Consider the following 278,597-nt stretch of genomic DNA (forward strand, 5'->3'; position numbering starts at 1 on the left):
TAGAATATTACCCCCCAAAATACAATGCTGTCCTTTGCTACTGAATGAGAAATAAAACAGCTAAAAGTGAATTGAATTAAAACATCAAACAATCAGATCTAGGGTCGTGATGGTTTTAGCATAACCACTTGGACTTTCATCACTGGCACTTTATCAGAATATATCTATTCTCCATATCCTCTGGATATCACTTTTCAGAATTCTCTCTTAAAAGTGTTTCCTTAAGAATCATACTTGCCCACAAATTCTTCATTGAAATATCTGAAATATACATAAAGTTGCTTTTTAATTTTTCCTTTTTAGCTCCATTTTAGTTTTTTCTCCTTGAAATCCAGTCAGGTATCAGTCTCATAACTCCAAACACATTAAGTGGGAATCAGAAATGTGAATATTTTAGACGATAGGTCAATAGAAATAAAGGCTTTTGAATACCATTTGAAAAACTAAGAACCAGGTTATCTGACATAGCTGTCCAAATATTAACAAGATTTCCTTTATTATACTTGTTTCAAAAGCTGATCATTTAAGAGATTGTACCTTGATTACAAAATCACTGGAAACTACACATAAAACCATATTTTCTGTTTTACAAAAGCTGCATTTCAACCTTGCCAAGTACGAGTCTGTTAATACTTACATCTAGGTTTTAGAATTAAGGTGTAAGAAAAATAACAACTTATATCACAGAAATTCAAAGGATCATAAGAGACTGCTATAAACCAACAAAATGGACAACTGAGAAGAAATAGAAAATCTTAGAAACATACAATGTACCAAAACTGAATCAGGAAGAAATTTAAAAATCTGAATAGACCAACTATTAGTAAGAAGATTGAATTAATAATCAAAAAGCTCCCAACTAAGAAAAGCCCAGGACGAGATGGCTCCACTGGTGAATTTCACCAAACATGTAAAGAAGAATTAATACCAATCCTTCTCAAACTCTTCCAAAAATAAAAGAGTAGGGAACACTCCCAAATTCATTTTATTAGGGCAACTTTATCCTGATACCAAAGCCAGAAAAGGACACTAATAAGAAAGAAAAAATGACTCACAAATATAAGCCAATATTCCTGATGAATATAGAGGCAAAGTATTCTCAATAAAATACTAGCAAACAGAATTCAGCAGCACATTAAAAGAATCATTCACCACAAGTAAGTGGCATCTATTCCTGAGATGCAAGGATGGTTCAACATATACAAATCCGTGCAATACGTGATGTTAATAAAATGAAAGAAAAGAATATGCTCACCTCAAAATATGCAGAAAAAATATTTGTTAAATTCAACATCTACTCATGATAAAAACTCTTAACAAATTAGGCATAAAAGGGACATATCTCAACCTAATAAAGGCCATATACGATAAGCCCACAGCTAACATCATACTCAATGATAAAAGGATGAGTTTTTCCTCCAAGATTAAGAACAAGCTAAGGGTGCCCACTATTATCACTCCTTTCAATAAAGTCCTGGTAGGCTTAGCTGGGCAATCAGGCAAGCAAAAGAAATAAAAGGTATTAGAACTGGATAGGAAGTAGTAAAATTGTTTTTATTTGAAGATGATATGAGATTCTCTTTATATAGAGAAAATCCTAAAGACTCAACCAAAAACCTTTTAGATCTAATCAATGAATTTAGTGTAGTTGTAGGATACATAGTTAATATACAAAATCATAGTATTTCTATGCACTAAAAATTTTTTGAAATAGAAATAAAGAAACTGATCCCATTTGTAATAACATTAAAGATAATAAAATTTGGGGGAATAAATTTAACTAAAGAGGTGGAATATCTGTACACTGCAAAGTAAAAATCATTGGTGAAAGAAATTGAAGAAGACACAAATAAAGGAAAGGTATTTTGTATCCGTGGATTGGAAGAACAATATTGTTAAAATGTTAATACTACTGAAAGCCATCTATAAATTCAGTGCAATCCTTATCAAGATTCCACTGGCATTTTTTCAGTAGAAAAAACACTCCTAATATTTATATGGAACCCCAAAAGACTCCCAAATAGCCAAAGAAATCCTTAAAAAGAAGAAAAACACAGGGGTAAGAAACTTCCTAATTTCAAGCTATACTATAAAGCTATAGCTATCAAAACAGTATGGTACTGGCATAAAAACAAACAGACCAATAAACCAGAACTGAGAGCAAAGAAATACATCCAAGCATATATGGTCAACAAATATTTGACAAGGGAGCCAAGAATGCTTGATGGAGAAAAGACAGTCTCTTCAACTGTTGAGATCATTAGACAGTCACATGTAAAAGAATGAAATTGGATCCATATCTTACACCCATCACAAAAATTAATTCAAAATTGATTAAATACAAATATAAGACCTGAAATCATGAAACTCCTAGAAGAAAACATAGAAACAAAGCTCCTCGATTTGGGTCTTTGCATCCCACCTAGAACACTTTATTTCTATTCCCACCTTTTTTTCATAAGGCTCACTGTAGAGATGAATAATAAATTATCATGTTGATGTAATATCATTTATTAGCTTTATGGTTGTATTAGTTGTTTGTAATTTATTTGCTATCAAATATAATGCTGTGGTGTTGCAATATATAAGTTTTTAGAAGGCTTTATTATCACCAATAGTTTGTGCTATATCTCTTTTGAAATAGTTTAAGATCTCTTAGGGTCCCAGCAAAAAAAAGAAGATGGTTGATTCCAAAGGCTTTTACTCAAGAAAGTTTAATGAAAGGACAGTTTACCAATGTGTGGGAAGGATTAAATGTACCAAGGTAGGTTAAGTACATAGAGGCTAACAAAAGTAAAACACCATCACCAAGCCATTAAATCTGAAGTGCAAATATAGGGAACCTGGCGAGAGGTGGAACTGTGGACACAGGTTGCCCAGTGGTAAGCTGTGGTGTTGGAAGAAAATAGCTACCGCTGAAACTATGATGAAGCTGGGAAGGGTGGGATAAATACTCCTACTTTTCTCTCCTCCTGCCTTCCCATCTCCCGCCATGTGGCCAATTGGCTGAGCCCAACTGGAAGCCATGGAGGGGTATGAGGGTAGGGAAGATACCTGATGGAATAGAGGTCAGCCTCCTGGGTCACAGAGAATGTATCTACATGGGGACTGGGATGGTAGGCAGAAAAAAACTAGTGTAGAAGGCCTGTATTTTATTAATTAAGAGTTGAAGAAGCACAATATTCAAATATTTAAAATTGTAATTTTTTCTCAGCATTCCCTGCCACCTTTCCTGTTTTCTTTTACTCCATGGGACTTATTATCCTTTAGCATATTTTATAATGTTATACTTTATTTTCTATCTCTCTCACAAAAAACTAAGCTCCTTGAAGGCAAAAATTTTGCTCATTTTCTCCACTGCTGTGACCTCATTATATATTTGTTGGATGAATGAGTATATTAAGGGTACCTACCAAACCAGAGAATAAATTTTTATATAGGAATTTTTTATAAATATAAATAACTAAAGATATAAAAGATTTACTCTGAATGTGTGAATATTGTAATATGGTTTTTCAAAGCAAACAACTTATACTTTAAATGATTTTCAAATATTCTGCAATATTCACAATAAATGAAACAAAGGAACTCAAATTTAATACAGCATATAAAAATAACTCTAATTAGTAAATGTGCATTAGTAAAATGAATATAGTGTTTTCTTATTTAAAACTAATGGCATTGGGGATTCCTGGGTGGCTCAGCAGTTTAGCGCCTGCTCTTGGCCCAGGATGTGATCCTGCAGTCCTGGAATCGAGTCCTACATTGGGGTCCCTACGTGGAGCCTGCTTCTCCCTCTGCCTGTGTCTCTGACTCTCTCTTTCTCCCTTTGTGTGTCTCTCATGAATAAGTAAATAAAATATTTAAAAAATAAAATAAAACTAATAGCATTAATATAATTCAATGCCAAAGACTTAATGGTAAAATAAATAAATACTTTTTGTGAGTTAATTGTCCTTCAGAATGGCATATTTCTCAATTGCAAATCAGAACATATAAACCACATTTTTATGCTGTTGGTTTTCTGTGTAAACTTAGAGCTGTTGTTTACTTATGTTCTTCATTAAGGTTAAAACTTTGAGAGACTAATGGTACCAGCATGAAGCAGATGTGTAGTGCATATTCAGTCCCCACTATGTGATAATATTGCAGAAACATCATATACATAATTTATAGCAGATTGATATTAACTGATGTGTTTCCCACTTTACCCTCTACCCACGCTCCCATCCCCAGACACTAGAATTTAAGATCCATAAGAATAAAGACCTTGTTTTCCTTGTACACCACTGTATTTCCAGCTACTGCACTAGAACTTGGCACATGGTACCTGCTCAAGAAATATTTTTTGAATAAATATTGTCTGTACTCCTCAGCAGCAAAACTATAGCAAGGAATTTATAGACCATTTTGTTTATATAAGAATAGCAACAGATGGTCTTTCCCTTCAATGAGCTTACAAGGAAGGTAAAACATCCTTGTGTAAGAGATACAATCAAAATAATATTGGAGCAGAGGAAGTTGAGTCAGATTACTCATCTCAGGATGCCCAACTCCTGACCTGGAGACTATTTGTCCTTAGGTACAAACTTTTCCTTACAGTATCAGCTTCAGTGACGTTAAAATAAAGTCATAATGGCACACACTTCACAGGGCTCTTGGGAGATTTAAATGAAATAAAGTACATAATAAGCTTAGCAAAATATTAACATATAGCAAGAACTCACTAAATGCCAATTGTTAGTGTTTATAGTTGCTACTAAAAAATTCTGTGATTTAATTAACTGCTATAAAGTTGAAAAAATATTTGCTGGTATTACCTCTGATAATTATAGCTCATTCTTATTTAATTAGTTGTATTGGACAAAGAGTAACCTGCATCTGAACTTCATAGTATATGCCTCAACAAACAAGAAATTTATTAATCATGAATTAACATTATGAAGTAAAAGAGATTCTATAGGAATGAGCAACTTTCTCAACCAACTTCTTAATCATCCAAATTATGAGGAAACAGGGCTTTTTAAAACAATGTACAATTGTTAATCAAACTAGGAACTTTTGCTAATCTGTGTAAATTATCTTTAACAATGAGAGTTTAGCTCACTAATCTGTAGACATGTCTTTTATGTAACACTATTTCCTATTTACTTGCTTCTGGCACTATTCAAGACTATATGCCTTTCTCCACAAGGCACCTATGCTTTGATCTGTAAAATATTATCTTTAACCACAAATGCCTGAGTTAAGTCTTACAGAGCAAAATACTATAAAGAATATATTGAAATAGAATTATCTAAAACTTGGATCATTTATTAGTACTTGAGCAAGATTTTCTCCTAGACAGTTAGTCATACAGGTTTTTACATTCATGATGTAACATTTTTATGTATAAAATCAAAAGGTTGATATTTCTAATTCAAACATCACACAGATATATAAAATAATTAAAGAGATTTACCTAGTACACCAAATATTTCAATCTGTTTTCCACTATAACGTATCTGAAAAACAAAAGACCCAAATCCTAATTGTTCAAATATGAAATTAAAATTCAACATTACAAGCCTTCCAAAAGAAGTTTGATAGTGACACACTTGGCTATACATTTATATGTATACACACATATATTCTGTCTCTGCATTTATCTCCTTCACAGCAAGGGTATTAGAATATGTAAATATGTGTTACAACTGCTAGAACTCTGGAACAATATTGTAATCTGAAAAGTCAATGCTGATTTATTCCAGACATCATTTGACAAAAATGGTACATCAGAAAGAAGTAAAATATTATGAGATTTTTATTGCAAATAAGGTTCACATATTTTCAAAGAAAATGAGTGGGAAAAGAGAGAATCTTTAAAATGCCTTCAAGATTAATGCCAAGACACTCTGAATTGGCCATGTCACAGAATAGCAGAAGGATGTTAAACTTAACTACCATCTTCACATACATATGCTATAGTTTTTAGAGACAGTTTTTACTTGGGCTTATTTATTCAGACAGTATTATATTCCCAATAATAATAATGTTTATTTCTTCATCCTGTTTAAATCAGGTTTAAGCACACAGCCGTAGCATGTTGAATTTTTAAGAAACAAAATCAGTCCAGTTTCATGAGTTTGGGCTTTTTATTCCATATTTGAATTTATTTATCCTGGAAAGGAAAAATAGTTATAGCAGCACCTGGTATGGTGCCATGAACATAGTGGAGGTTTAATAAATATTTATCACTGTTGAAGTTAAAAGAAACACTGATCTGCACTCTGCATGATATGTTGGAAAGGACCATACTGCTTGCAAAAAGCATAAACATTTGGTGAAGAATGTGAATCCTGGGCAACTTTTGAAAATGATTATTTTGCAAGTAGTTTAATCTATTACAGAAAGGATAAAATGTTACCTATAACTATGATTAAGAATCATTAAAGTCTAAAGAACTATTTAAAAAAGCAGATTCTACAGAATGCTGAAAAGTCTTATTACTCTTTGTGTTGTGATCTGGTTGGCCTTAGCCACAGATTCAGAAGAGAACCCCAGCTGCAGGAGAGAGGGAGGTAAACCAAGTGGGGATAGGGCCAGCCTAATGGATATGACTCTAAAATTCCTCCCAATTTCACCTTCTAAGGTAGTCCAGTCCAGCTTAATGTTGATAGTCATCATCTGAAATATGCCAGGTGAGAGCATGTCACCAGGAACTGGTTAAATGGGATATGCTATTATCTCAATAGATGACAGTTTTATGTTTGGAGAGGGAGTGGTTGTCTGGGTTATAAGAGGGCCTTAGCCAGTGGACTACAGACAGGAGAACGGTGGGATAGGATCTAGATCCCCCAGAGAGAAGGGGCTGGCAAGAGTAGTCAGCTTTCCAGGCCCAGACAATATGGCCAGGGTTTGGGGCTGGAATCCATTACCAGTAGAGAAGGAAGTTCAAACACAGAAGAGAGGCAAGAGTCTAGGTGTACAGTAGGATTGGAATTGGGACCAAAGAGCTTAAGTTTGGTGGCCACATAGTCATTAATACAGGCTCACTCAGCAGCAGACTTAGGGCAATAGATAAGTTCCAGACACTTTTTGTTGATAGGAATGAAACTCCTGACAACCTGTGAAGCTTGAGTCTCATCTGAGTAACAATTTGATGATGTGTCTCTAGGTTGATGTTAAAGAGGACTTTAACATCTTGGGCATGGCTATGCAAGAAATGTCAGTTTTAAGTATTAGATTTTTATTTTGGAATAAACTTAAATAAACCCAAATCTATATTAAAATTGACCATTCACTTATATACTGGAATGTCAGCTCCACAAAAAGCATCTTTGTCTCTTTGTTCACTGAAGTATGCCATATGCCTAACTGGCACATAGTTAACATTCACTAGTTATTTGTCAAGATAAACAATAAATTAGCCAAATATTAAGTGCCATATGAATGACCTGAGAGCTTCAATGCCCTGACAGAGACCCTTATCTCCTGTAGCAGCAGTGCTGAAATCGTGAAAAATCAAGCACAGAACTTTATACTGCAACTGACTGAATTGCAATACAAGTTGAACTCCCAGATTTATGGAGTGTCTATTGCTAAAGTCAGGGCATTTACTAGGAAGGGATGGGATCCTAAAAGTTGGAATGTGCGAAGACTCTGTTGATGCTGGGACCACTGAACCCCTAAATTCTGATGAGTCTTCTTTGCCAGTGGAAGCAGACCCTCCACCCAAAATTAATGAGGCCTTTAATGAGGAGAGAAGAGAACTCTCCACCCTAGTCTGAGGGGATTTAATCCTAAGAAAACTGTAGCAGCCTCTCCTGAGGCACTTGCCCTGCAAGACAATGCTTAGTCTCCTCAGGCCCAACCACTACCACCCCTCTTTGCTTCTAGACCTAAAATGTGACTCAAACCACAAAAGGTCCCTAAAATCGAGGTACAAAGTGTGATCCATAATATGTGTGCTACACTCCCCCCAAATATTTAAACATTCTAATTTATAGGATCAGGAAAAAAAAAGAAAAGAAAAAAAATAAATCTGGAGGACATATATGGAAATAGATATTGAGGATGTGGGACAATAGCGGAAGGAACATAAAACTAGATCAAGGGGCTGATTTTATTCCTATGGGCTCACTTAGCAAAAATTCTGTATTGAATGTTACAGCTTGGGGAGTTCGGAAGGGCTCTAATTGTTTCTTTGATTGGTTGGCTGAAACATGGACCAAGTGGTGGCCCACAATGAGCAAGGTGGAAATGCTGGACATGCCTTAATTTAATGTAGGAGAAGGGTCTCAAAGGCTTAAGAAGATGGGATTATTCTAGTGGATTTGTCTAAAAGACAAATCTGAAAGACCTACTCACTCACTCACTCCAGAATACATACCTTTCATCAAGACTGAGAAACAAATTTGTGAGAAGATCTCTAGCATCTTTGAAGAGTTATGTGTCACCTTTCTCTGAAAACCAGACCTTACAGTATGGATGACAGTCACTGAATTGGGAAACCTAAATGAAATCAAAGTGGATCCTCATGTGGCAGGGGTAAAATGAGTGCACTCAACCATCAAGGCAATATGGGCATGGTTATGATAATAGACAGCCGAGTCAAAGCAATAGTCAGAATAGTTCAACTCACAAAGACCTATGGTGCTGGCTAGCTGATTATGGTGTTCCTATAAATGAAATAAATAGGAAGTCTACTAAATTCTTATGTGATCTGTATAAGCAAAAAAGTTCCAAATCAATTGAATAAAAGCCTAAGTACAATCATAAAAATAGAGAGCCGTGGTCTCTCAATCATTTTCCACACTTGAGCTAGTTTACAGACCCAAACTCCTTGAATGAAAGAGAGGCTACATTTCCATGAGGATAGACCCCACTACACTGTTAAAAATGTATACTGTTAATCTTTTTCTCAGTCTTTCCTGCAGGGATTTATGGCTCTTTACCAGAGGACCTGTGCACTAGGGAAAAGGAAATAATCAGATATTTCAGGGATTACTCGACACTGGCTCTGAGTTGACACTAATTCCAGAAGACCCAAATGGTGACCCAAATGGTGTCAGACCTGAGACTGTCAGGACTCCTTCCTTCTGATTAGCTCCAAGCTTTTTCTTGTCAGATTTCACTTCTTTCTTTTAGCAGTTCTGAGGATCCCTAGAAGAGAAAGCCTAATTATGAGGGCTGCTGGCAAAAGACCTTTAGCATGAATTCTAATGCACCTCTAGAAGCACAGAGAGGGGAAATACCTTATGGAGAATACTTTATTTCCTTATTATTAGGGCTCTGAGCACATCAAAGGGTGTTTAGAAAATCTGAAAATTTCCCCTTGGGAAGCCCTGGTAGCGGCACAGTGTGTTGTTTTTCCAGGATAAGGAAAGCACCACAGTGATGTGCTAAAGTTTTCCTTTCTTCACCAAATAAAACCCAAACACTGGGAATAAAAAAAAATCACTGTGGTCACCAGCCAGAGTAAAAGCTTATAAAAGTCAGGTGGTCAATGGAGTTTCGGGCCAGATCCACCTCACAGTAGGCCCAGTAGGTCAACCAAACTCCAAGGTCAGACCAAAATAACCCAGCTTTGGAACTCATAATTAGAAGAGACATACTTAATAGCTAGCAGAATTCCCACATTCATTTTCTGACTTGTAGAGTTTGGGTTGTTATGGTGGAAAAGGCCAAGTAGAAGCCCTTGGAATGGACTTTACCTAGAAAAATAGTAAACCAACAGCAACACATTCCTAGAGGGGTTGTAGAAATCAGTGCTACCATCAAGGATTTAAAAAATGCAGAGATGATGAGTCCCATCGCATCCCCTTCAACAAGCCTATCTGATGTGTAAAAAAGACGGGTGGATCTTGGGGAATAACCGTGGACTACTGTTAAGTCTAAAGATGTGGTTACTTCAATTGCAGCTGCTATGCCAGATGTGGTTTCATTGCTTTAGCAAATTAACACATCTTCTAGCACCTGATATTCAGTTATTGATCTGGCAAAAGCTTTTTTCTCCATCCTTGTCACTAAAGCCCACCAGAAGTAATTTGCTTTCAGCTGGCAAAGCCAGCAAAAGACCTTCCTATTCTACCTCAGAAGTATACCAACTCTCCAGCCCTATGTCATAATTTAGTTCATAGAAATCTTGATCACCTTTCTCTCCACAAGATATTACACTGGTGTATTACAGTCTGATGATATCAGACTGATTAGATGTAGCAAGCAAGAAGTACTCTAAACTGATTAGGAAGACATTTGTGTGTTGGTGAGTGAGAAATAAATCTGACAAAAATTGAGGGGTCCAGTGATGTGGGGCATCTCAAGAAATCCCTTCCAACATGAAGAATGAGTTACAGCATCTAGCATCTAGTCCCCTACAATAAGAAAAAGAGGCACAACACTTTAAGGGCCTCTTCAGAGGCCCTTCAGGTTTGGACGCAATGTATTCCTCATTTGGGCATGCTACTCCACCCATTTACCAAGTAACCTGAAGAGCTGCTAGTTTTGTGTAAGGCTCAGAATAAAAGAAGGCTCCCTTCCCTCTGATATCACATAATACCCTAGAGTAATCATCCTGGTAGCAGGTTGATTGCACAGGGTCCCTTCCACTATAGAAGAGGCAGAGTTTTGTTTTTACTGGGATAGATGCTCTAGCTATTGATTTGCCTTCCTTTAATGCAGTGCTTCTGCCAAAACTACCATCTGTGGACCTAGAGAATGTCTATTCACTGTTATGGTATCCCACACAACATTGCTTCTTCTTCTTTTTTTTTTTTCCACAACATTGCTTCTGATCAAGGAACTCACTTCACAGTAAATGAAGTGTGGCAATGGGCCCAGGTTCACAGAATTCCCTATCTTACTATGTTCCCCACCATCCTGAAGCAACGACTTGATAGAACAATATAGGATGGCCTTTTGATGACTCAGTTATAGCAACAGCTAATTGCCAATACCTTGTAGGGCTGGAACAAGGTTTTCCAGAAGATTGTGTATACTCTGAATCAGTGTTCAATATATGATATTTCTCCCCTAGCCAGAATTCATGGGTCCAGAAATCAAGGGATGGAAATGGGAGTAGCAGCACTCAGTATTACTCTTCATGACTCACTAGCAAAATTTTTTTTTAATTTTTTTTATTTATGATAGTCACACAGAGAGAGAGAGAGAGAGGCAGAGACATAGGCAGAGGGAGAAGCAGGCTCCATGCACCGGGAGCCCGACGTGGGATTCGATCCCAGGTCTCCAGGATCACGCCCTGGGCCAAAGGCAGGCGCCAAACCGCTGCGCCACCCAGGGATCCCCACTAGCAAAATTTTTGCTTCCTTTTCTTGCAACTTTATGTCTGCTGGCCTAGAGGTCTTAGTTTCAAAGGAAGAAATGCTTTCACCAGGAGTCACAACAATGATTCCATTGAACTAGAAATTAAGACTGTCACCTGGCCACTTTGGACTCCTTGTGTCTCTGAATCAACAGGCAAAGAAGGGAGTTACTGTGCTGTTTTGGATGAATGATTTTGACTGCTACTAGGATATTGGACTGTTATTCCATAACAGAAGGTAGGAAGAGTATGTCTGGAATAGAAAGATCTCTTAATAATCACATGCTTTGTGAGAAAACTACAAAAACTCAATCCAGGCAGAACTACTAAAGCCCAGACCTTTCAAGAATAAAGGTTTTGGTCACCTCATCAGGTAAACAACCATGACGAGCTAAGGTGCTTGATGAAGGCAAACAGAATACAGTAGTATTAGAAGAAGGTAGTAGAAGAAGATACTAGAAGAAAGTAGTTATAAATACCAACTATGTTGGTATTTCTGAATAGTTACAGAAATAAGCACTTTAATCATCATGAGTTTTTTCTTCTTATTTTGTTGAGAACATGTATGCATGTATATTAGTGTGTGTATCTTGTTTATTCCCTCTTTTATTCTCCTATTATGTAACATAAAATGTATTGACTTTATATCTAATACTTAAGGAGTGCATCATAGTATTCAAGTTACAGAGCATCAAGAATAGTAAACAACATCATAGTATTCAAGTTACAGAGCATCAAGAAGAATAGTAAACAACATCATAGTATTCAAGTTACAGAGCATCAAGAAGAATAGTAAACAACATCATAGTATTCAAGTTACAGAACATCAAGAAGAATAGTAAACAACATCATAGTATTCAAGTTACAGAGCATCAAGAAGAATAGTAAACAACACTCAAGGACTTTACCTCCTCTTCTAGAGAAAGGGGCATTTTCCCTTATACACAGGATAGCTGTATTGCCTTAAATGAATTTATACTTGTTATTGTCTTCATTTGGAGAGTAAGTAAAGTTTAAAGAGATGGCTATAGGTGACAAGTTGATAAGGGGTGAACTCATGATGGTTAATTTTAATTGTCAACTTGTCTGAGCTATGGGGTGCCCTGATATTTGGTAAAACATTATTCTGAGTGTCTCTATTAAGGTGTTTTGGGTTAGTTTAACATTTAAATCCAGAGACTGAGTGAAGTATATTGCCCTCTCTAATGTGGCTGGGCCTCATCCAATCCATCAAAGCCATAAATAGAACTGAAAGGCTGATCCTCAAGTAAATAAGAGGGAATTCCTCCTGCCTGACTGCCATCGAGCTGGGAACTGGAACTATACCATTAGCTATCCTAGATCTCCAGCTTACTGACAACAGATTTTGGAACTTTGTCAGCTTCCATAACAGCATAAGCCAATTCCTTACAAAAAAATATACAGAATATGTATGTATTGTACAATTTCATATATTTCCCATTGATTTTGTTTCTCCATCGAACCCAAATACATGGAGTTGCAGACTGGTTAATTCAGTGGCACTGAAGTATTAAGGAGCAGTTTCTTGCCACCTTCTCACTCTGCCATCTTAACATCCTGTTTATCATCTTATGCTGGTTCCTCGCATGGTCTCAGCGGCTGCAGCAGCTGTAGACATCACTTCTTCACCCAGCCACCCTGAGAGTTGGAATAATGTTACTGGTTTTTAACATGTTTCTTTTTAAAAAGCAAGCCTTTCTGAGAAATAACTGCAGGAGACTTCCTTCATCAAAAGATGAAATGAGAATTGGACAGAGAGATCACACACCGCTTCTTAATCCAGTCTCTGGAGTACAGAATAAAATTACAATGATTGTTTAACAGTAGTCAGGTTTATCCCCTTGAGACAAGGGATCTGATCACTTTCTCTGAGCCAATGGCTACACACACAGCAGGTGAACAAGTTTTATTTTTTTTATTTTTATTTATTTATGATAGTCACAGAGAGAGAGAGAGGCAGAGACATAGGCAGAGGGAGAAGCAGGCTCCATGCACCGGGAGCCTGATGTGGGATTCGATCCTGGGTCTCCAGGATCGCGCCCTGGGCCAAAGGCAGGCGCCAAACCACTGCGCCACCCAGGGATCCCCTGAACAAGTTTTAACAGCAAGAAAGAAGAGGAAAAGAAACTTGAAAGGAAACATGAGGATCTGCGGTAAGTATCCTGCCCTAGGATAGCCCTCCATTTCCATGTAGATGGGAAGCTGAAATTTCCTAATGGTTCTGAATCTCAAAATCAGATGTTCCCACTAAGTGATTAAGAGCTGTACAGAGTCCACAACTCAGGTCTCCACCCACCCCTTCAAGATTGAAGCAATCACTGCACCAGCTGTTGGGACTACTGGCATTTTCAACTTTTATCTGATTCCTCCTTGGGAACTGACTTTAGCTGAAGAAAGAACCCTCCATTCACCAGGTTGCAGTGGGGTGGAAATAAAATACTGACCCAGCTAGGAAAAAAAAAAAAGGTGCAGCCCCTTTTGCCTCAGTGCTAAGGTCATCCCAGCTTCACACTTCCCTGTAGCATTGGTTGAGGTGTTTATTATGACAGCATTCTAGTTCAATCTCTCCTTTCACCCAATCCTACTTTCTTCATTCACCACCTTCCACCTCACTCCCAGGCATAATGCCAAGAATCCTCCCAAATAAATTTCCCCATATACAAATCTTAGAGTCTATTTTGTGGGAAAACCAATCTGCTCAGGAGCAGACCACAGAGAGGACTGAGCCACAGTTGGGATATTCAGGTATGCTCCACTAGTGGAGACTATGTTCTGACATCTTCTTCAGAGCAGGAATTATATCTGTGGTGAAATACATTTCAATGTCTGTAACTTCTGTTTTTCTTAATTGGTATATGAAGTTCAAATTTAAGATCAAATTTTTTCCTAATCTAGCTGTGGAGATAGATACATTTTTAAAAATAAATAAATAAATGTCTAAAAAAGTACTCCCTTTGTGCTGATATCTTTCATAAAAAGGCATGGCCATCTTTGCATAAATTGCTTTAAAAACAGTGATCAAAATATATTAGATTCATCTGTTCCCATTAGAAAGAACCATCATTACTAAGCAGTGCCTAGGATTTCAGAACTATTTGGAGATATTTCAAAGGATCTCCCATAAATAACATCTATAATGTATAAGGAATAGTCTTGGAGATATAAAAAAGAGTAAGAGATATTGCCTTAAGGAGCATATACCCTAGTGGAGTAGAGAAGTGGAAAAATGTAGTGTGAAAAATGCATGAGGGTGAGGGAATTATGAGATGACCTGGCCTATCACCCCATTCAGCCTACAGAATAGGAGAGGCTTACCAGAGGTGAGTCAGAAGTGCACTTAGCAGAAGGTACACGTGCAAAGAGGAAGGGAGTTCTCGGAACTCCCTGGAAAAGAGGAACATATGTATAGGCCCACATATAAAAGCAATTAAGAATCATTCTAAAAACTGAAAGTATTATTATTACTACCATATTCCCAGTACCCAGAAACAGTGCCTAACAAATGCCGAATCCTCAATCAATACTTGCTAAGTAGATGAATGAATAAATGGAGTAGTTGCACTCAGTCGACACATCGAGTATAAGGAAGGAAAGGGGTAAGAAATGATGTTATAAGGGTACATAGGTATCAGATCATGAAAAGTCTTCCTAATATGTCAACTTAAAGGGTTTAAACTTTATTCTGGAAGATGTGGAAAATTTTAAAATTCAAATATGGTGCTTATGAGCAGAGTTGCTGATAGTCATGCACAAAATAGATTTAGAAGCACAACTGAGGTAGGTAAAGAGACCATCACAGGAATCCAGGCAAGACATAGCAAGGGCTTGAGAAAAGGCAACAAAAACAAAGAAATCATAAAAATCAATAAATCGTGGAGATATTTTCAAAGTACTATGAACAAGACTTGGGTAACATTTTTGATGGGGGTCTTTGGTGAGATACAAACACCATTTGCTTTGAAAGATCTTAGGAATTTTACTGGCCAATTAGCGTCCACTGGACAATGTGAGTTAGTCAGTTGTCCTAATTGATCCTATGTCTGGAAATGAAACTTTCATAGAGTCATTATATTCCCCAATAGTATCATATATTCTCTGGTTTTCTCTGTTCTAACTCCTTCAAGTTCCATGGTAACCCATGTAAGTAATAAAGGTAAAAGAAAGAAAGATTTCTGATGTCTATATTTTTCAGGGCTCTTGATTTTTCTTGATGCTTCAAAAAGTAGTCCTTGGAGCCAAATTTTAATTATTCTGAAGAAATAACAAGTCAGCTAAATATTACCAAGGGGGGGTGAAGATATATTTTGTACCTTTCCTAATCTATATTCTTCTTCGAGGGAAGCTGTAGCTAAACCCAAACTAAGATATTTATGGATCTTAATAAAGTTCCCAAGAATAAGCTGGGATATATAAAAGCAACAGGAAGGCCAGGCTACCTACTCATGTTATGCCACCTTGAAGAGATGATCACAGTTAGAAAAGGTAACAGGGGAGGGAAAAAGTAAGTTTTGTTCTCTTTTAACTTTACTCCAGTTGTGGACTTTTAATATTAAATCTTTTTATGAGTAATACCAACTTTCTATAGTCAGTCTCAGGAATCTGCAAACTTAATTTTTTGATACTTCTACATAATGCCATTCATCAATAAGTTTGAGATAGTGCAAAAGACAATAATTTCAAGAAAGGCATGATATGAGCTAGAATAAAGTATCACCATTATTTTAGTCACATATTAACCACTTTTCTCACAGATAAGTTCACAGTAAAATGAATATGAAGGAAGAATAAAAACTTTTCAACCCTTGTCCCAAAGCTATGTTCTATAATGTCACAGATCTCTCCATGACATCCTTGCTACTCACATCACTGGTTCTAGCCATCCTCCAGTCCAAACACTTTTGTCTATCTCATGACATTGCTGTTCTGCTCACAGAGAGCCATGCTGGGGTGGAACAGAAGCTCCCTGTTAACAAGATGGTCTGGGAAGCAAGTGCCCTATAGTCAAGGATTGGAAACATCCATCTTCTGATTTGTAACAGGAAATTCCCCTCAGTCCTTCAGAACTGAGCCAATACTAAAGCTAACTCCTGTCCTGCAAAAAAATAAAATCTAGAGGAAAGGAAACAAAGGTGATAGAATGAGCAGTAGGGGCCCCTCCAGGCTTCAGTCCATGCTACCCCAGAAGAAAACCACTGGCCTTTACAGAGTGTTCCATGGTGTTCTGGCTCAGCCATGCAAATAGAAAGAAAGCTTTGGCCTTATTGTGAATTTCTAAATGTCACCATCATAACATTATTTACTTAAATGTAGTTATTTTGTTATCTATTTTTTTTAAAGAGGGGGGAAAAAACCCTGTATTTTCCTGGTGTAATAAAAAGGCTCAGAATGGTATATTTAAGCAATTTTAAAACATTTATTATTTACCTACAGACCAAATATGATACATCCGTTTTATTTATTGTGTGTCAATCAACAGTATGGAACTATCATAATGGTATTACAGATAATGATTTTAAATATTATAAAATTAGCGCAAAAACAAAGTTCCAATAATCCAGTGGTCAGGACTAATTTATAGTCTCTTTGGAGTGCTGTCATCAGACTAATCACCAGTACCTGGGCTACTCCATTCAAGATTTAATTTCCAGAGAGAGAGTTTATTGTCCTTGCTTAGTTCAAGTGTCCATATATCCATGTCTTGGCCTTAAAAGAGTAGGGCCCATTCATTGACATCCCTTTGAAGACCACATGCAATAGAAGGATTATTTTCCATATGAAAATCAAAGTATTTTTACCAAAGCAAGAAGGAAGAGGTGCTGGGTAGGAAACACACACATACACACACACACACACACACACACACACACACACAGTGTTAAGATATTATTAATTAATCAATAAAATTTAAAGTCCCTTTTCAAAAGAGTCTGTCCTTGAAAAGCAGAGCCTTTGCAACAAGGTTGGTATTAAGACAGTTACATTACTTTGTCAGAAAAGAGGCTAAATAGAACACAACAGAGCCTCAATTCTGCAAAAGACTGGAATCACTATAAGAAAGACTAGAGACTGGGGAAAAGCAGGGTGAAGGAGACCCATGGGAGGAAGGTTAAGATGCAGGAAACCCAAGAGTTAGGAAAGAAGTAGCTATGACTCAGAGAGCAAAGCCAGGATGTGGCCACCCTGGGTGTATTAACCAGTAGTCAGCCCCCAGAGGCCCTGGCCAACCACTTCTGTCCTCTCATGTTACTCTCTGCCTGTTGACCGAGTCCCACAGTGGGTTTGGGTCTGTTTAGTCATGTCTTTCTTTTGTTAGGATTAGCTCAGTAATTGGGGATCAGTACTTATTGATAGACCCAGATGTGTTTTTTCAAGAAATTTTCAATTTTTCCAAGAAATTCAATTTCTTTGGTTTATGAGAAGTAGAGATTGAAATAAACTAATGGGGAAGGGACTTTGAGTTTTTATGGCTTTGACATTTTCTGAGCAATATGAAGATAATGGAATTCAGGCAAGTTATACTTAGTGCCTCCTGTGTGCAGAGCACTGTGATAAATACTGGAAATACAAAGATGGGCAGCTGTCATCACTGTTCTCAAGATACTTGCTATAGACTGGAATGCCTGTGTTTCCCAAAATTCATGTGTTAAATCCTAATATCCAATGTGATGGTATTTGGAGGTGGGTCTTTGGAGAGATGACTAGCTCATGAGGGTAGAGCCCTTGTACACAGGGTTAGTGCCCTTACAAAAGAGGCTCTGGGAGCTCTCTTGCCCCTTCTATCATGTATAGACACAGAGAAGATGACAGTCTGCAACCAGGAAGTAGGCTTTCACCAGGCATCTAGTCTGCCAGCTCCTTAATCTTAGATTTTTCCAGCCTCCAGAACTGTGAGAAATGACTTTGTTGTTTATAAACCACTCAGCCTCTGGCATTTTTGTATAGCAACCTGAACAGATGACGATGGTACTTATCCTAGAGGATGCCTGAAACTCCACCTGAAACTGCAGATAATACCAAATCCAATATATACTGCTTTTTTTTTTCTATATGTGCACACCTGTGAAAAAGTTTAGATTATAAATTAGGCACATGAAGAGATTAACAACAGTAACCAATAACATAATAACATCGAACTATAACGTAATAGAAGTTATGTGAATATGGTCTCTCTCTCAAAATATCTATTGTACTATGCTCGTTTTTTTTTGTGTGTGTGTGTGTGTATGTGTGATAATTTGAGATGATAAAATGCACAGAAAATGTGAGGTGAATGACACAGGCATTGTGATGTAGAGTTAGGCTACTATTATTGACCTTCTGCTGATTTGTCATTAGGAGGATCATCTGCTTTCAAACCCTGGGTGCCCACAAGTAAATAAAAACCTGAGTAGCAAAACAGGGGAGAAGGAGGAATTGCTGTACTCTTAGGACCAGCACTTTGGGAAGGAAGGGGTGAACCAGGGATTTTCATTTTACCTCATAAGTATCTTTCTGTCTTATTAACATCTCACTTTAATAATAATTTATTCTAAATATTTTAAAAGATATAAAAGATACAAAATTATCTCAGGTATGGAGAGAAACAAAATGGGACCATGAAGCTAAATTATACAAATTATGTATTTTGTAATTTGACATACTAATTATACAAAGAGGATCATAAATGTGAAAACAGGGAAAGCCCTTCTCACTTGTGGTGGAGATGTCTAGCCCGAGTCCCTCAGAGAAGGAGGCTTGATAATTACTCACAGCAGGGCTTGGGAAGCCTCTATTTTCACACTTTGTAAGAGAAATAAAGCTAGTTCTTAATCTCATAAACATATCATTTGAATGAGAAGATGAAGATTTAAGCATTAATAAGCACAAAAGGGTTACAACGCAGAAATGGGAATGAATGTTTGATATGTACCTTTTGGGGATCCCTGGGTGGCGCAGCGGTTCGGCGCCTGCCTTTGGCCCAGGGCGCGATCCTGGAGAGCCGGGATCGAATCCCACGTCGGGCTCCCGGTGCATGGAGCCTGCTTCTCTCTCTGCCTGTGTCTCTGCCTCTCTCTCTCTCTCTCTCTCTCTCTGTGACTATCGTAAATAAATAATAATTAAAAAAATTAAAAAAAAAAAGATATGTACCTTTGTCCAACCACAGGACCTCACATCTTAGATGGAAGATAAGCTGCCTAGAGAGTGGTCTTCAGAGAGTGGAAGTGTTGCTAGACAGCCTAGTAGCACGAGCACCATTCTGTACTGTATTTATTCATCTGGAAACTAAATTTTTCAGACCTTATGTCAAATATACCTCAAGCTATTATAGATTCAAAGCAATATATTAAACACAATTAAATTAAATGGTTTGGATAACAAACGGGTGCATGATAAGATGCAATAAGGCCATACCTTTAAACTGGGATCTTTCAGGCCCCAATAATGACAAATGTTGATTTGCTGCCATCTAGTGTTCATTGCTTTAGAGACTTAAATTGAGGGCAGGCTGAATTTTTTTGTTTCTTTCCTTGTTTTTTCATAGGGCCTTCTGAGATCTAAATTAAAACACTTTTCCTAAAAAGACAATATTCGAAAACAACAAATCCATAAATAGCTTTATACTTTGTGGGAAGTTCCATGAATTCTGATCTAACACATATTTACAGGTTCATCAAGTTTTCATAGCAGGTTACCTCACAGAAAGTTTCAGTAAGTTATCTGCTAAATTTGAATGGCAGTCACTATTGTAATTGATATTAACTCATAAATACAATGCAATATGTGTTAAAAGTAGAGAGAGAAGGAATTCTTTTTTACCCAATATGTCAAAGAGATAGACTGCTGTGAAAAAAATTCTGAAAATCAGCTAGAAATGTGAACTGAATTGTATAGTGAAGGAAGTTCCCAAGGAGCCAAAGAGAAAATTGAAACAGGAGTGGTAAGCAAGGACTACTTAGTGGTGTTCCTACATTAGAGGTATCTGCTGATTCCCTAAATGTAGTTCTAGATCGGAATGACTTCCCAAACATAAGATATGAGATCATGTTCAGAGTGGAAATTAAACTCTTTGCATAAAACTGGGACCCTCAAGAGATTGCACCAGCAATGGGAGACAAAGAGTCTTGAATGTGTGAGCTATAGTTTGAGTAGAAAAAAAAATTTCCCCTTCAAATTATAAACATAGCCTCTTTTATGAGAGATTTGGGTTCAAATCAATATTAATCTGATAGATTATATATGAAGTATAAGGAAATGAGAAAAGTCAAAGACTGCTCCAAGGTGTTTGATGTTTGGCTTGAGTAACAGGAAAAAAAAATGGATTTGCCATTATACAAAATGGAGAAACTTCAAGGGAGAGGTTATCTTCAAATGGGGATTAGGAGTTTAGTAAGTCTGAGATGTGTATTTGACATCTAAGTGGAGGTATCTAAGTATGCAATTGGATGTATGAGTCTGAAGTTCAGGAGTGAAGAATGGGCTGTGGAGATACCTCTAGGAGTAGTCTGTATGCATGGGACCATAGAGACTGGAAAACATCACCAACTGAGTACATATGGATAGAGAAGAGGTCCAAGTGGTTAGCTCTGGGATATTCAATATCAAGAGATCAGGGAGATAAACAAAAATTAGCAAAAGAGACCCAGAAGGAGGAAAAGTAGCAAAACACACAATCACCAGTTAGCAAATATAACGAGAGAAATTAATGAATTCAAAACAACACCAAAATTACATAAAATACCAAGGAATAAACTTAGCGATAATATGGGAATTACATAAAAGCTCTCTTAATTAAAAGAACATCGTATTTGTCATTTTTATTATAAATTTTATTATAAATTGATAAACTGGAACAAAAATGATAAAGCATGAAGCCACTAAAATGAATGAGATGGAAGGATATTACTGACATAAAAACCCTTCTGGGATGGTGATACACGATAAAGCCCAAAACAAGGCAAAGGAAAAAATCTATAGTATGAAATTGTCTTTTTAAATTTAGTGTGTATATATATATATATATGTATATATACACACACACACATATATATATACCAAATATATATATATGAAGGAAAGTCTGTAGTAATGTATAAAACACTATTATCAGTGATTAACATATGGCAAAGTTTCAGTTTCTACAGTATAAATGTCTTGATGATTGATTGAATTTTTATTATAAGCACATATGAATATTATTAACAAGCTTACTTTTTTAAAGATTTATTTATTTAGAAAGAGAGAGCACATATGCACATATGAGTGTGGGGAAGGGCAGAGGGAGAGAATTCTCAAGCCAACTCCCCGCTGAGCAGGGCTCTATCCCATGACCCATGAGATCATGACCTGAGCTAAAACCGAGTCAGATGCTTAACCCACTGAGCCAACAAGTTTAGGTGCCCCAACAAGTTTAACATTCTTAATGAAGTTTATATGGCATATATAATGGCAAATGAAATTATAACATAGTGTTAATTCAACAAAGCAGAAATAAATATAGTAGTTACAATATGACCAAAATCCAAACACGCATGGAAAACAGACTGAAAACAAAAATTGCTTTAAAAAGCTAATTGAGACTCTCTTTATGAAGTAGTATTGAATATTTTTCCCTTTTTCCTGTGGTTCTATGTCTTTCAAATTATCTATGAGTTTTCCTACTTTTGTTTTGTCTGCTTAAAACAAAAATTTCCAAACACACAGAGAAAAAGTATAATAAAATACCAGATAGCTATTAGCCAGCTTCAATGACCATCAAAATTTAGTTATATCTGTGTTATCTTTCCCCCAGCTGTTTTTTTTTTAAATTTCTGGACTATTTTAAAGGAAATTTCAGACATTATATCATGTATTCTATGGACTTAAGAAAGGCTTATTCTTACATAATCACAATGCCATTATTTCCTTTACACAGATATAAATTAAAAATTCCTTTAATATCATCTAATACTTAGCCCATACTGAAAAATCTCTCATTGCCTGAAATGTCTTTATGAAGTTTGTTCTAAGTGAGAATCCAAACAGTTCCAATCTTTGCATTCTGCTGTACTTCTAGCACAATATCAGCAGGGTTACAGGCTAAATTTTGACACTCCCCCTAAAAATACACGTTTATTTATTTATTTATTTATTTATTTTTAAAAAAAAAAACACGTTTAAATCCTAACCCCTAGAACTTCAGAATGTGACTATATTTGGACAAAAGATTTTTAAAGAGGTAATTACATTGAAATTAGGTCATTGGGGTGAGCCCTAATCCAATATAACTGTTGTCTCTCTAAGAAGAGAAGATTAGGACCCAGGTAAAGAGAGTAGACTATGTGAAGACACAAGGACAAAGCAGCTATCTATAAGCCAAGAAGAGGCCTCAGAAGAAACTAACCTTGCCAACATCTTGATCTTGAACTTCTAATCTCCAGAATTGTGAGAAAATAAATTTTTGTTGTTTAAGCCAATCATTCTATGGTACTTTGTATGGCAGACCGAGCAATGTAATACAAGCAGTTGAGCCAACATCTGTTTTGGTTGATTAATGTACATTTTGTATGGGGGGATAAATATTTTGTCTATCAGCCATACTATGTTTTATTCAATAAATTCACTATTTTTTAAATTTATCACACGTTGTGAATACCCTAAATTGATTTCATGAATGGTTGGCCAATTTTATGATTACTTCCACTGCTACTTTTTATTGCTTGTATCTCTAAATATCATTAAAGTGAGCTCCCTCTTGTACACTGAACCAGTGAGAGAGAAAGCAGCATATCTGCTTTCTCCAGTTTGAATGGGGATCACTTATATGTTTGCTGTATATCTGATTGCCTTTTTGATATGTCCTACTGAAACTATCTTTCCTCTATACCTGCTCTTCCTACCTATCCAGTTAATTAGCCATTTTCCATCCAGTTACCTAAGCCAGAAACCCCAGTACCTTTAAAACATTTTTTTATTCTTTTAAAATACTTTCAAACTTACAGGAAAAATTGTAATAGTTCAAAGAATTTCTATCTTTGCCCAAATTCTCCAACTGTTGACATATTACATTTGCTTTATCACTCTGTCTCTATACATACTCATATTTTACTTATGTTTATATATATATTTTCTTTCCTGAACCATTTGAATAAGTTGCAGACATGAAGTTTCGTGATCTTTAAATACTTCAGTGTGTATTTTCTGGAAACAAAGGTATTTCCTACATGACCAGACTAATAGTTATCAAAGTCAGGAAATTAACTTTGTTGAAACACCATCTAGTCCACAATCCCAATTCAAATTTTGTCAGTTTTCCCAGTAATATCTTTTACAAAAAAAAAGGATCCAATGCAGAGTTATATGTTCCATTTAGTTGCCATGTCTCTGTAGTTTCCTACAATCTGAAAAAGTTCTTTTGTTGTTCTGTTGTCTTTCATGACCTTAACAAACTTTTAAAGAGTAAAGATCTATGATTTTGTAAAATGTCCCTCAATCTGAGGTTGTCTGATTCTTCCTCAGAAGAATTGCTTAATGCATTTTTGGCAGGAAAATCACAAAAGAGTGTTCTAAGTGTCTCTTACCAGGTGGCATACAATGCTGATTTGTCCTATTACTGGGGATGCTAACTTTTCTCACCAGTGCCAGATTTCTGCACTATCAGGTTTCTATTTTTCCCTTTGTAATTAGGATACGGCCAGGAGATACTTTGAGACTATAATGTTCCTTTTAAGATTCTTACCCTCTAGTCTTAGCATATGTTGATGATGTTTGGCTGAATCCATTTTTACTACAATAGTTGCCAAATGGTGATATTTCTACCTCTATCATTCCTTCTACATTTATTAGTTGCCAATGTAACATAAGGAAGAACGTTTATGCCCATTTAAAAATACCCATGTATTTATTTCAGTATAGACTCAAGTATTCCTATTTTATTTAGCAGATCATAATCTATTAACATTATGATAATTGTGTTCAAATTGACCCAGATGGGGCCAATGGAGGCTCCTTCAAGCTGGCTTCTCTTTCCCTTTCATATCTTCCACCAGTCTGTAAAAACTTCTTTAATTTCTGGTACAAGATTTTTCAGGCTCATGTTGTACGTCCCCTGCTCCTCTTCTGAATCAATCATTTCCCCAAGAGGGTCTAGTTTCTTTTAGTAGAAAATGGTGTTTAGAAACCAAGATCTAGGAACTACATGCTCATTGCTCCTTACATCTCTTTAACAGGGCTCTAGGGGGGAAAAAGTAGATGGATTCCAAGTATGGACAAGGTTTGGGTCTGATATGGAAGTGTAAGAGTTTACAAGGAGAGATTTTTCATGGGGCACCTGCATGACTCAGTGGCTGAGTGTCTGACTTTGGCTCAGGTCCTGATACCGGGGTCCTGGGATTGAGTCCTACATCGGGATCCCCGCTGGGAGCCTACTTTTACCTCTGCCTATGTTTCTGCCTCTATCATGAATAAACAAACAAAATCTTTTAAAAAAATGATTTTTTTCAGAGAAAGGAAACAATATGTACAAGAATAGGGACATGAGAGGGTATGGATTCTTTTGCATGTTTCACGTAATTCAATATTGCTGAAGAATGGCACTGAAAGGAGGCAATGAAAGAAGAAACTAGTCAGGTAGATGGAAGTGTCTTACATCCTAGGCAAAGTAACTACATTTTCTCTTACAGCTAATCCTTTGAAGAATTTTCAGGACAGTGGCATTATCAGATCCACACTTTTAGCGAGATCATTCTGGTAGCAGTATGGAGGATGGCATTTGGGAATCAAAACTGGAATCAGGGGACTGGTAAAGAGGCCATCTCACAATAGAAGTGATGAAGGCTGGCATGAGGCAGCTGGAGTCAAGACGGCTAAGTGTTAAGATGGGAGGTGTTAAAAGAGTAGAATGGATATAATTTGGTGTAAGAGGCATTTAGGATGCTCTGCAGGGATTCTGAACAGTGGGAGGATGCTGGTGGCTTGATCGAAACAGCGATCCAGAAAGAACAGTAGGTTTCAGGTGGGAAGTCGAACAGAACAACTCGGTTTAAGATGCACTGGATTGGTAATATTTGTCACCCAATTTTCACAGGATTTGGAGAAACAAAATGGAACATGTTTTGTAGCGCGGCGATGCTAATATAAACAGAAAAGCTGGCCCCTGAAGAAACATGCACAACACTCTCACTTCACAGACTAAGCAACAGGTCATAGTGCCGGGCACAACTGCAACCGCAGGAGATTCCGGAGCTGGGCAAGGACCCGTAGTATTTTTCCATCCTCGGTGACTCAGAGCTAAAAATGGCGCCTGCGGCAGAAAACAGAAGGTGGGAGGGGGCACCGGGTACAGAAAAGATGCGGGTTTTCTTTCCGTTCTGCTCCCAACACGTAGCGCAGCAACGGCGCCACAGCATTACCGGCCGCCCCCGCAGGGCTGGCCCGCAGTAAGACCACGCTCCGCGCCTAAAGGGAGCTGCACCTCGGGGCGGGGACGCGCCGGCCGCTGGGCCTGGTTCGTGCTGCTCGGCCTGGGCGGGCGCCCCTCTCGCTCGGCGCCGGCTGCGGTTCTGAGAGACTGAACGCTTTCTCCGAGGTGACGACCAGATGGGCTCGGACCCTACTACGCATTCGCAGGGCTCCTTCGCGCTCAGGGACGGGAGTCCGGCGTCGGAGGGCCACGGCCTCGCGCTGTCTACGCGGGCACGAGGAGGCCCGCGGGCGGGCGCGCGCATCAGCTCCGCAGGCGCCGGGCGCAGGAGCTCGGGGCGGCGGCGCAGGCGGGGCGGGGGCGGGGCCGCGGCCGGCGGGAGGGCGGGCCGCTTCGGTTGCCACGGGGACGGCGGCGTAGGCAGGTGCTGACGTCAGCGGGCGCTGCCCGCACTGCGGCACCAGGCCGGCTCTCAGAGCCCTAGCGGCTGGCGGGTGGGCGGCTGCGCGAGTGCCTGGCGTCCGCCCCGCCCGGCGTGGGGAGCCGCTTCGCGCAGTCGCAGCGTTGGCGCCGGCGGGACGGGCTGTCGGCCGCTCTGGGCTCCGTTGTCCGTGAGTACGCCGCAGGCCCGCGGGTAGCGGACCCGGGCCTGGCGCCTGGCCTGCCCGGCCCTGTGGAGGGCGGTGGCTCGGGGGAGGGGGAGCGCTGCTTGGCGCGCCGGGGGCCGGGGCGGGGCCGCCGAGGGCCGCGGAGCCCTGCGGTGTAGCTTCCAGAGAGCACCGCCGAGTTGGTTCCCGCGCCTTTCCCGGGGCTGCGGCCGCCTTAGTGCTCGGCGCGGCGTCCACACCCCCCGCGGAGGGATGCGGTCTTTGCCCCGCCCACTCCGGGTTCTGGCTTTAGAGCCTTTAAGTCGGATACGCACTAACTCCGTTTATTTCCTTTTAGGGTGTCAACCTGGTGCTGAATTTCGAATCTGTGAAATGCCTTCTTAATTACATCCGAGAAAAGGTGATCAGTGTGCTACATTTATCAGGGTCGCATACAGATAGAAAAAATTACCCTGTTTAGAACCGCTACCGGTGGTCGTGCTGTATTCCAGCATCTCTGTGAAATCATAGACTCACTGGAGTATATGGCTTTTACTTTTTTGAGAAAAGGATGCTAACATTTTTTTCACCTGTTGCATTAACTTGCTTGGACTTCCTGGGAAAAGATTGCTCGTTTTGAGAACGCTGGGCGATTTCTAAGAAATATTTTTGAAAAATCCCAACACCCAGAGTTTTTTAAAACCATATTTAGAATCTTGTTTACTTATGGAGACTATTTGATTAGTTGAATTATGCATACAGGGTTTTTGTTTGTTCCTTTTTTTTTTTTCCCTTGTGCTATAACATTTGGTTAAAAGGTGAATTATCCAGGCCTCTATAGCTTCTCCCCTTGATCTTTAGACATTTATTGGCCGATAATCAGATGTTTAGAGAAAATGAAAAATGAGATGAAACGTAGTGCAGTTGATTTTCCTTACTAGTATTTCTTAGCAGCTCCTATAAAAGGGTTTGTGAGGGAGTAGCTTTAAAATGGCATATGTGAGGGCAGCCTGGGTGGCTCAGCGGTTTAGCGCCGCCTTCGGCCCAGGGCGTGATCTTGGAGTCCTGGGATCGAGTCCCACGTGGGGCTCCCCGCATGGAGCCTGCTTCTCCCTCTGCCTGTGTCTCTGCCTCTCTCTCTCGCTATGTCTCTCATGAATAAATTAATAAAAATCTTAAAAAAAAAAAAAAAGGCACATATGAGGCTCAGGGTTGTCATTTTAAGTTTGACCTTAATTTTTGTCAGGAATGTTACAAATCAAATATTAGTCATTGATTTTATAATGTATTTGCCTTGGGACACATTAATGGAAATGATTACTTCCTGTAATGTATTTGCTATATTAAGTAATGTTAGTGTTTATTCAACTGCGTTGAACTAAGTAATAGTAAATGTATCTAATTTACTTGATGTATTTTACTTGTATTATAATAGACATAAAGTAATTTTATTGAGCATTAACAGTGTGCCAGCCACTGTGCTGATCACTTTGCTTTTCAGTATTTCCTTTTCTCCCTACAATAAAGTAGGTACCATTTTAATTCTGGGTAATTGGACATTTTACTAGGGTGAAAATAAAGGACTAAGGTCAAGAGAGAGTGCTATGAAGCTCAAGGCACTGTGGGAATGTAGAGAAGTATTTAACCACCCCTTGAGATTATAGAGTGCTCACAGAGAAGATTTAGCGTTAAAGGATAGTTAGGAGTTTCTTAGAAGAAGGGCATTTCTCAGGAGAGACGTGTGTGTGTGTGTGTGTGTGTGTGTGTGTGTGTGTAATAGCAAAGGGAAGAAGGAGTTCGGCACAATTGAAGGCCTGCAAGTAGTTTCACATGGCTAGAGTTCAGAGTGTGTATGGAAATGTGGCTGGAAAAGGGAAGGTTTTAAGAAAAAATGGTGGAGCACCAGGGTGTGTCAGTGGTTGAGTGTCTGCCTTTGGCTCAGGTGGTGATTCCAGGGTTCTGGGATTGAGACCCTCATTGGGCTCCCCACAGGAGCCTATTTCTCCTTCTGCCTGTGTCTCTGCCTCTATGTCTCTTATGAATAAATAAATAAAATCTTTTTATTTAAAAAAAAAAAAAAGGAAAGGAGTCATTTCATAAGTAGCCTTGAACTCCAGCGGTAAGGACTTCCTTTTTTTTTTCCAGTGGGTGATTGAAATCTAGTGAGGAGACTTAAAGAGATGAGACCATTACAGTTACATTGTAGGAAATTTCTTCTGCCTACAGTATAGAAGATGATTTCTTTTTTAAAAGAATAGGGTGATGGGAGCGTGGAAACAGTCTTAAAAGTATAATCTTTATGTAGTCTTTTTATCCCTCAAAGATGCTGTGTCATTTCATTGCCTTTGAGGGTGGGGGAAGACAGTTGGAAGCAGAATTGTAGAAAGAGTTATCCACATGTTTCTTCTATAGGTCTCACCTTCCATTCATTCCTCCGCCTGGGGCTGCCAGATTTTTGCCCCTTCACAAGCAGCTTTGCAAACATGTGACTTCCAGACAGCAGATCCAGTGAACACTCTTCACAACTTGCAGCACTCTTGGTACCACACAGTGATAGAAAACTTCTTTCTTAAAACTCTTACCTTTGGGGAGTGCCTGGCTGGCTCAGTCTATTAAGGGTCCAAGAGTCTTGATTACGGCTCAGGTCATGATCTCAGAGTGGTGAGATCGAGCCCTGTGTGGGGCTCCACGTTCAGTGCAGAGTCTCTCTCCCTCTGCATCCCCTCCCCCCACCACCACCCAAAAGCACAGCTCTTTTTCCTCAGTTACTTCTCTGTCACATCTTTCACCTATCTCTTTGATGTCTTTTTACTTTATTTTTGGTTTCCCGGAATTCTGTCTTTGGCACTTTTTTTTTTTTTCCCTGAAACCAATACAAATATAAAGCCTAGATCTCAAATCTTCAGCCTCCTCCTCCTTGCTGCATTACTGTTTTCTATTGCCTATTGAACATAACCTGATTATACACAGAAACTTGTACTTATATATACAATGATAAGAGCCGTCATGTTCAAAGGGCTTGCCATGTTCTAATCATTGTGGTAAGTTTTATTTGCATATTCTCATTTAATCTTTACAAAAACTTAATGATCGATTTACTGTTATTATTCTCTTCTGAAAGATTAGGAAATTGAGGTCCAGAGATTAATTTACTGTCAGGTAAAACTGGGATTTGAATCTAGGGATCTGACAATGGAACCAGTGCTTATAGCTGGGGTTAGTGCCCCTCAGATCCCCAGCTCAACATATCCCACTAAGCTCACTGAGTATCCCCATCAGCAGTATCTAGTACAATCATAATAAATGTTTCCTGGTGCTTTTTTTTCAAAAAGGCATTATTCTAAATCATTTAACCCTTATAACAACCTTTAGAATATACACTGGTAGACTAATTTTACAAATGAGGAAACAAATGCCTAAGGTCACACAATTAACTATTTGATACTAACTCTAAGACTTGGGTTTTAAACTTCTTCACTATACTTGTCCTGTATTCCAATTAATGGTATTACTGGCCTAATTATTCTACTTCCAGAAAATGAGAATTATCCTTGACTCTTTGTTTTGCCCCACAGTATTTATTTAATCTTTCTGAAATGTCTAAAATACCATAATTTTTTTTGTTTAAAGGAAAATGGGTTGAGTATAAGTAAGCCTTTTCTTAATGACTCATAGTCCCATAGTTGAGCTATTTTCCTGTAAATTGAATGACCATGAAATATATAAAGATTAAGAAGTTACTTTGGTTTTTTTCTACTTATGTGCTGTCAGGTTTCAATTACTGATGCGCTTGCCTTTACATCTTCTCTCTTTGCTAATTTGGGGTAGATTGGAAAGTAGATGACCAAGCTTATTATATCTGTATCTACTAGGAAGAGTATATTCGGGCTCCCATCCATAAAGTATAGGAGTCTTAACTGTGAGAATTTAGTGGTAATCTATTTTGTCTGTGTACCAAATAATTGTTTTATATAAGTTAACCCACATAATTAGGTATATGTGTATAATCATTCTTTCCTTTTTAGCATTTCTTCTCAGACTTTTCTGTCCAGAGTACCCATAATATTGGAGGAAGATGAATGTTGATCCCCAAGGAGCCAAAGCCTTAACTGATAATTGCTGAGCCAACTCAAATTATGTTTTTCTTATTTTTTTTACAATCTTCAGTTTTACTCCTAAAAATGTGTTCTAATGTGGAAGTTAATATGTTTGTTTTGGATATGCACCCTCATCACTAAGTAAGATTGGAAATTAAAGAGTATATATCCTGAATTTATCCCTGGGTCTGGTATATAATAATACACACTCAGATATTTATTTGAGGAAGATGGTACAAATGCTTGTACTTTTAACCTTTTCTGTTGTTGCAAAACTTTTAATGGCAGGTACAAAAATGTTTAAATTTATTATCTGTGAGTATGCTACCCACAAGCATATCTTATTAATATAATAGCATATGTTCTTGGAAAAGTCAATTTTGGGGTGGAGTTTGTTTTCTTAAAAGTACATTGTAGTGTATAATCTTTACTTAAAACACTTGTAAAACGGCATTAACATACCAAGTACGTATTTATTGCCTTTCAAGGTTTTTAAAAAGTTTTTGTTTCAAATATATAAATATCTTATTCAAATACGATCCAGGTTTCTTTACCCTTTTTCAGTTCTAAATTGATTCAAATATATTTAATTCATTTGCATAAGACTGGGTTAAGAGAACTTTATTGGTATAAACTTATGTAGTATATGAATCATCACATAATCTTGTGTGAAGAATGTTATATAATTTTTATTTGTAAATTCCATGCTACAAATAAATTCTCTTTGTATTAGTAGGATCCTGATTGAGGCAGTGCTTTACATTATAATTCAGTGCTCTCCATAAAGCTGAGATATGCCCACTGGTAAGACTTTTATGAAATTTATATATGCAATACATTTTATTTATTTATTTATTTTAAACTTTGAATTATTTCAAGGAGTTCTTTGACCTCTTCATGAATATATTAACCAAATACTACATTTAGATATTGTCAGTTTTCTATTTATTTTTTTATCAATTTTCTATTAAATGTTAGATATTAGTATTAAGGTTAGTAGGTATTTAATGGATGGCAGTTTAGGACTCCCCTGGATAAGGGAAATAATCATTACAACATATGGCTAGTTTGTATTCTTTATCATCAAAATAGATGTTTTACTCTAGAGCAGGTATTGGCAAACTTTCCTAAAAGGAAATCTAGTAAATATTTTAGTTTTATTCTCTGCCGTAACTGCTCATCTCTGCCATTGAAGCATGGAAACATCGATAAGAATTCTTAAGAGTGGATATGGCTGTATTTCAGTAAACTTTCATGTAAAAAGTAGGTGACTGCCCTGCAGGCCGTAATTTGCCAACACCTGCTCTGGGGCAATCACCCATTCATTCAGCATTTATTGAGTAGGTACTCTGTGCTAGATCTCATGATAGTAGGGATGGTAGCTAGTACAGTGGGAGAGACAGAGACAATATATTTATTTGTATAGATACACAAATAATTATACAGTTTCAAGTTGGATTAGGTGTTATAAAGAAAAAACTGCTATCTGAGGCATGGGGAGATTTAGATGAGGTTGTGAGGAAATGTTCCACTTTAGAGGCAATATTTGAACAAGCAGCTTAACACCAGGTAGCTGAGAAGTTTAAAGGAAGTTTGCATCAAGTAGAAGCAGCTTCACATGGGAGAGTGCTTATTCTGGTGAAGGAGTGAGAAGGGCAGTATGGCCCGAATATAGGGATCCTAAGGGGCTGTTTCTCTTGATTTCAAGCTGTAGAGGTAGGCAGGCCAGGAAGTGAGAACCCTGTAAGGCATATGAAGGACTCATTTAGTTCTAAGTGAAATGAGAAACTCACAAGGTCTTGAACAAGGAAATAACATGATCTGACTTAAGTTTTAAAAGAAAAAATAACTTTTCAGCTTTTCTTATTTTTTAAATGCTGATTATTGACTAGGTAAGTGTTAGCTATTCTTCACACAAATGATCTTTAACATAGGATTATTCTGATTTTACAGATAACGAAGATGAAATTTAGAGTTAAGTAAATTGGGTAAGGCCACATAACAGTAGTAGATGCCTCCATACATCACAAGTAGAAAGTTAGTAATAGAAACTTTTAGAGAGAATGGCCCAAAAGTAAGAGGGATACAGGTGAGTGTGGTGTCACCAAAACCAAAAGAAACATTTTTTAAGAAGGAAAGCCCGAGGGAATGCCTGGGTGGCTCAGCAGTTGAGTGTCTGCCTTTGGCTCAGGGCAAGATCCTGGCTGGGATCCTGGATGGAGTCCCACACTGGGCTCCTTGCAGGGAGCCTGCTTCTCCCTTTGCCCCCCCCCCCCCCTCGGTGTCTCTCATGAATAAATAAATAAAATCTTTAAAAAAAAATTTTAAAAGATGGAAGGATCGGTCAGTTCTAAGGTAGCTAAAGAACTCATGCAGGTATCTACAAGACTGTGTTCTTTAACATAATAATTATGGAGGTATATGCTATAATAGAGTTGTTTAGAAAATGATGAGTCTTTATCTTTGCAGTGGAGAGTGAAGCCAAAGTAAAAACCAGAGTTTGCTTTGAGGAATTGCTTAAGACCCACCATGATCTCATTCAAGAAAGAAAAAAACTGAAGAAAAAAATTGGCAAATCTGGAGAAAAAATTGCAGTAAGTAGTTGATCATTTGATAATGATGACTTACATATCTGCATGAAATTATGACTTTTATATTAAACCTCTGAGGAACTTTGGAAATTGATAAATCTGTCTCATAGTCGATAGCACATGGTAAAATAAAGCTCATGTTAGAATCCACATGACTCTTAGGGCACTGAGTTCAGTTTTCAGTGGTGATCCTACAGGAATAACATATACAAACTGATGAGAGTGGTGAGAGAATGGGCAAACTCAACTGGCCAACGTATTACACATTTTTAAAGAAAATTAAGATTTTCAACCCAGAATTGTGATGAATATAGGGAGTAATATCTTACTTAAGATATTCAGTGGCTTATCTTTATTTAGACTTACTCATCTGAGTCTACTCAGCAGAACCAGGAGAAATCAATGGAATCTTAAGGCAATAATTATCCTTTTATACTTGAGACACACTTTCAAATGATAGACTTTTTGGCAGCACACTTGAAGATTTAAAAATGCAGAACTCAGAGCAGTACTAAACAAATCAGCAATTGACTACATCCTGATTCCAGAGTATTATAGAAAGTCTGTAATGGTACCCACAATGTACTCTTCATACCTGTTTCACTGTATTACTTGAAACTTGTACTCCTTTGACCATAATCTGTTATACACACACACACACACACACACAACAGGCACAAATAATTTCATGCATGCTCTGGTAATTAGTACATGGTATTCTTTGGCAAGAGTTTTATGACTTATTTATAACTTATATTTTACTTGTAGCAAATTTTACACTGTTCTGAATTTTGCCATGTGACCTCTTCTAATATTCTTCCAGGCAGCCATCAACACGATAGTACATATTCTAAGCGAGGCAAAAATAAGTACTGACATTGGCCAGAATCCGGCTGCACACACGTGAGAAGGTCATAGTACAGCTGTTTACTATGGCATACCAATTTAGAACTACCGACGGAATGGGGCAGATTAGGTTTCCCATGGTAGATGCTGCCCTTTTATAGAATGTGCTTTTGGTGGTATCAGTGTGACTATGGTGGCAGATGGTGGATGAAACATTGCATATTTTTTCTGCCCTCCCTTTTGATAAGGTGGTATACATTAGACAAAATCAGAAAGAACCCTGGAAACAGTTGAGGGTTTTTTATGGACTCAAAGTAGAACCTCGTATTTTCTCTTACTGTTAGCACTGGGCTTTGTGAGTTTAGGCCAGGAATGCTCAATTAAATGGATAACCAAAAACTGGGCAGGAGAGCCAGCCATTTACCTATTGTCCACTTTAGATGTTCAGAGTACACAAGTGTGAGGTGACTCGACATAATCTACCCAGACTTTTTAGGTACATAGCACGCCATGCAAACTTTTTTTTTTTTAATTCAGGGATAAGTATCCTAGGTAAAATTATTGAGGAAGAGATTTTTCAGCTCAAAAGAAGGGAATGTTCCTGGAGGACTTAGAGAAACACAAAATATTTTTTAAATGATTTACTTTAAAAATCTGAGGAGGAATACCTGCTTTTATTTACTAGATAACAGTGCTTTCTATCTTTCAAGAATTTCTAAACATTCTATATATATTCACTAATTTTTAATACAAACAACAAAATATGAGGTTTTATCTCCATTTATAGTTGAGGAAACTGGATCACAAAGAGGTTGAGTAACTTGCCTAAATTTGCATAGTTAGTGGCAGAACTAGAATTCAAACTCTTAACAGTTTGACTACAGAACTCACTCTCTTAACCACAACCCAGTAGGACCTCTTTGAATAACGTATGGAGAGATGGGACCTTTTCAGAACAAAAACACGTACAGACAGGCTGAGACTGGAAGGGAACCAGGCTGAAATAAGAAAAGGAAGCAAGGAAAAGGCTGTAATAACAGAATTCATAATAATGGCAGATCCACCTTATTGTTTTTCAGCAATCTGTTAGGCACTCTGATAAGAGTTTCCCAAGTGCTATATCTGATTCTCATGTTAATCATGAAATGTAGGTTTTGGGGCTCTTATTTTGCTTGAGAGGTTTTATAACCATCAGAACAGAAAAACCACTTAACAAAGATGTAGGTTTGCCAGAGCCATATAACCAGAAATAGAGTGGGATTTAAAACCACAGTCTCTCCATATTCTGCCTTTAGTTGCTTTTTAAAAACTGTATCTTAGGCCTAAAATAGTAGAATTGGTTCCATGGAAAAATCTAATTAGTGGTAAGGAAGATAAATTTGAGGCATTCTTCATGAGAAAAAATGGCTAAAAATTAAAATGAAATAAGTAATGAGGACATATAGAAAGAAATACTTGACCTACATTTCCATATGGTGTTAATGGAGCAGAAACAGTAGAAGGAGCATGATTAGCAGAAAGATGTAGGAAGAGATGAGTCTATCTTGCATTTTAGGTAAAATTTATGAGATGAAAACTATATTTAGAATTTTTTAATTTCAAGAGAAAAATTAATTTTGCAAGTATCTCAACAGAAAAAGAAACATCTGGTACATTTCTGGCTTCTCTTAGGAAACCCTAAATCTAAATAAAGCAATATCTACATAATATTGAGGGAAAAAATTGTGTCACAAGAAATCTGGCCACCTAAGTGTCATTTGTTTGTGAGGTCAGTAGTGAACATGGAAATTAACAGAGAATTACTACAGGAGTTAAGAATACAATTGAAGGTGTATTATTTGAGTATATAGTATCATTTCCAGAAAGAGGAATCAAAATTAAGCATTTAAGAATAGAGAACTTATGATCTGAAAATACATTTGCAGAGTCTTTTGAGACCAGCTAAACATATAGAACTTTATTATTTTTGCCAAAAATAATTACTGAAGATTTATATTAGATAATGTACATATGATAATGTGAAAAAACAGAAACATTGTTCTCAAACATTGAGCAAAGGTTTCCTAGCTTGCAGAGAAAGTTCTATAAGTAGTACTTTTACCTAAAGTGTAGTCAGAAGTTACTTCATTTTGGAGTTTAAAATAAGTGAAACAAATAATATGTAAAATAGATTATTATATTATTATTATGTTATACTATTATAATAATAGATATAATAGATATTATATTATCAAAGTCATCAGAGGTCAAGAAAAAATAACAGATTTTTTTTAAAGAAACAAAGTAATGAAAGAAGAAATTTAAGAATAAACTCTTAGTGTTCCCTGGGTGGTTCACTCGGTTCCTGAGTGTCACTTAGGATCATGAGATGAGCCCCATGTCAAACTCTGAGTCAGGCTCTCTGTTGGGTATGGAGCCTGGTTAAGATTCTCTCTCTCCTTCTGCCTGCCATCACTCCCCAACCCCCACATGCACACACATTCTCTCTCTCTTTAAAAAAAAAAAAAAAAAAGTAATTAAAAAAAATATTTTGGGGCACCTGAGTGCCTCAGTCAGTTAAGTGTCTGCTTTCAGCTCAGGTCATGATTCTGGGGTCCCAGGATCGAGCTCTGAGCTCTGCATGGGGCTCCCTACTCAGCAAGGAGTCTGCTTCTCCCTCTACCCTTCACCCTGTTTGTGCTCTCTCTTTCTTGCTCTCTCAAATAAATCTTTTAAAAGAAAAAGAATATCTTAAAAATGGGCAATCATTCAACATCAGTAAATCAGTACAAATAAGTTGAATAAAAACCATATGATCGTATAAAAATAAGGGGAAAAGCCATAATATTTTACTTGGAAAAGAATATTAATGATTTTTTAAAAAAATAATTTGGTGTTCACATAAGTGTTACCACTTATGTACTCTCTGAGGTATTATTGTAGATGATTTTGGGAGTTCCCAGAATCCCCTTTGAGAAGAGAGGATAGTCCCTGGATGAACCTATAGACACTTCACCAACAAGTACTTCCTTTAAAATCAGGATCCATAAGGAAAGATCTCTTTTCACCCATAATTAATATTCTTGAAGTTTTAGTAAATATAATTAGACAAGAAATGTAAATAATGTTAGAGATTTTCTTCACCTGATATTTGTCCCTACTGCATGCCAGGGACTATGCGAAGTGCTCTGCATGAAAGAATCCTGTCATGGGGAGTACAGCTTGGAGAACTGGGGCACAGAGAGGTCAAGGAACTTACCCAGGATCTTATAACCAATAATAGTGAATCCAGATCCTTATAACTCCAGAACTTTATTCATGACAGTTGATTGGTGCTGCTTCCCCGATATGCCAGTGGTAGCGTGAACAAATGTGTGACTCTTAGCTAGGGGGTAAGTGCTTATTATTGATAGTCCAAATAGTAATGTTCTGAGAAAACCTGTGTGAATCAATTGAAAGTGAACAAGGTTAAGTATACAAAAATCATCTGTTAACAGCCTAGAAACCATGAATCAGAAAAAATACTGCGGGACAGAAAATAAAGATTTCATATATAGAAGCCGCAAAAGTCCTGCAAGATCTTAAAAATAAATTGTTTGAAAATACAGATTCTGTATTAGTAGGTATTTCAGAAAGCTTGAACTTTATATATGCTGGTTCTTTTAAGGTTGGCCCAGCATTAGCAGTCTCCAGTAGACTACTTTTTTCAGTTGACAAAATGAGACTAAAGTTATGCAGAAGAATAAAAAAGGAAGATTAAAAAATTTGAAAGAGAAAGTGAGGGAAGTGTAGCTTTTCCAGATGTTTCAAGAAGTTATAATACAAGAACTAGTATTGGTATGTAGTTGACTCTTGAACAGCAGGGGTTTCAGTTGAAATTCTTCTAATTTTTGACTTCCCCAACACTTAACTGCTAATAGTCTCCTATTGACTAGATACTGATAACAAACAGTCCATTGACACATATTTTATATGTTACATGTATTATATGCAGTATTCTTACAAGAAAGCTAGAGAAAATGTTAAGAAAATCATAAGAGAAAATACATTTATAGTACTGTATGGTATGCATTATAAAAAAAATTCACACGTAAGTGAACCCACACAGTTCAAACCCATGTTGTTTAGGGCTGATTGTAGTTGCTTTTGCTTCGGAGGGAAAAGGTCAGTTAGAGCCTCATTTTATTGCACACACCAAATTACATTTCAGACATCTTAAAAAGTTAAATGTAAAAGTCTAAATTAATAAACATTAAAAATAGGAAAATAGAAGTAGCTGATTCAGTCTTCCAGTGTGGAAAGATACTCTGATCTTATAAGGGATAAAAGATATCCCAAGTAAACCAGTCACAGAAACCGGTTATACTGTAGGATTCCATGTATGTGAAATTCTAGACAAGACAAAACTACCTTCATAGAGAGCAGATGAATGCTTGAGTGGGATTAGGGCATGGAGGACTAGAGGTTGACTTTGTACAAGAATGTGTGGGATGATGGAAATGTTTAACATCGTGATTATGGTAGTGGTTGTATTTACCAAAATTTACCAAATTTACCAAAATTCATTTAATTCTGTACTTAAAATTGGTGAATTTTATATGTTGTATGTTGTATGTTGTATGTTTTATATGTTGTATGTTGTATATGTTGTATGTTGTTTATATGATAAGTTGTATCTCAGTAAAGCTGATTTAAAAAACAAACTGAAGCAAAGATGCATATTATTAAACTTGTTTGATTTCCTCCTGCTTAAAAAAAGAAAGACAAAAGGATGAGCAAAGAGATAATAGAACATGAACAGATGTATTTGGAGCACTTCAAAATTCAGTCATTATCTAATCCTTGAAATATTAAAGTCCATAAAATAGATTTTTTAACTATAGTACAACAAAACTAGAAATAACAAAATTGAAAATTTATAAGCCATTTGGAAATTTATAAATCATCCCATAAAGTTGTTAGCAAGAGAAAGGAAATGAAAACAACCAAAAGCTGGATATTTAAAAACTAATAAAAACATCAGTACAGTGATGTGGAATGTATGATTTACTACCAAGCCAGGCGCTAAACTGCTGTGCCACCCAGGGATCCCTACTAATTTCTTAATCTAATCCTGACTATATTTTTATCCTCGGGAAATTTCTCAAAATATTTATTTTATTACTAGTAACATTCCTCTTTGATTTCTAGCATTTTTATTTAAAATATCTCATTTAAAATAATTTTGATTAGAGAAAGATATCCAGGTGTGTTTAGTCTGTGATTTAACATAATTTTATAATATTTGGCAGCATTTTCGGTGATGTATTTGGATTAATTGTAGGATAATTCTAAACTACAGACTTTTGATTTTAGAATGTGATTATGAATTAAGATAAATGACGTGGGTGTGTTTTCTTTTGGGGAACCTGAAGTCCTTTAACTCTGGCTCTTTTAGCAATTTCTCAAATATCTTATAATTAAATTATGGATCATTCTGCCAAAGAGAAAAATAACATTTGAGATTTGGGCAATTTACTCACTTCTAGAAAGTCATTAAGTATTTTTCCCCATGTTAATGATCTCATTTAATCTGAAGTTACTCTCAGAAATTACGAATCAAATGCCAAGAGAATAAACTAGGATAGTGCTAATGAGACAGTCTAGAATGGTATCAGTATGTTCAAGTAAAAAATGAAATGATTTTCCCAGTAGTACACACTGAACTGTGATCATTGTGTTTTATATCACTGAATTGTGCTTGGCTGAAGCTTTGTCACTATGTCTTCTTTTCCTAGCTTGATACTGTTAGAAGCAATCTTCAGAAAAGTAAAGAAACTAAAAGTGACGATGTCAGTTCTTCAAACACTACTAACCTAGAGAAGAGCATGCCAGGCACTAAAAGCAAACTAAGGAATTCCCAGTCAACACCTGAAAATCCAGATGACGTTACTGTAGAGGAAGACAGGCAATGGAAGACAAGTAAAAAAGTTATTAAAACGGTACTCCAGATGACTGCACAAGGAATGGAACTGGAAACTCCCATGAAGAAAGTGGATTCCACACATCAGAAAGCACGAACCAAGTCACAGCCAGGGGTTGCTCATCAGAAGAGCGAGAAGGCAGATGAAGAAAGAGAAAATAATAATGTAGATGAGGAAGAAGAACTGATGCAAGTATACCAGCTCCAAGTAGCTGAAGAAATGGCAAAGGAGATTAAGAAGAAAATAAGAAAGAAACTCAAAGAACAGTTGACTTACTTTCCCCTAGATACTGCTTCTTCATTGCATGATGGCAAATTGAACAGTGAGAAAAAAATAAAGAAAAAAAAGAAAGTTCCAATTTCATCTAAAGCTGAAACAAGGTACTTTGCATTGAAAAATATGAAGTGTCCTCTTTAAAAAAAACACTCACATTCTCAGCTTTTGAGTGATGTCTATAGTTACACTAAGAAAATTTTTAGTCTTTCTTGTGGATACATTGCCAGTACAATAATAACAGTTACCTTTTCCATTGCACTTTAGTATGTGCTAAATGCTTTACAAGAATTAACTCATTTATTCCTTGTAACAACGTGAGGAATACTATCACCCTATTTTGCAGATAAGGAAACTTGAAGGATTTAAGTCACAGAACCAGCAAGAAGCTGAACTAAAACTAAAACCTTAGCAGTCTTGTTCTAGGGTCTCTACCCTTAAATACTTATTCTCTGGAATGCCTGGGTGCTCTGTGGTTGAGTGTCTACCTTTGGCTCATGTCGTGATCCGAGGGTGTGGGATCAAGTCCCACATCAGACTCCTTTCAGGGAGCCTGCTTCTCCCTCTGCTTGTGTCTCTCTGTCTCTCTCTCTCTGCCTTTCATGAATAAAAAAATGAAATCTTTAAAAAATAAATACTTATTTAGATCTGGTTATTAAATAATAGAAACCCAATGTATTTCTCTCTTTTGAATTATAAATGCCTATTTGGTTATATGAATTAGGTGTTTTTCCTTTATTATACAAATATTTGCTTATTATAGAACATACAACAAAGACACAAAGAAGAAGGTAAAGTAACCTAAGCATCCAAAGGTAATCATAAGCATTTTGGTATTCTAGTCTTTTTATGTATATGATGCTTATACATATATGTTAGTATATGTAATGTGAGCACTTCTGTGATCATATTCATATTTATATATATCTCTGGGGAAAACAAGATAAAAAATGTCTTTAACTTTGCTTTCTGTAATCTACATTTATGTAAATAACTTGAGGTAGGAATATTCTATATTTGGTTATTTCCCAGTGTTTGGGGACAGTTTCCTTTAAAGTCCTCATCTAAAAATAATTTCCCCTGGGACACCTGGGTGGCTCAGTGGTTGAGCATCTGTCTGTCTTTGGCTTGGGGCGAGATCTCAGGGTCCTGGGATCGAGTGCCACATTGAGCTCCATGCGAGGAGCCTGCTTCTCCCTCTGCCTATGTCTGCCTCTCTCTCTGTGCCTCTCATTAATAAATAAATACATACATACATAAATACAAACAATAATAATTCCTCTTACTAAAAGCTAGACTACCAGTGATAACAAAAAGGAGAGCAAAGAGTTGCTATATGAACGTGTTCATATATGCATTAACCATCTGTTACTGCATAAGAAAACTCCAGAACTTAGCAAAACAATGAACATTTATTGTCTCACAGTTTCTGTGGATCAGGAATCTGAGCATGGCTTAAGTGGGTACCACTGACTCAGCTACTTTCAGGATGTCAGTGGGGGTATAGTCATCTTAAGGCTTGGCTGGAGGAGGATCTGCAGGTGACAGAGATGTTGGAACACTTGGAAGATCCACTTCTAAACTCACTCCTTTGGTGCTTGGCAGGTCTCAGGTTCTGACTAACTTTTGGCCAGAGACATCATCGGTTCTTTGCCACATGAACCTCTCCATAGGGGCTACTCACAATATGGCCACTTGCTTTCTCAGAGAGCTGAGAGAAAGAGAGAAGTCAGTCTTAATGGAACCTAATCTTGGCTTGGAAGTGGCATCCATTACTTTTGTCATATTTTGTCTATAAGAAGTGGGTCACCAGACCCAGCCCACAATCAAGGGGGAAAGGGTTAGACAAAGATACTAATGGTAGGAGGTGGATCATTGAAGGCCATCTTAGAGGCCACTTGCTACAGTATACCATAAATCAATCTTAGAGCTGTCATATCTGTTACGAACTGTTAAGCCATACTCACTATTAAATGTTCATGAATTTTAAGTAAAACCATGGGTTCCGTGACTGTGGCATGCGAAAGGTAGTTCTCTTTAAATAATAGTATTTGGTGATGTGATAAAATAGCTTAGCTTTCAAATATTTTGAAATATTTCTTTAATATTTTTATTTCTCAACCTCTTTTTTAAAAATATGATTATATTAGAAGTGAGTTTTTCATTTAGATACAGATTTTTTACTTGATAATTACAAACTTTATTTATTTATTTATTTATTTTTAAAGATTTTATTTATTTATTAGTGATAGTCACACAGAGAGAGACAGAGAGGCAGAGACACAGGCAGAGGGAGAAGCAGGCTCCATGCAGGGAGCCTGACGTGGGATTCGATCCCGGGTCTCCAGGATTGCGCCCCGGGCCAAAGGCAGGCGCCAAACTGCTGCGCCACCCAGGGATCCCAAATTACAAACTTTAATAGACTGGTTTCTCTCTACCACTGAGTATAATAACTCTATGCTGCTATCCCATACCATTTATTAGTTCATGTGATGCATTTTCATTTCAGTAATAGCCTTCTGAAAATGTAGTGGCATACCAGCCACTGGAAAGCACAAGCAATTACATGTTACCTAGAAATAAAAAGTTGAATATCTGAAGCCTCTTGAAAGCAGAACAAACTTAGAATACTTTTTTGCTTTTAAATGATTTAGAAATTCATTAATCATTTGCTTAGCAGCAAAGTTGAGGATGTTTTCATCAGTTCTACAGAAAAACAGGTCTATTGCTCATAAAATACAATTTCATCTTTTCTGGGAGTTTAGAGCTCAAGTTTAATTTGACTCATGGGTATATAACTCATCACCAAATATAAAATAATACCCATTGATACCTAATTTGACATGTCACCATTTTAATGATAATAATGTATCCCTAACAAGAAGTAATACTGATTTTAGGATTATCCTTAACTGTTCACTTTGCTGCATCATTAAGAAGAAGAATGTATTTGTAATGTTTTGTATTTGGATTGTATTTACAGTATATCGAACATCTCCAATGACACAGTTGAAGGTGAACAAAAGAAGGGATCTCCAGTTAGAACAGTTACCTCAGATTCTCATCAAGATGGTAAAATAAGCTCTGTGGAAGACAATGTAGAAGACAGCATGCAAGATGACACAAAATGCAAATCAAAAAAAAAGAAAAAGAAGGCTAAATCAGGTTTGTTATCCAAATTAAGAGAAAAATGTGTGACTTGGTAGAAATAACTTGATTTTAGGTGAATCCTTAAAACTAAAAATCTAGTCCCAAAGACTATAATTTTAGAAATCCAGAATAGAATACAGTTGACCCTTGAACAGCATGGATTTGAACTCTCCACAACCACTTACACAGATTTTTTTTCAATAAATAAGTACAGTACTATATAAATGTATTTTCTTTAGGACTTTCTTATAACATTTTCTTTTCTCTGACTTGCTTTTAGAGTAAGAATACGGTATGTAATACACATAACATGCAAAATATGTGTTGATTGACTGTTTAGGTTATCAGTAAAGCTTTTGGTGACCAATAGGCTGTTAGTAAAGTTTTGGGGAGTTAGAGGTTAAATACAGATTTGCAAACATGCAGGGGTTTGGCGCCCCAACCCGAGAATTGTTCAAAGGTCAGCTATATTTGGCATTTGTTCTTGGATTCACGTATAATAAATCATTCATTTCTTTGTAACTGTGGGTCTCTGTGGTGAGTTAATATTACTTAAGTCATCTCTAATTCTTGACTTAATTTAACTGAACCCTAGAATGACATTAACTTTGTAGTTGCCGTTGTGCAGATTTCTTTTTTATGCCATTGAGTTTAGAATCCCTATATAATTAAGACTCATATTTGTCAAAAGCTGTAAATGGGCAACAACAGCCAGTAAATATTTCAGGTGTGTAATCTGTCACACATGATTGCCTTGCCACTTCCTCAGCCTAATTCAGCTTCTGTCTTTCCTTCCTGCTTTCCTTCCCCCATCCTTGCTTTCTATCTTCCTCTTTACTCATTTCTTTCATCCTCTTATTTTTCTCTGTTATTGCATTTTCCCTATTTTTTACATCTTTTCCTTCCCAATTTCCATCTAATTGGTGAAAAAATTGGGACCAAAATAGGCAATTTTAGAATTTATGGTAGTTATTCATTGGATATGCTATTGATGATGCTTCGTGGTTCATTACTACGTGTTTGTAAAACCTTTATTGAAGTGTGATATACATAAAGGAAAGTGTACGTATTACAAGTTATACCACAAATCCACTTAGTGGATTTTCACAAACTGAACACGCCTATGAAATTGTCATTCAAATCCAGAAACAACATCATGAACAAAAACCCCTTCAATCCCCTTCACATTCATTGCCCTTTGGGAGTAAACATTATCTCGACTTCTAACACAGCTTATTTTTGCCTGGTTTTCTACTTTAATGTAAATAGAAGCAGAAATACTGTGCTCTTTGCACCTGGCTTCTTTCACTCAAAATTGTTTCTGTGAGATTTTTATACTGTGTTGTATGTAGTTGAGCTTATTATCAGTTCTGCTTTTGCACTGTATAGGTATCCATTGTGTGAATATACTGCAATAATTCACTGATTGTACTGATGGACATTTAAGCTGTTTGTAGTTTTAGATGATTACAGATAAAGCTAGTATATTCTAGTTATGTCTTTTAGTGAGCATATATATACATTTTTGTTGGATATCTATTTTTTTAGCATAGAATCCTTTATGAAATTCTTGTGTCTTTTAGAACTACTAACAGGTGGGACACAGCTTGGAAAATGGGACATGGGAAATTGTTAATACAATTAATAATTTATTAACAATTAATAAATTGTTAAATTGGAAATTGGGAACATGGCTGTGATTCCTTAAATCTAGCATCAAAAAAAAAAAAAAACTTCGAAAGTATTCCTATTTTGTATTTATTTTGTTGGGCATCTTCTTAGGAGAAAGTCGCTGTCAGAGATTATGAGTATTTTTCACTTTAATAAATTCTTCCCATTTTCTGGAGTTGGTGTACCAGTTAATTTTATTAGCAGTGTTTGAGGGCTTCCATTGTGAGCATTTTTTTCATGTTTACTTTCTGCTTGGATTTATTTGTAAATTTGTCTTCTGTGTGTGTTTTTAAGAAATAGAATTGTCTTTTATAATTTATGAGAATGTTTTATATAACTAGACATCAGTTTTTTCTCAGATACGAATACATATAGATATATATTGCAGACATTTTCCCACTCTGGGTTTTACTATTACTGAATTCTTTTGAAAAGCAGAATTCTAAAATTTGATAATAGCCCTATTTATCCATTTTTTCCTTTGATGCCAAGTGTTTTCTGTGATGTAAGAAATCTTTCCCAAGTCATGAAGATGTTTTTGTATGTATTATTTCTAAGTTTTTTTGTTTTGCATTTCACAATTAGCTCTGCAGTTCATCTGCAGTTGATCCCTGTGTATGGTGAGAGAGAGGTAGTAGTTAAAACCCTTTTTTTTCTGCTGTGAATGTGTAATTGATCTAATACCATCTACACAAGAGAGCGTCTTTTTTTCCGCGGTATGGCAGTGTCACTGTTATCAGAAGTAACATGACTATGGGAATGGATCAGTTTCTATTCTGTTACATTAGACTGTTCGTATCAACACAACTATGATTTAATTACTATAGTTTATGATAGATCTCACTATTCAGTTATGTATGTATTCCAGCAGTTTTTTCTTCTTAGCATTACCTGGGCTATCCTTTGCCCTCTGCATTTCCATATGAATTTTAAAAGCAGCTTCTCATTTCTCCCTCTTCCTTCCTCAACCCCCACAGTTATTTTGATTCAGATTAGGTGAATCAGAAGAGATTCACAATTCAACAAATACCTAGATAGACTTGATATCTTTACAAAGTATTAATTCTTGCCATCCATGAAATTGGTATGCACCTCCATTTATTTACATCTCCAGTTTATCTTGGTAATATTTCAGGTTTTAGAAGAGTCTGTCCTTAGATTTATTCCTAGGTATTTGATGTTTCTTAAAGCTGTCATAAGTGGCATCGTTTTTTAAATTTTTATTTTGTTTGTTGCTGATAGGTATGTTTGCATACATGCATAAAAATATATGCAAAGAGAAATGGAATTGAGTTTTAAAAAATTAACATTGTATCCAGTGTTCTGACTAAATTTATTTATTACTTCTAAGAGCTCATTGTTTGAATTTTTACATACACAGTCATATCATCTGTTAATAATGATTGTTTCATTGTGCCTTTTTTAGTCCTTATATCTTTTCTTTCCTCAAAACACTGGCTAGTACTTCCATTATAGTGTTAAATACCTTGGGGAAAAGCTTCCATTAATTCACTGCATAGTGTAATGTTTGCTGTGGGCTTTTTTGTAAATATCTTTATCAAGTTTATGAGTTACTTTGTATTCTAATTGGCTAATGGTTTTTTAAAATCATGAAGATACTGAATTTTACTACGTTCTTTTTTTGTATCTTTCAACTTGGTTATTTAAATTTTCACCATTTTTTTCTATTAATGTAGTTCATTGTTATTTGAATATTAAGCTATCTTTGTGTTCCTGGCAGCGATTAGAGGGACCTGCTGCTTGATTATGATGTATTCTCTCTCTCTCTCTCTCTCTAAATATATATATATATATATATATATATATATATATATATATATATTTTTTTTTTTTTTTTTAATCTATTACTGGATTCGATTTGCTGATACTTTGTTTAGGATTTTTTATCTGGGGTCATGAGAGAGAATGATTTGTACTTTTTCTTTCTTGAAATACCCAGTTTTTGATATCAAGGTTTTTTGATAATCTTAAAAACAATTGGGAAATTTTTCATCATTCTCAGTTCTGTGGAAACATTTGTATAAACTGGTGTTATTTCTTCCATAAATGTTTGAAAGAATTTACTAATGAAACCTTTTAGGCCAAGATTTCTTTGTGGGAAGAATTTTAAATAAGATTTAGTTTCTATAATAAATATCATTCTTCATATTTTCTTTATCTTCTGTCAGCCTGAGAGACTGTATTTCTTGAGGAATTTGATCATTTAATCTGCATTTTCAAATTTTGTTTGCTATAGTATCTGAAAGCATGTCTCTTATATTGATAATTTGTTTTTTCTCAATTTCTTGACCAGTCTCGGGATTTTCAGTTTCCAAAGAATCAGCCATTGGCTTTGATTTTATCTTTTGTACATTTGTGTACTAATTTGATTATTTATATTGGTTTCTTCATTTTGTTTTCTTTAATTTGCTGTTTCTAGCTTTGCAAGATAGATTTTATAAGATTTCAGTCTTTATACATATTTAAGACTTGAACTTCTCATCTAAGTACATTAGCTGCATCCCACATTTAATGTATCTTATCATTCAATAAAAGCATTTTCTAATTTCTGTTTCAATTTGTCCTTTGATCACCCATTTTTAGAAGTATATTGTTTCATCTCAGCCAGGAGGTCATTCTCTAGTTACCATTTTGTTTTGGTTTCTATCTGCTATTGTTGTCAGAGAACATACCGTGCATGATTTCAGTCTCTGAATTTATTGAGGTTTTCTTTATGATCAGTTTATGGTCAATTTGATAAATACTCCATGTGCACGTGAAAAGAATGTGAATTCTGATGTCATTGGGTGCAGTGTCCTGTGTTCATCAGATCAAGTTTATTGTGTCCAGCTCATCATCCTGAGTTTTTTGGCCTACTTACTCTATCCATTTGTTGAGACAAATATTCAGATTTGCACTGTGATTTTGTGTTTTTCTGTCTCTTTTTATTTCCGTTAGGTTTTTTAAAATACATATTTTGAAATTGTTACTGAATAAACTCATTTTTAGGATTGTTATATCTTCCTATTAAATTGACACTTCCAAGTTGTCTTAATCATTTAGGCTGCTATCACAAAATATCATAGACTGGATGGCTTAAACAATAAACAGTTATTTGCACAATTCTGGACCCTGAAAAGTCCAAGATCAAGGCACGCACAGATTTGGTGTCTGGTGAGGACCTACTTCCTGGTTGTAGACTGATGTCTTTCATTATAACCTCATATAACAGAGTAGCTCTTTGGGCTCCCTTTTATAAAGACACTAATCCCATTCATGAGGGCTCTACCCTCATGACCTGATCACCTCCCAAAGGCCCTACCTCTTAGTACTATCACACTGGAAGTTAGGATTTGAATATGAATCTTATGGGACACAAGTATTCAGTGTATAAGAGCAATCATTATACAGTGTTCTTTTTTATCTCTAATAATTTATTTTCCTCAAACTCTACTTGCAGTTTGAGTTTGCATAGTACAGTTTTTCCTATCCTCATTTCTTTGTCATTACCCACAATACATTGCCAGCTAGTGCCAACTTGGTGGAGGAGGGGTAGCCCTCATGTCTTCAGGTTCGGATAGAGCTTGACATTACTCCATTTCTCACCCATCCTACCCCCCTAGCCTTCTTGCCTCTGCCTACTTTGCATCCCATTTGTTTGGAACACAGTGTCTCTGCATTTCCTACCTTTTTTGCCTTCACCTCTTTTCTTCCCCTACCCTAGAACATGGCGGGGGTGGGGGCATCTCAGCCCCCAGCCTGTGAGCTCCTTGGGGGCAGACCCTCAGTAAATGTGAAAAGCAAATCTTATTTGCAATCTTTCTGTGTTCTTATATTTATTATCTCACTGTTTTGTGTATGATTCTCTTGTCTTATATTCCTTTTTCTTCTTGTCTTTTATCATGTTATTTAAAATTTTTTATTTTTACATTAACTTGTTAATTATACATTCTTTTACAGTTTTTTAATTGTTATCCTCAAGTACATTAAGTTTATTCTTGATTTATTATGGTCTAATACAAATTAATTCCCTAGCAAAACATGCTTTCCCAACACTGCCAGAACATTAGAATAGTTTAATTCCATCCGTATTTTGTCAGGTGCATTTCCTGCATCTTTCTCCTGCCTTATATGTTTCTTGTCAGGCATTTTAGTACTGCATGTATTTTAAACTTCACAGCTATTATAGTGACTCTTTTGTACAGCTGATATTAATATTTTTAAAGATTTTATTTATTCATAAGAGAGGCAGAGGGAGAAGCAGGTTCCCTGTGAGGAGCCTGATGTGGGACTTGATCCTAGGACCCCGGAATCACCTCCTGAGCCAAAGGCAGATGCTCAGGCACTGAGGCACCCAGGTACCCCAGCTGATATTAATTTATATTCACCCCCAAATTTATTGTTCTGTTAATGAATTCACATTTTTCTTTTTTATATCTGTTTGAAGAGTTCAGTTTAGTATTTCTCCTAGTATGGGCCTGCTAATTCCCTCAGATTTTACTGTGTTAAAATGTCTTTACTTTCACCTTTGGACCCTATTTGCTAGCATAGAATTTTAGGTTACAGGTTGGTTTTGTTTAGTACTTTGGAGAAGTCATACAGCTGTCTTCTGGCTACCATCATATTTCTGTGTCCAGCAGTTATGTCTCATTAGTGGGATTGTGACTTTTTTTCCTCTGACTTATCTTTAGATTTTCTTTATGCTTTTGATGACAGTGTTTTATCACATTATGCTTAAATATAGCTTTGTTAGAATTTACCCTGCTTAGAGTTTACTGGTTGATATCATTTATCAGTTGTGGAAAATTCTTGGCCATTACTTTTTAGATTGTGGCTTCTTTATTATTCCTTTCTCTTTTTCTAGATTATGAATTCACATATGTTCTTTTACCTGTGACTGCATGTTTCTTATGTTTTTTCCCTATATTCTTTTTTTTAAATTTTTTTTTTAATTTTATTTATTTATGATAGGCACACAGTGAGAGAGAGAGAAGCAGAGACATAGGCAGAGGGAGAAGCAGGCTCCATGCACCGGGAGCCCGACGTGGGATTCGATCCCGGGTCTCCAGGATCGCGCCCCGGGCCAAAGGCAGGCGCCAAACCGCTGCGCCACCCAGGGATCCCTCCCTATATTCTTTTTAAATTTTTTTCCATTATGCTTCAGTTTGGATATTGATACTGATCTTTTTTCTACTTCACTAATCATGTCTGTCCTTGTGTCCAGTATGCTGTTAAACACCTCTATATATTAAGTTATTAATTTCAGATGCTGTTTTTTGTTTTTATTTTAAGTAGGCTCCAGGCACAGCACTTTTTTTTTAAGTAGCTCTCCAGGCACAGGGCTTGAACTCACAACCCTGAGATCAGACCTGAGCTGAGATCAAAAATCAGATGCTCAGCTGACTGAGTCACCTAGGCACCTCTCAGATCCTGTATTTTTCATTCCCAGAATACCTGTTGGGTATTTATTTGTTTGTTTGTTTTAATGGATTCCTTCTCTGTAGAGTTTCCATTTTAACACATCTTTTCCTTTTTTTCTTGAACATATTAATAATCATAGTTATTTAAAGTCTTTGTATGCTAATTCCAGTCTGAATCATCTGGGGGTCAGCTTCTATTTGTCAGATTCTATTTTCTGACTTTTCTCCTGGTTGTAAGTCTTGCCTCTTTTATGTCTAGTAACTTTTTATTATATGCTGGATATTGTGTGTGCTAGAGGCTCCAGATGATTTTATCTTCTACTAGAGGAGGTTTCCTCTTTACTCTCTTAGGCAGATAAGGTGGAAAGCTGATTTTAATCCATCAGGAATTGAGCTATGTCAGGGCGGGATTATAATTTTAATAAAGACTTTATCTTTGATTTGCCCCATTTGTAGGTTGTGGCCTTCCAGGAGTTTTGAGCTGAGACTCTATCAAGTATTTTTGTCTCCTTAGCCTAAAAGACTGTGGGAGATTCAGTTTTGCCCTTCTGAATTTTTTCAGCCTGGTCCTTTAGCCCTCCTCCAAATTTGGCAGATATCTTGAAGGGGAGACTGGCTATGTATTTGAGGGCCCTGAGGTCTCCAGTGTTGTCACTTCAGCCCCATGTGAACACCAAAATCTCTGCTGACTTCTTTGTTCTCTAGTAGGGGCCCTCTGCTGGGGCCATGCCTGTATTCTCAACCTCTAGCGGTGCCCAGAATTGGTAAGTGACCCCAGATAAAAGTAGCTATAGGTGGAGATTGATCATGTCCTCTGAGGCTTTATTTTGCCTGTTTTGTTTCAGGCCCTTCCCCCTGGTGGGTCATCGTTTCCTAGTGTCACAAGCCTGGGAGATTTCACTACCTCCTAGCCTCTCACATAGCCTCAGAATTCAGTTTTGTGGGGGAATATCAGCTACATGTTTGAAGCTCCTCAATCTCTGATTTGACTGCTGCTGCCCCATCAACCACTAAAAGTTTGCGGGTACCCTTCCTCCCAATCGTGACCTTTGTAGAGGCCAAACCCTGATCCTCAGCCCACACCCTGAATCAGCAGATGCCCCCAAAGACTAAAACAGCTGCCAGTCCATCAGCTTACCACTGAATGATTCTCCCTCTTGGGAATTTTAGTCTGTCTGCTGTACATTGTCTCTGTATTGGCCTGATGCCTTTAAAAATAGGTTTTTGTAATTCATTTGGCTTTCTCGAGTTGTTACAAAAAGCATTGATCTGCCACATCCTATTACATCCTACGGAGAAGTAGAAATTACAGTCATAAATTAATTGAGTGATGCATATTCCACAGGAAATACTTAGATAAAAATCACTTTTTTGTTTTTTGGTTCTCATTGTCTTCTTTTTTTGTATTCTTGGTCCTTGTTAGGGAAAAAAAAGATTCGTCACCCTATTTCAGTGCATTAATAAATAATATTTTATTCTTAGAGTGCAGTCTGCTAATGTCTGGCTTTTGCTTTCTTTTCCTTTGAAGTTGCTTTGTTAACAAAGATAAATAGTCATGGATTTTAAAGATTAGATTGTGTGTAAATTCAGTATATACTGTTGAATTTATTGTTGTGGCAACAGTTAATTACAGTGTTCTTTTTCTTCCATGCACTTAGTTTCTGATAATAATGAAGACACTGATGGTGATGGTGTTCATGAAGTAACAAGCCGAGATAGTCCAGTTTATCCCAAATGTTTGCTTGATGATGATCTTGTCCTGGGAGTTTACATTCATCGTACTGATCGGCTTAAGTCTGATTTTATGATTTCTCACCCGATGGTAAAAATTCATGTGATTGATGAGAATACTGGTCAGTATGTCAAGAAAGATGATAGGTAATTTTTTTAATTGCACAGCCAACCCTTGAAATTGAAACTGTCTACAGTAGAAGTCCTCTTTTCTGCCCTTGAAAGTCAATGGAAATAAAGCTAAGGATTTGTGTTAGAGAATAATTTACTGGTTATAGGTGTTCATCAACCATTGATACTGATCAGTATGTTTTATAGGAGAGATAGAGAACATCTGTTAATTTAGTGATTCATTTGAAGTATAGGGGGTTCAAGAGAGCTTCTGCCAAACTTAATGACTAATTTATGGCATTGAACTTGCAGTGTAAATCAATGTGTGTTTGCACTGTACATGCCTTAATTGTCTAGCTTTATATCTTTCTTTTGAAGTTAATGTTATTTGGGCCTCAGATGAAAACAGTGAATCTTTAATTTTTTTCTAATATTATTTCTATAGCTGATACATGCTTGAAGCTTATAAATAGAAAGCAGAGTAAAATAAATGATTATACTAGAATCTGAAAAGGTCATTTGCTTGGAAAAATTACAGGGATGAGGAACATGAAGATTATCAAAATTAAGTTATTTAGTTATCTTAGGGCATACAAAAAATATGGCACAGTTGAAAGTGTTTGCAATTCTATTCTCGTTTTCTTTCAATGTGTACTGTACTATTTTATTACATACTCATTTACGATAATGAAGGAGTCTAGCTCTGTATGCTGCACTCTCACTTTAAATTTCTATAATAAGATAATTCTGTGAAACCAATCAGTAGTAAATAAATACAAGATAGTAGGATGCTACCACTTCTACATCTTAAAATTTGTAATTTTCTCAGTGGACAACAAAAATAGTTTTTCATTATATATCATGACTATTCATTATTTCTTCACCTTGAACACTATATTTTTTTCTCATCTCAAAATTATCATAAAGAAATGTGTTAATGAAAGTATCTTTTTTTGGACAGTGGACGGCCTGTTTCATCTTACTATGAAAAAGAGAGTGTGGATTACATTCTTCCTATTATGACCCAGCCATATGATTTTAAACAGTTAAAATCAAGACTTCCAGAGTGGGAAGAACAAATTATATTTAATGAAAACTTTCCCTATTTGCTTCGAGATTTTGAGGAGAGCCCTAAAGTCATCTTGTTTTTTGAGGTATGAATAAAATAGACCAATTAAAACTAGATTTTGGTTAATAGCTTAATAGCATATATGTAAACTATTGTTTTTAGTAGTTTAATAATGCAACAAAATAGTGTGAGGACTTAATCTCTAGGATTTAGTGTTTGTAATATGCTATGGAGATATAATTGAGAAATACAGGTAATAGCATATTTGCTGAGTATTTACCATTGTGAGTAATTAGCCGTGTAACTCACTCTGTGTTATTTAATTCTGATAGTAAATGCCATGACTATAAACTTAAGTGATGAATCTAATCTATAGCTATACAATCCTCCATTTTTAACCCATTTTACAAAATGTAAACTCATTTATGTATCAGACCCCCTTAGAGTTTATATACAACTGAGAGAAATAAAGGTGAACATACACAGATCATTTGACTAACATAATGTAATATATAACCGAAATGAAGTAGAGCTTCCTAGATAGGGGAGGGTGAATGGAGGGTCAGAGCAATCAGGGAAAATTTTATGAAATAGATGGCCTTTGAGCCGAGTTGTTATTCTAATGTTTTTATGACAAAGGAAATCAAGGTTCAGAGTATAAAGTTTACTTACCCAAAGTTACTCCAATTTTAAGTGTAGGTAATTTGTAGGTGGTTTGAATCGAAAATACACATTTCTCTACTTTGTGGCATCTCTCCCTAAGCAAAGAGAAGTTAAGAAAACCTCTCAGTTTAAGCAAGATGAGGAATTTTAGCATTGGAAAGGTAGGGGCATGACTAACGCCAAGGACTGATTTTGTGGAATTACTTGTTGTTATGCTCTTTTAACTTTCAGATGATCTGTATATGTTTGTGATACAAATATTCCACCGTTACATCTGTGATTATGTTGTATGATTTATACAGAGCTGTGATTTTTTAAAGAGTGATGTAACTTGTTTGTCAAGGAACTTTTTCTTTGTCAGAGAAATTTGGTTATAATGTTCACATTCATTTTAGTAATACTCATAAATTTAAGAAAGATTGTTGGAATATGACATTTTTTTGTTGCTTAAGGTTTTTTTGGGGGGGGTGGAGTTATGTTTTTTTAGTTTTAGGAATAGAATTTAGTGATTCATCACTTTTATATAACATACCCAGTGCTCGCCCCCAACAATTGCCCTCCTTAACATCCATCGCCTTGCTTAGTCCACCCTCCTCCCCTCCAGCAACCCACATTTTGTTTCCTATAGTTAAGAGTCTTTTCTGATTTGCCTCCCTCTGTTTTTATTTTATCTTTTCTTCCCTTCCACTATGTTCATCTGTTTTGTTTCTTAAATTCCACATGTGACTGAAATCATATGGTATTTGTCTTTTTTCTGACTTATTTCACTTAGCATAATACACTGTAGTTCATTCATGTTGCAAATGGCAAGATTCCATTCTTTTTGATGGCTCAGTAATATTACATTGTACTTGTTTGTGTGTGTGTGTTTATACACGCATACCATATCTTCTTTATCCATTCATCAGTCAGTGGACATTTGGGCTCTTTCCATAATTTGGCTATTATTAATAGTGCTGCTATAAACATTGGGGTGCATGTGCCCCTTTGAATCTGTTTTTGTAGCCTTTAGATAAGTACCTAGTAGTGCAGTTGCTGGGTCATAGGATAGTTCTATTTTTAACTTAAGGAACTTCTAATACTGTTTTCCAGAGTGGCAGTTGCTTCTTAAGTTTTAATATAATCTATTATTGTCTACACAACTACTTTTGATTTCAGCTTTTAAGGATTTATTGAGGACAACTTGATATCTATAAGAAGTCTTTAAAATCATTATTCCACTTCTAAGTATTTTTACTAAGGGAAAAATTACATGAACACAAAGACGTGTGCAGGATTATTTATTTGAATACTGTAAAAGAAAAATTTTAGGGAGACAAATCTCTTCCATCAGAAAAGGTTTGGTTATATAAATAGTGGTTTTTATTAGATTTATGATATTTATAATACCAAAATATACTAGGAAGACATTAACATGATGAAATACATATATGTGTATTGACATGAAGAAATATTCACTACATAGTATATGAAAATAGTTTGCAAATTAGCATTGGATTTATAGTAACATACATATATTTAGGAAAGCACAGAAAAAGTTTTAGATGTGGTATAAACCAGATGTTAATGTTGATCATCTATGGATCTGGATTACAAGTTGTTTTTACTTTGTTACATATTTTTATTGTATTGTTAGTATTTTTTCACTGAGCATCTATTGTGTCCGAAGACAGATATAAGTATATAAAGAAGAGGGATGAATGGAGTATGTATTATTTTTTTTAAGCTATCTATAAAGATTTGTTACCTCAGCTGAGCTTTTGAGAAACACCAGTAAGTTCAAAGTTATAGTCTCTGACAAGTATCTAGAATACAGATGGTGTCTGTGGCAGCTTTGTTCCAAATCCATGAGTTTTAACATCCAGATAGGATGGAGATACGAAAGAAATCCTCCTGAGAAATCTAATGACAGCATATATCCAAAGAGAAAATCCCCAACTTCAGGAAGGTGTTACAAGGAAGGACTCAGAGCTGTGATCACGTATTTTTTAAAACAATCGTTTGAAGTCTGCTCTCATACATAAAATAAAAGATAAAAGCTTAAGAATTCTAAACCTGATGTATTTGTGCTTAGACTATATTTGAGGTAATTAATACTTTGTCTTGGATGTGAAATAAATCTCAATAAATGATTTATTAATAAAAGAAACTCTATGAAGAAAATACATTTTACATTACAAATTATTTTTTAATTTCAATAATATGTTACTAGAAAATGTTAAATTTTAGGTAGGTAGTATTCTGTGGAATAATTTTTTATACTTATTTACAGATTCTTGATTTCTTAAGCATGGATGAAATTAGGAATAATTCTGAAATTCAAAACCAAGAATGTGGCTTTCGGAAAATTGCCTGGGCATTTCTCAAGGTACGTTTTTCACCCATTTGGGATGCTTTAAAAATAATCTTCATGGCATGCCTGGGTGGCTCGGCAGTTGAGTGTCTGCCTTTGGCTCAGGGCGTGATCCTGGAATGCCAGGACCAAGTCTCACATCGGGCTCCCTGCGTGGAGCCTGCTTCTCCCTCTGCCTGTGTCTCTGCCTCTCTCTCTCTCTCTCATGAATAAATAGGAGAAATCTTGAAAAAAAAAATCTTCAAATCTGATTGGCTACATTTTCCCAAGTTGATTTGGTTTCATATAAGGAGTTATGATCTAAGATTGTGGCTGTGAATAATTGTTAATTCAAGCTAAGGTGATACTCAGATTCTTAAGTCTCTATGAGTGTCTAATGTTTGCCAGATACATTATTTGGTTCTGAGTGTGTAGTATTTAAAAAAATACAAGACAACCCTGCCATCATTTATTCAACTTAAAAGATACTTATTTAATTCTTTGTGTGTCCCAGCAGTAGTTCGAGTCAGTAAACAAATAAACTCCATGGCCTTGTAGACTTCATGTTCTCACAAGCAGAGCAGATATAAAAGCATTATTATACAATTTATCATTTATTGCAATTTTTGTAAATATTTTGTGGAGGTCAGGGAAAGATTTCCTAAGGAAGGGACATTGAACCTGAGTATTAGCTAGATGGTAGCAGTGGCTAAATAGAGGGTGCCACATATTCAAAGACCCTGATGTTGGAAGGAGTGAGATACACTTAGGTAACCAAAAGGCAGGATCCCTGGGTGGCGCAGCAGTTTAGCGCCTGCCTTCGGCCCAGGGCGCGATCGAGTCCCACATCGGGCTCCCGGTGCATGGAGCCTGCTTCTCCCTCTGCCTATGTCTCTGCCTCTCTCTCTCTCTCTGTGTGACTATCATAAATAAAAAAAAAAAATTAAAAAAAAAAAAGATAACCAAAAGGCCACTGAGATTAGGGGACAGAGACTAAGTGGGGAAATGATGTCTGACAAGATTGTTGGGTGGACAAGGTCTTGATTATGCAAGATCTTTGAAGCCATTATAGAATTCTAAAGAAAAATGGGAAGCCATTATAGGATTTTAAACAAAAGGGCAGAATAATCTGACTTAATGTTTTAGAAAGATTACTTTGCTTGGTGGAGAATAAATTAGAGAGGGTATACATATGTATCCTGGAAGGTTAAGGTGGAAAACTTGGTAGGAAATGATGGTATAAAGACATGATAAGTTGATTTTTACAAATAGGGAAATTTTAATTTTATAATTCTTTTATTTCTGACTTCAAACATAAATGATTTCTAAAAAGTCTTGAAATTTAAAAAAAGTCTTGAAATCTATTTTGTATGATTTATAAAACTTCTCCATTTGTGTATCCATCCATTCAATAATATTAAGTGTCTAGGAAATGCCAGGCACTCTGCTAAATACAGAGCTTTCATAGATAAATAGATGTTGTTCTTATTCTCCAGTTCATTGTCTATATAAACATGTTACTTACATGATTATGTGCTATAGAGTGGATGCTGTGAAAATCCAGGTAAGGCCCTTAATGCATATTGAGAGGTTAGAGAGAGACTTTAGAAGAGATGCAGTCTGAGGCATATGGATGGCTCAGTCAGTTAAGGCCTGACCCATGATTTCAGCCCAGGTCATGATCTCAATGTTGTGAGATCCAGCACCCCATGTCAGACTCTGCGCTGAGCATGGAACCTGCTTGGGATTCTCTCTCCCTCTCCCTTTGCCCCTACCTCACTTGCATGTGCTCTTGCTCTCTCTCTAAAAATAAATGAGTCTTTAAAAAAAAAAAAAAAGTGCAATCTGACTGCTAAATGGAAGCCAGAGTGACTATGGAAGGAAGTAGTTCTAGAGTGGACTTAGAAATGTCTTCATCCAATGTAGCTTCCCAAATCACCCTTTTGTAACCTATTATAATATTTTTATATCCCCTTCATACTGATTTAGAGAAAAGAAAAAAAGCAAGAGCCAAATACCACGCCATTGTGTGGTCTTACTAGAAAGCACTTTTGTTCCTTTTAAAAATACTAAGACTTGCACAGAACTGCAGTAATAACTACAAACTACACTTGGGAAACAATGTCTTACAACATTTTTACCTTTAAGTGTATATAGATTTTATTTATCTATTTTATGCCATTGGCAGAAATGGCAAGTCAGGAATTCTCCCATCTCTGGCCCTCCAAAGGGTAAGTGTTCTGTGTACCTCCTCCACCTTCATTAGGTTGTAAGTTCTTCAAAGGCACCGGTGACTTCTTTTTGACAAATCTGTTAAACATATTTTAGTCCTTACTTTACCAGATCTCTTTGCTTCACTCTCTTGAAACTCTCTCTTCCATGATTATCACCTGCTCCCAGCATATTAGCAGCACACAGAAAGTGTCCAGTGAATGTCTGTTGAGAGAAGTAGCAAATGTATGGAAACAGTGACTAGGAAAAATCCATCTTTGAAAGTAGCATGAGGGCACCTGGGTGGCTCAGTTGGTTAAGTGGCTATCTTTGCCTCAAGTTAGGATCCCAGAACCCTGGGATCGAGTCCTGTATCAAGCTCTGCACTTAGCAGGGAGCCTACTTCTCCCTCTGCCTCTCCCCTCCACTCCTGCTTTTTCTCCCTCAAGGAAATAAATAAAATCTTTTAGAAAGTAGCATGAATCAAAATAAAATTTAAGCATGTTAATACCTGTACCATTGGTTCCAGGAATGTCCTAGATAATTGTAAAGTTACTGTAGTGGTCCAAATAAACCCCAAAAGACCCTTATCCAAATAATTGAGACATAATTCTCAGCTAGAGACACTTAATTCATTTGGTGCACATATATTACTATTAAGTTATAAAATAATAAAGCCTTATTTAGCCACATTTTATACTATATAATTGTAACCATAATGATAGGATCTTGGCCATATCTTACTCATTTACTCATGCTAAGCATCATACTCGTGTAAACTAGATTGCCCAGTGAGTATGAAAACCTGTAGAAAGTATGATTTAGAAGTTGGGAATAATATCTCCTTAAAATATTACTCCCTCATGATAAACTCTGGGCAGATAGGAGTAGGGTTTATGAAGGGAGTCTTGAGGGCTAAATATTCAGTTGCTGAATGCTTCTATTACTCTGTTGAAACTGTTCTTTATCCCTGTATATCATAACATCAACTCTCAGCTTATGACCTCCAATTTGACTTAACATCCTTCCCTAGAAGACTTGGGATGAGATGGGCTATATATTTGCTAGCTCTGTTTATTGATGCCTCATTCCTGAACACACTGCAATCTGGATTTTGTTTCAGCTATTAAAGTGTCTCCAGATAAATCATCAGTGACTCTTACTTTGCCACATTAGTAAGTGAACATTTTTTAGATCTTCTTTTATCCACACCCGTGTGTGTTTAATACATCACTCTCCTGAACCTCTGTTGCCTGGGTTTTCATGACATCATCTTTTCCTGATTTTCCCTCTACCATTCCTTCACTTTCTTTCATGATCTTCCTCTTACCTCTTTGATATCAATCATACTCATGGTTTCAGCTTTATTCTACTTTTCTTAAACCACTTTTCTTGCCTCTGCCTTAGATTTCAGATATTTCAACTTAGACAACCTATAAATATCTCAGACTTCCCCACTCTGAGCATCCTACCTTTACCCCTTCTGTATCTGCTCCTTCAGTTGATAGCACTGCCATCAGCCCAGTCTCCCATATTTACAGCCTTAGGAGTTGCACTGTTCATTTTAGTAGCCACAAATCATACATGGCTATTTGATTTCAAATTAATTAATTAAAATTAGATATAACTAAAACCTGAGTTCCACAGTTGCACTAGTCACACTTCACGTGCCCAGTAACCATAAGTGACTAGTGTATCTTGTTTTGGGAACCATGAGTATAGAACGTTCTCCTCATCACAGAATGTTTTTTGGACAGCATTGCCTTAGGATCTTTCCTGAATCTTCCTTTCTTTCCCTTTCCAAGTTGCATCAGTTGGTAACAACTACTGAATATATTCCCTGCCCTCAGCCCCTGCTCTCCTAGGTTGTCACCTTTGTGTTCTGCCTGAACTGCTGCCAAAGTACCCAACTGTCCCCTAATTTGTAGAGGACATAAAGGCTTAACATGCATTTTCTACTTACTGTCATAATCTAATGAAAGAGGACCTATTTTGAGTTGAGATTGTTATTTTTCTCATAAGCATGTCCATTTATTTAGCTTAAATATAAGTTGCTTTAATAGGCTTTTTATTGAATAACCTTTTTTCAGAAAGTAGACTGAAATTTTTTTAATGTAATTAATGTTTTGAGTTTATGCTAATCACTCCTTGAAATGATTTTGACTTTTTAAAAATTAAAACATTAGAATGGTACCATTAAAGGGGCACCTGTGTGGCTCAGTCAGTTAAACATCAGACCCTGATTTCAGTTCAGGTCATGATTTCAGGGTCATGAGATTGAGCCCCATGTCAGGCTCTGTGCTAGATGTGGAGCCTGCTTAATATTCCCTATGCCCTCCTGCCCCCCACTTGTGTGCATGCTCTCACTCTCCCCTCCCCCATGCATGCACAGTCTCAAAAAAAATTGTTTTAAGTTACCATTAAAAATACTGATACTAAACAAATGGAAGATTTGCTTCTGTGTTCAAATAATGTGCATTTTAACTTTATCACTGTTATCCAAACAAAGGTATCTTGATTACCTCTGTGCCAAGTAACATCTGGCACAGTAATACAAATGCTTTACCAACAAAGGTATCTTGATTACCTCTGTGCCAAGTAACATCTGGCACGTAATACAAATGCTTTACCAACAGCCTGAATTATACAGGTCAGACAGCTATCAGGAAAATATTTAAAAAGTCATTTGTGTTACCTTTTCTCAAAATGATCTGGAATTGTGTTTAACCAACATTGTCAATGTCCTTTGCTTTATATATCTAAGGAATTTCAGCATGCCATCTTTATCTTTTTAAAATGAGTTTTTTGACTTTGTACTCTTGCTTTACTGGATGTATTTATTTTCAGTGAAAATAACATTTTATTGGAATTCTTATTTTAAGCTTCTTGGAGCCAATGGAAATGTAAACATCAATTCGAAACTTCGTTTGCAGCTGTATTACCCACCTACTAAGCCTCGATCCCAATTAAATGTTGTTGAAGTTTTTGAATGGTGGTCAAAATATCCAAGAAATCGTTATCCGTCAACATTGTACGTAACTGTAAGAGGATTGAAAGTTCCAGAATGTGTAAGTTAATAGCACATAGAAATACATGCTCTCTTTTGTTAAATGATAGAATTATCCATTTCTAAAAATATAAGGTCTCTAAAATTATTTTAATAGATTTCTAGAATCTAAAAGTACTTTCAAGAATTACATATTAAACCTGATGTATAAAAGATATTTAAATGAACGTTTAAGTACTAAATATAAGTTTCAATGTTAGAATTTTTTAAAAATAATATTGGTGTTTAAAAATAAAGGTAAAAGGAAAAAATAAAAATAAAAAAAATAAAGGTAAAAGGGCAGCCCCAGTGGCCCAGCGGTTTAGCGCCACCGTCAGCCTGGGGCGTGATCCTGGAGACCCGGGATCGAGTCCCATGTTGGGTTCCCTGCATGGAGCCTGCTTCTCCCTCTGCCTGTGTCTCTGCTTCTCTCCTCTCCCTCTCTCTGCGCCTCTCATGAATAAATAAAATAAAATCTTTTTAAAAAATTAAATAAAATAAAGGTAAAAGAATGATGTAAAATAGATGTTCACAAATATTTTCTGTAAAGCTCAAGAGTAGTTAATTTTTTAGGCTTTGTAGGACATACAGTTTTTGCAACTACTCAGCTTTGCCTTTGTAGTGAGAACATAGCTACATAGACATATGTAGGTGATGCTAAACAGATGTGTGTGGATGTGTTCCAATAAAACTTTATTGGTAAAAACAGCAAGCTAGATTTGACTAAGGCATTTGCAGTACCATGATTTGCAGGCACACTCTTCATAATATTATTCAAATAATCAGTAAATAATGTTTCTGTTACTGCTTTCCATAGATTTAAAACTATGAATGATTTTAGCAAAGAATTGGTTCTACCGCAAAACTTTTGTGTTACTTGCAGTAAGACATTTCAGGACAGTATCCTGTAAGTGATATTATAAGTGTGACCAGAGGGTTGGTTTGTATTAATTTGAATGGAGTTAAATCTCTTTTTAAGAAAAGGAAGATTTTTAAACTTTAGGTCTTTATGATATTAGTTTTGTGATATTAAAGCAAGGGATATCACAATATATCAGAGCTGTGACATAACATCTGGTAGGTATTGATTGGTGAAGAGGCAGAAACAAAGGGGTAGAGTTATTAAAACCATTTCATGTGACCGTTGGAGTTCTCTTTTTTCCTTCCAACTTTTAAGGCTTTTTGGTAATAGAACTGCAATTTAAGCACCTTTCATCTTATTCAGCATGATGTACATAAAAGTAGAATGTTTCTTGGGTTACATTTCCATGTTGTTTGTTTCAATATTTGAAAATTCCTATATGCCAGAAGGGAGAAAAGGGTTAACTTGATATTTACATTTTCTCATCTTCTATACACATTTAGATAAAGCCATCTTACCGTTCTGTGGTTGCTGTTCAAGAGGAAAAAGGTAAAGCTGTGTATTGTGAACGACACCACGAGACCAATTCAGTAGATGCCGAACCTGGACTAGAAGATTCCAAGGAAGTGGTGAAGTGGAAACGACTACCTGGGCAGGTGAAGTGCTTGATCATTCTCAATTCATTTAGAGATGTCTTTATTTATTTTTAAAGCTCCAACAGTCCTGAGGATAACTAGCTTGCTACTTAAAACTCTCAGATTACCTTTGTTTTGGTTCTTTTTTTTTTAATTACCTTTGTTTTTAACCACAATCTTGTCTTTCCATTAATTTCCTTGATAACTAATAATATACATATCATGTGCATAAAAGCACTATCTTGGGTTCTTTCTTTGGGGACTTGGGTTAGTTTTATCCGTTAGCTGGAGCTGTCAGAAAGGAATACCACAGACTGGGTGGCTTAAATAACATAAGCTTACTCCTTCATAGTTTTGGAGGTTGAAGTCCCAAGGGTAAGTTTACAGGGTTGGTTTACTCTGAGGCCTTTGTCCTTGACTGGCAGATAGCTGCCATCTTGCTGCCTCTTCATGGTCTTTTCTCTGTGCATGTAGATCACCAGTGTCTCTTCCTCTTACAAGGACAGCAGTCTTACTAGATTAGGACCCTACTCTAAAAATAGCTCTTTAAAGATTTTTATCTCCAAATATTGTTGCATTCTGAAGTACTGAAGTTAGGGCTTCAACATTTGTTTTTGAGGGACACAGTTCAATTCATAACAGCAATAAAAAAAAAAAAAACAGATTCTTGATGATTTAAGAGGTAAATGTCCTAAGAGGGTTTTCTTTTTTTTTTAATTGAAATTCAATATATAGTATATCATTAGTTTCAGATGTAGTTTTCAATAATTCAGCTTTGCATAACACCTAGTGCTCATCACTGATGAGTTTTCTTAGTAAAATGGATTTTATTAAAAAATAGATATTTTTAATGGATTCATGAGATTTTTTTTTATAGTTCTCAACTTTTTCCTGAATCACATTTTGATGGAAATACATATATGTATATTTCTTCCACAAGTTGAGCAGTGTTTAAGCTTTTACTAATGTTTTCCTTCTGGTTAACTTATTTTGCAGTAGTGAGAAGCATTGCAGATACAGTTTTGCAAATCTCTTACTTATTTCCACAAAAAGTAGAGTGGTTCATTTTGTACATCTGAGCCATTGTACATCTGAGCAGTTTATCCAAAATCTTAATTTATCCAAACATTCAGTAGTGTAAGAGAGTAAAGTGATATGATTGATTGGGTCCACATCATGGAGTATCTTTAATGGTAGCCTAATACTTCATGTGAGATATGAGAAATAATGGAGAGTCTTTGAGTAGGAGAGAAGTGTGATAATAGTCATATTTTAGAACCTGTTAATGTTGGCAGTGGCATATTGGAGATCTTGAGATAGGATACATCAGAATGAGAGAAACTGTCAAGATAGTAGCTATGCTCAGTAGTGACCTGAGAAGGGTCTAACCTTGGAATAATTGTGGTAAAAACGAAAAATAAGAGATGAATGTGAGAGAGAGATAGAATGAACAAGCACAATGTAATGACTGGCAAGATAGTAAAGAAGGGGAAAGAAGGTCCCCAATGTGTTCAGGACCTTTATATTAAATGTCCATTGAGTGTCTGTTCTGAGTACAGTGTCAAATCCTGGGCAAACAGAGAAAGTGATAGTGGTGGCATCAGTGATTTTTTAGCTTCGGTGGTGAGGCAGAGTTTTCTGTGTTCCTGCTCTAGGAGCAAGCAGCAGCACATGCTTATAAAACCTAACCTTTCCTTCAATTTTTTCTCATCTTTTTATTTCTCTCTTCTTTGTCTAAATCATCTGGGTGGAGAATGAAGGGAAAAGATGGGTAGCATGGTGTCCTCTACCTTGTGGACACCTAATAAATGTCTGTTGAATGTTTTACCTTCCTAGTAGCTGCTTATAATGTTTCCTGCTAATAATCTGCTGAATCCTAATGCTACTTGTGAAACACCTGGTCTAGAAAGCAAACTCTTGAACTAAGAATCTTTGACTAGACCCAATAAGGTGGGCTTGACCCTCTCAATAATCCTTATTAGTTTTATATAGAAATAATAGTTACTTACAGGGTGCTGTGATGAATATATGGAAAGACATTTGTAAGGAAGTACCACATTCATTGCATATAGTAAAGGACCAATATATGTTTAATTGAACTTTCGAAATAATAAACCCAGGAATTAAGGCTCACTGAAATATGGAAGAGGTAGAATTAAGACAAAAAAAGTATTTTCTACAGTAGATATTATACATGGAAAGTTTGGGTTTCTTCTGGTAACAGGAAAAGAAATCATAAAAATTATGAAATTTTAATGAAATTAGTGAACCAGCAGGAGGTGATTGATTACTTTGAAATACTTTTCAGAAGGCAGCCACAAATGATAGTTATTTTATGACCTAAAAAGAAAGAGAAATGAATATTCATACATCCCAGACTTAAGTTAGGCCCTAAAGGGCATTTATGGTCTCAGAACAAGTTTATGGCTCAGCAGAAATCACTTATTAGGTGCTGTCATGGAATAAGGATGTGATACGTGTGTGTGTGGGGGGGGGGGGTCTATATATAGTGTGTGCATGTAATTGTGTCAGCTTTAGAGTACCAGATAATGAAATTTTCTATTCGTATTTTAGATAAATTAATTAAGTACTAGCTAGACGTGGAGTATAAATTGACTTTATTTTATGGAGAACTGATTCTCTCTTTAGGAAGTAAAATAATTTACTATAATTTTCCATCATTCTGTTTATTTTCTCTTTCTCTGCATCACAGTAAAGAGACTTAAAAAAATAAAGCTCTACCACTGCAGTAATTGAATTAACAACTAGCCTTCATATTTTAATATTTCTTAATTTATTTTTTTAATGTATGTTTTTTAGGCTTGCCGTATTCCAAACAAGCACCTCTTCTCACTAAATGCAGGAGAACGAGGATGTTTTTGCCTTGCTTTCTCTCACAATGGAAGAATATTAGCAGCAGCCTGTGCCAGCCGGGACGGATATCCAATTATCTGTTAGTAACAATTCTGTTTAATCTAATTGAAGTCTAGGAGGACAATTTTTGGTTTTTAAAATTCATTGAAATCTTAATTTGAGTAATCCCCAGTTTTTTGTTTTTTGTTTTTAAAGATTTTACTTATTTATTCATGAGAGACCTAGAGAGAGAGGCAGAGACACAGGCAGAAGGAGAAGCAGGCTCCATGCAGGGAGCCCAATGTGAGACTTGATCTCGAGTCTCCAGGATCCCACCCTGGGCCGAAAGCAGCGCTAAACCACTGAGCCACTGGGGCTGCCCCTCCCCAGTTTTTTAATAATAATTTTACAATATTCTGTAAAATATATTTCAGAAGTAGGATGAGAATAATCAAATAAGATGGTAAGCTTATTCTTAAAACATGCAAGAGGATTTTTGTAAGCATTTTCTATTTTAAATGCAGACATTTTGAATCATGAAGGGATTAATAAACTTCATGAGGAATTCTATCCCATTGTGGTCAGTTGATAGCAGTGATAATTTAAATTATGAAAGCCCTCCAATTTCGTATCTACTAGAATGGTAATAGTGCAGGATTACCTAGAAGACTTCTCATTATAGTAGGGAAGGTAGCAGAGAGGCCAAAAACCCACTTTCAGATTGCTTTTAAAAAATATGGAAAACCATATTAAAAAGAAAAATTTCTGTAGCTGTAGAGATTTTTTTTTTATGTGAGCACTGCCTATTCTTTTAGACTGAGATGCGTTAAATACTTTCCCTTGTTTCTTGCGTAATAATGAAAACCAGCAGGAAGTAGCCTACTCCTCATGAGCATGTGCCCTAAGTGCTATGTGGTATTGAACTTCCCTCAGCTTCACACAGTTTATTTCTGATGATTTACTCTTTTCAGCAAGGACTCCTAATTGGCTTGATTAGCATTTATTCAAAAAAATATTCCTCCTCATGAAATATTAGCTTTAAAAAAATACAAAATTATTTGTGTAGTTTGATTATGACCATGCTATTTTAAAAATTCACTGAAACATGCGTGGAGGAAAAATGACTCTTAGAAAACATGCTCCAGAATAATTTATTTCTTTTGGGCAGTGAAAGTTATTTTCATTCTGGTTTATGTTTTCAGCATTTCAGTGATAAATATGTGTTACTTTATGCTTAAAAAAATCTTGTTCAAAATGCTATATAAATTTAGACATTCTCTCAAAAAACAAGAATATCTGTCTTTGGTTTCTGATTGTTCAGTTATGATGTATCTACTTGGAATTTGTTTAGCTTGTTGGAGTGTGGATTACTGTTTTTCACAAAATTGGGGAGTTTTCTGTCTTTATTTCTTCAGATTGTTCTCCTTTCTGTTTTTTCTCTTCTGAGACCCTCATCATCTCTGTTGGTACACTTGGTCCCATAGGTTTCTGAAGCTTTATTCTTTTTCTTCATTCTTTTTCTTTCTGTTCCTCAGACTACATAATCTCAAACGACCTGTCCTCAAGTTGATTCTTCTGCCAGTTCTGATCTGTTATTGAGCCCCTCTGGTGAATTGTTTATTTCCCTTGTTATACTTTTCAGTTCTAAAATTTTTATTGGTCTTTTTTTCTTTTTATAATTTCTGTTTCTTTATTGATACTTCGTTTGGTGAGAATTATTCTCACACCTTAATTCTTTAAACATGGCTTTCTTGATATCTGTGAACATATTTGTAAGAGTGGATCTAAAAGTCTTTGCCTGGAAAGACCAGTGTCTTGGCTTCCTCCTGGACAGTTTCTGTGGACTGCCTTGTTTCCTGTGTATGACCGTACTTGACTGTTTCAGTTTTTTCATGTGTCCATATTACATGTGTGGCAGGTCTGGACATCAGATTCCTCTCTTTCCGCCTCCTCTCCACCCACCCACTCAGGATTTGTTGTTGCTGAAGTCTCTTTTCAGTTAACTTGGTGGTCAGCTATGGTGAAGATTTTTTAAATACCTTGAGTAAATAGATCTCCCAGCCTTTACAAGGATATGGTGTGTTGGTATATGCTCTTAATTTCACGGCAAGCGGTCTGTACCTCTGCCTTAGCCTTCACTTCCTGTTTGCACAGAGCCTCCTCAGGTCAGTCAGAGTGAGAGAGGGCCTCTAGTCTTTGGTTCACATACATATGTCCTGCTGGGTTCTCAGGAGTTTGTTGGAATTTTTCAAAGTCCCCTATGGACATCTCATTTCAAGTTTTTTCCTTTTACATTTTTTTGCTCAGCCTCTCCTTAGCCTCAGTTGGTATCACTGCTCAGTTAACTGTTCCACTGATTATTTCAGCAAGCACCCTAGGGTTAGGGCTGTTCACACAGAGCATGCTCTGAGGCAGGTCAAATAAAGCCTAGCCCTGGGAATGGAGCTGTTTAGGGAACTGCCTGCCAGGCCGTCTTAATAGTGATAAGTCTTGGGGCTGGGGTTTTGGGGGAGCTTCCTACCTCTTCTGCGCCATCCCATGGCTGCTAGGCTGTTGGCTTTAAGTTGTGAGGCTGTTGGTTTCTAAAGCTACTGTGGAGCTTGGGAGAGGGGAGTGGGAACATGGCAAGTTAAAACACCACAAAGCTCTGGTTCTTACCAAGATTAAGCTGTTTTTCTTGAATAAATGTTCCTCATGTTGCAGGCCTTTATTTAATTTCTAGAGCTCTGAAAAAGTTAATTTGGATAGTATTTACAGTGTTCTCTTTGCTTTTATCAGGGAGCAGATACTCTGGGGTCCTCCTTCTGCTATTCTGGAAGCAATTCTGTACTGCTTAGTATTTTAAAGAGCATTTGGTTTTACCACTAGGTGGAAGTAGAGACTTGCAAACTTTGTTGTTCTGAATTAAGTCACTATCTGAAGATTTCATTTTGAACTTAACTTATAGCAATACCAGAATGCCTTGTTTATCAGATTGGGTCTTATTAATTCTCTAATTATTTCATTTTGGTATTAGAATTTTCTAAAAAGGGGTGCCTGGGTGGCTCAGTCAGCTAAGCATCTTCCTTTGGCTCAGGTCACGATCCCAGGGTCCTGGGATGAGCCATGATTGGACTCCCTGCTCACCGGAGAATAGGCTTTTCCCTCTGCCTCTGTGCTCCCTGCCCTCCCCCATTGTGTGCTCACTCTTGCGTTCTAGCTCTCTCAAATAAATCTTTGTTGTTTTTTTTTTTTAAAAAGAATTTTTTTTCTAACAATAGCACAGTTTAAATTTCTTCTCTAAATAATTAAAATTTTGTTTGGAATTTAATTGATTTTCAGGTAAAGTAATATCTTATTCATGAAAGCCCAAATATAGAATCTTTGAAGTAAATTGCAATTTTAATGTGGTTTATTATTTGATTAATAAATTGTCGGCAATTATTAGGAAAGTTGCTTTGAAGAGATGAGAATAATTGTAGCATATTGTAAAATTTTATATGTGTAAATTCTTGTATTTGAGAAAATAAACACTATTTTTAAGTAGACTTTGACATTTTTATGCTGAAAATATCTTTGGTGATAATCTTAATGCTTGCTTTGTATGCAAATTATTATAAGCTGTGTTTTTGTCTATTACTGGATTAAGGACTCTGTCTAGAAACCCACTAATTTTTGAATATTTTCATTAGTATATGAAATTCCTTCTGGGCGTTTCATGAGAGAATTGTGTGGCCACCTCAATATCATTTATGATCTTTGCTGGTCAAATGATGATCGTTATATCCTTACTGCATCATCTGATGGCACTGCCAGGTTAGTATACTTAAGAAGTACTTTTTGTATATGTTGTATGTTGTTTGCCATCAAGGAAAACAAAGAGAATATAAAGTGATACAACTATTCTTATGCTTCAATAATATTTTGCTTATCGAGGAACTGTCATACAGACTAATTACTAGTAGTAGAAAACTTTTTCCTGACGATGTTTTTATTAAATATATTTTATTTATGTAATATGGGATGCTTCTAGTTCTCCATGTCCTTAAATGAACATTATGTACATTGTTTAATACTGTACACTGTTTGACATAATATAAACAATTGATATTTTTCTTAGAATATAAGCTCTAAATGGTAGGGATTCTTTCTTCACTGCTGTGTGCAAGGACCAGGCCACAGTGATGCACAGTGCTTGGTATGGGGCAAGTAAAGGTTTCCTCTGCTATACAGAAGTACAGCATTCCTATGAAACCTTTCCTAAGATGAAATGGCATAAAGTGAAGTAGTAATTAACTATTAATTGATTTGGAAATTTTTTTAAGTGTTCCCAGACCCAAAAAATAACCTCCTTTGGAGTTTTTGATACTGTAGGACACATCTTGCTAGGGGTGCACAAAATAAATTGAGATAGAGCACAAATGCTCACAGAGTTTAGAGCTATGAGAGCTTGAAGTTGAGGTGCTGAGTGTAGTACCTGGGGAAGAGCATGGCAGTGCCACTCTCACTGCTGGGGATGTGTACTGCCTTTGTAAGGACTCACTGCAAAACAACTGCTGGACCCTTTTTTTTTTTTCTTGCTTTCTCCTTTTTCTCATTAAAGAAGAAATTCTCTTCAGGTTTTTTTGGTTAGTGAAAACAGGTACTAATGTAGGTCTTAGGTAAAAAAACAAAGTGGTGTAATGCAAACTTTCGAGAAGCAGGGGATACCTGTAAGTGTAAGTGAATATGTACCTTGTGCTTTAGGAGTTTTATAGATTGTCAATATTTGCATTTTTCAGAATGTCAGTCATAAAGTAATTTAACCCCTTCCAACTTTTATTAAGTATCATAATAAAATTTTTAAAAGCTACCTTGTAAATTTCCTTGACATTGTTTTAGCTGCTTGTTCTACCTTGCATATATTATTAGGTGATTTTTCAAGATGCTTTATATTATATATGTAATTTAATTTGATTCCAACAAATGTGAGTGGATACACATAAATATTTGTTATCTCTGTACACCGGGAAGCTGACATTTAGAGTAGTTCTGGATACCCTCTGACTTCACTCTTCTGTATTTCTGCTTCTGGCTTTTTAAACACACTTTTTAACAGACGCTTCTAGTGCTTTGGTCCCCTCTGTGAATCTTATCAGCTTCCTTTTTAATATAAAATGTCTAATGGATTAAGATGTTGTCATCACTGTTTTGTTTCTGTTTAAATGCAGAAGATAGTAACTGGTGAGACTTGATTTCCTTCCCTCTGTAGCTGGGCACCTGCTGTTAGTCCCCCTAACAGCATCCTCCAGGGCCTCTGGTCTGTTTGTTCTCTCAGCATAGCCATTCTATCTGATGCAGGGTTGTACTAGAGAATAGTGCATAACCTTGCAAAGGCCTGACTGTGGATTTTTAAGTCTTGAAATCACCTGAGCTCCCATCACAGCTGAGCAAGCTTTTTCCTTATCTTTATTTAGATATCTTTTCCCCTTCTTCTGGTAGCACATCCTTACAGCACTTGGAGTTCCCTACGTGGAGTTACGTATTCCCACTTTCACTAGCTGACTACCTTCAACTTACAGTGAAATTAAACGAGATATGAACTTCCTGTATCTCCCTCTGCTTTCCCACTCAGTATCTATAAATGTACCCAGCTTTATCTCTGTGGCTCCTAACAAAGATGTATGGGTAAAGACACCTTTCCGGCCACTCTTTGACATGTGCTTTTAATCTCAGTCCTTCAATCTACGATTCTGCTTCCTATACCCCTCTTGTCTCTTCTATATCTTTCTCTCTGTTGATTTTGTCCTCTCTTATTAAAAATGTGCTCAAATCTCCTTAAGAAATCTTTTTCTCAGTTCTTCCTGGTTTTCATACTATCACATTATTTTTCTTTCTACACCATCAGTAATGTTCTACACACATGATCTTTAGCTCAACCCAGTGAGTCTGGCTTTCACTCCTACCTTGCTAGAGCAACCTTCTTTAAGAGCTCAGCAGTTTCTTGCTGACTCTCACACCTGGTGGCCAGTGTTGGTCCTTATCCTGTTTGCTTTCACTACAGTAATTAATTGTTGATCCGTTTTAAAAGATTTTAAATTAATAGTTTTATCAGCAGCCTCTTCTTTTTGCCTTTTATGAGCCTGGCCAGTTCTTGTTCCCTGTCTCTTGTTCCTCTTCCTCTGCCTGTTCTCTATAGATGTTTATTCCCAGAATCTTCCTACTTGATCATCTTCCCTGGTTTGCTGTGCTCATCTTGGTCTCTCTCCTCTTCCCCAGCTTTGAATCTCACTTATATGAGCTGACTTCTAATGCCCACTTTTTTTCGGAGTTTCACTTTCTGTTACACACTTCTCTCTGGACTGCTGGTAGCACCCCAGATCCAAACCCAGACTTCCTAATATCGCCAAACTTTGCTTTCCTTTTTTAGTCCTCTTATAGGTTTTTCTTTCTTTCTTTTTTTTTTTTTTTTCATAACCTCCACCCTTTCTCCTGAGGCAGGAACTCAGAGTAGCACTTATTTCTTTTTTGTTTCCACCATAACTTCCCATATCCAAGCAATACCACAGTCTATCACTTTGCCCTCCTAAAAGGCTCCCCATTCTGTCACACTTTCTATCTTCACAGCTGTTACCTTCATTCAGACACTTGCTATCTGCCTTTTGGTTAAACTGTTGGTACTGACCTTTCCCACTGTTCAGCCTCTTGTTCCTCCAGCTTTCCACAACCATCTTTCATACTGCCCTGGTTTTCAAAAGTCTTTGATTCCCATCACCCTTTTGAAAATGTTCTAGTTCCTTAGCATGGCATAATAGGCATGTTTCTCATTGACCCTACATCCGTCTCCTGTGTACTTGCCATATACCCTCAGCCTCACCCACACAATCTTTTTAAATGCCCTTAGCATTTTACCCTCTTTGGTATCTCTCCATGCCTCCTCTTCCTGTACTTAAATGCCCTTTTCCTGGGCTTCCTGCTTAAGGCAGTCACTCAGCAAACATTTAAGTGCCTTTTGTGAGCCATTGTGGGCTCGTAGTCATCATTTAAAACCCAGCTCAGTTTTAACCATTTCTTAAAATCTCTTGGATTTTTCCACATAGCATATACTATATTGTAGTAAAATATACCTCTTTATGTGTCTTTGAGATTGATACTTTTTGAGGGCTCTTTGTATCATAAAAGTATTTATTTGTATAGGATTAACTAAGTGAAGGAAGAAACATTGCGGCTAGAACCAAAAAGAGTGAGATTTTGAAAGAGGTAAAGAAAAGATTTTGAATAAGCTAAAATTAGAGGAAAAGAATTAGAGTTGCTAATGCTCCAAGTGGCAGAAGCATGGGCTTCTGGCCAGATCTTCTGTCTTCCTCGTTAAGTGTTAGTAGTGTCTCCTGAGTAATTCCCAATGGTTCTTGCCTATTGTATATTATATCAAATAATAATACTAAGATTTTTAAGCAAGCAACTGAAATTTTAACAATCTTTTAAACTATATTCTTTTTATTATTTTTAATTTTTTAAAACTCTTCTAACAATCTTCATTACAAATTAGTGATTTTGTTCTTTCAATAAGTACTGTATTTCATGTAGCATATATTCAAAGTATTACTATGGTAAAAGTGTTTATGCAGTGACACACGTGCTTTATTTTCACTTGAAAATATGTTCTTTCACTTCCTTCATTATTAGTTTGGATTCTTAGTAATTGAAGATCAGATCCTGTATTTGAAGCAGCTGCTGAGAAAACTCATAGAATGTTATTCTTAAATGGCAACTGTATTTTTTTCTTTCATCAATAATTTTGAAAAGGACTTAATTTGCTTTAGTTCTTAGGTTGTGATTAAAAGAATTAACTCAAAATCCCCCTATTAAAAATTAATATATTTTCTAATTTTAATAATTTAAACAAACTGTTTAAAATCTAGTGTTTCACACTCATTTAATACCTTTCTGTTACTAAATTTTGCCTATTTTTATGCACTGACTAGAGATGCAGAGTAACATAACAGTTTTAACTCCTAGGGTTTACTCTTTTGTAAGGACTGTAGCAATGACAGTAATATTACTTTTTTAAAAATTATCCATTATTTAGAGGAAGAGATAGTAAAACTATTGAGCATAAATTGAGTGTTTAATGCAAGTCTGTAATATAGTCTGTTTTCTATCTGGTGGGATTTTGTGTGTTATGCTTGTACATATTTAGATTTATCAAAATATAATTATCAAAATATTATCAAATTATATCAAAATGTTATAATTAATCAATCTTACCAATCTTATATGATTATCAAAATATTATAATTAATTCAATCTTATTTTATTCAGGTATCATATAGTAATTTCAGTATAGCTTTCAAGACTTTGAGATTGTGATCATTATCTAAGCTTGGAAATTACAAATAAAAAGTTAATAGATTATCTTATTCTCTAAACCTCTACTAGTGAGCATTTTGCAAAAGCAATATATACAACCTAAGCAGAGAATAAAGTTCTTCCTATATTTTATTTTTTGTATGTAATGTACTAAATGCAGTGTTTTACCAAACTATTCAATGTATATTTAATCAATGTCAAAAACAGGTTTTTAAAAATATATATCCAAATACAATTTTTCATTTTACAGTATAGATTAAAATTAGTAGACAAATTAACCATTATACTTGATAATAACTAAGAAATAGCTTTGTCAAAATGTACAGAACTCCAGCCATCAAATATTTGATCACATTATTTTTTATTATTACGAAATTTAGTTTACCATTGGTTATTGTCATTGCTTACTTCAGTTCCACTGGCTGTGCTGGTTTTTGTTTTTTGTTTTTTTTTTTTTTGTGCTGGTCTTTAGAGAAAGTTTTAGAAACTTCTGCCTTTCAGAAGCAATATATAACTTTCTATCCTTTTCTAGGATATGGAAAAATGAAATAAATAATAGCAATACATTCAGAGTTTTACCTCATCCCTCTTTTGTTTACACGGCCAAATTCCATCCTGCGGTCAAAGAACTGGTGGTTACTGGATGCTATGATTCTGTGATACGGATATGGAAGGTTGATATGAGAGAGAATCCTGCTGTATTGATCCGACAGTTTGACACACACAGGAGTTTCATCAACTCTCTCTGCTTTGATATTGAAGGTATGTCAGAACATATTCCAAATGAAGAATTTTTAAAAATATTTTGTTCACTAAGAATTTTTCTAAGCTTGAAGGGATTTTGTGTGTTTTGATTGTACATATTTAGATTTACGTGTATTTGTGGATCATACTGTAAACACGGGCACAGATTTAGCAGTGAGGGCATTTTGTTTGTAATTTTAAAATCATTAAATTCTGGGATGCCTGTGTGGCTCAGTAGGTTAAGCACCTGAATCTTGATTTCGGCTCAAGGTCATGATCTTAGGGTCATGAGATTGAGCCCACATTGGACTCTGCGCTCAGCATGGAGTCTGCTTGTTCCTCTCCTTCTCCTCCCCACTGTGCATGCTCTCTCAAAGAAATTAAATAAAATCTTTCTTTAAAAAATCATTAAAGTCATTAAATTCTTAAACGTTTAGATTCAACTAATCTTTGCTGTAACGACCAGTCAGATACCAAATTTTATAAGTATATTTCATTGGATTGATGATTATCCCCTCAGTAAGTTTCTTTTCTTTTCTTTCCTTTCTTTTCTTTCTTTTTCTTTTCTTTTCCAGTAGGTTTCTTTTAAGTGGCTTTTGAGTTAAAAGGTTAAAATGATGAAGGGGGGGAAATGCCAAAAGAATATTAGATAGATAGCAGGGGAAACCTGTATTTATACTATGTACTGAGGGCACTGTGTGCTGGGCACCTTGCATTCAGGTAACAGTTAACAGGTACATGTTATATAGTTGTCTGATTGCATCTTAAGAAATGTTCTATTATTGGCAATACCTAGAATGTTTCCAGCTTTCTCCTACCATGAACATGATTTCTGTGAATAAAATACACAAAAAAGTATATATAAAAGCTGTATGTACAGCTTTCTATATATACAAAGCTTTGTTGCACTGTTTATGATTCTATTCTCTTTTTTTTTTTTTAAAGATTTATTTATTTATTCGTGAGAGACACAAAGAAAGAGCCAGAGACATAGGCTGAGGGAGAGGCAGGCTCCCCGCAGAGAGCCCACGCCCTGAGCCAAAGGCAGACATTCAACCATTGAGCCACCCAAGCATCCCTATGATTATTTTCTTAGCATAAGTTCTCAGACTGGAGGTTGCTGAGTCGCATATTTCTGGAGTCCTTGCTGTGTGCTGTGATGTTTTAAGTACATGTGTAAGCTAACTTATTCCCCACAGACCCTTATGAGAATGGTATATAGTCACCTTTACTTTATTTCAGACACTGATAGGTAGACTAGAACTATAATAAATTAGGATAGGGTCCAGATAAAAATGACAGCACTGCTAATATATTCAGTTTACTACAAGCATGTTAAGAAGTCAGAAAAGGAAAAGTCAACCAAGAAGAGAAAGGTGTGCAAACTTTGTCTTGGTAAAAATAGCTCAAATAGAAAAAGAGGGATGAATTTCTTCAAATATTTGACTAAGATACCCAAATGTGAAACAAAAAAATAATCAGTCTATTTTGCTCCAGTAGGTAGAGATGGGACCAAAGCCACTGAAGACAGATATCTGTTGTTCAGAATTAGAACATTCTAGTATATAGGGTAGTTCATTAGTTGACTAGCTGCTTTGTAAATTACTAAGTTCACAGTTACTGAACAACCATCTGTTCAAGATGGTGTGGAAGATATTCATGAGTGGGTATAAAGTTGAATTTGATGCTCTCTGAGGTCCCATTCTACTATAAAATGGTTTGACTAAGAATTTATGTTAAATTGGAACATCTGTTATTTATCATTTTATTCATTCCCTGATCGTTTATTAACTTTCTACTAGTATCAGGTATTTTGCTAACAGTATATATTAGGATATAGGTGTTTTTTCAGGAGTATAAAACAGATTATGTAGGTTAATAAAGGTGGGAAATAAAGATATGTACTGAATAATTCAAATTATTTGTTTGGCTTTAGAATTTGTTTTTTTTTTTTTTTTTTTTTGGCTTTAGAATTTGAACCATTTACAAATGTAGTGAGATGCTCGTTTCTTTTTGTATTCAAATTCACATAAGTGACAAAGGGAAATAAGTCATCAAAAGTAATTCAAAAGAGTGAAGAATTCATTTAAGATAATTGGAATTTGATTACTAGTTGTATTGGGTTTTTTGTGCTTTTCTTTTCTTTTTTTTTCCTTTTTTTTTTTTTTTTACTAAAATATCATTTAAGAGCACTCTGATTCTTTGTTATACTAGGATGTGTTTTCCCAATTTCATATTACTTTTTTCTACCTATGTGTAGTATTCGTGAGTAGTATTCGTGAGTAATTTTTTTTTTTTTTAATAGGTCATCACATGTATTCAGGAGATTGCACAGGGGTGATTGTTGTTTGGAATACCTATGTCAAAGTTAATGATGTGAAACATTCAGTGCGCCACTGGAGTGTAAATAAGGTATAAAATCATATTTCATATTTGGGAATTAATTAAAGAAATTAGAAAAAAATTGAACCTAATGACTTTAGAAATAAGACATCAGGACATTATTTCTCTCCTCTCAAAAAAAATGAAGTTTTTCTCAGCCCCAGCAAAGTCAATTATCATTGATTAATTATGTAGTCTTCCTGATAGCTAATTGATGACACAGCAACTTAGAGAAAATTTTCATTTTGGCCAAACTTAACTTTCTTATTTTTGAACCGTAATTTGTGATATGACATTCAGTGATCCATTGCTGGAATTATGCTAAAATGAGGAATATGTTATATTACCATCTGTAAGTAATACCTTGTATTTTCTGCTATTCATGTTCTTTTTTTATTTTTTGACCCCATAACATTACTCTAAAACCAGTGTGCTCAATGTTTTGTTAACAGTGCTGTCTTTCACATTTATGTAATCATGAGTCGGTCTATCATTTATTCACAATAATTCTTTACATTTGAATTGTACTAAGTAGGCAGGAATGAATGATCTCTCATTTTTGGTGTAGAGGGTTTTTAAGGCTGGGTATATTAAGCAATTTTATTGGTGCATATTCAGTATTTTTTAACTAAAAACACAAAGTGAATTATTAAACCTGAGTTTGTTTTATGTAAGTTGATATAGTTTCTGTCTTATATGCTGTACCTTTGTTCTTGTAACAGTTGTCCTCGTTTGAGAAAAAGACACCGTAAGTGATAAAGGATCTATACAAACTTTAGTTGAATCTGTCAGCTCTATTTTAAAAACTGTTCTATTTTTAGTCCTTTTTATCTAGTCTGTCAGATTAAGGATTGATGGCTTAGGATTCATGTTGTAGCCTAGTTTCACACACTTTGAAAAGAACTTTCTTTTTTTTTTTTTTTTTAAGATTTTATTTATTTATTCATGAGAAACAGAGAGAGAGAAAGAGACAGACAGAGAGAAAGAGGCAGAGACACAGACAGGGGGAGAAGGGAGCCCAGTGTGGGGAGCCTGATCTGGGACTCGATCCGGGACTCGATCTGGGACTCCAGGATCACGCCCTGGGCCAAAGGCAGGCTTTAAACCACTGAGCCACCCAGGGATCCCCTGAAAAGAACTTTCTAATTACTTATATACCTGAGGGATTGGCAAGACTCCAAAGGCACCTTTTCCACTAATTTGAGTGTACAGTGCAGATTCTACTATTTGTGTTAAAAATCATTTGTTTCCTTACCTCAATATAGTAACTAAAAGGCAAACTTATCTTCAAAGTCTGCCGCCTGGTGGTTACTTGAGACAGTCCAAAATAAAAAGTTAGGAAATGAGCTGGAGTCTCTTTTAGGAGCTAATGCCCTAGGACAAACTGTAGACTGTGATTTCTTACCTAGTTCTTCTCTTCAGCCGGCAGCGTGAGAAATGCTAAATTATACTCATCTGTCCCTTAAAATGACCTGTCCATGTGCTATGGCCCCCACAGGACATGGACTTCAAAACTAAGGCTTTTTGTTTTTTGTTTGAGTGTGATTATGATAAAAGTAAAGGGAAGTCACTAACAGATACTACAAATGCTAAATTTGCTGGCACTTTTGTCAATTTCATGACCAACACTTTTTAGACAGTTTTGTGTTTGGATTTTGCACTTTTGCATTTGTGTGTTGCTCAGACCTCCAGCAGTGCATCGCATCCCCAGACTGTTGTAGTTCAGTCACTATAACGTTACCCCATGTGTACTGTCAGTGCTTTTTTTTCCTGTAACTTTAGAAAAGCAGCTAACAGCAGGCGTTGGTCTCTGACAGCTTTGCAGCCTGGGCTCAGCTGTTGATACTCGGATCATGGCAATTTGTTCTCCACCTCTGCTGGTGCCAAACTACCTCTGAAGGGGAGGAACATCCTCTCAGAGAAAGAGACAAAGCATGCTAACAGGTCATCAAAGGAAAAGAATTCACTATTCTGCCTGAGGGTTAAAGCAGACTTTCTTCTGACTCTCTGGACTTTAGTCTAAACAGTTTTGTATTTATGAGTTTTTTTCCTTTTTTCCTAGTAATCCACACAAAAAGGACCTTTAGTAATTTTTGCTATGTGAGGCTCATCCAGGCAGGTTTTCCTTCAGTACATAGGTCTTTCTTGACATCCTAAGTCAGGCATCTTCTTAAATAATTATAAATAAATAAATAATTATAAAAAAAAAAAAATCCTGGAGGCTCAGGTGCACTAAAGATTCGGCTCCACCTGTACCCTCCACCATGGCCAAGGAACGCATTGCTGCTGGAGCTGTAGTGGTCATTAATGCTACTTGACAGGAGGTGCTGAAGACCACCCTTGTCCACCATGGCCTCGCACAGTGGATTCGCAAAGCTGCCAAAGCCTTAGTCAAGTGCCAGACCCATCTTAGGTGTGCTTGCATCCAACTCTGATGAGCCTCTGTAGGTCAAGTTGGTGGAGGCTCTTTGTGCTGAACACCAAATCAACCTAATTAAGGTTGATGACAACAAGAAACTAAGGGAATGAATGGGTAGACCTCTGTGAAACTGACAGAGGGGGGAAAACTCCATGAAGTCGTTGGTTGCAGTTGTGTGGTGGTTAAGGACTATGGCAAAGAGTCTCAGACCAAGGATGTCATCACAGAATACTTCAGATACAAGAAATGATTCTTGTTGCTTAAAAAAATAAATAAATAAATAAAAAATTCCCTAAAATTACGATCTAAATTACATGGTCTCAGAATAATATGTCAGTAAGATGCCATACCTTTTTTAGGACAACACGGGGATAAATGCACGAAGATATAATCTTAGACTGAAATAGAACTTAAAAGTCAATTCTCTACTAACTTTTGAAGTCATAAAGATTAGCAGCTTTCTTATATGATGGTAAGCAAGAAAATACAAAGTTAGAAGTTGTGTTTTATGAAGTGCTTATTTGGGAGTACATTACAGAAATGCTAATTAAATGTGGTATTACATAGCAATCAAAAAAGACATACTGTCAGCTGTATTTTCAACCTGTAAGTGAAGTTACTGGAATTCCTTTTGCTAACAATGTAAAAAAATACTTTAAATTACGATAAAAAATGACTTCCTTAAATTAGTTTTGTACTCCAAAAGGGGCTTTATATTAGACAATCTGTAAAGTGATAATATTTTTATAATCTTTTTAAATCATTTTAGGAAATTAAAGAGAGTGAGTTTAAGGGGATTCCCATAAGTTATCTGGAGGTTCATCCCAATGGAAAACGATTGTTAATCCATACCAAAGACAGTACTTTGAGAATTATGGATCTCCGAATGTAAGTATATATTTCAGTATTGACAGGGTCAATACTGACTGACTCATAGAATAAGAAATGAGTTCATTCATACGTATAAAATGAAGCTGTGGTTCTCAAGTAGACAGTTTGTCCTCTCAGAAGACGTCTAACAATGTCTAAAGGCATTTTTGAATGTTAGTATTTAGTGGATAGAGATCAGATAGTATATAGTGGATAGAGACCAGAGATACTGCTAAGTATTCTACAGTTTATAAGACAGTCCCTCCACAAAGAATTTTCTGGCTCAAAATGTGAATAGTTCTGGAGCTGAAATATAGTCAGTTGCTTTTTGTTGTTACAATTTAAATCTTTTTTTTTTTAAGATTTTATTTATTCATGATAGACACACACACACACACACACACACAGAGAGAGAGAGAGAGAGAGAGAGAGAGAGAGAGAGAGAGACAGGCAGAAGGAGAAGCAGGCTCCATGCAGGGAGCCTGACTTGATCCTGGAACTCTAGGATCACGCCCCGGGCCAAAGGCAGGCACTAAACCGCTGAGCCACCCAGGCTGCCCTGTTGTTACAATTTAAAAAAAAGAACTTTTGCCTTAGAATATCTTTTATCTCTATGATAATGGTATAGCATAGTACTACGATATAATATCGTAACAGAATGAGATGGTTTTTGATCAATATATCCTTGTTTTTCTTATTTTGTTTTATTTCTAAATTAAAAAAGGAAATTTCCTAAATATAAAAAGCAGAAGCAGAGTTCTGAAAAAAAACAGCATGGTCTTCTATGCTTTTGTTTTGGTGTTAAGTGTACCAATAAAACAAATGAGAACTCTAGTTTTATTAGATTTCATTATTGTGTTTAGAAAGGAAAATGTGATCTATACTGGTTTATTCCACAATTTACTTGTAGGGCTAACTGGTAAGGACTTCATTGTTTATGCAGAGCTGTTTAGGATATAGGCATCAGTGCAATTGGAGAATTCAGAGCAGTTCATCAGGAGTTTATAATCTAGTTATACTGCCTCCAGAATAACACAAGACATTTAATTAGGCTAAATTGTGAGATCTTCTAAGACTGGAATCTGTTTATTCTTCTTTTATACATAATACCCATGTCACGCTTGGAAGATAGCAAGTACTTGATATGTATTATTTTAATGACTGTAAATATTTCATAAAAGGATTATATCTCTCATGGCAACAGGTAAAGGTGATGATGGCTATTCTATAGTCTTCTGTTAAAGGCTCTATGGAGAGGCTGGCCTTTGAGCTCAATCTGAAAGGATGGATAGAATTTAGGTAAGACAGAAGTGTTATCAGGAGGGTGGGAAATATGAAGATCCTGGAATAAAATTCCAAGGTAGGATAATAGAAGTTGTGTTCAAGGCAGGGTGAGTAAGTCTGTAGGAGCATTAATTTCTTGATAAGGAGTGCTGAGAGATAATTTTTTAGAAATGGATTAGTGCCAAGTTTAGAAGGAGAAGGCTAGGCCTAAAGAATTTGGTTATTCTCTTTTTAAGTAGTGTACAGTATTCAGTTTAGAATCCTGCTTGAGCTTTGGAGGCAAACTGCTTAGAGTCAAATACTGCCTTTTTCATCCCTGACCAACTGATTAACCATTATTCTGTGCCTCTCTTTTCTCCTCACTCAAATGGGAGAAATAATAAACCATATTCATAAGGGTTTTGTGGGGAATAAATTAGTTTACACATGTAAAGTACTTAAAACATTATACCATATAGCAAGGACTCCAGAAATATTTGAGCCAGTAACCTGAGGTCTGGGAATTTATGTGAAAATAGTTATAAAACAGTGAAAAAATATATATACACAAGATTGTTCATGGAACTCATGTTCATGGTAGGGGAAAGCTACAGATATCCTAAGTGTTGTCCCATAGTAGATGATTTCTTAAGGAATGTTTAGAGTGTGATAAAATATACCTACTAAACGAATGCATAATCATAATCAGTATTTCCTGACACAGAAGGCCATTATTATGATTTATTGTTAAAAAAAAGAAAAAGCATATGTTGGGACACTGTGTGTAATGACCTCTCTGTAAACCAAGGATGATAATAGTGCTTACCTGGCACATAGTGAGCACTAAAATAATGTTAGCTATTATTCACAAATGAAAAAGTCTAGAAGGTTATATACCATATTTAATAGATGATTTAATAATATTTTTGTGTAATATTCCTGTAAGAATCCAACTACTCGTTGTGTGATTTTAAAAATTTATCACATGGGAAAAATAGAATATAACAGTTTTGTACATTTTTTTTTAATTTTTTTTTTTTTTTTTTTTTTTTTTTTTTTATGATAGTCACAGAAAGAGAGAGAGAGGCAGAGACACAGGCGGAGGGAGAAGCAGGCTCCATGCACCGGGAGCCTGATGTGGGATTCGATCTCGGGTCTCCAGGATCATGCCCTGGGCCAAAGGCAGGCGCCAAACCGCTGCGCCACCCAGGGATCCCAGTTTTGTACAGTTTTAAGTAACCAACTCAAATACCACTTCTATAAAGGAAGCTCCCTCTTCACAGCTAGAAATAATCACTTTCATCCAAATCTCCAGAGTACTCATTTTGTTCTTTTGTGACACTTCCTGCATCCAATTTCTGTTTTATATTAATGCATTCTTTCTCTCTCCTGCTAAATTATAAACTCCCTGAGCTCTGGGACTCCCTCTTCATTATTCTGCATCATTGTAGAATGTCTCCCACTAACAGATTCTCAAAAAATTGTTAAATGCAAAAGAAGTATTAAAAAAAAAAGTTTTTAAAAGAGAAGGTTTTTTTTTTTCAGTCTTTTCAGTGAGTAAGGTTACATTTGTGAAATCTTTTTTGTTTGTAGATTAGCAGCAAGGAAATTTGTAGGTGCAGCAAATTACCGGGAAAAAATTCATAGTACTTTGACGCCATGTGGGACTTTTCTCTTTGCTGGAAGTGAGGATGGTATAGTATATGTTTGGAACCCAGAAACAGGTAAATATTTCATTGATCTTAAAAAAATTTTTTTGGATTGCTTTTGTTTTTGAAGAGGTGTGGAAACTACCATTTTGTGGAATAATTTTCAAGGAAATTCTGATTTCAGGTTCTCAGTTATGTTTTTCAAAATGGGAAAGCTGATAATGGGACTCTGCTGTCGTCTAAATTTATATTAACTTTGGCCTTTATTGCTTTGATATCTTCATGGATTTAGAATTTCACATTATAATTCAAGGCTTATTCTATCCTTGTGTTATAATGAGATATTGTCAATCTTATGAGAAGTATTTTTCATTGTGGTTGACATGTGTTATTAGTTTCAGGTGTACAAGGAACATAAAGATTCAACAGTTATATACATTACGAAATGCTCACAATAATAAGTGTAGTTACCATGTGTCACTATACAAAGTTATTTCAGTATTATTGACTATATTCCCTATGCTGTATTAAGAGAAGTTCTTAATCAAGATTGTAATACAAAATACTTATAAGCTGAACTTGGAATGTAAGTGGGTATACAAACAGCTAAACAGCTGTAATATATTTTTTTATTAGAAATAAATCAATTCCTCTCAAAGTTTTGCTGTCTGAAACTTAATAGCAATTTATCTGGGATGCGTGGCTGGCTCAATTGATAGAGCATGCGACTCTTGATCCTTGGGATCATAAGTTCGAGCCCCACATGGGTGTAGAGAGTCCTTAAAAGTAAAAATCCTTAAAAGAGAAAAAACAAAAGGGATTTACTTCAATTATGCTAATTAATATTTTCCCAGTACAGTAAGCTGTTACATTGGGAAGTTCATTGGTGCCTTACCTTTGCTTTTCAAAAGAAAAGCTAAAACCACATAAACATTTGTTAGCAATAAATGGAGAGAATTTTATAAAATTTAAAGTAACTTTAATCAATAGTTTGTGGTTCACTGTGTTTATTCTGTTGATATTTTCCCCAAGTTTTTATTTAAATTCCAGTTAGTTAACATACAGCGTAGTATTTTTGAGGTGTAGAATTTATCGATCCAACACTTAAATATACAATACCTAGCTCATTGCAGCAAGTGCCCTCCTTAATGCACATTCTCTCCATCTTTCCTTTAGGCATTTTTGACTAATCAGTTTGCCCTGGGTTTGTTTGTTTGTTTGTTTTCTTACTGAGTGTTGATACTTTAGTATCAGTTTGGAAGCATTAAATCTCTTTTCTACTTCAATAAATAGATCTTAGTTTTTTTGCTTTTTGAGCTCCAGTTTTCATATGCTCCTTAGACCTCCATTACAAGCTTCTTTTAGCCATGAATAATCATGTATCTTGAAAGCAGGCAGTACCTCAGTTTCTGGAAAAAGTAGAAAAATGAATTCCCTACCAAACTCATTCAGCCAGTTTCTTCAGTTCTAGAATCCATAGCCTACCCTCCCCCCCCCCCACACCCCAGTCCTCCCTGAGTTCTTTGTTATGAATTTGCATTTGCCCAGCTGTCACTTCTCAGTCAGGTACTTCTCTCCTGCTAAGCTCTTTTTAAAAAAATTTTGTGTCTTGAAAACCTCATTGAAGAGGTTGGGTTGAGAAGTAGAAAGAGGAGATTCAAGACGATGAAAAATAATTGTTTAATATGAGTTCTATGACTATTTTTAAGTATTTGAGTTTTTCATGTAAATAATGCAAGCTTTGTTATTATAGAACTATTTTTAGTAAGTTACAGAATAATCTTCTAATGAGAGAAATTTGAGATAGTGCAAATTATTAAATGTCTTTTTTTACTTAGGAGAACAAGTAGCAATGTATTCTGACCTGCCATTCAAATCACCCATTCGAGACATTTCTTATCACCCACTTGAAAATATGGTTGCATTTTGTGCATTTGGGCAGAATGAGCCAATTCTTCTGTATATTTACGATTTCTATGGTAAGTTCACTGCTGATAAGTAGAGTATTTCAAGTAACTTTTAGACGGAACCAAGAATCATGAGCTTTGTGACAACTATCAACCTTTGTTTTAATGAAGCTCTTTTGAATATGTTTTAAGACACAAACAGATTAAATACATTATTATTATATTAGGATATTTTATTTTTCCATAAGCACTGCTATGGAGTTTAAATGTCAGCAAAGGTACACATAAATTGTTGTGCCCCTTTGTTGGAATCACAGAAAGGTAATCATCACTTTCTTTTTAAATTTAAATAAATAAAATTCACCTAAAAATTATTTGAGAATGTGTTAACTACATTTAAAAGATATACAACATTTAGGAAATAAGGATCTTTAATGTTTTCATTTGAATATTTAGTTTCTCGTTCCGTGGTTTTGTTTTTCACTAAAGCACATTGTTGTAATAAGTCACAGTCTTAAGAATCTCTTACCCTAGAAGGAAGGCAAAACCTGAAATGTCTATGAAAACAAGATCTGGAATTAGAAATTTAATGTCTTTTTCTACTCTAAAATTACACTATTCTGTCATTCTGACAAAAAATAAGGAAACAAAGACTCTGACTACATTTTTGAGGAATAATATGGCATTCTGAAAATTATTTGGATTTATGTTACTTTTTATACATTTCTTTAATTTCTTTCCTGAGGTTAGGACTTCATTGTTCTGCATTATTTGTACTAATAGTTTTGTCACTCCCAGAACCCAGTTCCATTTTCTTTATATATTAAATCTTGTTCAAAAATAAAACGGTCTTTAGTAGTCTCTGATTTGTTTAGGATGTCAAGTATCATCTTTTGCTGTTTTTGCTAAGCTAGGGAGATTCACACACAATGTCATAAATACATAAATACACAAATACATAGGTAATATCAACATGGAATTATTTGGCAGAAAGTCTTAAATGAAATGGGAGTGGTTACATTTATTATGTTAATACAGATATTGCTTAGCAGTTAATTAGTTATGGGTTAATGGTTATAATAAGTGCTAAATTATTAGACAGTTAAGTTCTAAGCCTGAAATTGTTGATCATCTTATGAATTTTATTATGCTATCCAGGTAAATCATATTAGAAAAAAAATTTGTAAAATTGAGATTTCTTTTGAAAAATTTTACCAGGAAGAGATACCGAATTTCTCTAACACATATTCAAACCATTCATATTCAGGCCATTCACATGTTCAAACACACACAGGCCATTCTTTGTGCATGCACTCACTCTTCACTTGAAGGGGAGTCACACCTAGGCACCACGTCACTGGGACTATTTTACAGAAGCAGGCGGCACAGTTGTTTCCTCAGAACCTTTAGAGCTTTCACAGTGTCCCTTCAATTCCTAATGTGCTTAATAGGCTTTTGCAGTTTTCACTACAAGTGCAAGTGGAAATTCCATTCTTTATCTTTTTTTTTTTCCCCAGTATTTTTTTTGTCACTGATTGAGGTTTTCCATCATTAGGTTAGCCAGTTTGGTTTGCCAATTTGGTTTTTTGATAGTAGGCTTTTAGACTAAGAAGTCCATTCTAGAAATGTAAGCAGAAAGCAAAGCATTTTTAGGAGTTCAAAAACAGAGGTCTTAGGTTCAGTTCTGTTTCTGTAGTGTACAAGCCTCTTGCCTTCCTGAAGCTCCATATCCTTATCTGGTAAGTGGCACAACTAATGTCCATACCTCTGCTACCTAAGAGAGTCATTTGTGAGGATACTGTGAGGCAGGGACTGTGAAAGTACTTTGCAAATTGAATATAATAAATGTAATAAGGACTATATTGAAACAAGGAAAAAGGTAAAATGGGTTGTTGTCATGCTCATTTAACCCGTATATACTTTATGGGAACTGAGGTTTTAACATGCTGATAAACACCTCTATATGGAAAGGGAATTGAGAAAAAGTTTTTCCCCGCTCTTTTATTAATTCTCTTGGCAGCCCTTTATTTATTAGAGTGTGTACCTTTCTGGGTCAGTTGTATTAGGAAATAAGTGCATGAAGTTAAGGACATTTTATGTGTACTGTATTTATGTAGAAGAGGAAGGAATTCAAAGTGTTTCAGAAATTAAAATGTTCAAATAATACACATGAAATTAAAATTATCTTGTGCCATGATTTTAGAACACAATTTTCAGTATACTAACACCTTAACACCTTTACAAATAAAATTCAAAATGTTTCAACACATTTTCCTAACTCTTTACTGCCTATTTTTAAAATGAGGAAGCTTAGGAAGAGGTTACATAATGCCAAGTAATCCAAGATTTAGCACAATTCTTGTGAATGGTTAATACTGGTATTCATAAGAAAACAAAAAGTTTTAGACTCTAAAATATTTTACTCATTAAATTCAGGCTGTAATCATCAATTCAGTAGTATTTAGATTTTTCATTAAAACTTATTTATTATTAGCCTTTTACAGGTTTGCCTTATATTTTACTCATTTTTAATGCAAGAATATTCTGCCCAAACTTTCTTTTCTGAAAATAAAGTTTACATGTATCTTTACATAAATGTTTTAATGGTATAAAATTTGAAAGATTGAACAGTTACATGATTTTTAAATACTATTTATCCGAATGCTCATACATTTAGGTATTTTTCAAGGAAAATGGAGTAGACTCATTTTTTTGGTAAGTTAAATAAGCTGCTAATGAGACCACAGTGGTAGCTAAATGTATCATCTGTCTTTCAGTTCTAGCAAAATCTGTGAAGAGTCAGCAAGCGTCTTTCCCTGTTAAGCATATGTTCAAGTTGTGGTCTTTTGGGTCTTTCATTCTACTGACTTTTTGCTTTTTTTGGTAAGAAATACAATTTTTACTTTCAGAAGGCAGTTTTATTTGCCTGTTGTTGAAAGGGTTAATCATCTGGTAATACAAAATTTAGTCACAGAGTACCACAAATAATGTACTTTTAGGATTCCCATAATAATGCTAGTCAGAAGAAACGGCTTCTGCATTAAGTTTATGAAGCCAGACATCAGCAGTTAGGGTTAGGGTTAGGATTAATATTCGTCTATCTCCATCTCTAGGATCCTGTTCTACATGTAATGATAAACATAACTAATACTTACGAAGCACTTTCTTTGTTCCTGGTACTGTTTTAAGCACTTTACATATATTTACTTCATTTTTCACAATGATCTTAGGATAGGTACTATAATTATCCTCATTTTACATAAGCCAGGACTTGGATCCATACAGTCTGGACTTGGAGACTGTTCTCTTATTTGCTACACTAACCTGCCTTTTTAGCAAATTTCCTGAAATACTAGCTTTTGATTGTCTGATAAGCAAACCTTTTTTTTTTTTTTTTTTTCTGCAATACCATTTACTTTATGCCTCTCTGTGGAGTGATTTCTTTGTATCATCTGTACTTTGTAGGCAGCAGAGATGGAGACTTACTAATATTTTTATTACCCTTACATATCCCGAATATATGTGTATACTCGGGACACACAATGAATATGACACACAATGAATATATGTGTAGTATTTTAAGTAGTATCAAGTGTTAGTTAATTTGGGAAGTTCTCAGCATTATTTTCTAATCCCAGGTGATGAGCCTAATTTTCCACTAGGTGGCAGTCTCTTCTCTGAATCAGTGTTAACCCTGGATTTAGTCATAGTATCTTAGACAAGACAAATTATTGAGCATCTGTTGTGTGCCAAGTTGAGCAGAGCTATAAAGTCCAGCAGTCAGACTCAGATTACCATGCTCTTTTCCAGTCTTTTGTGCTTCCCAAGTGGTTGATGAAACCTCTGGCAAAATTTGTTACACTGAACAGCAGTCTCTACCATTGACGCTTAATGGAATTTATTCTATTTATTATATTTCTAAAATTCATATTTGTTAACAACCGCCTACACCATTGTTGTTGATAGCTTTGTTTTTCACAGTGTGATATACTGTACCAGAGTTCAAGGCAATGTATATCTTTATGTTCCTATAAAAAATTTGTTATGTAACTTGCTCATTGACCAAAAATCCATGGTGTTTGCAATTCCTTATGTCTAACGTAGTGCCTGGCACATTATTGATGTGCAAGAAGTGTTGGAAATAAGAATTTAAAATCCTATAGGATAGCATTTTCCCTTTGATTTTATAAAAATACAGAATGAAAGTCATAATCAGTGAGAAAATTGGGGGCTAATAATAATAGTGGTAGTATTAGCTAACATTTATCAAACATTTCTGTGTGTCCCCTACTCTTATGAACATTTTACGTATATTTTTCCATATAGTTATTTCAAAACCCCACAAGGTAGATGCTATTAATACCCTCATTTTGCAGATGATGAAACTGAGGCACAGGGAGAATGAAGTAATTTACATAAGGTCACACATTTGGTAAATGTTAAAGTTTACCCAGCTGTCCGAGTCCAGAGCCCATACTCTTAAAACAGTGTATTGTTTGTTTTCAATTTTGATATTTAGGAGGGGCCCTTAAGACTAAAAGGAATTTTCATTATCTAGTATTATTAATAGTTGACTCTTTTATAAATGTTGCAGATGATTAAAAGGCATTTAAGTGATTGTATTCTCCATATAACCCAAAATATGAATTAGCTTTATTATGTACTCAGTCTTAATGTTAACTAACTTTATAATAATTTTGCAACAAGGTAGTGTTTCTGGTTGAAACTAATTTAATATGCATAGTTGTAAAATGTAATAGTGTTCTTAAAGTACTAATGACTAATGATTCAAAAACAAACTCAGTTACAATTCTCATACTTGGATAAGATTATGCAGGAGCGTATATAACTGATTATAGGTCATAGTTTAAAATATGTTATTACCCTATTAGGAAAATTAAGAGATAGAAATGCCATATTAGAAGGCATGCTTAAACTACCTGTTTCTTGGTCATATCCTGAAGTCTATTTTAATATTCTCCATATAATGGATACTTTGATTTGAAAGGCTATGTCATTCAAGGATTCAGGACATATGAAAAACTGGCTTTGAGCATAAACCAGAGTCCTGAGTTCGTCATCCAGGCATTCTTTTTTTTTTTTTAATGCTTATATTGTGCTTTGAAAGTGCACCAAGAGGGAAGAATGGTACAGTGCAAAATAGCAGGATGGTGGGAAAGGCTGGAGTAGGAGTTAGCTCATTGGGGTTCTAAAAGTACGGTCACTTTCTGTTTGACCCTGGTCAAGTAATTTAGCATTTTTGCATGTTTTTTAACATGTAAAATAAAAATACCTGTCCTGTTTTATGTATGTGTTTCATCAAAGGCAAAAATGAAACTATAAAGTATAGCATGGAGCAGAGATATATTAAGAGCTCCTGACCCAGGATACAGTAGAAATCCTAGCTGTTTTCTTTTTTTTTTTTTTTCCTAGCTGTTTTCTGTAGCAATATACGCATCACACAGTTTAGTTGCATAGCATGATGTATGAAAATTGATTGATAATGGAATAGGAAATCAACAAAAGAATAATAGTATGTACATCAGCAATTTGGAGATAGTTTATTATATTTTGGTGTTCACTTAACAGATTACTGGATGCTGGTAGATGCTCTTGCTTTTGGTTGGCTTTGAGACGTGAATCTGTTACACTTTCTTATAGAAAACTTTGGACAGTTTCGTTAGTAACACAAGTTCTCCTGAATATACCCAGGCTACTAGAGTCAAAGCGTTACTCAATAGAACTTCTCTGGTCCATCCACATAGTTTCTTCAGATTAGCTGAAGCTGAAACAAGTCAGGCCTTGTAAAATACAATTTAAAAAAAGCATCATAAACCCTTGAACATTCTTATCCTAGTCCATTCAGACTACTATAACAAAATACCAGAGACTTCATGGCTTGTAAACAACAGAAATTTCTATCTCACAGTTCTGAATGCTAGGAAATCCTTGAGATCAAGGCATGGCAGATTCAGTGTCCAGTGATAGCTCACTGTCTGGTTCACAGAATGGTACCATCTAGCTGTAACCTCACATGTAGAGGGGTAAGGGAACTCTCTGAGGCCTCTTTTTTAAGGAGAACTTAGTGCCCTATTCATGAGGGTTCTGCTCTCATGACCTAATCACCTCCTGAAGGCCCCACCTCCAAGTACCACCACTTTGGGCATTAGATCATGGGACTCTCAAAGGGACACAAACACTCAGACCACATAAATTACCTACACAGCAAATGCTAGAGGAAGGAAAAGAGGATGCTGCATAACTGCTGACTGCTAGGAACCTAGCACAGTAGACCTACTATACAGCTTACAGTAATACTATATTAAAAATAGAATCATTTATAAGTAAAAGAATTAAGTATCCAGTAAAATGACTGTATGCAGTAACAGAACTATATTTAATAATAGGTCTTGAACAAAGGGATTAAGTGTTGAACCAGAAGGCAGTCTTAATATTAATATATTATAAGAGGAAGATATTTTGGTTTTTGTTGTACTTTATTATTATAAAGTCAGTAACATAAGTAAACTTAGGTTTAAATAATAACAAACTTTGTATTCACTTCAAATGCCAAGGGCTCTTGATTAAAAATATCTTATTTCCTCTGTTCTTCCTCCTATAAAGATAAAAATCTCCTGAGAAAACCACGCTATTTCTTATAATTGTTTAAGGCCAGAACATACACAAAAGCACTGAGCTTATTATAAATCAAAATTTGATTATCAGTAATGAAAACATTGTACAATTTTTTTAATTGTGCAAAATTTAGAATCCCCAACTATAGCCAGCTGTAGGTAGATTTGGAAGTAATTTGATGGGTATAATGTTCCTTTAAACAAATGTAGTTGCCCAGTCTATGTTTCTCAGCCCCTTGTGGATTCCTCTGCTACACCAGTTAGCACATAACAGTAATTTCTTGTTGACCTTCAAAAGATTCAGACCCCAAGTGGGGACCAGTGTCTTTGTATTCCCAGAGCCTGCTGTCAAAAAGTTGTGGATATGAGATTGTTAAAATTTTGAGTTTTATCAGGTTAGGTTAGAGTTTTAAATGTACAAAATTAAATTAGCCAAAGAAGACAAAATGACTAAGTAAATAAATAGTTACTTAATTACAACATCATATTCCCAATCATGGCCTATATAAAAATGTTTCAGAAAGCTTAAAATGTTAGAAGCACAGAGCTTGAGTGAATTTCAGAAAGCATCAATTATGACCTATTTTACAGTGAAATCTGTATAGTGTTACACAGATAGATGTATATACTTCTGGAGGGTTAAGGAGGGATAGGATGCAAAAACTTGTAAGTAGCTTCTGTTTCTAGTATCTGAGTCTTTGTGAATAGTTCTGCAGATTGTTTTTTATGGCTGCCTTCACAGCACCAGAAGTGTTAAAGATAAAGTTAGGTGTTAATGTGACTCCTTGAAATCCAGTGAGATGGCTTTTGTATGGAAAATTCCCCTTAAACAACAGAAATAAGTATTCATAAATTGTTGGATGTTTATTTTTTGTAATCTGCCTCTATGTAGGCCATTTTAATTCTTTCTGAAAGGCATCCTAATACTGCAAAAAATAAACAAGTATTTAGGCAGTGATTTTTGTTATTTTTTACCAGTTAAAAAATATAATACATGTTTAGCATAGCATAATACTTATAAAACACAATTTTGCAAAAAGAATAAGATAAATACCAAAATCCTGCTATCCTGTATAACTGTTTATACCCAAGTTTATGTCTTCTGCACATAGCCACTCACAGATTAAAGTGAAATCATGGTTGACTGATAACTAGCAAGTACAGAAAAACAGGGAGTCAGGAAATGCCATTAAATATTCAAATCCAGCTTTACTTTCCATTCATAACAACAAACAACAATGAAGTGTTCAAAAGGAAAGTTTTGAAAAACAAATAAGGCAAAGATTGTGAAACATAATTTTCACCTGTTGATTCATTCATCCCTGGCCCATAAGCCTTCCAATTTCCAATTCATAGAGCACTTTTCTTTTACAGCTTCAGAGTTTTCTCTTGTTCTTTAAACAATCTTTGGATATTTGGGAGTGAATTGTCAGAGTGCTATGAAAGAAAGTCCAAAATATGTACTGACAAATAGCAGTCAGACCTATGAAAATATAAATATAGAAGCAGCTACACTTCCATGTGAGAACAGTAATTGGTATTGAGGAAGGAGCATCTGTCTCTGAAAGTGTGAATGGTAAGCAGGTCTGAGGAGACCTCAGTAAATGTTCCCCAGTCCTTCCATCATCAGGGTCTGCAGGAATAGAGTGCCTGTTAGTATGGAGCTGTGCATTATTTAGAGTGTGTAAATGAAGGAGGGCATGAATATGGTGATCAGGGACCGAAAGTGTTTTATATGTGCTATCTCACATTCATGGTTGTTGCAGCTAAGGTTGGTGACTAAAAAAACTGATCATCCTTTTGTGTATTTATTGTATTTAAAAACTATTTTGTCTCTGATTAATAATGCATTAGCGATATTTCATCATGGCAATTAGACTTCTATATATAACTTTAGTGGCTGAATTCCCTTTCATTAAATGTATACACCATAATTTATTTAAATGATTATTGTACAATTCCACTGTTAGATATTTTTTCAGTATTTTAAGCAGTACTTTGGTACACACCTCTTACTCAGTTCATTTCTTAGGAAAAAGTATCTTGAGGTATACTGGATCAGTTAAACAGGCAAAAAAAAAAAAAGAAAAAAAGAAACCATCACTTTCTAATTTGCTTTTTTCCCCCCTTATTTCTTCTTGTTGGTGATGTTGAATATATTTTTATTGGCTGCATAGTTCTTTGGTGAATTTTCTGTAGTGATTCTTTGTCCATTTTCTGTTAGATTAGTCATTTTTAATTCATTTTGTGGAGATTCTTTGCATGTTAAGAATATTAACCCCCAGGGTGCCTGGGTGGCTAAGTTGGTTAAAAGCATCTGACTTTGACTCAGGTCATAATCTCCGGGTCCTGGGATGGAACCCACATCTGGTACCCCACTCAGTGGGGAATGTCTGTCCCTCTCCCTCTGCCCCTCCTCCTGCTTGTGCTTTCTGTCTCTCAAATAAATAAAATCTTAAAAATATATATATTAACCCCTTTTATCACTAGCTTGTCATTTGCTCTTTTTTTTTTTTTTTTTGGTACGAATAGCATTTTTAAGGTATAATTGACATGCAGTAAACTGTATGAGTGTAGATATATTTAAACACTTCTGAGACCATCATCTCAATGAAGATAATAAACATATCCATCATCTGTAAGTTACTTTGTGTTCCTTTGAAATTTCTCCCTACCTTCTCCTTCCCCCAGGCAATCACTATGAATTAATTTCCATTTTCTAGAATTTTATATAAGTGAGACCTTTATACCATGTAGCCTTTTTTTGGTCTGGCTTCTGTCACTCATTACTTGGAGATTTATCTATATTTTAGATTTTATCAGTAGCTCATTTTTTTTATTTCTGAATATTGTTTCATTTTATGATAGATCACAGTTTGTTTTTCTATACACCTGTTGATGGGTGTTGTGGTTGTACCCAGCTTTTAGCTATTAGAAATAAGCTGCTAAGAATATGTATCTACAAGTCTTTGTATGAACACGTGCTTTCATTTCTGAAGAAATTTCTTAGAGTAGCAGGGCTGCATCCAATTGCAGATGTCCATTTAACTTCTTAAGAAGCTGCCGAACTGTTTTTAAAAGTGGTTAGGCCATTTAACCTTCCTACCAGCAGTATATAAATGTTTTAGTATCTCCACAGCCTTGCTAAATTTGAAGTAGTCAGTCTTTTTAATTTTAGCCCCTCTCATAGGTGTACAGTGCTATCTCACGGTGATTTCAATTTGCTTATCTTTAGTAACAAATTATGTTGAGCCCCTTTTTCGTGTACATATTTACCATCCATTTTTCTTCTTCCGTGAAGTGTCTGTTCAAATCTTTTGCCCAGTTTATAATTGGCTTGTTTTCTGACTATGGACTTCTAAGAGTTAGGTTTTCTCTGTACAAGTAGTGCTTTATTAGATATATGATTTGCAAATATTTCCCCCAGTCTTTGTCTTGTCTTCTAATTGCCTTCTTAACAGTCTTCAAGAACAAATGTTTGAAATTTTGATGAAGTCAGAAATTACCAATTTTTTTCTTACATCAATTTTTGGTTTTGTATCTACAAGTCTTTGCCTAATCCAGGTTCGCAAAAATACTCTGCCTGTATGTTCTCTGAAAGGCTCTTATGGTTTTTGGTTTTACATTTAGATTCATTTTGAGTTATTTCTTGGACATGGTGCAAACTATATATCGAAGTTCATCTGCTCACATATGAATATCCAAATGGTCTAGCACTATTTGTTGCAGAGACTATCCTTTTTACATGGAATTCCCTTTACACCTTGTCCATACATGCTAGGTTCTATTCTGTTCTGGTGATCTATTTATTTATCTTTATGCCAATATGAAGTGTCTTGATTACTGTAGCTTTAGAGTAAGACTTGAAGTCCCCTTTGTTCTTTTCCGAAGTTGTTTTAACTCTTCTAGTCCTTTGCATTTCCATGTGGATTTTAGAATTTGACAATTTCTCCTGCTAGAATTTTGAGTAGGATTACCCTGAATGTACACATCATTTGAGAGAATTGGCATTTTAACAATAGCTATCATTTCAACTATGCACATAGTATATCTCCTCAGTTTAGTTCTTCAGTTTCAGCGTGTTTTGTAGTTTTCGTTGTGCATGTCTTTCACATCTTTCATCAGTATTTCCAAAAGTGTGAAATATTTTTTATGGCATTGTAAGTGGTATATATCTTAAAAATTTCAATCTCTGACTTTTTGTTACTTGAATATAGGTATACAATTATTTCTGTGTGCTGATCTTGTATCCTGGAACCTTACCTGAAGTTGATTATTAGTTCTAATGTTTTATTGTTTAGATTCCATTTGGATTTATTTACATAGATGTGGGGCCAGGACCTGAGAGTGAGGGAGTCTCTCTTTAAATGCTTTTCCTTATGTACTTCACTTGCGTCATTGTCATCTTAGTTCTACCTAAATGATTCTATCTATAAAGACAGTTTTATTTCTTCCTTTTATACATTCTATCCGGTTTTTCGTTGTTTCAAGCAGGAGGGCAAATCTCTGGTCCCTTTTACTCATATTTTGGCCAGAGATAGAACAGTATTACCTGTCATTTGCTTTTTAATTTTGAGTATTATAGAGTTTTTTTTTTTTTAATGAAAAGTCTTTAAATGTTTATGTAGCAAAATCTGTCCGTCTTTTATATCAGCGACTCTTAACATTTTCTGACTCATACAGTCCTTTGACAAATAATCTGATAAAAGTTACGGATCTGATTTCCAGAAACATTTAGATACACATTTGCATTTCTGTATGTAACTTCAGTAGTACACAGAATTCCTGAAGGCTGGTCTATTGATTTCCTGTTACAAATCTTGATTATATCAGTTACTTTTCATGTTATGTTTAGAAAGGCATTCTATTAAAATTTATATAATTAAGGAAATACTTTTTAAATGATCACAGTATATTTTTTCTTCTTTGTATATACAAATAGATGCTTACAAATTTTCATATTCCTTTATTTTACAAATAAGGTAATGTATGTAAAATCATTCTAAAAACTATAAAGTACAGCATATATGCTGTTATCCTTGTTGTCATCATCATCATCATCAAAAACATTCACCCTTTCAGCCGCCTATTTCAGCCTGGGGAATTAAATCCAAAGAAAGAATTGTTTTAAGAAGTAATTTAAGCTATGGAAGTAGTCATTCACACATGGTCTGTAATGAGGAAAAACAGAAAACATTATAAATATTCAGTAATAGGAGAATGCATAAATAAATAATAGTGCTTCATTAGATGAGATGTTGTAAAGGATTTTATTTTTTTATTTTTTTAAAAATTTTATTTATTTTTCATGAGAGACATAGAGAGAGAAAGAGAGAGAGAGAGAGAGAGAGAGGCAGAGACACAGACAGAGGGAGGAGCGGACCAGGAAGCCTGACGTGGGACTCGATCCGGGGTCTCCAGGATCCCGCCCTGGGCTGAAGGCGGTGCTAAACCGCTGAGCCACCGGGGCTGCCCTGTAAAGGATTTTAAAATGGTAATTACAGAGTAATAAAAATATGAAAAATATTTAAATTGAAAAACTTTACATTTTATTCACATTATGGTATCTTGCATAAAATGTACATATGCATAAAGACTCAAAGAAATAGAAGTATGAAAACAGTTGTTTTAGGGAGATGGGTTTGTAAATATTTTCATTGTTCTTGCCTTTCCTTTAATTCTATTCTGTTATGCCTTTGATTTTTTTTTTATATTAAATGTTTTCTGTATACACATATTTAGAGTTAGGCTCCCATCCCAGTTTGTTGTTTACCAAACCAAGAGATTGCCTTCAAGGCTCAATTATAATACTTTGTGACATAAATTATCTGTGAAATTGTTGTTTTTCCTTTTTTATGCTTTTATATTAGAAACTCCATATTTTGTCAGTCATGTTGTCTTTTGATTACTCAGTTTTTAAAATATATTATTCAGTTTCTAATCATTTGTTTAATGCTACAATTTCATGGCTTAATTATTTCATTGTGTTTTTTGCTGTGTTGAGTTAAACTAATTATGGCTTTATTTTTCCAGTTGCCCAGCAAGAGGCTGAAATGTTCAAACGCTACAATGGAACATTTCCATTACCTGGAATACACCAAAGTCAAGATGCTTTATGCACCTGTCCTAAACTGCCTCATCAAGGCTCTTTCCAGATTGATGACTATGTCCACACTGAACATTCCTCAATGAAGATGCAACAAGTGAAACAGAGACTCGATTCTGTCACAGTATGTATAATGATTTTATGCAGTTGAGAAGTTGGAAATTCTGAAACCATTTTGATTCTGTTTTACATTGTTGTGCCAATAAATATTAATCTAACAAAGTTAAGTTAGTTACTTAAAAATAGGCTTTCTTATGCTTTTATAGTTCCTTTGTGGTGTCTGTTCTAACATCACTTACTGCAGTAAGCGGACCAATTTAGGATAACCCTCATGCTTTCCTGACTTGATATTTCTGTAAAAACCAGCCCAAGACCTGTTTTGCTGTTTAAAATTGGAAGTGTGTATATTTGTGCATATGTATAACACACAAACACAAACACTGGGAAAGTATTTATGTAAATTATGTTAAAGGAACAGCCTCTTTAATATGCAAAACTAAACAATAAAGGAAAATAGACTTCCACAAAGAAATGGATAAAAGAAATAAGCACATACTTCCAAAGAGAGTAGATACAAACATTCCTTAAGCATATTTAAAAGGTCTTTTATCTCAAGTGCTGTAAAAACCAGGTATTGCCCATAAAATGAGAAAATAGATTATGAAAATGAAGAGGAGGATGCTTATTAATAATATTGTGCTAAAAAAATATTGTGCTATTCTTTCTGTTATAAATTACTGCACAGTGTTTCTCAAAGATAAGGAGTAAAATGTATTGAGAAGCTTAAATATCCTTAAAAATATTTATGCTCTTGACCATAATAGTTCTTTTAGTTAGAGTTAGTTTTGAGCTCCAGGAAGACAGAGACTGTGCAGACTTGTTGCTTGTGTTCTCACCTTTTGGCACAGTACCCGGCACTTATTAAATATTCCTCTCTCTCCTCCTTTGATAGGAATCTTGACCAGTTTTAGTATATGTGCTGCTGAAGCGAACACTCTTGACCAGTTTTAAACCAAACATATCAGGAACTACATCACTGAGGCACTTTAGTTAGGACTGTACTTACAAAAGGTAAAAATCCAGGAGAGAATCTCCTTTTCTTCCTTGAGAAAATGAGAATTTCAGGTATATCAGACTGCTGGTTTAGCTGGAATATACGGGAAATATTTTGCTTTTTCTCAGTATAAATTTTAGAACATATACTATAATTTATTTCAGTGTTGTAATTTTGCATATTTTAGCATTCTAATTTTATTGAATAATATATGGTGTTCTGGATTTTAAAAGGAAGTACAAATAGATAAATTGAGTTTTAAAAATTAAAGAAAAATGTTTCTTCACTGTGGGAAGAAAATTTGTCCCTTGTCTAAAATTTTACATGACAAAATGACTTTACAGATTTAAGAGCAAATAACTCACAGAAAATAAAAGAACAAGTTTCCTGCAATCTGTGGATCTTCATGCTATAAAACTTAACATCCTGGAATCACCTCAGTCTTGTATCTTTTCCGTCATCTTACATAGCTGTCATCTTCAGATAAATGAAAGACTATAATAGCAGAAGAAAACAAATGTAAAGGAAAAATCAGAAAGATATTTTTTAAGATATGAAATCTAAGACATGGGGAAACACACTGATAATTTATTATAAGAGAAAAATTTATTTCTCTTAGAATCATTATTTAGCTTTTACCACATCTTTCTTTTTAAAAATTATTTAGAATATCTGTTTGCATTGGGATTGAGGTAGATGAAGGCCACCTTTGGAAATAAAAGCTCTCTTTGCTGTGTTTTTTGAAAAACCATGTTTTTCCCATGTTGAGACAATTCACTGAACTTTTTTTCAAATGTTATTTGCAGGGGTTTTTTTTTCATAATATATATAGTATACATGGGAATAAAAACAAAATGTCATCTTTATTCCTATGGCAGCTCTATTCATATTTTACAAACATTTAGATTGACTGGATTTTTACCTTTTGTCTTGATGCCTTTTTCTTGTTTCCTGTCATTTATTACTAGAGAAGACTTGATTACTTCTGTATTATAGAAGACTGCATTACTGGAGATACTTTTCTTTGTAACCACAATCGGAATTTTTTTAATAAAATGCAATGCAAGTTTAGGGTGTGTGTGTGTGTGTGTGTGAGAGAGAGAGAGAGAGAGAGAGAGAATTGCATAGCCAGTTCAGTTCAGCAGGCATTGAGTAGGTATTTACTCATTAATAAGTAAAGAATACAAAAATAGAGTATTCTATGTTCTCCGAGGCTTTACTGTGCAGTCCTTAAGCTGTTTCCTACATGACTGTGTATTGCTGCTACAGCAGTCCCTGGAGGCATACAGCAGCCTAGATTCTAAGGATCTAGGTAGACAGTATCTTGAGAACACTGACAAAATTCATTCTAAGGATCGCTTAGGTAGACAATATCTTGAGAACATTGACAACATTCATTCTGAGGTTTCAGAATTTGATCTTATCTGTTCATCCAGACTTGCACAGAATCTGAGGTACCTACTAGGAGTAATCAGTCTTACAAAACATTAATTTATAAACTTAAAAAACAAATTATGGTGAAAGGTATATGTTTCCAGCTGCCTGAACACTCAAGATCACTCTCCCTTTTAAAAATTAATCTGAAACCCAGGTTAATGATTACAGAGTTCATTATTAAGCATAGTCATAGGAATAGGAATTAGATGGTTTTATGCCAGTGTTGGAAAAAAGGTTAATTTTCTCTGCCCTACAGGAGATTTCACCTAATAATGATTGGTGGTGATTAACATCTATTTAATTATGAGTAACGACTGAATAATGAATTCCTGTGCTAAATGCCTTACGTCTTTACATGTTCATTGTATTTAAACCTCAAAACTATCCTATAGTGTGGGTGCTAGTATTACCCCCATTTTACAGAAGATGAAGCTGAGGTTTCCAGAGCCCACGCAGTATCACTCGTGTCACACAGACAACAAGCACTAGAGCTGAGATTTGGTCCAGGGAGTCAGATTATCATGTGCAGTTTCACTTTCTCCTTTTAGTGATCGAATTACTAATATTCTTCAGACACAATATCTGTCCCATAGAAATTTCTGGATAAAAAATTGATGTTCCTCTTTCAGTTCTCTTTTTTCCTAAACTCCACATTCATCATTACCGTTTTTCTCTGGTTCTGTTGTAGGCTGATGATACATGCTAACTAACCTTTTTGGACTTGAGTATTTTTTATTTCTCCTTAGCAGTAAATTTTCAAATCACTCATGTGTTGACTTTTGCTAGTTTCTTTTTCGGAAGTGATCATCTCTTGGCCTTGTCCCATGAATTATGGGCATTTCCTTTCTGTAGCTCCTTCAATACTGATCATATACTTTGCCATTCAATAGTGTTTATTCTTAGATTTCCTCTGAAATAAATTACTAATGTGGGAGTTATATTTGTGAGCATTGTTATTTGGGAGATAATTATATATGGCAATTAATTCTGGGTGTGTTTTTGAGACATGTTCGTGTTCTGGAGAATTTTGCATTTACCAGTTTATTAAGTTTGTTACTTATTACGTTTATTGAGACTACATGTTTTTCTTGAGACAGATACATGTGGGCCCTCCAGAGTCTTATCCTCAGTGCCTTTTCTTTTGGCAGGTTAGATTTACCAAGAACTGATTGGGTCTGTTTCTTTAATTCAGCATTCTTTCCAGCTCAGAGTGACAGCTGCAGGGTGATAGATAAAGAAGTTCTCCCAAATGTTGATTTTTGTTATTAAAACATTAAGATTGGAATAGTTGAGAAGAGTTGATAATTTTATTAAAATGAAATTATGAATATTTCCTTACTGTATTGTATTTCTTTTAGGAGGTGATACGAGCTTGTGCTGCAAAGGTAAGTAGTTTTTATTAGACAGAAGATAACTTTAAAACCAAAGCTTTCACTGTGCTGCACCAAAGGATTAAAATATACCATTCATACTTTTTACAGAAGTTAGTCAGATGTGTGTTTTCCTTATTTGAGCTCAAATTTATCGAGGAATTATATACAGGAATCTGAGAATTTAGCAAATACCTTTATATTTTTGAGGATTTAAGGATATTAAGTGATTAGGATATACTTTCAGTAAGGGATTAGCATGGTCATTTGATCCTCTGAGAAAAATATTATATGATACTTAATAGGTAAGATATATCAGTACAGTTCCAGCGGATGTATGCTGAGTAAACTGTATAAGTCTTGAGATTGCATGCAAGCTGTACGTGAATAGCAGTGATATACTATGCTGATAATGCTCTTGATCATTTATACCAAAGTCTCACAGTTCTTTTTCCATTTAACTGTGTATCAATCCTGAGACACAGATTGGATATTGTTATTCCAATTTTAGAAAGGAGGAAGCTGAGGTTTATTGAAGTTAAATGATTTGCTCAAAACCCCAAAGTTAGTCTAAAAATAGTAGCATATAATATTTTGAATATTAAACAATTTCAGTGAAATTGTATCCGAGATACTTTCAACACAGCAGCTTTCTTCCTTTTACAAGCAAGGTTATTTTACATCCAACATTTAACTCAGTTGTCAGGAAAATAAATTTTAATTTAAAAGAGTTGGAATAGTACCACATTTTTGTCCTTCCCTCTTCGTCTGTCCACTTCCAAAATTCAGTTGAATAATTAGACATTCATTCATTTACAAATGTAATTATATCTCACAAAGTAAAAGGGTGAAACCTTCAGAAGGGAATTAGATGGTGTTAGTATGTCAAAGACTGCTTTATGTAATATCAATGCAGTGAAAGTATTTTTTTACTGAGTAGACATCTACTACCAACTGGCAGGCACTTGGCATACAGAAGTAAATAGAAGTCTATTGTTTCTTTTCACATGGGGCATCTTATAGAGGAAACATGTCAGAAAACACTGGGCTTACCCCATCAGTGAGCTGTCCAGTATCAGTGAGGACCCATCACTTTTTTACCTAATCATCGCAAGTCAACAGGATATGGAATATAGACAAGGGGAAGGAAGATGGAGGGGTGGGGGAAGAACAAACTATATTCTGACTTGGGCTACAGATGTTCAGGAAACTTGTTCCTGATAGCAGTGATTAGTATAATGATTGTAGCTCCAAGATTACTAAATCTTCTTAAGTATACATAGTATATACAACTAAGTCTAAAAAATAATTTTCTGACTAGCAATTCAGAGCTATTTCTCTTTAACAAATAAACATATACACTTCTTTTGCAAAGCTGTCTGAATGTCCAAATAGTAAAGTGTTCTACACGTATTTGGCAAGGGCTTATAGAAACTGTCATCTGCTAATCTGGAATCTCTCTGTAGGTGAAGGATCTTGTTATATTCATCTTTGTACCCCAAGTACTTAACAAAATAGAATAAATGCTCATTTGAAAATATGGTGACACATTTGGAAATTAAGTATTTGGAAAGATTGACCTTACTAATATCTTTATTTTTTTAGAAGTTTTATTGAGAGATGATTCACATACCATAATATTTACCCTTTTAAAGTGTATACAATTTACTGATTCTTATGCTGATAACAAAGTTGTGCAAGCATCACTACTATGTGATTTTAAAACTTCTTTATTCCCTCCAAAAAGAAATCCTGTTTCGATTTTGTAACCTTGAGGTATCTACAGGCTTAGATTTGGGCTTGCTTCCATTGCAGCTACTGTGGCATTAGAACTGCCTCAGACTCACGGCCTCCTGTTTAATTTAACAGTGGCAATAATGAAAATATAGGCAATGGACAGATTTGCAGTATATTTTGGAAGTAGATTCAGCTTCATGATGAATTGGATGTGGTGTAAGTGAAGGAAAGAGAAATTGTTGCTTTCAACAATTGTATAGATGCTAGTATTAATGAGATGAGGAATGCTGGAACAGAGGAAGAAATTTTAAGGAGTGGAGTTTTGGATATGAATGTAATTGTACAGTAGGCAATTAGATTTCTGAGTCTTAAGTGCAGAGAGGAAGTCAGGGCTAAAGTTCTGTATTTTTTTTCTTAAAGATTTTATTTATTTATTCATGAGAGACACACAGAGAGAGGAAGAAACATAGGGAGAGGGAGAAGTAGGCTCCTCACAGGGAGCCTGATGTGGGACTCAATCCCAGGAACCCGGCTCATGTCCTAAGCCAAAGGCAGATGCTCAACCACTGAGCCACCCAAGCACCCCAAGTTCTGTGTTTTTAATGTGTGACATTGGGTAAGATCACCTGGGGAGAGATAGCTAAATACCTGAGCCACTCGTCCAAGAAAAAAGAATGTCAGGGAAGCCTAGAGGAGAGTATTTCAAGAAAGAGGAGTGATAAACTGTCACGTGCTACTGAGAGAATGAATAAATGAGGATAGAAAATTTATGATTGTATTTGGCTAGACGGTGTCCTTTGGTTACCTTGATGAAGCTATTTCAGTGGTAGAGACAAAAGCACAATTGACAAAATGGAAGCCCATAAATTTTGACTGGGGAGTAGAGAAGCAGGAGCTAAAGAGGAATCTTAGATGGACAGTATTAAAGCATACTTACTTGCTAATTGTAATAATTCAGTGGTAATGAGAAGTAGGTAGTGTACTATAGAGGTGGCAATTGCTGGACTCAAGTCTTTGAAAAAGTGAGAGAGGATGTAGTCCTGAATACTGATGAAGACATTGGCCTTAAGAAAAGGGTTTTTCATCCCTTCTGATGTGCACATAGGTGGAAATTGGGTAGATGCTTAGATACAGATTTGATGATGGGAAGTTGAAAGAGTTACCATCTGATTGCTCCAAGATAGTAATTGGTATTGAAAGTCTTGCATTTATTTGCTCTGAATTGTTATAGCCCTAAAATATACATATGAATTTATAATTTACCAATTTCCTTGTTCTTTCCTTTGCTTGGGGTTGGATTAAAATATGTCAGAAATGGTATTACCTGGAATCTGTTTCCATTAAGCCTTGTATTATTCCTCACAAATAGAATTAATTTGTTTTTCTCATGTTCCCAAACATATTTATATTCATACCTAGCATGTGATATAATTGGGCCTATTCATCCTTAAATTATAATTAATTCTGCCCGTCTTTTCCAGAATTCTATTGTGAATTCCCTCAGGGAGAAACAACTCTTTCTCCTTTCTCTTCTCCTCTCTTTCTTTCTACTTGTTCTCCATCCCTTCCTTCTTTTTCAGCTTTATGTAGTATTGCCTCCACTTCTAATCTTACATTTTTTAATTTTCCACACTCCTCTGTCAGCTTCTTAAAGCCACATAACTCTATTTATTTGGTTTTTAATTAATTTATTTATTAATATTACCTACCCTAGATGAACATAAACTCAGCCAAGCTAAAGTTTATTGAATTATATTTAGTAGAATAATGCTGTAAAGGTAAAGTAATAATTAAATTATGTTCAGATACATCTTAGAACATATTATTTACTGAAAAACAAAAGGTTTAAAAAACAGAGAATACAGAGAAAATAATTTTTTTAATCTCCTAAGAGAAGTTTGGATATTTTTATCATTAAGAGGGAAAAATTAAGTTGAAATTTGAAGAGAATAGTGGTTTACAGGTTTTTGGAGAGTTTCTTTTCAATAATTTGTTTTTAATGCTCATAATTATTTCTTCATGTCATTCCAAAACAATAAAAGCAAATTAAGTATTGTTATTTTGCCAATATTTGTGGGAGACTAGCTTGACTGTAGGAGTGGTAGGCCACAATCAGACACTAAAATTATGGAACTTTATTCCTGAAAATTTTAGAAAACAGGATAAACGCCTTGTGTTAGGAAAAGCCAGTTTTTCTCCCATGTGTCTCCTTTACTCTCGGACTACTTTCAATGCTCACAACAATTTTGGCACCAGATGTGCTGTGGTTTTTCGCACACCAGGCAGTTCTCTGTGATACCAGCTGGGTGTCCTACAATTTAACTCCGTATTGATACTGTCTGCCTTGGGATGGTGGCAGATTGGCAGATCCCACAGGTTAAGGACTCAGTACCACAAGACTTCAAATGCCTGCCCCCCCCCCCTCACCTCTGGCATTTCCGATGCCAGTTGCGGGTCCAAGCTGTTACCTCTGTTTCTGACCAGTCAGCTCTAAATTGGGAGGTCCCATGACAATTCCTCAGGCTCAGTTCACTGGAGCAGTTCACTAAGGATTCAGGAAAACAATTTACTTGCTATTTGCCAGTTTATTATAAAAGATACAGATGAACATCCAGATGGAAGAGATGTGTAGGACAAGGTATATGGGAAGAGGCCTGGAGTTTCCATGCCCTCCACAGACACACCACTCCTCCAGCATTCCCACATGTGCACCAACCTGGAAGCCCTCTAGACCCCATACAATTGGGATTTTTATGGAGGTTTCTTCAGGTAGGCATGATAAGTTATAATTCTATTTCTAGCCGCTCTCCCCTCCCTGAAAAATGAGGAATAAGCTAAAACTTCCAAGCCTCTAATCATGGCTTGGTCTTTCTGGAGACCAGCTCTCTCATCCCAGAGCACCCTGAGAGTCACCTTCTTAGAAGAGAGACATTTCTGTCACCAGGAAATTCCAAGATATATAAGAGTTCAGTGCTGGACCCAGAGTCAAAGACTAAATATTAGAACAAAAGATCCTCCTAGTACTTTTATCACTTAGGAAAAGTACAGGTTTTTAGGAGCACTGTGCCAGGAACTGAAGTCAGAAATCTATATGATTTTTTTTTATTATTTCACACACCTATTTCTAGATTTAAATTTGAGTATTAAGCCTTGTAACTTAATGTGTTCCTTACTTTTAAGCCCTTTATTCTGTAATTTTTATCATTAAAAAGTTAGATTTGGGAAGTCTTAAAGATAAGAAGGTTTAAAAAATAAAGATTCCAGAGAAGATAATTTTTTTAATCTCCTAAAAAAAGTTTGGATATTTTTTATCATGAAGAGGTAAAAATTAAGTTTAGATTTGAATAGAATATTGGTTTAACACAAATACCACCTTAACTTTGGGCAAGATTTTAAACATACACTCCTTCCACACGTATATTAATTCATTTGACATCTATGCAGTTCTTATTAATGCTATATGAGTTATTTACTAAAGAAAGATGAACAAAAACTGGTCCTTTACCCTCAATAAAATTACAGTCTGGTGGGTGGTAATTAACCAAATAAATAAGCACACCAAAGTGTTATCAGTGCTGTGATGATAGAAGATACAAGACAGTGGAGAGACGGAGATATAAATTCTCCTGGGAGAATCTGAAAGGCTTTTCACACATGATGTAACACTTGAGCTAAAGCTTGAAAAAGGAGTTGGCATCCACCTGAAAGGTGGAGTGATAGGGTTGGAGAGCTAGATAGTTGTTAGTATATTGAAGGCTTTGTATGCCACACTAAAAACTATAGACTCTATCTAGTGGAACAACTGATGGTGGGTTTTAACTAGAAATGTTACTCAGTAAAATTAGCATTTCAGAAAGATCATCTCCTTAGCAGTGTAGAAGAAGAATTAGAGAAACAGAAGGTAGGGAAAACAAGTCAGGAGACTATTGCAGTAGTTTGCAAGCAGAGAGAAAGTCCTGACCCAAAGCAGTGACTGAAGAAAGAGTGGGATCAGATGTCAGAGCACCTGATTAACTTAGTGACTGATTCTCTGTGGAGTTTGAGATGGCAGTGTAGGGTTCCCACCTTTCTGGCCAGGCCAACTAGGTGGTAGCAATAGCTTTCTCTGAGGAAGTAAATAGTAGAGAAGTTAGTTGAGTCTTGAACCTAGTGATTGGAAGAGTTTTGAATATAAGAAACATCAGCATAGAAGGCAGGGAAGTGATGAAAACAAATATTACTGCCCAGGGTAGCCATGTGGTCAGAAGGAAGAGCAGGCCCAGTGGGTGTAGCAAACAACCCTGATAAGCAGTGGCAGGATAAACCAACAGAAAATAGTTTCCCAGAAACAAGAGTGTGGTGGGCAGTGTTAGAGATCTCAAAGGCTTAAATAAATCTGCTAACTCTGACCATTTGAAGTCATAGGTGTGGTGACTTTAACTTCAGATTTAGTCTTCTGGTAGAGAAAAGGGCTTAGCTTGTAACTTGGTTTAAATTGAATGGTTGAGTTATATGGATAGCGGTTATGTGCTGTTTTTCAAGAAATTTAGCTTTCAGTGAAGCTTAGGGAACTTATGGAATCATTGTAAGAATTTTTTATTGTTTGCTGTTTGTTTCTATACTGAAGTAGAAAGATCTGTGCTTATAGCCTATAGGGAAACAGAGAATTTGAAAGTAGAATTTGGAAGAAATTTAAGTATCCCCAAGGAAACAGGTGGAAAGATAAATCTTGCACAGAAGGACACTAGAAGAAAAGAGGGTGAGGGTGGGGATGCAGGAGGTATATTCTTTCATAGGTTTGAAAATGAAGATTTCAGAGGGTTGAAGACCAAATTTTCTCTATGAAGTAAGGAAATATAATGAGAAACGAGGCAAAGGTTTGGAGAAACCCCAAATATATTGAGGTAAGCTGACTTTGACTAAGACATGTTGTTGGAAAAGTGATTTGAACCAGCACTAAACCTTAATTTTAAGCTTTGCACAGGGGAATCCTATTATTCCTCTTTGCGCTACCAGTCCTTAGCATAAATATCAGAGGCTCAAAAAATCTTCAGTAAGTACTGTAAAATAAAACTTTGTTATAACTGATTCAAATTGGAATTCTGATTTTAGTTTATTTAGAGGGAGATTTTCTGACACCTTACCTCACTGTAGAAATTTCTCTTCAACAGGAACCATGTTTCTTCTTAATTCTTCATGTTACTGTAGTAATTTATAAGGAAAATATCTAGAGACTTAGAGCTCATGCTTGAATTTCTCTTCATGACACCGTAAGCTACTCATTTGTTAGGTTTTGCTAACTTAGAAATCACAAGAATTTAAGCTGTTTTAAATTTATTGTACGAGAACGTTAAGCTACCTGGCTATAGTTGCCTTGAATCTCACTGTGGCTCAAGTTTAATGTTTCACTTGTTCTTTAATTACTGGGATTCTAATTTTTATAACAGACATTTGATTTGCAACAGAACATTTTCTGGGTATTGAGGGGTTTTTTTTTACAGCCAGAACCATCTTCAAATTAAAGTATTATCTGCATTGTTGTTCGAATTTAATGGAAAAAATAGCCTTTTGGAGTGGGGAGAGGGAGACAAATTTGCAAACTTAAGTATATAGACAGTATTATCATTTTTAAGTTATAATTTAAAATCTGTTTGAGGTATCTTCACAGCTTGACATTTTAAAAACAATTTTACCTCAGGTGAATGTAGCATATAATCTAAAATCAGCTTAGATTGCGGTGCCTGAATGGCTCAGTTGGTTAAGCATCTGCCTTCTGCACAGGTCATGATCACAGGGACCAGTGATCAAGCCCAGCAGTGTCAGGCTCCCTACTCAGCAGGAAGCCTGCTTCTCCCTCTTCCTCTGCCCCTCCCCCTGCTGTGTGCTCTCACAGACGCGTGTGCTCTCTCTCTCTCTGTCCAATAAAAAAATATTTAAATAAAATAAAAATAATCAGTTAAAATGATTAGGCTTGTAAATAAATAAATAAATACACACACACACACACACACACACACACACACGGAAATCAGTGTTCTGTATCTCCCAATGGTTTCATAGTTTAGCTAATCACTAAAAAAGAAACTAATGTTAGCTTGCTCAGTGCACTCAATTTTAAGTCAGGGCAATGACTTTTTAATATGAAAATTAACCTCCTCTTAGAGAATTAGTATTTGCATATTTTGCACAAAGCTGCTTCTACTCTGAAAGTAAGCAAAAACATTTTTTTGAATAACAGCAGAAGTTCAGGTGATACTTTTTCTTTTTTTTTCTATTATGAATTTCATTAAATGTTTGTGCTTTTCATTTTCCCCACTTTGGACGTATTAAACTGACTTTGGCAGACTGTGGTTTTTGAATGAAGCAAGCTGAAAAGTGTGTTGTGAAAAGAGGGCAGATTCGTGTAGGGTAGACTCTCTTAGCCAACCTTTCTGTTGTTGTAAAATTATTAAGCAATTCTTTTCCACAGCATATATTTCAAAAATAGATATTGCTTCACTCTATTTAATGGTTATTATTATTTTTCTAAGTAAAGTAGTGAATATAGGCTAGCTTTGAAAATACTTTGAGTGCTAATTTCAAGTCACTGTAATAATTAACAACTGTCCAAAACCTTTGAAATCTGCTGTATGTTGCCACTTAGCACTTCACGGATATTAGTCTCAAGAAATGTGTCAAGAAAGAACAGAATTATAAAAATGTTTAGGAAGAAACTGTAAAGTCTGTTTGAGCAGAGACATTTGAGTATTATACTATTCTAGCTTTCCTGGTGTTCTTTTTGGTTTAGCACAAGTAAATATTTGAAGAGGAAGATTGAAAAGGCTGTGTGTGTGTGTGTGTGTGTGTGTGTGTGTGTGTGTCTGAGTGTCCGTCCCCAGCATACACCTGTTTTTTGCACCAGATTTCAAAATGCATTGTTGACATGTAGGATAAAAATTTTTAAGAACACAGAAGTAAAACTGAAAATGATTCTGAAAAGAGAAGTGGATTAGATTGTTAAGTGACAAATATATCACTGTATATAGTACTTCCATTTAAAAGCATAGCACCCTGAAATATTTACTGCAACATCATACTCAATTACATATTCCTAATTACTCTTTTAGTGATGTTAATAATAACTGATATTTCTGTAGCACTTTATGTAGTTCCATATGGCCTCCCTTTTGCAACGTATTCTGTGTAATCTGTTTTTTATTTAATACGTTATTTAGTGCTTTGTAATTTGTATATGCAAATGGAACTCTATAATACCAGTTCATCTTTATTGCTCCTCCAACACATTCCCATTGAGGCATACACACTATTTTTATTATGTATTTTTTCATTTTTCTTTTATTTTTCTTATATTTTTCTTACATTTATTATTATTTATTATTTCACATATGTGAATAGCACTTTATAATACCAGTTCACCTTTATTGTTCCTCCAGCACATTCCCATTGAAGTATACATACTATTTTTATGTATGTATGCTTTTATTATTGTACTTAAAGTGGAGATAAAGCTCAAAGATGTTAGATGATTTCGTTGTTACTTTAGGTATTGTATTAATATAAATAGTCACCATTAGTTTTTGTCAGTGTTCAATAATGAATCTCGATAGAATTTTTAGAGCTGGATAATTTTTTTATTTAATTATTGTTTTAGATGGATAATTTTTTTAGCACTAATATGGTATTTGACCCCATCTAACTACTCTGAAAGGTATTTTTTTTTATAAAATGATATCACGAAATGTTTACTGTCTTTAGGACTGTACTATCATATAGTCTTAATTAATAGACTTTTTCACCGAATATGTAAAAACCCTTTGCTTTAACAGAAAAGCTTAACCTAAGATACACTTTACTGTCACTCTTTTAAAGAAGAGAAGCATTCACAAACATGTAAATGATGAGTCAGATAAAGGACATGTAATAACCACAATCCATGACCATGTGGACATCAAGAGGGAATTTTTAAATGCTAATACAGTGGTAGTCCTCTGTGTGGTTTTAATTACTTTTTACAAAGAGAGAGAAAAGGCAGCTATTTTCATATATTAGTATTTGTATGCCATAAACTATCATTTAGCAGTTTGGCCATTCACAGATTATATTTTGCAATAAATTAGAAATAAGATTTTCAAATTTTTCAGAATTAGGTCACATTTTATCATAATTTTTGACCATGATACTTCCAAAAATAATAAATATAAAATAAATAATTTATTAATAATAAACAAGAGACTAGATCTTTGCCAAAATTAATTCTAAGTTACAAGATAACTTTACTAATACACATTTAAGATTTTTTTTGTGACCTGTTCTTTATTTTCCTACAAAAGCTGTAGTTATAATGTACTTGCTACAGGTTTCATTTCTGGAAGACAGTATTGTATTCAGACAGTCATAGTAAGCTTTTGCTGTTATAGAGCATTGTATGTACTTACAGAAATTTTGCTTGATCATCATTATCAGGATTGTTTTTAACAGTGTCTTACGAATAAGGGTTTTGATGCAATGGGAACTATCTGCTTGGCAAGTGAGGTTATAGATATATTACCTGTGTCACCATGATATATGTTAACATGAATATTATAGGTGCTTTCTGTACAATCTGAAAAGGAAGGAACTGCTAATTCACAAAATGCTAAAGAAATGTGGCTGTGAGACATTACAACTTTCTTAATTCAAAGTCGGATGTGGAGTCACTTTTAATTTTTGGATGTTTTTCCATAACTTTTAAGATCACTCTTTTTTACGTTATTATTAATGACAATTCCATGATAAGCAAATTTATTTTGGTAATGCAGATTTACTTTCATAAAGTGATGCTTTAATTACCACTGTACTCCTTCCTTGATAAAAAAATAACTATTCTGTTTTTAAACTTTAAAAACTAAGCATATAAATCATTACCACTTGTTTTGACCTACCATGTGTCCTGGTTTGCATTGTAAGCAAATATTTCTCATCCAGTTTTTGCATCAATAACCCAGGAAATTACACTTTGGTTCTGATTTGCCTTTCCTATTACAGGTCAACAAAAATCTCTCGTTTGCTTCGTCAACCTCCTCGCAGCAGTCTAAGTTAAAACAGTCAGACATGCTTGCCGCTCATCACATTCAACATCAGTTTGGTTTCACTCAGACCGGTGAGCCCCTTTCTTATTTTGAGTATTCTTTTAAATGGTAGGTGCTTTTTTTTTTTTTAAATGAATGTCATTTATTTCACTTCAGAAATACAGCTTATAGCTTTGTAACGGTCATTTTTCACATTTGAATGATGTTGTTCTAGCATCTTTTTTCCTTAAAATCACTGAAGTTATTTCAAAAGCAAGTTTGAATTTTGTAACTTTGATGGTGGATACTCTCAAACTCTATTTTATTGAACCAAAAATAATTTTAAAGTAGCAAAACGTGAATTTTAAATGTGTGTAATATTAAATCTGATTTAATTTCCCTTGGATAAAGAAACCATAGTTGATGGATAATCCCATTTTATAATTCATCTCAAGGAAAGCCAAGATAAAATGCATTTGGAAAGAAACAGGGTACAACCTATCAGTGATGCTGTTTCTTCAAAGTTGGCAAATTAATAAAATATGCAAAGAACCTAGTTACAAAAATCTACATGAATCACTGAGTTGAAACGAACTGTACAGTTGCAAATTTTTAGGCTAATGTTTTAAATTTATTTGAATAAGATTTTCAAAGGGTGTCAAAGAAAAAGCATCAAGGTGAGAAATGTATATTTTGGGTATTAAAGATGACTATTTCTGTTCATTAAACTATATGCACAGTATTTTTCTATTGAATGCTTTTAGAAAGATGAGACAGCAGAGAACAAAACAATTATCTTTGACAAAGATTATAATAAACTTGAGTTTCAAAAGATAATTTATTTCAAAATTTGGGGATTATATTACTTTTCTACTTTAAAAGTGCTTGGAGTTTACATATGCAAGCTATTTTAATATTATTTTAATATTGCCTTATAAGTTACACATTTTAATGAGAACATACTTTGTTTAAGAATTGTTATATTCAGTCTTGGCCGTGCCTTTTAAATCTTCATTTGAAAGTGGAAATGATATTTACATTAGATATTGTTGAAGTTCAAGTCACATAAGACATATGAAAACACTCTAAGCATAAGATACCATATGAATATAACATACTTAAAAACACAATTGTATGCATGCTAGCTTTGAAAACTCTCAATTCTAATTGCTAATCACTATAATAATGAAGTTATCCCAAACATTAGAAATTTTAAATTTCTGGTGTTTCATATGTGTGCTAGAAGTTGGAACAATGGCTTTGGTCATTCTTAGGCACATGTTGTGTGCCACCCTTTTAGTCTCTTATTCTCTATACCTTAACTAGATACTTGGTTTGGCTTTAGATCATGTCATTTTAATAAGTAGAAGGGAGAAAAGCAGTCTCCACCACTTGATTCCTATCATCTTCGTGCTGAGGTCTAAAATTACTCTGTGAACAAATCTATGATTCCACACTTTAGGATCAAAGGCATAGAATGTAAATGGTTGAGTTAATATACTGATTAAAAATCATTCAAGTGGTGTCTTAAGTTTGTCAGCAAACAAGGTGAAGATAATAGATATAAAATTCTTTCCTATTCCATAAAAGGAAAAATAAGGATAGATAGGAAGCCTTTTGAAATGAGAAGAGGGATTACCACTGAGACACATAAAGAATAAAGGCAAAGCCAGATATGATAAAGGCAAGTCTTAGAAATTTCACCATTATACGTAAGTTTTGGTCCATTAACCTTCAGCTTTCCATGGCCATATAGCTCTTGAGTGTAGCATTTACATCATGTGTGTCTCTGTGTGTGTGTGCACAATCTTAGAAGTATTACCATTAGGCCATATAATACATGGTAACACTGCTTCCTTTGACTCTTTTAGTCATTAACATGCTTAACCTCATTTTAAGGCATAGTCTTCCTATAAAATTTGTTTAGATATCATTGTATGGAAGCATTGTAAAAGCAGAATAGGGAGTCCATTACAAAATGGCCATGATTAAAATGGATTAATTTTATTCATTAAGAAGTTTATCTTTGTGGAAAAGAGTTATGCAATAGGAAACAGGTGAACTAGTTTCTACACCTGGCTCCATCTCTAAGTGACTGTAGAATCTTGAGACATTTTTTCAGGCCTCAGTTTTTCTTATCCCTACAGATAAATGAGGGCTCAGGATTTAGGGAGTTTCTGTCTTTAAAAATTCTGATTCTATTCAGTATTCAAATGAGCTTTATAAAGGGATAAACAGTTAAGTGTTCCTGACTATATGAGAAATCCATTAGAATCTGAAATATAAGACTACAAAAACTGGGGCACCTGGCCTAGTTGGCTCAGTTGATTAAGTATCAACTCTTGATTTCTGGTCAGGTCAAGATGTCAGGGTTGTAGAGTTGAGTTCCACTCCCACCCCATGGAGCCCCATATGGGGCTCTGTGTTCAATTCAGAGTCCACTTGTCCTTCTCCCTCTCTTCCCCCATACATGTGCATGCTCACACATGCACTCTCTAAAATAAATAAAATCTTTAAAAAGAGGACTACAAAAGCTAATGTAGATAGGATGTTTAAAAATAAAAATCTTACTTGAAAACTGCATAAATATTCAAGTTCTATCTATAGGTGTTTGGCTTTGTACAGTATAAAGAAAAGCTATTTAACACAGAAGCTAACCTGTATGGGCTCCCTAGCTCTCATGGTAGGAGGCTGAAGAACACAGTTTGATTTCCTATATGTTATATATGAGTTTCTATGCTGTAAGGCTAGACTCCAAAGCAGGTTTATGGTCTGCAGTAACTTCTGTTAACTTTGATTCAGGGTAAGTTCTAGGTAATGGAGACTGCTAGAAAAGTAACTTTTTCTTCTTTGGTTTGCATTCCTCAGAGTTTGTAGAACAATACCTTTTTTTCATTCTATAATAATTTTAAGTGACTGCTTTGTTGAAGGTCCTTTCTTAAGGATACGGACTAAATATTACTATCTCTACCCTTAAGCAGCCTCTAGTCTGACCAGAGAAAATAATAAGCGTGAAACAAATTATGTGAGCATGTGAAAGGTTATAAAATCACAATATAAACATAAGTGTCACTGGTATAAAGAGGGAAAAAACAACCAAGGGCTTTCTCAGATTTTAAAAAAAAGAGTTGTGTAATTATTTGAGAGACTGCCCATGTGCATGCACATGTGGGTGAGGGAGAGAATCTCCAGCAGACACCCCCACTGAGTACAGGGTCTGACACAGGGCTCTACTTCATAACCCATGACATCATGACCTGAGCTAAAACCAAGTTGGATTCTCAACCAACTGAGATACCCAGGCGTCCTGTCCTGAGCGTTCTCAGATTGTATATGTCCAAACAAAACTCATACCCCAAACCCTTTCTTCCACCTCCTCTTTCCCTACTACACACCACAGCTTCCCAGTCCCAGCACTCTGACCACATTTACCCAGTTGTTCAGGTAAAACTAGGAGCCATTTTTTAGTCATTTATTTCCCTACCACTTCCCTACTTCTGCTCTTATTTCTTAGTTCATTCTCCCCATAGCTGCTGAAGTGATTCTTTAAAAAATGTTACTTCCCTGCTTAAAACTCTTAAATGTCTTCCTGTTACAATTAAAATGATTTTCAGAGTGTTTACCCTGTCTTATAAAACTTTCCAAGATCATGCCTCTGTCTTGCTGTTGGCTTTATCAGCAGAGGGTGATTAGGAGTCCATGCCAAGTGAGTAAAAAAAAAAAAACGGAGTAACTGAACATAGACTTTGAAGGCAGGTTGACTTGACTAGAGCAGTTGACTCTTAGTTAGCTGAAAGAAATGCTGAGGTGGATGTGTTTAGGAAGAACTGAGTCTGTAAAGGTAGACTGGGGTCAAATTCCTCCTGAGGAGTTCATATTTTATTTTCTAGATAAATGAGCTGTCCAAAGGTGTAAGTATGAAAGACATATGATAAAATCTTTTTTTAAAAAACACATCTGGTAACTGAGTGGGGAATGGGTTAGAGTGGAAAAAAGCTCAATACAACTCTTGTGAGATACTTTAAGAACTATTGATTAGGCTATTACTATGGGTTCTTAATTACAAAGGAATCAATCTGGTAATCCTCTTAATCCTATTGAAGTTAAAACTGTAAATCTTTCCCTGAGTAACTTTCATGAGAAACAAAATTTTACAGTTTTGTCAGTTATACTTTAAAAATGGGGGAATAAAAGAAAATTGTAATTTTAACATTTTAGGTTAAACTGTAGGATATAGGTCATAATGCCTCACCATGTAGAGAACATGTTTTACTAAATCTCAAAACTGTGTCCATACTTCTTTAGTGTAATGAAGAAGATCTCTAGAACAATATCAGCAACTTGTGTTTGTAAAAAAACAAAAACAAAATGATAAAGTACTTTCTCGTACATTCTCATTTGATCCTCAATAAAACTTGCTGAGAAGTAGGGTAAACATTAAAATCATACAGAGTGGAATTTTTCTAGAGCTTCTAGAACCATAAAACTTTTGCTACTCAGCCCCTTTACAGTGAAAGTGAGAGGCAGAGAGGCTGGCTGGTCAGAGTCCATGTAGCTGGAATTATCTTAAAGCGTGATCTCCTCACTCATAGCTCAGTCCTTCTCATCCTACAGAACTAAACTGCCTACTCCCAGTGGAGGGCACGAATGCAAGAGGTGGAATGGGCTGCCAGCTCAGGACCTTCCGTGAGGCTGTCCCTGGAGCCACTCCTTCATTTCTGGCCCAGTGACCTCCCTGTCAGCCCCATGGGCCCACTGGCTGTTGGTAGTGTCTTTTGTTAACAGCTTTGGAGGCCTATGATCTACTGTAAAGTAATAACCCAGCTGGTACTGACTCTGTGGAACAGATGCAGGTGTTAAAATTGAGGTGTAAAGCAGGTATTTCCTAAGGATTAATCAACCTATTTTTTATTGGACCTTTAAATACAATTCTGTATTTGCTAGTTATTAGGTTTTTTAAAGATTTGGTTCCAGTGAGACTGTGGTATTTAAGGCCCCACTCAAATCAGAGAAATTTTGTTCTGTGATCATTTATCTGAATCCCAGATCCCATTGAGTCATCTCAAGAGTTTTTATGGAAGTAAATTTTAAAATGTGGATCATTTAGTAAAAAGTAGAATGAATTCCTGTTATGGGGTGGGAGGGAAAAATTAACAGGAAGTGCTTATTCTGTTGGCAATGAGGTAGTTGTATCATCTTTGTACATTTCTATTTGAAGGACAGCATGTTTCATTTTTTTGTACTTAGCAGGTCTTTTCACAGCATGGCTTGAAATTAAATTTATTTCATATTCAGTAGATCAGTTGGGTCATACAAAATATGAATCATTTTATTAATATGTCTTTATTAATATAATTTTTATATCATTTTAAATTGTGGACTTGGAGTTTGATGGGGAAAACAGAATGTGACATGGTTTTTAAAAACAATCAATAGCTTCTGTCTTCTCCATATTTTGTTTGCATCTTCCATTAGCCCATATAAACATATACTAAACTTTATAGCCAACCATTTAACCTCATCCTAAATGAGGTTAAGTCAACCATTAATCTCATTCCAAATAGGCAAAGTATTTGATTTAAACATAATCAAATGATTCGGATGACTTCAGTATTGGTTAAGAGACGTCAAGTTAACTTTTGTGCATCTACATATTTTTGAAGAATGTATTTTTTCACTGATTTTTGCATATCTTTGACAAGGATACACTTACTCCCTTGACCAGCTCTTAAAATTAGGAGCCACTTTCCAGTTAAAATTTATTTTTAGTGTTTTCAAGATTTCAGTATCTCTCTTTTAGTTTTAATTTTTTATGGAAAAATACAAAACTTTTGGGGTGCCCACGTGGCTCATTCGATTAATGTCTGCCTTTCAGGTCATGATCCCAGGACTCCAGGATCCATTCAGCCCCCTATTCAGAGCAGGGAGTCGGCTTCTCCTTCTTCCTCTTCCTCCTTTTCCTCTGCTCATGTGCTTGCTCATGTGCATTCTTTCTATCCCTCTCTCTCTCTAATAAATAAAATCTTCAAAAAGAAAAATGCAAAACTTTTAGTAATAGTATCACTGAAATCTAAAGAATCCTGGGTCATAGTTTCACCAAGGTTTTGTGATATCATTATATAATCCATTTGTAGGAGGTACATTACATCTAAGTTGGAAGCATGATGCTTCTTGTATTTCAAAATAAGGAAAAGAAAACAGTTTGGCAAAAAATGGGAGTTAGAATGACCCTGAATAAACATAGCTGATGGCAAAGGGGGGTTTCCATTTTAAGGAAGGTAAAACGAACTTCAAAGAACGTTCTCATATTATCAGAATTAGCAGTTTTCTAATAGCATTACTTAACTTTAAACTGTTGATTGAAAGATGTTTTATTGAATTCTGATTTCAAACTTCCAGAATTCTAATATTTCAATTCAGGTGAAAGGAATCAGTTCACTGTCTCAGATAAAGATGTCCGCAGAGGGGATCCCTGGGTGGCTCAGGGATTTGGCGCCTGCCTTCAGCCCAGGGTGTGATCCTAGAGTCCCAGGATTGGGTCCCATGTCGGGCTTCCTGCGTGGGGCCTGCTTCTCCCTCTGCCTGTGTCTCTGCCCCTCTCTCTCTCTCTCTCTGTGTGTGTGTGTGTGTGTGTCTCTCTAATGAATAAATTTTAAAAATCTTTTAAAAAAAAGAAAAAAGAGATGTCTGCAGAATTGATTTTCTGTAGACAGATGTCCATAAATGTGCTTTATGGTACTAAAAATCAAAATTGTTTTTACTATGCAGTTTTTAAAAGCAAGAATTTGTTTTCCAAAACAACCACTTCTCTAAAGTCAGCACGTGCGCATTATGGTGCAAAAAGCACTGGACCTGGGGTCCAGAAGAACAGGAGCCCTAACTGTACCACTTCCCAGCTGTTCTCTTGGCTAACTGCCTTTATCTCTTCCAGGTATATTAGCTCTGTTTTCTACTTCATATGAATTTTCTACTTCATGGAATTGTGAGGATCAGAAAAATATTTTAAAACTTTGCAATCCATAAGAAACTGTAAGAATAAATGACATGAGATTTTATAGGAGATTCTTTTAATATTTTTTTGAAGTTTGAAATCATGCAATTTGTATTGTAGTCAAAGGAATAGAGGAAGTCAAAACATGATTTAATAAAATGTGTTAAGTAATATTATAGGAAAAAGAATGTGTCAAAGAGGCAATAATGGATCTAGAATTTTCAGAAGCATGCCCAAAAAGACATTAAGATGAAGTAATTTTAAGAAGAAAATTTTCAAGCAAGCATCTCAAACTTAAATAATCCACTGGAACCCACTTAGTTTTTGAAACTTTGGCTTTCGGGCAGCCCCGGTGGCTCAGCAGTTTAGCGCCACCTTCAGCCCAGGACGTGATCCTAGAGACCCAAGATGGAGTCCCACGTCAGGCTCCCTGCATGGAGCCTGCTTCTCCCTCTGCCTGTCTCGGCCTCTCTCTCTCTCTTGCTCTCTCTCTCTCTCATGAATAAAAAAATCTTAAAAAAAAAAAAAAAAAAAAAAAAACCTTTGGCTTTCCTCATAAGTACCAGTCAACACAAAAACCCTGGGGATATGAGACCATTTTCATACTTGAATTTTTCTGGAGACTGAGCAAATGACCTTGATTTCATGGATTTTTTTTCTTTAACACATCACTATTTTATATTCCCCTTCCACAAACTCTGAGATATCATTTGTTAGATTTTTTGTTGTTGTTGCCTGTATTTGGATTCTCTAAAATTGATGTTTGATTGGTACAATAGAGATACAAGGTGCCATTTTAGTCACCAGTATCAGTATATTACTAAAATAAGTATCCAGTGATCCAACTTAACGCATTTGTTAAAGATTGAAACTTTATTAATTGTAATAGAAACCCCTATATTTTCTGAGTAACAAATATTACTTGAATTATTAAAGTGTTTCTTTGTTGATAACTATTTCCTAGCCAATTATTTTCTAAGAAGCTATTTTACATCATATTTATACATATGGTGTAGGTTTCAACCTTACAGTTTTCAGCCTTTTTTATCTGTTAAAAATAGAAAATTTTAAGCTTTTTTTTTTTCAGTCACATCTCTCTGTGTGTGAGGGGGTGTATGTTTTGTTGAAGAATCTATTAAATTTAGTTGAAATAAATTGTAGCATTTGCCCAGTAGATTAATTTTAAAAGTAAAATAATTATATTAACATTCACTGAAAAGTAAAAGGAAGGCAACTGAAAGCTATTAACCATAAGAAATTAAAATGAGATCCCATTAGAGATGCCTGGGTGGCTCAGTGATTGAGTGTCTGTGTTTGGCTCAGGGCATGATCCCAGGGTTCTGGGATTGAGTACTACATCGGGCTCCCTGTGAAGAGCGTTATTCTCCTCTGCCAATGTCTCTGCTTCTCTCTCTGTGTCTTTCATGAATAAGTAAATAAAATCTTAAAAAAAAAAATGAGATCCCAACTCAACACCCAAGAAATAAACAATCCAATTATGAAATGGGCAAAAGACGTGAACAAAAATTTCACCAAAGAAGACCTACACATGGCCAACAAGCACATTAGCCAATGCTCCGCATCACTTGCCATCAGGGAAATAAAAATTAAAACTACAATGAGATACCACCTCACACCAGTGAGAATAGTGAAAATTAACAAGACAGGAAATAACAAATATTGCAGAGGTTGTGGAGAAAGGGGAACCCTCTTGCACTGTTGGTGGGAATGTGAACTGGTATAGCCACTGAAAAACTGTGTGGAGGTTCCTCAAAGAGTTAAAACTAGAGCTACCCTACAACCCAGCAATTGCACTACTGGGGGTTTACCCCAAAGATACAGATGCAATGAAATGCCGGGACACCTGCACCCCAATATTTATAGCAGCAATGTCCACAATAGCCAAACTGTGGAAGGAGCCTCGGTGTCCATTGACAGATGAATGGATAAAGAAGATGTGGTCTATGTATACAATGGAATATTACTCAGCCATCAGAAAGGACAAATACCCACCATTTGCTTCGACGTAGATGGAACTGGAGGGTATTATGCTGAGTGAAGTAAGTCAGTCGGAGAAGGACAATCATACGGTGTTTCACTCATACAGAGAATATAAAAAATAGTGAAAGGGATTATAGGGGAAAGGAGAGAAAATGAGTGGGAAAAATTAGAGAGGGTGACAAACCATGAGAGACTCCTAACTCTGGGAAACAAACAAGGAGTAGTAGAGGGGAGGTGGACGGGAGGATGAAGTGACTGGGTGATGGGTACTTAGGGGAGCACTTGATGGGATGAGTACTGGGTGCTATACTATGTGTTGGCAAATTGAACTTTAATATATATATAGAGAGAATATATATATTCTCTCAATTTATATATATATATACATATATATATACATATATATATATATGTATATATATAATGAGATCCCATTTATTTATTAAAAATGAAAACTACAGGGGATCCCTGGGTGGCTCAGGGGTTTAGCACCTGCTTTTGGCCCAGGGTGCGATCCTGGAGTCCCGGGATGGAGTACCGCATTGGGCCGCCAGCATGGAGCCTGCTTCTCCCTCCTCCTGTGTCTCTGCCTCTCTCTCTCTCTCTCTCTCTGTGTGTGTCTATCATAAATAAATAAATCTTTAAAAAAAAAAGAATTTTAAAAAATGAAAACTACATAATTGTATCCTAATGCTGCCAGAGTACATGCCAGACCACTGAATTTGCATTTTATAGTTATTCTGATGTTTACCTTTTCTAAAACTTTCCAGTTGATGCATTAACAACTTCTTAATTTGTCTTTTTTTTATTTTGAAGGTTTATAGAATATATTAGCATATAGCATCCTTTTTGAAAAGACCACGTGTAAATCTTTTGAGAGCATAGATAAACAGCTGCTGTAGTATAGATGGCTCTGAAATATGAAAACTAATTTCAGAAGACATTCAGTCACAGACTTATATAGGAAGAAATATGTAAACTAACCACTTTTGTTATATATGTGACAAATACAATCATCACCATGCTTGAGCTTTAACTTCCTGAAAGAAGCTCCTGTATTTTACTCCCTGTCTCATTTCTGATGACAGCATTACCATTTTTTAGGTAGAAACTGCAGACCCATCTTTGACTCCTCATCCTTTCCTCTAACTAGGCAGTCTCAGAGCCCTCTCATTTCTTTATTCTAAATCTTTCTTAATTCACCAACAGTCCTTTTGATCTTTATGAGCTCATTCTTGTCCTGTTTGTTCCTTTTTTCTAGTGTCAGAGTTTTGTGGTTATCATTACATCTTCTTAAATCTCTCTAAGTAAGTTCTTTTCTCTGAATTCATATTTTCCTCTGTGCTCATTTTCATCTATTTATGTATCCTATGTCTTTCTTTTATGCCAGTGGTTTTTCCTTTATGTCTGACGATGCGTGGTATCTGTCTCTTTTTTAAAAATGAAGGGCTGGGTACAAAGACGGTGTCCCTCTTCTGTTGTGTAAGTAGCTCTATTATCTCCCTTTTTTGTTCACTTTAGCAGAAAGCCTCTTGAGAACTTTGTATATATAGCTAAAACGTATTAACTGGCAGCTTATATTTAGGATAAGCAAGCAAGATAAATGAATTCACCTGTGAGGCTGTTAGACTCATTGCCAGAATGAGAATAAGTGGGATAACCGTATTTGCTGTAGAAGACTTCATTCTTCCCAAATGGTATGTTCAATAATATTTTTAGGAACAATTCCACTGGTTTATTTTTTATATTTTAACCTTTTTTCCTATGGTTAGTGCTCAGCAACATCCATTTTATATGGGTTCTGCAGCCTGCTTGGCCTTAGTGTTTTACGTACGAATCTTGAATTTTTTTCTCCTGGATTTTGTTTTGTTTGACCCCTACCAACTACACTATTTGTGTGTTCACAGGTCCTGAGTTTCGTTGTCCAGATATATTCTCTACTGCAGCCCACCATAATGTTTTCAGGCAGACATTTCTAATCACTTTACATCCTCTATAATTTTGTTGAAATCTCTAACCTGTTTTTTTCAGGCTCACCAGTGACTTTCACATTGCCCATTCCTTTGGTCAGCTCTTTGTGTTTATCTTACTTGACCTATTGACAGTACTTGATACATTCTATGGCTTCTTAATACACTGGTTTCTGGGATACCACATTCTTTGTTTTCCTTTTATCTCATTCTGCATTCTCTTTTGCTGATTTCTTCCTCTTCTATGTCTTATTAGATTGTTCCACTGCAATCTGATCTTCTTTTATTCCATAATTATATATATACATATTTCCTTGGTGTTCTCTTGACTTTAAATAAACCCTGTATGCCAGTGTTTTATCCTTCCTCAACTCTAGACCTGCACAGTTTAAAATAGTAGCCTCTAGCCTCATGTACCCATTGATACTTGAAATGTAGCTAGGGTGACTTGGTAACTAAGTTTTAATTATATTTCATTTCAGTTTTTAAATATAAATAGCCATGTATGGCCAGTGGCTATCTTGTTGGACAGTTCAAACTTATAAAATCTACTTCTATATAAATCTTCATTCTCAACACCAGACAGATCACGTTACAATATAAAATATAGATTACTGTTTTTTTTTAATTTAAAACACATAATATTTTTAATATTAAAACTTCCTTGACTATAATGTTGAAAATGTCATAGTATTTCATCATCATGATTGTAGAAAAGTTATTAATAAGCAGTATTGAGGTGTGGGGCACCTGAGTGGCTCAATCAGTTAAGCATCCAACTCATGATTTTGGCTCAGGTCATGATCTGTAGGGTTATGAGATTGAGCCCTGTGTCGGGCTCCCCTGTCAGCAGGGAGTCTGCTTCAGATTCTCTCCATCTCCCTCTGCCCCTCCATCTGCACACCCTCTCTAAAATAAACAAATAAATGAATCTTTATAAAAAATAAGCAATATTGATATTAATTTTAATAGGGGGTCATATTTAAATCAATACATGACATTCTGCTTACACTTAGCTGAGAAGTCAGAGACGCTGAACTTAGATCCAGATTCTGTTAGTTATGCTATGACCTGGAGCAAATTATTTCATCTTAGTGACTTGTCATTTGAAAATAGGGGATGGGAAAGTGTTTACTGCAAGTGAAAGTTTTTAAATACCAACTATGCTTGACTTAAAATGCACTAGGAGTTATAGATAGTATCTTTATGACTATATTCAGAGCTATTTTAATCATTGAACTTTTTATTTTAAATTTACCTAACTTCCCACTAAATTTTAGAAAGAAAAATCACTATGTTCTTAGAATTAGACTTAGTGAATGTCTTGTTAAAATCCAAATTCCTCTAGTACATGTACATGTTTTCAAAATACAGTTTCTAGGCATACTGATTAAAGCGTTTCCATGACAAAAGTGATTTTTATTTTATATTTCTAAAGTAGGAGAATTAGAAATTTTCAGCTTCTTTATCAGAACATAATTTACATCATGATGAAAGTAGTGAATGTTTGTGATTTATTTACTACTGTGTCTCCAGGGTAAAATGAAACTGTCAGTAATCAATTCACTCAAAGATGAGGATTAAAGGAAGAATTACAGTTTTATTTGTCTGTACCCGTGAAGGAGAGAAGGGCAGGTTATAAAATGGATAAATTACTTTTGACCAGGGATAACTTTATTCTTCTATAGTTTGAGAATAAGACTACATTTAATATTATTTAATATGAACCATAAGATGCATTTTACTATTTTTATAATCTCAAACCAAAATTGACAGTTTTTCCATTTTTAAGGCAGTAAGACATCCAAAATGATTTTATTGCAGGGTATATGTCCATATATATAGTTTTTAAGGTAGATTTATTTCATAACTTTTTTCCAACAATAAACTTAATGGATGGCTTTGAAGGAAATAAGTACTCCATAATTTTGACATCTTTCTTCAAATGTAGATAATACTTTGAGTCTTTCAGTATTATAGTGATTATATCTGTATATCAAAATGTTGTGTACACCTCTGATAATAAAAAAATATTTTTGTGTTTAAAATAAAAGGTCAAATTTGACTCCACATTAATCATATTTACTCATTCCTTCCGTTGATGTACCTATACATGTTCCACGTCACTGTTCACCTCAGTCTTCATGTTCTATGATGCTAGGGGAAATGATGAATTTTAAAAACTAGTAATTATTTTTTTATTTACTAACTTTGCTTAGTGTGGTCACTGCTTGGAACCAGGGAAACAGTTCTCCATGTTTACTCCCTTGGTCAGGGAGAAGAAATGAAATCCCATTTATATCATAACAATAATAATTTTCGTTTCCTTGTAAATTCCAGTGTCCCAAAATAACTTTAAAAAAATTAAGTCTATGACAAGACATATTTCAATTTTTAAACATATTAGTTTGTGTCTACTAAAGGCCCTAGAAATTTGGAGGAAGAAGGCTATCCAAATTATGTTCTTATTCACTCTTAGCTTGTTCTATATAAGACCATATTCGCAATAGCCTTAAGGTTTCCCTTAGACTAGCTAAGTGCATACTTTTGCATTTTGTGGTTTAGTCAGTTTGGTCTGGATAGCAAACAGTCTGTGATATCATAGAATTTACTGGTAATGTTTTCTGGAAATGAATATCCATCACTTATTGAAAATGTCAGCTAACAATGGAAATTAGGTTTAGGAACCAGTCCTTCTGGTAATGATAGAGATGTGTAGATAATGTTGATTTGTATTTTCCAGAATTTTAAAAGTGTGTTTTCAGGAAGCTTTTTCCTTGAATGAAAAGTGAATGAAAATGTGAAGAATTACTCTCTGTGTTGTTCTTAGTCAGCAACTTGCCTGCAAGCCTGAGAGCAAAGTTGATGACAAATATAGCAACTAAGAAATGACTAAATGGAGTGACTGGTCATATTTTAAAAATAATTTAAGAAGTTTTTACATTGTAAATGTCCAATAAGTAAAAAGTAGAACATTGTTCTAATTTCAGGCAATTTCCTTTTTTTTTTTTTCAACTTTCTCCCCTGAAAAATATTCAACTGTAATTTTATAAAGAATAAAAACTGACAGCGGTTTTTGACTAGTGTCCATCTTTTTGAGCAGAACCAGAAATACTGTATTTTAGCAGAAGCATCCTAACAAAACCTGTTACTCATTTTAAAAAGTAAAAACTTTTGTATGCTTTATCAAGAACTGATTCATACAGTTGGTCAACCAGTGTTTATAGAGAGCCAGTGTTTATGGTGTCAGGGACTGTGCCAAACCCTGGGAGAAATGGAAGATGAAAGACTGCCCTCAGAATCCTCTCAGTCCAGTTAAAGAATTCAGAGGGCAGAGAAATAGTTACAGTAAATGGAGTTGAGTTCAACAGGAGATAAGGGTAAAACAATAAGGGAGCACAGACAGGAATCAGACTGCTTAAATTTATCATCCTTATGAAATGCACTTAGTTTCATGGCCTTACTTAGAATTCCATGTCGCCTATTCAATATAGAACAGTATTGTCTATTTAAGAGTCATCCAAATGACAGTTTAGAACTAGGAATCTGAATTTTGATGCTGATCTTTTACAAGACCAATATGTCACAAGTCATGTAATAACCTGTATTACTATATCTTCAAATCTGCCCCCCAGGGGTGTTCTGGGAATGAATGAATATTTGTGAAGCACTCCAGTTTCTTTCCTATTAATATGTGTGGCTCTGTGTGTGTTGTGTATACTTCTTTTGAAAGGAACCAAGTCACATCTCACAGCTATTAAGTTTTGTCAAGGCAAAGTAGGTAGTGAGCAGGTGTATTTTGGCCAATTCAGAGTCAACAAAGTTTGAGGTGTTTTTATTTGGTGCAGGGATAGAGGTCTCTTTTCTATTTTTTCTTCTTTATTTTTATAGTAAAATTATGAGTGTTGATACTTAGTGTCATCTCAGTCTTTTTAATCTGTAGATTTTCAAGATTTAGCAGAGTTGAAAGTAAAACATATTAGCAACTAATGTTAAAGGCAGTTATAAATGCACAATATAACCAGCAAATTAATCTTAATATTCATGAAACTTTTATAGGGAAAAGGTTGTTGTAGCATAATAAGCATATTTTTTAAAAATGACTTTGCTTTGAGTTATGGAAGATGTCTTCTAAATCAACATGCTTATGTTCAAAACCTAAATTTATTACCTCTCCCTAGAATTTAAGTTATATACTTTATGGATAGACCTAAGAAAATGAGCTCTCACCTTCCTACATTCTGAGTAGTAAAATAGATGAAAATATTTTTTTCTATTATTAAATCTTTTCTCATTTTAACTTTGTTCTTTTAGGGTTTTTTGTTTTTGTTTTTAATTCTAAAGGATGTTTAATTCTTGTATGTGCAGATACTGGGAATGCAGGAGTCACTCATACATTTAATAAGTATCCAGTGAGTACTTACTTTGTCTGGGGCACTGTTACAAGTGTTATATGAATGTATCAGTAAACAGAGAAGGTAAAAATCCATACCCTTGTTCACTTTACCTCCAGTGAGAAAGGCAGACAGTGAGGAAATAAGTATAGAATAACAAGCTAGGGAGGGAAGGGAGATAAAGTGAACAAGGGAGTGAGATTATGTTGATGTTTTAAATACGGTCGTCAAGGAAAATGTCACAAAGAAGCTGACAGTTGAGCAAAATTTTGAAGAAGAAAAAAGGCCATATCATCTGAGAGAATAGCATCCCAAGCAAGATTTCAAGTCAGTAATATGCCTGCTGTGCATTTTGAAGAACAAAGAGGCCAATGTGGCTAGAGTAGAAGGAATGAGGGGAAAGTAGGAGACGGTGAGGCCAGAGAAGTAGCAGGGGGTCAGACTGCACAGAATCCGATCTAAATAAAATGCAGACTGATGCCCATTTTCTAGCACGGGCAGAATTCACAAAAGACATTTTTTCTAAAGTGGAGGGTGTTTGGAATCTTAGAGTTTGATACTTTCTAAGTAAGAACAACGAATAGGGCACTGGGTGGCTCAGTGGTTTAGCGCCACCTTTGGCCCAGGGCGTGATCCTGGAGACCCAGGATTGAGTCCCACGTTGGGCTCCCTGCATGGAGCCTGCTTCTCCCTCTGCCTGTGTCTCTGCCCCCCCCTCTCTCTCTCTCTCTCTCTCTCTCTCTCTGTCTCATGAATAAATAAATAATAAATAAAATCTTAAAAAAAAAACAATGAATAAAGTGAACTAGAGAATACATATGGTATAGTGACAAATCCTAATAGAGGGCACTATTTAAACTTAACTGTATCATAAAAGGTGTTGGGGGGGCGCCTGGGTGGCTCAGTTAAGTGTCTGCTCAGGTCAGGATACCCAGGGTCTTGGAATTGAGCCCTACTTTGGTTCCCTGCTCAGCAAGGAGTCTGCTTCTGCCCTTGCCCCTCCCCTGCTTGTATTCTCTCTCACTCTCTCTCTCAAATAAATTAATAAAATCTTTTAAAAATAAATAAATAAAAGAGGTTAGGGCATTCCAGCTAGGAAAGTGAGTTAAAAGGTTATTTTAACAATTTAGGTGGGAGAATGACACTGAAGTAAGAAAATAGAGATGTTTAATTATTAAGTATTAGTGATTTGAAATGCAAGTGATAAAGGATAGAGAGGTAGAATTTGAGGGTATCTTAGGCTTCTGATTTTGGCAATCCATTGACAAAAATAGGGAATTCTAGAAATACTGGAAAAATAAGGAGTTATATTTTGGATATACTGAGTTTAAGATGCTTGGAAGACATCCAGAGCAAGGTATCTAGTAGCTTGCTGATTCATTTGGACCTCACTTATTAAATATCCTGCTATGAGTCAGGCTCCGTTCTAGGAACTAGACTGCATACTTTGAAATATGGGGGTGGAGTATAGAGATTAAGGAGTCAGTGGTGTATGTCTAGTCCTTGAATCCATAGGAATTAACAAGATAAGCTGGAAGAGGCTATTAAATGAAAAGAAGCCAAGAGACTAAGAACCATTAGGATGACCATGAGATTGCTGGCTTGGATGCTTGCTACCCAAAAGATGGTCAAGGAAAAATTGAGGACACAGGCAATTACGAGAAGTTTCTTTTGGTGCTATAGGTTTTTTTTTTTTAATTATTCACTGTAGTAATAAATTTTAATTTAAAAGAAACACCTGAATTATGATAGTATATCTTTTATCTTTTTTTCTTCTTTTCTTATCTTTTTTTCTAGATTCTATAACATTATTGCTAAAATAACATTAAAGACTTAAAATATTAAGTTATATTTTAAGGATTGAACACATGGAATTAAGGTATTTTGACCTTGTGTATATAACAAATATGTAACATAATTATATTAGAAACATAACTATTCTCAGATTGAATATCTAGAACATGTCACAAAGGATATAATTTGGACATACTTCAGTCTCCTGTTAGAGTTTACTGGAGATATATGTCAAATACTAAAAATTGCATGCGGGTTTTGGTAGTAAATAAGTTCTGTAGGATTTTGAGTGATATTTGGTTAGCACAATTAAATTATTTGGTATCAATTTAAAAGTTAAGGATACGCTAACATATATTCATTGAATCAATTTCATTTTTTATTAATATTTGGGAATAAGTAGCACAGGTCATTGGACTGAAGAGATCTTTCAAAAAGGTGTGAGGCTGGGATCCCTGGGTGGCGCAGCGGTTTGGCGCCTGCCTTTGGCCCAGGGCGCGATCCTGGAGACCCGGGATCGAATCCCACGTCAGGCTCCCGGTGCATGGAGCCTGCTTCTCCCTCTGCCTGTGTCTCTGCCTCTCTCTCTCTCTCTGTGACTATCATAAATAAATTTAAAAAATTAAAAAAAAAAAAAGGTGTGAGGCTTAAACTGAAGCACATAGACCGTAATTTAGTCTTTATGCTCACTTTTTTAGCAGGGCTAAAACCAGGAGCCCTATTGTCTGACAGATACAATCCACACCATAGAGCTACTCACTTACCCCTGCTTGATTTGTACTTCTTCAGAATCATTAATTTACCAGTCTCAAATGTTAGGGACCCCTTTCCCTCCTCAGTGCTCTACTCATTCATGTTTACATACCCTTGATGAGTGGGTCACTGTCTATTTCCATAACTAACACAAGAAAACCTACTGATTTGTGGTTTTGTATATTCACTGTGCGTTACCTCTGTGGTCTGTATAGGCATCCAGACTTTGTAGACTCAGGGCCCTCAGCCTTTGATGTTTCTGAGTTTGGGAGAATTTTTTTCATATAATGTATGAAACATAGTGTTCAAAGAATGTTCTCTTTCCACAATCTGAAATATATACCCGGTAAATAGAGGGCTTCCCATAGGATCTTGAACAAGCCCAATATAAAATAAATACTAACATTTTACTGGACTAGGCAAGGATAAGTTACTTTAAGATTCACATTTATTAAAAATTTATTTTTAACTGAATATTTAGGGAAATATTCAGAATATGGGATGATTGTACCACTGGAGAATCTGTAACCTGTTTTGCCGTAAGATGTTTTTAACTCTTATTTTCTGTATTTGTGTATTCAGTCATTCAACAGGCCTTTATTGAATATAAACTGTATGACATAGCAACTGAAGATTTATTAAACATCGTAAGGAAAATACTGTGATGAAAGATTGCACAGGAGTGCTAAGGGAGGGAAGAGATGGGGAGGGGTATATGAATCAGAGTCGGGACAGGAGAATATCATAAGCTGGTTCCTAGAGAACATAATGTTTGACCTGAGCTTTAAAGGATGTCTAAGAAATAACTCAGCTTAGAAGGAGGTGTCAGAAAGGGAGAGGGCTTAGGTGCACTCTGACTGGAGTAAAGAATGTAAAGCTGGAAGAATGGCAAGAGTAAGTAACCACAAAGGAGGATGGTTAGTGAGCTAAGCACTAGCTATGTCCTGAAGGGCTTTGTGTGCCATTTTTTATAAGCAGTTTGAGTTCAGCACTTGAGCATTTTGATCCTGAAGATTGTGCTGTAGAGTGACAAGATAACAATTTTTCCTTAGAATAGCCTTACTGACAGTGTGAGAGGTCATCAGAAAGCCCATGGAGCAAGTCAGGGGGTTTGGTTAGGAAGCTATTCCAGTAATCCCAACAAGGGAAAAGGGTCTGAGCTAAGTAGTAGGATAAAGAGGAGGGGGCATGTTTATATATATATATATACACATACACATACACCTGAACACACACATACATGTATGTGTGTATGTTGTTTTTAATAAAAATCTTTTTAAGGTATGATGAAGTTCATTATTATCACCTCAAGTTGTATGCAGTAAGCCATTAAGTTCTCTAAAACAAAGCTCATTGTTAGAATATCTAACCTGTCATATAAATAATTATAATGCTTACTGTATTTTATTCCTTTAAAACTTTAGTTCTACATGTATGTAAAGGCTGTTGAAAAATCTACAAATATAGGCTATTTTAAACATCAAAGTCAAATATACTACATGTATATTTATATATATCTCAAACATATTGTATGCTAGGTACGACTTAAAGTATTTTTTTCCTATATTAGTTAACTAATTAATTCTCCCATCAGCCTATGAGATACATGTTTCCGCTTTACTAAATGAGGCAATGGAGGCACAGAGTATATAAATAACTTGCCCAAGGTCACATAGCTAATAATTACCAAAGCCAGTCTTCCAAAATACACAGAGTGGCTCCAGAGTCAGGATATATACTAGTAAATTGTCCTTTGAAATGCATTTTTTTCATTGTAAAGAGACAAAAACTAATAATAGAAAATTGTGACTCATACCTCTGAGTTGCGAAAGGAATTTACCCTGAAAATAATTATTTCTCAATAAGCATGGATTTATTGAGTGAAACTCTCAATATATAAAATATAAATACATATTATAGTAGCTGTTCATTTGTGCATTAATTTGGGGGCTTTCTCTTATTTTTAAGAAGATACCCAATAAATCTAGAGTTGGGAAAAGTGTTTGGTTTTCATTGACTGTTTTTAAATAATGCTGCTAAATTTTTTCATTGAGAGCCTAAACCCTATTTACTCTGCTTACGTGGAAGATTTAGCAATATTCAAAACCATTGAATATTTGCTTGCCTGCTATACAGTCATTAAATGTCTAATAAGAGTCTATAGTCCCCCAAATATATTTTGAGATTTTTTAAAACCACAAAAAAAGTTGAAAAAAAAACTCCTAAATGTGCACCATTTGCTTCTTCCTCTCAAAAACTTTATTCATGTATCTGCTAAAAATAATTATATTCTCTATATAATCATAGTACTATTATCACATCTAGGAAAATTAACAAGGATTCTATAATATCTAATAAACAACTCAAATTCAGATTGTCCTAATTGCGTATAAAATATCTTAAGCAGGAATCCCTGGGTGGCGCAGCGGTTTAGCTCCTGCCTTTGGCCCAGGGCTTGATCCTGGAGACCCGGGATCGAATCCCACGTCGGGCTCCCAGTGCACGGAGCCTGCTCCTCCCTCTGCCTATGTCTCTCCCTCTTTCTCAGTCTCTCTCTTTGTGTGACTATCATAAATAAATAAAAAAAAATTAAAAAAATATCTTAAGCAGTTTTTTGTTTGCATGCTTATTTTGTCTAGCATCCAGTCCAGATTAACACTTTGTACTACATTGATTGCTTTGTCATTTTAGTCTCATTTAATCTCTGCTAGACTTCTTTGTTATTTTTCATGACACTGACTTTTTTAGAGTCTGGCTGAGCCAGTTGTCCTATAGAATATCCAGTGTTTTGTTTTTATCTATTTCCCTGGTTAGATTCAGATTAAACCTTTTTTGGCAAGAACACTGTAAGCAATACGTACTATTTTGCATCACATTAGGTGGCATATAATATCAAGTTACCCCACTACTTACGTTGCTAAATTTAATCCTTAATTAACATAGTGAACACTAGATCATATTGTAAAGATAAAACTTTTCCCTTGTTTCCCTTTGTTTGCTGGATATTCTGTGAGTTGATACTTTGAGACCATGTGAATAGCCTGATGTACCCCAAAAACCTTACTCAGTGGTTTCAGCAGCCATGAATGATCCTGGCCTGAATTAACTGTTCACTGTTAGAGGGTTCAGCATGGTGGGTTTCTAACATAATCGTTGCTTCTACATTTATTGGCTGGTGTTTGGTCAAGAAGAGCCCTTCTGTTTTTTCTTGCCTGTCTCTTTGAGTATTGTGGGTTGTTTTTTTTTTTTTTTTCATTCAACTTGTTATTATATTTCTTTATTATCATTTTTTTGTGTGTGTTGCCAAAGATGTCCACCATTCTGACAAAAGAGAGCCCTTTTGTGTCTATTCCTGTATCCTTTGAAATGAACCAGTTAGTTTAGATAGTACTTCGTACTTGCAGTATTCTCAGTGTATCATGCACTTTCCTGCCCTAAAGCTGGGGTCTGTCATTTCCCCAAAAAGCCCTGGTACTATTTAGTGGAAAATGGAATTTAGAAACTAAAATTTGGGGCTAAGTACATTCATTGCTATTGGAATGTCATTGCTTCTGAGACCTTTAGAACTGGACATATTTAGGAAATCAAGTTTTTTAAAAATCAGTGAATTCATACTATGATATCCCAATTAAATTTTAAATCACCCTTATTGTATACTTACATGTTTATATAATAGGGAAACTTGTCATCTGTCAGTAATATAGGTTGCAAATATTTTCTCCAAGTTCAATATTTGGCTTTTGGACTTGACAGTGCAAAATTTTTAGAAAAGGTTTCCTCATACCTGGGTTTGTAAACAGATTCCTCTGTTTTAAGATTGGTATAGTTTCATGTTTAGCATTTAAATCTGGCCCATTAAGAATTTATTTTCCTGGTTTATGGTATGATATATGGAGCCAGTTCCTTTTCTTTTTTTTTTTTTTTTTTTTGAGGTTTTATTTATTTGAGAGAGAGAGAACAGGAGTGGGGGTGGAAGGGGAGGGGGGAAGGACAGAGGGAGAAGTAGACTCCCCGCTGAGGAGGGATTCCCAACAAGGGGCTCAATCCCAGGACCCTGAGATCATGACCTGAGCCAAAGGCAGATGCTTAACCCACTGAACCATCCAAGCACCCCAAGATCAGTTTCTTTTTCAAAACATCCATCGCTTCCCAACATCACGTATTAAAAAGTATCTCTTCCTCTTCACATGTAATTTCCATATGCAGTTGGATGTTTTTCTGAACATTTTAATATATTCTATTGGACTACATGTCTATTCATGTGTCATTAGTACACTCTTTTAATTGCAGAGGCTTTCTGTGGTATAAATTGATACTTAATAGCGTTTATTTCCACTCATTGCTCTTCTTATTCCCCAGGATTTTTCTAGATATTTTTGCATATATTTCTGCATGAATTTTAGAATTAACTTGTGCCAAGAAAAAAACTTTTTTTATTGGAATCACACTAAATTCATATATTATCTTGGAAGGAATTGGCCTTTATATAATATTACATTGTCTTGTTGCAGAATAAGGGATGTCTTTTTATTTGTTCAAGACTACTTTTATGTCTTTCAAAAGTATTTTAACATTCATATTGTTTCTTGTATTAAAGTATTTTCTATTGGGGGTATTTTTCATAAATCTTCATAAATCATATGTAAAGGATATCGATGTTTGTATGTTAAACTTTATATTGTGTTAACTTTCTGATGTATTAGTTCTGTTATTATGTTACTTTTAGCAGTGATTCTTTTGGATTTTCTAGGTATAAAATTATATTATCTGGAAATCAGTTTTGCTTCTCTTCTAGTCACTAAGAAAGCTTGGAAGCTCAGCACAGACAACTTTATATTAAATTTGGCAGGAGAGAAAGGACCTTACCTTCTAAAAATGTTTTCTACTAGAATATAATAAATTTTAATTTCTTTTTTTTCCTAGCTAAAAGTTATCAAAGCATAATTCTCTCTGCTTTACATAGAGAGATTCATGGTGATCTCCAGAACTCAAATAGGATGCATAGTTATAGTGTTGCTTGAAGCAAATGACTCTTAAAAAGGTGTCATGAAAAGGAAAATCGTGGTTCTCTTGTCTTTAGCACAGTGGCTTGTGCTTACTGGGCAGCCCATAAACACTTGATGATATATAACATTGCTGGATATATGTTTTGGCTTTAGAATTTCGCATGTATTCCTGCCTTTTTTGCTTTTGCAATAAGTCTAATCATCTTTGTCCTTTTTTTCCTTTGATCATGGTCTTGAGTTGAAGGTTGGTAGAGTTTAGGGAAACTAAAAAAATAAATAATTTTCCTGTTTAGGTCAGTCAAGTACAGCAGGGTAAAATGTCATGTTCTAGTTTTCTACAAAGTAAAATACCTAACTATCTCCCAAAAAAAGCATAAAATTTTTCCATTATCTCCTGTAGAATGTGTAATATCTGGGAAATTAGGAAAATTTTCAAGTTACATATTCAGTTTTACAGTAAGTTTAGACACATTACCAGAGAAAGTAGTAAATTAACATTTCTGAAAACAGAAGATTAATTCAAACATTCTGATAATGCACACAAGTTATAGCACATAGTCCATTATAGCACATGGACTCAGTGAATATGGCATAGATTTCAATTACTTAGTTCAAGAGTTGAGGGCCTTGTGAGTTTCTGGCATTTGAATTAGGCACTGTAGGTGCAAAGATGAATAAAATCAGGGCCTTACCACAGGAGCCAAACACACAAATGGGTGTAGAGTGTTTATGACTTAGATGCATGCATAGGTTTCAGATGTGGTACTGCTGCTCATTAGTTGTGTGAATTTGGGGATGTTACCCATCTTCTGAGTTACTTTGCCGCTACTATTTTCTTCCCTTAAAATGGAGTTATCTTTGTACTTTGTTAACTAACTCTCTTAAAACTCTTAATCGTTGGGATCCCTGGGTGGCGCAGCGGTTTGGCGCCTGCCTTTGGCCCAGGGCGCGATCCTGGAGACCCGGGATCGAATCCCACGTCAGGCTCCCGGTGCATGGAGCCTGCTTCTCCCTCTGCCTGTGTCTCTGCCTCTCTCTCTCTCACTGTGTGCCTATCATAAATAAATAAAAAAAATTAAAAAAAAAAACTCTTAATCGTTGATGCTCTAATTCTTCTTTCATCAGTGGCACTACCAGTTCTAAAAGGTTATCTGGTCATATTCAGGTTATTGAAACCCCTTATGAGAGTTACTGGTTTTCTTTGCATGCTCATGGTTTGTGGTTCCAGCTATACTGATAGAGGTCTGAGCTATAGCAAATAAGCAACCCCCCCGCCCACCACCACCACCAAGGCACAAGGGTAAGTTGTTCTTCTCAAATCTTATCAGTTGCAAGTTACAGTCAACTCCCAGTGACTGGGACTGGGACTAGATTCCTCTAGCTAGGTAGGTCCCTTTCCATGTAGGCCCTTTATAGGTCCATTGTTGGTGCATTAGCTCTGCCAGGCCCTTGATATACTACAGACATTAAAATGACAGATAAATCCAGTTATCCAGAGCACTTAATAGTTTCTGCAGGCTGAGAGCCCTCAGTGAACTCTGAAAAAACCATTTTTTGCCTACCCCTTTAGAAGAGACTTGGTTTCCCTGTACAGGTCCTTGCTCAGCAGCAAGGAGAATAGAGACTCACACTCCCCTCCCATTCTTAACACACTGACACTGAGATTCCAGAAAAAAAAATTTGTGTTCTGGTATATGCTCCAGGGTTTGCCATTCCTCTTGTCTTAGTCCTTGTAGGCTTCTAGAAAAAAACGAAACTAAACTGCTTTGTTTCAGATTTTAAAATCATTAGACAAAGTGGAAAAGAAAATGCTCACCCAGAAGATTAAATGGAATGGTTATCATAAAGATAAAAGTTACAATGATAAAGTAAGATGAACCGCAAAATTTAAAGGAACAGTAGAATAAAATTTCCCCAAGCAGATAAGACTCTGTAGATTAAAGGGTTTATCAAGTCTCAGGAAAGATTAATTCTAGCCAAGACACAGGTATACTCTGGTGAAATTCCTGATTTCCCAGATACATTGAAAATCTCACAAGTCTGTACATATGAGGAACAGTTTCTTTACCTGGAAAGAGTTGAATGAGTATTGGACTTCTCATCTAAAACTCTGGAAGCTGGTTAATAGTGGAAAAACGTGTCCAGACAACCAAGATAAAGGATTTCTTATCCCAAAATCCATTATTCAGACAAAGTATCATACATCTGCCAACAATGGAAGGCACATTTGAACATACAAGGATTTAGAGAGTACTCTAATCAAATGACACCTAAGTTAAAATGGAAATTTCAGAATACAGGGGAAAATGTTAAATTTTTCTTTTAGGTATAAAGGAAACATTAAGTTTTTCTTACAGATTTTTTGTTTTATAAATTCATACTTAGCTCTTCTACAGATTCCTATGCACTTTTATCCACTTAAATTTAACTATAATTTATGTAAAAAATAGAGAAGTAAAAGCCTTCTACACACTCAATCTTGCATGGAGCAAGGAGGTATTAGTAAATATAGTATCTTGGTTAGAGAGAGGTTTAGATTGTTTATAGTAATTAATAATATATTTATTACTGTCAGAATTAGGAAAGTAACCAATAGCAGCATTGAAATGTTGGTAGAAATTCAAGAAAAAAATGGTATGTGCTGAAATTGACCAAAAACACAATAAAAGATTAAAAGCAACAATATAACTAAATAGAAATGGAGTTTTGCCTTCAGTTAGGATGTACAACCGATGATGATCATCACTCCTAGTGCAACATCAAATAGACCTCTTATTAAAAAAAAAAAAAAGGCATCAGAGAGATGTAAACACATAGAAATGTACATGAATTAAATTCCAAAGAGGACCTGCTCCATGAGGAAGTGGAGACTAGCAGCCACTTTAATACCTGGGAATATTAAGACAGAGACACAGGAGAGCAGAGTAGCAAGCCTTTCATAGGCAGAATGACTTTGCTAAAACAAATCAGCTGAATTTCTAAAGACAGGTGAGCTGACATATGGATTGGAATCCAAAAGACCCCAAATATGCATCAGTCCTCTCCACCCAGCACTTCCCCAATAAGCAGTGTCATAGGAAATGGGAAAGGCAGAGAAGAGAGTTCCCTTCTTCTCTAGATGCTGAAATTCTGAAGTTCTAGAGAGAGAAACTGATCTTATTTTTTGGATATTTAATAGATAGATATCCTGAAATTAAAGCAACAGCCCAACCCCAACCCACGCCTACTCCAGATTTGAACACAAAGATCCATCCATTACTGTAGCTTTTAAGAAGAAGGAGTGAGCCCTTTCTGGGGAAGCCTGTTTTCTCTTTCGTTCTCTACCAGTTATACATCTAGCAGATCTAACCTACCATCAGAAATTTAAAGCATATAAAGCATGTGAATGAGCCATAATCATGAGAAAGAATAGCCAGGGCAGCCCCGGTGGCGCAGCGGTTTAGCACTGCCTGCAGCCTGGGGTGTGATCCTGGAGACTTGGGATCAAGTCCCACATCAGGCTCCCTGCATGGAGCCTGCTTCTCCCTCTGCCTATGTCTCTGCCCCTCTCTCTGTGTCTTTCAGTAATAAATAAAGTCTTAAAAAAAAATGTAATTGGAATTCCAGAAGGAAAATAGAGAAGATAGGGTGAAGAAATAATGGGCCAAGAATTTTCCAACTCTAATAAAAGACATTAATGTAGGAGATATAAAAAGCTTGACTTACCACAAGAAGGATATATATAAATAAAACCTCACTTGGGTGCATTTTAATTAAACTGAAGAAAATGAAACCTAAAGAAAAAATCATAAAAGCAGCCAGAGGAAAAATGTGTCACATTCAGAGAGAAACAGTAAGAATTGATGCCTTCATCCTTATAAGAAATAATGCAATAAAATCAATGAAGTACTGAAGGACCGTGGCCATCAACCTAGATTTCAATACCTAGCAAAAATATGATTCATGACTAATATTATATGGTTTCATTCCTGTGGGGAATATAAAAAATAGCAAAAGGGGAAAGGAGAGAAAATGAGTGGGAAATATCAGTGAGGATGACAGACTATGAGAGACTCTTAACTCTGGGAAACGAACAAGGGGTAGTGGAAGGGGAGGTGGGCGGGGGGATGGGGTGACTGGGTGATGGGCACTGAGGGAGGCACTTGACGGGATGAGCATTGGGTGTTATACTATATGTTGACAAATCGAACTCCAATAAAAGATATATATATCCTTCATATATGAATACCTGCAGAAGACTTTTTTAAAAAAAAGTCACCCACAGTCTATAAAAGGTTTATGAATCAAAAGGGAAATGATCTCAGATGAAAACCTGGATCTGCAGGAAGGATGAAAACACTATCAATATATGTATAAATAAAATATATATATATATGTATAAATATAAAAAGCTATTTTTTTCATTCTTAAAACAACTGTTTAAAACAAGTATCATGACATTATGTTGTGGGATTTATAACATATAGAGATAAAATACCACAGTAGCATAAAGGGTAGAAGGGTAAATGGAATAATACTGTTTTGAGATGCTTCTATTGTTGATGAAGTAGAAAACCTTAATTCAGGGTGTACAAATTAGAGATGTATAATACAATCTCTAACCATAAAAAAATATAAAATATAGCTAAAAATATAGCCATCGGGTATGTAAAATGGAATAGTAAAAGTATTTATTTCAAAGTAAAAGTATTTATTTATTTATTTTTCAAAAAAAATATGAAAAAAAGGAAGAAACAGAAATAGATGCAATGAAACAGCAAGATGGCAGACTTCAACACAGCCATATCAGTAATCACATTAAATATAAATAAACATTAAAAAGCAGAAACTGTCAGGCTGGACAGTGTAATGGTAAATGTTTGTTGACAGATGGATTTTTTATTTGGTAGATTGATTTACTTGCAGATATAATATTCTTAAGTTCATTCTGAAGTATTCTGATTTTAAAATATCCATAATAAATTGGACCTTTTAACTATAACTGCACAGTTAATATATTTAGTGTACAAAAAATTAATTTAGAATAAATATAAACAATACTTACATTTTATTTACTGTTTGCCAGAAGCTAAGTGTATTAGCATTCTCCAGAGAAACAGAACTAATAGGATGTGTATATAGATTTCATTTGAGGAATTGGTTTACATGATTCTGGAGGCTGGCCGAAACAAAACCTGCAAAGTTAGGCTGGAGACCCAGGAAGAGTTACAGTTCAAGTCCGAAAACAGTCTGTTGGCAAAATTCCTTCTCTTTCCAGGGAAGTCAGTCTTTTTCTTAAGGCCTCCAACCGAGTATGAAGCCCTCTCACATTATGAAGAGCAATCTACTTTACTCAGAGACTACTGATTTAAGGGTTTATCTCATCCAAAAAAGACTTTCCCAGAAACATCTGAAATGTTTGACCAGATATCTGGGTTCTGTGGCCTAGCCAAGCTGACACACAAAAATAACTAGCAGAGTGGTTTATTTACTATGAGATTTCACTTATCATCATACCTTATTTACTATGAGATTTCACTTATCATCATACCTTAATAAAAGTGAAATAACATACAAAGAGATTTTTTTAGGTAAAATTTACTTTAAAATGTTGTTAAGGGATGTTTTTTCTTAAGCTTATTCTGTTCTGTATATTCTTTACCAAAAGCTTGAATAAGCATGTATGATTATATTTCCAAATGATATTATCTCAATAGGCAGTCTAAATTTAAAACTAAAATTGTATCTTTCGGTAATACATCTTTAAAAATTTTAGTTATTACCACCTTCTTATCCTGAAATTGAAATGTAAGTTATGTAGTTTTTTTTTTTTTTTTTTTTTTTTTGTAATTATATAAGCTGAGGATATTGCCATTGAGGGGAGGGGTTTAGTTTTTTTATTTTCAACATGTTGAAGTTATTTTCTAGTTGGATATGAATTTTAAAATCGGAATCAGCTTATCTCAATTTTATAGCAGTCGGATTACAATAGTGAAAACACACATGTAAAATGTTGCAAATGCCTGAGCCTCATGGTGTGACCACTCTCATTTAAAAGCCAGTGTATGCCAGACTATTCTCAGTGGATACAGCCAGAGAGAGTTGTGGGAGTGTGGGCGCTGGGGAAGTGGGGATTTCACCGTTTGTTCCATAGACCTCAGTATTACTAAAACTCTCACAGTAAGGATCAGTATTATCTCAACATTTTTTAATGTTTCCTCGGGGTTTTAAAAATTTTTTTATTCAAGGCCAGTGTTAATCTATGAATAAAAATGTGTCTTTCCATGAAAATCACTGTAAAGATTGTATTTATTCTTAAGACTTTTAATTTGTCCTGTAGTTTTGTTTTTTTTTTTTTAAAAAAAAAGGGCATCTCTGTTTTACTCAAGTCTTGAGGTCAGAAATTACAATTTATCCTTTCTAATTTATCTTTTATCACTTATGCCAAATAGCCATTCAGTAAATATTACTTGATTGAATAGGTAGTATTTATGCTTCATTTGCTGATAATAGATGTTGAGAGAGTTTTTTAAATGAAACAAAAACTATATTTTTTTAAATCATGTTTTATGGTACTTGGTTCATTTTTAATATACTCTTGCACAGTGATAAAAAGTGATTGTTTTGTGATACTCTCACTTAATCCCTTATGATACCTGAAGAAAAATGAGTTTTAAATGCCTGTAAATGAGAGAGCTAACGTTTGTTTCAACTAGAAATTGTGCTAATTGCTGCTAATGGTACATTAAAGTTCTCACCTCTAACCAGACCTGCATGTGTCGGCCTGTACCATTATTTGAACAAACTGTTCTAATGTCCTAACTCACATATTGGTTTGCTGATGGACAGAGATTATAAAGTAAATGAGATCCACACCTGTGTTCATTTTTAACCTGAGCTAAACTTTGAACCAGTGTTCTTATAGATGAGATGCAGTGTGTTATATTCTTAAAAGCTATTTCTTGCAAAGAAATGTGTTAGAGGACATTGGGAACAAAAAGATAAATCCACACATGATAAAAGGATTTTTCTGAAGTTTAGCAGTCAGTATTATTTTAAAGGAGAGAATCGGGGGAACTTTTTTTTTTTTTTTTTCAGATGCTCCATGATGATTGAATAAATAGAATATGGCATGATAGGAAGTCAAATGATCAAAGAGAAATTCAGGTAGATTTATTTATTCTTTTTGAGAAAATAAGAAAGTGATTCCTTTGTGATATTTCTTTATGAAAATTTGACGACCTCAAGTCAGAAATAAAACTTTAATGGAAGAAACACAGCAGAGTGGAGATAATGGTATAATTTTTGAGCCAAGAGCAGGATATGGATGCATCTTGCACTATTGCTAAACACCACTTGAATGAGAAAATTTGCTCAGCTCATTCTGAGTTTGGTCTCTTAGTTAGCTAAACTCTCCAACTGTTTCTGACCAAAGAATTTATGATAAGACTTTAAAGGATCCTGCCATTCAAGTGAGGCTTTTTTCTTGTAAGCTATAGGGGTCACCTCTTACTGACTTAAATGTTTTCAAAGTAAAATGGATAACTATAATAAGCAAATATTCACACCATCTTTTCTTTTCATAGGGATTATCAGCATGGAAAGAAAGCCTTGTAACCATCATGTAGATTCAGCACCAACGGTAAGGCAGTCTATTTCTGCATTGTTAAAACGGATAAGCTACAAAATGATGCTGGTTATAGTGACACAGAATTCCATTGTAGAAAAGTTGTAATCACCCTTTTGCCTTTTTTAAGTTATATCCCTTCCAGAAAATTAACCTCATGTTTTCTTATTTAATGAGGAAAACATACTAATTTTTGCCAAAATATAGGAAAAAAAGATAATGTCATTTTTACAGGTATTTGTTTATATTAATGTTATAAATAAGAATGACTTTTAATTTAAAATACTTCATACTTTGAATAAATTAATATAAACCTTTATGCAAGTTGATTTACACTCTTTTTAAAATGAGTGTTATTTTGTTCACTAGCATCCTTATTTAGAGTGAATATTTTGTGAAAGAAGGCCATTATGTTTCTTTTTTTTTTTTTTTTTTTCCCATTATGTTTCATTTCTCTTATGGATTACTATGCTTTATTATTTTTTTTTCTTTATTATTTTAGAAGTGAAATTTTTTTATCCCTCTTCTATACTGCCAGATAGCAAAAGGCATTTAACCATTATAGTACCTATTTATACTATGTTAAAAATAATTATACAAGATAATGTAGAAAGAAAACAATTACATTTGAATGAAATATGTATCAGTTTCCAGTTCCCACTTGACTCATAAGATGATAATAGACTAGCATATATCTTACTCTTCACCAAGCATAATCTTGTTTCTCTTATCCTTTCTGTACATTAAATCTTTCAGATATTCCATACAATTCATCATTTCTTGTTAGAGTTGGTAATATTTTTTTAGGAAAATGAAGATAATATTAAACAAATATTAAACAATATTTGAACCTTACTGATTATATTTTCCTCACTGGCACATTGGCTCCATTTTCTCTTTGGAATAATTCACATGACTGAGTCAGCATGTTTGATGATTTAATATGTGGAGCTCTGGGAGAGAGTAGTGTTTGAGGAATGAAACACCATTATAATCATAAAAAGTACTTGGCTATAGTGTGTGTTGCAGTTATACTTTAGTAAGTATGCTAAAAAAGTAGTCATAACATGTAAATTGTATGCTTTGATATTTAAAAAAAATAAGGCCTAGCAATTAAGGAAAATAATTTCTTTTCTCTTAGGTGTAGGTCTTGAAAGTTGAGGTGCCTGATGTGTGGTTTGAACCCTTTGCTTCTTGGGGAGAAACTCCATGTTTTACTTCTCACAGCTGCGGGTCGCTTTGTTAGAGTGGGGTTTATGGCAAAGTTGTACCTCATGCTCTCCGACATGCTTCCATGTGGTTTTCTTATTTGCCTGAGGTGCAGTCATCATTCAGCATGCCATCTTTTAGGTTTTTTAGGAGGATATTGTTCCATATGTAGTTGCAGACTCTATGTGTCTGTGTAGGGAGGTAGGTCGAGGATCTTCCTCTTTCACTCTTGAACTGGAACCCCTTAGTGTATTTGAAAAAAGATACTTGCTGGGTTATTTTACATACTTTTAAGATTCATTTTATTTCTATAGACTTTCCTACAGCACCTGTGTTTACATTTCTGGTTTTGTTGGTTTCTTGTACATTTTAGAACTCAGAAAAGCACAACCTGGCAGAGTTGTATTTTTTTTTTAAGCCCCAATTTGAGGCTTGAACTCATGATCCTGAGGTCAAGACCTGAGCTGAGATAAAGAGTCAGAGGCTTAACTGACTGAGCTACCCAGGAGCCACCAGAGTTTTTGTTTTACCCCACAGGCAGATTGTAGGTTTCCATGTTAATTAAATAAGGAAATAATAGAACTGACTTCTCTTGCAGTCATGAGAAATAATGACATTAATGTTTGCAGTAGTGCCCTCATGATCTCAGAATGCCTCCAAAGAACCAGGAACAAAATCTAGTACATTAGAGTTTAGGTATTGTTGATCTTTTGTTCATGTTTTTCCAGTTGGATTGTTAAATAATAGCTCCTAATTTAGTGATAACGTTTCCAATTTGTAAAGTCCATGTGTTTTGATATGCTTGGTTTATACAGGCACACCACACTTATTAGTTCTCCAGGTTCTCACTTAAGCCAGCCTCCATTTTTGACACATTTTACTGAGCTCCTTCTGTCCCTTTACTAAAACTAAAGATCCTCTACTGCCCCTCACTCCCATATAGTCCCCCAGCTTGCTGACATTAACTTTGGCCCTTTCTCCATGACCTCTAATTAGAATTACAGGCCTATTCAATACCCAATGTCTTCTGGTCCCCAGGACAGGAAAAGTCTGATTTTTCACAGAAATATAATGTTACCTAATCTACATCCACTGTACGTGTGTGCCTTTTTTTTCCCTTAAAGGGGTTAAAAGAAGAAAGTATTTAGAAATAAAATGAAAAGTTCTAAAAATTTAAGAAAGTAGGATATTTATAAGTTCAAATGTCTTTCTCTAAAGGGGAGGTAAGAGAAGGGAGTGGGGCCGGGTCTCTCAGTGACTTCCTAACCTGGCTCCTAACCACCAGTCTCCAGTCCCCACTTCCCTCTTGCTCCAAGTACTGACTATCGAGTATCGCCACGAATGGCTTGGGTCTAGGAGAATGCTAGATGCCAAGTACAGCTGTTCAGCACGGGAAGAAAATTACTTTCTCAAGCCTCTGTCTGTAACAGGAAGAAAGCTGTGTTTCTTGAGATTCCAAGTTGGAATGAAGTTTTCAGTAAATACATGGTCATGGAGGGTAGACAGATCCAGTAACACTATAATGTGATACAGTGTTCTTTAAGTAAGTACAGGTTAGCCTAAGAACAAAACCACCTCTTTGTTCTGTGTTCTCTCCCACTCTCTTTCTAACTTGTTTCCTTCTCTTTTTCGTTTATTACACGAGGTTTAATTTTTTTGGTATTTTTTTCTTTCTGATATAAATAATACCTAATGTGTTTTTGAGATGCCTTCAATAGAAGTAAACAGAATATCCCCACATGGCATGACCTCCTCCATCAAAAAGAATCAAACCTTCTTAACTGGCTATAAGCCCTACTTTTTTTTTTTTTTTTTTTTGGCATTTTGAGTTGAATTTTGTTCATATCTAAGAGTACATTTTCAAGTTATTTTTACAAGAAGTATAAAGTGAGAAGTATATTATCTGAGTCCACATACTTCAAAATATCTTTTAATAAAGACAGTTTTCCAGGGTTTTTGATTATTTGGATATAAACTTTTCCCTTCAGAATATTACAGAAATTGATCCTCTTTTGCCTTCTGGTACTTAGTGTTTCAAGAGAGACTTGGCAGCCTAACCATTCTTTTGCATAGGTAGCCTATTTTGCCTACTTCTGTGTTGTAGATTTTCTTTTATTTTCTTTATACCTGATGTTCTAGTTCAGATTTGGTGGTTAAATGTGTGGCTTTCTTTTTGTCCTGAATGGTATTTAGCACACGGAATTTTTGTACTGAATGGTATTCACTCAAATACTTTGTTTACTATTATAGGAAAAATAAATAAGACATTTGACAATCATAATACTAGGTTATATGAAAATAATTAGATCATGCCACTTTAAGAACTAGTTGCTGTTAAGTGAAGGATAATATCAGACTCAGATTAATCAGAGGCCATTGTCTGACCCTGAAAGGCAGGTGTAAAAGTTAGTTAATAGTTAAGTCAGCACAGGCTTGAGTCTCATATTTCCTTTAAATGAAGAACTCATTTGCAAATCAAAGAAAAATTGCAACTAGCATAAGGAAGTCTCTAAATGTTTGTTCTTATTTAGGTTATTACAAACCTGCTCATAACCTGCTAGATGCATAGTAGTTCCCATAGCTTTTTACATTTCCAGGTAGAATTAAAACACAGTAAGCTATGCTGAATATATGCAGAATTTTTAGTGATTTGAGAATTGTTTTCAAATCTCTTCTAGTGAAAACTGATGTGTTAAAATTCAAACAACATTAGCACAGCCTACTGTAATCAATTGCTGATTTTTGTAAAGCTCCTGCATTCCAAACCTGTAACACTAACTAGTATTACTCCTTTCTTCTTCTTTTATTCAGTGATCCCACAACCCCCATTAATGAGAACAATTTTTTTTAACAAATAGATTTTCTGGCAGTTTATAAAATTACAGTTTGCATTTTCACAGAAGCCTACACATCTGTCACAGCAGGTTGAAGCAAAATCCATCCTGTCCTCATTAAGATTAATTATTCTCAGGTATGGGATACTTTTGCCACTCATCTAAATATTTCATTAGTTATTAGGAATTAAAATATCCTAGACTGGAGTTTAAATATTGGTTCATTTTTCTTCATTGTTATAAGTTGAATTTAACAAACTTTTAATTAATTCATTCTGCAGTTACACTCCTAGATTTTCCAAGGGTCTGGTTGATAAATTTTTGTCATGTAACTTTTATCAGTAGTAAACTTAAATATGTTTTACAATATTTTATGATTTTGAAAATATATGAGATGTTCATGATGTAGCTTTCCCATTACACTAAACTTAGTTCATAAAAATATTGATTTGAATCATTCAAATTAAAATTTAATCTAAGACTCTTTTGGACTATATGATAATCTATACTTATTCTACAACATTTTAAGTTGTCTTTGTTGTTAGGTTCATATCACTGTGCAGCCCACTGTGTAAGTTTGCAACATTAGGGCATATTCTGTTACTACAGACTAGTCTAGTATGCCTTATACATTATTTATGTAAAATGTATCTTTCACATTTTAACATGATATTTGGGGCAGTTTGTTATGGGGCAGTTTTGTTATGGAGGTGAAATATGTTTGATCCAAAGAAAGTGCCTTATTTTTTTCAGTCTGTAGAATTTTCCAGGAATTCATACTATGCAAGCTGGGGTGAATGTGCCCCTATAAAACTCATAAAATAGAACCTATGACCAATCTCTTCCTGTAGGTAATTGCAGGGTGGAGAGGGAACCGATAAAGTATAAGCTTTTATAACTTGTCATAAAAGAATCTGTTTTTACTTATTAATAAAGTAGCAATTCAGAGCAGTCCTGTTGAAATTCAAACACAAATGCAAAATAGATTTTCCTTTCAGATCACTTGTGAGTTGTCCATAATATAACATTTTTTTTCTTCAGGACATACACATTGGTGGTTTCTCCAAACACTGTAAATTATGAAGCTTTAGGTAGGTTTTTCTGACATACTCCACCAAGAAAAAAGTTTCTTAGACTTTTTTCCCCTAATTCTCTTTTGACTTGATTTTTAGAGAACAATGTTTTCAGTTTTAAACATGATAAATTTCAGGTAATCATAAGCCATGGACAAGTAGAAATGTTCAGAGAACTGAGAATATAGACTTGGATTTCAGAAGAGAGTATGAGTTTGAAGATCTGACTTTGCTGTGCTTGATTAGAGCCACACTCCACAGCTGTGAAATCTAGAAGGGAGATGCAGGAGTCAGAAGGCTCAGGCATAGATTCTGGGAAGTCCTATGTATCATCATAGGCAGGGAACACAGATTCTTTACAACAGATATCTAGAAGCCCCATGCAGGAAGGAGGCACATCCAACAAGCTGAATCAGAAACCAGTCTCCTCCTACTCACCTCCCAAATCCATTCTCTACAGAGCTACTTATCCAAAGTGCAAATGTCACATATATAAGATCCTGTAGTGGGGATCCCTGGGTGGCTCAGCGGTTTGGCACCTGCCTTTGGCCCGGGGCCTGATCCTGGAGTCCCGGGATCGAGTCCCACGTTGGGCTCCCAGCATGGAGCCTGCTTCTCCCTCCTCCTGTGTCTCTGCCTCTCTCTCTCTCTCTATGTCTATCATAAAATAAATAAATAAATCTTAAAAAAAAAGAAAAGATCCTGTAATGCACCTCATCTCCTACCAGTTGAAAACTAAGTTACCTAGCATGGCATTCGATGTCTTTCAATTACCTTTCTTACTTACTTCCAACATTTTCTCAATACTTTGAGCTACTTGCTATTCCCGAAACATATCTGGGCCTCTCACATTGTGAAACAGTATTAGAAGAGGGGACGAAGAACACTTGAGTCCAAAAGTACATTACCTGGGTCCATGTCCTGGTTCGGTTACTTTTGCTACAAATGACTTTAGGCAAGTCTCTTTTGTTCTTTGTGCTTTGGTTTTCTCATCTGTAAGTGGAGATAATAAAACCTACCATAAGGATTGTTGTAAGGAATAAATGAGTAAAGATGCAGTACACCCCACGCAATATATTTTTGAATGTTGAATATTGTTTCATTACAAGAGATGGCCAAATATAAAGGACAAGAACATATCCCAAGTCTGAGAAGTAAAACTAAGTCACGAATCAAAGGGGAGGACCCCAGGGTCCCTGCTGGGTCAGGGACATCAGGAACAAGGGAATCTGATGACAGTTGCCACAATGGCCTACCTGTGTTTTGACCAACATTCTTTGTTTTTCTGTGTTCATATTTTAAAGTTTGTTTTAGTATGTATTTATCACATATTGTGACTCACAAGGAGTTGATGTAGAACTCCAGTTACACCAAGATGATAGGCCTAAACTGGGACTATGTTGGGCAACCCTCAATGTGTGATTACCTTATTCATTAGTTCTACAAGTCATAACAGCCAGAGTGATCTTTTTTTGAATGTAAGTAATAATGGCTTATCCTCCTGCTTAACACTCTTCAATAACTTCTATGTTTAGAGTAAAACCCAAGGCCTGTAGGGCCTTGCCTACTCTGGTCTCTGCCTACCTCTTCAGGATCACCTTATGATACTTTGCTCTAAGTTTCTCAAACACAGCCAACCTCTTCCCCACTCACCCATAGGCATTTGAACATTTGGTCTCTCTGCCAGGAATATACACAGGCTTTTTGCCTAACAAGCTTTTTCTTTAGATCCTAGGAAATGTCAACTTTTCCAAGGATTTTCCTTTACCACTCCATCTGAGGTAGATCCTCCTCTCTTGATCTTTATTATTGTACTTCACTTTTTTCCTTCTTAATATTTATCCCCATTTATAACTTATTATTTAGTTGTTCTCTTGTTAATCAGCTGTCTTCCTCAATAGGATGTAAGTTCCATGAAAGTAGGGGGGGGAAAAGTCTGTCTCACAATTGCTTTTATTTACTTTTTTTTTTTTTAAGATTTATTTATTCATGAGAGAAACAGAGAGAGAGAGAGGCAGAGACATAGGCAGAGGGAGAAGCAGGCTCCATGCAGGGAGCCCGATGTGGGACTTGATCCTGGATCCCAGGATCACATCCTGAACCGAAGGCAGATGCTCAACCACTGAGCCACCCTGGCATCCCTCACAATTGCTTTTAGACTGTCATTATATACTGCTTAGATGAGTAAATGAAAATATGCTAAAACTGTGGGAATAAATAAGAGCAAAGAGCCAGATTGGACCTGAGGGATATCCGTATTCAACAGATTGGAAGAAGAACCTTCCCAGAAGACAGATAGAGAAGAATGTCATAAGAGATCAGGAATAGTGTAGCATCTTAGAAGCCTGGGGAGTATGGAAATGAAGAGGGTTTTGTTCTATCATTGGTAACTAGAAACTTTTGGGAAAATGGTAACTGAGCCCCAGAAAGGAAGCTAGGCGATCACACAAGGAGGTATGATAAACCAAAAGAATTCAGAAAGCCTGTCACAAGAGGAGAATGGAAAATAGAATACAAATTAACTCAGCCTTGTGTGTACGTTGCTGACTTATGTCACAAAAAGAAACTAGCATTTCGCCAAAAGGGCTGCCATAAAATGAACCTATATAGGGTACAAAGTAAATGTTTTTCCATGTTCTTCAAAAGTGAGAAACTAAATTTGAGTATTTATGCTATTGTATTACATTCAAAATAAATATTTCTCAGATAGAAGAAAAGGTCCAGCAATATAAATGGGGCATGAGAAAGATGCAGACTGGATTTTAGCATTTGGCAAAGGAATAGGGTATAGGGCAGTTGTGGCAAGGCCTCTTGCCAAGGGACTTACTTACCTAGCTGGTAAAATAAGGAAGGTTGAAGAAGTCCATTTTGGGGTCTAAAGTTCAATGAATCTTTGTCAGCTCCCCATACTGTTCGAAAAGCAGAAAAACTAAGCAAATCTCAGTCATCCCTGAAGTGCTGACTCATCATTTCTCTCGTTCATCTCCTTCTTGGGATTCAGTTAGAATTCACTTCCTCGTATTATACACGTGGCATTTGTGCCCACCAAGTTACATAGCAAATGCCCATCACCATCATTGCTGTTAGAAATTTTCTATTGCTTAAGTGGTGGATGCAAGTTTGTTGTCTTCAGTAGATCAGAAACTAAGTCCCTTTCCTATTGGACTAAACTCTCCACTTTCACAAGTCCAGCACATCGTGAAAGGATGCCAAGCAATAGAATCTGGCGTTCAGTTATCTGTGAAAGTTAGCCAACAGGCAGGCTAGAGAGCAATGTGCAGTACAGTGAGGAAAAAGCACTGACCAGGCTGCCTAGTGTTCCATTGAAAGAACACCCTGTAATCTTTTTTGTCCACTTCAAGCTCTTTCACTATTTCTCCTAACACAGGAAAAGCCATTCAGTTATAGAGACCAGTAGAACTTGAGGAATCGGCTAATCAAAACCATGACTTAAGGACCATTCAGAAGAGCCTAAAAATGTTAAAAACAGTACATCTAAAGCATTTGAAAACCAAAGAAATTAAAATCATTTTATGGTAGACACTAGGTGCGATACTTTCTCAGTTAAGCCAATGAGATATCTAGAAGTATGAACACAGGGTTCTGGTAAGACCTTCCTCTGGAGGAATTGTTTTCGTCCTTTCTCCCCTGCACGCAGCAAAAAGAGCAAGTGCTGGAAGGGTGTCTAGCTTCCACTAGAAAGGCAGGGGCTCTGTTTAATGCCATAAAGGAGGTGTGGTGATGTGCCCTGCCCAAAACATTTGCTCAGCCCCGTAACCCGGTTTCTTTGGAGTACTTACTTTCTTGAGTGCAGTCTCTGTGTTTCTGTGACACCAGTTAGCCTCTGTACATTAATAAATAGATGAATGATGTCAGTATGAAAGCAGAGGAACTTTTTTCTGCATGTTTTAAGTGTTACAGCAATAAGGCCAGCATATTTCTCACAATCAAATGGAAAAATGGAGCAGTTTCTTAAAAGCTGAAGTACCTTCTTCAGTGGCTGATTTTGTAGCTTCATGACCGCTAGTACAGATGAAGAAGCTGCTAAGACATTTCCCCAAATTTCAAAAAATTGTCTTGTTTGGTGAATAAAGTCTAAAAACCTGGATTGGATTTTTAATTTTGATAAACTGGTCTCTATTAAATTAAATCCTTTTAAGAGCCTGCATTTCAAAGGAAGTGTCACTGAACCAGAGGTGTAAGGCTGCAAAGTCTCAGGGTTGACAGAAATGCTGGGTACAAAGGCCAGCAAAGATTTAACACCTTATCTGTACTCTGATTAGGATCCCTAATGTTTCTGTCAGTACCCTCATGATAAAGCTCCAAAGATTTTAAGTAGTCTGCAACAACCAGGTTTTTTCCATAAACACTGTTACATTTAATTCACAGTTTTGCAGAATGTGATGCCTTAGAGCAGAACAGCATGTAAAAAATAAAGGACTTTATCTCCTCTAGTAAAATACATAATAATCCATCAAAAGAAGGAGTTTGGTGTTTTGTTTTTTGTTTTTCTTTTGGTTTGGTTTTTTGTTTTAGTACCTCTCTCTCCAATTTGGCATTTTTTAAATTTTACTTGAAATGTAAATGAAACACAATGTTGCATTAGTTACAGGTACACAACATTGTGATTCAACATAGGTATGCTGTGCTCATAAGAGTCCACTACCATCTGTTACTATAAACGTTATTACAATACCATTGACTATATTCTCTGTTGTACCTTTTTTCCCCATAATTTATTCGTTTCATAACTGGAAGCCTATACCTCCTACTTCCCCTTCACCTATTTTGCTCATCTCCCTACCCACCACCCCTCTGGCAACCACCAGTTTGTTAAAAGGGATTATGTATGATCTTGTTCAGCACTACAATCTGAGTATTCTACAAGGCATTGCACATATTATTACTGGCTATTGTGATATTGCTGATTCTCATAATGATCCTGAATCTCCAAGAATTTTATCAAATTATTATTTAATTTATTAATGTTTTGTTGTGAACATTCATGATATACATCTATTAAAGACTTACTCTTAAGATGCTTAAGGGCATCTATTTCTCTTGATCTTCTCTTTTTTAGTATATCCATTTTCTTCTACTTATCTTAATCTATGTTGACTCCATTCCAGTTTGTTCACACTGGGAAAAGTGGTATCCAGAATTGGACTTAATATTCTAATTGCAGTGAAAAAATGTAGTGATTATTATTGGTTTCTGTAATCTGGATATTGCGTTCAATATTGAATTGTGACCTACCAAAACTTCCTTGAAGTTTTAAAGATATTTTGTCAAAACATATTTCCCATTATTTACTGATCTGTACCTCAGTACCCTTATCCCTAGAATGGAGTTAACAATAGTACCTACCTCATTTAGTGTTGTTCTGTTGTTTAAAGTACTGAGTACAGTGTCCAGCACACAGTAATCTTTCAGGTATTCACTTAATATTGTCTAACCCTAAGTATAGAGTTGTCCATTTATCCTTGTTGAATTTCATCAATATATTTTTGACTAGCCTGCCAAAATTGTTTTGAATTCTGAATTTTTTTCATGTATAATAATAGCTGTTTCCCAAACTCTTTAACATTTATAGATTTTATGATGCCACTTATTGTATTTATTTAAAACATTAGAAAAATATTGAACAGTGAACAAAATCAAAATAGCAACAATTTCTTTGCATGTGGGCAATTTAAGTTTTTATTTGGAAGTCATTTTGTTCGGGAGATACTATTGTTTGAAAGCGATTTCAGTGTTATGTTGCATTATATGCTTTAACAAAGCATTTACTTGCATGTCTTTTAAAATAAGATTAGGTGATTACTTGAAATTTTCCTTCCAATCAGTATAAACTTTGATTCTTAAGGAAAGCATTAATATAGTCCGTAGCAGAAACCAGAATTTGAGTTGATCATGCCATAAAATGAAGGAAGCAGTCATTTAGAAAAGAAACAATTTAACACTCATCACCTAACAATATTATTTTCCATTTGGGGAGAAATTTAATCAAAAGTCATCAAACTAGTGCTCTGTTTTCCCTGCCTACGTGGACATTTGCCATCTGCCACTATTAATGTTCCATAGATCCTTCTTCTGTCTTGATAAAATACACACATTCCGTAGATCCTTTCTTTTTGTCTTGATAAAAATATACATATTCCTCTTCTGGAATTTATCCTGCTTTTTATCCTGCCGTTATCTCAGGGTCCCCAGAAATCAGTCTTTGGCAGAAATAGCACAGCATTCAGTAAGGCAGATACCTCCTGGTATAACCTCATAATTGGGTCACAGATTGGCTTGATGCATAAAGATTAAGTGAGATAAATCCCTAGAGGAAATGAAACTTCTTGTTCTATGTCTTTAATGAAACTTCATAAAGTTTTCATGTCACCATATCTCTGCCTGGTATTCTCTCTAATGGCAATAAGAATAGACTTCTCTGAGGGCACTTTCTGGATTCAGAGCTTATTTGCCAAACCTGGAAATAAATTTTTATTTTGGGAAATGGAGTTGGAATTAGTAGATCTATATTTGGTTTAGAAAATACAGTCAAATAACACCATTCTTCTATGAAGAACTTTAGGAGTTGAATGATAATAATTATGCCTAACATTTATTGGGCACTTACTGTTTGCCTAGCACTGTGTAAATTGTTTTATGTTACTTATCTTATTTGAATGTCATAGCAGTTCTAGAAAATAAAAATATCATCATTTGCCAGTAAGGAAACTGAGACACTAAAGACCTTATAAAGTGTTTTCTAGAAACATTTAAATTGAATATGTTAATGAATTATAGTAGTTGAAACAAAAATATTAACTCCTTCAAAGTAGAGGCCATTAATATGAATAAACCATTACATCCTAATGTCACTCAGTGGCACAAGGCAGATTCTGTGGAAATTGGGGGCAGTTCAGATAATGTTAACACCAGTAGGCACTTTAAAAAGTTTATGCCCTGCTATATACTATATATTATTTTATCTGATCTTTGTGTCATCACTATAACTTTTAACAGGATTGGGCAGGGATAGTCATGAAGGGCAGCTGAGCACTACTGGAAAAGCTGACCAAAATAACAGCTAAAATGGGTCACGAAAGCCTGGATTTGAGGAAAGGGCATAGCCAAATAGAACTTTTCCCTCTGAGTCTAACATGGAAGTTACCTAAGAAAGCCAATTTAAGGGGATCCTTGGGTGGCTCAGCGGTTTAGTGCCTGCCTTCTGCCCAGGGCGTGATCTTGAGTCCCGGGATCGAGGGCCACATCAGGCTCCCTGCATGGAGCCTGCTTCTCCCTCTGTGTGTGTGTGTGTGTGTGTGTGTGTGTCTCATGAATAAATAAAATTAAAAAAAAGAAAAGAAAACCAATTTCAAAAAGATATTTTGGAAAATATCCATCTACCCCCCAAGAAGTTTTAATCAGATATGATTTGAGGTTAGTGGATAGAGTCTTAGTAGATTTCGTGGAAATCAATTTTAATAGTTGTGGGTAAGTTATAGTCATATAAGTAGCAGAGAGTAATCTGGATGTGAGAGGGGGATCTTGGGGTTTGGTGGAAAGAAAGGGGCCCAGAAGCTGTGGTTTATCAAGTGCACTGGCAGAGTCACCTGTGACCTTGAGAAAGGAAATTACAAACACCTGCTGCACTTCAAACTCTGCAACCCACATGCCACAGACAGCTGTTTGAAGAACTGGAGTGAAGGAATGAGAAGATAATTGTAACTATTACCCAAGAATGAGGTGATTGGGCTTCATCCCTTCTTCTTTGAGACTTATTATAAAGCTCATTGTACACACACAAGTTTCAGCTGATACTTAAGTATGATTGACTCCTCAATTGATGTTTCTGATCTTACTCTTATTCTATGGTCAAATTCATAGTTGACCTCCTTCCTCCATTCTACTAGAAAAATCTTTATAGGAAGTACTTAAGCTGTTAACAATTGTTCACCCAGGGAACCTGAAAATGAGTACAGCTCAATAAAATTCCCGTTTTCCCAGGACCTTCATCAGACCTTTCGACTGTAATTTTCTGTTGCTGGTGCTACCAGCTGCTTAGTCCTTAACCAGCAAAACCTTAGTGTTATACAAATTCAGCTTCTCCCTTTCTTTCATGTCCCACATGTATTTCTTTCTCTTCCATATATTTCCACAGTTGAACCTCTCTTGTCCATTTCCATAGACAAGATCTGGGCTCTCTGCTCTTTTGTGGAGAACTATGGTCTCCTCTGTATTTCTGCTTGTATCTGTTGTCTTATTTATCATAACCAACTTTACTTTCCATAACCATAATTTCTGAGATGCTCTTTTTTTTTTTATCACAGCTTTATTTGGATTTAATTCACATAGCTGTAAAATAGACCCTGTTAAAGTCTAAAATTCAGTGGGTTCTAGTATATTCATTGTCTGATTTTAAAATGTATTTGGTACCCTAAAAAGAAATCCCGTACTCATCAATAAACCCCTGCCATCGCCTTCTCTCTGTAGGTAGCCCCTGGCAAATACTAATCTACTTTCTGTCTCTATGGATTTGCCTGTTCTTGACATTGGATATAAATGCGATCATATCATATGTTACCTTTAGTACCTGGCTTCTTTCACTTAGCATAATGATTTGTAGCATGCATTAGAATTTCATTCTTTTATATGGCCAAATGACTCTGTTACATGGATTTACCACATTTTATCTATCAATCTGTTGTTGAGCATTTGGGTTGCCTCTGTTTTTTAGCTGTTATGAGTAATACTATGTAAACATCCAAGTATAGGTCTTTGTGTGGACATGTTTTCAGTTCTCAGGCGTATATTTAGTGGTGGAATTGCTGTGTCATATGGTAACTCTATGTTTAACATTTTGAGGAACTGCCCAAATATTCTCCAAGGTGGCTAAACCATCTTACAATCAATCCTACCAGCCATGTATGAGGGTTTAAATTTCTTCATATCCTCACTAACACTTGTTATTGTCCTTTTTATTATAGCCGTCCTGATGGACGGAAAGTGCTATCTTGATTTGTGTTTCCTTAGTGACTAAGGATAGAGTATCTTTTGAATTGCTATTTGTGTATCTTCTTTGGAAATCTAGTCAATTCCTTTGCCCATTTCCTAATTGGGCAAATATTAATTATATTTTACTATATTATAAATTAGATATATTTTTAAATGAGTGTATGTTATATATATATATGTGTATAAGTACATGTTGGATTGAGAGCTTATTGTACCAAAGGTAGAAATGAATTGTTGTTTTTAGAAATAGAATTGACATTAGCAAATCTATATTTAATTTGGAAAATAGGACCACGTTTATAACTGTAAGCATCCTATATAAATATTTTATTACAAAATCCCTCTATAATAACTCAAAGAACTTTAGGAGTTAAATAATTTTAGTTATTCCTAACAGAACTTACCATGTACCAGGCTTATGATGTATAAATATTATACATACATCAATTGCATAACTACATAAATTATATATAAATATAAACATATAAAAATATTTGTATTACGTATATCTAATTTTGTCCTTCTATTGACTTGTAAGCATTTTTATATACTCTTAATACAAGTGTTTTATCAAAAAGATAATTTGTGGATATTTCTCCCATTCTGTAGGTTGTCTTTTATCTTTCTTGATCATGTCCTTTGAAGCACAACATTTTTTTTTTAATTTTATAAAATCCAGTTTACTACTGTTTTGTCACTCAGTGTTTTGATCTCAATCTAAGAAACCATTGTCTGATCCAAGGTCACAAAGATTGATTCCAGTTTCCTTATGAGAGTTTTATACATTTAATTCTACCTTTAGTTCTAGAATCCATTTTGAGTTAATTTTTGTATGTGGTGTGAATTAGGAATACAAGTTTATTTTTTTGCATGTGGCTATCTAGTTTTAGCAGCACTATTCATTGAAAAGACTATTCCTCCCCCATTTAATGGTCTTGGCACCCTTGTCAAATATCAGTTGACCATGAATGTAAAGCTTTATATCTGGGCTCTTAATTATATTGCATATAATTCCATATACCTGTGTTTATACCAGTAATCTACTGTTTCAATTACTCTACCTTTATAGTAAGTTTTAAAATCAGGGCATGTCCCCCAGCTTCATTCTTCTAGATTGTTTTGGCAACTCTAGGTTTCTGTGTTTCTGTATGAATTTTACAGTCATCTTCTCAGTTTCTGTAAAACTTTTGATAGGGATTTTGTTGAATCTGTAAATCAAAATTAAAGAATTTAAATCTTTCAATCTAGTAATGTGGATCTTTCAATTTATTTAGATACTAATTTTTTTCAATGATATTTTGTGATTTTCAGTATATAACTCATACTTTTATTTGAAGTACTTAATTTTTTTCAATGCTATTGCTAATGAATTGGTTTTATATTCAGATTGTTCATTTATCAGGTATAGCAATATACTTGACTTTTTATATTGATGTTGTATTCTGCAACATTGTTGATTTTTTTATTCTAAAAGATGTTTGGGGTTTTTTTGGTAGGTTCCTTGAGATTATCTATATACAATATCATGTTATCTACTAATAGAAATAGTTTTACTTCTTCCTTTCCACCTGAATGCCTTTTTATTCCTAACTTAATTATCCTAGCTAGAATCTCCAGTTCAGTGGAAATTGTCTTGTTCCTCATCTTTAGGAGAAAACTTTCAGTCTTTGACCATTAAGTATGTTGTTAGTGTATTTTCTGTACGTAGCTTGTATCAGGCTGAGGAAGTTGCTTTGTGTTCTTTCTTTGTTGAATATTTTATCAAGAAAGGATGTTAGACTTTGTTAAAATGCTTTTGCAGTATCTTTTGAGATAATTTGTCCTTAATGCTATTAATCTGGTCTTTTAAGGGCACCTGGATGCCTCAGTCAGTTAAGTGTCTGACTCTTGATTTCAGCTCAGGTCATGACCAGGTTGTGAGATCAGCCTCTCACTGGGCATGGAGCCTACTTAAGAGTCTCTCTCTCCCCCTCTGCTCTCCCCCTCCCACCCACCCCAGAAAAATATATATAGTATTTTACATTGACTGGTTTTCATGTAAACCAACCTCTCATTCCTAGGATTTTTCACTTGGTTATGGTGTATAATCTTTTTTATATGTTGTAAATTCTGGTTACTTGTATTTTATTAATGTTTTTAAATCAGTATTCATAAGAGATTTTAGTTGTAGTTTCTTCTCTAGTTTTGGGATCACAGTCAGTAATATTGACTCCATAGAATGAGTTGGAAAGTGTTCATTTCTCTCTTATTTTTTGGAAGACTGTGAAAGATTGATCTTATTTCATCTTTAAACATTTGGTACAGTTCATCAATGATGCATACTGTATGTGGGCTTTTCTTTGTGGGAAGTTTTTTAATTGCTAATTCAATCTCTATCTTTACAGGTTTATTCAGATTTTCTTTTTCTTCAGTGAGTTTTGTGTCTTTCTAGCAATGTATTTGTTTTATCTGGGCTACTTAATTTTTTCATATACAGTTGATAATAGCACTCCATTAGTAATCCTTTTTATTTCTCTAAGTCCAGTTCTGATATCTCTTCTTTCATACTTGATTTTATTAATTTGAATGTTACCCCCCTACCCTATAGTCAGTCTAGTTAAAGTTTTATTAGTTTTATTGATCTTTCAAAGAACCAATTTTTAGTTTTATTAATTTTCTTTATTCTTTTTCTATTTGCTATTTCATTTACTTCCATGCTAGTGTTTATCATTTTCTTCCTTCTGCTCACTCTGCATTTAGTTTTATTTTTTAGTTTTAAAGTATAAGATTGGGGATCCCTGGGTGGCTCAGGGGTTTGGCGCCTGCCTTTGGCCCGGGGCGCGATCCCAGAGTCCCGGGATCGAGTCCCGCATCGGGCTCCCTGCATGGGGCCTGCTTCTCCCTCCTCCTGTGTCTCTGCCTCTCTCTCTCTTTCTCTCTCTCTCTCTCAAACAAATAAATCTTTAAAAAAAATAATAAAGTATAAGATTGGATTATTGATTTGATATCTTTCTGCTCAATAAAAGCATTTACAGGGATCCCTGGGTGGCGCAGCGGTTTGGCGCCTGCCTTTGGCCCAGGGTGCGATCCTGGAGACCCGGGATTGAATTCCACATCGGGCTCCCGGTGCATGAAGCCTGCTTCTCCCTCTGCCTGTGTCTCTGCCTCTCTCTCTCTCTCTGTGACTATCATAAATAAATAAAAATTTTAAAAAAAAAATTTAAAAAAAAAAAAGCATTTACAGCTACAGAATTTCCTCAGATCACTACTTTTTGCTGCATTTTGCTGCATTCATACATTTTGGCAGGTTATGTTTATTTCTTTGTGTGTATCTTTTCCTAATTTCCCTGATTGATTTCTTTTTGACCCATTGGTTATTTAGTAGTGTGTTGTTTGATTTCCACATATTTATGTGGTCATCTTGTAACTGATCCAAAGGTCATCTTGTAACTGATTCCTTTTTTCATTTCATTGTGGTTAGAGAACATACTTTCTATGATTTCAGGGGTTTAAATTTTTAAAGGCTTATCTTAAGGCCTAGAATACAGTCTATCCTAGAGAATGCTCTGTGTGCACATAGGAAGGATATGTATTCTGCTTTTGTTGGGTGCAGTGTTCTACAGATGTCTGTTAGATTTAGTTGGTTTATAGTATTGATCAAGTGTTCTGTTTCCAGATTGATGTTGAGCCTAGTTCTTCTCACTGTTGAGAGATAGTGTAGTCTCCAACCATTGTTGTGGAACTGTCTGTTTAACATTTTACTTCTACCAGTTTTGCCTTATATATACTTAGAGTTATATGTACTTAGAGTCTGTATTAGATACATATATGTTTATACATACTTATGTCTTCTGATTGACTTTTTGTCATTGTCTCTACTGACAGTTTTTGTCTTATATTCTATTTTTGCCTGATACTAGAATAGACACCCCAGCTCTCTTTGGATTTCTGTTTGTGTGGTATAGTTTTTTCATCTTATTTAATTTTTTTGTCTTTAAATTAAAATGTGTCCTTTTTTTTAAGATTTTATTTATTCATGAGAGACAGAGAGAGAGAGAGAGAGAGAAGCAGAGACACAGGCAGAGGGAGAAACAGGCTTCATGCAGGGAGCCTGATGTGGGACTCGATCCCAGGTCTCCATAATCATCCTGGGCTGAAGGCGGCGCTAAACCACTGAGCTACCTGGGCTTCCCACATGTATCTTTTATAAACAGCATACAGTTAGATCATTTTTTTTCCCATGCTGATAATCTGTATTTTATTTGGAGTATTTAATCTATCTATATTTAAAGTAATTACTAATGGGGTAGAATAAAGTCTACCATGTGGTTTTGCTTTCTTTGTTTTTTTGTTGCTGTTTGATCATTTGTTTTTGAGGGATAAGAGGGTGGGAGGAAGGAGAGGAGCAGAGGGAGAGGGAAAAAGAGAATCTTAAGCCAGCTCCACATGCCCAGAGCATAGTCCAATGCAGAGCTTGATCTCACATATCTCACAACCCTGAGACCATGACCTGAGCCACAATTAAAGAGTCGGACACTTAACGGAATGAGCCACCCAGGCACCCCAGTTTTGTTTTCTTTTTTGTTTTTAAGATTTTATTTATTTAAGAGAAAGAGCACACATGAGTTGAGGGTGGGGAGTTGGGAGGGCAGAGGGAGAGGGAGAAGCAGACTCCCCACTGAGCAAGGAGCCTAGCAGGGCTTGATCCTAGTACCCTGGGATCACAACCTGAGCCCAAGGCAGATGCTTAATCAACTAAGCCACCCAGAGACCTCCCAATTTTGTAGAGTTTTTTTATATCTGAAAAATCTTTTTTTCTTGATTCCCTTTATTATTATTGCTCACTTTTTTTAGTTAAATATTTTTCACTATGCCATTTTAATTACCTTTTTATATACTTTCTTTGAGTTGTTTTCTTAGTGGTTATCCTGAGAATTAACATTTTAACTTAAAACAATCTAGTTTGGATTAATATCACCTTAATTTCAGTAGTATATAAAAATTTTGCTGTAACACAGCTCTTTTTCTTTTTGTCTCCTTTGTGCTATTATTGTTTAGATTATATCATTGTACATTGTAAGCTTATCGACACATTTTTATAATTATTTCTTGTGGGGTTTTTTTTTTTTTTTTTTTTTTTTTAGAAAGAGATAGCAAGAGAGAGCAGGGGGTGAGGGGAGGGAGAAGCAGGCTCCCCACTGGATGTGGGGCTGGATCCCAGAACCCTGGGATCATGACCTGAACTGAAGGCAGACACTCAACTGAGCCACCCAGGCGCCCCTGCAAATTGTCTTTTAAATTAGATGGAGGACTTACCAAAAAAAAAATGTAATATATATATTATATATATAATCTATTTATATTTATCTATGTAGTTACCTTTCCTACTGCTCTTTATTTCTTCATGTACATTTTAGTTACTGTCAAAATGTCCTTTTTGTTTCAACCTGAGGGACTCCCGTTAGTTTTTCTTGAAGGGAAGATCTGGTAGTTTTGATATCTCTTATAATTTATCTGGGAATATGTTAATTTCTCCTTCCTTCTTAAAGGATAGTTTTGTTGCATATTGAATGGTAGGTTGAGTCTTCCTTCAGCATGAAATGTTGAAAGCCTGTTCCTACTAATTTTTGACCTGCAGGGTTTCTGATGAGAAGTCTGTTGTTAGTCTTCTTGAGAATCCTTTCTATGTGATGTGTTATTTTTCTCGTGCTGCTTTCAGGATTCTTGGTCTTTGTCTTTCAGTAGTTTGTGATATTTCCAGATGTGGATCTTTTTTGAGTTTTTCTTGTTGGAGTTTGTTTAGCTTCTTGGATGTACATATTTTTCATCAAATTTGGGGAGTTTAGGGCTATTATGTATTCTAATGTTTTTTGTCCCCTTTCTGTCTTTTCTCTCCTTCTAGGACTCTCATTATGCACATAATAGCACAGTTGGTGGTATCCCATGCATTTCTGAGGCTCTGACATTCTTTTTTCTATATGTTCCTCAGACTAGGTAATCCCAATTTACTTATCTTAAAAGTTCACTGATTCTTTCCTCTACTACTTCAAGTCTCTTGAGCCCCTCTAGTTATTACTGTACCTTTCAACTCCAAAATTTCTGTTTTATTTATAATTTCTGTTTTTTATTGAAGTTTTCTATTTGCTGTGATATAATTCCTATACTTCTTCTTCATAGATATAGATATAGGTATAGATATAGTAAATCTAATGTCTGGGCTTTCTCAGGGGCAATTTCTGTTGATTCATTTGATTCCTGTATAGGGTTATACTTTATTGCTTCTTTATGTGTATCATAATTTTTTGTTAATAACTAGACATTTGGAATGGTATAATGTGGCACACCTGGAAATTATATTCTCTATACCCATTCCCCATGGCTTATCATTTTTGTTATTGTTACTGTTAATATTTATTTAGTATACTGCCTATTGAAGCAATGAAAACAAATCCCAACACACACAGAGCCCCTTAGAAAAGGCTGCAAGAACTTGGTTCCAGGCATTTAAGGAAATTTCTGTTCAACCATTAGCTGACCACTAAGCTAATCAAATAAACACTTCAGTGGTCAAACAACACAAAAAATACAAACTTAATAGAATTACTCAGGAAAGTCACCAACTAAATAAATATTTGGGTTGACATTAGAATTGGAAATAGAGGGCAGCCCGGGTGGCTTAGCGGTTTAGCAGCTGCCTTCAGCCCAGGGCCTGATCCTGGAGACCCGGGATTGAGTCCCGCATCGTGCTCCCTGCATGGAGTCTGTTTCTCCCTCTGTCTGTATCTCTGTCTCTCTATCTGTCTCTCTCTCTGTCTCTGTCTTTCATGAATAAATAAATAAAATCCTTAAAAAAAAAAAAAAGAATTGGACATAGACAAGCGTCAGTGTTTAAGATGAGCAGTGAGGTATTGATATCTGGCTAACAGCAACCTTAAAAGCTTTTCTCTTTACATTTATAAACTAATACTCAAGATTCTTTTGTAAAGTCTTTCCTCATTACCTCTGCCTCTAGTCATTTCAGTACCCTTAAATATAAACTACAGTAATCAGATGGGCCCACATGTTAATATACATATATAATTTGTCATCTTGGCCCAATTTCAGTTTCCCATATAACTTCCCAGTTTGGTGTCCTCAGCAAATTGTGACTAAGAAGCTAATATGAAAAAAATGCTTTGATGATCTTCAGGTGCCTTCTTTAATAGAAATACCAAGTTTTTAATTAATATCCTCCTTTCAGCATAATCTTAAGGAAAGTCACAGACAATGAACCAAGCAGCTTCATATTTACTTAGTTCCTTGAAGGCATCTAACTTCAAAATTAAATATGTAAATTTACAGACTAAAAGCATAGGCTTAAGAGAAAAGCAGACCCACTATCTAGAATCTGCCAAGCTGTGTGATTTAGACAAATAATAATTCCTTTAGTTTATAATTAAAGAAATTAAAAGCATAATAAGTACTAAATAGGAGAGTAGTTATGAATGAATATGTGCACAAATACACACACACACATATACATAGAATATGCTTATGGGGCACCTGAGAGGTTCAGTCAGTGGGTGTCTGACTTTTGGTTTCAACTCAGGTCATGATCTCAGGGTCATGAGTCAAGCCCCACTTTGGGAGGGGGTGGTCCATGCTCAGCAGGGAGTCTGATTGAGATTTTCTCTCCCACTCCCCCCATTCATGAACATGAGCACACTGTCTCTATCAAATAAACAAAAAGAATATGCATATATATACTATGCGCTTAGCACATCCCTGGCATATAGTAAGCATCAAATAAATGATATATACATATATTTCTAGATATATCTAGATGAATACACACATACCTATGGCATAGCAGATTATTAAATAACAATAGATGAACATTGATGCTGAGAAAAGACCCAAACTGAGGTTTATATACTTGTTTTAGAACTAATAAATTTAAAACCTTGGTTGAGTAAAATGAAGTCATCTAAATGAGGTATTTTTATATAAAATATTTTATAAAACAGAGCAGATTATTTTAAATGTATTCATTTCTGCTAAACTATAAAAATAGGGGTTTTTAATGCATAATGTTTGAAATAGTATATTTTTCTTAATTTTATTCTAAGCATTTTCAGGTCAAGAACTGTAGGCTGCATTTCTTTGTATTTCCCATACTGTGTACACTGCCATATATATAGCACACACTGGAGGTATTTACTATATGAGTATTAATTAATCCATCTTTTTAGAAATTGTATATAATCTTAATGAATTCTGTTAATTTAACAAATGTTTTTAGGAGTGCTCTTAAGTAGTTCTCGAAAACTTTATATTTTCTAAGGACTGCAACTCTTTGCACATAGAGTTGGTGCCCAGGAAATCCTGAAGGTGCCATTAAGCATCAAAAAGAGATTTAAGGGGCAGCCTGGGTGGCTCAGCAGTTTAGCGCCACTTTCAGCCCAGGGCGTGATCCTGGAAACCCAGGATCGAGTCCCATATCGGGCTCCCTGCATGGAGCCTGCTTCTCCCTCTTCCTGTGTCTCTGCCTCTCTCTTTCTCTCTCTCTCTCTCATGAATAAATAAAATCTTTTAAAAAAGAGGTTTAAATTTCATTCTCAAAAGACTCGTGTCCAGACCTTATGTTAATTTTAATATGTCTCATCGTTATAATGCATATTTAAGCATAGAGACATACACCCATACTTAACTCTAAAAGAAAACAAAAGAAATTGCAGCTCACTTAGACATTTTTGGATTTGTATAAGTGCCTATTCAAGTTTAGAGAGGGCTTTTTCAAAGTAGTTTTGAAGCAATACGGGTCTATTTGAAGACTCCTAACTAACTTGCCTATGTCTATTTTTAAGTTTTTTAACATTTACATACTTATGTCTTTATATTATTAACAAGTTAACACATTTTTTTCATTTAATATTTATAAATTTTCATGTTTAAGTATTTTTTTAAATTTTTTACTACCTCTCACAACCCTTATTGCTTATGGAAAGACCTGGTCAGGAAAGTAGCATCTACAGGTAGATAAAAGCAGATAATAAATGCAATACAGTAAAAGGAAGAACATTCATTTATCTTAAGGGATATATTTTTATATATAATCTCTATAAATCACTGCCTTAAACTATGGAGTACAAAATTTATAACTACTAAAACTGTGTCTATAAATTGTGAATAATATGATATTTACAAATACTTAAATTTACTTTGTTTAAATATATTGTCTAGGGATCCCTGGGTGGCGCAGCGGTTTGGCGCCTGCCTTTGGCTCAGGGCGCGATCCTGGAGACCCGGGATCGAATCCCACGTCGGGCTCCCAGTGCATGGAGCCTGCTTCTCCCTCTGCCTGTGTCTCTGCCTCTCTCTCTCTGTGTGTGTGACTATCATAAATAATAAATAAAAAATTAAATAAATAAATAAATATATTGTCTGCAATATATTTGTCTTACTAATAATTTTAAATTTGGTCATAGCTCATGGTCTATTAAGAGAAATTTTTTTAAAGATTTTATTTATATATTCATGAAAGACACAGAGAAAGAGGCAGAGACATAGGCAGAGGGAGAAGCAGGCTCCCTGTGGGAGCTCAATGCAGGACTTGATCCCAGGACACTGAGATCACACCCTGAGCTGAAGGCAGACACTTAGCCATTGAGCCATCCAGGTGTCCCTATTAAGAGAATTTCAAGAAATTCATCATATTTTTCAGAAGTAATTCATAATAAATTATCATTTTAGAATTTAATATGAGCATACATGCTGGTACTGTGTATTAGCAACTTAAAAGTAGATAAACAGAAGAGTAACTTGTACAAATATTTTAAATATCCTTTTTTTTAATAAGGGCTGCCATACCAAAAACAATGAAACATCCATAAACAGAAGCTCTCTTAGAGCAGAGATTTTTGTCTATATGGTTCACTGCTATCTGCCCAACCTTTAAGAGTAGCTCAGGCACGGTAGGTACCTCATATTTATTGCTGAGTGAACAGATTTAATTTTTCAGTTTTGCTTGTTTTGCTATTTTAAAAATTTCATTAATCCTCAAGAGATTGGAGGAAAACCTAAGAAATGTTTGCCCTGACTCCTAGTTGCACTTTGAGCATGTGCTTTTTGATAAAATGTCAAAACAGATGTTAAGTTACTCAGATCTGGAGCCAGTCTACATTTCAGTGAAACAAGAGGAAAATTAAGCAAGATAAGTAATAGGAAAGTAGGAACAGGTTTACTTTTTAAGTTTTGCCAGTAACGCTTTGTTATAAGATTGGGCTGTTGTTATATTGTTATGTTGTTTCTTACCTACCCGTTCAGTTGATAAGTGCAAAAAATAAGTGGGTGTGTTTTATAAAGTAGATCATTGAAATAAAGTATTAACTAAACTTTAGGTATGTTTAAGAATCACAGATTGCTGGGCCCATCCCCAGAATATATGATTTTAGTTGGCTCTGGAATGAGATCCAAGAATTTGTATTTCTAACAAATTTCCAGGTAATGTTGCTGCTCCTGGTCTAGAGACCACAATTTGATATTCTAATCTCAACCAGTGATTCAGAATTTTCCCTTCGCTATCCCTATCAAGAAAGAAAAACTACACTGTCATTTTTCTTCACTAACAGCAACAAAAAAATCTATAGTCTATAAAAATTTACATTATTCTCTTGATTTTTTAAAAAAACGTATCTTGATTAGAAAGATACATTTTGAAGCCTTTTTAAATGAAATACTAATGATTTACTGTAACAAAATGTATGCATTACAATTTCCAGTAAGAAAAGTTTTAAGTGAATGCTAATCATCGTATAAAATGAGTAGCTTGATTTGTAAAGTCCAAAGGTCAGGTCACTTACATTTGTCAGAGGAGTAGTGTTTCCAAATGGTAATTCGGAAGAAATGCTTTACTGTTGTTGTTCTTCATTTATTAAAAGGAGGATTTCCTGTGTAGTGTTGGAAGCAGTCAGACAAACTTTTCCAATTTATGGATGAGCACAAATAATACAACTACACTATTACCCATCAAATTAATATTTTAAATTTACTTTAAAATCTATGAATGCTGTTCTTTTGAAATAGTTATTTGAGTACCTGGTACAATAGAATTTTAAAGCTGGAGGGTATACCACATAGCATCTGGTTCAAACCCCTTAGTTTACAGATATCCAATCTGAGTATTTTTTGATATACTTCAGCCTTGGAGGCCCAAACAGGACTGGAATGCTCAACATTTTGATTCCAGTTTGGTATTCTTTCCATTACCCTAGTTACTTTACCAGAAGTAGTTGGAATTAAATATTTTCAAATATTTAATGAATTGTATAAAGTTTACATATACTAGCATTATGTGGCAGGATAGAAACAGATAGTTTGGTACAGAGACAATAAACTTGGCCCAGTTATTTACTTTTTTATCTCTTTTTTAAATTTATTATTACAGATAAGATCAGTAAAAATAACAGAATCTTGGTTTCTTTTTTATAAATATCTTTAGCGTATCTTACATAGTACTTACAAAAATAATCATAAAAAACCATATACATTCCTACCACATGATGTTAAAAATAGGGCTGTATATTTCTTTATTCCTTGCATGAAATAAAATATAGGCCCAATGTCACTCTCAGTAAAGTAGTCTTTGGATATTCAGTAATCTGCTTCTGTGAAATTCAGAATTTATTGCTAAATTTGGTTTTCTACTAACATTGTTTTAATCTGTTCCTTTCTATTTTAATGACAAAGACTAAATATTCTGTAATTTACATTATCAAGGAATGAGACTTTCTTAAACTTTATTTTACCTGTTAAATAATTACTGGGGCAGAGGGCAGGCATAGCTAGGGCAGGAAAGGGAGGCCCACCCAGAGGCTAGCTGGCTACAGTGTGGCACTGATGCTCAGGTGCATGGTGGTTGGCGACAGGGTGGTGGACAAGACATGCTTACTCATGAGCCGTGCCACTGACACTTTGCTGGAGGACTGGTGCCTCCCCATCTTCAGTGCAGTCCGCATCAGTGTAGAGAGCAAGCAGTACCTCCTGAGGTTCAACAGCATAAAGTATGACCAGACAGGAAAGCTGTGATCATCTGAGGACTTTATCTTTTTCAGTGACTGTGGTCTTCCTTAAATGCTCCTCCCTGGCCCTATTTCAAGATGTAAAGGAGTGGGCACCAGAACTTAGAGAGTACACACTAAATGTGCCTTAGGAACACCGACTGACCTTCAAAGTGACCCCAAAGCTGTAGCAAGACTTAATAATAGGAAAGAAGAACCCATATGTGTAGAAAAAGGTCAGAAACTAGCAAAAGAGATAGGAGCTCACATGTGAAAAATTCAGCTTTAACCCAGAAGGGATTGTCTTCAGTGTGTGATGAGGCTGTCATAGCCATTTTAACACCAAAAAAACACAGAGTTTAGGAAAAAGGGGGTTTCAAGATATACAAATTTTTGTTTATGTGAGAAATATCTTCAATAGCCAAGGAAATGGTCCATTTCTCTCAGAAGGCATTTGAAATGCTACAGCTATACCCAGACCTCTTGTAAATAATGCAGAAGTTTACAGCTCAAAAGAAGGGAAAAAAAAATAATAACCGGTTCTCAGAATTTTACATATTCACTAGGAATGTTTCCTAAATGTCCAAGAAGCAGAAAAAAGCATCTGTAACACAATCTGTTATAAATGCTTTGTTTCAGCTGGAAGGTACAGTCTCTCAGGCTGTTTCAGAGTTTAAAAAGCTATAGTCCCATCGTGTTATAGCTCCATAAAAAACAGTGCTGCAAATGGAACTGCCTGGCTTGGACTATGCTTGTTTCTACAGGATCCTTAAGGAATCTGCGAAAAGAAGTTCTCTTCTCCCTTTGCTCCAGTTAATTGTTCTTGCATTTAAGGTGCTCTCTGTTCCAGTATACCACAGTGGCAAAATCACAAAACCAGCCACATAACCAGAGGTCACTCTAAGCCTACAGAAGAGGTCCATATGTGAGGAGAAAATACATAAAATTAAAAAATAAAAACAATGTCTTATTATCACTTAAGCACAAGTTAAGTGTAACCCAAATATTTCTATATTAAAGCTTAATGTGCTTTCATAAAGAATGCCAAATGTATAATAAGGTCGTAAACCGTACACATTTTAATGTGCTTTTAACAGCAACAAGGCGTCTGGCAAAAAAATAATTACTGAGATGTTACTTTTTGTTTCACCATATGTTAATTGGGCATAATCCTGCCGGTAACCATAAGAAGTACCCTTAATATAATATATCTTTGGCTGAGTACTGATGTGCACTTGGGATTAAACCCCATAAGGAAAAAAACCATAAGAAATTAGTAGCCTACACAGCAGAATAGGAACAATTCACATTCTTGACAGCCAGAATGGAAAAATTTTCTAATATGTGAGGCATCAGGTAGAATTATCAGGAGGATCACACCCCGGTAGTGGGGACTACGGAGCCCTAGACTCAAAGCCTCCTGAATCTGCTCTACCAAAATTTAAAATCAATCCTGGAAAGGGTCATACTAATCCCAGGTAACTACATGTCAGAAAAAGGTCCAACACTCTTTCAGGGAAAATAAGAAAATCCAGCATTCACCAAAGTAAAATTCACATGTATTCATTTTCTAGGGCCATTATAACATGGTGTGGCTTAAAACTACAGAAGTTCATTCTCTCACTATTCTTAGAGGCCAGAAGTCTGAAACCAAGTGAAGGAGGGAAGAAAGCGGAGGGAAGGTTGTGAGATCCAGATGCACATTTGCTGCAGCCTGGCACAAAGCTTTCCATAGACCCAGCTGAAGCAGCACTAGAGGAGAAAGTACTCAAGTCTATGCGTTTATTCAATGTAACTTAGCCTTTTGAATGACTTGGGACCATTATGAATATTGATTCTTAACTTACATACACCATAGTTGAAGTTGCAAGAAGCATCTGCTGAACAGTACTGGTTAATGTTCCTTCAGTACACTGGTTTCAAGAACCATGGAGAATTCTTCAGAGACAACAATAGTAATGGAAAATCTCTCAGAAAATAAGAGGAGTTCACCTAAAAGTCTTGTAACAGCCTGACAGACTCTGCTGTATTAAAGCAAGAAATTGTCTCTTGCAAGTACTGCTCTAAAGACTGAAAAATGAGTGTCAGGAAAAAATAAATAAAAGCTTGCCAGTGACACTTCCAACATGACTGCACCCAAATAATTGGGCAAGCTTTGAGAAGAAGGAACTCCGTTTCAAGTATGTGAATTGTGGACAAAATTTGACCCAAGTGGATTTTGTAAAAAAAAAAAAAAAAAAAAAAAAAAATCTCATTTCCTAAATCTGTCACTACCAGCATGGACACATAAATTAATGTTTTTAGACTTCTTTTGCAGAAAGATTTCATAACTCCTCTGTCAGCTCAAAGATACTGCCAAGGATGTGCTGTCATACATACCTAGGCACCAGAGCACTATGTGCAAGGAATGGTACATTATAAAAGATACTCATCAAAAGAATGAATGGTCAAGATAAATGACAAGACTTAACCAGAATAAAGAGAAAAAATAGACACATTATCAATTTAAAACAAACCTCTTGATGGGATTGTGTTTCCCAACATTCTTTTTAAGATTTTTTAATTTATTTAGAGTATAAGCAGGAGGGGCACAGGGGGAGAGAATGTGAAGCAGACTCCACACTGAGCCTAGAGCCTGACATGAGGCTGGATCTAAGAACCCTGAGATCACGACCTGAGCCAAAACCAAGAGCCAGGCGTTTAACCAGCTCTGTCACCCAGGCACTCCCCCAACATTTTTATGGAGCTTTCCTTTACCCCCAAAACAATGAGATAATAACAATATGTAATTGGAGATGGGGAAGACAATTTATTGCAGAATCCACTGCAAATCAAAGTAAACAGAGAAGTTTATTGTGTATATTAAGATGTTCAGAAGAGAGTAAGAGGTCCTCAAATGATAAGATGACATAGTGGTTAAAAACACACAGTGGAATATAAGCAGATTATCATAAGCCTTGTAGCTTTTGTCATGTACCTTCAGTATGATGAAGGAGTGGTCGTAGTTTCACTGCCAAAATGTAGACTTGGCAAGTGAAGCCTACTGATTCCTCACTGTGTAGCAACTTCGCACTTAAATGTCAGTCGTGGTATGATGATGACATTCTCCAAAAACCATTCCTTTGCTTTGAGGGATGTAGCCTCCTGAAGCACAACCCTCCTACGGATTTTGGTGACAGGGCTGTTGTTTCTACATCAGGAGATAATATTATGATAGTATTGGACATAGTACTATAATCTGGTAAGGACCTGAAATGGACCTAAAATGTATTACCCATGTGCATGCCATGACCAGCAGTAGTGAGTAGTGACCACCATTCATCTGACACTATGAATTGTAGAACTGTGTTAGTCTGTCAGGACTGCTGTAACAAAGTACCATCTCAACTGAGAGCTTAAACAAAAATTTATTTGCTTATGGTTCTAGAAACTAGAAGTCCAAAATCAAGTCACCAGCTGTATCGGTTTCTTCTAATATCTCTCTCTTTGATTTGTAGATGGCTGCTTTCTCATTGTGTTCTCCTCTGTCCTTATTCTCTGTGCATGGGTGCTCCTGCTATTTTTTCCTCCTCTTTATAAGGACAACAGCCCTATTGGACTAGGACCCCACCCATATGACCTTATTTAACTTTAATTACCTATGTAAAGGCCCTGTCTCCAAATGTCTCCAGACCTGCTAGGGCTTCAACATATGAATTTTAGGGAGTATACAATTCAGTCCATAACAGAGATGTAGAACATATTTACAAGGACTAGAAGGGAATGTAAAACTGGTATGTATATTTGATTGCGTATAGAATATAATTTGTGGATACTTTAATAGGAAAATTGAAATATAGGGTCTTTTGGACCCCAGTACCTCTGAAGGGATTCTTATCACCTAACCTTGGTAGAAAATTCAGGAAAGGTTTTCTGTCTCCAGTTTGATGAATTCCGGATTATCAGTAATCCACCCAAGAACACAGGCTTCATGTGGGACTTCCTAAAGGATACTCTTGCCTAAGCCAAATCTCTCCTGCTCTTCTTCTCAGCAGCCACCTCTAACTCGAGAGAAATGAGCATGCGCAGGCTTCGTACTTCCATAAGATTCATCAAAGTTGTGCTGTTTAGTGTACGAGAGCCAGGATGAGGAACAGCAGGAAGAGATCCCTACAGTTTTCTGGGACTGGGTTTCAGATGTCTTGGAAGGAAGGTCTGCAGGTAGCCCAGGATTGGTAGTTCTCTCAGCACAGCCGCAGTAGTATCACCCAAAACTCTGTCCAATCTCTCATGAGGATCTCTGTCCATCCCTTCCTCTCTGCTGCTGCTTCCCCATGTTTGATTCTAGACTAAGATGTCCTATAAAAAAAAAAAAAAGTGTAATTCATGGTTAACTTTAGGCAAGTTACTAAATTTCTCTGTGCATAAAATTCCTCATTTATGAAATTGAAATAAGAATTTGTACCCTTACAGGATTGTCCTACAGGTTTGTGTAGGAACTTAGGTAAGCAGCTAGTATTGTACCTAGAAAATGGCAGGCACTCAGAACATTATCATTAGCTTTCTTCTGTAATAGCACCAGCTCAGAGGAAAAAGAAAGAAGAAAGGGAAGAGTTAAAAGTTCCCACCTTTACATGTGATTTGGCATCAGTACACTAAAAGTTATAAGGGATTCGTAAACTTGAAACAACAGCCTGCATAACATGTTGTGAATTACAGAGTGTGCTAAGCAATACAGTAGGAATGGCGTTTGTACCATTTGACTTAAATTATTATTACTGCCCTTATACCAGATAGTGACAGCAGGTACCTCCAGATTTATCCATTCACATCTCTGGGTTAATGTGTTAATAAATATTGTAAATTACCTAAGAGGCACCATCCAGAGTTTTGTGAACTGTTATAGAATCTCCTACTTTTTAAAACCCTTATCTCCTCCCATTGCCCATAGTATGAGTATGAGCTTCCACAGCATGCATGACCTGGCCTCTCCTGACACCTGCAGCCTCACCTTACCCCACTCAGCTAGCAAGGCTCTTATCTCTAATTCAGGCTCCCACCATATTGAACTATTTTGGGTTTCTCTTTGCTGGACTCTCACACATGCAGTATAGCCTTCCCAAGACACATTTTCCATCTCTTCACCTGGCCATTCCTGATTATCCTTTATTCTCCTGCAGAGCCTAAATGAGGGAACCCTTCTAGAAAGGACCCTATTTACTGAGGTATATTTAGCCCTTAGCCTAGTACCAATGGTAGCACATTAGGATTTCAGTAAATACTTCAGTGAATGAATCAGTTCTCAACCTAAATGCCAAGGATTATGATAATTTTCCATTATATACATAGTGGTATAATCTGTTTTTTGTTTGTTTTTTTTTTTGTTTTTTTGTTTTTTAATTAAGTAGGCTCTACACCCAGTGTGGTGCTTGAACTCAAAACCCTGAGGTCAGGACCTGAGCCAAGATCAAGAGTAGGACACTTAACCCATTGAGCCACTCAGGCACTCCCTGTTAATTTTCAAATCCCATTTAAGTAGGAAAGAAGTAGTTTATTCTTTAGTGTACGTATTATGTCCTCCATTATTTAATGCGTGACATATGAAAGGGATTAAGGTCTGTCTCCTCCTTGTAACTGCTATAAGGGATTTGTTAAATTTCTGTGCACTCATTCATTTTGATTTTAGTTTTTAAAAAAAAAAATCAAAAACAATGACTACTACACAATACAGAGAAGAAAACTCTTGTAGAAAGGCCTTTCCTCTTAAATTTGTATCTAATGAAAATACCCTTATTAATAAGAGTATATTTTAAAAGTAGTCAGAAGATTTAGATTTTTGATATAAAATACCAAAAAGCATATGTTGGTGGGGAAATATATCTTTAAAAGAGACATCAAGTGATCACAATGAAGTTATGTAATCAGGTTGTTTCATTGCTTTTCTTTATTATAAAATCGTTGACATTCTGAAGAGTTGGGTTTTTTTTTTTTTTTCAGATACATCTGCTTAGCGTAGAGAATAGGATCTGAAGGTAGTATAAAACAATTCTAAGAAAGTGAATGGTGTGTGAGCCTTTTTTTTATTTGCTTCACAAGTAATTCACTTGTAAAAAAAAAAAAAATTAACATCTGCTATTTTGAAGCTAATCTTAGTGTATTGAATGCTCTTAACCATTTCTCAATCCCACAGTCTTTTATCTTGCTTCTCCTGCTGTGTTCCCACCACCCCTGATCCCATTAGCAAACCTTGAGACAGCCTCAGACTTACCAAAGTACTGCTTTGGTTTCAGCTGCTCTTCTGCAAGAGGAAGTGAATGTTGGGGGTTTTCTCTGTGGTACAGTTGTGATAAAGCTGTGGTGGTCTTATCTCTCTCGTAGGTAGTGGCTCTTTATGACTACACAGCGAATCGATCAGATGAACTAACCATCCATCGCGGAGACATTATCCGAGTGTTTTTCAAAGATAATGAAGACTGGTGGTATGGCAGCATAGGAAAGGGACAGGAAGGTTATTTTCCAGCTAATCATGTGGCTAGTGAAAGTAAGTTTTATGCTCCCTTCCTGGTTTACTAATATGGTATAACTGATAGTCCAAGATTTTATCATTTACTACCCTTTAATTTACTCTCTTTGTAACTTTTCCTTTATGTTTACTATTGGGTATTGCTTTTCGTTGTCATGATGCAAAAATAAATAAGTAAAAGGGGGCACTGATGCAATGCACCAGAAAGCTGCTCCATTCTGAGATTGGAATACTTACTTGCTTTCACAGACTTATCCTGGGGGACCTTCCTGTCTAGCTACTAACATTCTTCTTCATCCCCTTTTTGCCCACCATCTATTTCACACACAGTTATGTCAGTTCTTCTCTTGCCACAGTGACTCCTCAGTTGACAGGCACCTCAGAACCTCTAGTTCCCTAAGTCCCATTCTTTTACTTTGTATACCTCAGTTCCAGCTGGAACCTGCCAAAACAAACCTGCAATAGATTGCTTCATTCTCAGGCAAATTAACTCCCGTTTGTGAAAGGCCTAGGGAATGAGCTGGAGAAGAAATTCTAAATAGGAGTTAGTGAGAGCTGTATAGATGTACTACCAGGCCTGGAGAGGGCAAGGAAAGCGTGGAGATAAAAGAACTTAAAGACTCAAGAAAGGGGACAAGTATAGCAGTGCCTCTTTAGAAGAATGCTTCCTATCAACAGCTGCCCTGGTAGTGTGGTATGAAAGCCCAGTGCTCAGGAATCCGGAAAATTCGCCATTAATACTGATATGCCTCAGTTTCCTCCCATAAAATGAGGAAGTTGAACTCTGTCATCTCTGAGCTTTCTTCCAGAAAGACTAAAATTGTGTAGTTCTGGTTTAAAATGTAGTATAGGCTGCCTTGAGGACACTCCATTTTGAATCATTATTGTGAAGTCTTTTGTTTCTTCAAAGAAGAAATTATTATAAACAACAGGTGACTTTCAGGCTTGTCTGTGGAGCCCCATTTAACCCAAACTGGTTAAGCAAAAGTCCTATTGATTCCTAACCTAAGTTCTGAATTTTGAGAGCAAAAAAGATGAAGGAAAACAGGAAGAACAATTTCTTCCATGAGTCTTGGGTGCTGGGCTAGGCACAGATGAAATGAGTTCTCTCTTTACTCTCTACCCCATCTGCACCCGGTGCTGCCCCCCTCCCCTGTCTCACACTCTCCAGGGCTCCTGTCTCTACAGCTCTTTCCCTCAGCTTATCTGCTGCTTTCAGCAAACTCCTCCCCTCAAAAGTGCTTAGTGTGTCAAAAATTACCCACTTCTCTCCCTCATAACAAAACTCTTCATTTCCTCCATGCCACTGTTATAAATCTTCGTCTCTGAGTAGTAAATAATTGATAGCTCTCAAACTATTTTTAATGTTCAAAAGAGAATACATAATGGAGGGATCCCTGGGTGGCGCAGCAGTTTGGCGCCTGCCTTTGGCCCAGGGCGCGATCCTGGAGACCCGGGATCGAATCCCACGTCGGGCTCCCGGTGCTGCATGGAGCCTGCTTCGCCCTCTGCCTATGTCTCTGCCCCTCTCTCTCTCTCTCTCTCTCTCTGTGTATGTGTGTGACTATCATAAATAAATAAAAATTTAAAAAAAAAAGAGAATACATAATGGAAAAAAATTAAGGCAGTGTAGAAGAAAGAAATTTTAGGACAAGTTAATTCCCATTCATTTTTCATAAGCTAAGTACTTGTAACTTCCAGATTGCCTCAAATATCCCAATTTCTTCCCGCCCCTTCCCATTGACGGTTTTCCCACTGCCTCTGTAGGTCTAGTTCAGCAGGAGTAGCTTCCAGTTCCAAATCAAGAAAGCTGGCTGCACAGTCATAGTGGCTCTGGAGTATGTCTGTAATTTTAATTAGATGTTACAATCCATTTGTCTGTTTCTTCCAGACACAAGTGGAAACATTTAAACTCTTTTTTTTTTTTTTTTTACTAGACAGTATAAAAAGATGATGTATTTATTCCCAGGCAGAATGGTATTAGAGTTTTAACTTTAGAATCTAGTTAGTTTGCAGAAGTAACCTCTTATGCTTATGAACCTTAAGAGGCTAAAGATATTTGATCCACAGAGGGTTAAAAATCCATTAAATTTGGCTTTTGTTCCAGGATAACCAAAGTGCAACATCTAAAGTATACCACAATGATGCTTGGTGGCCTCATGCAGAAATTCTGTGTTTCAAGTAGTGACCATCTTCCAACTGCCAGAATTCCTTCTTGTATCCCAGAAGAATTGATACTTTATTTTGGCATCAGTCACTGCTTCTTGAGAAAGACTTTTAAAGGCCAGAACAAACAATTCTCAGAAAACCTGAGAATATAATGATTGAATTCTCACTTCATCAGGGGTTATCTTCTTTTCCCTTTTATCCTCCTTTATAACCTGAATTTAACAAAACCTCACCTCAGTTTTAACATTAGGAGGGGAAAAAAGACCATCAGCAGCATATTCCCCTTTAAAAATAGTGGGAGAAATTGTCCTTTATCTTTATCCAAAGCCAGATATGCAAAACAAATGCTCAAAGGGAGTGTATAGATGGGAACAGAAGCTCTACCAACCATTCAGTTGAAAGGCATGTCCTCTAAGTGAACAATGACACAATAGAAGTTTTCCATCATTATAAAGAATTTATTCCTTTTGTATCTTAAGCCACCAGGAAGAAAAAAATGAACAGCTTCACTTAATGACATCTAACATCCTTTCCAATAAGAGATAAACCCAGCAATATAATCATCGCATACACAAAGCCAATTAATATACCTAACAATTGTAGAATTTCAATCAGGCGTAGTTTACCAATTTCTCTAAGTTCAGAGTTGCACAGAGTGGTTATTTAACTGAAACAGAAACACATTTTCTTTTTCAGTCCTTGAATATTTCCACATTTTAGAGTCCACATTGTGTGTAAAGAGATTATACAAATTATAATCTCAAATTCGACCCTGTAAACAGATTCAAGGTTATGTATAGCCCTAGCCCCATGCTCATTTATTTTGTACCATCTTCCCAAATTACTCGTTGACCACGCCTCTGCCTGGCAAAATCCTACCTGTTCTTCAGAGACTGACACACCTGCCACTTCCTGGATTGAGCATTTGCTATCTATATCAGAATCTGTCCTTATTATCTCTCTTTTGAATAATGTCACATTCTCATGTTTGTTACACTTTTTTTTAAGATTTTATTTATTCATGAGAGACACAGAGGAGAGGCAGAGACACAGGCAGAGGGAGAAGCAGGCTCCCTATGGGGAGCCGATGTGGGACTCGATCCCAGACTCTGGGATCACAGCCTAAGCCAAAGGCAAACACACTCAACTGCTGAGCCACCCAGGTGTCCCATCATGTATGTTACACTTACTTGTGAACATATCTGTCTCTGACCAGGATTCTGAAATCCTACTAATGAAAAATTTCCAATCATAAATTATGTTCTTTTGATAACTAATGCGTGTAACTATAAATCGTTTTAACACTAAGTGCCAGGTAGCTTATTGTTACACCAGAGAAGTGCATATCAAGATCCTTAGTTTCATATCTGCCCCCCTCCATCATTATTTATTTACCCTATGGATCAGTGCTCCTCAGTTTGATTACATGAATTCCTTGTTCAATTCCAGCGTTATATCAAGAATTGCCTCCAGAGATAAAGGAGCGATCCCCTCCTTTAACCCCAAAGGGAAAAACCAAAACGGAAAAACCTTCAGCTCTTCAAAAGGTAGGTGTTTTCAAGAATATGGATTGCATATGAACTTTAATTTTCACTCTCTCTAGATAAAATATTACTTCATTCTTCATGCTTATATACTTCATTGCTTGCATTATTTCTTTTTATATTGGCACCAACATTATGAAATATATAAGGCAAATATTATTTTTATAATTTTTATTATAATATTATTATAGCCATTTTCCAGATAAGGAAACCAGGGAGGCTCAGAGAGATTAAAGTAGACCCCAAGTCACAGCCCAGGTGATGGACTTGTGACTTTAAGTGAGATGCTATTTCCACTGTACATTTATTGCTATAACTATGATGCTGACACTGTCATGCATTAATACTAAAGGTCGTTGGAGCCCACAGAATAAACATGTTCTCTTTTCCTGGAGCATTCCTCTTACTTCTTAGTAATTCAAAGTGTTTTCAAGTTAAAATGAATATGGACATATTAGCCAGAGAAATGTCATGTTTTTTAGCCTGTGCCATCAGATCCCCCAGGGATATGGGTCAGTATTCTTTTGATGATAGTAGTACTTTGGTAGAAGAACTTAATAAGCACTGTACCATCATATAAATTACTTATTAAACTTATTTTATTTAACATTAGCTCTTGCTGAATAACTTCACTTCTTGACCTCTTGGACTGACATTTTTTTTTGTACAAATACCATGTCATGATACAGTTTTTTCTCCCCTGTAGAGTTTTTGACAGTTGAACCTCTTTTGTTCAGTCATTTAGCCTGTATTTATTGAGTGCTTCTTTCCATCCTGGGCATTCTGTTAGTCCTCATTGAAACAAGATTGAGTAGGCAAAACACTTGCCCATCAGGAGCTTGAAGGCTGGTGGGTGAGACACCCACAGACTATGTCAATTCCCATGGACTGTGGCAGGAACTCAAACGAAGATGTGTGCACAATGCATTGGGAGCACGCAGGAAGAAACCCTATAAATGTGCCCTGAGAAGTCCAGAAAGAGCTTCCAGAGAGGTTCATGTTTAAGCTGAGGCTTATAGGATGAAAAAGTATATGCTAGGTAGATGATCTTAGAAAAAACATTTTAACAGAGGGAATAACTTGTGATATGGTACAGTCCTGTTTGGGGGGTTTGGGGTCTAATGGAGAGAAGGAGAGGAAAAATGCAAGAGCCAAGCCACGGAGAGCCTGGTGTGCTCTGCTGAAGTGCTTAGGTTGTAAATCCTTCAGACAAAGGGCATCCACTAGAGGAGGTAGTCCAGGGAGTGACAGGTACAGATTTGCATGTTAAAAATAAAAGGGAAGGTATAAGGTATAACTGACAGGATTTTCTGATTGATTAGATGTGATTAGGGAAGTTGGAATTTAGGATTGTGCTAAAGCCCTGGCTTATCAATACAACTGAATGGATGGAGGTCCCACAGAAATAATAAAAGAATAAGGAAGATTTGGGGATCTAGAGACAGGTAGTGGTAGGGAGTAGGCTGTGATGAGTTCAGTGTTAGGTATCTTGATTTGTTAGTGGTGTCTATAGTGCTCCCAGGTACAAATATTCCCTAGGGAGTCAGACATGCAGGACTGGAATTTGAGAGAAGGTAGGGCTTCAAATTACATGAGGAGGAGTTAGTATATTCATTATATTATAGCGGAAGAGTTGAAGCTTATAAAGAAGGTGATAGCGGGGGGCGGGGGGGGGATGTACCCTGGGAAACAAAGAGTTGCAGAAAGGGAGGTGTGCGGATGATGGAGTAACTGGGTGATGGGTACTGAGGAGGGCACTTGATGGGATGAGCACTGGGTGTTATACTATATGTTGGCAAATCGAACTTAAATAAAAACAAATGTAAAAAAAATAATAAAAATTTTTAAAAAGTTGTAGAGTTCTGAGAGAAAGGCCAGGGACAGAATCCCAAATGAACACTAGTGTCTGGGGATCCCTGGGTAGCTCGGCGGTTTAGCACCTGCCTTCGGCCCAGGGCGTGATCCTGGAGTCCCGAGATTGAGTCCCACATCAGGCTCCCTGTGTGGATCCTGCTTCTCCCTCTGCCTGTGTCTCTGCCTCTCTCTCTCTCTCTGTTTCTAATGAATAAATATATAAAATCTTAAGAAAAAAAACGCTAGTGTTTAAGGAACAATCTGAGGAAGAGGAGAGATTAAGAAAGAATAATCAATCAAAGTGGAAGGAAGAACCAGAAAAAAGTAGAAATCAGGGGAGGAGAGAGGTTCAAGGAGGGTGTAGTCCGTATTGTCAGAGATAGCCAGTTAGGCTGTTTAAGCATTTAGTGAGCAGGAGAACCCTGGCACCTGTGTGGAAGTATCAGAGATTGATACTAGTAAGACAAGGATTGAAGAGTAGAACGAGGGATCCCTGGGTGGCGCAGCGGTTTAGCGCCTGCCTTTGGCCCAGGGCGCAATCCTGGAGACCCGGGGTCGAGTCCCACGTCAGGCTCCTGGTGCATGGAGCCTGCTTCTCCCTCTGCCTCTCTCTCTCTCTCTCTCTCTCTCTGTGTGTGTGTGTGACTATCATAAATAAATTTTTTAAAATAAAGGCAAAGGCTAAAAAAAAAAAAAGAAGAGTAGAACGGGGCTTCAGCAAGTGGACTCATGAACATCATTTCTGGAGCTTCACTTGGAGGAAAAAAAGACCCATAATGCCTAGTGGGTAACACACTTCCAAGAATGACTTTTTATATGCTGGAGTGACATGTAAAATTATATATTAAGGAAACAAAACCAATGGACAGGTTCAGATTGGAGATAGATAAAGAAAGCACATATGGACCTTGGAGAAAGCAAGAGGTTTTTATCAGAAAGACCGGTTGATAAATTAGTCTTGGCTTAGAGCAGTGGTTCTCAACCTATGGTGATTTTGCCTCCCCGGAGACATTTGGCAATGTCTGACAATTTTTTTGCAAATATATGCATGTGGGGGGATGCTACTGGCATCTCATAGGTAAAATATCTAAACATGTAAAATGTACAGGGCAACCTACACCCCACCAAAGGATTATCTGGCCAAAAAACATCAACAGTGTTGAATTTAGAGCAGTGCCCCCTCTACATCAGTAGATAAGTTGATAGAGTGGAAGTCTGGAAAATAAGGCTATCATTATGTTCTCCAAAGCATAAAAGACGTCCACTTCAAAAGTGAGAGTTAAAGGAGTCAGGAAGAATAATGGCCATTAGGGTACCTGTAAGGGTAGTAAGAGCAGGAGCTCATTTGGAACATACACAGAGGCTCCTGAGTAATGCTGAGAGCTGCTGTTTGGATACCATAAAAATGTAGGCAGCATAATTCTGTGTAGTTGGATTTTTTTTCTTCAGTAGTACTCAGCATCCTGGCCATAGCAGTGGAGAGGGCATATTTAGTTAGATACATATTTGGAGCATTTGTGAATGTGGTAAAGCACAAGAGGATAAGAGACTTGATAATGTTGTTAAGAGAGTTACTGGAGTGACAGACACTCCATGGAGGATCTGCCAACTTGGAAAGGACATGGAATCAGAAGACTAGCCAACTTAGAAAGCAAGGTTCTCTGTAAGGTTGCAGTAAGCTACACACACCCAGCTGGACGCAGAGTATTCTACACTAAAGGAGTTAACAGGCTGGAACTGTGGCCTTTAAACCCAGACTCTTTTGCTTATTTAATATTTCAGATGTCAGGCAACTTGAGTTTATGATAAATTCACAGAGTGTATAAAAGCTGAAGGACACATTAGAATTAAACTGGCCAAGGAACTAGGACCCAGAGTGGTGCACAGGTTGTTCCCTTGGATATTAAAATCCTGGGATCGGGATCCCTGGGTGGCACAGCGGTTTGGCGCCTGCCTTTGGCCCAGGGCGCGATCCTGGAGACCTGGGATCGAATCCCACGTCGGGCTCCCGGTGCATGGAGCCTGCTTCTTCCTCTGCCTGTGTCTCTGCCTCTCTTTCTCTCTCTGTGTGTGACTATCATAAATAAATAAATAAAAAAATTTAAAATAAAATAAAATAAAATCCTGGGATGGTTGCAAGAGTTGGGATGAAGGGGACACTGGTAAACCAAGAGCCGAAGTCCTTCATTCTTGTGTTAAAACAGATGTCTCACCCTTGGCTTCACATTGAAATCACCTAAGAAATGAAAAAAATAAATACTGATCCCTGTCCTCATACCCACAAAATGATTTAATTGGTCTGGAATGTGAGCTCAGCATGCGTGGATTTCAAAAGCTTTCCAGATTATTTTAATGCACAGCCAACATTGAGAACCATTATGTTAGTGACCACAAGATCTGAAGGTAACAGCTGCAAAGACAAACAGAGGATAGTGTAGCCAGGTGTCAAGACATCCAAGGAGGTATGTTTTGAAAGTATAATAGCCTTTGGGGCACCTGGCTGAGTCAGTTGGTAGAGCATGCAACTCTTGATTCTGGGGTTGTGAGTTCAAGTCCCACATTGGGTGTAGAGATTACTTCTAAAAAAGAAAGTATAATAACCTAAAATTAGCAACAGAGAGCTAAGAGGGAACCAGTGTTACCAGACTCCTGGGGTTTGTGATTGGGTTATATGAGAACAGCCTGTGCTACAAAGAACTGAGGGGAAAAAAGTGTTTCTAGGTGAAGCACCAGTTTCAAACATAGCAAGGACATATGGCAATGGTTGCCTGTGGCAGTATGGAGACAACAGGGGATACATTTCAAAGGATTGATAAGCAATTTGGGCAAATGCTACATGTGTAACATTATCCATTGTTTGGAATTGAGCACCAGATTTTAGAATTTAGGGAGTTACTAATGTAAATGTACAACCTGAAGACATTTAATGCAGTAAAAGCATTTATAACATTAACTCAGAGAGTCATTGTAACAGCTGCCAACATTCATAGCCTGTGTCATGAACGGCCCGAGATACTATGAAAGACAGAACCTTTACTTATAGCAACTTACTGGTATCCCTGACTCCACATCATGCTGACCTTTAAAATTGGGGTTACTCAACCCCCACATCTGTGTGCAGTGGCCTTGAACTAGTTCTGCCTCAGCTGGAGGAGATAAAGGAAATTGGAATATCTTACTGGCTGCATGGGAAGTTGGTACTGCCCTTTCTGCCCCTTTCTCTTCCTGATGTGCCTATGATCCTGTGGATAGAGACCTCTCACCTGCTTCTCAGATCCCCACTTCTCACTGTCTCTGCCCCTCCCCCTCCACTTAGAAGAACTCACTGCATCATAGTCTTAGCTGTTTTTTTTTTTTTTATGTTTTTGTGCTTTGCTTTTTCCTCTCACAGACTGATGTCCATACTTAAAATATACCTTTATTATTTATATCCCAGCAGACCAATTCTTCAAATACCCTGAGGTCTGCCTCAGGCTAATCCCACTGCTGCCAAACTCTGATTCTAAATAGATGTCAAGGAACTTGCAGACATGCAATGTAAAACATTTTTAAACTTAAATTAGGTAAAAACAAAACAAAACAAAAACTTAAAATAGGTAAATCAAGGAAGTTGCAGAGGTTAGGACTCCATGTAGGCAAGGGAGAAGTAAAGTTCTCATAGTTGAGAGGGAACTCAAGTGACCTTTAGAGTTTAAGATTCATAGATTTCTTTTGTTGAAAAGCATGATTTGATCTGCTTGGTCTAATCTATGTGTTAAAATAGAATCCTCTACCTGGTTTTCCTCCTAGGGTTGTACCAGATGTATAGTTAGATAATGTTTGACTTTCCTCTGCAGGAAAATATCAAGAATGATTTCTGCTTATGTAAAAAGAAGAAACAGCAATGTTGTCCCAGGTAATCAAAATGCCTTGGGTACACTCTGAGTCATGATGCCAATAGCCAGCCCTTGAGAAATGTTATCATTGGGCTTCCTTAGCACCTGGCATAGTTTTATTTCTTCAGTCGAGTTCCTTTATCAGAATATATATGGTTTGATTTTATCAAGATCCTGCCACAAATTCTATCAGATGTTTAATTTCATGTAAACTTTTATATTTATCATCATATATATTAAAAAGAAGAATATGAAAAGTAGTCTTTCATAAGTACCTAGAACTGGGGAGGGGAAGGTCCTAAATTCTTAGAATTACAGAATTGGTGACTTGGAAGGAACCTTAGAGATCATCTACAGTGATTCTAGTCAATTCCTTCATTTTACAGATAAGGAAGTTAAGATCCAGAAAAGTTGCAAGAGTGTTGTTCAACCCCAATTAAGAGGGCTGCCTTCATGTTCTCAGGCCAGTGCCCTTTTTTTCCCCACAAACACATCAGCAGCACAGACAGCTGTTACCTGCACAGCCAGCTACATTTTGTGTCACACTGGCTTTTATATTCCTGTTTTGTGTCTTCTTCATGGTACCCACCTCCATGTGGAAGTTTTTAGAATTATATTCTCTATACTTTTTTAAGGAAGCCTCAGTGGTTTTCTTTCTTCTTTCTATTAAAATATATTTGAATACTGAATATTCAAATAGTTTCTATTCAAACTATAGAATAAGAAGTAAAATTATACCTTTTAGAAGCTTGACAGCTGCTGAATCCTTCAAGTCTGTCCAAGTGGAACACACCTGTCCCATTGCTGCAAGCCCCCAGGTACCTCCCAGCTTTTCCTCAAGTTAACTGCAGTGTCAGTGGGTGATAATAGCATCGGGCTCTCCCAGGCAGGAGGCAGGCACAGAGCTTGAGGTGGGACTCCCTGGTCTGTCATGGGGAGTTGATCTGGGAGTCCCCAGACATATCCCTGGTTACCTAGACCTCGGAGCAGGAGGAGAATGTTTCCCTCAGGCTCACTCCAGAACATTGTTAGCATGATATGCTGTCAGTTTGCATCTAATAGAAGGAAAATATTGGTTCCATCACAGAGGGGAAAAAAAACTACAAAGTTTAAAAAAAAAAAATAGTGCTGACTGATAGCCTTGGTTTATTTGTGTTGTATTTTGGACCTTATTTTTTCTTCATCTTTTTATTTTTGCTAGCCTAAGCATTAACCTATGTCATCCGTTTATTTGGGGAGGAAAGTTTCCAATAAAACTCCTATTTAAAAATTGTTTTAATAATATTAAGGTTTTTTTACTATAAAAGTAATATATGCTCATAGGCTTAAAAATTTAACCAATATAATATAGTATAAATTAAAAATAAAACCCTTCTGGTTAATATTTCTATTCACTCTAATAAGTTTCTTCCATGTCCTGTTAAAAATGTTTTCTGCAAATATGAGCACACATGTCTTTATTCATGTTTGTTCTTTTTCTCGGTGAAACTAGGATCATACTTAATATTCCGATTTTTTTCTTCCACCAATATATCCTAGATATATTAGCAGACACTTAAAATAGATTTCTTTTTTAAGTTTCAAGATACTGAAATGCCCAATTTCCTTTTTGTTTTAATTCCTAAAATGCCCAGTTTTTTTAAGTTTCTGGAAATGCTTGGGTTTTTTTTCCTCAAAATGAAACCCAAAGCGGAAGAGTACCTTCTACTCTATAAATGTTTGAACACTGACACTACTAAGTATGTTTTTGAATAAATGCCAGACATATAGTAATAATTGTGCATAGGAATGTTCAATCATTTTAGGGTATGGAGACTTACTGTGATGTTTTTGTTTGTCTTTCTTGAAAAACTCATTAAAAGAATAATATTTATTGGTTTTGCCATTTCAATATAATTATAAAAATATCCATTATACCTCAGCTCCTCCCCGGAGGAAAAGAGTGTTTTAATTATTTCCAGTATTAGCTTCGAGAATCAGTGAGAGTAGTCTGGGCTTATTCAAAAGAGCTATCCCCAAACCAAAGTGCAGACTCCAGTTTTATGCAGGAACAGCTTTTTTCTTGTGTAGTCCAAAGCAAAACAGAAGATGCAGAAGCATCAGTTAAATGGTAGTTCCTCTTCCAAGTATACAATGCACAGGAAATTTTATGTTGGTAATTTTGTCAACCTACTGTTAAATAAAACAGTAGGCAGTAAATAAGTTGCCATCAAGGTACATGTGTCTGTCTTCATCTACAGAATATCTAAGTTTCAGTTACCTTCTTCATTCCAAAAGGAGACAGATAATTCATTAAGCCTGGATTAATTGTGCTGTATATCACTATTTTCAAAAATCACCTCATACAGAAAAAAAAAAAATTCCATTTACTGGTTCTTGTATCAAGAGTGCATGGTGAATTATTTTTAACCACAGAAATAATTTTATTATGTTAAATCCAACAACCTGTTTATAATACATAGTGCTTATTTTTTGGTATGTTTAAACAGATTTTCCAAATATCAAAAGTTAGTAAATGTACACTAAATCATTGAAAATACAATCATAACTTTATTGCCTCCTTCCTATTGCTAAAGAATAATACTGATTTATGTCTTTTTTTAACTTTAGTAATTCTTTTTATCAAAGAAAATACACTGATTTATCTCTGATTTGTTTTATGAAACAGATAAAAATTAACTTACGTTTGGATTTGTTTTAAAAATTCGGGAGTATTTGGGGCACCTGGGTGGTTCAGTTGGTTAAGCATCTGCCTTCAGCTCAGGTCATGATCCTGGGGTTCTGTGATGGAGCTCCACTTGGGGCTTTCTGCTCAACAAAGAGTCTGCTTCTCCCTCTGCCCCTCTCCCCACTCATGCTCTCTCTCACTAACTCTCTCTCCCAAACAAATAAAATCTTTTTTAAAGATTTCAGGAATATTTAAAGTTTTCTTCCTTTGTCTGAAGAGAACTAACCCAAAATCTTAACTTACAAGGTAAATTTTAAAAAGGTTCTTATTTGTGTCCCATGAAGAATCTCAATGCAGATGATACTGATATGTATTTTTCTTCATTAATTTGTTTCAATAACAAATATTTTGAGAAAAAATATTAATTTCAAAAATCATTATTTACATTTAAATTTTTTCTGTTAGTCGAGAGAACATATTCTGCAGAGAAAGTAAGTAAATCCCGATGATGTGACAGCAAAGCAAGTGGGAGTCACCTCACACCCACAGACTATGTTCCCAACAGTAATGTTCCTAAATGTTCTACATGAAGAAACGCTAAAAGCCTCCAGAATCTCTTACCTTGAAAGGAAACCACACAGTCTTGACCTTCTTACAGGTCCAGTGACCAGTTTTACTACTCATTCTCCTTTTACTCTCCTTCTCCTAGTGTATCTGACATGTATACCTCAGCCCCTGCTCTGTCTCTTCCCCTCAGCAGCTATGTTACTTGCAATTTAGGGCAGTTCCCCTCTGTGTTTCCAGCACCCTCTTAACCCTCAGCACAGTGAGACCACACTGACAACTTGCCTTCTCAGTTTATCTAGCCTGGGCCAGGACCTAGATAAATTGCCAGTTTCAAAATAAGGGGGCTAGAAAGAATCCCTTGGGAGCCTCCACTGTATCTGAGTATGTAAAAAGTGTAAAATGAGTGATACTGTACTAGGCCAAACCTATGTTCCACTTGGCCCATTACTCTTACTGTAACTTTTACAGTTGTATGACAGAATAATAATATGTTTGTTCTTCATGATGATATTTTCAAAGGTTAACCTAAATATCAGCAACATCCCTTTAATAATCTATCACAGATCTAAAATAAAATAAGATATTGTTGGGAGAACTTCCCACCAGTCATTCCTAGTTGTAAATTGTCCTTTAGATAGCGGCAGAATTGATTATTATCAGTCACTCTGTCTTCTGACTCTACTATCAGCATGTCTTTTTTTTTCTGAAGTTCTCTAATACCCTAACGCTGCTGTTCTTCTTGTTTCATCAAGCACTCCAGGGTTTCTTAACGTTGGCACACTGGCATTTTGGGCTAGATAATTCTTTGTTTGAGGGAATGTATTGTGTGTGTATTGTAGGATGTTTGGCAGCATCCCTGGCCTATATCCACTAGATACCAGAAGCACTAATCCCCTCTTGTTGTGACAATCAATAATGTCTTCCAGACATTGTCAGATATCCCCTGTTCAGTTGAGAACTGCTGCTCTGTTTTAACTTTATAAATGTAAAATATTGTTATGTACAAATTACAGTTCTTATTTTAAGGTTACTGAAATTTTGCCTTCATCTTTCCATTTCTGGGAAGTAGTTAAGTAGTGGTGTTGGAGTTATAGACTGTCCTACCTAAAAACAATAGCTTCACATGAAAATATATCCCGACCATGTGAGACTCAGCAGGGGTATATATAAAATGTCTCTCACTTACATGTAGATAGCTCTTGAGTACCATTTATTTCCTTTGCCTTAGAAATTAACTGTATGCTAATGTTCTTGTCATCACTTAGGAGTCTCAATAATGCCATAATGCTCTCTGATTTTAACACGGTTCTCTTTTAGTCAACATACAAAGGAATGAACTTTTTTTAATTTTTTTTTAAAGATTTATTTATTTATGATAGACATAGAGAGGCAGAGACACAGGAGGAGGAAGAAGCAGGCTCCGTGCCGGGAGCCCGACGGGGAACTCGATCCCGGGACCCCAGGATCGCACCCTGGGCCAAAGGCAGGCGCCAAACCACTGAGCAACCCAGGGATCCCCCTTTTTTTTAATTTAAGTCTCTTTTATCCACACAAACCCTGCATACAATACAACACATTGGAACAGATTTGCTTTTATCACTCTTCTATAGGCAGAACTTTTCTGGGCTTAATGAGCCTCTTCTTTCTTTTTACTCCTATTTATGCTTCCCCATCACTGTGGATATGTTGAAGTAGCAGCCTCTGTTATACACTGCTGTGTCTTACACAGAAAAAATATAGAATGCTTGATAGACCTCCAGAGGTTGACATCTCCTTTGTAAGAAAATCTTCTCTGCTCACGTGATACCAGCTTGCAGAGTCACTGACTAGAAAGCAGTATTATTCCCAAGATAGCTGTAGAAAAACATGCCCAGGCCAAGATCATGAGGTCAGATATTGCCCTATCCTTAAATTCACTGGCAAATGTAAGTCTAAATTACGTTTCAAATTGAATTTTCCCATATGAACAATCTTGTAATGTGGGTCACATTTTCTGTTACAACTTTTGTAATTATCACAAATACCACGTATATTCAGTCTATTATATCTAATAAATTTTACATTATAAATGTTGGTAGAACGTAAGTGTGGTTTACGCTTAGCTCAGGTATACGTAGTAAATGTAAAACTATTAAAAAGTTGTAAAGAGCGAAGTTAAAAAGCAACCTCACTGAACAATTTTGTTTAAACTAATATGGATTTACATGCATATGTACACATGTTGAAATGATGAGGAATAAGGAATCATTCATTTAGACTGCAGACTGGCCAGAACCTCCACTTGGTCAGAGAAGTCTTTTCCCCCCAAATCTCATGGCATATTGTTTGTGTCTTATTACACTTAGCACCTGCTACCTCAGTGCCAAGTTATTTGTACATACATTTGCCCTCTCTAAATTATGAGATACAGCCTCACTGTGTCTGTTTAGTATTGTTTATCAGGAGGGAAATTGAAACTTTGATGGGTAGGTCTGGTAAGAATTCGAGATTCAAACCAGAAAAAGGGAAGAAGACAAGAGAGGGAGGCGATGGCAACAGTCTATGCTTATTGGCTACTGAGCTGTACTCACTAAGTCAGCTTCATTCACCCAAGTCAAAAATTAGTCTTTTGCTCTCCTACCCCAATAAATTGCCAATTTGATATGTGCCTCATTAATACTTCTCAAACTGCTAGGCCTCAGAATTATCCTGGTGCCAGTTCCTACCCTAAATGTACTAATCTTCGGGAGATAGCCCTTTATTTTCTGAAAGCCTCTCACGTAGACATGAGAGTTATGGAATTTTGCTAGAGAATGCTCTTCCAGCCTCATTGGATGAATAACATATCTACTTTAGATCCCTTGATTGCTGGATATCAAGTCTGAGTTGACCTGACTCTACAGCAGCTTCTAAAGCATTGTGCACAGCTATGTGAACCAATGGGAATCAACTTCCCAGTAACTCTATTCCCTCCAAATTTCCTCACCTTTGTACATTACATATAGAATATTCTCAATAAATGTTTGTGATTTGATTGGGAGAGAACTCCCAAAAACTTCATAGATCTGTCAGGATCTGAGAAGAACAGAGAAGGTAGCGGTTGAAGAACAGTAAAATAGTGATTTGGTGAATACATGGAAGCCATGCTGAAAAACACAGAGTAGATTCTCATTGTTCATAGTAGTTATGTTCTCTGAATTCACCATGAACATTGAATTAGTGACTAGTGAACCAGTGCTCCTAGGAAAAATACAGGATTAGGTTCCTGTGAGCCTCTGGTCACATTTTCATCAGCTAGTATAAAGTATAAGGACACTTTATTTAATATATATTGTTGATTCATTAAAATTGAACTCCTATCCAGAGTACTCAAACTTGTGCCTAAACGAAGCTCAGTTGACACATATATTTAATCTAAGGCACATCAGCCTTCTTGCATGTAGTCACACTAGGCAATACTTCAGCACATTGCTTAAGGATCATTTTAAACCACAGAATCACCAGTAAAACTCAAAAATGTGAAAACCAGAACAATAAATAGGCCACAGAAAGGATACTTATATACAGTATTTATTTAGAACATTTGAAACATGCCAAAGCATTAGAAGTTTCTAGTGTTCCAACCTCAACTAGGATTGTGTGCATCAGGCAGTTCAGATTTTCAGCACTCTGCGCATGTGCATGTGTTTAGTCGCTGTAAAAAAAACACCTCAGGTATCGATCTGGGATTACAAATGAGAGCTGTGGTGTGAGAAGGCGAATTTGCAAACAGGCAATGCACAAATAATGAGGATCAGTTGCATTTTGAAACTTTATTAAAAGTTCATAGCTGTTTCAGAAAACCTGTTAAGTCTTTATAATAAAGATGAAGAAGGAAAAAAAAAGATGAAGAAGGAAAAGTTCAGGCAAAAGGAGTTGGTTTAAAAGGAAAAAAAAATATAACCTGCAACTTCTAGCATAGCTCATGTGTCTGACTTTTTTCTCCTATTTATTTATTCTTCACTGGATGGAAATAAAAGGGCTCAAACTTCCTTGAAGGCAGGGACTATGTCATGTTCAGAATTGAATTGCCAGCATCTCGTGCAAAGCAGGTGGCCAAAGAATGTTTATTGAGCAACAGAAGGAGCAGGTAGACGAATAGGAGCAGCTGTGCTGAGGTAACGACGACTCTCGCACGTCAACCCTGAGCCCCATGAAAGCCCACAGCCTGGCATTGCATGCACTGGATATTCAGCAGTGCACAGGGGGCTGGGATGGCCTTCATAAAATGGTTAGGTCTCTGACAGTCTCTCCAGCTTCCTTCCTTAATCTCCCATCGCTGTGACAGTGCAGTCACAGAAGGGATGGAAGAGCCAGGTGATCCCGTAGTTTGCAGGAATTAAAGAAAGAGAAGTGGAAGTGGTGTTTGATGCTTCCTGCCCTTCCTGTTATCTGCAGTCATTTTTCATTCTCCTTGAATCCGGTCTCTCTTGGGCCACCAGGAAATAAATGCATGGAAGCAGAAATTATTTACCAGTTTGATGCTGGACACGTATAGTATTTGGAGCATGTGACTAAGCACACTTTTTAAAGATTTTACTTATTTATTTTGAGAGAATGAAAGAGAGCGCACATGTGCACGAATGGGAGGAGAAAGGGGCAGAGGGAGAGAGAGGAGCAGGCTCCCCCCTGAGCAGGGAGCCCAATGTGGGCCTCAATCCTAGGACCCTGGGATCATGACCTGAGCTGAAGGCAGACACTTGACTGACTGAGCCATTCAGGTGCCCATACCCTCTTAAAGATATTGTCAAGTCCCTAATCTCTTACTCCCAAGTTGACTTTGTCTCTTCTTTAAAAAAAAAAAATATATATATATATATATTTTTTTTTTTTTTAATTTATCCATGAGAGACACAGAAAGGCAGAGACATAGGCAGAGGGAGAAGCGGGCTCCCCACGAGGAGCCCAAATGTAGGACTCCATCCCAGGACCCCAGGATCACGCCCTGAGCCAGAGGCAGACACTCAACTGCTTGAGCTACCCAGGCGCCCCTGACTGTCTCTTCTTCTTGAAAGAGAAGTCATTAGACATGAATTTTCTCTACTTCTCATCTCTACTTTCTCTGTATTTCTGTTAGTTTCACCTTCCTTCTCCAGCTGCTTTCAAATCTCAATGAAAGAAGCACATTTCTATAGTTGATCCCTCCACTTGTAATTTTGTTTTGTTTTGTTTTGTTTTGTTTTAAGATTTTACTTATTTATTCATGAGAGTTACACAGAGAGGCAGAGACATAGGCAGAAGGAAAAGCAGGCTTCATGCAGGAAGCCCAATGTGGAACTCCATCCCCGGGACTCCCAGATCATGCCGAAAGCCAAAGGCAGACGCCCAACTGCTGAGCCACCCAGGCATCCCCCTACTTGTAATTTTGGTCATTTTGCCATCCCACATTCTTCTAGCTCTCACCCCATCAGTGATCCCCATCCTCATCCCTCCACTCCTTTGACATCTTCATTATTTATTTCACACCTGTGTGTTGAATGCCTGCTGTTTTCCCAGGCACTGTGGTGGGGTGTTGTCTGAATGGTATAAGAGCAAATTAAACAGTAACAGCCCCTCCACTTATAGAAGTTACAGTCTAGTGAGTGAAAGTCATTGTAATTAGTGACTCATGAAAGGAAGCATATGAGCAGTGAAAGGACAGTATGTTATGAGGCCATGTGGCGAGAGGTAGATGGTTAGTTTTTATGAAGAGGACACATTTGAGACACCAGAAACCACGTGTGCAAAAGCCCTAACGTGGCCAGAAATGCTCACCAGGAAAATTGGAAAGTCGACTCTGGTCACAGTACGGGTAGGAACAAGGGATAAAGTGCAGAGTGGAGGAAGGACCAAACCCAGCTGTTAATAGACCAAGTAAAGAAATACCCCCAAAGTTGTGGGTCATTACCACCACTGTCTCCCAGCTGCTTCTCTTTCCTTTTGTAACACTGCCCTTCCTGCCCCTTTCTCCTTCTCTGGCTCGGCCTGCCACTGTAATACAAACCTTTTCCAACATACACGCTGCTCCATCTTTTTTGTGGTTGTTTTATATTTTTCTTTAACATATTTTTTCTAGATTATCTCTTCTACCCCCATAGTTGCAGATAATACTTTGGTATTTCAAATGTATCAAATTCTATATCTATACCTCGGGCTCCCTGAATCCCCAATGTGTATTTCTAATTGCCTACTAGAAATTTTTATGTAAATATCATTCTGGAATATCTGATCTGATATGCCCATCATCTGCCTCCTCCTTTAGGGATTTTTCTCTTGAAAGAGCTGGCAGATAGTCAAACACCGGGGTTTTGCAACACAAGAGGATAATAGACTTCTGCATGAAATGCAAGAAGAACAAATAGAAATGGTCCCTGACCTAAGCTTGGTGAGGTCAAGAAACCTTTTCAGAAGAATTGATTTCCAAATTGAGTTTCACGGGAGGAAGGGCATTCCTGGTAGACTGAACAGATCCATACGAAGGCATGGTGTACTGGGGCCACCACAAGTATTTCATCATGGCTTGGGCTTGAGATGCAAAGTTTAAAAATAGAAAGTGCTGAAGCTGAACAAGTGGACAGGATTAAGAAGGTTCCTATATGGCATGTTAAGAAGCTGGATTTTATCCTGTAGGAAGTAGGGAGCCACCGGAGGATTTAAAGCATGGAAGACAGCATGATCAAATTGATTGTTTCAAAAGCTCACTCTAGAGGTGCCTGGGTGGCTCAGTCAGTAAGCGTCCAACTCTTTTGGCTCAGGTCATGATCTGAGTAGTGAGACCAAGCCCATCGGGCTCTGCGCTGGGTGTGGAACCTACTTAGGATTCTCTTTTTCCCTCTCCTCCCCCACCCCCAAGCTCGTGTTCTCTCTCTCTCTCAAAAAAAGAAAAAAACAAAAAACAAAAGCAAGCTGACGTCAGAAACTCTGAAAAAACTGGGGAAAAGCAGCACTAAAGGAAGTAAGAGCAGGAGAAGCAATAATTCAAGCCAAACACAATGGTGACTAAATCCATGTGAAAATAAAAGAAGAATCTAGGTTTCTGATGTGAACATCTTGGGGCATAAGAATATAAGCATCACTTCAATTGGAGACTCACAAAGTTGACAGTGTCTTTGCGGCAGCCAATTGCAGATATCTTGTGAGCATCTATGGAACTCAGGAGAGATGTGCTGAAAACTCAGACTTCCTAGGTAGTTTTGATGTAACGAAGTGAGTTTTCAGGGGAAAAAAAAAAATGTGTATACAGAATTTGCTAAAAACTGGCGATTGCCAAATCATTTTAAAGAAAACTTGAGATCTGGTTTCATGGTATTGATTTGGAAGTCATTAACCTAAACACACTGCTTAAATACATGGGAACAGAGGAATATAGAGAATGGAAAGGACAAAGGGCAGAAGGTAATTAGGGATGTCAGCTTTTTTAAAAAGTGAACAGAGAGGAGAGAACACAGAGAGATCATCACATTGGCATGAAATGGCCCCTTGGTCCCTGCCTTTAGCAGTCATCACTTCCATTCTCCCACCTTTGATCCACCTGTTCCCAGCCTACTGGAGATGAGATACTTTGCCAAAATAGAAATCAAGTCATGTGACCTACTGGCTCAGAAATCATAGTTGGCTCAACATTGTCTATAAGGTCCAAATCTCGTAAATGTTTATCTAGATCCCACACCTTGAAGATTGAATTGAATTCTGACCTACTTTTCATCTTCTCATCCTGAGTAGGCTGCCCTGAAGACATTCTTCAAACCTTTGCTCACCCTGTTTTCTTGAACTGTAGTGTTTTTTGTGCCTCTCCAATTACCAGAATTGCAATTCATCTCTTAAGATCTTGCTAAATGCTCCATCCTCTGTGAATACTTTTTTTTTAAGATTTTATTTAAAAAAATAATGATTTTATTTATTTATTCATGAGAGACACAGAGAGAAAGAGGGGGGGGCAGAGATACAGGCAGAGGGAGAAGCAGGGAGCCCAATATGGGACTTGATCCCAAATCTCCAGGATCAGGCCCTGAGCCGAAGGCGGTACTAACCACTGAGCTGCTGGGGCTGCCTCCTCTGTGAATCCTTCTCAAAAACCTCAAGTTACGATTCAGGGCTTCTGTTCCTTTATTTCCACACATTTCCTTTTTTACCTTTATCATAATGTTTGTCCCCCTCTGCTTTGTTGGTTGTATCCACATCTTTCCCCATTATATCATAAACTCTTACAGTCTACTCAGCTTATACCCCAGGATGTGTAGCACAGTGCCTCACAGCGTAGCGTTTCATAAATATCTGTTGTTGTTGTTGTTGTTGTTGTTTTAATTAGTACTGAAAACTACAAATCGTGAACCAAGGTGAAGACCTTCGCATTTTGTTTTATATTTTTTAAATCCAATCTCACAATCCCTCTTTTTTTTTTTTTTTAATTTTTATTTATTTATGATAGTCACACACACACACACAGAGAGAGAGAGAGAGAGAGAGAGAGAGAGAGGCAGAGACATAGGCAGAGGGAGAAGCAGGCTCCATGCACCGGGAGCCCGACGTGGGATTCGATCCCAGGTCTCCAGGATCGCGCCCTGGGCCAAAGGCAGGCGCCAAACCACTGCGCCACCCAGGGATCCCCCCTCTTTTTTTTTTTTTAAGATTTCATCTATTTATTCATGAAAGACACAGAGAAAGAGGCAGAGACATAGGCAGAGGGAGAAGTAGGCTCCCCACAGGGAGCCCGATGTGGGACTCAATCCCAGGACCGCGAGATCATAATCCGAGTCAAAGGCAGACGCTCAACCACTGAGCCACCCAGGCACTGAGGTTTTGTTTCAAAACTGTGTCTTTGGGGATCCCTGGGTGGCGCAGCGGTTTGGCGCCTGCCTTTGGCCCAGGGCGCGATCCTGGAGACCCGGGATCGAATCCCACGTCAGGCTCCCGGTGCATGGAGCCTGCTTCTCCCTCTGCCTGTGTCTCTGGCTATGTCTCTGCCTGTGTCTCTGGCTCTGTCTCTCCTTCTATCTCTCAAGAATAAATAAATAAAATCTTTTTAAAAAAAAAAACTGTGTCTTCATGTAGGGAAATATTTTGTCCTTAAGGAAATGCATCATAATTTACATAATCAATTACAAATAATGAATCATAAACCAAAGAATCAACAGCAAACATATGAATATATAAAGTTATAAAATTGTGCTCCTGGAAACAGAGTTTTAGCAACAGAGGAAATCTAGGCGAGCTTCTCTAGTCCAGTTGTCTATAAACTCTCTTTTGTAGAATCCTATTCTTTAGGGCTCTGGGGAGTTGGGCTGGGAAGACAGGGTTTCCCAGACCACCAAACCTAGCTTCACTTAGAGTAATTCTACATTTAAGTGTTTATATATAAGGCTCTCAAACAAAACTGTTCTGAAAAAAAAAAAAATCAGTTTGAAGAAAACAGAACTGTACCCTTCAGGCTACTTCTGTAAGCTTGGTGACTCTGGGCCTCCATTTCCTCATCTGTAAAATACAAGAACAGTGCTACTACCGTAGAGTTCATGCTTTTACTCTGAGCCCCGTCTTGTTCATTTTCAAGTGAAAAACAGATCCCAAGAGAAGTTAAGTGGCTGTGCTCATTAACAGAGAAAGTTAATGACAGAGCCAAGACTGGAACTTAACCACCAGCTCTGGTGGATGGTGGTTTTCCTCTTTTTTTAAATTCCTTAAAGTGAGTATAAGTAAATTACAGATATTAATTATATGGGCAATGGAGAACTATCAGAAGGTATTATAAACAGCATGTAAATATAGAGTCCTACTGTATCTTAAATTTGCCTTATTTAAAGCTCACTAGTGTGCTAGCTGCAACAGACATTGCTTGAACATTTACCTAATTTTACATTCATTCTTCAAGTTTACAGAAAATTTTGGGTGAGTTGTTTGCATGGCTCATTTCTCTTTTACAGAGCTATTTATGAGTTGTTTTCTTTGTAAATCTCCATGAAAGTGGAGGCACTTAAAATCATGCCATTAATCATTCCTTTCATGTTTAAGTCTCACTGCATCTAAATGTAAAAGCATCATGGAGAAGCTGTGAGGGTTTGGGAAGCAGGAGCCTCTGGATTCTGATCCTTTCATTCATCTCCTTTGATTTGCTCATCTTCCCCTCTTCATCCCCTCCTCTCCAAATCAAGGGTATCCATGAAGAGGAAACAGAGTCACAAAAACTGAGAGGTGTGCGTGGACAGGAGGGAAAGAAGGGTAGTGGTGCTCCTTGGCCTTGTTGATGGTGGGGGTGGTGCTTACGGGCTGATCGTGTTCTAGCCTTGGGGGCTTTTATGTTAAAAGAAAAAAATGAAACAAAACAGCTCACAGAGACACCTCCTTCTTCCCCCTCCTTCTGCCTCCATGAGTAACTACCCATATGACGTGCTGCTGCTGAGACCAAGGAATGAGTGAGTAAAGGTGTTTAGAAGTGGAATATTGGTCCGAATTAAATAAGTGTCCTTTAACAAATAAGGATTAAAACTTTGTAATGTGGATACCCTGTTAACTTGGGATTCATAGGATTTGAACACAAGCCATGAAAAAGGACTTGGGTGTGCCAGTCACTGTAACACAGTATACAGTAGGAAAGAGCAGGGACGGTGTTAAACCCACTTAAGACACTTTTTGAGGGCATGACAGCACCCATTTTACATGAACAGTCTATTAAAAGCAGGTTTGGTAAGACCTGCACGTGGCAATACATTGTTACTCATTTGTCAGGGTCACAAATAATTAAAAGTAACATTGACTTAACAGTGATGTATTATTACCTGTCTTCTTTTCCCTCAACCTTTGGAGTAGGTTCCAATTCTTATTAGAGCTGTTATGTTGAGGGTTTTTTTAATCCGGAGTTTTACAAAGTTTCACACATTATACATACATTTATGATAAGATACTGGCCTTGCCATGGGCAAAGAGATAGAAGTAATACTTACTAGACCATATAAAAAAATAAAATTAGTATCAAATTAATTTGCTGTGTTTGGAATTTATTTCATAAGTCTAGGGCAAAACTAAAGAAATTCAGTTATAATTGATGCTGAGTTTAGATTTTGATGGCTTTCTTTACTTCTTACTCTGTCGAGTTGAGGGCAGATAGACTGTTTGTAGTCTGAATTAGTCCTTAAATTGAATTTTTCGTTGTTTGTATTTTTTCCCCACATTTTAACTGAGTCCAATCATCTTCACCTGTAGAGGAAAATCAAGGTGTTACTGATTCTTTTGTTGTTTTGTGAAATTGAGTCACTTGCTACAACATCCACCTTTCACCACAAAGTCTTCTTGTTCTTTTATTCTTGTTTTTATCCTGTGCTTTATTTAAAGCTATAGAAATAGCAATAATATGACATAATTATGATCCAGAAAACAATATCCTCTTGAAATCTTTGTGATGATAAGTAATACCTGTTTTAAGATATTCAGTGCAAATCTTGCAGAAATCTGATTGTGAAGGAGGAAATCTACAAAGCGAAATAAGCTTCAGGAAAGATAAGGCTTGGAAAGCAGTAGTCGCTCAGACAACTTAACCCTGAAAGAAAAGGTTGTACTCCTTTTCTTTCATTTTGTTTTTGTTTTTGAGATTTTTTTTAATTTAAGTAATTAAATAGATATGGTATATCCCTTTCATTTGTATATAACTCAAAACTTTAACATAGGAACAATGTGTATTTTCTATGTGAATTTTATTTATTTTTTTAAGATTTTATTTATTCATGAGAGATACACAGAGAGGCAGAGACAGGCAAAGGCATAGGGAGAAGCAGGCTCCATGCAGGGAGCCTGATGTGCCCTAGGCTGAAGGCAGACACTTAACTACTGAGCCACTCAGGCGTCCTTCTATGTGAATTTTAAAGGCATCTTTCCATAACATGTAACTATCTTAAAAAAAAAAATTGTAGTCAATTTTATAGCAACATTGGGCTGATTTATTAAAGACTATCTCATATCAGACACCATATTCCCACCGTATACTTTCATCTGGAGTTAATGCTTGAATTCCTGATGAACCATCTAACAAGATGCTCAGTATAATCTGGCACCACTGGAAGTGCTTATTAATTTGTTTTCCCCAGGAAGGTGCCATTAATAAAATATATCCTGAACAAATTTTGTAGAAGACTGTTTTCAGATCAAAATTTTACAAATCATCACTGTGAAAATATAAACAGTTGCATGATATCATCACTATGAAAATATAAAGTATACCGAAAAAATGAGGAAGAAAAGCTGCAGTGTTGAAAGATAAATTTAGAACTTAAGCGATCTCCCACATAGTATGTCTAGATTAATTTAGACTGATTCACACCTGACTTTTTTTTTTTTTTGCCACATACCTGAAAACTGACTTTGGGTATAAGTGCTCAGATGATGTGAAGAACCAGTTGGTTTTCCATAGGAGTAAATACATGTTTCTGATAGACATTCATGTTCAGAACAGACATGTTCTCTCCTCATTCAGCAAGTTGTGACTATTGCCTGCATTATCTTCTCCAAGTCTTGCCTCACCAATTGTTGTTCTTCTTTCACAGCAGCCAGTCATTAAGGACAAGTCCCAGGATTTCAGACTGGACTCAGAGTCCATGACACAGTAAGCAACTTCTCCTAAAAAATTTGTGGTGATAAATAGTTGGGTTTGGGTTTTGTTTTGTTTTTTTAAGGATGATTTCATTTCTCTTTTTAAGACATTACAACCAAAAGTTAAATTTTAGATCCCTAATTTTGAAAGAGGTAAGCTAGATTAAGGAGAATATTTTAATGGTTGGACATTGAAGATATATATAAGTTACAAGAAATAATAGTAAATAAAATTAAAATATCACACTAAATTTTTGTTTTTGTGGACCTGTTTTGTCTTTTATTTTTGAGTAACATTTTACTTTTTTTTAAATTTTATTTATTTATTCATGAGAGACAGAGAGAAAGAGAGAGAGAGAGGCACAGACACAGGCAGAGGGAGAAGCAGGCTCCATTCCATGCAGGGAGCCTGACATGGGACTCGATCCAGGTCTCCAGGACCACACCCAGGACTGAAGGTGGTGCTAAGCCACTGAGCCACCCAGGCTGCCCTATTTTTTTTTTTTTTAAGATTTGATTTATTCATTTATTTGAGAGAGAAAGGGCTCTTGCATATGCTCACGTAGGTGGGTGGGGATGCAGAGGAAGAGGGGAAGAGAATCCCAAGCAGACTGCCTGCTGAGTGTGAAGTCTGACTCGGGGCCCAACTCATAACCCTGAGATCATGATCAGTTCAAAACTTCTGATGCATTGACAATCTAACTTACAGAAATTATCAAATAAACTCATGCATTATCTCACAAGATAATGTTTCATTCTACAGATGAAAGACAAACATGATTTTTAAATGGTGTTTTAAAGAGTCACAGAATCATGACCTAACAAGATTCCTTAGAAATTCTATATCCCGTCTGTTTTCTAGTCAAGAAAACTAAGGGGAAAGGCCTTGCATAAATTTCACAGGACATGTCTGTGTCAGTGCACAGACCAAGACCAAAGGTTCCCAGACTACTGGGGTATTTACTTTTTAAATTATATTTAGTATGGTCAGGCTTCTTGTTAAAATAACATCTTGTTGGAAGCTTAAAAATTTTTCTTTCTGAGAGAAAATCCATTGATGATGATGTAACTATCTATAGCCTCATATCACTTTGGGGCATGCCCACATTATCACATCTGATTCCCACCATTTCCCTGCAGACCAGTATCCTGATCCCTGTCTTACCTATGGCGAAACAAGATCTTCAGGGCTGAGACTTGTTTCAAGTCACTGTGGGTACTAAGTGGCAGACCCAGTTCCAGAACACAGTTCCTCTGTTCCCTAATCTACTTTTCTTTCCAGGCTTTCCTGTTGTGCCATTCATAGGATACAAACATACATCCAGTTTTTGTTCTTATTACATCTGCTAGGAGAGTTCTCAGTTCATTCTCTAAAAAAGTGAATTTTTTTAGAATAGTTGATAATGCAGTCATTGCCCCTAAGGAGTATATGTACTCAATGACTTTATGCTAATGACTATATATATAAAGTACTCTGGACCAGTGAGGACAAACTGTTTCAACAACCAAAAAATAACCATCTTTAATATGTTATGACACCACTGCTCTTGGTGTTTTTGAACATTAGTTTTATAAAAAAAATTTCAGGCTTTTACCTAAAATGCAAAATGAGAGACTGTAGTCACTCTGACTGCATTGGATACCTATTTTCAAATGATACAAGATCATTCCACACCATACTCTACTTATTAAGGTTTAAAAAAAAAAACTCACAAAACATCTCAGCTTCTAAAGGCTGTTAAAGTAGCTCAACTTTTCTTTTTGAGCATAGAGTACTTACAGAGCTTCTCAAAATAAATTTTTCATGAGAAGTTCAGATATGTCTAAATGCTCAAGTTCATCTGCAGCCTTTGGGCTTTCCCTATAGTAGTAATTTCTTAGAAGTAAGGATGAATTAAGATACATTTCTCATGACCTGAAAACTGTAGGCGAGTCCAAGGTGGAAATATTACAGCCCAGTATGTACAAAAAAGTCATTTCTTTATTTCTTTAATTTACCCAAATGAGTCCATAATACCCAAGTAAATGGACACAGGCCAGTTTTTTTGTTTCTTTGCAATCTTGCCATTCAGTTTGCAACATCTACTTATTTAGTTGGTTGACCAGAATATATAAATAAGCTATATAGGACCACCTCTTACCACTTCCACTTGAATTTGTCTTGTTTATTCTTTATTTTTTTAGAAATGTCAATCACTTCTGTGCAAGTAAGTTTTACACACTTTAGTATTACACTTCCTTTTTAAGATCATCATGAAGAAACTCTAATAGGTTAATTTAACAAAGGCATATTCTTAAAGGTCTCAAACTTTCACCTTTTGTACCTCATACCCCAAGATGTTATTATCTACTGCCTAGGTTAGAGTTTGTAATGAAATTTCTGTAAATATGTTACAGTTCTTAATAAGTAGTATTGGTATTTCTTTGTCATTAATGTATTTTTAACTTGAGTTTGTTCAGGTTTTTTTTAAAACATAATATGTTTTATTTCATTAACAGCTTTGATCAAAGAAAACTTAATTCAGATGGTCAGTTATATTAAAGTCCTTTATTTAGGAACACTCAAATGTGAACTGAATGAATGAATAAAATCTCTTGTTAATATAGTGAAGCCATAAGAGTTAATTCTAAGTATCCTGTCAGTCTTCCACTATGTATTGATTCTATCTTTATAGTAATTCTATTCCAGACACACTCAGTTTCTCTTTCTGTCCATAAGAAAGTAGTTTCTTTTCTCCCTAAAACACCCTGTTGTTTGCAACCTCTTTGTTTTTCTTTTAAGTTCTTACTCTATTCATTTTTCAGCCTTTTTCCTTCTTTCTTTTTCTTTTCTCCCCTTTGTGAGATCAGACCCATCCATTGTCAGGTGTGTGACGTCACAATGTTCTTTATATATGTTAAATATGTTCTTCATCAGATACGTGATTTGCAGATATTTCCCTTTTGTTCTGTTTTTTCTTTTCATTCTCTTAACAGTGGCTTTCAAAGAGCAAGCTTTATTTTGATGAATTCCAACTTACCAGTTTTTTTTCTTATGAATCATGCTTTAGTTATAGTATCTAAGCAACCTGGCCTAAAGTCACAGGAGTTTTCTCCTATGTCTTCTTGTAAAAGTTTTATAATTTCAGGTTTTATGTTTGAGTCTGTGATCGGTTTTGTGTTAATTTTTTTATATGGTGTGAGGTTTGGATCAGAGGATTTATTTTGTTTTGTTTTACATTTGTGTATCTGGTTGTTCCAGTACCATTTGTTGAAAAAACATTCCTGCCTCAGATGAATGGCCCTTGTGCACTTTTGTTGTCAAATCAGTTGTCAGTATATGTGTGGATTTGTTTCCAGACACTCTGTTCTGACCCATTGCTCTCCTTTTCTGTCTTTACATCAATAACACACCATCTTGATTACTACAGCCTTATAGTATGTCTTGTAATTAGGTATTATTGGTCCTCCAACTTTGTCATTTTTTAATGTTGGTTTGGCTATCCAAGGTCCTTTTTAAGTCTGCATGAATTTTAGAATAAGCTTCATAACAGCCTTCTAGAGCTCCAATTGGCATTGCCTTGAATCCACAGATCAGTCGGGAGGGGGGGGAACTGACATGTTAACAGTGTTCAGTAATCTGACTCATTTAACGTGATATATTTCTTCATTTATTGAGGTCTCCTTCAATTTCTTGCAGCACTGGTTTGTTTTTTGTTTTTGTTTTTGTTTTGTTTTTCTTTTTTTTTTTTCAGTTTTTAGGGTATAAGTTCTACACGTTTGGCTCATTTATTCCTGAGTATTTCATATGTAAATGATACTGTTTTCCAGTATTAGTTTATAATTGTTTGTTGCTCATTTATAGAAATACCATTGACTGTTGGATGTTGAACTTGTATTACGCCATCTTAATGTCTTTTTAATTTTAGTATATTTTACTAGATTCTCTACATAGACATTCAAGCAAATAGAAAACAAGTTTAATTTCTTCCTTTCCAAATTGAATGCCTTTTATTTTTATTTTTATCCTTATATTTTTGCCTTATAGCATAGGCTAAATCTCCAGTACAGTGTTACAGTATCAAATAGAAATGATGAGAATACATAGTGTTACCTTCTTCATGATCTTATGGGTAATGAGTGGGAAAACATTTAGTCTCTCACCATCAAGTATGATATTATCGTAGATCTTTTTTATAAATCTCTTTTATCAGGTGGTTAATTTCATTTCCCAGTTTGCTGAGAATTTGTATCAGGAATGAATGTTGGATTTTTGTCAGATGCTCTTTCTGTATCTATTAAGATAATCACATGATTTTTCTTTATTAATTTGTTAGTATGGTAAATTACACTGGTTTTCAAATTTAAACTAACCTTTCATTCTTAGGAGAAACCCTACGTAATCATGGTATGTTACCATTTTTATAAATTGGTGAACATGATTTTCTAAAATTTAATTTAGAACTTTTTGCATTTTGTTCATGAGGCATAGGGTCTGTTGTTTTCTTGTAATGTCTTAGTCTGGTTTGGTATCTGAGGAATTCACCTTCGTGGAATGAGTTAGGAAGAATTCCCACCTCTTCCATTTTCTGGAAGTCTGTGTAGCCTTGGTCTTTTTTCTTTTGTAATTTTTATTTCTTCACTGATACACTAGATTTGGTGACATGATTTTTTTTTAGTTCTTTGAGCATACTTACAATGGTAGATTCCAAGTCGTTGTCTACAAAGTCCAATGTGTGGATTTCTTAAGGCACAGTTTCTGTTGATGACTCTTTTCCCCTTTGTATGGGCCATACCTCTGGTTTCTTTGTGTGTCTTGTAATCTTTTGTTGAAAACTGGACATTTTAAATACTGTATGACAACTCTGGAAATCAAATTCTTTCTTTCCCTGGGATTTGTTGCTGCTACTTATTGTAGTTGTTTTTGTTTGTTAAATAACTTCTCTGAATAAATTCTGTAACACTATAACTTATGGCCACTGAAGTCTCTGCTTGGTTAGATTAGTGATCAGCTAATTGGACAAAGATTTCCCCAAACACCTGGAAACCGGTAAGTCTCCCAGTCTTGCTAAGGGGTTCTTTTGGGGTATTGTGTGCAACTTCAATATTTAGCCAAGCAGTCGTGCACACTGTCCATGTTTAGCCAAACAATTGACAACTCTGTCTTAGCTTTCCTTCCTGTTAGCACAGAGCATTAAGATCAGCCAGAAATGAAGGTGTAAGGCATCCTTAGGCCTCTGTTGTGCATGCACACAACCCTACTACACATGTGAGACCTTCTAGACTCAGGACTATATCCAAGCTTTTTAAAACCCTATAGACATCTCCCCAACTTTTTCTTTTCAGCTTTTTAGCCTGTTGTTTGTTCTCCATCACTGAGGCAGCCTTGAAGTTAACTGTAATTGTTTTCAACAAGTGCCTCCCAGAGAAAAGGCAACCCCTGAGATAGGTCAAATACAGATAGCCTTACAAGTAAGTGTTATCTTACAAAGAACCACCAGACAGATCAAGAAGACAATTCTTTGAAAATGAGGCTTTGAAAGAGCTCCATCCCTGTTCTGTGCCTTCCAGTAGCTGCCAGGCTACCTGCTTTCACCGTAAATGCTGGCTATTCTGTTTCAAGGTCCTCACAGAGCCAGCAGTGGGGGATGGGACTCGTTCTGGTTAAAATGCCACAAAGCTTGAAAGATCTTACCAAGATTCAACCATTTTTCTTGAATAAACATTCTGCAGTTGCCACAAGCTTTTGGTTATTTCCAGAATTCTGAAAAATATTGATTCTAACCATTTTTGCCAGTTTTCTCCAGAAGTCCTTAGCTCTACCACTTTCACAGACATTTTATTTCTTCTTTGAATATTGGGTAAACTCACCAATAAAGCTGTCTGGTCCTGGAATTTTCTTTTTTGGGAGATTTTTAACGACAAACTCAATTTATTTAATAGAAATAGAGCTATTAAGGAAGGTTATCTTTTTTTTTTTTTTTTTTTTTTAGTATAGACTTTGATAGTTTGTTTCTTTCAAGGATGTATTTCACTCGTGGTTGAATTGATTGACATAAAGTTGTTCATAATATTCCCTCATTATCTTTTCAGTATTAATAGAATCTGTGATAGTGTTGCATTTCTCTAATCCCTGGTGTTGATAATTTCTTTCTTTTTTTCCAATCAGCCTGGCTTATGGTCTTTCGATATTATTGATCTTTTCAGAGAATCAGCTTTTTGTTTCATTGATTTCTGTTTATGTTTTTGTTTTTAATTTTATTTATTTATTTGAGAAAGAGCAGGAGTAGGGGGCCGAAGGAGAGGGAGAAGCAGACTCTCCACTGAGCAGGGAGCCTAATGAGGGGCTCAATCCCAGAACCATGAGACCACAACCCAAGCCAAAAGCAGACATTTAACCAACTGAGCCAACTCAGGTGCCCTGATTTCTGTTTATTATTTATCTATTTTCTATTTCATTGATTTCCACTCTCGTCTTTATTTCTGCTTATTTTGGATTTAATTTGTCCTTTTCCTAGTTTTTTAAGGTGGAAACTGTGGTCATTGATTTCACACCTTTCTTCTCTCCTATGTAGTACCATAAATTTCCCACTAAGCACTCTTGAATGGCATTCCACAAAGTTTGATATGTTGAGGTTTCATTTTCATTTCTTTCAAAACACTTAATTTTCCTTCAGATTTCTTCTCTGACCTGTGGGTTACTTAGAAGTGGGTTATTTCATTTCCAATATTTAGGAAGTTTCCCAGAGATCTTTTGTTACTGATTTCTCACTCCATTGTGGTCAGAGAACATACTCTATGTGAGCCAAATCTTTTTAAATTTAGAGAATTGTCTTACGGTTCTTAATATGGTCTCTCTTGTAAAACTATTTAGTACCCTTGAAAAGAATGTGTATAATGCGTTTTTCTTCATGAAGTGTTCTTTTATAAATTAATTGAATCACATGGGCTAATAGTGTTGTTTATGTCTTCTGCCTTACTGATTTTCTGTTTACCTGTTCTATTATTGAGAGGTGAATATTGAAGTCCTCAGCTAATATTGTGGGCTTGTTTTTTTTTTTCATTCTTGTAGCTGTTAGTTTTTGTGTCATGTATTTTGAAGCTCTGTATTAGGTGTCCATATGTTTAGGATTGTTATGTCCTCTTAAAGGATTGACACTCTCATTATTAAATGACTCTTTCTGATCATATTCATTGTTCTGAAATCTACTTCATTTAATATTAACAAAGTCTCTCTAGCTTTCTTTTAATAGTATTATAATGGTGTATGTGTTTTCCTACTTTAAATATAAAGATGCAAAGAGGTTGAGAATTAAAGCATGTTTCTTACAGGCAGCATATAACTAAGTTGTGCTCTTTTTATCCAATATGACCATTTCTGCCTTTTAATTAGAATAATTAAACAAACATCTATATTTAATACAATTATTTAATATGGAAGAGTTTTAGTCTATTATACTGCTTTTTGTTTTCTAGTTGTCTCATCAGTTCTTTTTTCATCTTTTTCTGCTTTCTTTTAGATTATGTTTTATCTATTTTTCTTGTTAGCTTAGTATCTGTAATGCTGTGTTTTACTATTTTAGGGATTTTTTTAGGGTTTAAAATATAAATCTTTATCACAGTGTATCTTCAGAATCTTTAAGATGGTACATTTCCACTTCTCCCCACCTGACCTTCATGCTTCTATAGTCATACATTCATTTAAGTTATAAACACCTCAGAAAAAAATAAAAATAAAAAATAAACACCTCAGGATGTTATTATTTTTGTTTAAACTGTCATCTTTTGAAGAGAATGAATTAAAAAATATTAATATTTGCCCATTTTGTTTCCATCTTTGGTATTTTGTAATTCCTTTCTGTAAATCCATATCTTCACCTGCTATCATTTTCCTTACACCTGGAAGACTCCCTTCAACATTTCTTGTAGTTTTGGCTAGCTAAATATAAATGCCTTCACTGAAAAGATGTCTGAAAAGAACTAGATCACTTTTGTTTCTGAAAGCTATTTTCACTTGGCATAAAATTCTGTGTTGAAAGATTTGCACTTTTTTTTCTGGTACTTTAAAAATGTTGCTTCATTGCCTTCTCACCTGCAGTTTTTTCCAACAAGAAATAGACTATTATGCTTATCTTGTTCTTCTGTACATAGCATCATAATTTTCTTTATGTTTCTTGCGCTAGGGGCTGGTTGGATCTGTAGGTTTATATTTTCCTCAAATATGGGACATTTGGGCCTTTTTTCTTCAGTTTTGTTTTGTTTTGTTTCTGCATCCGTCTGTTTGGGGATTCCAGTTACACATCTGTTAGGCCACATAAAGGTGTCCCATGGCTCACTGATACTTTTTTTTTTAATTCTTTTTTTCAGAGCATCTTTTCTCTTGCTCTGTGTTCCATTTAATTTCTATTAATAGTTTCTAATGCTGTGTCTTCAAGTTATCTGATTCTGATCTTTTTTCTGCAGTGTCTGTTCTGACTTTAATCCCTTCCAGTGTATTTCTCACCTCAGGCATTTTATTTTTCATCGTGGCCCTTCTCAATGTCTTCCATGTGTCTACTTAACCTTTTGAGCAGGTGGAATATAGTCTTAATAATGTTTTTTTCTAACATTGTTTTAATAATTTTAACATCAAAAAAAAATAAAAAAAATAAAAATTAAAAAATAATTTTAACATCTATGTTCATTTTAATTTGTTTTATCCTCATCGTGGGTTGTACTTCTTTGCCATTCCCCCCCTAGTAAATTTTTATTGGATGCTGTACATTGAAATTTTTACCTTTGGGTTGCTAGATATTTCTGTATTTCTATAGGTATCCTTGAGCTCTATTCTAGAATATAATTAAGCTACCTCAGAACAGTTTGATCCTTTGAGGTCTTGCTTTTAAGACTTGTTAGGTGGGACCAGAGCCATAATTATTCCTCACTACAGACACAATCCCTCTGGGTACTCTATGCAGTGTGTTCTGAGTTGTGAGGTTTTCCAGCCTGGCTGGTAGGAACAAGCACTGTTCTGGCTTCAGGAAATTTCCTTAGATGCATCTGTTCATCAGTACTTGCTGAATACTTGAAGGGAACCCTTTGCAGAACTTCACATTCTCTCGCTGTGAAGCTTTCTCCTTCCTGGCACTCTGAACTGTAGCCACTTTCATGTCCTCAGACCCTCAGCTGTCAGGGAGTCCACCAGGACCCATGCAGGCTTCATCTCCCTGTGTTATGGGCTGGAAACTCTCAAGGTAGTAAGATGGATGACCATCAGGTTCATCTCATTTATTCTCCATCTCTTGGGTATCAGTGTCCTTTGTTGCCAGTGATTCATTGGCTTGAAAACTGTTGTTTCATATATTTTGTTCAGTGTTTGGGAGGGGCTTTTGGTGGTGGTGGTTTTAGGCAAGTGGTATATCTAGTCTCCGTTACTCCATCTTGGCTACAACCAAAAGTCTAGATGTATATGTTTTCAAGGTAATTTTCTGTTAGATTCTAATCTATATAGAATGGGACACTGGTGGAGAGGATCTCCACAAAGGTGGAGAGGATCACAGTTTGATTTTCCCACAGTGCTCAGTGAAAGCCAAATATATAACACAGTGGGATGCCTGGGTGGCTCAGTGGTTGAGCGTCTGCCTTCAGCTCAGGGCGTGATCCCAGGGTCCTGGGATCGAGTCCTGCATTGGGCTCCCTGCATAGAGCCTACTTCTCCCTCTGTCTATGTCTTTTCTTCTCTCTGTGTGTCTTTCATAAATAAATAAATAAAATCTTAAAAAAATAAAAATTTAAATAAAAAAATATATATAAGACAGCATTTAAGTCTTAAAGACCATATTGAGACAGGGTGAACAAAAAGAGAAGGGCCTAGGTGAACTAAAGTGAAAGTACCTGGGGTACCCTGAGGCTGGCACATGCTCTATGGCTGGAGCAGAGATCAAGAACTAGGGCCCACCAGCAAGATGCAGTCCTAGTATCCTTGGTTGGGTTCAGTGTGTGTGTGTGTGCAATTTTCAGTCGCCCAAATACAAAAAGATTTCACATAAATGTGGACTTCCAACTTCTCTTGAAGATAATCTGAAGTTTTGGACCACAGTTTCACAGTGTCCCATGGCATCCAAGAGTGGAGCTGAGGCAGTGGATTGCCTCCCCTGCAATGGTCATCCACTCTCTGGTTTGCCAGTTTACTGTATTACCCCTCACATGCTTCTCTCACTCACCGTGTTACTCCCCCGGTCCCCAGAGAGACCTGAGTTTGTACTTTAATGCCAAGGACAGGTTCCCTGGAGTGAGATTAAAATTATCAGTGCTTACTTTTTTAGAACTCAGCCTTTCCTTTCTCTCATCATTTGCCTCCTTTTGAAATATATACTCCATTCATTCTTTCATCTTTTAATTTCTGACCTTGTCCTTCTTAGCCATCTGATCTCATTTTACTTACCTTTTATATCTCCACGTCATCTTCTCTGGCTGCCATAACAGTACCACAGACTGGGTTGCTTAAGCAAAGACATTTGTTTTTTCACAGTTGTGGAGGCTGAAAGTTCAAAATCAAGGTTCCAGCAGGATTGATTGTTGGTGAGCCTCTCTTACTAGCTTGCAGATGACCACCTTCTTTCTGTGTCCTCACATGGCCTCTCCCCATGGAGAGAAAGAGCTCCATGATGTCTCTTCCTCGTATAATAAGGACTACCAGTTCCAGAGATTAGAACCTCACCCTTGTGGCCTCATTTAACTTGAATTAATCTCCTTAAAGGCCCTGCTTCCACTTTGGGGATTAGGGTGGCTTCAACCTGTGCATTTTGAGAGAACACAATTGAGTTCATAACAATCTCTATTCAATCCTACATATGACTTGATTTTGAAATTCTTGCATCTGTGTCAAACTCTTCCACCATTCCCAGATATTCTAGGAAGGAAACACTATATTCCACTCTAAATTTCCCTTTTTTGGGATCCCTGGGTGGCGCAGTGGTTTGGCGCCTGCCTTTGGCCCAGGGCGCGATCCTGGAGACTCGGGATCGAATCCCACGTCAGGCTCCCAGTGCATGGAGCCTGCTTCTCCCTCTGCCTATGTCTCTGCCTCTCTCTCTCTCTCACTGCGTGCCTATCATAAATAAATAAAATAAAATTTTTAAAAAATTTTCCCTTTTTTTTTTTATCATTTTTGTATTTTCTTTCTCCTAACATCATTTACACTACTCTGCACTCATTCACAAATATTTGTTTTATATTTTCCTCCTACTGTTGAACTGTTTAAAAAACTGCATTCCACATCCCACAGGTCAGATTTTTTTTTTTTTTTTTTTTTTTTTTTGTATAATTGACTTGCAATGTCTCATTAGTTTCAGGTACACAGCATAGTGATTCAGTAAGTCTATGCTTGCCACTAGTGTAGCTACTGTCTTTTGCCATACAACACTATTACAACCTCAGTAACTATTTCTCTCTGTACCTTTTATTCCTATGACTATTCATTCCATAACTGGAAGCCTCTATCTCCCACTTTCCTTCCTCAATTTTGCTCAGCCCCCCACTCCCCTCTGCTCTGGAAACCATCAGTTCTTTGTATTTATAGGTCTGATTCTCCTTTTTGTTTTCATTTGTTTTTTATATTCCTCCTGTAAGTGATATCATGTGGTATTTGTCCTTCTCTATCTGACTTATTTCACTTAGCATAGTACCTTGTAGCTTTATCCATGTTGTCACAAATGGAAAGATCGTGTTCTTTTTTATGACTAATGTTTCATTGTGCATGTGTATATATATATGTGTGTATATATACACATATATACATACATATATACACATATGTATATATATACACATACATACTACATCTTCTTTATTCATCTAACAGTGGACACTTGGGTTCCTTGCATATCTTGGTTATTGTAAAAATAATGCTGCAGTAAACATAGAGGTATATATCTCTTTGAATTTGTGTTTTTATTTTCTTTGGGTAGATACCTAGTAGTGGAATTCCTAGATCATGTCGCAGCTTTCTATGTAGAAATTTCCTTCACCTGGGGTACCTGGGTGGCTCAGTGGTAGAACATTTACCTTTGGTTCAGGTCATGGTCCCAAGGTCCCGGGATCAAGTCCCACATTGGGCTCCCTGTGAGGAGCCTGCTTCTCCCTCTGCCTATGTCTCTGCCTCCCTGTGTGTGTGTCTCTCATAAATAAATAAATAAAATCTTTAAATATAAATAGATAAATTTCATTTATCTTCTTTTTTGTCCCTAAGGAATCTCCTGTTATTTCTATGCACATGTATTTTTCCATCTACTTTGATAAAACTTTCTTTATGTATAATTATTATTATTTTGATAAAAACTTTGTTTTTTACCTGATACTTTTCTGAGAGAAGTAAAATTTATTTTATTCTGTCCTTTCATCATAGTAAAGAAGGAACCCAACCAGTTGAAGGTTCATGTCTCTGCATTGTTTTAAGCTACTCCCTGCCGCTCACCCCCTAGTCTAATCACTCATATAGTGCATCAAATGTTCTTTCATACCCTCCTGTCGATCTCCCCTTGTATTCCTGTTGTCCTTATCCTAAATCAGAGCCTCATGTGAGCTGTTACAGCAGTTTTCTTATGGGCTCTTGTTTCTCCTCTTTCCCTCCTGTAGTTCTGAAGTGAGCAAAGAGCAGAGCCGTGAGGACCAAGGACACATAATGGATATGCACACAAAGAAAAATGAGCAAGCCAGCCAAAAAGTCACCCTAATAGAGGTAAGAGGAAAACCAAGAGGAAGTTGTATCATAACATCATGAAAGAAAGATTTAGGGAAGGCATGGTCAAGCGTGACAAATCCCAAATAAGTCATGGAGGTGAAAAGTACGTCATAGAGGATATAGTCAGTAATATTGTGACACCATTTTTGGTGACAGGTGATAACTCCACTTACCATCATTGAGTAAAGTATAGCCCTGTCGAAGCACTGTGTTGTACAGTTGAAATTAATATAACATTATATGCTAATTTTACTGCAATTATAAATCAATCAATCAATCTAACCAGACAAACAGTGACAAATGCCAAAAGGAGAAGTACAGACTGCGAAGTACCCTTTTGAGATTTGCAGCCAAGAGACCATTTGTGACCTACAAGAGGAGAGTTCTGATGAGAGTCCTGGAAGCATGAATCAAATTGTCTCCATTGCAGAAGAAAAGATGTGATCCGAATAGATGGCTTCTCCAAGAAGCTGCACTTCAAAGGAAAGGAAAAGCTGAGCAGTAAGCAGTGGAGAGCACAGGATTTAGGGACCTTTATAGAGAGTAATGATGAGAGTAGGTACAAACTAGGAGGAAAGAGCCCTGTGAGAGGAGCCACTCAAGTTACAGAACAAGGGGAATGATCCCTGGGGACTGGAGGAAATTCACACATTAGAATGTGGAACAAGGAAGGGTCACTTTTCTACTGAGATAGGCCAGTGAGGCATATTTGTTTAAAGGACAATGGTTTCTGGTAGAAGAAGGAGTATAAGAAGGCCTCTGTTTTCTCTGTCAGGCACAAGTGAAGTTTGCTAGAAGTGAAGTGTTCCAGCTGTATCATGGCCACTCTTACAGAACTGTCATCTTCGGAGAACTAGATTCAGAATTTTCTTTTTTTTTTTTTTTTAAGATTTTATTTACTTATTCATGAAAGAGAGAGAGAGGCAGAGACACAGGCAGAGGGAGAAGCAGGCTCCATTCAGGGAGCCCGACGTGGGACTCGATCCCAGGTCTCCAGGATCATGCCCTGAGCTGAAGGCAGGCGTTAAACTGCTGAGCTACCCAGGGATCCCCCTAGATTCAGAATTTTCTTAAGTATTTGTAGATTTTAATTATAAAAAAAAATGCTCATTATGCTGAAAGCTTATAGATATATAATCATGGGTTAAGGAATGACTTCTTATCCTTGGTAACAGATTCAGAAAACATTTTGAAACAAATTTTAATAATAAAAACTATGAAACGGGAAATGTCAAAGAGAAAAAACACACCATAAGCAAAATCTAAAAACAAGTAATAACCCAGGATGAGGAAGAGTGTCACAAAATATGTGTCAGATAAAGAAGTAATACCCCTAACATACATAAAGAAAAAAAGAAAAAACTTAAAAATCAGCAAAGAAGGAAAATTGACAAAGGGCATTCAGAGGCCATTCTTAAATATATGTAAATGGCAATGAACATATATTTCATTGTCCATTGTCCAGTGATCCACCTTCCAGTGATTAGATAATAGAAATTAAAACAATAAATGATAAAGAATGTTCCCCCTTGACAAAATGGCAACAAGTTTCAAACTTATAAAACCTATGGGGTTTATAAGTTCCTCCTACACTGCTGGTAATTATATAAGATTGATCCATTCTTTGTGGGAGATAGCTTGGTGATGCTATTTTTTAAGTTTTGAAATTGTTCGTCTCTTGATCTGACAGTTTTACCTCTAGAAATCTGTAGGAAAATAGTCAAGTATGCATGCACCAACTCAGTTAAAAGGCTGTTCCTTCAAGCAATGTTTTAAAAATAGGAAGATACCAGATGCCTGGGTGGCTCAGCAGTTAAGTGTCTGCCTTTGGCTCAGGGCATCATCCCGGAGTCCCTCATCAGGCTCTTTGCAAGGAGCCTGCCTTGTCCTCTGCTATGTCTCTGCCTCTCTCTCTCTGTGTCTCTCTCTCTCTGTCTCTCTCTCTCTGTCTGTCTGTCTCTCTCTCTCTCATGAATAAATAGTCTTTAAAAAAAATAGGAAGAGGGATCCCTGGGTGGCGCAGCGGTTTGGCGCCTGCCTTTGGCCCAGGGCGCGGTCCTGGAGACCCGGGACCGAATCCCACGTCGGGCTCCCGGTGCAGGGAGCCTGCTTCTCCCTCTGCCTATGTCTCTGCCTCTCTCTCTCTCTCTCTCTCTATGACTATCATAAATAAATAAAAATTTTAAAAAAAAATAGGAAGATAGGGGGTGCCTGGGTGGCTCAGCCAGTGAGTGTCTGCCTTTTGACTTTAGCTCAGGTCATGATCTCAAGGTCATGAGATCAAGCCCCAAGTCAGGCTCTGCACTCAACAGGGGGTCTGCTTTTCTCTTCCTCCCTCCCTCCCCCCCTCCCACTCATGCTTGCACACACTCTTTCTCTAAACTAAATAAATAATGTTTTTAAAAATAGGAAGGAAAAAATTGAATTTCCATGAATATAGAATTAAGCTATGAAACATTTATATAAGAGAACACTATGTGGTATTATTCATTACATTATAGAAGTATTTTCATAGACATGGAAATATGTATGATAAATTTATGAGTAAAAGAAAGATAATTATAAAATAGTTTGTATATAACATATACAATTGACTCTTGAACAACACAGGGGTTAGGGGTGCCAACCCCCAGTCCATACAGTTGAAAATCCACATATAACTTTGGACTGCCCCAAACACTTAATAGTAACAGCCTACTGTTGACTGGAAGGAAGCCTTACTGATAATTCTAAATAGTTGATTAACTGTTTTGTATGTTATATGTGTTATAAACTGTTCTCTTATAATAAAGTAAGCTGGAAAAACAAAAATGTTACTAAGAAAACCATACAGAAGAGAAAATTTATAGTACTGTACTATATTTATCAATATTGTCAGTTTATAGCATTTGTGTACAAGATGAATCATCTGTATCTCCATCATTATCTATGTCATAGAATATTGTAGATGTATTAATAATACATCAAAAAATGAAAAGATAATGTGAAGATTTTTTTTTAAAGATTTATTTATTCATGAGAGACACAGAGAGAGAGAGAGACAGAGACACAAGCAGAGGGAGAAGCAGGCTCCTTGCACAGAGCCCGATGTGGGACTCGACCCTGGATCCCGGGATCACATCCTAAGCCGAAGGCAGACGCTCAATCACTGAGCCACCCAGGCGTCCCAATAATGTGAAAATTTATATTTATTTACAGGTATAGCTCTTCATGCACTGATAACAAAGAAGCAGCAATATGGTTGCTTTATGGTGGCCTAGTGTAATCAATGTAATCACTTCCCAGGCACCTAGCCTATATAATAATGAATGAATTGTTGTGGCATACAGTGTTGTAGTACTATTTCATGATACTGATGGAAAGAAACATTGTTACATTTTTTAAAAAACAACGTATGTGTGATGAAAGGCTGATAAGCAATTTCTCTGATTGGGGGAGAGAGAGCCATACTATACTATAATTCTTCAAAAGCAAAGTTATGAAACAGGAAGAAAACTAACACATTATTAATTTTATTGCCTATCACTGCCTACCTAAGGATAGTCCGCTTCCGTACAAGTGTTACACGTAATGTTCTACACAGTGAATACTATGCAATGATGAGATGATGACACAGTTAGATTTTCACACACAGATATATATATATATGTATGTATGTATGTATACATACACACACACACACACACACACACACACACACACTAGATGATTATTGGTTGTATGGCATGATTATCTACTATTCATTAAGTAGAAGTGGATCATCATAAAGGTCTTTGTGCTTGTCATCTTCACCTGGAGGAGGCAGAGAAGGAGCCACTGGTGCTGTGTCAGGGGTGCCATAGGTAGAAGAAGAGGCAGGAGAGGCAGGCACACTCAGTAGAACTTTACAGAAATACATTGTAATTTCTGACTTTTTTGCTTTTTCATTTCTCTAAAAATGTTTCCATATAGGGGGCACCTGAGCTGCCAGCTTTTGATTTCGGCTCAGATCATTAGGGTTGGCAGGTTCTGCACTCAGCAGGGAGTCTGCTTGAGATTCTGTCTCTCTCTCTGCCACTCTCCCCTCTCTCTCTCTCTCTCTCTCTCTCTCTCTCTCTCTCAAATAAATAAATCTTTTTTAAAAATGTTTCTATATGGTATAATGCTTTTTCCACCATTTGCCGTAGTTTCATTACCTCTATATCATAGAAGAATCCCAGTTGTAAAAGAAGTCAAAGCCATCTTGACTTCTGCTGGAATCCTTCTGCTGGACTGTCTACTGTCCAGTGTCAGTTGTCTTCTGGGACTGGTTTTTACATCTTTCCTCATCTCCTGGCACTGGTTCAGAGGCATTCATTTCTATCAAGTTGTCTTCTGTTCATTCCTCTGGTGTTGTCTCTATCAATTCTTGAATTGCTCCAAGATCCATATCTAGAAACCCCTTCACACCCCCCTAACTTCTTTGCCATATCTACACTCTCTTTCATGATTTCCTTAATTGGCTTTGCTATAAATCCTGTGAAGTCATGCACAGCATCTGGATACAGTTTTCTCCAGCAGGAATCTATCATTTGGGCTTTGATGGCCCTCACAGTTTCTTCTCTAACAATGATGGCATCTTCAGTGGTGTAACCTCCCAGATTTTCATGATGTTCTCCATGTTGGGGTTCTCTTCCATAGTGTTGACAGTCTTCCCTTGAGTAATGTGTGTAATGAGCTTAAGGGTCCTTATGGCCCCACTGACCCAGAGGCTAAATTAGAGACATTGTGTTTGGGTGCAGATAGAGCATTTCAGTCCCTTCAGTGTTGAACCCATGGGGTTCTAGATGGCCAGGGGCATTGTCCAATATCAAAAGAACTTTAAAAGGCAGTCCTTCACTGGCAAGGTACTTTCTGACTTCAGGGACAAAGCATCAATGGAATCAACCTAGGAAAAGGGTTCTCAGTGTTCAGGCCTTTTTGTCGTACAAGTAAAACATTGGCAGTTAGTCTTTACCCTTTCCCTTCAAGACCTTGGGGTGAGCAGCTATATAGATGAGGGCAATCCTAATCATTATCCCGACTGTATTTGCACAAAACAGTAGGATTAGCCTATCCCCCTCTGGCCCCCCTTCAATCCTGGTGCTCACTTCTCTTCCTTACTAATAAATGTCCTTTGTGACATTTTCTTTCCAAAATAAGGCATTTTCATCTGCATTAAAAATCTGTTCAGACAGATATCCTTCCACCTCAGTGATTTTATTAGTGGCATCTGAGAACTCCTCGGCTGACTCTTGGTGGGCAGAACTGCTTCTATTATCTTGTCATTTTTAAGCCAGACCTCTTTGTAAACTTATCAAACCATCCTTTGCTGGCATTAAATTCTCCAGCTTTAGATCCTTCAACTTCCTTTTGCTTTAAGTTGTCACATAATGACTTTAATTTTCTTGAATCATATTAGAGTCTGTAAGCACATCTTTCTTGCATCTATCCTACACACACATAAAAACTGCATTTTTCAATACAAGAGAAAAAGATATTTTGCAAGGGCACCCGGGTGGCTCAGCCAACTAAACATCTGCCTTAACTCAGGTCGTGATCTCAGAGTCCGGGGATTAAGCCTCCCCAACAGGAAGGCTCCCTGCTCAATGGGGAATCTGCTTCTCCCTCTCCTTCTGCCCCTTCCCCTGCCCATGCCTTCTCTCTCTCTTTCTCTGTCTCTGTCTCTCTCATAGAGAAATAAATTTTTTTTAAAAAAAGGCATTTTGCAAAACATGCAGGTTTTCATACTTGGTGTAGCTGCAGTAACAGCCTCATCAGTTCCTTTTCCTTTTTTACAATGGTCCTTATGCTGCGTTCATTTATTTTGAAAAATGGCAGACAACCACAGCTGCAGACCTCAATCTATGGTACTTATCAAGCAATTTGCGTTTTTCTTATAATGTCATGACTTTCCTCTGCTTCTTGGGAGCACTTCCAGCATCAATGGTGACACTTTGTCTGGGTCCCATTGGGTTATTCAAAGTTTACAGTATTGCACTGAACACAGAGAAAAATAACCCGAGAACTGTGAGAGATCACTTTTTACTGCAGTATGCAATTTACTAGAGAGATAAACTGCTCACACATATATATTGCTGTATACATTATGGTGGTAAATGATAAAAGACACTAGTATCTACATATATTTTATGTATTCCTGACATATCTTTCTCTTACTTTTTTTCTTTGATATTTCTAAGCCAGTTTTCCAGTTTTTTTTTTCAAATTATCATAAATTCATAAATCTCCAAAAACTTTTCAAACATATTTATCAAAAAAAAAATCTGGGTCTGACTGGACTTGTGCAGTTCAAACCTGTGTTATTCAAGGGTCAACTACATGCATGAAATATTGAACCATATACATTGAAAAAATTGTCAGTAGTTCCCTCTGAGTGGTGGTGGTGTGATGATTTTTTTTTCATTTTACTTTGTATATTTTCTAATTTTTCTACTCAACATATATTGACATCTACCACTTGGTCATTTCTTTTAAAATGAAGGTATTTTCGGGCACCTGGGTGGCTCGGTCGGTTAAGCATCTGCCTTCAGCTCAGGCTGTGATCTTGCATCAGGTTCCCTGCTCGGTGGGGAGCCTACTTCTCCCTCTCCCTCTGCCTCTCCCCCTGCTTGTGCTTGCGGTCTCTCTCTATATATCAAATAAATAAATAATATCTTTTTTAAAAAAATTTTAATGAAAAATAATAATTATAGTAATTTTCTAATATGCCCATTCTTGGTACAGTAGAAGAAAGCAGGGTTTCAGAGTCACAGGTAGGAAGTGCCTGAACTAGGACTTGATCTGGCCCCAGGTTCAGGGCTGTTTCTGTTCCACAGTACTCAGCTGTGAGTAGATGGCAAGTGCCTACAGGCTGGGGCTCTACTGTGCTCTCCTTGTCTCTCCCCAGTGCTTACCCTGCTGTCTGGCCAAGTAGTAAGCCTTCAGGGAATATTTACTGGGCTGAATTTCTTGCAGGGTGGGGCCCGGTATTTTTATGAGTCTTACTTTTCACACATAACATACACAGACATGAACCTACTCATTTTCCTACTCATTTTCTAAAAGCTCACTACACACATTTTCCTTTCTCTTTTCATATGATTTCCCTTGAAAAAAAAAAAGGCCCCCACTTTGTATTTCTCTACCTGCATTCACTTAGGGGCTGAATCAGGAGGAGACACCTCAAAGAGAGACCTCATTTGGATTCGCTCTGGAGTCTTTGGTTGGGTGGCATCTCTTCCCTTTCAGCAAATCTCCATCCACTGCCCCAGCTTCTCTAGCCCATGCTGTCAGCACCTGTCGTGCTCACACACACTCCTGCGTCCTTGTCAGAGCTGTGGACTGGTTGTCAGTCCTCCTTTCCCTTTATTCTGTCCCTTTCCTCCCTCTCCCAGGTGATCTTTGTCATTCTGTGTCACAGGCCCCTTCCTCTTAGTCTGATTCACTTCCCTTAAAGATGTTATCTACACTGCCTTCTTCTGCATGTTCTAGTTACATTTCTCTAGAGGGTTCCCTCTCCTGCGGGTCCTCCGGCCTCACTGTTTACTTCTTAGAGGGCAACCTCCACCTGATAAATGTCATCCTCTGTCCTCTGCACGTGCAAGATCCAGCTCACTCACTTCCAGCTGTTGTTCTCTCCTTCCCTTTTCTGTTTTTCATCTTTGTTTTTGTTACCACTTTTATGAACGCCTCCTCCCACTCTGTTTTGCCTTGTTACTCCTCTAAGATCCCATTTACCTTCCTCGAGGCCCCTTGCCATTGTTTGTAGGATCTCTCAGGTACTGGTGCCCAGCGTCTGTATGAGCCTTTGCTTCTTTATTTCCCATTTGTATTGGGCCCTAATTTGAGACAAGGTTTGTATGCTCTACATGTATACACACAGGGGCAGAAATGAATGGGATACCCTTTTTCGGCTCCTCATGCGATTGTAGGTTGGCACACCACATCTGTACCATTTTACACTCTAGTTGTTCTGGTGAGCCTCACTTGAAACATTTTTGAACTTCTGCATATAATCGCAGCTTGTCTGTGCTGGCTCTGTTCAACAAAGTTAAAGTCAGGAAACACAGACTGACCAAGGATTTTTTTCCCCTTGTCAAAAAAAGATAGTGTAACTATTTAAGATGGAGCCTGTCCCCGAAGAGCACAGATGTTGCCTATACCCCTGTGCTACCAGGGAAGGACCTGACGAAAGGGCCAGCCTACCCTTTACTTTTCTCAGGAGTGTTCAGTGGAATTGACCACCACCTTAACCAGATTCTTAGACCGCGTTTCTTTCTTCAGAGCAGTCAAGCATTAAGCCCTTTCTCTTCAGAGAAAGGACATTTTTATTTAAGTCTAGTAACTTACCAGTGGCACGTGAATAATTGCATTAAAGAGTGTCAGGTTCAACACCACTACGTAGTTTTTTGTGTACTTCCCACATGGTCTCTAAGAAGCTGCTTGTTTCATCTGCACATTGGATCTTAATTTTATTAATGATATTATTTTCTTTATTTTAGAGCTGCATTTAGATGCGTAATTAACCATCACTATCTTCGTTAAAAATGACACCCACCATTTTTTTTTATTTATCCAAAAAATATAATATTTAAACAACTTGTAAAAATAGTTGATCACCATTGATCAAATGGAAGAATGCTATTTCGGGACGCCTGGGTGGCTCAGCGGTTAAGCATCTGCCTTCGGCTCAGAGCGTGATCCTGGAGTCCTGGGATCGAGTCCCACATCAGGCTTCCATGGAGCCTGCTTTTCTCTGCCTGTTTCTCTCTCTCTCTCTCTCTCTCTCTCTCTCTCTGTGTGTGTGTGTGTGTCTCCATGAATAAATAAATAAAATATTTTTTAAAAAAAGAAAGAATGCTATTTAATAGGATGGTCTATATTCTTTCCATTTACTAACCTTTTTTTCCCCAATAAGTGAACAATTTTATGAACCTTGAATGCCTGTTCTTAATTTCTGAAAGTTGCCCCGGGTTTAGGTACTTATTAGTGTCTATATTTGAGAAGTATATTTCTTTTTCACTGGTCAGTACCAGAGCAAGCCTTCTGCATCTGCTGATGGTGCTGGGAGATGTTAATAGTATGTTCAAGAAGCAAACTAGGAGTTAGCTAGGTGATTCATACTCTGGTCTTAGGTGTGTGTGTGTGTGTGTGTGTGTGTGTGTGTGTGTGTGTCAGTCGCACAGTATGTTTATTACCTGCTCCACTGCAGGACCATACAGAGATTTGGTTGTGGGCAAAAGACCTTGTTTGAGTTCATTGAACACATTTTGTGTACTTTTTTCCTAGTAAAGAGTTGAAGGAGAATGAAGAGGCAGTCAAATACACAGAAACGAAATGGCAAATGAAACCAGTTTCTCTTCAGACTTAAGAATTTTCAGATCCTAAGGAAGAAAGGAAGGACCCACTATGTCTTGTCCTTATGAGAGAATCTAGAAAAATCAGAAGCAAGGTATGAGTAGAAAAACGAATGTGGCCTTTTGGCCTTCATTGTTATAAACCATTGTGATTGTTGTTGATCAAAGTACTGGCACTTGTATTTATTAGTAATTACATCAGAATTACATGACCACTGTTGGAAAACCCATAAAGAAAAAAAAAATAATTGCTTAAAAACAAAACAAAAAACATAATTGCTATTCAACATGAAGGAAAAGTGTTTCCTTTGTTGGGATGTCCATTAAGCAGTCGTTTAATGTTATTATATCTGTAATGTGATTGTGTGATGTTATGTTCAGAATATAAAGTGTATGCTTTTGAAATTTAACTTTAAGAGACAAGCAGCTTCACAATATTGTATATTTTAAATGGTCCCAGTGAGAAAGACATTAAAAGGGAACAAATTTGTTTGTTTTGAATGAATCATATATGTAACTTGTTACATGTAAACTAAATGCCCTTTGACTTGATTGGTAGCAGTATTTCAAATATCTTTACTTTTAAAAAAGAGCATTTCATATTTAAGCATATAAGTCATTTGTAGACTTCCATTGTTGAATATTTATTTTAGTCTTAACATTTGTTCTTAAATTATTACATTGCATTATTTATTCCTTGAGTTCCTTAATTAACGGTGTCATTACAATATGACTGTTTTATTAAAGTGTTATGTTATAATATAAAAATTCATTTCTTTGTTTTTTTCTTGACTCTTTTCTCAACAATGTGATTATAAGTCTGTCAGTAAAATATTTAACCCCACAAAGGTCAAAACTAATATAGTATCAGAAAACTTATTTACCAAATTAGAAATTGAATTGATTAAAATAAGAAGTGAGAAAAACAGAGTTGGGCATTGAGGTGTAAATTTTGCCCAGATGTATACCCGATGTGAAATTCTTCTAGTAAAAACATATTTGGCTCTTATCCCTGCACATGTTGTAGAGGCATGAAAATTGGTAAACATGCCCCTGCTGTATAGAACTTAATGGGGGGGAGAGCATTTTTAAAGGTGGTGAGTGGCACCAATGTCAGCAGAAGCCCTCAGCCATCAGCCCCAAAATCTTCTGTGGTGGCACCGAGCTCCTGTTGTCCTGGATGCATGTCTGCTGGGCCCAGGCAGCTGGAGTGACCCTTGTGTGAGCTTGTTTTGTCTGAGTTGTGAATTTTCTTGATCATTATAAAATAAAATATGCATCTCTGCAGTTTTAGCTTATAGTTTTGAGACATATTGATTTTCTGATTTAGGTTTTAATCACAAAGGATTTCAATAAGTTACTCATCTACTGGAGATTCTCTCTTCCCCTCTCTCTGCCCCACCCTCCACTCATATGCTCTCACTCTCTTTTCCAAAACTAATTAAATAACTAAAAAAAATTAAAACAAGACAAATGAAATATGTCACAGGAGCTAAACATTTGCTGAGATCTCAGTGTTCATATGAAAAATAAAGGGTTTTTTTTGTATTGTAACTAATGAAGACAAAAATAATAATTGAGGCAAAACCAAGAAAAGTTGGTGTTACTCAAGACCCAGTCCTTTCCTCTTTTGTCCAGTTGACAAATAAGACTCCAGTTATGAAAAAAAAAAAAAGACTCCAGTTATGTTCATGAGTAGATTAATAAAACATCTTGATCATACTCTCAGACATGGGATGGGGCAGAGGACATCATAGAAGTGCCTTCCATGTAGAAGTCCAAATTATAGTCAAGTAGAGGAATCAGACATGAGAATCTATTTGAAGATTCTGATACTGCACATCTTCTTAGTAACAAGTTAGTTTTCTGTATCTTCATTCTGAAATTACTGAATTTTATCCCATTTTATGAAGTCTCCTCCAAATGAGTAAGAGTTTGACATCTTTTTTATATCTAAATATTTTTAAACCATTCTTAGAAATTTATTTCCCAATTGATTCTACTCTATCTTGGATATTGAAGTTTCTTCAGTATCAAAACTGTACAGTGAATAAGACTTGCAAAGCTAGAGAAAACATCAAGTTTTTAAAGATTTAGGATATGAAACATTTTACACCGTGATGCAAATTTATGTTTAAAACGCACATTTTAAATGAAATCCGTGTTTTTAAATGGCTAATACTTGGTACTTTTAAACCTTGTCTAGAAAAGCAAACACTTGGCCTTTATTTTTTTTTTTTATTTATTTATGATAGTCCCAGAGAGAGAGAGAGAGAGAGAGAGAGGCAGAGACACAGGCAGATGGAGAAGCAGGCTCCATGCACCAGGAACCCGACGTGGGATTCGATCCCGGGTCTCCTGGATCGCGCCCTGGGCCGAAGGCAGGCGCCCAGGGATCCCTTGACCTTTATTTTTAAGTTATAGTAAAGTTTTATTAAAGGAAGACATTTTCTCCTTAGGAAGTTCAGCAAGAGTATATCTGGGAAATAACTTACCATGTCACTCTAATTGTATATTTAACTCACATCTATTTAATATTTTATTTATTTGAGAAAGAGAGCACACAAGCAAAAATATTCACAAATATTTTTGAGAGTTAGAAAGTTCTAGAACCTATAAAATCCAAGACCTGACACTTTTATTTATAAATATTTAAATAATCTCTGAGGGCCATATATGTTAAGTAAATTATGAGACCATTTTTCAACAGTCCAACTGTTTAAAGCTATATATTTGTTGATTTCTGCTTCATTGAACTTAGTAACAGAAAATATTCTCCAAATCTTCACTTTATGTATATGATCTCATTTACTCATCACATCAGACCTATGAGGTAGTTAGAATCTTCCCTGCCCTACAATGGGAAAACCAAGATTTTGAAGGTAATTTGTCCATCAGCGCTAGTTGTAAATGGAGGCTGTCAGACTCCACTGGGAGGTCTCAAGTGTTGGTTCTCCTTGCCATATTGAGGAAGCCAGTAAATGCTCATTGTTGGAGACTCCAGCACAGCTAGAATAAAGAAGCAGTTTAGATGTACCTACACCACACTCGGACCAGAAAGATCCAATATGTCTTTAATGCAGCAGGCACCTAAATAAAATATGAAATATAGCTGAGTTAAAAAAAAAATTTAAGCTGATAACTTGTTTGTCCCATAATTATTTCAGTAAATATTTTACTCCATACTCTAATTCTTACATCTTCTTAAGAAATAGAATCTGTGGAAGCAAATACATGTACAGTAACATATTATTCAAGAAACAGGCGCCATTCCAGTCATATAAAAGATAATAAAAACATCAAGAGTCATGTCAATCAAAAGGCTCTCTTGACTGGCAAACCCAGTCTATGGATGGACCCAATTATCTGCAGGAGAATTGATGTCAGCATCATTTAGGGTTAACAATGGACCAACTAGGCAGAAGCAGACAGCTACTCTCTGTAGAGACCCAGAAAGCAAACTTGGTAATGAGGCACTTCATTCATCATATCCTTCTGCTCTAATTATTAAAGTGAATAGGAAATACTTTAAGTTAAGGCGGGAACTGGATAACATAAAAACATTTGTTTTGTAAATACAAAGGATGCTTTTTTCTAATGATCCTCTTCAAATTTACATCAAGCATATGTTCTCAGTACACTACTTACTAAAGTTGCTCTTCTAACACCTCAAATTCATTCTCATTATGTATGGGTTATTTTTGTCATCTCAAAAAGAGAGGTTAAGATTGCTAAGAATCTACTATTTTAATTTCTACTCTCAATCTAAAAAGGGAGAGGGAAGAGTGATAAGCCCATATTTTGCCACAGTGCACATTCCACTTCCATCATTTACATCGAAATGGCCAAAATCTATATACTGCTGTGTCATTTCTAGTCCTGAAGAATCTAATTTTACTTATTCTGGTCCATTGTTTTCTTAATTCATCACTTGATCCTTGTCAAGAATTGTGGAAGAATATGGTAGAAGAAAATGTAGGAATGGTTTGTACAACCTTCATGTAAGCTCTTGTATTGCCAGTCATTTAAAATTGGCTTGGAATGAAAAATGATTTGCTTAATGAAGATAAGGGAAAAAAGTCCAGAAGAAGGAAAGAGCAAGAAGGTGAGGAAAATAACTGTTGCCAGAATAAAAATTAACTGAAGCTTGAGAAGAGTGATCATAAGACCAGAGGGAGGTTCCCTGGAGAAAAGTCTGGTAGCTTCAGTTTGGTTTTTCAGTATTTTCAACTGACAATCAGTAGTTAATTTTTTGTTCCTATTAAATTTGCTCACAGGGCCATTTTACATAAATGTGGCACATAATTTTTTCTGAGCTGTGGTTCTTAAATTTAAAGTAAATGGAAGATGGTTAAGCATGGTAATGTTTTTAACCATCCTGCCTGCTCTACTGGCACTAGTATCAGAAGTGTCCACAGATGCCACTTTTAGCAACTAAATATTTCCATGGTGGTAAAGAAATGTCAGTAAAATCTATGTACTTTAAGAACATCAAATTCTTATTATACTTATCATGTGTGCAGGCGGAGTACATAATAAACTAGTCCATAGCAGCTGTAAATTTCTGAGGATTTATCTAACCACAAATACATTGAAATGGGGAAATAGGCTATATTAAACCATGCAAGATGCTGCTGGAGCTTTGCCCTTTCTGCAACATCCTGTAATTAATTTATCATGACAGGTCTGGCAAACTGAAACACCCAATACACTTGCGACAGTCTGTTACACCGTAGTTGTTGGAGACCCTGCAGTCACATAAAGTGAAGGTAGATTTTTCTTTCAAACACGAAGATAGTACTTGTATTTAGAATGCCTTGTAGCCACGGACAGACTTGTCACTTTTGAATTTCAAAAAAGAACATCTAGAATACAGAACAGATCTTGGGCTGAGATAAGGTATTTAGTCTGTCCTCTGCACTTTGTGGTCTTTTCCTGAAGAGGGAAGGCCCTGCGTAGGAGACATGCAGTCGGGGCCACCATTCCCATGCCTACCTGCTGCTGACCTGATCGGTTTCTCTCCTGGGACTTTTGAAGGTCACTTCCCTCCTGGTAGTCTCTCAGATACATCCTCTTCCTGGAAGGAAGATTCACAAGACCACCTCTTCCATCCAGGTGTCCTCCTCTTCTGGAAGCCCCAGTGCTGCCATTTTGTAAACTTAGAGCACAGTTAAATTCAGAATTTATCCCTACTCCAACCCCCTCCAGTCCAGAGAAAGAAAATAATGTAATAATGCGGTGGATTTTTTTTTTTTTTTTTTTTTTTTTTTTTTGGCCAAAATAGATTTTCTTCTAAAACTAAGATCTGGGGTAACTGGCTGGGAGCTGGTTAGTCAGTAGAGCATATGACTCTCGATTTCAGGGTTGTGAGTTTGAGGCCCATGTTGAGTGTAGAGTTTACTTTAAAAAATAATAAACTCTTAAACAATGAGTTATTTGTCAGTTTGTATCAATGTAAAAGAATGATCCCCTCTTGATGTGTCATCTGATACAGTGTTACCGTGGCTGATGCTTAGGGTGGATCTTAGTAAACAAGGCTCCTTGCTAGAGGAGTAGAGAGATACCACCCCTAAAAATGAAATCTACGTTCTGTCAGTGTCCGCAGCTTTGCCCATGCCCTTTGGAAGGTCAGAGGTCTCAGACCACAAACAAGTGGACCCGAGGGGGAGTCTTCCTTGAATCTGGAAGTCTCAGTGAGAGGGAATAGGTCCCAGGTAGTAGAGAGTAAGAGTGTTGCTCAACAGAAACAGGTAAGAAGTCAGGCAAGGATAGAGGTTCCAGCCCAGTCACCCAAGGCTAACTGTAAACATTTATGTTCTTTATATTTTCTCTAGTGATTGTCTTTCTCTTGGTCCTTACTTTAGAAAATGGATCCTATCTCAGAGAACCTGAAGCCTGTTGCTTCGGCCTAAGTTTAAAAAAACAAAACAAAACAAAACAAAAAAACAGGGGCAGCCCGGGTGGCTTAGCGGCTTAACACCACCTTCGGCCCAGGGTGTGATCCTGGGGTCCTGGGATCGAGTCCCACGTCGGGCTCCCTGCATGGAGCCTGCTTCTCCCTCTGCCTGTGTCTCTGCCTCTCCGTGTCTCTCATGAATAAATAAATTAAAAAATATTCAAAAACAACAACAACAAACAGGCATTCCCCAAACTGAATGACCTGAGAGAAAGTGAACAAGAGCAAATGTAAGAAAGCATGTGGACCCTTCCACCCCCACTGCCTGAAAAGCTCCCTCCAGAGCTTTTCTATGGAAAGCTTTGGAAAGGGGATGGAGAGTATGTATGTGTCCAAAAAATAAAACAAAGATCCTTCTTTTACACACCCATTAGGTAACTTGTCCAGGATCACAGAAACCAAAGGCAGGATTGTGCCCTCTGCTGATCTCCTCCCCTAGTCCTACTGCTGTTTACTTGGTAACATTCTTACTTCACTTAAAAGTATCACTAGGGTGCCTGGCTGGCTCAGTCAGTAGAGCACACAACTCTTGATTTCAGGGTCATGAGTTCAAGCCCCACATGGACTGTGGAGCCTACTTAAAAAAAATTTTTTTTAATCTGTGTTGCTAAATCCTAATTTTGAAAATGCCCTAAATCTTCTAAGCCTCACACAAGTAAACATCCCATGTAGAGTACGTTCTACATTCAGAGAAATCCCCTTTAAAACTAGGTTATTACAAGTGATGAATTTGAATGAGTGAGGGTGGGAAGAAGGGGGAGTCAGGAGAAGTGACATTTTTATGCATGCATGAGAAGAGAGGGGTTTGTGTGTGTGTGTTTTTACTCTTCACAATTGTATACATAGACTAATTTTATTTAATTCGGGATCATCAGTAATTTTAACACTTTTAATGTTTCTTCAAAGTGTGTGTGTGTGTGCACAATATGCACACCTTCACTTACTCAACAAGAGCTGGATGGACATTTGAACCAGGAGCCTCAACTCTTCTCACCTTGAAAATATCACATGTTTATTGCCATTGTCACCCCACAGTGGTTTACAGAGGACCTCCACAAACATTACCAAATTTGTACCTTCCTTACATGGAAAAGGCATGATTCTTTTGTTTTTCAAACCAGTCAGAAAGAGGTTAAATGATTTGCCCAACAACTGTTGATCAGGATTCAGCTCTCCTCCTCCAAGTTTTGTGTTCTTTCCAACCAGGAAAACTCACTGACATCTGAAAAATACGGAAATAAATTATGTGAAAAGTCAGTAAATGTATTCTATACAAGAGGCAACTATAAATTAGCAAGACTAATTTAGATGTAGCTTTTGGAATCGATGGATGATCTCCTTCTGTGGTCAGTTATCAGGTGTTTGTGTTTTTGCTGCCTCCTGTATTTTATAAATTTTAAATGCAAGAACTTAAAAAATTAAATTAGCCCAAAGAACATGTAAAATATTTTTTTAGAGACGCCTAGGTAGCTCAGTGGTTGAGCACCTGCCTTCAGCTCAGGTAGTGATCCCAGGGTCCTGGGATCGAGTCCCTCATTGGGCTTCCTGTGGGGAGCCTGCTTCTCCCTCCACCTGTGTCTCTCTGTGTCTCTCATGAATAAATAAAATCTTTAAAAAAATTTTTTTAATTGTCTTAAAGAGGCAGAAGATATACAGAAAATGCCAGAGTCTCTTTTCTAAAATCTTTTCATGAACCAAGTAAAACAAAATCATTTCAATCATTGTATATTTAAGACAAATGATTATGGTTTATATAAGTTACACTTTAAGGGGCAGTAATTCCCCATTTGACCTAAAACTTCGTTAAATCAACGGAGCAACTTGGAGGTACACAGAATATTTCATAAAATGCAAACCTGGCATATCATGCCCTGCTAGAAACTCCACTGGCATCCCCATCCACTGTCACTAAATCCATTCAACTTTTCCTGTTTGCTTAGAATAATGACTATAAATCAAGTCCCACACTCTGATCATAGGAAACTCTCAAATGAAATTCAGTCACCTTAGAAGTGACAGCAAAAGTAAGAAAGTTGGTTGAGGAGTCTGGGTAGCTCAGTTGGTTAAGCAACCAACCCTTGGTCTCATTCAGCTCAGGTCATGATCTCAGGGTTGTGAGATAGAGCCCTGCGACAGGGAGTCTGCTGGAGATTCTCTCCCTCTCCCTCTGCCCCTCGCCCTTGTGCGTGCATGCACTCTCTCTCTCTAATAATAAGCATTAAAAAAAAAAAAGCTGTTATCTAAAAGTCCAAGCAGCTGAGCACAGCACAGACTTCCATGATCTGTCCTCTGCTGCTTCTCCATTTTGTAATTCATGTGGAGATCCTTTTCACATTACAGCAGGACTGCAGTCCTTCCCTCCAAGCATCATTGCTACTTCAAGCCCTTGGGTTGTACTCTCGACTTGAAAACACTCTCTTCTACACCATGCCTTTGCCAAATATTGCCTTTCAGGTTTCATCTCAAATGTCACATGCCCCAAGATTCCTTTTCTCATTACTAACAGTGGGTTAGTGACCACCTCACTGTGTTCTCATAGTGTCCTAAAAATAATGTCTATCAAAACACTTAGCACCTGACATTAAAACTGATAGTCTATTGACCAATGTATTTAATTATATTATCTTACTAGTTATTTAACATTCACTATTATATAATCTATTGATCAATGTATTATCTCCTATTTCTGCATGACTGGATAATACTTATGAATCTGTGCTTATGCTCAACATCACAGGATGTTCCCAAGGAATATAATCTTTTTAAAAATTCTAAATAGTGAGCAGGGGTAGGGAATTTATTGAAGGAATCTAAGAAAATGTCATTTGTCTTTCTATAGCACCTTCATGGTCATAGCCATCTTTTGTCTCTTTTCATTGTCTTCCCTTTCTCACACTCCCTCTTTTCTTTTTTTCTGGCTCATTTTTTGTCTTCTTCCCTGCCTGACATTAGCCAGTGGCATTCACTGAATTCAACATTAAACATTAAAATCGGCTTCCCTGGGTGGCGCAGCGGTTTGGTGCCTGCCTTTGGCCCAGGGCACGATCCTAGAGACCCTGGATCGAATCCCACGTCGGGCTCCCGGTGCATGGAGCCTGCTTCTCCCTCTGCCTGTGTCTCTGCCTCTCTCTCTCTCCTCTGTGTGACTATCATAAATAAAATAAAATAAATAAATAAATAAAAAACATTAAACCCATGACTGATCACTATCTAAGCCAGGGACTCCAAGATGGAAGACCCATCCAGGCAAGGACTTCGACTCAAGCTCCCAGGGGCATTCCCAGCAACACTTTATTTACATCAAAACACAATCTTAAAATGTGGATAGAGCCTTCCTTTTATGTCTTTAACATTTTTTACTGAGGCAAATCATCCAGAAGATTAAATCTGATTTGCATAATATTTTGCATTCCCATTCATCTGAGGGTAAAAACCCTTCGGAAAGCTCCTAAAATTTGTATATATCTGAACCTTGTGGCCTGTAAATCTGATAACTCGGCCACTCTTTTCTTAAAATTTCAGTATTTTCTGAGAGAAATGACTCCTCAATTCATCAAAGTCCACACGATGTTGCTAAGTCTGAGCAACTTCCCTTAAGTACTCACAGCTTCCTGTTAGCTGTTTTCATGCCTCTAAGTGAATCCAGTCATTTTCATCACCCATATTTTTATCATGTAAAAAATCCCTAAGTGCTTCAAACAACGCTTTGTTCGACAAGCAAGCCTGATACCCAGCCCAGCCATGTTTACTTAAAAAATCTCAGGAGCTGCCAGGAGACCTAGGGCAGGGGGGCAGGAGTCACACACAGACCCGGCTGCCTGGAATGTGGGGTGGGGGCACATCTTTTGGCATGGGTCCAGCTAAGGCAGGTCTGCTTGTGGTCATGACACTGTGCACTTGGATTTCTATGTGACTGGTGTTCAGGATGTTGCTGAATACCTTTAACTTTTACTCTTGATGTGCTTTCAACTTTTGATCTTTTCATTCTCCTTAGGATTAGTGTAAGTACTCCTGAGTATAAACAAGAGTCTGGTCAGCTTCTTGAGAATGTGGGCCATTGTGGGTAACCTCACTGTGACAGTCTGTCTACACAGCCAGGAAAATGTGATTTTGACATTGATCCTATTAAATAAATTACTCTTCAGCACTACTGGGTTATTTCACTCAAAAAATTTGGAACCATTTTAGTAAGCTGTATCCATTAAATTCACAAAATAATTGTCATTACTCCCATTCACTTTGTTCTATGTGCAGTCATAATTTATCTGGAAAAGAAAAGTATTTTTTATTATAATTATTCATGATGATAGGCTAATATTAATAATACCACTTGCTGCTCAGAGGGAAGGTACAACAATCCTTGTATGCATTAACTCATTGAATTTTCAAAATAAACTTAAAAGGTAGATATCGTTATTAATACTCCCATTTAAAACAAAACAAAAACCCTCAAGCTCCAAAAGGTAATGCTCTGTATCTCAGATCACACAGCTTGTAAACTAGGGTATCAGGATTAGATAAGAAAGTTAAACATTTAATACTTTCCAAATATCTAATGCCCTTTGCAAAACAATCTTCAATAAAATAGGTTGCTCAAAAAGGAATCTCGATGTGTGTTGCCTTGGAAATATTCACATCAACCTTTAGCATTTAAGTAAAATGTACTTCCAAGTTTCATATGCGACACAGACATTATCCTATCCAAGGGCATGACTCATAAAAGACCACCCCACCCCCGATACATTTCACACCCTTATGGGAATTGTGTCCTTTGGGGTTGCTTTGAGAGTGAAAGAAACAAATGATATTCCTCCTTGGTGCATCCTCTCTCTGGTCTCCCTTCACGACCCTGGGGAGACAGGGCTGGCCCACTGCGTCCTCATGGCCCAGGGCACAGCTCTTCCATGTTCGCATGAATTTGCTGTCTGCATGTCGCGTTGATGATTGATTGATTCTGAGGGCTTACCTCAATGCTTGGCACATAGTAGGCAAATCACAGGTCCAAAGGCTTATTTTCTGTACATCAATAATTTGAGGGTGAATTGTATGTATGTAGGGATGTTACCATATAATGGAAAATACGCAGCGGTATCACACCATCACAAATGCCTGTGTATTTTTCTATTTCCTCTAGTAAATTTGTTGCTTCTCTCCTTTTCCCCCACTGCAGGACTCAGCTCTCAGCACTGCCTTTGAAACTCTTACATTCTCTTTATTTACAGTCAAAATTGTTTGCAATACTCCACACCTTCTGGCTTCCAGCTGGTACTTGTATTCAGGTGCAAACAAAAGCAAGACAAACACATATTGCATCTGTACCTTGAAACAGCCTCAACTCCAGGTGGTTGAAAGGACTCCCTGGGGCACCTGAAATTCAGGTGGGGCCTTAGCAGTGTTTCAAGTCCAGCCCACCTGTAATTCCCCTTTCCTCTTTGCTGCGGGGCAGTGTACAGAACAGATCATTCGAGTTCTATTGGGAGGGCAGCAGTGGGGGGGGGGGGGGCTGGTTTTCCAAAGTGTGCCCAGCCTTGGCTTCACTGAGGTCACAGCCAGAGGACTTCACATGTCTACCACTGTTTCCCAAAGAGCATTCTCCTCCTGGACTGACAGGGAAAATCCAATTGCCTATGGTTTTTCTCCTGAACTCCCGTGCTAGGGACAGTCTAGGTATGGAGCCAACCCTCTAAGAACCAATGTACTCAGTCCTTGTGGGCCAGGTGGGGGTTCGGACTGTCCCTGTCACTGCCCAGGGTTACCTTGGAGCACCCACGTATGTCAAGGCATGTCAACACTTCCATTACGGGCTCTCCTGCCGCTGATTCATAACATCAGCACAAATAATCACCTGGCTTCATCCTGGCAGGAAGAAAAGATCCCAATAGCATAGTTAACAAGAAGGTAATGTGTGCGGGTAGTTACGTATTCGCTAATTGTTTTCTGACTGGGAGAACCAGATACACCCTGGCAACACTGTCTCTAGCCCCACTGCTTTCAAACTTTCCTAAGTGGAAATGGATGTGACTCAAAGAGGAGGAAGGGTTAACTGAGCTACCTAAAAGATGAAGTGGGCTTAAAACAGAGAGGTCTTCTTTTGGTGTTTTACTTGAGTTCCTTTCTGCCAAGACATGAAGAAAGCTCCATAACACCTTACACAACACTTCCCGTTTTCTTAATTCTTCTAAAATTCTTTTCTTTAAGGTTCAGTTTTTAAAATTGGCAAATCAATTAAGAAGGAAGTCCGTTTCCTTATGGCACAGCTTAATAAGAGACCCAGGATAAAAACTCCAGTCTTCATTCCCAGGATGATGGGGGGGAGGGGACTATGCAAAACTTCAAAGAAAACCCCTCCCTACACACCCCTCCCCCCTTGCGTGGGTGTTTCCTTCATCCCACTACCACCAGTGTTGGTTTTTATGTGAGCATAATTGTGCTTTTGTCTTGGAGTTGGCTCACCCCTCTACACTCCAGCCTGAGATCCCCTGGCCTGGAGCCCGGGGTGGGGCTTTGCCCTCAGAACTGTAAATAATGGTAATTACCTTTACAAACTTAAATTTTTTTTCTCCCCAAGGCCAAGAATACCCAAAGTCTAGAGCATTCTATATAACCCCTTGTGCGAAAATCTGTTAGCATGAGCGTGATGACTAAAAAAAGGACCTTCCTTGTGGATTGACCAAAAGGCCAAGAAAACCACCAGCGCTCAGCTGCCCACGGATTGCTCTGGGCTGGGGTGTTCTCTGCTTCCACTGTCGTGGTGAGGGAAGTCCAAATAAAAGGAGTAAATATTGACGTAAAATTTAGGATTTGTCCTCGCTACTCCCACAGAAGATTTTATGAATTGGACTGAAGCAAAAGCACATTCCATATGCCTGCTTAGAAACCCCTGTGGAGAAGAGTTTTGCCGCCGGAAAGTCCAAACTGTGTGATTTCTGAGGCATTACTTCCTACAGTATCTCTGCTTGACAGCACCCATTGTTCTGTTAAGTTGACAGACATCCAAGCTTTTGCCTCATTAGATTATCACCATGGTGCTGAGGCTATAATTTCTGCACAATCTTGGTATTTTATTTCATACGCGATCACTAGCAGCTGCGGTCCATCTTCAAGATCAAAACAATTACTGAAAATTCAAATTTTAAAATGCAATTGCTTTTGGCCACACAGTAGACCAAGACTCATACAGAAGTTTTGGTATGTGAATGAGAGAGACTGGCTTCTAGGCCACAGAGTCCCTTTGATTATTTTACTTCCAGATTAACTGGTTTGAAGGTGGAGACCTGAACATCTGGACAGATGCCCTCAACCTAGCATGGCTTCGTTTCAAAGCCCATGTTGAAGCCAAAGACCCAGAGTAGGAAGCTTCTGGGGCATGTGTGATGACTGGAAATTTACTCAGACTCCCGAAGGGTCAGAGTTGTCTGCACATCATTTTTTCCACTCGGAGGTCAAACATTGCTCTGTGACCATGAGGGGCGAGGAAGTCATGCTTTGTGCCCATATCATGGTGTGCTCTAGGCATTTAAAGGATTAAGAATGTTCATCTGGGAGGTTTCTGGTGTTGAGACAGGTGATTTATAATACACCTCTCAGAACACGAAGCCATCTGACCCGCAAACCCACCCCTTCATTGGCATTCTCTTTCCCTTGGCTCTGGACTGCTGAGGGGTCCCCCCGGGGCTCAGGGGACCTTGCCATGGGGCAAGGTCCCTGCTCACTAGGAAGGCTCACGGCTCAGCCTCCCTTGTCCTTGGCCTCGTTCCAAACCTTCCAATCTGGTGGAGGTTCTGGGAGCTGCCGGTGCCACCCCTGGGGTTGGGTCATGCGTGCGTTGAGCCCTGCAGGCCCGGGCCCCCTCAAGGCAGCCCGGTGAGCGCCCCAGACGGCCCCAGGCCCCAGCTCCTCCGCGGGGCTCCCCGGGCGGCCCGACGGCGGCTCCTCTGCGGCTCGGCCTCCAGCAGCCCGCCTGGAGGTGAAGGAGAAAAGCTGGGGGCAGTTGTCCCTCGCAGGACCCCGGGCCGACCCCGACCCAGGCCCAGGCCCAGGCCCAGGACAGCTGCGAAGGCGGCGCCGTCCACTTCGGGGCACCCCCGGGGCGCGCAGGGGCCTTGGAGCGTGCCTCTGGCTCGTGTAGGGGACGAAAGGGTTAACTCCTCTGGGTAAAACATTGTCAATCACTGGTGACTGCCACCAGATGAAAAACAAGCTGCACCTGTACACGGCAATTGAGGAGACTCCGGGCAGCTATTTTTCTCTGGTGCTTTGTTCTGCCAGCAGCTGCCTCTGCGCTCTGGATGCAGGTGGAAGCATGGACTTTGCTGTCTATAAAAAAATTTAATGGTGAAGATCAACTTCCGCTTCACCTCCCCAGGGATCAAAGTTTTGGGGCTTTTTTTCTTCCTTGCCCTGAAAGACTAGTAGAGCAAAGCTCGGTGCCCACAATGGGTATGTTGTCCAGATGCCCATTCTCCCCAGAAAAGTAGCAGGAGCTCCTTCGTGAGTCATAGGTTTTCTCCCCAATTTGAAGGAAGTAACGGGAGCAGGGAGATGTCCGCCTCCACGGGGTGGAGTGAAGCATCTGCTGGAAGGAGGGCCAGGGGCGGCAGCGGGAACCTCCTCAGCGCACTGCCTTTCCTCGGGGCCACCTTCAGGAGCTGGTGGAGACCACGTGGAAGCGACAGGCTCTGTGCCTGGGAGCAGGAGGGATGCCCCGACAGACACAGGGCCTCATCTCCTGGAAGTGGGGTGGCCCAAGTCTAATATCTGGTCAGGTTACAGGCCAAGACAGGATCAATGGCCGATAAAATGTGTAGGTAGAAAAGAAGCTTCAAGGCAGCCACTCTGCATTAGCCACTACAAGAAACTCCGAATGGCAAATGGCATGCGTCACTGACGGCACTGTCAAAGTTGCTGTGTTGATTCAATATTTACTGCCGACCAGGTGCCAGGCACAGAACTAGCTATTGGATGTACAGGGGAAGTTCTTATGGACTGAATCGTGTCTCCCCAACATTCATACATTGAGGGACACCTGGGTGGCTCAGTGGTTGAGCATCTGTCTTCGGCTCAGGGCATGGTCCTGGGGTCCTGGGATCAAGTCCCACATCAGGCCCCCGGCAGGGAGCCTGCTTCTCCCTCTGCCTGTGTCTCTGCCTCTCTCTGTGTGTCTCTTATGAATAAATAAATAAAATCTTTTAAAAAATTCATACATTGAATTCCTAACCCCTACTACATGGGAATGTGACTACAGCTGGAGATGGGGCCTTCATGGAGGCAAGCCAGTTAAAATGAGGCCATTGAGGTGGATGCTCATCCAGTCTGACCGGTGCCTTTCTGAGAAGAAGATGGCCACCTGAGCCGACCATTACAGTGGTGACCAAGACGAGGGCCTCACCCTCACCGAGCTTGCACTCTATTGAAGAACTCACAATCTCATGCCCATACAAGCAAAGGAAAAAGAGAGGTGACTTTTAAACCTTGTCTAGGCAGCCAGAGTCAGTAAAAGAACCAGGACCAAGAATTCCAGCTAATATTTGGATGGACTTTGTTATGGCACGCGTGGCCATTATCCTTTATTTCTAAATTAAGAGTTAAACAGTATTATCGCTCTGCTTCAACATGAGAAAGCAAGAAGTCCTGATCTGATCATGCAGTGGGGGACGGAGGAAGTCTAACACATCTGACCTAAAAGGTTCAATGCAAAAGAACTGTGTGGCCAAATACACGTCACGTGCAGACATATCACAAATATGTGGGCTTAAGCATTACCAGTAGAAGCAGAGGAAATCTGTATATTTTTATAATCACTACACAGTTACTTATTTTAGATTGTTTTCTTGAAAGTTGTTAGTTATTTCTTTTTAACCTCACTGGCCCATACTTACTGCCTCAAAGGAAGCATAACATAAGATAAAAATACAGAAGTTGCTATCCGGAGTTCAACAGGTTAAAAGAGAGCTGAAAATAGCCCCTAGGCATGTCATACGGTTGGCTGACTATTTAATCCTGTGATATGTAAGAGAAATGGAAATGATCTAGTCTGAACATCTACCAACTGTCCAAGAAGCTCTCCTGTTCGAGGGATCTTTGAGCATGGTCACCGGGGGGACGGAGTTCAGTACTCCCAAGGGCGAGAATAAGGTTGTTGTATGCTGACTGGATAAAACTGTGACAGAACGCGGAATTCCTGTTGTGCGGATAACACGCTCACTCTATGTTTGGATATTGTGATTCCGCCCAAACAGACAAGAGCCCCTGTTGTATAGAAATGGAAATGGGTAGGGTCTCAGATAAAGGAAGAAGTCATGACTTAAAACCTAGACTCCTATAAAAGCTTCACCACACCACTTAGGGAGGTGTGGAGACCCAAGACTAGAACCCAGAATGAGGACTGGGTGAAAGGGCCTGATGCAGATGACAAGGTAAAATCTCTTTTTTGGTCTTAAGTACAGTTGCCAGGTAAAATTGGAGCTTCCCAGTCCCAAGTCTGAATGTTAGATAAGCAATTTTTTAGTTATAAATATATCCATGCAACTTCTGGAACATGCAATATTTGGGATGTACTACACTGAAAAATTCTTCGATATGTATCTGGGATTCAAATTTAACTGGGTGTCCTGTATTTTTTGTTTGTTTGTTTTTTGCTCCTGTATTTTTATTTGCGAGACCTGGCAATGCAATCTTAATGGCAAATACCAGCTTCCTTATAGAAAGGAAGTAACATTTGTTCCCTTTCTGTGGTGATGGGCCTAGAGCTGGTTCATGTCATCTGTGAAACTGTATTCATCTTTTGGGGTTCGGTCTGAACCATCTCTCTACATGGTATGTGGTACAAGAAGCACAGCAGGTCTACAAAGATCAAGAAACCAAACAGTATAAACCCGATAGCTTATCCTTCTTGAGCTCTCTTGGCATTCTAGACTTTTCTACTCTCTTAGCATCAAATGAAGTATTCTAGAATTCTAGGCTGTCTCAGCTGCTAAAGGGACAAACCTAAGGAAAGGATTTGAGCCATACTACAGCAGAAGTAGTAAAAGCACATCCTAGTCCCCCGGGGGACAACAAGTGATGAAATCAAGGAGACAAAATTGGAGCCATTTGGCCAGCTTCCCCTTCCTACCTGGGAGGCTGTAGCATTTGCTTCCCCAAGTGTGAAGAAATCACACAGAAGGCAGAGGCTCCCTGGTTCTGTTGTAGCTACTCCTTCCATCTCCAGTCAAAGGATTTCTCAATTAGTCAACTGACATTTAGAGAGAACCCACCATGGGCCAAGCACAGTTTCAATCTGGGGGTTTAACAGCCTCAGGCGTTGCCTGCACCACAGAGAGCCTCTGGCCTCACAGGGATCCCCATGCTACTCTTAGCCTCAGCCCCGGCCTGACCTTGCTGTCCAGCCCACCATCTGCCTGACCTCAAAGAGGCTCATTCAGTTCCTATCTATTGCCCTTCGGTGTGGGGGAACCAAGGAACACATTACAGACACTCATATTGTGCTTGGATTCCCTTTAATAATTCACATAAGCCCAGAGTTCTTTACTTTCATCCCAGCTTGTTCACCCAGGAGCTCACCCTGCCCCTCACCCGAAGGCCGTCCAGTTCATTCCCACAATGCCATGCGTTCCAGGTATATATGAATTGAATAACCATGTCCAGTGTAGCCCCACTCCCTGTCGCTATCACATTGCCCTACTTCATGCTCCTCACTGCATTATATGACTATCTGCAATTATTTCCTTTGTTTGTTTGTATGTTTGCTTATTATATCTTCCTAAATTAGAATGAAAGCATCATAAAAGAAGTGAACACATCATTCATTCACCATTGGACCTCCAGAGCCTAGAATAGGACTTGACATTGGTAGGACTTAACAACAGTTTATTTAATGGATAAGAATCTGAATGAGGGCTGCCTGGGTGGCTCAGTGGTTGAGCGTCTGCCTTCGGCCCAGGGTGTGATCCTGGGGTCCCAGGATCAAGTCCTGCATCAGGTCCCTGCATGGAGCTAGCTTCTGCCTTTGCCTGTGTCTCTACCTCTCTCTGTGTGTGTCTCATGAATAAATAAAATCTTTTTTAAGATTTTATTTATTTATTAGAGAGAGAGAGAGAAAGGCAGAGACACAGGCAGAGGGAGAAGCAGGCTCCATGCAGGGAGCCCGACGTGGGACTCGATCTCGGGATCACACCCTGGGCTGAAGGTGGCGCTAAACCGCTGAGCCACCAGGGCTGCCCAAATAAATAAAATCTTAAAAAAAAAAAAAAGAATCATTGAATAAATGAGGCATCCATCATATCGCTTATTCCAGGCAATCCGTGACATGCATGGGGTGGATCTAATGCACTAGAACCTGGCTGCACTTGGAGGATGTTAACTTTGTCTTGTAAGGATGATGAACACATGCTCAGTTTCCTCAGGGGTACGTCTGGCACTGTGTTTGTCCTCCTTATTGAGGTCAGGGTCACCAGCCGGACACCTGCAGTGGGAGCCTGGGAATCAGCCTAGTCACCTCCTTTTCTATTTTCTTCCCTGTACTTCGAAACTATAAGCAGTATTGTTTTTTCTACTCAGTTGTGAGGACCTAGAAAATGACCTTTCTATCTCCATCCCCACCTCCTCCATGTATACTAGCCAGGGTTCTCCAGAGAAATAGAACAAGGTCAATAGGATGTATGTGTATATATGTGAGCCTGCTTCACTTGCCCTCCCCAAAACTTTTGAGAGAACCCAATACCCTACATTATGTCCCCTTCTAGTTGAAAACCCTAGAGAGGTCACCTCCATTCACCCCACTCCCAGTTTTATTGCCATATAATTGGCATTCAGCACTGTATAAGTTTAAAGCATGGAGCATAATCTCTTGATTTATGTATGTTGTGAAATGATGCCACAATAAGTTTAGTTAACATCTATCACCTTATATAAATACCAAAAAAAAAAAAAAAAAAAGAAGAAGAAGAAGAAGAAGAAGAGAAAAGTTATTTTTTCCTTGTGTTGAGAACTTTTGGGATTTACTCTCATGGCAATGTACAAAGATATACAGCAGTGTTAACTATAATCACTGTCTTGTGGATTACATTCCCAGGACTTATATATCTTCTATCTGGAAGTTTACATCTTTTGACCACCTTCACTGGGGACCTTAGTCTTTTCTCTTAAAGCCTTCTACTGATTGGATGAGGCCACCCACGTGATGGAGGGTAATCTGTTTCAGTCAAAGATTTAAATGTTAATCACGTCTAAAAAATATCTCCACAGCAACATCTAGAATGGTGTTTGACCAAACATTGGCACCATAGCCCAGCCAAGCTGACACATAAAATGAACTGTCACAGATGACTCTGTGCCTCCAACCAATCTCCCCCAGTGTGCCTTCAGTATTATAGTGAATGAAAAGCTAAAAACTATTTCTAAGACTCCCTTGCAGCTAGCGTTCTTAACAGGGCTGAAACTAGAGGGATCCAAGAAAGGCACCTCACTCACAAAATTTCAGGTGACATCAAAAAACTTATTCCAGACAAATAATGCTAATGTGATGTTTCTAAAAATTAAAATGCGATGCACTATTACATTATGTATTATAATATTATTATGTTTCCTTTTGCCTTTGGCTCCAACATGGCTTGGCATGTCACAAGCTTCTTAACCTTAATTTGTTTCACCAATAGGATGCACTCATATGAAATCTGGAAAGCAGAAATGACATGGAAGATATCTTGCTATGCTAGTTTCTGTTGGCAAGCACAATTATGCTCCAACACCCAGGCACTCGCTGCAATTGAGACTGGGCTGAGGCCTGTATGTTTTGCTGTGCAGATGGAGAGGATGTAGCATGGCTCTAGAACCACTGCTTGTGACAGCAGCTCCTATTACAGCTAGGGTTGGCTCTAGGTGAAACTGAGAGTGCTGCATGTGGCCTTCTCACTCCTCTCTTTTCTTATTGAGATGGGGATAAAATTCCCAGGCAGGCCATTTTGCAATGTTACTCATTCCTAGAGGTTGACCTGGAGTCTGCTTCTTCCACCTTTCCAGAAATGTTAGAAAGAACCCAGTTCCCTACATCATGTTCCTTTCTGGTTGAAACACCTAGAAAGGCTGCTGTTTCCTGTGCCTGAACCCCAACCAATGCCATCACCTCTTTTGGATCCATTTCATCCCTCGCAGCCCCACCATCCTGCCCTTATTCAGATCCCCTTTTTAATCTCTCCCACCCCTCTAATATGGTTTTCATTTGGCCTTCAACTCACCCCCTTTACACATTTCTTTTTCTGCATTCTCTACTCCCCATTCAGAATTGTCCTCTTCCCTGAGGGTCACACTTTGCCATGTAGATTCACCCTGTTGCTAAAGATTTAAGTAACATCAGCACATCTTATGGGAAGTCTGGTGTCAAAAATCCAATATGGAAAGTCTATAGAATTTCTTTAGATTCTCAAGGAGCTTACATTCATCTCTTATCTACAGTCTCCACTGAATTCTTCATTTCTTGATTTTGCGCATTCCGTATCCTCTCACAAAGTTTTTTTATGCATAGAAGGTCTTACTGAACACTTACATGCAAAGCAAACTCTTTTTAAAAAGTCCTATATCTTCTCTGCCATGCTGCTCAGCAATTCCAGATTTCATCCTTTCTTGTCTATTTGCTACATCTCCCCAAGAAAGAAAGCAAAATTCTTTATTTTTCCAATTTTCTAGAACACTTCATTTCTTCTCCCCTCTCTGTATAGATTTGGTCCTATTGTTCTACATTCAGCTGGCCAATCAACATTTTCTTCCTATAAAGTGCCATTACTTCTCAAGGAAAACTTCCTCTAGTGCTTAGTTTGGGAATATGAGTTGGTAAGAGCTAAATTATTGCAGGTAATTGTATTAAGGTGCTAGGAGTTCATGGGAGCCTCCTGGGAAAAGAGGCAAGAAAGACACAGGTGAGAAGAAGAAGGACCAGGAAGATGGCTAGAAGCCAGAACACTCCATAAGGTGGTCTGGCCTGTGAAAATGGGGAAGGGAGGTGGAGAAAGAACTTCCAAGAACAAAAAGTCTGGTGTTCAACTAAAGCCCCACAGATGGAGATTGTGTAGCATTTATGAGTACAGGCTCTGAGTCTCTGACCATACTCAGAATTCAACTCTACCACTAACTAGCTCTGTGACTGGTAAATCCCTCAATTTCTTTTACCTTCCTTTCCTTTTTAATAAAGTGAAGGTAATAATTGTTTTTTTAAGTCTATTTCCTATGATTATTGAAGGATTAAATAAGATAATATATGAAAACCATCTGACAAAACAAGCCAGTTGTCTGGAAATGCTGGCTCTGATGATGACATAAACAACACTGAGCAGATGTTATTATTGCTGCCATGTAAATTGACATGATCTCCCTGAATCATCAACTAAAAGTCTGTGAGTTTGTTCCAGAATATTAAAACAACTGAATTCCCCATTCTGGTTGAAGCAGTCATGAAAATATGGGCAGGAAAATCCATAAACTGGCTGAATGCAAGCAGAATCAATTGCTCCTGGACACAAACATGCAAGCTCCTGGGGAAGTAACCAAAGCTTGGGAGTTGACTTTCCTAAGGCTGGGGAGGGAGGGAGGGGTCAACTGCACCAGATCTGAAAGGGCGAGGACAACCCAGCTGTCACCTGAGTTAACTGTGCTTTGAGCAGTCACTACAGAGATGCCCGGCCACCCAGGCTGTCCTCTGACACTTGTGGTTGTCACTTGCAGTGCTTCTGTGTTGAGAAGAATTTTGAAGAGTTGCCTAACCTCAACCTGAACTTGTAAGACCTTGACTGATTAAGGACCTGAAGATGTTCCATCCATGTCTAGAGTCTGCAAACTAAAGTCCATGAGCCAAATCCAATCCACCACTTGTTTTTATATGACCCATGAGCTGAGAATACTTTTTATATTTTCAGATGGTTGAGAAATTTTATAAAAGAATATTTCATGGCACATGAAAATGGCACAAAATTCAAATTTCAGTGTTCTTAAAGTTTTGGATTTGGCTAATTTAAAAAGTGGAAAAATACTCTTTCACTTTTGTTATTAGAGTGTCTACATAACATTCTAGATTTTATCACTTGGCCCAGAAAGCCAAGTAAAATATTTGCTATCTGGCCCTTTACAGAAAAAATCTGTCACCCCTGTTTTACATAATCCAGAGGAGTCCAAAATATTGCTACACTGTGCCTTCCCCCACTCCCTCTCAAGGCTGTAGTTATTGTTTTTCACTTGGTTTTATCACATGAAAATGGTGGGTGGGAGCCCAAGAGGCCTATGGCTTGATTTCCTTTCTTTTGGTAGAAAATTTCTTTTTTAAATTGTCCCCTTAGTGACAAGTAGGTGGTAAGTCAATACTGCAAGCCCGATTGACTTTTTTTTCTTTTACCAAATGCTAAAAATAAGTTAGTAGCTCTCATCCTTCTCTGCTTTAATGACTAAAGGATCAAGTAGAACCACATCATTTTCATGTGAGCCTCTCAGTGTTTCTTCTATTTTCCTGGTGACTGCCAGGTCTACCTTACCTAGCTTTTATTTTTTTTTTCTTAAACAAAATAACAACAGCAAAAAAAGATTTCTTATCTGCTCACTACACCCACCCCTCCTCTCTGACTAATTGCAGACACCTGAAAAGGATTTGCTTTCTCAGTAAGATCTAGCACTTGGCTGCAGTAGCTGCCAGATGGGTACATTGTTCTCATGTCTATGGCCTTGCACATCTTCCCTGTCCCCAGAGGGTAGGCACCTTCCCCTTCCCCCTAAAATACTGGGTGCCCTTTCCTCAGAAAAACTGTGTGAACTTTGAATTTTTTCAATGTAATCATTTCCCTGATAATTACATTATAATACCAATGGAGCTTATCTTCATTTCTGATAGCTCTTCAACTGTCACTGACTCCTGAAACTTTTTCTTGCCCCCCCACCCCGCCCCCATCCAGTGCGTGGTTAATCATCTGTTAAATGTGTAAGAGCTTGAACAGAGTTGCCTATTTATTTATTTATATTTTATTTTTTAAAGATTTTATTTATTTATTCACAAGAGACACAATGAGAGAGAGGCAGAGACACAGGCTGAGGCAGGAGAAGCAGACTCCGTGCAGAGAACCTGATGCGGGACTCAATCCCAGGTCTCCAGGATCATGCCCTGGGCCCAAGGCAGGCGCCAAACCGCCAAGCAACCCAGGGATCCCAAGGAGTTGCCTTTTTAAAGATTCTTTCAGAGGAGAGAATAAATTCCTTTATAGAGTGAATAATAATACCCTAATTATATGTTCTGGGCATTCTGATTTTCTCGTTCAGATTTTCTTAGGGTTTGCACCTCAGTAATAATATTCCCTCTTCTCTGAAAACTTCTCTCCCGAAGCCTATTTGTTCAATCACCAACCATTTACTTCATTTTTCTTAATTGATTTTACAAAGGCACTGTAAGCTCTTTTTGACAAGTCCAACAAGAGAGTTATAAAGAAAATCACTCTTCCCTCCTTCCTCCAGTCCTGCTCGCTTGGTTAACTAAAGATTGAATTTAGGATTTCCTCCATCCAGTTTGCTACATTCAGATAGATGAAAACAAATATAAGGAGCTATTTTTTCTAACTTCCACAAAAAGTAGAGGCATATCACTCTGATACGTGTGGATCTAACTCATTCTTCTTAGTAGTTGCATGATATTCCATTGTAGAACTATTGATGTCTTGGGAAATAGACTTTCAATTCAACAAACATTTACTTTGCACAAAATAAATGCCAGACCCTTTGATAAATGCTGGAGAGAGGAAAATGAACAACATATCATCTTTGGTGGGAAAGTCAAGTTCCCATCTGGGAGATTAAACATTGCATGTGAACATGAAGTGCTACAATAGAGGAGTGTATAGTCATACAGAGATGGAACAGACAACTTGGAGGGAGATTCAAAATATTCTGGAGATAAGGGATCCCTGGGTGGCGCAGTGGTTTGGCGCCTGCCTTTGGCCCAGGGCGCGATCCTGGAGACCCGGGATCGAATCCCACATCAGGCTCCCTATATGGAGCCTGCTTCTCCCTCTGCCTATGTCTCTGCCTCTCTCTCTGTGTGTGTGACTATCATGAAAAAATAAATAAAATTTAAAAAAAAAAACAAAAAAAAAACAACAAAAAAAACCCACAAAATATTCTGGAGATAAAAGCAACAGATAAGGGGGGAAGGCCCAGGCTTAGGGAACAGCATGGGCAAAGCCAGGGAAGCTTGAAGGAGTATGGTACCCACAGGGGAACAGGCTAATTAATGCACAGTGTGGTGCAGCTGGAAAGGAGCAGAATGGTTGGCTGGCACCAAAGTGAATGGACTTGTATATCAAGCTAATCTGGGTTCAACTAGTAGGCTAGGAGTAAAGGGGGAATGTGTAAGGGTTTTAAGCAAGAGAATGGATCCTGTTTTATGAAAGATGTTTGGAGAGCACCTGCGGATGAATTTGTGAGGAAAGATCAGAGAACAGTAGATGACAAGAAGCAATTGACATAATCTAGTCAAAAGAGGGTGATGGCCTGAGGCAAGGCAGTGGCCAGAGAATGGAGGGCAGAGGATAGGAATTATCCTTTTTGAGGTGACCCCAGTAGGACCTGTGGGTAGACTGAAGGTGTGTCAGTCCAAGAGGACTTTTAGCTTGGGCAATCAAAGACACCCCTTGAAGGAAACACAAGGGAGGCAGATCTGCCAAGGAGAGGTGACCACTTCAGTTTTGCACATGCTAAGTTTGAGATGCCTATGGAAACATCTTGGGCTTTTTGAACATTTTCCAAATACATGACAATGATGACCCTCCTAAAGTACTTCATTTAACTCTGTGATTGGTTTTCCCCCTTCACAGAGAAAAAGGAATGAAATGACTCAGTAGGGTTCCAACCAGAGTCCAGTGTCAGGAGATGGGAGCTATGCAGCAGCAGGGACTCTACTACCACACTCAGTGCCTCTGAGTGAATTCACAAAGGGCCTCCTCCAGCTGGAAAACTGCAAAATGTGACCCTCTGGGTAGATCAGAAGTAGATGGTATCTTTCCACTGGGTTGAGGCACACATGCCAGAAGGCATGGCTAGGACAATAGACTGTGAGTAGGATTCCATGGTGCCACCCCCGGTCAAGCACTTGTGTGCAAGTCCCATTCTGCACATTTATAGGAGAAGCCCCAAAGGTAGCCTGTCCCTAGTGAATATTTCTTCCAGAGTGACCATGGTCACCAATGACCTCTTAATTGCCTAATCTAACCAATATTTGTCATTCCACATCTTACTTCATTCAGTAAACACGCAACATTCCACTCAATGACAAGCACGTGGATGTCAGAGACACTGTAAAGAGCAAGACTTGCCCTTAAGATATTCTTGAACCAATAGGGAAATCTGAAGGGACAACCTCCAAATCCCATTAATACAAGATGAATGCTTCCATGCCACTGGGTACAAAGTATAGCAGTGTGACAAAAATAAAAGATACTTCTGATGGAGGTATGGAAAGCTTCAGTGACTTTTCCAGGGTAAACGGAAATCTCCAAGATGGACAGGGTTCCCTGAAGGATCTTCCACTGAGGGGAAGCCTGTGGTTGCCAGACACAGTCAGGGGATGGGCTCCATCAGAACCACTCATAAAGCTTTTTAGGGCCCCAACAATGGGGATCTTTGCAATATAAAAAAATCTGACAAGGGAAGGAAAATCACAGAATTTATCCTTGGAGAATACCACTTTTTTCTTTTAAGGACATTCACAATAATTTTTGAAATACAAGACCCAGGAGCTTAGTTAGAGGGGGAGACTGATGCAAAGGGCTAAACCACTCTGCAATGAAGGGGTTACAGAGGAAGATGCCTCTAATTCGGCCACCTTCTGGATTGTTCCCAGAGGAAGACCCCCCAATAACAGATGTTTTGGAAGGTTGGAGAGGAGGGAAATTGTCTTATCAGTTTGGGCTGCTGTAACAAATTAGCAGAGAGTGGGTGGCTTAAACAACAACCATTTATTCCTCACAGTTCTTGAGGCCAGCAAGACTGAAAATAAGACGCCAATTCTTTTGGTTCTGGTGAGGGCCTGCTTCCTGTGTGGAGATGGCCACCTTCTTTCTGTATCCTCACTTGACACTTGGAAGGACATTAATCCCATCATGTGGCTCCACGTTCCTGACCTCATCTAAATCTAATCAACTCTCAAGACCCAACTCCCATATATATATTTGTCACATTAGGGGTTAGAGCCTCAACATAGACATTTGAAGGGAACACAAACATCCTGTTGATAGCAGGAAGGAACTTGAAACTGAGGTAGAGAAGGTGAGAGAAGATGGGAAGAAGGCCCTCTGGGGCAGGACATAGGTAAGGTCAGGGCATGGATAAGGTCAGGGAATAAGGATATGACATACCTAGTGATAAGCATCCAGTTACTTCTCGAATGGTGAGAAAGGTCATGTCATTTTAGGAGCCATAGTGTGTGATAGTGAACATTATCTGCTTTCCTATTTTGCACACTCTTTAGTCTTCCTCCAATTTAGGTTTATTAATCCCTAATGAAGTGCAAGCTGGTGGTGGTGGTGGTGCCCTGGGGGAAGGAGGGAAAGGGTCCATTGGAACAAAGAAAGGATAGGCAGAGACCAAACAGATCAAGGAAAATGTCAAGGGCAGGAGCTCTAGAGTTGGGGTAATGAGAAAAAGACTAAACAAGGAAAATCTTGAAACCTTCTTCCCTTCAACTCAGGATACCTCAGAGCCATCTAGGAGGGAAATTAAATTCCTGTAGAAATAATACATCATGGAAGCTTGAGTTCTTTCCTGTGGTTGTAGTTATTTCTCTGAATCCAAAAAGCTGGAGGACTTGAAAAGTGAAATATAAATACCGATTTCCTTTCTGTGTCTACTGGCTCCAAAAAATTCTGATTCCGAAGGTTCGTGGTAGGGTCATGCCCAGATGGCTCTGATGGGTTACTAGACTCAGGGGCGATGGCCATCAGCTTTGGAGACCAGTAGAGTTTCAAGGAGGCGTATTTTGCCTTAGGAAGCTCACCTTGGAGCTGGATGATGGTGGGCTGACGGGGCAGAGGTTGGAGTGGGAGGCTCAGTCAGGAGAACACATGGCCGCCTGACCCTGGGCCCTCCCCAGGCTTCCTGCGGTGCACACTGTCAGGGCACCTGTCATTTGTCCTGCCATTTTGTCTTACCACTTCCTTCCTCCTGGTGAGCATTCTCCTTGGCATCTAAGTGTCTTTCATTTATAATTCCCACTGTTTTCTGCTGAAGGAAAGTAAAACCTAGCATGTTCGTCTTTCATCAGCGTGCCACCTCTGGGAGAGACAAGGACAGAGCCAAGGCCACATGGGCCTAATATCTGAGTCCCAGCTTTGGAATCCTGCTAGCTTCTACCTTTTATATCTTATCAGAACATCAGGAAATTGCTAAAATAAACACCCCCTTTTTGCATTAGGCTAGGCGTAACTTGAGTTTCAAAAGAGGAGCCTGGCTTCTTCCCCTGGCAAGTACTCCAATATTTCCCTACTTAACAGTAAAAAGCTGAAAAAAAAAATTGGATATTGCTATGCTTACAAAATGACATTTAAGATGTGTACTTAATTACAGCTGATAATAGGCAAACTGCTTTAGGGGATTCTCTCCCCTTAGAAGTGTGTCTTGTGCTTTTAATTTGAGGGACAAAATGTAACAATTACTGAGCATAATACAATTGTCTCCTGACCCACGCAGCCTCCACCCCCTGCATGGCCCTTTTTAATGTAAATGTGGGCAATACCAGGAAATGCGCAGGACACAGTATTTGCGCTGTCCGGTATCTCCAGTCTGTCTATTTGGAGTCTTAGGTAAATATGCCCCCAGCCACGGAGCACGGCCACATGCGAGTGCTGCAGCCTCTTGTACCAAGTGCCTCCTCCCTATGTTCTGATTAGCATCTCTCAAATCCACTGTAAGGTTGTGGCGTTCAAGAACAAAAGACACTGTACCGGAACTTTAAACAGTAAGTGCCTTACCTGGGAAAACCCATTAATACATCATTCTTTTCCAAACATCAGGCGACTCATGTGTAAAGGCTCATCCCACTCTGGTCATGATCACTTTAACACTTCATACATAATATGAAGCTGTATACAGTATAGGCAGTGCATATAAACGTGGTATCCTTAATAGTTTATAATCCACTGCTCCCATACAAGGTAATACGTGTGTTACATATAAATACATGCCTCATTATTTGAGTGTTACATATCATGCTAACATTAGTACTCATAATAACTATATAGCATTCAAAATGCTAATTGTCATTTTTCAGAGTCCAAGCATTTGTTTTGGGAGAACAAGGCCACAGCTCTTATTGTTCTAACAGTGTGGCCAGCAGCTGGCTTTACCACAATGAGACACATTGTTGGGTAAATGGAGTCCCTCAGGTGAATGTAATTATGCAAATCCTTCCCTAACTACCAGCACTCTCTTGGCTCTCTCCCCGGTGGCCTCCCACCAGTGGGAACACTGTCACATTTCATTATGGGAGGCCTCACTTGTTTGCTGGGTATCCCCCCCACAATTTTAGGCCTGATGGCCAGAGAGAACCTGCCACTGGCCCTGCCCCCATAGGCCTTCTAGGCCCACTCAGGAGCTCACCAGAAGACCAGATCCTTTCCATCAACTGACACATTTCTTCACATGAGCCAAATATTGAAAAACATACCTTTAATTCCCCAAGGTGTTGTTTACCCCCGAGTCAAGGCAGGTAAGGCAGGTCTGCACACAGGCAATTCTAATGCCAGAGGTGAGAAAGGTAAGATAAGGTAGGATAAGGTCCTTTGCTACAGATGATGGGAGTTATGTGGACACATGGTCAGGTGTTATACAACACACACACACACACACACACACACACATATGGCTACTCTTCATTCACTCCAGAACACTAGCTTCCCCAATCCACAGACAAGAGAAAGCTGAGCTATATTGCTTATTTATTAACACAACTGTAGACATACCTAGAAATAGGGAACCTGGACAAAAAGGTCTCTTGAAAGTCCTCACCTTTTTAAATTTACATGAGTCACTCAGAGTGCAGGGGTCATTTTTTCCACATTTTTTGGTGATTTCCCACCATCACCAAAATAGAACGCTGCCTATAAGTGGATTCCACCAAGCTGAAACTAACCTCTGTTTACTTTCTAGAACTAGTTCAATGAAATAAGAATGTTGGTTTAATTATCATATATTAATGAGTAATATTTCATTTCTCAACATTCTGTTCGTTGTGCTTCCTGCTGAGTAGTAATTATTGATAAGAGAATGAATGTCAAGTAAAATAGAAAAACAGTGAACCAAATAATGATTTTCTGGACATCTAAAGGAGTTTTAAAATGTGGATCCACTAGTTACAAAATGTATTTACTTTACTTTTTTTTAAGTAGGCTCCATGCCCAATGTGGAGCCCAACACAAGGCTTGAACTTATGACCATGAGATCAAGAACTGAGCTGGGATCAAGAGTCAGAGGCTTAACTGACTGAGCCACCCACGTGCTCCCAAAATGTATTTACTTTAAACCTAAGTTGACAGAGCACCTGAGTAGCTCAGTCAGTTGGGTGTCTGCCTTTGGCTCGGGTCATGATCTCAGGGTCCTGGGATCCAGCCCCACATCAGGCTCCCTGATCAGTGAGAAGCCTACTTCTTCCTTTCTCTCTCCCTCTGCCGCTTTCCCTGGTTGTACTCTCTCTCTCTCAAATAAATAAATAAAATCTTTAATAAATAAACTTGACCATAAAATCCTCAAAGGTGATCTTCAAAGAATGAGATATTTTAAATCCTGGAGGCTCTGTAAAATATGTAAAACTGTCATTAAGTGTATGAGACTGAATTTGGGTTAGCAGAAGGAGAAGGGTCAAATTTAGTGGACGAGAACTCATAATTCAGGGCAAGACCAGGCATGAGGGAAATTAGGAGGGAGGACATTTGCTTGTCCCTTCTGTCACACAAAAACTGTATAACTACTGCGGCAGGCAGTGGGAAGAAGAAAGCTATGTGGGGGTAAGTGAATAGGGTTCTGTGTATTTTTAAGGTTTTTGGTATCCTGCAGTTCCTTTGTTTGTTTGTTTAAGATTTTTTTTTTATTTATTCATGAGAGACACAGAAAGAGACACAAAGACACAGGCAGAAGGAGAAGCAGGCTCCATGCAGGGGGCCTGATGTAGGACTTGATTCCAGGACCCTCGGATCACACACTGAACCAAAGGCAGACACTCAACCACTGAGCCACCCAGTTCCATTTTAAAAAAAAAGAGAAAAGATCAGGGCTCTGGTCATAAAACAGTTTTGCATAATCTTCCATAGAAACCTAACGTATCCTAGGTTTAGGTATAAGAAATAGGAACAAATTCATGTATTTGAACCTATTAAAACTATATTCAAGATTTGCCAAAAAGTACATACCTATATCACAGGTAGGAAATATAAACTAAGTTCTCTAACTAAAATGTTTAATCACATCCAAATTATGATAGTTTGAATTCGTCATTGTTTTTAGCTGTGATCTGTTTAGTCCTTTCCACTGGCAATATGCTGTGGCAAGTACTTTATTCATTTGAACATCTTCATTCTTTAAATAATCACATGAGCTAGGAGTTATCTCCATTTTACAGAAGAGGAAACTGAGGCCCAGCTAGATCAAGGAAGAAACATAAACGAGAAAGGAAACGAATCCATCAGAATGAGGCCCAAAGGTGGAGCAGATCCTAGGGGCCCCTGCCTTTCATGGCCTCTTCTCTGATTCTCCCTCGTGGAGAGCTTGGCCTCAGTGACTCCACGGACACAGGTTTACAGTCCATGAAGCCGGAATATCAACTGTTGGGATTCTAACTGAAGATGAAGACTTCTCAGCTCTTGCTGGAAAAGCCACCAGTAAAGCTACCAAGATGCTCTGTCGTGGGCACATCCTGCACTCCCTCCTAGCAGTACCCGGCATGTTGTGACATGTTTACATGTGGGATAAGGAAAATAACTAAAATAATGAGAAAACCTACTATTACACAAAATACTGCCTCACTGAAGCAGGCAAGGAGTCCCATCCGATGTTCTGTATATAAAACACAATTTTTTATCTTGTCGACGGATGATGTATATGAATTGTAAACAATCCTGGCCACAGAACTCAGCTGACAGGATCCTTGCCCTGTTCCAGTTTATCGCTCATATCAGTTTCTGTAAGAGAATGCATTCTTTGCCCCGCAACAGCACCAAATCACATCACAATACAGAATAGCCAGTGACCCCGTAGGATTAAGCCAGATCGGCCCTCACAGCATGTTTAGGGCCCCTCCTTATTTATATAGGATTCTTAGTGTTGTAACACTTGGCTAACTATCAGCCACTGCTTTCTCCAGGGCTCCTTTCCAGGGCCGGTGGCACTGCATTCTGGGCGGTCATGGCCATCAAATGTTGTCTTCAGAAAGCTAAGTCAAACCTCACCTTGCAAGATATTCTAAAACCATAGATGTGAGCGCTTAGGAAAAGAATCCCCCCGCACCCCCCCCGCCCCGCCACACACACACCACCGCATCTCAACTTTAAAGATTTTTAATAACCTGCCAAAAAGACAGTTTTGCAACTGGAGGAGTAGGAGGCAGGAAATAGAGATCTTTTTCTTATGTTGTAGTTTGGGGCTTAAGTATTGAAAGGAAACAGGCACTTGTAGCTTTTCACAGCTGAGGACGCAAAGCGGGTATGGCTGTAAATCTGACATCTCTTCCGCCTGATGTTGTCAGCTCACAGACACTGCTGCCCATTGATCCCAAGCCAGAGCAGTGGTTTCTTGGGTTGTTTGAGGGTTTTTTTTGTCTGCCAGGCTGACAGCCATGGAAAGCTTAGAAATGACAAGTGAACAATAGACAGGTTCTATCATGTTGTTATTAATCACAAAAAAGGAAAGGCTGTGCCCTTATAGCAGTAGGGCAAACCAACAGCAGGGGCATCCGTTCCTTTGCTTCCCTATCCTCTGACCAAACTCAGGAACCAAAGCAATCAGACAAGTGGGAGAGGGCTGGGAAGGGGGAGAAAACCAGTCCAAAGGCCAGATGTTCCCATTTTCTTAGAAAAAGTATCTTTGTGGCTAGGGTGGTGTACATTGCTATCAAATAAAGGCTGGTATAGCAGCATGCTCAATGGAATGACTAATAAATAGTTTATTATTTGGTGGTGATTAATGCAACAAAGTGCCAATAAGCAACTCAATACTCAATCCCAATTCAGAAGATTTTATCAGTGCTTTTTTGTTGAAGCTTGCATGAAAATATGAACAATCATTTACCTGAATAATCTTTTCTTGTGTGTATACACAAAGTGGATGCTCTTACGTATCACCTGGCTTAAAAAAAGAAGCAAATAAAGCAGTCTCTTTCAGTTTTTTCCTACTTTTTTCTTTCTTATTTCTCTTCCAGAAACTTCTAGGGTCAATTCAAAGCTGCTGTCTCCCGTCTGTGAACAATGAAGAATGGGGCTACCTGCCAGCTTGGAAGTGTTCATGACTGACAACCTTTCTCCTGACGATTAGCTGTTCTTTATTACTGGTGGTAAGGATACAAAGTAACAGGAAGAACATGTGGAAGACGGAGAATAAATCCCAACTATTTTCACATTGGAAATTTCCCTTCTAATCCTAATGATATGCATGCTCATTTTGGCCTGATAGTTAATTTAATATGTGCAAAATGACACATCCTGCTTTCTTTTCCTGAACATCATATGGTAAGCATTTTCCTTGCTTTTTGTAGGCTACATGTTATTTCAAATGGCTGCATTATGCCATAATTTAATTAATGCCTTATTTTTTTTCTTTTCTTTCTTCCTTCCAACTTCTTAACTTCCTACCCACTTCCCTTTCTTCCTTTGTTCCTATCATAAATACTATTGCTTCTTGTCTATTTTGGCTTTTTTTACACCAAGTTTTCAGACCTGGGATTAGTGTGTCGAGGCAAACAATGACTTTTATTACTCTTTATATGTGGTACTAAATTGCTTTCCAAAATGTTTGTAGCCATTCCCACTGTTAGCAGGAAAGACAAGTATATCCAATCCCACAGGTCTTTTCTAACAGCGTGAAGTATGTTTGAATTGCCAAAAAAAATCCTTGATGCTATTTTTATGTATGTATTTTTTAGCAAGGTTACTAATTTTAAATCTCTTGTTAACTCTGTTTCGTCCTTTTCAAATCTTTCATTTGTCCACTGAATTTTTTTTTATCAATTCTTTAAATAATAAAGAATTTGCTGTATTTGGCACCTGGTTGGCTCAGTCAGGAGAGCACACTACTCTTGATCTCAGGGTCATGAGCCAAGTCCCATGCTGGGCATGGAGCCTAATTAAAAAACAAAAGAATTTGCTGTATTTATCATATTTGCTGTATCTGTCTTTTCACAGCCTTTGTATACCTATTTTAGTTAAAGAAGGTATTTTTGGAGATGTAAATGTTTTCAAAGTCTCTTTAACTAAATCTATTGACTTCTAGTTTTGTGAGCCAATATTTTACTTCTAAGGTTAATAAAATAATCCAGAATTTAGATATTAGATATTCAACTCTTTTTCTATATTTGGTTTTTTTAAATTGTATTATTTAGTGTGTGATACTAAATGGATATAAATGGATTTTCTGCTCCTATCACTAACCACTGACCTCTGTCCCTTACCTTCTTGATCATTTTTTTAGGCCTTCTTTGTGATATATTAAATTCTTATTATTATGAAGCTATCCCAACTCAGTGCTACATATGTATTGTTGTTGCTGGCTCCCTTTCCTAGTCTTTGTCTTTTCTAGAATGCTCTTTGATTTTTTTTTTTTTTTTACCTATTTCTTCTTTGAAATAAAATTTAAAATGGTATTATCAGATTTAAAAACATCATTTTGGGATTTGATGGTAGTTTCTTTAAACCTGAAAAATTATTTCTTCTATTACTTGGGATAAGATAGCACATGATAACTGAGATATTTTAGCAAAATTTATCTGGAGCTAAACAGGATTCCATGACTTATTGCTCAAAACAGCCTGAAACAGATAAGAACTGAGAGGCCAACATAAATTATAGCCAAGGAAAGGAGTCCAGGTCTATATCTGAGTAAAATGTCAAGAATTAGGTCCAAGGGGAGAAAGTCTTAAAAGGTAGAAAGGGTATTAAGAAATCTAGAACCCAGGAGAGCAAGAATAAATCAGAAAACAGACATTATTTGATCAGTGAGGAATAACCAGATCCTTGGTTCTTCCTCTTGATATTTTTCCACAAATGGATCGCATTTTCCTTTGTGTTCGCAGTGTATCTGGCCATGCATTTTGTAAACTAGAAAGACACTTTTGTAACCCTGGGAAAACGGTCTCAGTGAAATCCAAGCATCTGTCAGATTTCCATAGTGTTTGATGTGTTCTGCAGGACTCTTAACCCAAATTATCAGGGGAGCCTTCATCACAATTACCTCACTACAGATTTCTGAATAAGCTAAAGAAACATTTACTTTGTGATATCCTGTGATATTTTGTTTTGGAAATGTGTACTCTTTTGGAATCAACTGTAAGTCATAATATTTACCTTTAACTATCTTCCACCTAAAAAAATTTTTTTAAATCAGAAAGACCTATGATACCCTCTTAGCTATAAGCGTCGTTTTCCAGGAAATAAAATACTTTCAGCAACAAATTTTAGGTAGAATCTATTTCCTGAAATTTAGGTTAAGATAACAGATACTAAGATGCCAGATCAGTTCCCCATAAACATATCTTTACTCAAACATTGCTATGAGTTCAAATACATTTTATTTATAAATGTTTTCTGAAATTTTCTTTTTATTAGAGACTTCTTTATAAATGGCATCTCCGTGAGTAAATATCATTGAAGGAAAAAAGATCATAAAGAAGAGGATGTTGCATTCTTTATGATACTATATTCCAGTTTAGATCTCAGTACCAAGATTCCTTGAAGCTTGGAAGTTATCTACAGAATTCTGGTTGAAAATGCTTCACTGTTGTTTAATATTGGGGAGTAGCTATCGAAGACAATTCTATATATCCATCTATCCTATTCCTTTGAGAGACCTTCTGCTTTCCCTAATTCTAATTATGAAGTCTAAATGCTAACAGCCATCATTTGTGTAATCCCATATTTCGGCCATGGTGACTAGTCAGGAGGAAGAGTCCCTGAACCAGCTAAAGGTACATAGAATCTCAAGGCTCTGATAACAGTGCTTGCTCCCGGGAGAGCCTCGTGTAATAGACACTTCTGGTTCTTTGTACCAATCCCTTCAGGTACTTTTATCTGTGTGCCTGTGCCCTGGCTTTGATGCATTTTGCATTTAAGAGCTCACATTTGTGACTCTCTTCTGAGGCCTGTCTGCAGCCAGTGGAGATGCTTTGCTTTCACGTATCACCTGCAAGCAAGTGCAGGGAGTCAGAAGCATCTGGAATTTACGCCTCTTGGGGTGACATAGCGGCTAGCTGGTGTGGCAGTTTGAGAGTGCCACAAGCTTATCCTGTGTCTGGACGAACTCTGAGCACCATTTGCACCTCAGAGCTTCTGGCAGGATCAGGCTGAAACTAGAACTTCTCCTAAAATCACACTTCCATTTGGTTTCTTTTTTCTTTTCTGTCTTGCCCCTGTTCCTGTTCTCTTGAGAGCACTTGCGTTATAAATGACTGGAGCACAGTCTGCACAGACGCTGCTCCTAGAAAACCGGACCCACTCAGGCACGGACTCCCGCTGGGCCAGTGAGCGTCTCTCCCTGAGATGTTCGCACCTGGAGCTGGGACCTAGAAGCTTGGCAAGAAGAGTCTACAGCTGCTGTGGTCTGGAGAGGATGCAGCTGACCAACAGGAGGCCGGAGAGACAACCTGTAGTGGGTCTTCCTGCCTCCAACCATCGGAGGGCATCTCAGGCCCCCCGCAAGGTATAGCTGAGATAGAAAATGTGTTCAGGGACACCTGGCTAGAGTTCAGAATGTGTGTGGAAATGTGGCTGGAAAAGGGAAGGTTTAAAAAAAAAAAAAAAGGTGGGGCACCTGGGTGGCTCAGCTTTTGAGCATCTGCCTTCGTCTCAGGGCATCATCCTGGGTCCAGAGATCGAGTCCCACGTCGGGCTCCCTGCATGGAGCCTGCTTCTCCTTCTGCCTGTGTCTCTGCCTCTCTCTGTGTGTCTTGAATAAATAAATAAAATCTTTTTAAAAAAAGAAAGAAAGGAAGGAAGGAAGGAAGGAAGGAGAAAGAAAGAAAGAAAGAAAGAGAAAGAAAGAAAGAGAAAGAAAGAAAGAAAGAAAGAAAGAAAAGAAAGAAAGAAGAAAGAAAGAAAAAATGTGTTCAGTTCTTGTCATTTGCATGCCCCAAATTCCCAAGTAATATTGCTGAGATTGGAGTGCTCTCAAATGCTGAAGACCCTCTCCATGGAAAATAGCACATTACCCAAACCTGGTTACATAATCTCAGGGGTTCACATTTATGGATTCTTTATGGTTCAGCCTCAGCTATGGTTCACTCGCAGCACATGCACACCTCTGATTTTATGAGGATTAAACGCTCTCTTACTCCTCCTGGCAAGAGTATTTGCCTTGCTGGGTAACCTCTGGGTAATTTTGGAGAAAAATAGTAACTACGACCTTTGCCTTGGATTTTTTCCACCAGATAAACAGTTGCCAATATAGAAATTACAAATGATCAAGCCGATAAATAAGGAAGTTAAAAAAAAAAGTGCGCCAAGCCAAGTACATATTCAAAGCTGTGCAAATGTCCCCATGAACAGAAAGTTCATGAAATCAAGTGGACAGGACAGGGAGAGATGGTATTATTGAACTATCATCTTACACTGAGAAATACCTACATGACTGCGGTACTTCCTTGATTGGGGAAAAGTGTTTATACTGTTGCCAGATCAATAGAATGCTGTCTTAAGTTCCACAACTCATCGACCTGATTTTACGTACGTTTAGTCAGTCTCTCCCGACTAACGGTGTGTCCAGATGGAAACAGAACAAAACAAAACACATTTCCCTCAGGACAGCTAAGAGAGCACCTGTCTTCTTGCTGCCCTGTGCCCCTCCCTACACACAGACCAGTACATAGGAAAGATGAAGGGGCCTAATGCCACCAGGCCCATAGTGGCAGTGCCATGGACGGGACCCACCTTTACTGTTTTAGTCCTGGACCTGTGCTTACATGCACCACTTTTCTCTGAGTCCTCTCCTACCTTCCTCTGGCCATCAAGGTACAGCTGTGTGTGTGGACCCGAGGCCAGCATGAAGCGGGGCCTGCTGGCAGGTGCTTATGGCACATGGCCTCCCCATCCCTTCATCTCACAGCAAACACTCAAGAACTTCCTGGGACTCTTCTTTTTTTTTTTTTTTTTTTTAAGATTTTATTTATTTATTCACGAGAGACACAGAAAAAGAGAGGGGGGCAGAGACACAGGCAGAGGGAGAAGCAGGCTCCATGCAGGGAGCCCAACATGGGACTTGATCCCGGGTCTCCAGGATCTTCAGCCCTGGGCTGAAGGTGGCGCTAAACCGCTGAGCCACCCGGGCTGCCCATCTGGGACTCTTCTGCCTCAGTTCTTTGCCCAGGTAAGCAGGCAGGAAGGCAGTGTTTCCACGGTGCCGGGCCGGGGAGGGTGCCACGAGGAGGCAGAGGAGCTGGCTCTGCCTGGCGGGATCCTCAGGCCAAGATGCCAGTAGCTTCCACAGTTGTAGTCTTTGTCCCTTTGGGGAATTTTTGGGGGCCTGGGAAGTTTTACCCAGGTTATCTTCTGCTTTCTGAAAAGCTGTTCTTATAAAATGTAAACGTATTTACATATCCCTTGATTTTATGAAATAAGAGAAAGGAGGAAGAAAAAAAGAAAGAGAGGGGAGAAAGAAAGAAGGAAAGAAAAGAGAAGAAAAGAAAGAGAGCAAGCCCTACATTTAATAATGGTATTTGTCAGCATCTTTCTCTTAATCATATCATCTTCTCATTTTGACAGTCGCGTTAAACTCGAATGCTGCCTCCATCTCTGTGCCTAACTGAAATTTGATTTTGCCTGATGACAGTTTTCCTTCGAGCCAGTTCTCAAGAATAGACCACTCATATCCCCCTCTGCTTCTTTCAGACGTCACACCTTCCAACTGCATAGGCTCATGCAGCTGCAGGACACATTACCACAATCATAGCAACTTCAAACAACACCCATTTATTCACTCACAGTTGTGTGGCCAGCAGCTCCAGGAGGGTCTGTGTTCTCTGCTGAGGGCCTGACAGGCACAAGTCAAGGTGTTGGCTGGCCTGAGCTCTGATCCAGAGGGTCTGGAGAAGAACCTGCTTCCCAGCTCACCTGGGCTATGGGCAGAATTCAGATCCTCATCATCGGTTAGGACTGAGGTCCTCATTTCTTTGTTGGCTGTTAGATGGGGACAATTCTCAGCTTCTAGAGGCTTCTCTCTTCTGTGAGGCCCCCTACGTTTTCAAAGCCAACAATGGGTCTGAATCCCCCTCACGCTTGGAATCTGTCTTACTTCCTCTTTGGCTACTTTCTGGAAAAATTTCTCTGCCTATTTATTTATTTATTTATTTATTTATTTATTTATTTGTTTACTACTTACTCGCTTACCTTAGGTAGGCTCCCCATCCAGCGTGGAGCCCAACACGGGGCTTGAACTCACAACCCTGAGATCAAGACCTGAGCTGAGATCAAGAGTTGGATGCTTAACTGACTAAGCCTTGCCCCCCACCAAGCACTCCATCTACTTTTATTTTTTTTAAAGATTTTACTTATTTATTCATGTGAGAGAGAGAGAGAGAGAGAGAGAGAGAGGAAGCAGAGATACAGGCAGAGGGAGAAGCAGGCTCCCTGCAGGAAGCCCGACGTGGGACTCCATCTGGGTCTCCAGGATCACGTCCTGGGCTGAAGGCAGCACTGAACTGCTGAGCCACCTGGGCTGCCCTCCATCTACTTTTAAATAAAGGGGTTACCAACCTGAGTCAAACCCTCAGTCACATATTTATTAAGACTGACTGATTTGGGACTTTAGTTAGGTCTTTAAAATTCTTTCATAGCAGCCCCTAGATTAGCAATTGATTGAATAGCTAGGGCACAGGAATCTTGGGGGTGGGAGCATCTTTAGAGTTCTGCCTACCATGACTACCGGCTTAGAAGCACTTTAGACTGCGTTGAGGGTCTTGGATTAATGTGGCAGCCTCCACATTCCAGAGCTGATATGAATTATTTTCTCCTAGGTAACTCAAGCTTTTGGTTAAATTCTAAAAGATTCTTTTAAAAATGTGCCTTAAAATATATACAAAATCTAGTTATGTTCTAATAGGAGGATATTTGGGGTGCCTTGGTGGCTTAGTGGTTGAGAGTGCCTTCGGCTCAGGTTGTGATCCTCGGGGTCCTGGGATCGTGTCCCACATTGGGATCCCTGCAGGGAGCCTGCTTCTCCCTCTGCCTAGGTCTCTGCCTCTCTCTCTGTGTCTCTCATGAATAAATAAATAAAATCTTTAAAAATAATAATAGGAGGATATTTTAGAGTATATAATCTGCTATAACAATGAATTCAATGTCCACTGATTCTTGTGTGTGTGCTTACCAATGGCACATGTTGGTTACTAAGCAATCAAGATGGATACCAACCATGAATGTCCAGTGGAACTAAAGAGCAGCCCTACTATCTAAGAGGTACTTTTAACATGCTAAGGGAGATACAAAGATGGATACGAAAACAAGATGGGACCAAAAAATCTTGTGAGGAAGATGAGCTATGTATGTACATAAAATAACATGAAGAAATGTATAGGTGTCAAAGGGAGATACAAATAAAATGTTCTGTAAGGTCAGAGGGGAGAAATCTAATTTTCAGCTAAGGAATCTAGAGGATCTGATGGTAATACAGCTAATGAAGTGAGCCTGTGGAGACCAGATATCTGAGGCCTTTCATAATTCCATCTGGAGAAAAGCCATTTATCAAGATCCTGTTGGAGAGCCCTCTATACATGCCTGTGACTGTGCGGCTTCTAAACTGTAGAAGATACTTTCCTAATGAAGGAGTAACTGTTTTTCTGAGCTAGATTTAATTTTGATTATTTAAAAATAAACCATGACACCAAGACATCAATGTCATGACATCAAAAGATTCAGAGACTAAGAGATTATCTATTGCTATTTTATTCTCCATCCAAAATAAAATTGTAAAATATTCAGGTATCATTGCATTTGTTTTTCACAGCTCACAAGATATCTTTGTTATTGGTCTCTTATCTTTTCATGGGCAATCCAGAAACAGAGGATTTGATCCACATCCGCACATCTGCCTCAAAAGGGAAGATGTGCTGACACTTTTAGTAGCATCTTCCAGGGTAAAAGTGATCCAGGTGGTGATTATTTTGATAAACTATTTGCAAACATGGCTATAATTATTCTGCTCCCTTTGTGATGTGACTTTGTAGTTCTTCCCATCAAGAGATGGGGTCTTTTTTCCTTCTGCTTGACTCTAGGCTGAGCATGTAACTTGCTTTGACCAATAGAATTTGAAAGAGGTGATATCATGCCCATTCTGAGCCTGGGTCCCCAGAGACTGTGCCCACCTGCCAGCTCTTTTGGAACTCTGCTGAACCACCATGTGAACAAGCCCAGTACCCCATGGGGCTAATTCCAGAAGCAGAGCTGGATTCTAGGTGCTTGAGGAGACCCAGCTGAGAAGAGCAGAAGCATAGGTTCACAAATAATTAATGGCTGTTATTTTAAGGCACTAAGTTTTGTGTTGCTTTGCTATACTATCTTAGTTCCACTTCTCTTCTGAGGCAGGGTAGAAGGGCAAGTCCCTCTTTGATCCTTAGTAGCAACATCAAACGTGACCTGGGACAAGGATTTCTCACAGGAATTTTGCAAGCATGACATATTTAATTAGTTTCAATAATGTGCAAGTCATCTTTCTGTGGGAATACAGATTTTGTGTAATTTACTTTTACAGTTAAAGGTCACAACATTTTATTTCCATCCTTTTTCCCCTCTAAGAGTGAAAAAAAAAAAAAACATTAAATGTATGATGGGTTTCAGGTGCATCAGAAGAAAAATGGTGAGTTTGAGAATCTCCTGAACCTCCAACCTTTTTTTTTTTTTTTTAAGATTTCTTTCTTTATTTGAGAGAGAGAGAGAAAGAGAAGGGGGAGGATTCAGAGGGAGAGAGAGAATCCTCAAGCAGATTCCCTGCTGAGCACGGAGCCCACCACAGGGCCCAATCCTAGGACCCAGGATCATGACTTGAACCGAAATCGAGAGTCCACCAGCCAACCAACTGAGCCACCCATGCACCTCTGGACTTCCGACCTTTCAAAATGCAGCAGTGGTGCTATTCACAGAGCATTGGCCAAATTTTGAGGGGCTAGTCTGAAACATTAGAATAACATATTCTTTTTAATTCTTATAGTTGATTTCTTTTATACGTAGCTTTATCCTCTACAGACTAATTAATTATTTAAAGAGCAAATGGTCTTTGAACCTTATAACTTTAAGATGTGTGAATCCTCACCAGCACCACCACCCCCCAGCCCATTTTATACTTGAGAAAACTAAGGCTCCGAGCGATTAAATAACTTGGCTCATTGGAAGGCATGGTATGTTACCATTCTCATCTGACACCAAAAGCTATGCTTTTATCCATGTGTTAATAAATTAGTGGTTCAGAATTTGCTAGTATGTTACATGTAAGGTGTTCAAAATGTTAATCCCTTCTTTTTAAATATGACATCCATGTCTTTAACTTGGAAAATACTGAGTAGGGAAATAATAACTATCAATAAGTCATTTAATTAAAAAAAAATGCCTCCACAGTCTTAGTTGCATGTTCAGCTTTCAAGTGTCCGTAAGTCATTTAATTAAAAAAAAAAATGCCTCTACAGTCTTAGTTGCATGTTCAGCTTTTCAAGCGTCTACTACTAACCTCACTGCTGAAGTTGAACTTCTTTCCCTCATACATTTTCCTTGTGAATATTTAAACATCCAGAAAAGTTGAAAGAACTTTAAAGTAATACCCATATGCTCACAGCTTGAATTCTATAATTAATATTTTGTAACACTTGCTCTATCATACCCATCTACCTATTCCTATCCATGTACCAATCAATCCCTCTATATTCTCTTTTAACCAAACAGTTTTGTAGCCCAGAATAAAACATTGTTAAGAACATTGCTTTGTGAGCAAAGTTTGTCACTTCACCTTGGCACCAGGGTCTGCAGACAAACCACTGATGATCTGAAAGTCAACTTCAAAGGAAGGATGCCAATAAAAGCGCCAACTGCAATCAGTTTCAAAATGACTCACATAGTCTGAATGGAGGCATTGCTTGCCTGCTGATAGGAAGGGTTGGCGAGAATGCAACTTCTGCCTGCTGGCCCAGAGAATGTTCCTTTACTGCAGCTCTGAGTCATATTTTGGGCTTGCTTCTTTTCTTTTCTTTCTTTCTTTCTTTCTTTCTTTCTTTCTTTCTTTCTTTCTTGACTACCCTCTCAATAGTGATACAAACAAAAATGAAAGACATGGAAAGGAATCATGGAATTGTGGAATGTAGGACAGGAGACCAGACCACGTTGTGGCTCTGCCAAAGGGCCCAGATGTCCAAGATGAAGGGTAAAGCCCCACGAGCACAAAACACTAAAAAACATGTACAGTGATGGAAAGAAGAGACAAGGCAACTCTTGAAGAGTGATACAGCTGGATATCAGGAGGGAGAGCAGTCAATATGTGCTTTGGGAGCTAGGAAAAGAGGCCCCAGAAATATTCTATTGCTTTAAAACCATAATGCCCACATAGCCCAATAACTGATATTCTGTCTCTGGAACATACTACTTCATGCCATGCCACTCACTTGATACAAGTGTCTAACCAAAGGAAAATTTCAGTCTTACAAATGAATTCAAAATTTATGGCATTGGGAACCCCACAAATTCCAATGCAAGCTACTAGTTTTTGTTTGTTTGTTTGTTTGTGTGTGTGTGTGTAAATTGGGTGGGGGAAATTCTATGGCTGCTTGACTGGCTGCTGGGAGTTTCTCCAGTAAGTAAAACCCCAGTGACTCTTCCTCTCATTGCTAAAACCACAACCACTCAGTTTGGGAATTAGCAGATGTTTGCACACTGTTACCACCCACCCAGAGAGCACTCAGAGGGGTGTGTTTAGAGGATCAGAAAGAAGGAATTTTGGAGGAATTTAGGCAACTGCCCTGCTGAGTAAAGAGTAAGGAAATATTTTACCCCACCTAACTCTATTATTGGTGTAGTACATTATAATTTTTTTTTAAGGAAACTCCACCCCCAACATGGGGCACGAACTCACAAGCCCGGGATCAAGAGTCCTATGCTCCACCAACTGGGCCAGTCAGGTGACCCAAAGTAGTAAATTATTCATGGATTTCCTTACGGAAAGGATTATCTGGATTTTGGCTTGAGAAATGAGGGTCTCTGATGATAGAGTCTGTAGAAAACGATTAAAAAGTGAAGCCTAGGATGAAAACCATCATGTCAACCTAACTGGTTCTGGAGATAAAAAAGGCTATAATTGTTGCAAGGAAGGTGGATAGGGGCTTGAGGGAGCACATGTCATGGGAAGTGCTTTAGAACCAGAGTGGCTGGAAGAGAACTGCAACTGAGCCATGGGAGTGGAAGACCATCTGGAGCAACTGGGCCATCCACAGCTGCCTTGATATCCTGGACAACCGTCTTGTTCTCCATAAGGCCTGGGTCTAAATGTGTCCTTGGTCTTTGCAATCTTGAGCAGCTTAGATAAATGAAAATGGAGACCTCTCTCATTCTAAGACATCCTGGCATTTCAAAAGCTATATGTATGTGAGAGGAACAGAGGAATGAGCTACATCGTCTTCAATCATCCCTCCATGTCTTTCCTCCTACTGTTTTAGGAGCTTAGATATATTAAAGGCAATAGAATATTTATTTGATGAAATAAGCCTGTGTTTATATGGTTGCTATCAACTGAAGTATGTTCCCTCAAATTTCCTATATGAAGCCCTAACCCTCAATGTGACTCAACTGGAGACAGGGTTTTTATAAGGTAATTAAGGTTAAGTGGGGTCATAAGGATGGGGTCCCAATCTGATAGGACTGGTGGCCTTATGAGAGAAGAGGAAGGGGAAGATGAGTCTCTTGCTCTCTTCACACGCACACACTACAAAAAGGCCATGTAAGGATACAGTGAGAAGGTGGCCATTTACAAGCTAGGAAGGGAACTTTCATCAGATCCTGACCATGGTAGCACCCTGATCTCAGACCTCTAGTCTCCAGATTGTGAGAAAACAAATTTCTGTTAAGCCACCCAGTCTGTGGTATTTCGTTATGGCAGCTCGAGCTGACTAATAGAGGTGGTAATAAGACCAAAGTAGGAACAGTTCTGACTTCTGGCCAAACATACGTTTTGCACTTTTTTAAAATCTATCCACCAGCTTGCTTTCATTCCCATTCTCTCCCTCCTTCCTCCTCACCGCCCACCCCCCCACCCATGTATTTTCCCAAATGAGTGTTCTGTTCTTAGATTCCAGTTGACCTAGTGATGATAAACCTTAGCAACATGGAATTTAAAAGAAGTTTCTCAGAGGGCCAGGAACCATTAGGCCAGGGGAGTTCTATGTGCTGCAGTAGCATTCCACATTTTTCTTTTGTGATATTTATATTCACCCTTGAAGATCTTTTTTTTTTTTTGAGGGTTTTTTTTTTCACTTATTTCACCCATCTCCTCACTCCCCTCTCCCCTAAATAAATCATCAGATTTTCTATAGTTAAGAGTCTCCTGGGGTGCCTGGGTGGCTCAGTCAGTTAAGTGTCATGATCTCAGGGTCCTGGGATCAAGCCCTGCATTGGGCTCCCTGCTCAGCAGGGAGTCTTTTTCTTCTCCCTCTTCTCTTCACTTCCCACTTGTGTTCTCTCTAGGTCTCTCTCTCTCAAATAAATAAATAAATCTTTTTTTTTTTTTTTAAAGAGCCTCCTTTTATGTTTGTCTTTTTTTTTGTTCATTTGTTTTGCTTCTTAAATTCCACATGAATGAAATCATATATTTGTCTTTCTCTGACTTATTTTGCTTAGTATTATACTCTCCAGATGTTGCTGCAAATGGCAAGATTTCATTCTTTTCATGGGAGAGTAATATTCCTATATATATGTCCATCAACAGATGAATGGATAAAGATTTTTATCCATTCATCTGTTGATGGATACTTGAGTTGCTTCCATAATTTGGCTATTGTAAATAATGCTGCAATAAACAGGGGTGCAAGTATCTTTTTGAATTAGTATTTTTGTATTTTTTGTCACCCCTGAAGTTTTGTGCTTTTCCCTAAAGCATAAATTCCATGAGGACAGAGGCTGCTTGTCTTGTTCACTGCCATATCCCTAGCACCTAGCATAGAGAAGTCACTAGCTTTTCCTTCAGCCACATTTCTCTAATTTCTGTTCAACAAACATTCATGAACACCTTACTCTGAGCTAGGCACGGTGCCCAGGGAAGATACTAATTGAACAGTGGTTCTCACAGTGTGTATCCTAAGCGAGTGTTGGTAACATGACCAGGGACCTTGTTAGAAATGCAAATTCCTCAGCCCTACCCTAGGCTTACAGAATCAGAAATTGGGGGTGGGATCCATAATCTGTGATTTCACAAAGCCCTTCAGGTGATTGATGCAGAATTATATGGAGGAGTGGTTATCCCCATCATTCCTTATAATTGCCCACATTCTTCTATCTAGATAGAAGGTGTTCATAATACCCAGCAACTAGGTATTGCCAAAAGCTCTTCATAGCTCAGGAGTGTTCAAGCCTGACTGCTCATTAGAATCACCTGGGGTACATCCAAAATACCAAATGCTGGGCTCTCCCCCTAGAGAGTCTGCTTCAACTGGTTCTGTGTGTGACCTAGGCATTAACGTTTTAAAAGCTTTCCAGGTGATTCTGATATGTAGCCAAGGTTGAGAATCACTAAAATAGTTGGAAGTCTACAAAGGGAATGGGGAATTGAAACTGAGCAAAGTGAAGGAGCCTGAAGTACTCGGTTGAGTCACACGAAGTTGCCATATTTGTAGTCAAAATCTGTCAAATGTTGGTAGTGGTTTAACCTGTTAGATGTTCTCAACTCCCAAACAAAAGCAGTCATGGCATGTAGCCAACAAAAGGGCCCAGGAGAAATCAGGTCAGTCTAACTGAAGCAGAATCCATTATCTCCAACACTAATAATAGAACTGCTGCTGTGATTTTTCCTTTTGTTTTTAAGATTTATTTATTTATTATTTGAGGGAGAGCGAGTGAGTGAGCATGTGCATGTAGTGATGGAGTCAGGGGAGAGGGACAGGGATGGAGAGAGGGAGAATCTCAAGTGGACTCTCAGCTGAGCATGGAGCCTGATGCAGGGCTCAATCTCACCACACACCCTGAGATCATGACCTAAGCTGAAATCAAGAGTCGGATGTTTAACTGACTGAGCCATCCAGGTGCCCTGCTACTGTGATTTTCAATTGTTTTTCCTCAAGGGCTAGGGTCACAAACTTTTCCTATAAAGGGCCTGATAATAAATACTCTAGACTTTGCAGGCCATGTGTTCTCTATCTACTCATCTCTGCTACTGTAGTGGGAAACCAGCCACAGACAACATGTTAATAAAAGGGCGTGGCTGTGTCCCAATGAAATTGTATTTACTAAATCTGGCAGTGGGCCAGATTTGGCCAGGGGTCATAATTTGCCAACCTCCATTCTATGACAAGCATTTTTCACACAAGTGCTAGAGAGTAGATTTAATATTTTTGCATGATGGAAACAGCTGGTTAATTGATTCTAGTAAAGTTATACAAATTAGCTATAAAACACACGGAGAGCTTCCATATATCAGTAGCATTTAGGTGACACAACAGATTATTGTTGAGTTCCTTGGAATAAAGGACTCCCATTTAAGCAGCAATTCCAGGCTTGTGAACAGAGATGGGAGGACCCCCAAAGTATAGAAACTCCTTTCCTCTTCTTATACAATTGGTGATTAGCAAATGTTATTGTATATTTTGCTAAGGCTATCATATCAAAGTGCCATAGAGTGGCGTCTGAACCAACAGCAATTTATTTTTTCATAATTCTAGAATCCAGAAGTTTGAGATCCAGGTGTCAGGCAAGGTTGTTTTCTTCTAGGACCTCTCTCCTTGTTCCGTAGGTGGCTATCTTCTTCCTGTGTCTTCACATGGGCATTCTGTGTGTATCTGTGTCCTAATCTCCTCTTCTTATAAGGACATCAGTATATGACCTCATTTTACCTTAATTACCCCCATTCAAAAGTCTTTATTGTACAAACAGTCACATTGTGAAATGCTGGAGGTTAGGACTTCAGCATAGGAATGCAGAGGGAGGCATAGGTTAGCCAGCAGTTATCAAATGCATTACTTTCATGAACAATACACCCACCCAATAAATCCTCTACAATGACTGTAGTATCTCACGTGCAGCATCTTAACAACTTCACCTACTTGGAGATGGGTAGAATGGGAAGGAGTCTATAGCTGAACTCATCCATACTCATTTTATTGCTAAGCAAACACAGACCCTGCAAGATGAATTACTTGACTATTTTCATAGGTAGGTCATGAGACCATGCAGGGATGCTAACTCACATTCTTTCATGGATTTTCCAAATATGTAGTAAGCACCTTCTACATGTTGGGCATTGGGTTAGACACTGAAGATAAAAGGGGAATCCTGCCCTGGAGTGGTTTAGACATGCTCCAACCCATGAGCCACAGGTAAGCATGTGGCTCTGATGTGCTTGTGAAAAGTGGACAAAATCTGTGGGGGCTGAACACTTGTGGATTTTATTACTAAAAATTTGTAACTAAAGGGGAGTCTTTTTTTTTTTTTAATAAGTTCTATGCCCAACATGGGACTTAAAGTCACCACCCATGAGATCCAGATTCATATGCTCCCCTGACTAGGGCACCCAGGTACCCCTAAAATGTTAGGGAGTCATGGGGTCTGGGTGGCTCAGTCAGTTAAGCATCTGACTTAGGCTCAGGTCCTGATCCTGGAGTCCCAGGATTCAGCCCTGCATCTGGCTCTCTGCTCAGTGGGGAGTCTGCTTCACTCACTCTCTCTGCCCCTCCCTCCACTTGTATTCTTTCTCTCTTGCTCACTCTCTCTCTTAAATAAATAAATAAATAAATAAATAAATAAATAAATAAATAAAATCTTTTTTAAAAAGTTTGGGAGTCTTTTCAGAAATCTCTGCTTGTAAGTTCTAAGCTTTTCCTTAAAAGACTCTATGGAGTTAATAACAATTTTCAAAACAAGATAAATCAGGCTATGTTAAAGACACACCTGATGTCAGATATGCTAAAACATGAAAAAGGACATTTAGTCTTAAAAAAATTTGGCTTATAAAATAGCAAATCTGAAACAGACCATTTTCTTAGTACTTTTTGGGGGTATCCAAGACAGTGTTGCTCTGTCAGTAATCTGAAAATTATATATATGTATAATAGTTAATTATAATATATATTATATTATATATCAATTATAATTAATTATAATATATATAATTTATATTCCATAAATTTGATCTATATCAAATTTATAGAATTTTTGATTCTGCATTGCTTTGAAAGTGCTCAATAAATGTTTGTAGAATAAATGAATAATTTAGACTTTTGGCCAAAAATCTCTTACTTGTTTTCTATTCTCTTTGACTTGTATATTTGTGCTCCTTACTTTGCCCTTCACTGTCATTTGGTGGAATTTCCCAACGAAGTGGCATTTATTTATGACTTTCACTCACTACGTTTAACCAGGATACATGTTTCTTAACATCTGTCCCCAAACACAGGCTAAAGATAATTTGTTAACTTGCAAATTCATTTCAGAGAATGCTTTCCAGCAGGAAAACCTCACTATTCTATCTTTCGTATTCCAGTGTCTTTGGGATACTCACAACTTTCTTTGAATTTTATTTGTCTTTGATCTGACAACCTCCATGTGCTTTGTAACTATATACAGGATTAAAAATACTTCCTCCATCTAAATAGAAATCCCAAAGTACAGAGGTGTAAAGTGACTTGAATAAGCTTTCAGCAAGTTGATCAGAGACTGGTTTAGAACAAGGGACTTCTGGATGGAAATGGTGTTTTGTATTTTGTTTATGAGCTAAACTTTTTTAGCTATAAATTCCCTTTTGATAAGTTGTGTGTAATAGAGCCATATTATTGAAGAGATTCGGACATACTGTAAAATTACCCTTTCCACATATTGTAAAAATCAAACAAAAGATAGATCTGATAGCTAAGTTTAGCTTTAATTACCAATATCTGTAATATAATGATTTTCTGGATTTAAGAAATTCTATTTATAGTGATGGGCTTAATATTTTTCTAATATTCTGTAGATCAGTGGACATTTTCATGAAGAATTACGGGCTCCACAGGAATTGAAATCTATGAGGGTTATAATAAGGAAAGCACAAGGTTTGGGGGAATAAAAGTTTTTTCCTAAGGCAGGGTTTCTAGTGTGGTCCCCTGAGATCACCTGCATTAGAATCACCTGGAAGCTTGTGAAACATTCCTACTTCAACACCTGACATATGAATCAGAATCCCTGAGAGTGAGGTCAAGAATCTCCACTTTAAACAAGTTCCCAGTATGTTTCTGATGCCCAAAAAAGTTTGAAAATCACTGGACTATATGAATGTGTTCTAGATTAAAGAGTAAAAGAAAATAAATATAAAAGTAAGCTGAAGACACCTTCAAGAACAAATATTGTCAGGATTCCTTAATGAGCAAGAATTATACCATATTTTAAAAATTCGGTGGAAGATTTGGCTTTTGAAAATGACAGGGAAAGTTATGGATAAATTACTGGTTATTGGTTGAAAATATACCACTCTTTTTTTTTAAATTTACTTATGATAGTCACAGAGAGAGAGAGAGAGAGAGAGAGAGAGAGAGAGAGAGAGAGGCAGAGACAGAAGCGGGCTCCATGCACCAGGAGCCCGACGTGGGATTCGATCCTGGGTCTCCAGGATCGCGCCCTGGGCCAAAGGCAGGCGCCAAACTGCTGTGCCACCCAGGGATCCCGAAAATATACCCCTCTTAAAGGCAAAAGGTCTTTTATGCAAACAAATTTTCCTATACTAATTATTTATATACTATAAAATGTGGAAATAGCCTTGATGAACTTCATAGCAAAAGGTATTTTTCAATAAGAATTTCTGGGATTAAAGCACATTCCTTCGAAATTAAGACACAGCAGGAAATGTACGGTGTAAACCCCAATGAACTGAGTATAAAATTTAGTTCCTGCAATTGTTTGGCTCTGTTAACCTGAGGTTTCATTTTATGGTATCTTTATAAAGAGGGATTTGAACAGAATTATTTATGTAAGTCAGGTATAAATTAATCATTTTATTTCCCTGCCTAAAGCAGAGAAATTCAACATTCACTGGCTTCCTATGTCTGTAAGGACACAGTTCAAACTCTTTTTTTGATTTTATTTATTTTATTCATTCATGAGGCACACACACACACACACACACACACACACAGAGAGAGAGGCAGAGACATAGGCAGAGGGAGAAGCAGGCTCCATGCAGGGAGCCCGATGTGGGACTCGATCCCAGGACTCCAGGTTCATGCCCTGGGCCAAAGACAGGCACTAAACCGCTGAGCCACTCAGGGATCCCCCCAGTTCAAACTCTTTGAGGGTGGTTACAGACTTCACTCGCTGGCCCCATATTTTTCCTGGGTCCCTAGGTTTCCCTTTCGTTTTCCCCTCACTCTGATCTCTCAGACATCACCATTCTTCTTCCCTCTGCCAGGACCCTTCCCTTCCTCTCCCTTCTTCCCTAGCATATCATGAGCACTTAATACATATTGTATCATTACTAATAATATCATTAATGGGACGCCTGGGTGGCTCAGTGGTTGAACATCTGCCTTTGGCCCAGGGCGTGATCCTGGGGTCCTGGGATTGAGTCCTGCATTGGGCTCCCTGTAGGGAGCCTGCTTCTCCCTTTGCCTATGTCTCTGCATCTCTCTCTGTGTACCTCTCATGAATAAATAAATAAAATCTTAATTACCGACAGTGCAGAAATGTGATACGTTTAAGGTGGTATATTCTCAAGGTAGAGTCCTCAGATCACTCTGAGCAATAGGCTGTAAGGAAGGCTGACAAGGGAAAGGGAAAAATCAAAGATGACCATTTTTGGCTTGGGAAATGAAGAAATGAGGGCTAACTGATGCAAATGAGAATGAGGACAAATGAGAAAAATAGAAGCTTTGAGTGATTATGAGCTTCATTTCATTCATATTAAATTTAAGAAGTTTATGTGGGGAAGATGTTAACATGGAATAGGGTACAGGAGTCTGGAGTTCTGGAAGGGGGTCAGGGCTAAAGATACAGATGATAATTAAAGCCACAGCAGTAATAAAGTCCCTTGGGAAGAATGATGGAGAGGAAGGAAGAAAGGAGGCCAAGAGGAGAAGAGTATCAAACTGTGTTAAAAAGAAACAACAGGTCCAACATGGAGTCACTTATGCTAAGTACCACTAAGACTTAGTAAACCTCACTGCAGTTTCAGCCTCTCCCAGGAGTGGAATTTTAAACCACCCAGTCTGGAATTTCTTGATTAGCACCAGCGAGGTCATCTGCATGAAGAGACCTCCTGCCTCTCCTCCTAAGGTAAGATAACCTTGCCTGAAACAATTTTCACTAATAACTTCCTTGTCCTGCCACCACCCCATCACCCACTCCCCACCCCGGCCCATATATGCCTATAAAAGTTTTCTATTTGGCACAATTCCTTGGAGCTCCCTTCTATTTGTTTGAAGAAAGTCAGTTAGATCTTTAAATTTGCTTGGTTGAATTTTTGGTCTTTAACTAGAGGAAACCAGTAAGGAAGGAGGGAAACTGAGAGGGTGGTGCCCTAGAGCTAAGAGGAGAAAGGAGTTTAAGAAAGTGGGAGTGTCAATTCTGTAGATGGCTGCCAATAGCTGAAGTAAAATGAGGCCTATGAGCAAGAGCAGAGTTTGCAACATGGAGGCCATCAGAGACATTGACACGGGTGAGCTTGGTGGAGCAGGGGCAATGAAAGTTCACACAACGTGGACTGCTGGAGAAGGCAACATGAGGAAGTGGTGGCCAAGACCATAGAAGATCCCATAAGTAGTTTTGCTGAGAAGAGCAGATAAATGGGGCTGTATGATGGTGATATTACTGCTGGGAGATGTAGACCATATTAATGTGATAAGAATGATTCAGGAGAGAGGAAGACATTATGATACAGGAGAAAGATCCTATCTGCAGAATGAGGCCCTGGAGGGTACAAGGATATAAGCTTGCAGAGGCCAAACAGAAGGGCTGGCCTCTGATTGCAACTGGGAGTGCTTATCCACGTTAAGAGTGCAAGGACCTTGGCACATGGGTTTTTCTAGGAACAGGGTTGGGGTGGGGAGGTGGATGCTTTTATCTTCTCTCTGATGTCCTAAGCCAGGACATCAAGAATATACTAGAGAATATCATCAAGTGGAATTGCCTGAGTGCCCTCTTGCAGTTTGTCATCATGAATTTAAAGTAAGACAAGTCATTATATTTGGGTATTTTTCTCCAGGAAATTTCAGATATTTCCCTCATCCCGATGGCCCCTCCAACTCCAGCCCTGCTCTAGTTTGGCTTTATTTGTCAGTCCTGCTACAGGCCAATTTTTCAGGAAGGCTGCGCTGCTCCTCCAAGTCTAGATCTAGTGCTCTCTTGTCTCTCTGACCCCAGATATGACTGACTCTACTGTCATTGTCCACTGACTTCATCCGTATCTCCCTCCAGAATGTAAGCTCCCATTAGGCAGGGATTTTCAGCTCTGATGTTCTGAGAACTCTAACCCCAACCTCAAACACAGCCCTTAGCACACAATAGGTGCTAATTGATAAATATGGTCCATAAGGCAGATAGCAGTCTTTCCAATTTTCTCACTTACATCAAGAATTTTTCCACTGAACGTTAATGAAAAATAATTATTGCTTATTTATTACTAAAATACTAAGCTTCTTTAAGATTTATAGTTCAGCCTCATCTTGCTGCAGTTCTCAAAGTTACTATATATAATTATATACAAGGCAACTTTAATTTCCTATTGAGAGAGAGAGAGAGAGAGAGAGAGAGAATACAAGCAAGGTGAGGGGCAGAGGGAAAGGGAGAAGCTGACTCCCCATTGAACAGGGAGCCTGATGTAGGGCTCGATCCTGGAACTCCAGGATCATGACCTGAGCTGAAAGCAGATGCTTAACCGACTGAGCCACCCAGGCACCCCAAGGGCAATTTTGTTTTTAAAAAGAGGTTTGCATTTTATCTTTTATTTTTTTTTAAAGGTTTTATTTTTAAGTAATCCTTACACCCAACATAAAGCTTGAACTCAGCCCTGAGATAAAGAATCTCATGCTCTACTGACTGAGCCTGCCAGGGGCCCCTAAAAAGAGGTTTGCATTTTAGCTGACTTCCTTTCCACTCTGCTCTCTAAAAACAGCAAATAAGGGGGAAAAATTATAATGGTGGAGTTAGAGAAGAAAAACAAGTAATAAGCTTGAAAATATTTTAAGTGTGGTATAAGAGGCCTGCATATCTTATTTTATCTACTGTTTTTATTTTTCAGATTAGAAACTAACGAGCTTGAGGGAAAATATGCCCTGTATTTCCCACAAACATTTGTATGAAAAGGGAAAACCCATGAAATAATGACATCTGAGTGATTAGAAATATTTTGAGAAGACATAATTTAGATTTAAAGTTAGTTTGAATACAAGGAAAAGATTCAACACAACCAGGGACATGGGTCTCAGTGGTATTCACGTCTCCATTGCTAGGTAATAGACATAATTTTTTTCTCTGACTGATCATAAGTCAGTGCTAATCAGTAGGCACTGCAACATTTTACAAAGATGCCAGAATGCGTTTACTCTGTCACGTAATCTTCAAAATATCCTACAACCTTGAGATGTACCTTTACGTCCAATATAGGTGAAAACATACTATAAGTAATATGAAGCTTGGAGAGATTCAGTACAACTTACATTAAGTCATAGAGCTGGGAAAGGGCAGAGTCTGAATTCAATTCAGACCAGTTGGTTGGGCTCTAGGAGTGACTAAACAGGAGAAGCCCCTTGTGATCTCTGCAGTCCCTTCCAGTTATAATATTTTATAATTTCAAAAGAAACAAAGAAATTTCAAAAAAAAAATAATAATAATAAATAAAAATAAAAAAAAAAAAGAAATTTCTCCCTGCACTTCTTTCTCCTCTTGAATTTTTAATCCCATTATCAACTGGGAGACAAATCAGAGTCATCTTGGTATCTCTTCTATTCTCCAGATGTGCACATGTGGACAAAAGCCTTACAAAGAGGAATGCAAAAGGACAACCTTTCATTTGAGTAGTAAGAAATGCTCTTTCCATTTATTTTACTAGCTTAATCTCTGCTACGGAGAGGAGAATGGCTAAAAACAAAAGACCAGGACAAATAAATGTCTTAGAGATGCTTAGGAAATGGGTGTCAAATGAGTGTATTTGTACATATAACCTAAATCTGCACTATTTTTCATTTAGCTTCCAGTTATTAGGTCGCATGCTTGTTGGAGAAGTAAATATTTATTTCAGTTCTGTATAATGCTGGATTCACTCTTGCCATTAATTTATTTTATGAGCTATAATCTGACCTCTACGTTTAACTCTGTAATCAGCAATGCACATCATTAGTTGAACATCTGGCACACGACATGGCATGCATTACTTAATTATGGAAAGCATATGTAATAGCAAACACTGGGATAGTGTGTTACTTCACAAGATTTCATTATAGGAATGAACTCATTGCACAGATGGAAAAAAGGTCTCAGAAAGGTCAGTGACCTGTCAGAATTCAAACTGCTGGTAAGGGGCAGAGTCAGCACCTAGCACATACATTGGAGAGTTCATGAATACAAAAACACTGTCTTGGGTCACCTGGATGGCTTAGTGGTTGAGCGTCTGCCTTTGGCTCAGGGAGTGATCCTGGGGTCCGTGATCAAGTCTCACAACAGGCTCCCTGCAGGGAGCCTGCTTCTCCCTCTGCCTGTGTCTCTGCCTCTCTCTGTGTGTCTCTCATGAATAAATAAATAAAATCTTAAAAAAAAATAAAAACTGTCTTAGGGATGATGTATTACTACCTCTCAAAAAGATAATCAAAGAATATTAAACAGTTTTTTAATTCATTCTTTTTTTCCTAGACAGTCTTAGAGCCTAGTGTTGGGGTAAAAAATCCTTGGCTCTAGAACCACCGGGTGCATCATGCATGTGAGAATACAAAGGCTGAGTGGACCCCAGTGACTAGAGAAAATTGTAAGGAATCTACGTGAAAGGGCGATTGTTACCCAGGGCAAAGATCGGTGAGCAGAGAGATGGCAGAGCAGTGGAGGCCATCTGTAAAACAGGAAGGTAAACC

General features: G+C 37.2%; 1 protein-coding gene and 1 pseudogene across 16 annotated transcripts; both read left to right on the forward strand.

Moving 5' to 3' along the window:
• The first annotated feature begins 25,649 nt into the window (after positions 1-25,649).
• Positions 25,650-223,947, forward strand: AHI1 (Abelson helper integration site 1). Of its 16 annotated transcripts, XR_011994336.1 has the most exons (28): positions 26,119-26,311; positions 26,646-26,708; positions 31,121-31,188; positions 32,854-32,978; positions 39,578-40,143; positions 43,020-43,201; positions 51,936-52,155; positions 53,081-53,273; positions 56,124-56,219; positions 61,277-61,462; positions 62,806-62,958; positions 65,758-65,890; positions 69,462-69,585; positions 74,651-74,880; positions 77,168-77,274; positions 80,433-80,551; positions 83,390-83,520; positions 85,284-85,424; positions 98,021-98,217; positions 101,943-101,969; positions 112,695-112,809; positions 142,704-142,772; positions 143,192-143,247; positions 175,732-175,894; positions 179,495-179,592; positions 201,078-201,136; positions 213,718-213,820; positions 223,112-223,947. XR_011994336.1 is itself a non-coding variant. In XM_025997872.2 (27 exons), exons 3-27 carry the CDS (start codon positions 31,179-31,181, stop codon positions 223,112-223,114), a joined length of 3,537 nt encoding a protein of 1,178 aa, XP_025853657.1. In that variant the 5' UTR covers positions 25,650-25,865; positions 26,646-26,708; positions 31,121-31,178; the 3' UTR covers positions 223,115-223,947. The 16 variants fall into 16 exon arrangements, 13 of the variants coding, with proteins under 13 accessions (XP_025853657.1, XP_072576488.1, XP_072576470.1 ...); XM_025997872.2 differs by lacking the exons at positions 26,119-26,311; positions 142,704-142,772 and adding an exon at positions 25,650-25,865; XM_072720354.1 differs by lacking the exons at positions 26,119-26,311; positions 142,704-142,772 and adding an exon at positions 25,753-25,865 and having other exon boundaries at positions 31,118-31,188.
• Positions 79,442-80,010, forward strand: LOC112919459 (small ribosomal subunit protein eS12-like; annotated as a pseudogene).
• Positions 223,948-278,597: the final 54,650 nt, after the last annotated feature.

The sequence above is a fragment of the Vulpes vulpes genome, chromosome 1 (assembly GCF_048418805.1).
Source record: "Vulpes vulpes isolate BD-2025 chromosome 1, VulVul3, whole genome shotgun sequence".
NCBI classification, from domain to species: Eukaryota; Metazoa; Chordata; class Mammalia; order Carnivora; family Canidae; genus Vulpes; species Vulpes vulpes.

Bases quoted from the DNA above. Each gene is read 5' to 3' on its own strand.
- AHI1 (XM_025997872.2), top strand. The intron at 65,891-69,461 runs GTTAGTAACAAT...TATTTTCATTAG, and splicing joins GGACGGATATCCAATTATCT to TATATGAAATTCCTTCTGGG. The intron at 143,248-175,731 runs GTAAGGCAGTCT...TCTCTCTCGTAG, and splicing joins ATGTAGATTCAGCACCAACG to GTAGTGGCTCTTTATGACTA.